This window comes from Vidua macroura, chromosome 26 (genome assembly GCF_024509145.1).
Source record: "Vidua macroura isolate BioBank_ID:100142 chromosome 26, ASM2450914v1, whole genome shotgun sequence".
NCBI classification, from domain to species: Eukaryota; Metazoa; Chordata; class Aves; order Passeriformes; family Viduidae; genus Vidua; species Vidua macroura.
The window spans coordinates 3,668,061-3,930,111 of NC_071596.1; the positions used below are offsets into that span (position 1 = coordinate 3,668,061).

The window sequence follows — 262,051 nt, forward strand, 5'->3', positions numbered from 1 at the left end:
AGTGAGGTCCTGGCTGGACCCTGGGCTCTGACTGCGGGATGCTGAGCCGGGTTCTGCAGGGAGGAGAGGGCAGATGGAGCCCGGGGGAGGAGGACGAGGCTCACGGAAGGGGAAGCTGGTGAACAAAAGGCCGATGTTTGCTTTTCCTCCACCCTGCGAAACTGCGGGTAAACAAGGTGCAGAAATGGTTGAGTTCCCTTGAGATAACAAAGAGCGCTGGGGCCGGGCCAGCTCTGCCCGCGCGGCTCGGGGCCGGTGCCTGCAGAGCACGGAGGGGAGCAGGGTGCTGGGAGCTGCCTGGCTGCGCTCCGGCAGGGCTGGGGACGCTGGCAGGGGCTGGCAGAGCTGGGGACATAGGTGGTGGAGCCGGCAGTGTGCTACCACCTGCTGGAAGCTGGGAAGGAGGGAAGCCTGCTGTGGGAACGGGTTTGTGCAAGGACGCCCTGAAAAACCGAACTGGGCGTGTCTGTTGCCCGCACATTTGAGACAGGTGCAGGGGATGGGTTGGTCAGCGAGATCTCCAAGGCCCTGGGAGAGCAAGGAGGCCACGTTCTCTGCAGCTGCTCTTCTGTGGCTTCCTAACCTTCCCCAAACACCTCAGCCTTCCTGTAACGTTGCAGCCTTCCCATCACAGGGGCTGAAGAAGCAGCAGCCCTTTAACCCAGGTCTGGGTTGAGGCACAGAGCCCCCTGCACCCATTGGCACCACACACTAGCCTCAACCAAAGTGGTTAAACCCCTGAAACATCCACCCCACCAGCCCTTCATCCCTTCAGGGCAGCATCCCCGGGGCTGCAGGGCGAGGCACCGCCAGCAGGTGAACCACACAGGCTCGGTTCTCCAGCAGTGAAATAAGAAAGTCGGGGCCCTCACTGCCTTTCCCTGCCTCTGTTGAGGGAACAGTGCAATTATCTTTGCAGACGCATCACTCCACGACAAAAAATAGCAGCTGAGATGGAAGCACCATGTCCCCGCGGAATCAGCTATCAATGGAAAATTACGCATTCATTACTGGGCTTTATTTAGGGGATTATTTTATTCATTGGCTCAGCTGGCACTGGCCAGCCTGGACGCCTTGTCTGGCAGTGGCCATCCCCAGCGAGGGGCTGGGGGTGCTGGGGTGACCCTGCTCCCCGAGGTGGGTGCTGGCAGCAGCACTGGGCATGCAGAGCAGAGCCAGAACAGGCCACCAGCGGCCAGGGCTGGTGCTGGACCCCCCAAGTGGCTGTAACACAGGAGCCACAGCCAGGCCCACCCACAGCTCTGGCTCTGCTGGCTGCCACATTCACAGTGGGTCACAGCTTGGCTTGTGCCACTCAGAGCCACCCCAGGAGGCCCAGGGGTGGGTGGCCATGTGCTGCTCCAGGTGGAGGCAGGAGGGGAGCTGACAGGGCAGGGAGCTGCCAGGTGTGAGGAGGAGAGGGCGTGCAGGGCCAGCCCTGGGTGCCAAAGGCCACTCTGAAGCCAGGGGGACACCGGTGATCCATGGGGGACAGGGTGACCCAGAGGGGCAGAGATAAGTGTGACTGGACAGGATGGGTTGGCCAAGGTTAGACCAGGCAGGAACTGGTGGTGATGGAGACCTGTCCCAGCAGCATGCCCAGGGGTGGCATGAACCACCTGTGTTCCTTGCTCATTTCCAGGTTTAATTAGAAATGTATTTCAAACCACAAACCTGTGCCCAGCACCAGACACAGGGCAGGTAAAGGGGGCTGTGTGTGCCACAAAAACCTGCCAAAGCCCCGAGCTGGCCAGGGGGCCCCCACAGGCCATGGGACACCTCATGAGGCAGTGCCAGCAGCTCAGCCCTGCCCTGCACCTTCCCACAGTAGCTCCATCCTGGCCCTGGCCTGGGGAAGGCTGCAGGGGCTTGGGGCCACATGGAGCATCATGTGGCAGCCACTCCTGGGGAAAATCCAGCTGAAAAGGGATGTCCCCAACAGGAACATCCAACAGCACCAGCGTCCAAGAGATGGTCGTGCCTGGCCCCACGGGCAGAGCCAAGCCAGGGGCTACAGCAACATCCACCAGCCCCCATTCCAGTGCTGGGGCAAGCGGGGGCAGCCCTGCCTGAGACAGCTTCAGGCTCCATCCCTCCTGCTGAGGCCACTGAGCAGTTCCCACCCCAAGAGCGTTTCACCTGTGAGTGTGGAATTAAACGTCTTTGTGTCCAGCTGGGCAGGGTGCCCCATGCAGATGATGGAGGTAGGCAGCAGCCAGGGAGGGCCTGCAGAGCCAGGGATCACACAGCCTTGCTGAGGAGGAAAGTGGGGAGCCTGACCCTGCACTCCAGGCACAACTGGAGAAGGGGAGCACAAAGGGACCCCGGTTTTACCCTAGGGTGAGTCCAGAGCCAGGGGAGCAGGTCGGGGACTCACGTACCCCCTTGGCATCACTGCTTCCTCTGTACAACCTGGCGGAGGTGCAGCTCGCTCTCTGCGGCCACGATGGGCTGCTCGTTCTGCCGGTGGTGGCTGATGAGGTGGCTGATGCTCTCAAACAGCACGTCCTTGGTCCTCACCTGGGGCCGGGGCACAGTGGTCCTCAACTCAGGAGAGTTGCCTCTCATACAGCATCCAGTTGCAACACCCTGTGCCCGCCCACACCTGCATCCCCCATCACCCACCCCACACCCTGCCCCTACCCTGGTCCCAATCGCCCACCCTGTGCCCTGCCCTCACCCCCGTGCCCTGCCCTCACCACTCCCTCGGGATCCACCAGCAGCAGGTGCTTGGGCTGCCCGCTGTGCATGCCGGTCAGCACGTACTGCCCCGGGTTGGTGAGGCTGTCCCGCACCAGGAAGTCCCCGTCCATCTGCAGGAGCCTCTCAGCATCCCGCCGGCTCATCCTGCCGTGGTACCAGGGCTCCCGCCGCAGCTGCTCCTCCGTGGGGGCGATTGGGGCCTTCCTCGTGGGGGGGCTCGGCCACTGGTCCTCAATGGGGGGACTGGTGGCACCCCCTGCAATGCACTCGTGGAGCTTCAGGGCATCCTCGAATGGCCCTGTGGGATGCAGGGGTTGTGGGGTGTTACACCCAGGGCACCAGGCAGGGCTGGGCTGTGGTGTGGACAGACCCCAGCTCACGGCCCCCAGCGCACTGCTGTGGACTCGGCCAGTGCCAGCACCTCCGGGGCTGTGGCGGGTGACCCAGACAGCTGCTGGCACAGCTTGACCACTCCACAGCAGGTTCTGCACCATTTCCCCCGGGGCAGTGCCTTACTCATGTCAAATAGGTCCTTTTTGGGGCTCTCCTCTGCCGCTCCATGAGCCACCAGCTCCGGCTCCCAGGCGTCCAGGCTCTGCGTGTTCACGTACATGTGCTCCTCGTAGTCCCGTGGCCCCAGGGTGTGGCCGTCCGCCTGCAGGTACCCGTCGCAGGGCTGGCCTGCGAGGACGGCCATCACCGCTGGCCAGGACTGGGCAGCGTCACAAGGACCCCCCCAGCTCGTGGCTTCCCCCCACAGCAGTACCCACCCTGGCTCTCCAGGTCCCAGGGTGGCCCCAGCTGGCTGCTCGGGTCTCGCCTGGCTGCTAACCCGCCCTAGGAAAGGAGACAGTAAGAGCCTTGGCGGGGGCCCTGCCTGGACCCCCATAGCAAGGCCAGCAGCGGCTCTGAGGGGCTCACCTGGCTGGGGGGGACAGAGCTGGAGGGCTGAGTGCGGACGTGGCCCAGGGCTGTGCTGTGGCGGAGCCGGGAGTCAACCAGGCCCCCCAGGGGGGGCTCCTTCCCTGGGATGCTGTTGTAGTAGTCGTGCTCAGCCGCCTCCTCATCCTCCCCCCAGGCTGACTCCTCTGCAGCCAGCGCCCTGCAGCAGGGATGGGTGAGCTGGGGACACCCTGCCTGGCTCAGACCATCCCCACACCCTGCAGTGACAGGGGTTCCCAGAGCCACCCCCAGCCAGGGGACGTGCCCGGGACAGGGGTGCAGCAGGGCCCCCCACCCCCCTACCTCTCTGGGGGTACCACCACCTTGGGGGGGCTGTGCAGGTACTGCTTGAAGCGCAGCTCAAAGGCCTGTCCCACCGTGCTGATGACGCTCTGCGCCAGCCCCTCGCAGCACTCCAGGATGTGGCAGGCTGCGGACAGACAGACGGACGGTTTGAGTGTTTCCCCCACACTGCCATCGCTGCAGCAGGACCACCCTGAGCCACCCGCCGTGTTCTCCAGGAGGGATCTCCTCCTCCAGCCTCCACCCCCCAGTTCATCCCTCCTCCACAGAGCCCCCAGGCGTGGAGGCCGGTGTCACCTCTCTGGTTGATGGGGTCCTTGGCGACATAGGCGACATAGTCCGTGGTATCCTGCAGACAGAGCAGGAGATCAGCACTCGTGTCCTGCTACTCTGTGGGAGCAGGGCTGGAGGTGCCAGGGCGAGAGGACAGCTCGTCCCCAGTCCCACGTCCTGACCCAGGCCAGGCTGCCCTGTGCTCAGCTGGCAGTCCCTGTCCCCAGCACCCCGGGGTGTGCATGACTCACCATGTCCCCACCGGAGGCGAAGGAGATGGACTGCATGTGGTGGTTGGCGATGATCTGCATGGGGAACACGGCCCAGGGCGGCATTAGCAAAGGGGCCACTGGCTCACAGGCTGGCAGGCAGCAGGACTGTGTGCCCAGGAACACTCACCTGGCGCGTGGTGGGGATCATGAGGTTCAGCCCATCAACAGAGATGTTGACAGCGATGCTCATGCCAGCAAAGTGCAGGTTGCTCTTGCCCAGGATGGAGAACAGGGCTTTGTTGGGAGCCTGACAGGGGAGAGGATGGTGGGGGCAATGAAGACCACGAGGACCAGGCTTCCTTGGGTGAATGAGGAAGGGGGGGGAATGCCCCACAAGGCCCCAGGCCCACAAACTGGACAAGCACCCCTGGTGCCTTGTCCCACAGCCTTGGCTTGTCCCAGGGATGGACAAAGATGAGTGGAAACTCACCTTCTTCTTCCAGATGCCCTTCACACCTGGCACTGCCTCGTATAGTCTGTTGATGGCTTCCCTGCAATGGACAGACCCTGGCCTGCTCACTGCTCCAGACCCCCAGCCCTTCCCAGCTGCCTTCCCCCCCACATTGCTCTGTGGGGTCTGGTGGCACGAGCCCCCACAGCCCCAGGCACTGCAGCGCTGCCCCACGTCACGGCCCAGTACGTAATCCCAGCCGGGGCCACCTCCCTTCTCCTCTTTCCAGCCATTGATCTGCGGCAGTGCCCTTCGTCCGTGTCCCTGCGTGCAGGGTGGGTCCTGCAGGGCACGGCTCCCCCGGGCCCGTGCTCCCCTCCCTGCACAGGGCCCTGGGGAGGGGGAGCACCCAGGGCCACCGGGGGCTTGGGGTGGCACTGGGGTGCAGGAGAGTGGGACTGCAGGGCTGTACCTGGTGACCTGTGTCCGGGTGTTGAAGTCGAGGGACCTCATGGAGCGCAGCACCTCAATGCACCCCATGTACTGCGGGGGCAAAGCAGCACGGCAGGGCAGGCAACGGAGAGGAGAGGCCGGGTGTTAGGGACAAGAACCTTCCACACCAGCTCCAGGGATCACACAGCAGCTTTCACCCTCCACCCCAAAACACCCCAGCACACGCCCAGACCCCGTGCTAAGACCCCACAACCCCATCTGTGTGCTACAGCTTGTGATGCCTCGTAGGGGCTGGCAACGCTGGAGTCCCAAGGTGGGCTCCACGGCCCAGCAAGCCGCTGGCCTCTGGCCCCATCACGGATGTGATGTGCCGGGGGCGGCCGCCCCGGTCCAGCCGTGGCGGGGGGCTCGAGCGAGGGCTCTGCCCGCAGCCCTCGGGAGGAGCGGCCGGACCCACCGAGCCCCGCACACGCCTGGGGCCGGGGTCTCCGCGCCCTCCCGCGTCGCCAGGCTCCGGCGGGACTTACCCGGACAATGTAGGAGACGCCGGGCCCCAGCACCCGCTCGTCGGGGTGCAGCCAGCCCTGCGCCGGTTTGCGGATGAAGCTGCCCTTGCGGCTCCACTCGTCGCCGCCGGGCCGGGCCCCCGCCGGCGCTGCCGCCGCCCCCCGCGCCCGCCCCGCCGTCCCCCGCGCCCGCCCGCCGCCCGGCAGCGCGCAGGGCGCGGCGCAGAGCGGCTCGCAGGCGCCCAGGACGGCGGCCAGCCCCGAGGGGGACTCCGCCGCGGCGGGGGCGTCCCGGGCGGCGCCGGCGGGGCCGCGGCCGAGGAAGCCGCTGGAGCCGGGGAACTTCCACTGCGGCATCCGCGGCAGCAGCGCGCAGAAGGTGGTGCCGTGCTCGGGCTCCTCGCCCGCCGCGGGGCACGGCGCGGGGGCCGGCGACGGCATGGGGGCGGTCAGCGGCTCGTCGCGGAAGCGGTCATACTTGGGCTCCGGGAGCATGCCCGGGGCCGCGCTCCGCTCCGCTGCCGGCGCGCCGGCTCCCACCCCCCGCCCGCTCCCCCGGGGCCGCGCCGCGCTGATGTCATGGTGCGAGCGCTCCGCCGCCCGCCCGGCCCCGCATCCCCCGCCCCCGACCCCCCCTCCGCCCCGCCGGACCCGCGGCCGCCGGAGCATCCCCGTCCCGCCCAGCATCCCCGCCCACCCGAGCATCCCCGCGCACAACAGCATCCACCCCACGCCTGGGCTGCCCTCGCCAGCAGCGCTCGTGGGGCCGGAGCCACCCACGCTCTGCTCTCCGTGCTGCTCTAAACCCCCTGGCCATGGCCTGCGGCCGCGCCAAGGCCCGCGGGGCTGGCGCCGGCCCTGTGAGTTTCCAGCTTTGCCACAAGCCTTGGGAGCGAGGGGACGGGGGCGGCAGGCAGAGGAGGGTGACGGCCCCTCCCAGAGCCACGGGGCTGAGGCACAGGCTGTGACCCGCTCGCGTTTTGCGTTAGCTGGAGCGAAAGCGGCCAGCAGCCCCCGGCACTGCCCTCGCCCACAACAGGGACATTTTCTGCTCTTTCCACCTCTGCATTCCCGGGAAGCGCTGCAGAAGCCCAGGGCAGGCCGGGGAGGCGGGGGAGGGCTTGGCCAGGCTTCCATGCACAAGCGGGCTGCCCTACTTCTGTGCCTCGCAGCCCACTGGTCTCTTTCGCTCTGATTTCATCTGCCTCCAAAGCCAGATCTGACTCCCGCTTTGTTTATATCTGTCTGGAGGGCTCAGGCAGTAAAAAGCACAAACATTTTATTGGTTTTTTTTCTGCTTGTAACTGCAACGAGCAGGGGGGAAAAAAAATCCCACAAAAACCTTAAAGAGACTTTCTGACCTCAATCGAGCGATTCGCCCTTGCTCCGGCCCCGGGGCTGCGGCGTTTTTCGAGCGGGTCAGAGGACTCCAGGCTGGAGTGCTGCCCACAGCAGCTCTGCTGTGCTGGAGCCCCGGGGACCCTCACCTTTCCCCAGCCCTGCACCTCCTCCATCTCCAAAGGGATCTGGGGCTCCATCCCCACAGCATCACAGGCTCCTTTCAGCGCTTGTTTTCAGCTTCCCGAGGAGCTTCCTTGGGCCGCTCTTCGGTCCAACAGCCCCCCAGCCCTCGCGGCAACCGGCACAAACAACACCGGAGCCTCCCCGGGGGCCGGCCATGCCCTGGACGACACAGCCGCCTTTGTCTCTCCTCCTCACTGTCTCCTGCTCCCTGGCAGGTGATGGGGTGAGAGCCAGTAATTGCTCTAAGTGCGATCAATAAATCAAGGTAATAGAATTACATCTCTTGTTGCCATGTTGGGAAGCGCTTCCCTGCTCTCTGATCTCTCTCCTTGGTTTTGTTTTGAAGCCGCTGCAGAGCACTGGTATAAATCAGGCTTCTCCATGCTCTTATAAGCGGCTCCAGGAGGGTCCAAGGGGGGCTCAGGTCCCTGCCCAGCCCGGGGGAGCACGTTCCCGGGGGCTGGGGCTCAGCCGAGGGAGGGCACCGTGTCCCTGCGGAGGTTACGGGCGTTTTGCCCAACGGTGTGCACCGTGCAGAGCACGCCGGGGCCTGGGGACAGCACAGCCGGGCACGGTGCAGCAGCCCTGGGGAGAGGGAGCTGCTCTCCGCTCCCACGCAAGTCCCGGGAAATCGGGGGATTACTTTCATCTTTCAGGTGGAGTTACCTGAGCCGACTTTCCCTGGGGTTTAATCATTACTTAAAGGAAAACCTCCGCGGACAAAGGCTGGATCGCAGCCTCTGGCGCTCCGCGGGCGGGCAGGAGCCCTGACAGCCTCTCGCTGGCCCACGGCGAGACCCCTCCAGGCACCGCAGGTCGCCTCCCGTGTGTGGCCACCACGCGCTGCCCGGGGTGGAGCAGAGGGGCCCCGGCGAGCAGAAAACTTGTCTAAATGAGCTCAATTAATCTCCTCTGACCCCGCACCGAGGTAATCGGCACCGCGCGCTCTCCGGCCCGTGCAGCATTAATTAGGACGCGCCCCAAGCCCTGGCGGCACCGGGGATGGAGCTCCCCGCCCGCGGCACCGGGCTCGGGGGAAGGGATGGGATCGTCCTGGGGAGGCGCTCGGCTGTCACCACCCCGGGATGCCGGTGCTGAGGACAGAGACAGCAGCTCGGTACCGAGAGAGCCGCGACGGGGCAGACGCGGCCGTTCCCGAGCCGCCGGTGCCGCCAGCCCCGGGGCGGCCGCATGTCCTTGTTCAAGCCGCCTGCTCCAGCCGGGAGCGGTGCCCGTGACGGAGCGGCGGCCGCTCCAGAGGCGCCCCGGGGCCCCGGATCGCTGCCGGTGCCACCGCCGCTCTGTGACGTCACGGCCCCGCCCCAGCCAGCGAGAAATGCCCGCCCCCCGGCCCGCCCAGCCAATCACAGACCAGCGCGGCCGATGCGGAAGCGGCAGAGCAGCCAATGAGGCGCGAGGAGCGGCGCGCCGGAAGTGCCGGTTCCCGGTCCGGGGGCGGGGCCAGCGGGCGGGGCCGCCCCCTCCGCTCCCCACCCCCGCCCTCAGCGCCGGGCCCGGCGCTCCCCGCCCGGTGCCGGTCCGGGTCCGGTGCCGGGTCCGGGCCCGGGCTCGGCCTCGGCCTCTGCGCAGCGCGGCCCGGTCCGGTTCGGCCCGGCCCGCCACGGGGAGGATGGGGCAGCCGCGGCGGCCGGTGATCGGCAGCGGCCCGGCGGCGCCATGACCGGCGAGAAGAAGAAGAAGAAGCGGCTCAACCGCAGCGTCCTGCTGGCCAAGAAGATCGTGATCCGGGACGGGGCCGGCGTGAGCGCGGGGCCGGGGGCTGCCGGGGGCGGAGCGGCCGCGGGGGCATGGTGGGGACCGGCACGGACGGGAGCGCGGGCGGCGCCGCTGTCCGGTGCCAGGTGAGGGCTGTCCCCGGTGGGCCGCACTCCTCGAACCGCCCCTGTCGGCGCCGCTGCGGCAGCTGAGCCCCGGGACGCGCTGGAGCCGGCGGGTGCCGGAGCATCCCGTGGATGAGCGCTGCACCGCCGGCTCCGCGCCGCTTTCCCCGTGCCCCTCGTTCCTGGGCAGCAAAACCGCCGCGGGCCCGGGCAGGGAATGCCCCACCGGCCTCTGGGGTTGGATTTAAGCACCCTAGGCTGTCTGGAGAAAGAACGGTTCAGAACAGCATCTCCCGCTGCCTTCGCTCGTGTTCGGGACCCCGCTGAGCTGTGTGAGCTCTCTGAAAGGCACGACGAGGCTGCTGAAAGGTTTTTGACTTTGCTCTGTTTTGCAGCGACAGGGGATCGGGGAGCCCAGCGTGTACCACGCCGTGGTGGTGATTTTCCTGGAGTTCTTTGCCTGGGGGCTGCTGACCACGCCGATGCTGACGGTGAGTGTGTCTATGGGAGCTCTCCTGGGGCTCCTGAGGATTAAGGTCTTAGCACGACCTTTCCTTGGGGAACTGTGGAAAAGGAGTGTTTGGTTATGCAAAAAAACATTTAGACCTATTAGTCTGGTAATATAAAATGCAAATCAAACATACAGACAGCACAAAGGGACCCGCAGAGGAGTGATGTGGTGGCATAAAGTGAAACCAGAGGGGGTTCAGGTGATGGGAGAGGCTCTCTGAGCATGCTGGAGTGATTTATAGACCTGGAAAGTGTTAAAGGCAGTGGTTTCCCATACTGGAAAGGGCAGGCAGAGCTCTTCACATGGAAGCATTGTTGGCAGGATATTTCCCCTTTTCCCTGGACTGTGCCCTTCCAGTCCTCTGGCTGGCAGATGCTCACAGAAATTTTGCAGAAGTTGCTAGCTCTGACTTTTTCATTTAGTTGTGGTTTGTCTTCCCTCCAGGTCTTACACCAGACTTTCCCTCAGCACACATTCCTGATGAATGGTCTGATTCATGGAGTCAAGGTAAGGAATATTCCTTCCAGGATTTCCTTTAAATCTGCCATGGGTGCAAGAAGGACAAGCCATTATTGTCTTTATGATTTGCTGGTGTCAGCCAATATTTGGCCACTCTGAGGGGGCTCTGGCAAACCTGCAAAAGGAAGGGCACAGACTGGGACAGCTGATTTTACTGAGCAGGAGTGACAACGTGCTGCTTGTCAACGTGGGGCTGGAGTTACAGCAGCTGTGTGGTTCAGCTGGAAATAATCTCATCAGCATGAGAGCAGCCCTGTGCCCATCCTCTGGAGCATAACAGAATGACAAATCAGTGACATCTAAACTTATTAGTGATAGAAGCTGAAACCAAGTGGCCTCAGTGACCTCCAGGCAGGAGGTGGGACTGGGGAGCTTCTTGCACTAGACCAGCATTTCCTGAGCAGAATTGCAGCAACAGTTGTGAACAGGCAATAGTCCTGTGTTCTGACTGGGGAATTAGGCAACACAGGCAGCTCTTGGCTGTCTCTGGCAAGAGGATCTTGGAAAACAGCCCCAGCACTGAAAGGCTCTGCCCTGCCTGCCTCGGGCTTGGGAGACATGGGAAAGCCTTGAATAATTTTATTTGTGCTTAATGGCCCTGGCTTCTTATTGTGTCTGTCCTGTCTCCACCTACAAGAGAAAGCTTTTCCCTGGAGCTGTGCCAGCAGCTCTCCAGGTCCTGGCAGGGCTGCCTGGGTGCCCACAGCAGAGCTCTGCAGGGAGCAGGAGTGCTCAGTGGGGCCTTGCTGGTCGAGGATTTGTTTTTCCCTCCCTAAAACGATGTGGGGAGTTTAATAAACTGCTCTGTTGTAACAGCATTGCTGCTTGTAGCAATCAGGAATGGATTGTCTCCTCCTGATGTTGTTGAAAGCTCTCACTGAGGGGTTTCTCTGTCCTCTGGTCTGTCTGTCCATCCCAGGGTCTGCTGTCTTTCCTAAGTGCCCCGCTGATTGGTGCTCTCTCTGATGTCTGGGGCAGGAAATCCTTCCTCCTTCTCACCGTCTTCTTCACGTGTGCACCAATTCCTCTGATGAAGATCAGCCCGTGGTGAGTTCACCCTCAGTAGAGCCCCAGGGTTCTGAGGAGGGGCAGCAGCAAGAGGCTGAAGGAGGAGGGTTTGCAGGTGCTCCTTTCAGGATGAGATGGAAGAGTCTCATCCATCTCAAGAATGGACAAGGATGCTCAGCCTAGAGACTGACTTGTCTGGTTCAGCTGGGAATAAAGGGCTGGTCTGTCCTCTGTGCTTGTTCCCCAGCTCAGTGCATTATTTCTATTAGGGAAAATAAGTGATGAAACTTCAGGAGTCTCCAGGCCAGGACTCCATCTTCTTGTTCTGGTGCACTGGAACAGGATGGACTGGAGGGAAAACAAGGGAGAGTCTCTGCTTCAGCAGCTGTGGACCGTGGTGTGGTTGCTGTCTAACTGTGCCTTGGGCTCTTGCAGGTGGTACTTTGCTGTCATCTCCATGTCTGGAGTGTTTGCTGTCACCTTTTCTGTGATTTTTGCCTATGTTGCTGATATCACACAGGAGCATGAGCGCAGCACGGCGTACGGCCTGGTAAGGAGCTGAGTCACTGGCCTGGCTCTTGAAAGAAATATCTGGGGCTTTGCAGGTAGGAGAGATATAAAATTAGGGTGGGAGATTTATTGACTGATCATACAGTCTCCCTGTCCTTCTGTTTGGGATTTAGCTCTGAGGGGGAGGCTGATCTCTGCCCACCCTGAGTGCTGGCTGTGTTGTATAAACCAGCCTGGCCCTTCCCTTTTCCACGCCAGGGAAGAGCAGCCTGTGATGCTTGGTGTGGTCCTGCCCTTCCTGTAGCTTTACTGACAGAACCATAGAGGAATTGCTAGGACAGCTTTGATTCCCCTTTGCTAGAACTCAGCCCAGGTGCACCAAGAGAATCCCTGAGAATTCTTAGTTACCTCTCCATCAAAGATGCCAGGAGTTCCCCTGGGTCACAGGGGAGGAGGAAATGGGCTCTAGGAAGAAGAGGCTGTAGGGATGTTTTGTGCTTCCAGGTGTCAGCCACGTTTGCTGCCAGTCTGGTCACCAGCCCGGCCATCGGCGCGTACCTTTCCCAAGCCTACGGTGACACCTTGGTGGTTGTGCTGGCTTCAGGGGTTGCTTTGCTGGATATTGGCTTCATCCTGCTGGCTGTGCCCGAGTCACTGCCTGAAGAGATGCGCCCAGTCTCCTGGGGAGCCCCAATCTCCTGGGAACAAGCTGACCCATTTGCTGTGAGTGAGCCTGCTGCTGTGTGGCAAATGGATTTGTCAAAAATTTGTAGAAAATTTGTAGAAAATCCAACACTGCTGTTTTCCTGTGTGCTGGTAATGCTTAATGTTTGCTTTAGTCCTGCTGACTTTTAAGGCGTTAAGCCCTTGGTTTGGCTGTTTTTGTACCTGGAGATTTTTCAGTGATACAAAGTCAAATTTTAAAACATTTTTCCTCATTCCCTGCAGTCCTTGAGGAAGGTGGGTCAGGACTCCACAGTGCTGCTCATCTGCATCACCGTCTTTCTCTCCTACCTTCCCGAGGCTGGCCAGTATTCCAGCTTCTTCCTGTACCTACGACAGGTGAGTCTCTGTCAAAGCTCTGGGAGCAGGAAATCCTGCCCTATGAATCCAATCAGAGTTGTGTCACCTGTCCCAAGGTGGCTTTTCTTGGCCAGTACATCAGTAAAGCTGAAATTGTAAGAAACAGTGATTTGCTCCAGCTGACTGCTCTAGGCATTGCCAGGGGCAAGGCCTGGCTTGGCTCCTTGCTGGTGTCTGCCTGGCCATCCTGGCTGTGCCACCTTCAGGCACTGCAAGGGGAGCTCAGTGATTTAAAACCGTTTCTTCAGCCAGAGGAAAATCTTCTGTTTGATTCCTGTGGCAGCCCAGAGGCAGTGGCTGTTAATGTGCAGGTCCCTGAGAAGCAAGTTCAGTAAACATGAGTGATATTGATGGAGGGGCTCTTGTCACCTGGTACAAATCTGCCTGAAAAGTCCCTCTTTGATGTTTTCACAGGTCATTGGTTTTTCCTCAGAGACTGTAGCAGCCTTTATCGGTGTAGTTGGAATTCTCTCTATACTGGCTCAGGTGAGAAGCAATTTCTGTGTTGGCTTGAGCAGTCTGCTGTAACAATGTCCAAAATTTCTGATTTTGGGGCTGCTGAGTTGTCAGAACTCCTGTGGCCACACAGACTTTTAAAACAGAGAAGATCTTAAATTGGGAGGGACCCATAAGGATCATCAGAGTCCTTCAGCTTCCTGTCCTCTTGTCTCCTGCTGTTGCCCTTTTCTTTGCCTCTGCCTTGAAAACACCTGTTTTTCTTTCCAGACAGTCGTGTTGGGAATTCTCATGCGCTCCATAGGAAATAAAAACACCATCCTCCTGGGACTAGGCTTCCAGATCCTGCAGCTTGCCTGGTATGGCTTTGGATCACAGCCTTGGTGAGGGTTTGCCCACATTTCTGTCCCTCTGTGGCTGCTCCCACCCTGCAGCACAGGGTGAGGGCACAGGGCTGTTCCTCACAGCTGCCTCCTTCCTCCCCAGGATGATGTGGGCAGCAGGAGCTGTGGCTGCCATGTCCAGCATCACCTTCCCAGCCATCAGTGCCATGGTGTCGAGGAGCACGGACCCTGACCAGCAGGGTGAGAGCTTGGGGACCCATCTGCTGGGGGGGTTCATCCCTGCAGGTGCTGAGCTGGCACAAGGCCATGGTGGTGGAGGGGTGGGCAGGAACATCTGTGCCAGCTGTGGAGTGTCACAGCACTCACAGCAGTATTGACACTCTTATCTTTGCCCACGGCTGGTGCTTTGCTGGGGAACTCCCAAGTCATGCAAGTGGGTGTTTGGTGTTGTCCCTCTGAGGCAGAGGAGGCTGCTGCATTTTGCCTGCCTCACTGTACATCTCCGAGTCCTCAATTAAATTCTAGTTAATTAGAAATTGTTGCTTGATGTGCCCATGCTTATTTCAGTCTGCAAACAGCAAGCCCAGCAATTACTGATTTTTCTAGAACCTGGCACTGAGTGAAGCTGCTCATCTGCAAACCCCTCCCCCTGCACATCAGCCCAGATCCAAGTGCTTGATCCTGTCTCTAAATATCTCTAAATATGTATCCTCAAATAAAACAAGTTTCTTTGGAAAGCTGGAGGCATTTCCCCCCTTCTTCCCTCTGTCTCCAGGTGTGGTGCAGGGGATGATCACTGGAATTCGGGGTCTGTGTAATGGCCTGGGGCCAGCACTCTATGGTTTTGTCTTCTATCTCTTCCACGTGGAGTTGAACGAAATGGCTGAGGTGGAAACTTTGGGCAAGGCCTCCAAACCCAACATGGCCAACCCAACAGATGAGGTACCTACTCAGCTTCTCACTCAGTTTGCTGGGCTGTGTTTGCCCTTATGCTTCAATCATTCCTCTCTCTCTCTCTGTCTCTCAGAGCAGCATCATCCCTGGGCCACCCTTCCTGTTCGGGGCGTGCTCCGTGCTGCTGTCGCTGCTGGTGGCCCTGTTCATTCCGGAACACAACCTGGCACTGAGGTCAGGCAGCCACAAGAAGCACAGTACAGGGGCCCAGGCCCACCCCCACAGCCCACCAGCTGGGGGGTCAGATGGCAAGGAGCCCCTGCTGGAGGACAGCAGCGTGTGAGGTGGGACAGGGGACCTGCCTTGGGGCTCGACTCCACACCAAGGACGGACTCAGCAGGAGTTTGGGGAGGGGGAGAGAGGGATCCAAGGTAACAGACTGTGCCACTCACAGCTACTGAGGAGGGATGAGGTTTCCCTTCGAGCCAAATACACCCAGCTGGTGCAAAAATGGAATTGTATCACCTGGTGCTGGTGGAAAGGGGAGATACGGAACTGCTCCACTGGAGGGATAGTTCTGGAAAGCAAACCTGCCCTTGTACGTGACCCCGCTGTGCCCTGCCAAACCCTCTGCTCGCTGCTGGAGATGGAGCCAGCGTGGGCTGTGGTTGGTGGGAGCTCCCTGAGCTGCCCCTGGAATCAAATATGGCATTTGCTCCACGCCCCATCCCTGACAGAGCTGTTCCTGCTGCTGGCCCCTGGCACCCCTGCACGCTCTGGTGACACGCTGAGGGGACGGGGTGTGTGTGAAGCACAGGGAGTGGAGCTCTGAGCTTCCTCTCTGCTGGAGGGCCCCATTCTGCCCCAAGTGAAACTTAGACCAAAAAAATATAAATCTACTGACTTAATGTTCTGATGAAGAGGATAAAAATGAAGAAGTTGCAGCTGACACAAGGGAGAATGGGCAGGTGTGAGAAGGGCAACTGCATGAATTACAAACACTTGGATGGCCACAACAGCTGTGGTTCTGTTTGATTTTCTTGTCACTCTGAGGTGGCATTTGCCTGTTGCCTCCACGGGCAGTAGGTAGAAGAATGTTTTTCAGAAATCTTTTCCTGGAGCTGTGAGGGTTGTTTAGGAGATACAATTCTCTGGCAGGTTGGAGAAACAACTTGGCTGTGCTGAGCACTTTGGAGATGTGTGGTTTCTTGGGAGAAGGGTCAGAGAAATGACTGTTTACCTTGAGCATTGTACAAAACAAGCTGGTTTACCCCTGGGCTCCTGCCATCTGGTGCTAAATCCAAAGAGTGTCCAGAGCTGGTTTGTTCTCAACCCAATAGATCCTGATGGGGAAGGTTGTGTTGATTTGGAGTTAGGGGTTTGGATTCCATGTGGCATTTCTGAGCCTGCTGTGGAGGCTTTTGTTTATGGAACAGTGGAACTGCAGCCTCTGCTGCAGGCTCAGCTGTGCTCAGAAAGAGCAGGAGGTGCTTGGAGCGTTGTGAAAGGAGCTGAGGCAAACAGGGAATGTGTGGTTGTTTATAGAAATGTGGCAGAGGGCAGGAAACAATTGTTCCTATTTGAGTAAATAAGAAGTGGTGGCATTGAGTAGTTCTGGGAAGTAAGGACCAAACCAAGGACACTTCAGGAATCCTTTGTTAAAGGAATTGAGGGTGCAGCAGCCAAACCAGTCTTGCCTTGGCTGTTCTCTGGCTGGGATCCCCTCTCTGTGGGTTTGGGGAAGGTTACCCAGGGGAGAGCAGCCAAAAGGGAGGCTGTGCTGACCCTTTACATCATGGATCTTTGTAGACACACAGCAGCAACTGCAAATGCCATTTGGTTGTCAGAGGTGGGTATTTAAGTGAAAAGAGTTGACTGTTTTGCATTGATCTGGCCTGGTGGCAGCTCCTGTGCTCAGAACTAGGAGCAGCTGGGACACAGAGGGATGCTGAGATGGGACTGGCTGCAGGTCTGGGGAGCAGAGCCAGCAGAAACTTCCTTGACCTGCCGTGACTCCATTTTTCCCAAGCTCCTCGTGGTGACACTCCCAATTCCCAAACATTAGTGGGATGGTCAGTACTGTGTGTGCATGGCAAGCTTTTATCCTGAAGGAAATCCTGTCACTTGCACTTCCAGGCAGCAGTTCCCCCACCTCTGTTCATCACAAAAATGCCTTTTTTTAGACGGGACTTTCCCCGAGTCCTGGCAGTCTGTTGATTTACGTGGGTTAAAGTGAGCTGAAGTAGGTTTTTCCCTCACACACAGATGAAGTAAAACACGGAATCGTTACCTCGGAGCTTCACGGGTACAATATAGCGACACGTTACAAAAAGACAGGCATAGTTTATATGATATAAAGTATATAGAGATATATTTTTAAAAGTCCTCTCCCTTATTGCATAGTTTATTGAAACCAATGTGTTTCTGGTCCCGTTCCCTCTCACCACTGCTGCTGCCTGTGTCCTCTCAGCCTCTCCTTCCCCTCGGACCCCAGAACTGTCCAGAATCTTCCCTCCCAGGTCATGATGTGACCCCTGAGCTTCTGGTGATGCTGACTTGTGCATCGTGGGAGTGTTTTGGTCCCTTTGTCAGCCCCCAAACTTGGGGCTAGGTGCTGCCAGCAGGTGACTGCCAGGTCAGGGGCTGTGGCCTGGTTGGTGACCTGCTGTGCTGTCACCGGTGATGGCACTGGGCACCAGTGGGGTTCCAGCACTGGGCAGCTGGGGTGGGGATATGGCAGCGGGGGGATGGAGGGGGGTACAGCACCAGGCAGCAGCAGGACCTCTACAGGTGCCATTACCAACAGAAAGGTGGCTTGTGCTGGTGTGCAGACCTGGCAGCAGGGCCTCTCTGAGGTGCAGGGAGCAAGCAGGGATCCCTTCCCACCCTCTTGGGGCTCCTCTCACCTGGTTTGGTGGGGCCTTGGCCCGGTGCCTCCCCTTCCCTCGGCGCAGGGCTGTGACCCCTGCACTGCTCTGCCGTGATGTGACAGAGCAGGAGCTGGGCCAGGTGGTGCTGGAGCTGAAGTTACCAGAGCCAAATGAAGAACAGCTTGTTCTGAAGGGCCGGTGCTTCCGCAGCGTCCCACGTGGAGGCTGGAAGGGCTGTGTGGAGCATTCAGCTAGTTTTGCCAATTCTTGTTACTTTATATGAAAACGCAACTTTTTAAACAGGAGTCTTTTCTTAAAATCTGCTTGATCTGCTGTGCAGTGCCTGAGCCTGGCTGTTTAACATTGGGATTCCCAGGATTTGTCTGCAGGGACCTAAAGCCTGGGATGGTAACAGCAATGCCCAAACACAAGGCAAAAATCATCTCAATTGCCTGTCAGCAGTCCTGGCGGGTCAAGTGAGTTTCAACTGATCTTGTCGCATTAAAAACCTGAGTTACACCATTGCTTTCTCTTCTGCCATTAATTTTGCAAAGTAGTAACTTTTTACTTCCCTGTTTTTATTCTTCTTCTGCACTCCAAAGGCTGTTGACAGCTGTGGTATCTTTAAAGCGTGGGCACTTGGCCCCACCTCTGCTCTCTCACAGTTCACCATCAGGTGCGTTTGTGTCTCTTTTTTAAGCTAATGATAAAATGTATTTATTTCAGTTCAGGTTGTGTTTGGAACTGGCTAATCTCTCCCTCTGATGGATTATTTATTAAACTGCTGCTTTCCTGTTGTGTCAAAGGTCTCTGTCCTTATTCCTCTCCATCACCAGTGATACCAGGCAACTTCTGCCCAGAATTTAAATTCCCCTTGAGAATTATGTGAAGATGTGAGATAGGTTTGGGAGAGCTGGGTCGGGGCTGCCAGTCTCTGCACCAGCCCAGGATGGGAAGCAGATCCCTGGCTCCTGCCTGCCCCACTGGAGCCTCCTCCTGGACTGGTTTTTAGTAGCCCCGACTCTATTGTCTTAATTTTTCAGCCAGGCCTAATTTAGATCTTATCTGACTCATTTAAACACTCTTTGTGGTGGCTGAGGATGGTCGTAAGTGACTAATATAATCCCAAAAAATATAAACACATCAAAGCCAGCTCTGGGATGGAAACTGGTGCTTGATGGATGGTATCCTGGAAGCATGGGCTGTTACACAGCCTGTTTCTTCTGTATGTATTTCCTCTAGACTGGAGCTAGCTTTTGTTTTATTGTTTCCATCTTTAATTGAGAGAAAACCTGCAACTTGTCTCACATGACCTCGCTGGAGAACAAAGGGCAGGTGTTGCAGTGCAGGATGTTGTTGACCACCCTTTCCCCTGGTGTGGTGGCTCCTGGGGCAGTGGCAAAGCCTTGTCCCTTCTGGTGACAGCCTGGGGCCAGACCCCAACCTGAGGGGCTCCGGGGGTATCCTGTGCTGGAGCCAGCACTCGTCCCTTGGTGCTTTGTGTCTCCACACTGAACTGTTTTGTTTCCTGAGCAACATCTCTGGACAAAGTATTGCCCGGCACAAATCCCCGCGCCTGCCCTGCGGGAGGAAGCACAATCGCCTTCCAGGAAAGGTGTTCAGGCCCCTGAGTCTGGAAAACCAGCATTCCCTTCGTTCCTTCAAAGGCTTCCTGTGGGCTGGAAAACACTCCTGGTGCGTGAGCTTGCTCCTTCTGCCCTGTGCACGCAACCTGGTGATGTCCCCGTGCTGTGCCCGGGGCAGTGGGAGCTCCTGTGCTCCTCTGGGCTGGGGGGAGGTCTGAATCCAGGGAGGAGAGGGCCCAAGCAGGTGATGGAACAGGGGTTGTGGTGGGTCCACTACTAGGGTGAGCCAGAGCTGCCCTAGGGGCTCTGCCACATCACTCTGAGCTGGGCCAAGTCCCCTGACCTGCCCCTGGCTCTGTGGCTGAGCTGTTGGATCAGGAGCATTATCAGGTTTCCATGACTCCAATTTCCTCTGGTGGCTAGGGCAGCTCTGAGCACTCCAAGCCCCAAAACAAAGTACAGCACAAGGTGTGGGGCTTTCTGGTAACTGCTAATGTCAGGTCCAGGAAGGTCTGGAGAAGCTTCTTTTTAAGATGAGGTGGTTCTATAAATGCTCAGCTCTCATTCAGACACTGATTCAGGGGTTTTCTCATCGCACCGGTGCCGCAATCAGGGTTGTGGGAGAGGCAAGTGAAACCTGGCACCACGTGTGTGTCCTCAAGGTTCCCAGACACATTTCTGGGAAGAGCCTGGCAGTGTGGGAGCAGCCCTGGACATGGCTTGTTCCAGGGTTGGACAGGGGGGCTCTGATGGCTGCTGGAAAACCCGGGAAGTGGCTCTGTTAACACAGGATGGAAGGAACAAAAACCCCAGCATCATTAATCACCTGTTTCGGCTGAGTGTGCACATTTGGTGGGAAGTGTTTACAGAGCACTTTCCTTGCTCAGAGGCCTCCTGCACCCTCAAGAGAATTAGTGGCATGACCTTCTAAAAGGATGCGTGGCACGCCCAGTGCACGAGTTGCCTCTCAGAACAGTTTCCAGATGGGAAATGTCCAGGTCCTGTGATGACACTGGGTGCAGACATGGGCACGTTCCTCCCTCAGCCCTTTGGGACCTTCCCCAGCCTTGGCTGCAGCCTGGCAGGGTGGGATGGGGCAGAACAGGACTCATCCCTCCACGGGGAGCTGGGCGGGAACGAGGGAGCGATGCCAGACCCAGCGTGGGCCCAGGACAGATCCTGAGGGCCTTGAGGTTGGATAATGCAGGGTGTTCAACACCTTCTCTGTGGTGACACTTTCTCCATCTGTACCACAAGACCAACCCTCACAGGAACACCTGATTCCATCCCTGAAAACACCCTGTTTGAGGAATAAAAAGGAATAATCAGCTCACCGAGAGGGCTGACCACGGGTCCTGGCTCTGCTTTTGGGGCAGGGGCTGACAGGGCCCTTTCCACAGCTGTGTGTCCCCAGCAGCTGTTGGGGTCATGGAAAGGCTGGTTTGCCAGGGCCTCCGGGGGAGTGATGTAGCCTGCAGAAAACAGGGATAGAGCTGGATCTGAGCCACGTCCTGCGGTGCAGGTGTCTGTGCAGGGCTCCCTGGTGGGGTGATGGGGACCCTTGCAGCCACACGGGGACCCTTCAGGACAGGGATTTTCCCGGGTTTGGGGGGGCTGCCGTCTTGGCCGTCGGCTGGGTGTTGTGCAAGAGCCAAACTTGGAAGAAAATCATAAACCTCCCTCTGGAAATACCCCTTGGGCGGGAAGTTGTGGAGGTCCTGGGGCCGGTGCTCATGGGGGCGGTTCCTACAGGGCTTAAGAACGGCTGAGGTTGGAGCCGGCGGCCAGAAGGAGACAGCCCCGGCCAGCGGCACCCGCTCCCTGGAAAGGGGGAAGGAAGAAAAGAAGGGAAAAGCAGCCCTGCCGCTGCCCTGTGGGGGATGGAGCCGGCTCCTGTCCTTCTCCTCCTCGGCTCGCTGTGGGGCTGCAGCGGTGAGTGCCACGGGGCCAAGAGCCACCCTAATCCCGCAATCCCCCACTGTGCTGCTGCTCTCCTTGCTTCGCCCTACGGCCCCAGGACCTCGCTGTCACTGAGCCGGGACAGCCACCCTGTCCCCGCGTCGCTGCCGTCCCGGCGCTCGGAGCTGCGGGGTGCTGGTGACTGTCCCCTCCCCTGACCCTGCACTTTCCTCCTGCCCAGGTCGCCCCGCTGACAGGCTGGTGGTGACACCGCAGGAGCCCGTGGTGCCGTTTGGGGGCTCGACGGAGCTGAACTGCTCCTTGGCCTGCGCAGGGGGCAAGGTGGAGTGGAGCGGGCTGGACACCGCCCTGGGGACCATCTCCTCCTTCTCCACCCACAGCATCCTGCACATCAGGCACGCCAACGTGGCCACGGAGGGCACGAAGATCTGCCAGGGCAACTGCCACGGGCAGCACTACCAGACAACCGTCACGCTGAAGGTCTACGGTAAGCGCTCCCCAGCTGTCACTCACTGCCTCCCAGCACAGCCCTGGATCCCCAAGGCAGCCCCTTTCCTCCTGAGCTATGCTGTGCTGCCAAAAATCACCCTTGACTCCTTTCCAGCCCTCCCAGACACGCTGAGGCTGGAGGCAGCTCCCCACATCCTGCGCCCAGGACACCCCGCCAACCTGACCTGCTCGGCCATGCACCTGTATCCTCCCACCGGGCTGGCCCTCACCTGGTACCGGGGGCACCAGGTGGTGCAGAACCCAAACGTTGACTGCGAGGAAGAGGCTGAGGAGGAGCTGTATAATATCGTTTCCACCCTGTCGGTGACAGGGACAGAGGTGGCAGAAGGGGTGGAGTTCAGGTGCGAGGTGACGCTGCAGGTCGGGCAGGAGACCTTCACCCGGGTGGCATCTCTGGTGGCAAGTGCTGAGGGTGAGTGGCAAGAGGGGCTGGGACCCCAAACCCGCATGTAGCCCATCCGCTGGAGCCAACCCCCACTGCCCCATGCTCCTCGGAACAGCTCTGCCAAGCAGCAGCAGCCCCCACTTCTGCACCACTCCTGAATCTGCCATCCCCATCCCTGCCTGGCAGTGCCCCTTTGCTCCTGCTCGCTGTGCCCAGGGGCTGGAGGAGGTTTGGGCTGCAGCGAGGTCACCTGTGACCAAGGCCTCCGTGTGTTTGCAGCTGTGATGGAGCAGCCAGCAGCTGTGGTCACCTCCACGGAGAGCCCCAGCACAGCCAGGCCCGTGGCCACCACAGCTCTCCCTCCAGGGCCCGGTGTCCCTACAGGCGATCCCACCACAGCACGGGAGCCCAGCGCTGGCACCGCTCTGGTTGCTGTCACCAAGCCCCCCTCCACGGAGCCCTCTGTGCCCCAGGACCTCACGGCAGGCAGCCCCATGGCACGTGTGGCCACCAGCACCATCCCTGGCTCTGGCACGGCGGCGACAGGGCCATCTGTGGGGACAGTGCCCTCCTGCAGCCTGCAGATCTGGTCGCTGCCTCCCACCGGCACGCGGGGCAGGGCCCTGCGCATCGAGTGCCACGCTCGGTGCACCGGGAACGCCACGGTGGGCTGGCTCCGCACCCCCGCAGCCCTCTGGCAGTACCGGGAGGAGTCTGCGGGCAGCAGCTCCGCGCTGCGGCTGGAGCACGCCCAGCCCTGCCACCAGGGCCGCTACCAGTGCGTCCTGCTCGGCCACCGCGCCCAGATGGTCAGCCTGGAGGTGATGGTGGTGGACGGTGAGTGGGGGTGATCTGCGGACCCCTGCCCTGCTCTGCGTCGCTTGGGTGGGGCTGCAGCCCCCCCGTGTTGGTGCTGGGGGGATGCCATGGTTTAGTTGAGGTGTTGGGGGCACGGGTTGGACTCGATGATCTTGTAGCTCTCTTCCAACCTGGTGATTCTGTGAATTCTGTGCTTCGCTCACCCCTCAGCATTTCCTGCCCGGGCTGCAGTAACAGCTCCGTGTGTTTGCAGATTCCTTCAGCTCGAGCCCTGCCATTGCTGTGGGGACAGCGGGATCGCTCCTGGGGCTCATCGTGACCGCTGCCGTGTCCCGACGTCTGTGGAAACGATTCAGATCTCGGTAGCAGCTGTCCTAGGAGTGGGAGCAGCCGGCTGACGGCCCCGGCCCTCCAGCCGTGTCCCTGCTGTCCCCCTGGCTGGCGCTGGCCTCGCCCGGGCCCTGGCCAGCAAGAAGGAGCAGGAGGGGGAGCAGCTGGAGGCAGAGCCTGGAAGGGCAATGAGCAGAGGCGACGCAGGGACGAGGCCAGGGACGCGTCCGGGACTGGACCCCCGCGGGCTGGCACCGAACACTGGGCTGGGTCCGGTGCTTGGGCACCAGCGGACGGGCGGGAGCACGGCGGCCGCGTGTCTGTCACAACAGAAGCCCCGGGGGGAGCGCGGGCTCGGCGGGCGGCTGGCACCGGTGCTCCAATAAAGAGCTGTTTCCGTTCGAGCCCTGAGCAAGTGTCCTTTGGGCCTGGACGGCCCCGGTCCCGCGGCCCCTCAGCGGCCCCGGGACACCGGCGGCGTCCGCGGCGCCCGCCCGGTTGCCAAGGGCGGGGCACCTGCCCGCAGTAGACATGGCGGCCGCGGCGCCAGCCACGTTGATAACGCAGCTCCTTTGCCCACACTCAAGATGGCGTCCGCGGCCTCGCCCAATGGCGGCGTTCTCGCGCCGCCTTCCAGCCCACCGATTGGCTGCCAGCGTGCAAGATGGCGGCAGAAAAACTTCCGGCCCGGGCGGAAGTGCGGTCCAAGATGGCGGCGTACGAGAAGCGGCGAGCGGCCGCCGCCCCGGTGCCGGCGGGGGGCAGCGGGCTGCCGGAGCCGGGGCGGGCAGCGCCGGGGGGCGGCGGGCTGGCGGAGGGCAGCGCGGCGGAGTTCCTGCTGCGAGCCGGCGTCACGGCCATGGTGCGGGAGGCGCTGCTCAAGGTGCTGGAGGCGCGGCCCGCCGAGCCCGTGTCCTTCCTGGCCGAGTACTTCGAGCGGCTGGTGCTGGCGGAGGCGGCGGCGGAGCCCCCGGGGCCGCCGCAGCGCCTGGCCCGGGCGCTGTGGTACGTGTGCCTGGCTCATCACTCGCACAGGTGCGGCGAGCGGCGGCGGCGGGGGGCGGCGGGGACGGGGGGCGAGGCCGCCTCTCTGTGTCTGTGCCCTGTCGCGACAGGACGGCCTTCGACAGCAACGCCGGCGCGGCCTACGAGGTGCTGGGGTGCGGCGGGCGGCGGCGGGCGGCGGGCGTGGACGGGCGGCTCTACAGCGAGCTGCTGCGGCGCATCTGCCAGCGCGGGGCGGCCCCGGCCGAGGCGGCGGCCGAGCTGCTGCGCCGCGTCCGCTGCCGCGACCACGAGGCCGTCCCGTTCGACGTGTTCCGCTACGGCGTCCTCACCTGCTGCGTGCTGCTGGAGTTCGCGGCCAAGGCCGACGCGCTGTTCGCCGTGCTGGGCGCCGGGGACTCGGCGGACAGCCGGCTGTGCCAGGCGGTGCTGCGGGCGCTGGAGGACGCGCTGGGCGCCGGGCACGGCTCGCGGCCCGCCCGCTACCTGGAGGCCGGCTCCCGGCTGGGCCCCGACAGGCTGGCGCTGGCCATGGACCAGGCGCTGCAGGAGAGGAAGCTGGGCTCCTCCATGAGCAGGGAGGAGTTCCTGAGAAAAGCCACAGCGCTGTTCATAGCCAAGGTGAAGCCCGTGGAGTGATGGCGGGTGGGAGCAGCGCTGGCTGCGGCCGCTGCCGGCCCCGCGGGGCCCCCTCGGAGCTGGACGGTGAGCACGGGGCGCTGGCTGGAGAGCCCTGGCGTGCCCAACAAGAGATTCCCGGTTTCCACGCTGCCTGCCCTGCTCTGATGGTGCCCAGCAGCTCCGTGTCCCTGCGTGGCTCCTCTGGCCCTTTCAGGGGTTGTCCAGGACTGACGTGGAGGCTGTGACCCGCAGAGCTGCTTTGGGCAGTGAAATGACCCAGAAGGAACAAAGTGTGGGGCTGGGCTGTGGCTGCACAGGGGCAGCTGGGGAGGGATAAGGTGGTTTGGGATGTGGAGTGCAGGCTCTGGATGAGACACATCCCCTTCCCCTGGGACCAGCTGCGTGTCGGGCCGGGGGTTATTTATTTAAACTTGTCTGATCATTATTTATACTGTTCAATTCCTGGTTTGCTGTAAGACATTAAAGCTTTTTTATTATTTTCTTAGTGGCCAGTTTCTTACCTCCTGGCAGCATGAAGTGCCAGAATGAGCTGCACAAGTGCCCAGATCCCTGAGGCACGCTCCGTGCCCAGGGGGTTGGTGTTGGCAGCAGGTGCAGGACTGTGGAAGAGCCGGTGGGAGGATCCCCGCGGGCTCGGGATGTTGTGTTGGGCGGATGTTCTGCTCCCTGCGGGCAGGACGCGGTGCTGGTCTGGGTGAGGCTGCGGGTGGCGGCTCCTGACGCAGGCACAGCTGACGGGATGTGACACAAAGGGAGGTGCGAGCCGGGGATGCCGGAGGCGCCGTTCGTTCGGCTGACAACTCCGGTTCCAGGTGCTGCCCTGGCAGCGCTGTGAATTGTCGCGCAGCTGTGGCACCCGCAGGCTGACCGGGGCCGGGATTCTGCGTGCCGGGGAGCCCCGGGGCGCTCTCCGATCGCTGGATCCGCTCGGTGGGCCGGTGCGACCGGGAGCGCCGGGGGCACCGGCGGAGCCGCCCGCCCGTCACCTGCCCCGCCCCGCGCTCCGATTGGTCAGCGACGCCCGTGGGGGCGGTGCCCGGGTAGCCACGCCCCTCACGGGACTACAGCCCCCGCCGTGCCCCGCGTGGCCCCGGTCCCGCCGCCCCCCCGCGCCCCGGAGCGGCCGCTGCGCCCCCCGAAGCCCCGGTAGGCCGGCATGGCGCGGCCCCCCGTGCCCAGCTCGCAGAAGGCGCTGCTGCTGGAGCTGAAGGGACTGCAGGAGGAGCCCGTGGAGGGGTTCCGGGTCGGGCTGGTGGACGAAGGGGACCTGTACACCTGGGACGTGGCCATCTTCGGCCCCCCGGACACCCACTACGAGGGCGGGTACTTCAAGGTGAGCGGCGGGGAGGGCTCGGGGTGTGGGGGGAGATGGGGCTGGGGGGGGGGAGGGCGAAGGCAGAGCAGGCGGTGTCGGGGGATGTGTTTTGGGAAGGAGTTTCGGAATGGGGGAGACCCTGTGATGGGGGCTGTGGGTGAGGGGGGGTGTCCCGGGTGGGTGTGGGGGTCGTGACAGAGCTGCTCCCGGGCTTGGGGGCGAGTTGAGGGTCAGGGAGAGCTGCGTACACTTGGAGGTCCCTGGTGCTTCGCAGTGGTGCGCCGGTGGCTGCTGCCAAACTCCCGGGGGTCCCCTTCGTTGTGAGGAGCATTCCCCGCTTGGGGGGCGCCTCAACCACCCCCCTGCCCCCCCGATCTGAGGGTGCAGGACAGTGGGCTCCAGGTCGCTGAGGTTCCCTCTCCCGGAGAGGATCCGAGGCATTGCTACCAGACCGAAGGGAAGAGACAGAAGTCCCCCGAGTGAAGGCAGAGACAGCCCAGGGTGGGAGCAGGGAGTGGGTGTCGTGGCTTGGTTTGGGGTTTGAGGTGAAAGAAGGTGTTTGGCGGCCTAGCTGCACAGTCCCCCCTCGGCAGGATGTGTGTGCGCTCTTCCCAGGTGTTGTGCAACTTGGGGTAGCTGTTTTCTTCCTCTTTCTCATCCTCCCTGCTCCACTGAGTGTTTTCATCCTGTTGCTCTCAGGGTGGGGATGCACAGGGTGAGTCACCCAGGGTTAGCTGTGTTTGTTTTCCCGGGCTGGCAAAGCTGATGCTTCAGAGCCAGGTTTCATCTCTTCTCTGAAGTGGAGGGTTTTTTTCCCCATAGCATTTTGGCATGAGACCCTCTGAACTCTCACCCTTTCAGCCACTCGTGTTCCTATTGTGTGCTCGAGAGATTCCAAACTGGGCACTGAGGGTGCTGGTGAGACTGTGCATAAGAGGAGAGCAAGGGGCCGAGTCCTCTCCAGCCTGTGGGGACACCAACCTGTTTGTACACTGCAGGGTGGGGTTGTTGCTGTCCAAGCCCCCTTTGGCATCGCTTTGCCTTGGCTGGTTTTGTTCTGATCCCCTGTGACACAACAAAGGGGATTATTCTGCGATGTTCAGCTGTTTGGCCAGAGCCCAGCACGGGGCTGAGTGTCACTGCCCTGCACTCCACACACACAACACGGCCCCCACTGCATTTTCCCTCTTCCCACCCCCTGTCCTGTGCCACGGATCCAGTGTCTGGATTTTCTTCTGCGTGATCTGGGGGAGCAAGAAGCATTCAGGAGTTGTCGTGTTGAGTCTTGATCTGGAAGTTTGCTCCCAGGGCCTGGAAACAGCTGAAAGCTGAATCAGTCCCTGGGAGGTTGTGCAGCCACACAGGGAGAAGCTGCCCCCATCCTCTTGGATTCCTGGTGCTGGTGGGTTGGAGCAGTCCTCTGAGGACTGTGGGATGTTGCTGTAGGTCCCTGTGCCCCCTCAGGCTTCACTCAGAGATGGTCAGGGAACCCCTCTTTGCCCAATCTCAGCCCTGTGGGTTTGGCAGCCGTGGGAGGAGCCGGTGGTGGCTGAGTGTCCCTGCTGGAGCCCTGGGCTGCAGCCTGAGCTTCATGTGATTTTATTTTTAGCCCCCAAGCTGTGCGCTGCGGCCAGTTTGGACTGGGTCTCTTCTCAGCAGTGACAGGCTATTTTTAGATTTGGTGTGTTCATCAGAGCACCAAACACCTGATGCTTCCTTCCTGTGAGCTCTGAAGGGTAAACAGCCTTTCCTCCAGTGGCACAGCCACGGTCTGTCCCCGACAGCAGCTCTGGGGGTGACCCAGACTCTGCCTGGCTCCGTGTGCTGCTGTGGGGCTTGTGCTGGGTGCTAACACCACGAGCTCCTGCTGGTTCCTCTGCATTGGAGAGCACCAGTGGGCCCTGCTGGATAGGGGGGTATGGGCAGGATGGGGGGCAAGGAGCTGCTGTGGGTCACAGCCCCTTTGCTCACCCCGCTCTGGGTGGTGAGAGGGTGCCCCTGGGGCTGGTGTCCATCCTGCCCCCGGGGCCAATGCCCTGCCCACAGAGCCGGCTGGTGCAGAGGCTCTGTCCTCCCAGCAGGTGCCCAGCTGGGCTTGGCAGAGTTTCCTTTTTCCCAGAGCTGTCAGAAGCTCTGTGGTTTCCATCCCTTCCTTCTCACAAGCTGGTGTTCACATCTCCTTATTGTTCCCCTACAGGCTCGTCTCCGCTTTCCCATCGACTACCCCTACTCTCCTCCTGCCTTCAGGTTCCTAACCAAAATGTGGCACCCCAATATCTACGAGGTAGGTTCCCTGGGACAGCGAGGAGGCTCTTGGACAGTCAGTGGACACGTGTGCCTCTGTTGTGATGGCACTGGATGCAAATGCCAGCCTTTGGCACTGGACACTCAGTGCCTTTGGCGATGAGTGCCTGGCACAGGGAATGCCACTAATGAGCTCACGACGGCCCTTTGCTGTCCCAGCGCAGGTTCCAGGTCAGCCAGGCTTTGCAGGCCTGATGGCTCCCACGCTTGGGGACACTGTGCCTATGCCAAGAGTGGCTGCAGGGCAAGCGACGTGCCTGGGCCTGGGGCCCACGCCAGGGGGATTGGGGGATTGGGCAGCCTGACCTGTACAGTGCTGGCAGTCATGGGGTGCTTGTCCGCTTTTGTGTCCCTCCTATGGGACTGAGGGGACAGCTTGGGTCACCTCACCTGGCTTCAGCCAAAGGGAAGAGCGAGGGGATCCTGGGGCAGCAGCTCCTGAGGATCCTATTTCTCTTGTGCTTTCAGACAGGTGATGTCTGCATCTCCATCCTGCACCCGCCCGTGGATGACCCGCAGAGCGGGGAGCTGCCGTCGGAGCGCTGGAACCCCACCCAGAACGTGCGGTGAGGGCTGGGGGGGACTGTGGGCAGGCTCATCCAAGGGCAGGGGTGGGAATGTGGGAGGATGGGGACAGCCTCCTGCTCCCAAAGCCTGCAGGAGGTGCCAGGGGGCTGGTGAAGGCTCTCAGGCTGTTGGGTTGGCTGAAGAACAGCCAGAGCTTATGTGTGGATGAGTGTAAGCCCAGCAGCCCGTGTGCTGCTGTCCCCTGCCCGGCCTGCTCCCCTTTGCTGGGACCTCTCTTGCTGTGGACAGCACAAGGCTTTCCCACGGACAGAGCGGGGCTGCTGCCACTGCTGGGGTGCTGCTGACCTGTCTCAGCTCTGAGCTGCTCATGTTTCTCCACGCCAGAACCATTCTGCTGAGTGTGATCTCACTGCTGAATGAGCCCAACACGTTTTCCCCAGCCAACGTGGACGCCTCCGTGATGTACCGCAAGTGGAAGGAGAGCAAAGGGAAGGACCGGGAGTACACAGACATCATCAGGTGCGTGCTGAGCCTGGGCCTGGCAGCACTGGCTCTGCTGGGATCCTGTGGGACACGGGCTCTGGAGGGCTGTGCTGCAGGGCTCTGTTCTCAAGCCCCACTTCTCGCCCTCCAGGAAGCAAGTGCTGGGCACCAAGGTGGATGCTGAGCGGGACGGAGTGAAGGTCCCCACCACGCTGGCTGAGTACTGTGTGAAGACCAAGACTCCAGCCCCAGATGAGGGCTCAGACCTCTTTTATGATGACTATTATGAGGATGATGAGATGGAGGAGGAAGCAGAGAGCTGTTACGGTGATGAGGATGACTCCGGCAATGAGGAATCTTGATGGCCCTCTGGCATTGCAAAACTTCCTATAAACTACTGAATTTTACCTCAACTAGAACAAACTGGTTTGAATTTAGGATCTATCAGCCCTGAAATTAACTCTCTACCTCGCAGGGAGACTGTTCTGCGATTGCAAAGGAAATCCCATCGCTGTCTTTGTAGGAAAAGATAAACCCCCTAATTTATAAACTTCCTGGGGGGCAGGTGGAGAGGGGGTGTTCACAAAGCCACAAAAACTGAGGTGCTGGTGGCTCTGCCTGGCTGAGGAGTGACAACCAGGCCTGGTGTTGGCTGCCCCTCATTTGGGTATGTTCAGCTTCTCTTCAGCCTCACAGGGTAGGAGCAATTTGGGGCACTTGTGGGGGTAGTGAGTGGTTGCTTTGGTGGTGGGGGCAGCATGTGAGTGCTGTCTTGGCTTTTAAGACCTTTTAGGGTTCACCCTGCAGTCATCTGGGTTGTCCCCACAGGACCCTTTTGCCTTCCCCACCCGTGATGCTGGAGCTGTGTTCACAGGGAGAGGGGCACCAGGGAGGACTGGCCCAGCAGCCACCAGCACTGGGCACTTGGGGATGGTTTGTTTGTGGTTTTTATCTAGCTGGGAGGGTTGGGCTCATGCTGAGTATTTCTGCTTCTGTTTTTTTTTTTTTTTTTTTTTTGGACACTATTTAATAAAGTTCTTCCAGGGAAGGATTGTGATGCACGAGTGAGGTTCTGCCCGGTCTGTGCCCAGGCTACAAGGGATTTGTGTCAGACCTGGACTGGCATGGAGCAGTGGGTGGATGGGCTGGCCGCTCTCCTGGGGCTGCAGAGCAGCTTTGGTCTCACAGTAACCCTCTTTCCACCTTGCAGAGTGGGCAGGAAGGTCTGGGCAGGGTTGCCTCTGGTCTGGAGAGCATCTCTGCCCTTCCCAGGCAACATTCAGTGCCTCTGCCCTGGAGCTGAGGCCAACACTCAGTCTCTGCCTGGGCCAAACCCTCCAGTGCTGCACGGGGAAGGTGTTTGCCTTCTCCGTCCTCTGCAGGCAGCAGACCTGCCTGGGCAGTGCCTGGCTGTGCTCCGTGGTAGCTGATGGGTGCCCAGGGCCCTTGCAGCTGCTCTGATCCCAGTTGGGTGTGCCCTGAGCCCACAGACTGGAGCTGGCTGGGACATGCGAGCTCAGGAGGCTGCAGGGAGCTCCCCAGACTGTGGTGAGCTCCCAGCCCGGGGCGCTGCCGGCGCCTCGCCCGGCTGGGATGGGGTGAGCAGCCTCGGAGCCAGGGCAGGGACGAGGCCCTGGCAAAGCGCCTGCCTGGGGCTCCTGCTCCTGCTGCACAAAGCTCCTCAGAGGGGTAATGAGCAAAACTTCCCTCGGCTGGAGTCCTGCAAATGGGATCAGGGCTTGAGTGACACCTGGGACTGCACGCGGCGAGGGCATGTGCTTTATTGCCTTAGGAAATGAGGCTAAAAGGTGAATAGGATTATTGTCGCTTTATTCAGGCCTGGCAAATGGCTTCCAAGGTCACCCGGCCCGGCCGGCACGGAGCAGCAGCCCCGGCTGCTTGTTCACAGCCGGCCTCTCCTTCCTTTCCTGGGGGGCTGCTCTGTGCACCCCAAATCTGCATGGCCGTGCCCGTGTGCCCTCTGCCTTTGCTGGCTCTTTGTGGCCAGTTCCCTCCCCAGTGCTGGATGCTGGAGGCCACCCAGATCAAGACCAGCTCCTCAGCCTGCGGGTGCCATGGGCACCATACTCCGCCGAATTTCTGCACCGAAGGAGCCGTATTTGCAAATCCCCCCAGAGCAGGGGGAGCCCGGCCAGTGGATGAGGGTGGGCGGGACATGGGGAAGAAATGTCCTGGGAGGAGCTGGCAGAGCCCCGCGGAGAGCGTGGTGGGGACTGGCGCCCATGGCCCCATTGTTTTGGCTGTTCCTGCCCCCCTGCCCGGTACCCCCGGCTGCTCCACGGCTGACTCAGTCAGGAGTTCACTGCTGGGATGGAGAAGAGCTGGAGACAAAGCTGCTGTCCCGCAGACGCCTCTTAGCCCCAGCTGCCTTGCGGGTCATTGCCTGCCCAGCCCCGCGGGGGTTACCAGGCAGCTCCAGCTGGCCCCACGGACTGCAGCGTCCGGCTGAGAGCCCGGGGCAGCCCTGAGCACGGGCAGCGGCGCCGTGCCGAGGGCCGGAGGGGGCTGTGCAGCTCGGCCGCTGTGCCCTGGCAGCGGCCCCGCGGTGTCCGTAGGAGCCATTGTCTGCGCCGGACTCCCCGCGCTGCGGAAGCGCTGCCCGGTTCCCTTCCCGCACATCCCGCTGTGCGGGGGACCCGCGGGCGGCCCAGCCTCACCCCGTGCGGCCCCGGGAACCTCCGCGTGCCTCCGTGCCCCGGCTGCCGGCCCTGCCCGGGGACCCGCCTGCCCGAGCACCCGCTGGCTCCCCCCGTGACTCTGCCCGCGGTGCGCCCCGAGCAGCCACATGGCCGGCGGGGCGTGTGCGTCCCGGTGCTCCGCCCGGTGCGTGCGTGCCCCGGCTCGGCAGGGACGGACACGTGCAGAGCTGCTCGCCTCCCCCCATCCCTCCGCGGTCTCGGACCCGCCCGGGGCAGCGGCGGCAACCGGGGCCACCCCCGGGACCCTCAGCCCCGCCCCCAGCGCGCCTTCCCATTGGCTGCCCCGGCCGGTGGGCGTGGCCGGGCGGGACCGGCCCGAACCGGCTCTGCCCGCGGGGCCGGGAGAGAGGAGAAGGCGCTCGGCGCGATCTTCTTCTCTGATTGGCCGCGCCGGGCCGAATGGGCGGGGTCTGAGGGGCGCAGCGCCGTGCGATTGGCTGACCGGAGGGGCGAGGGGGCGGTGCCCGACCCGGCCCCGCCCCTCCCCGGTGCCCCCGGTCGCGGTTATAGCGCGCGCGCGGCGCGGCGGGGGCGCGTGCGGAGATGGCGGCGGGCGCGGCGGGAACGCGCGCGGTCCTGGCGCTGCTCGTCTTGTGCTCGATGGCCGCCGGCGCCGCGGGGACAAGTACGGACCGGGCCGGGGTGGCTCCGGGCTGGGGGGCTCCATTCGGGCGGCCCGGGGTGGCGGGAGGTTGGCGGGGGCCCATTGGGGGGCTCCGGGGGGGCGGGGGGGTTGGACGGAGGGGTGTCCTGCGGGGGCTCCGAGGGGCTTTGGCGGGATCCCCGCCCCGCGGGTGGGCTCCGGGCCGGGTCCGGGAGCGGCAGGCGTGGGGGGAGGAGCGGCGGCGCGGGCGCCTGCGGCGGGGCACGTCCGCGGCGGGCGGGGCCGGGGGAACGGAGGCGCCCTGGGGTTATCGGGGAATAGCCGGGCCGGGCTGCGCTCGGCACAGCCGTCGGGCAGTCCCGGAGCTCGGGCGGAGGATGCCCCGGCGCACCGCGTGCCCGCTGATCTCTTTAACCGGGGGGGGGGGGCGACGGGCTCCGCCGGTGCTTTCAGCCGCGCTGGGTCGTTTTCTCCTTAGGAAAACCGAGGAGTTTAATCCCCGCAGCCGCTTCTCCGGTTTCCGCGGCTGAGGAGCAGCAACGGGTCCCCGGGCTTTAAACCCTAAAGATGTTCGGGATAATCCCCGGGGCGGAGCGGGTCCGGTGCGGGGCGGCGGCTCCGCAGCCCCCGGTGGGCACGGAAAGCTCTTCCCGCAGGGCTGAGCGGGCTCTGCCCTGTGCTGGGGCTCCACCTTTCACCTTCGCAGGTTTGGGAGGAAGGAGCTCGCGGCAAACCCGGCCGCGTTCTCCCCGCAGCCTCCGGACCAGCCCTCGCACACGAGGTGCGAATGGTTTGGTCGCCAGCGGCAAGCAGCCGGTCCGGGCTGCTCGGCGTTTTGAATACTTAAACAATTTGTAGCCTATTTGCTACAAATCCAGCCTATTTGCACTTAATTCAGCATAGCACAAGCGAACCCTAAGAGTGGGAGGCTCCTGGCAAACAGAAGTGTGTGCTCCGATAGTTTCTTTCCACAGAACTGCATTTCAATTCTGCAGGGCAGAGCCGCCTTCTAAACCCCACCCTTATCACCTGGAGCTGCCCAGGTTGGCCACATCCCGCTCCCCCCGTGGCCCTGAGGGTTTCCTGCCGGCACCCTCGTGCCTGGGGGCTGGCACCGGTGGGATGTGGGAAAGGCAGTTCCTGTCCTGGGTTTGAAAAGCCCTGGAAGGGAGAGCTGGCCCAGCAGTTGTGTAATGCCCACGTCCTGCCTGGCCATGCCTGGGCTTGGTGTGGAGCCGTGCTGGTGCCTCGAGGGAGCACAGTGGGGGCTGGAAAGTGGGGTTTGGCCTCTCAGCAGTGTTTAGGTTTGGCTTTATGGGGCAGACTGGGTAGCAGCTCACCCCACGGAGCATGGGTCAATGTGTGCCTGGACTCTGCGCCCTCGGGGGGAGGGATCCTGACTTTGACCTGGCTGTGCAAAGCTTAAGGGCAGATTTTATAGCTATTTTAAATGGTAAAAAGTGTTAGATCCTCAATTATCCTCTTCCCAAACCGAGAAACAAAGGTCAGGCCAGGCAGGAACATGGACCCAGTGGGGCTCTGGCCGGGCTCAGCCACCCCGAGCACGTCCCACTGCTGTTGACACCCCGAGGACTCCTCCCTCTGCGGGGGGAGAGGTTGTTTTTAGTTTGAAGGTGACTCTGGAGAATGTTATCTGGTCTCTCTGCCTTCCCTGCTGTCCCGCTGGCTCGGATACCACGCTGTGCCCGGGGAGGCATCCGGGCTCAGCTCTGTGAGGAGCGCCTGGGCTTTGGGAGCTGAGCTCCTCCTGCAGCCTGTCACCCTCTGGAAAATGTGCATGACCCACCCCAGTGGGTTGGTGCTGGCCATGCTCCCATGCCTTGGGCTGGACAGAGCCCAGAGAGCCCACGGCTGGGATTTCCTGCTCTCAGCTTTCTGGTGGGGACAGGGAGGGCATTAATCCCGTGGGAGTGCAAGTGGTACTCGCTGCTGCTGCTTGCTGGAGCCTTTTAACCTGTTTGAACTGCACGAGGTACCCTCTAACTCGGAGCAAATAACCTTGCACAGCTTATTTTGTCAGCGCACGGTAATCACCTTGTAGCTGTAAAACCCTTGATCTTTACCAGCTCCCGCTTTAATTCGGGCTGCACTTGGAGCAGACGGGCTCCTACAAGTGCTGTGGGCAGTTCCAGGGCTTGGCAGGGTTGGGAGTGTTTGATCACGGGCCTGTGGTGTGGGAAAAAACCCTTCTGGCATGCAGGTCAGTGGTTCTGGGAGTGGAACCCAGCTGGTAGCCCCATCCCATAATATCTCTGGGTACCCCTGAACCTCCTGCTCGGTTAAAATTAGTGTCTGCTTTCTCCTAAGAGTGCTTTGTCACCCCCCCATGGGGGGTCCTTTCTCCTTTCAGCCATGCTTATTGTTCAAGACTTCCAAAGGAGTCTTTAGTAGGAAAAGCTAGTTTTTCCTTTGAAAAATGTGGAATTAATTTCTTCAGGAGTCAAGCTTAGCTTACAGACTAACTTGTGTCTTTCTTGAGTTTTGAGCAAGCTTGGGTTTGTGACACTGATTTGTTCCTACTCTAACAAAAAGCAGCCTTGGGATTTTTCATTAAAACATCTTCAGGCTTTCAAAACCCCCCAAAAACTTCTCCTAAGCCCACTTCCTCTGTGCCTGTACATCATGGTGCATCCATGGAAGGTTGTTTATAATCACAAAGTGCTTTCAACTGAGCAAATTAATTCCTGGAAGGTTCTTGGGGTGCGAGCTGCCTGTTAGTACAGGAAGGATGTGTCTCAAGCTCAGCTCCTTCTGCAATCTGGCTGGGGGTGAGTCACGTAGTGACCTCGACTTGTGCCTGATGGTTTTTCCCGAAGTGGAGCTGCTGAGCCTCCCTTCCTGCCTGCCCTGGGAAGGGCTCCTGGGGCTGTGGCCACTGCTCTGTGCCTGCCCTGGAGCCCGAGGGCGTTTGGCAGCTCCACTGCAGGGACCGACCTTTGGACTGGCTGATTCCAGCACTGAGCCCTCCGGCCTCTGGCTGCAAGGGCAGAGTGAAAAATACCCAAATTCCAGCCTGCAGCTGCTGCCTGTGCCTCTGGTGTGTTGGTTACCAGTTCAGCTCCGCAGGCTGGTCTTGCCTGAGATGAAAACTCAGATTTCACTGTTTGTATGACAACAAATGTACAAGTTTCCTCAGCCGGCTCGTGACATCTTGCGGTCTGTGAGACTTTCCTCCTCCCCCAAAAAAGTTCTTCCCTTGGGGTTGTGCTCAGGGGTTCCTGCTGGGCACCTTGGGGGGCTCAGGGATGGAACAAGGGTGTGGGCAGGCCAGGGGCTGGTACGTGTGGCTGTGCCATGGCACAGCGAGGGGGGGCCCTGGGCCCCAGCCAGCTCCGAATTACGGTCAGGCAGCCCGGGGCTGTGCAGTGAGGGGGAACAAACACGTTCCTTCTGGGGCCACAGGGGCTCAGTGAAGCCCTTTTCCCCTTGCAGTTGTCTTAAATCAAACTGGCTGTGAGGGGGCTCGGTCAGGGTCCCGCTGCCTCGCTGTCCCCGGCCTTCCACGGTGATGTGACCTGTGCAGCCCCTTGCCAGAGCACAGGCTGGAGAATGTGGAGGCTGCAGAAGCCCTTGAAACACAAATGTAGTGTTATCATCGTGCCTGGGGACCTTGGGCTGTCCCTCGGAGCAGGTGGGCGATGCCAGGGGCGTCCAGTTTGGATAGTGGCACACACAGAGTGCTGGTTTTGCAGCGGAGCCACAGGAGATGCAAAATGCAAGCGAGCAGCCCTGTCTGAGGCAGGCAGAGTTCAGAGTGTGGAGGGGAGGGAGGGAAGAGCGCGCTGATGTGGAGACAGCCTGCAGCCTCTTCTCAGTCACCGAGGGTTATTTTTGCTCGTGGAAGGTGAATTCTTGCTTTGCACTAACACTTTGCACTAATACCTCTTCAACTCATAGCTGGCTTTATAAAGTCACCGCTGTCTCAAAAGAGACTGACTCAGGACAGCGTGGAGTTGTACTGCGAGGCGATTGGCAATCCCATCCCTGAGATCCAGTGGTGGTTTGAGGGCAACGACCCCAATGAGACCTATGCTCAGCTCTGGGATGGCGCACGGCAGGACCGTGTCAAAATCAACGCCACCTACAACCTGCACTCTACCAGCACCATCTCCATCGCCAACCTCACGGGCGACGACTCGGGCATGTATGAGTGCCGGGCTAGCAACGACCCCGACCGCAACCACTTGTCGAAGAGCCCCAAAGTCAAGTGGATCCGTTCCCAGGCGAACGTTTTTGTCATCGAACGTGAGTGGCCGCACCGAGGCCTTGGCACTTGCTCGGACACTGGTGTCTTGAGTCTCCTGCCATGCTCACCCCTGCACCTGTGTCCTGTGGCTCCCGAAAGCTCCCCCCACCCTCCCACCCCGGCTGTAGAACTGAGAGACTCCCACCCTCTGTCGATCTCCCCACCACCTGTGACTTGACCCCGGAATGGCCCTGCTCAAAAAGGGTTGTGGCTTCCCAATCAATTCGCCCTCCGGCAATCCCGCGCCTTTTCCGGAGCCAAAGAACCTGGAACCTGCCGCTTATTCCCGAGCGCCTCCGAGCCCTGGTGCTGGCTGCAGAATTGAGCCTTGATTCTGTGGTCGACTCTGCCCTAACCACCACTGACCAGCAGCCCTTCCCTGCGGCTCGTACAGCTCCCGCTCCTTCCAGCAGCCCCGCTTTGAGCTCGCTTCCGTGCTGGTGAAGCCAGACTGTTGGGAAAACAAATCTTGCTTTGAGGTCTGAGGTGCAACCATTTTTGAAACGGCCGTGTCTGTGTGACACTTGAGTGTTGGTGTTGTTGCTTGTCCTGTGGACGTGGCCGGGGTTCCCTCTCGCAGAGCGGGCGGAGCGCCCAGGCTGCTGCCAGAGATAGAAACCTGGGAGGGGGATTAAAGTCCTGCTGAGGTCTCCCCACGAATGCTGGAGTTAGGAGAGCAGAAATGTGCTATGGAGTACAGAACTCCAGCAGAACCCTTCTTCCAGTGGAATTTGGATAGGAGGAAATGCAAAATGCCTGTCGGTCCTGGCAAGAACTGGGATGGAGATGGGGTGGGAGGGTAGGGACCGTAGTGGCACTGGGGCTGTGCAGTGGTGCTGCGGACAGCCTCCTACAAGTAGAAATGCCTGAGTCATCTTAGGTTGCATAATTTACTGCTGCCTGGCACATGGAGGCCCAGGACCTCGCGGAGTCATGGCTCTGTGTTCTCCCTGGAGTTGTTTTAACTAAACCCACGTGATCGTGTCTGCTGCCCCCCACCACAGAGGGTCCTGGCCGCCCTCTGTGCTACCTGGAGGCGTGTGAAGCTGCTCAGGTGCTGGGAGGTGTTGACACACGAGCCCTGTGGCGGCTCACAGCAGCGCAGAGCCGTGCTCTGCCCTTCAGAGTGACCTTTTCCATTGCTTATTGAGCACTGGGGCTGCTGCACCCGTGCTAGGGACAGCGGAGATTCGAGCGATGCAGGGCACGGCAGCGGATCCTGCTCGTGGGGGGAGCAGCTGCAGGGCCAGCGTGGCCGTCCCAGGTCCACTCAGGCCTGGTCACCTGGCGTTGGGGACTCTGGTGCTGGCCAGGTCTGGTAGGGAGCTGTGTGAAGGTAAGTGGAAGCTGGGAATAGAGACAAGGAGCTGTGGGGTTTGCGTTGCAGGTTCTTGGGCACCACGTCAGCTCTGCCGTACCCTGGGTTAACTTAAATCCAATTCTCCATGAATGCAGGTCCAGAAATTGCAACTGGTCTCGCTGAGGCTTCTGGCAAGCTGACCCTGAGCTGTAACATATCTGGACCACACCCCACCGTCACGGGCCACAAGTGGATTCACAAAGAGAAGGTCCTGCAGGAGGACAGCAGCCCGGCTGCTTTTACCAGCTACACGTGAGTGTCAGGGCAAGGTCAGAACCTGAGCACGGGCAGGTTTTCTTCCCAAAAAGCAGCTGGTGTTTGCTGTCAGCTGGAACCAGGGCTGAGGTCTTGCAGTTCTGCTGGTGGGGTGGGGCTTTGGCACTGTGGAGTTTAACAGAGTTTTGGTAAGGCCCAACACTCTCCTTTATGGGGAGGAAGGCAGCGAAAAAGGAGGAGAAAGGGGCAGTTTTGTGCCACAAATATCCTCTTAGAGAGAGATTTCCTGGTTTTAAGCAGGTGTTCAGCTGGACTCTGGTTATTCAGTGTCCCAGAGCTTTGAAGGAGCCCTGCTCTGGGCAGGCCACCAGCTGTGTGTGGAGCAAGAGGCTCCAGTGCATGTTGTCTCTCCTTGGGGCTTTGTGTCCCTTCCCAGAGTCCCAGAAGGAGCTGGAGAGCTGTGGTCCGTGCCGGCTGCGGGAATACCGGCCTTATTGTGGCAGTGCAGTGAGCTTTCCTTTCTGATTACGGTCAGGCCTGGCTGGCAGTGACCCAGCAGCTGTGGAGGCATCATGTCCCTTTGTATGGCAGTGCCGACGTGCCTGTCTCCCCATAGCAACAGGGAGCTGAACAAGGATTAAAGTATTTATAACCCAGCCTCCCTCGCGTGACCTCAATTCCTCAGCTGAGTGGTTTTTGGAAGTGGGAAGCGCCGTGCAGGGCAGGACTAACAAACAGCCCCTTGTCCCAGTGCAGCCATGGGACCAACTGTGGGCCCCTTCCCTCGAGTGGGTATTACTGAGCAGCAGAATGGGATGTTTGTTGCAGGGCTGCATAATCCACTAAATCTCGTTGCAGCAGCTTTACAGGAAGGAGAATTGTGAGAGTTTTTCTCTATGAGGGGGATCAATCCAGAGCAGCCCAGCCTGGGTGATCTTTGCCACTGCCTTGCCCTGTGATTCACTGAGCTGGAACAGCGATCACTGATTTGACAGAGCACCTGTCTGCTCACAGATGTGGTGCACGTGAAACCCTCTTCTGCCACCCTCAGTGTGTGAGGAGAGAGTGGAGGCTCTTGGGTTGCTGTAGGTACAAAGTGCAGCATAAATATTCTGCTGGAATGGGGGAAATTTGCTATGGAGGAGGCTGCTGATGCTTGTGGGTGTGTGATTCCCTGAGTCTGGAGGTCGGAATCTCTGGATAAGTTGTGCTGGATGCTTAACCTGAATCCTGTTTTTGGTAGAATCGAGGGGAAGATGGAGGAGCACTCCGGCGTCTACGAGTGCGTCTTCGAAGCAAACCCACAGATAAAAGGACAAGTGAATATTTCTGGTAATTTCATCTCTTTGCTCCTGGGGTCTGAGGAGGGGCATGGGGAAGCTGTGACCTCCTGAACACTTTGCTGGGGTGTCTTTTCAGCTGGTTGAAAAGCTGCTCCCAGCCTTCATCTGGCTGCTCTGTGAGAGGCAGCGCCGTTATCAGGCCATTGCAGTGTCTGCAGGGTCAGCCCTGAGATCTGGCATTAAACCAGCCTTCTGTGGGCATGTTCCCACAGGAATAATGGATAGAGGGATAATACCTGCTGGAGAAATCTGCTTGAGCCTTTCCTGAAGCAGCTTGATGCACTTCTCTCACTAGCTTGGCATTTTTAAAGAGAGGAACAACCCGACTGAGGTTTTGGGGTAGCTGATTCTGGTGAGGTGGGCTGCAGGAAGCACAAATCTGTGTGATTTCTATAGTGAGATGTCCAAATTTTTTTTTTTTTTTCCTCTTGCCTAGTTCCCCCCCAGGTGACAGCATACAAGAAGTCTGAGCATGGGAATGAGGGGGACACGGGTGTGCTGACCTGCAAGAATCCCTCTTTCCCTGCTGTCACCACTTGGTCCTGGCACAAAAGTGGTCAGGGGGTAAGTGCTGTGGTTTGCTCCTTCTCCACTCCTGCCCAGTCCTTGTGCCAGCAGAATTGTTCCAAAGCTCAGTGCTCCCCTGCAGGGGGGTTTCTGTGGTGGTCAGTCAGCACTGCCCTGATGTAGGAATGTGCCCTCTGTTGACAGAGTGACTAAATTATTCTTGGTCTGCTTAAAAAGGCAAAAAGCCCAGAAATTTCTCTCCCAATTTGGTACAAAGACACCTCATAGAACCTGTTGGACTTCACCTCAGACCTGGGGCTGTCCAGTTGGGCAGAGGCCAAGAGGTCCCACCTAGGTAATTCACTAGAAAAGGAAGAGAACAAAGGAAATAATTGCTTTTGAGGTGTGTTTTAGCAGGAGCAAGAACCTCTTGCCCCTAGCTCAGTTTTTCTCTGTAAGACCTTTGTTATTTTGCCTTTTATTAAACCTTTTCCTGTTTCCAACACTACCTCAAAATCCATCCTGCTAATTTTAAGCCACTCGGGGTAGCTAAGTGTGATAAATTCTCTATAAAAACCCATAAAACCTAGCTCAAAGAGAAAGCCACCACCCTGAGCTCCCTCTTCCTCCTCCTCCCTGCAGCGCCTGGACAACGCCTCTGGGCGATACATCATCAAATCCAGCGGCAACAAGACGGAGCTGCGCATCCTGAAGCTGGATATCGAGCAGGACACGGGTGACTATTTCTGCAACGGCACCAACTCCTTGGGCACCGGCGACGCCACGGTGAACCTGCGCGTCCGCAGCCGCCTGGCAGCGCTCTGGCCCTTCCTGGGCATCGTGGCAGAGGTCCTCGTTCTTGTCACCATCATCTTCATCTATGAGAAGAGGAGGAAGCCAGATGAAGTTCCTGACGGTAAGAGGCAGCCGGGTTTGGATCTGTGCAGGAAGATCAAGGGGTTTGCAGCTTGTAGGGGGTGCTGAGGTCCCTCTCTCAGAGGAGGGGGTGGTTTGAGGGTACTCGGGGCACTTGAGGGACCAGTCTGTACCATGCCACTTCAGCCATGAAGCTGCCTGTAATTGCACTGTTTATGGCAGTCCTGCAGTGAGATCTGGAGCAGGAGAGGATTCTGTGCAGGTCAGCCTGACCCTTTGTCTCACCAGTTCCTCTGCTTCCCTTGAGTGTTTGCGGGGCTGGATTTGCTTTGGCAGCTCCCACCCTGGACAAGGTGGTTTGTGAAGAAGTACTAGAGCTTTTGTGGTGCTGCAGAACTGGGAGGGACTGTGTCAGTGGCTCTGAAAGACCAGGCTTGTGTTCAGTTCAGGATGTTTTGGGTCATCAGATCCACACATCCTGGATCTCAAAGACCCGTACTATCTTTAATCTGTTCTGGAAGCACCAGCTCCTCCCTTTCCTTATCGGTGAGGATCTGCATTGTGTCAGCTCACAGCCTCCTTTATCTGATGCCGTTAACAATGCGTTAACAATGCTGTGTGAATGCTCTGTATCCTTCCTGCCCGGGATCCTGCAGCGCCCCTGGCCCCCTGCGAGGAGCAGGCTCTGGAGAGGTGCAGCAGAGGGGCTAAAGGTCAGATCCCTCCCCTGATTGCAGGGCTTGGAATTCCACTGGAGGCAGTTTTCACAAGCAGGTGTTTTGCCCTCTGACACCCCTGGCTGGAAGGCAAACACTGTCTTAAAGATGTTGTAGCTGCATCTCCCAGCAAAACCACTGTGTGATCTGGTTTGGTGGCATCAGTCCAGGTCTGTGGGGTGCTGACCTGTCAGAGCTGTAGCAGATGCTTTGATAGACAGGTGAATGTGCTGAAATGTCCTGATGCTCCTTGGCAAGAGCAGCTCAAGCTCCCAGGTGCTCATGGATGAGGATATACAGCATCACACCCCTTTGGTAAACACACATGGCTTTACACTTCCCTGGTGTAAAGTGGTTCTTTCTGCCCCAAAGTCTCTGTAGCATTGCCCCTCCTGAAGGGTGACAGTGAGGCCTGTCTGAACCAGTTCCCCCCAGTACTTTCTGTGAACTGGGCCCTCCTGTCACCTGGGGTGGGGTGGGGGCAGTCTGGCCTCTCTTTGGGGTGATATCCTTGCTGGTGTTACCTATCCACTCTTCCTTTCTCTGCTGCTGGGTGCCACCTCACGTGGTAAGTAGAAGGTAGTTCCAGCCGTGTGCCTGCCTCCTCTCACCAGCTGTGAGCAGATCCTGGTGCCCAGGGCAGCCCCAGAGCCCCGAGCAGGGGGCTCAAGGGGAGCCAGGGCTGGAGAGGAGGTGATGGGGAGCAAAGGACACAACTGGGAGCCTCCTGTTGGGAGGTGGCAGATCTCAGGGGGCTGGTGAAAGGCTGCAGGGCTTGGCACATGTTGGCAGAGGTGTTTCCTTAGCTGTGCTGCTCAGAACGTGGCGTGCAGTGTTTGTTTTGGTATCACAACGTGTGGGGAGGGAGAAGGGCTTCCTGCTGCTGCTGCTTAAAGCCTCATTCCTGAAACATCCTGTTTGGCTTCCCCTTTACCTGCTGTGAGTGTGCTGGGATCTGGGAGCCATCCCAAGTCCTGGTGCCGTGGGGGTGAGCACAGGGGATGGATCAGGGCAGCAGATCTCACCAGAGGAGCTCTACCCTCCCCAGTTTTAAGTGGTGGAGGAATGGCTGCCTGGAATGCAGTTTCCACTGCTTTAATGGGAGGCAGAGGTCACTTTGTGTGTCGTATTCCCTGACTATTTATATTTTGTTTTCTCTTTCTGTGCTGTCCTGAATGTGAAGATGATGATGGAGGCTCTGCACCGCTGTGAGTACCTTGCCTGTCCCTATTTAGCCAGATTTGTACTGGTAGATCTCATCCAGCCAGGAAATCTGTTCCAAAGATAAAAGCTGGCTGGTGTGGGATAATACACAGTGGGGGGAGATGTCCCCCCCACGGTTCATTTGATGTCCCCACGTGTAAACCACACATAGCTGAGGTGGCACTGGTGTCTGACCCTGCTCTGGGATCTGATTTGGACCTTACATTAATGGGTGAGGGGTGGTGGTGGGGGCACTTTCTGCTCTCCCTTTCCTCACGCCCCTTCTCCCTTCCCAGGAAGAGCAATGCCACAAACCACAAGGACAAGAACGTCCGCCAGAGAAACGCCAACTAAGAGCAGGGCCAGGTGAGTGCCTGGAGCAGGAGCTGCAGCATCTGAGCCTGCTGAGGAGGAGCCAGAGGCCCCTGTGGCCCAGCTCTACCTGCCCCTGCCAGCCCAGTGCAGCTGTACTGGTGCAGCAGTTTATCTAACTGGCTTTTCTTTCTCTCCTGCCAGGTGATGTGTAGATGAAGAACTCGTCTGGACAATTTTATTTTCTTTTAATTTTTTGGTAAAATAGCACCATGGAATACTCTAGTGCGTCCTTGCGATTCAGTTACTTCACTTTCTAAGGAAACTTAAGTTGTAGAATATAAAATACAGTTCTGTTTTTTTTTTTTTTTTTTTTTTTTTTTAAGAGTCGTGGGAGGGTTTTTTCTACCTGTAAATGTAAATCCTTTGTTCCTGGTAGTCTAGGTCTCTGACTGTCTCTGTCCTAGGTTATTTCATGTTGGTACAGAGTGGGGAGGGGGGGTGGGAATGCAGCTGTGTCCCACCTGCTTGTGGGGGTGAGGGAGGAGCTGCTTTGGTGGCTGTTGGGAGATGACCTGATCTGACCAGAGGGTTCAGGAAGGGGTTCTGTGTCTTCCCCAGTGCGTCACCAGGAGCAAGGCTGCACTTTTCCCTGGCCAGGGCTCGTTCCTGGCACGTCCCTGTTGGGCAGACTCCCAGTCAACTCCTGCCGAGCTGCTCTTGGTTACTCTGCAGCCAGGAGCTGGATGCTGGATAAATGATTGCTGTAACTTATTCCATGGGTTGTTCGTGTCTCTGCAGTGGGGAGGGGCAGGGTGAGCCGGGGCTGGGGGTGGTTTTAAGGTTTAACAGCTTTGTGCTTGTGCTTGAGCCATCGCAGTGTGTGTGTGTGTGACATGGGGGCCTGTGAGCAGACAGGTGCTCGGGGAGTCTTAACACCTTTTACTGCTGCTTAGCATTGAACTGTTCCATCTGTTAACACTTCACAAATAAAGATGATTCCTCTCTCTTTTTTCCACCTCTGGACTCTGGTCTCGTCCCTCTGGCTGCAGAACACAATGCTGTGTCTGGGTTTGGTGCCAGCTCTGGCTGCCCTCTAATTGCTGAGGAGATTCAGCTCGATGGGTGTAAAAGCCTTCATGGAGGGAGGGAGGGGTGTTCCCTGCTCTGCAGAGCCTGGAGGAGCCTGGGGCACACTTGCCTGTATGGGACAGTCTCCCCTTGCCCTGCTCCACAATTCCTCAGGGCTCGTGGCTGTGGGGCCAAGGATCAGCCCCAGCCTCGAGGAGCCCTCCCAGGCCCTGCTGTTTGTGTGTTTCACACTTCTGTAAGCAGATTTTCTAGATTTGTTTGGTTTTTTCCTGCCTTTTATGGTTGGTAAGAGCAAAGATATGAGACCTTTGTGCACAAAGCAGGGCCCTGGGGCCAGGAAAGGATCTGGTGGGGAGTCCCTTCTCTGCTGGCAGCTCCGAGCTCCGGGGGCTTCTGCCAGCATTCCTGCCCTGGAGTGAGGCAGCAGAGTCCATGGGCTGAAGAGAAGCTACCCTGTGCTCCCAGCTGGCCTAAGGTGCTTTGTTCTGGGCACGACTGAACCATGGCCTTGCTCTGTAGCCAGATGCTTGTCCCTGCCTGGGATGTGACAAAGGGAGAGCACAGCTGTGGTGGCCACCCTGTGCCCAGAGAGGTGGTGGCAGTGCTGGCAGCCTGGTGCTGTGGTGGCTGGCTCCCTCCTGCCAGTGCCTCTGCCTTGCTGTGCCATCGGAGCGAGGGCAGCGTGGCTCTGTGCCGTGTAAATGGGTTGTGCAAGGCTTTCACAGCCCCAGCCTTGCGCCATCCTGGTGAAAAATCAATGCATGGTTTAATTTCCTTTATGAGAATTTTGGGTCCTGTCTGAGCCCGCTCTCGGCCCCAGCACAAAGCACCACTTGTGCCTTTTGTTTGGCTGGGCAGGGACAGGGGGACAACAGCTCCAGGAGCTGGGCAGGGGATGGAGCTGGCACCGTGGCACCCTGGGCTGTGGTGCAGTTGTCCTGGGGAGCTGTGGCACAGCCCTGCCATGGCCCAGGGGCAGGGATGGCACAAACAGGCCCTGGTGTGGTGCCCCATTGTGTTCCAGAGCGAGAGCAGGTGCTCTGAGCTCCACAGTGACCCTGCTCAGCCCCTGCTTCCCGGTGCCTCGGGGTGAGCCCTGAGCTGCTGCCTCACTTCTTGTCTCCGGCATCTCCAGCCTCGCCTTCAGGTTAGGCTGAATCAGTGTCCCCATGGGCTGGGGGCAGCTGAGGGGTGGCAGTGCTCTGCCCCAGGAACGGTTTGGAGAAATGGGCTGCTCTTGGAGGCAGCCGTGCTGAACTCGGGGCGTGAAGCCGCAGAACGAGGCCGCTGTGGTCCGCAGCGCGACTTTTGGGGTGTCTCCTGCCCTGGGGCTCAGCGCAGGGCCCGCGGCTGTTGGTGCCCGCCCCGGGCACGGCGCTGGCTCCGCCGCGGCCGCGGGACGCACTCCGGCTGCGGTTCTGTCCCGCGGCACCAGGTGGTGCCACGGCCGCGCTGCCCACGCGGCTCCGGGACCCGACGGATCCCGCCCGGAGCCGCGGGCGCCGGCCCCGCGTCCGGCTGCTCGGGGGTGCTCGGGGCGCACCCGGGCTCCTCACCCCGGCCATCCCCGACACCCCGCAGCCCGCGGGAGCCGCAGCCGGACGAGCCCGTTCCCGCGGCAGAGGGCAGGAGGTGCCGGTCCCGATGTTCTTCCAGAGCATCAGCCCCGCCTTGGCGGGTGTCCGCTACCCAACTTCGGGTGCTGGCGCCGTCCTGGGGCCCCGGTCCGGGGTCTCCATCCCCGGGTACACCTCGAGGGATTCCTCCTGCCACCAGCTGTGTTCAGCGCTGCAGCGGTGGGTCCTTGGGGCGGTGGGGGGGCAGAGCTCCCGTACCTGGAGCGGCTTTGGGGTCCGTCCCTGGCCCATGGTAAGCAGTGCTCCCTCCGCGGCGGGGCGGATGGGCTGGCGGCAGCGGAGCCCCGCGGCGAGAGCGGCCGGCCCCGCACCGCACCACACCGAGGACTGCGCTGCCGGAGTCCAGGCCGTCGGGGCGGAAGGTGGATGGTCCGTAGCGGTGGCCGGTCCCGGTAGCCGGTCCCACCGGCGAGGGCTGTGCCGGCGGGGGGAGCTGCGGAGCCGCCCGGCCCCCAGCCCAGCCCCGCCGCCCGCCCCCGGCCCGCCCCGGCCCGCCCCCGCCGCGGCGGCGGGCGCCACTCGGCCGCCGGTGGCCTCGGCGGCGGCAGCGGCGGCAGGATGCGGGCGGGCCGCGGCGCGGCGGGCGGGGAGGCAGCGGCCGAGGAGGAGGCGGCCGATGGGGCCAAGCGCGGCGGGGCGGCGGCGACGGGGCGGGCGCGGGGCCGCGGCGGGAAGGGGTCCCCGAACGGCGAGTGCCGTCGCGGGGAACCGCCGCGCAGCCCCGGCCCGGAGCCGCCCCGAGAGCCCAAGGTCTCCTTCTCCTGCGGCGGCGGCGGCGCATCCCCCGGCGGGGCCAAGGCGGCCGAGGAGGGGGCGAGCGAGGATGCGGCCGAGGAGGTCCGCGGGAGCCAGGCCAGCTTCATGCAGCGGCAGTTCGGGGCGATGCTCCAGCCCGGCGTCAACAAGTTCTCGCTGCGGATGTTCGGCTCGCAGAAGGCGGTGGAGCGGGAGCAGGAGCGCGTCAAGTCGGCGGGGGCCTGGATCATCCACCCCTACAGCGACTTCAGGTGCGGGGGTACCCGCGGGGTTCGGCCGCATCCCGCATCCCGCGGGGCCGGGCCGGGGAGCGGGGCTGCCGGTGCGGCCGGGCCGAGGGCACCTTGAGCCGCCGCCGGGCGCGGGAGGGGACGAGCCGGGCATCCCCCTCCCCAGCGCAGCAGGCGCCGCTGCTCCGGGGATGCCGGAAGCCCTCGCGGTGCCTGAGCAAGGGCATCCCCTCGTCCCCTTGTCCTTCCCGGGGCCTCGGCAGGTTCGGCCCGGCTCGACCCTCCGGAGCCCCACCGGGCCTTGGCTCTGTCCCCGGAGCTCCCTGGGGTTCGGTGCCCCCCTCCCTGGGCAGGGCTGGGGCTGGGCAGGGGGACGTGCTTTGCCGCTGCCTGGCAGAGCGTTGTGAAGGCTCCCCCCTCCCCCAAGGAGGCCTGATTCTGTCCCTGGGGTTCAGCCGGTTTGAGGGGGATTCTTCTGGCTCCTGAGAGGGCTCGAGTCCCCAAGATCCAGCCTGTGTGTCTGCCAGGCAAGCAATGACAAACCCCGGAGGAGAAAGGCTCTGCAGCTCCATCTCCTTCCCATCCCTGAGCCCTGGCGAGCTCCAGAGTGGCAAATGCTTCCTTCCCGAGTCGTGTGAAAGCTACCGGGAGGGATGGCTGCGCTGTCTGGGCAGGCAGCATGGCATCCTGCAGGGATGGGGAGGCTGAGACCCTGCTGGCATTGCTGCTGAGCCAGCACTGGGAGGACCCTGGTCCAGAGACCTCAAAGGGGCTGGAGGAGCCTTTGACCAGGGGCTGGGGGGGCTGGGAGGCTCAGCCCCAAGTCGTTGTGCTGGTGTGCTGGTGAGAGGTTTGGGGTGGCTCGAGGGAGGGTTTGCTGGGTGCCTGAGTGGGGGATCCCCCCCCCGAGGCAGATCTCAGGTTCTGTTCACTGCTGACACTGTTGGGGCCCTGTGGGCTGGGGTTCCTTGAGGCAGGTGGAGCTGGCCATGGGCTCAGGGCAAGGACAGCACCTTCACCTCCTGCTTTCACCCTCGTGTGCTGCTCCTGGGCTGCTCTGGCATCCTCCAGAGGAGCAGCTGGAGGCCTGTGGCCACCCCTCAGGCCCAACTTCCTGCACAGGGGTTTGAGCCCTTCCACCCTGGGAACCTGCCATGGGAACCCAGTGGAGCACCCTCCTCGTCTCCCTGGCTGGGCACTGGGTTCTGCTGCAGATTTAGGGTGAGAAGGGGTCACACTGCCAGGCCACTGCCAGTCCCCTGGCAGAGGGACCTCCACTCTCCCTGCCGTGACAGAGCAGAGGTGGCAGTGCCAGGTGGATCCTGGGGGCTGCTGAACGGGAGGACTTTGCCCTTCCTCACTCCCTGTGCTCCTCCTCACCCTCGGGAGCTGTGGGATGTTGGGGAGGCTGGGAGTGAGGTGACCCCCAGAACCTGCCCTGCCTCCAGAGCCTGCCCTGCTTCTCTGAGCTGGCAGAGCCGTGGCACTGGTGGCAGAGCCCACAGTGCTGCCAAGAGCAGGGATCTCCCTCCAGTGAGCCTGCAGTGGGCTTGAGGCCTCAGAGGATTCCCCAGAGTGCAGCAGCATCACTCCCTGGACTGGTGCTTGCAGCAGGCAGGTGGGTGCTGGAGTGACCTTGGGGAGTCACCCTGGCTGTCCTGCCCTGCACGGGCTTCATCCTCCTGGAACTGCTACTGAGACTTGAAACCCATTGGGGCAGAGTGGCTGCCTGTGTTTTGATGCTGGAAGTGGCGTAGGAGAGTTCCCTGCCCAGCGGGGAGGAGCTGCAGGCAGAGCCATGGCATCCTCCAGCTCCACAACCGTGCACAGGAACAGGATCAGCCCACGCCAGGCTGGGCTGAGGAACCCGCTCTGCCTGTGCCCCTTGGGGACATGAGTGCATCCCTCCCGTGCTGTCCTGCCTTAAAGTAATCAAAAAATTTATCCAGTAATGATAATGGAGCATGACCTGGTCGTGTTTGCCCTGCAAAACCCATTTCCCATTTTAAGAGAAAATCATTCCCCATCTGCATCTGTGAATCATTTCATAATCGGTGTCATTTAGCAATCCTGGCTCCTCATGGCCATGGTGCTGCCATCGTTCACACATAATTCAGGGCAGATTTGCTCCAGGAACCAAAGTTGCTATTTACATAAATATTGAATGATGAGGAAGCAATCAGGGCGGCTGGTAAGATTCTGAGCTACAAATCTGATCAAAGAGACCTTGTAAGTGTGTGCTGGAGCAGGGCCACCTCCTTTTGGGTGCTGGGCAATGATTGTCACCGACTTTGCCACTTCTGGTCTCTGGAGGAACAGCCAAGCCAGCGCCAACTCCTTCATTGATTCTTTTGGGGTTTCTGCACCAGCCCTGGGGCTTTGGGAGCTGCAGGAGCTGCAGCTGGTGGTCTGGAGGTGGTGGCAGTTCCCATCACCCTGTGACCACCAAGGGGCTGCTTAGGGGTTACTCCAGCTTTCCACAAGGCTGGGCTGGGACTGGGGTTGGAGCTGAGCAGGAGGTTCTCACTGATGATGATTTTCTGTTGCAAGAGCTGTTCCTGTGTGTGAATCAGGGGCAAAGATGCATCCAGAGGACATATCCTGGTGTTGCTTGGCTGGAGCCTTCTTCACCCAGGTTTAAATGCTTCCAGGGGCTTTCCCTCTGCCTGGATGGTGCCACCACAGGGGCTCCTGAGCACAGGGATGAGGCTCACCAGCTGCTCTTGCTGGCGGTGTGTGTGACAGCTCTGGTGCTGGTGTTCCCATTCCCTGTGGTGAGGGTTTTGGGAGCTGGGCCCCTCCCTCTGCAGCGTCAGCTGCTGAAAGCCACCTCAAGGGGAGGACAGGCTGTGACCGACTTGGGGGATGGTGAAGGTTTGGGTCCTTGAGCAGTTTGCAAAGCCTTTATACCCCTTCCCCCCAGGGTAAAAGGCTTTTCCAGGGGAGAGGGCACCAGTCATTCATCACAACTGGCTGTACTGGGATCTGTGCGTTGGCCACCACTGCTCATCAGCTCGGGCAAACTTGTGCCATTGGCTCCACAAGCCACTTCTCACAGCAATCTCTTTTTTAGAATATGAGTATTTAGTGCGAGTTTGCAAAGTGCCGATCCTGCCTCAGTCCTGCACCAATCCCACACAGATTGTTCGCTGATCCCGCGCTGCTCCTGCCCGCCAGGCAGCCTGGTTTGCATCAGAGCCAAAGGGCTCAGGCCTCAGGGGCTAAAGGAGCTCTGTCCAACCGGGCGTCTGTCCCACGGCATCAGCACAGACAGGGGAGGTTGGATCATCCCTGGCAATCCCTGGAGCTCTGAGTGCTGCCAATGGAGTTAAGCAGGGACCACCCTGGCATACATGCCCCCCTCTAGGGCTTGGACCCTACTCTCATCTTGCCCAGGCCCTCAGAGCAGCACCCCTGTGCCAGGCCTTGGGCGGGTGATGGAGCAGGAAGGTGGCAGCTGCCTCTCGCAGGGGCTTTGGGCATCTCCTCTCATCATCACTGTCGTACAATTGGGTCAGAAGCGAGGGAGGGGTGTCGAGGATCCTGATTAATTTGTTTTCAGATATTTTTAGTAGCCTGGATTGGATCTTTTTTCTATGCACATGAACCTTCCAAGGAAGAAAGCATTGGCATGGCACGCTGGTCCCCGGGGCGATCGCACAGGGTCGGTTGTGTGCAGTGGGGGATCAGGAGCAGTTTATCTCTGCAGGCCGAATTCTGCCCTGGCTCAGCCAGATTGCAGAGGGATTGGAGCCAGAGGGGAGTTTTGCCCAGCTGGCGTGGTTATTTAATCTTTGTTCTTCGCAGCTTTGCATGGCTAATGCCCCTGTGGGACCCACGCAGCACAGCAGGGTCAGTCTGAGCAGGAGCTGCCAGGGGGTTTAGGGGCAGATCCAGCCCCACAGCAGCTCTGCTGATTTCAGCATCCCTGGGAGGCCGTGCCGTGCGTGGGATCCCACGGGTCCAGCTGGGACTCTTTGGTGCCAGCAGCCAGAGCTCGGCGTAGGGGTGCAGGGGGGGGCACAGCTCCTCTGGCGAGGGTACCCTGGGGACCGCCCTGGTGTGAAGTCATCGTTTTGCAGCAGTGACATCACTCACGGTTGCCATGGCAATGTCTCACATGAGGAAGGTGTCATTGGAGAAAGGTCAGGAGCTGGGATGCTCAGCTCCTTCTGGTCCTGCGCTAGTCTGCGCAGTGGGGGGGGGTGGTGGGGGTGGGGACCTGGCCCATCGCCCCTTCCTGTGTGCGTGGGGGTCTCCTCCTCGTCCCCTCATCCCCTCATCCCCTCACCCCCCAGGGCACAGCGTGGCCGTGGCACCCCCCGCTCGTCATCCCGCAGCTCCCAGGCTGGGCTGAGCAGGATGCGTGGGCGAGGGTCCTGCGTGTCCGTGCACGTGGCACCGAGGAGGATCCCCCCTACTCCTGCCCCCCGGCCAGGCGAGGCAGGGCCGAGGTGGCCTCCGCATCATCCTTCCGTGACAGAGCTGCTGTGACCTTGCAGATGCTCAGAAAGGTCATCGGTGGCCCGGGAGAGGGGGACGAGGAGAAAGGGGAGAAGGATGGGGTGAGGCAGGAGGGGGCGGAGGAGCAGCGCAGCCCAGGCAGGGCCAGGGGCGGAGGCGGCCGCCCACCCCCCCCCAGCCCGCGCGTCTGGCCGGGGCTGCGGGCGCTGCCGCCGCCAGCTGCAGCCGTACGTGCTCCGCTGCACCGGAGCCGCGGCGGCTCCTTCCACCGCCCCCGCGCTGCGGGGCCCACGGGCAGACCCCACCCAGGCACCCCCCAAAACGCGACCCGGCCTGGCCCAGGGAGGCGCCGGGCTGAGGTGGCCCTGGCTGTCCCTGGGGACTGTCCCCTGTCCTTGGGTCCCTGTCTGGGAGTGCAGAAAGAGGGGGCTGCTCCCAGGGCTCTCAGATACCGACTGCACCCGCGACCTTGTTGTCTGGGGGTCCCCAGCCCACGGGATGCCCCCGGGCAGCTCAGCTGGAGGGTGTCCCCCTCTGGTGCTTGGTGCCATCATTCTCCCCTTCCCCAGGACCTGCTGCCACAGTCCAAATCACACCAGCAAAAGCCCTCAGTCCCATCCTCTGCCCCAGTCAGGGGCTCTTCTGGCTGCAAGATCACCCTGGGGGCAGTTTGGAGAGTGGGGAGCAGGATGTGGTTTCTGAGGAGAGGAGGGGATTCCTGTGGCTGAGGTGGCATTAGAGTGACAGTAGCCCAGTGGCACAGGTCCCTTAGGGCAGGGCATGGTGGATGGGTCCTCTTGGCATGGAGGGGACTCTGGGGCGCTGGTGACATCCTCCAACATCTTCTCGCTCCCCAGATTTTACTGGGACTTCACGATGCTGCTCTTCATGGTTGGCAACCTGATCATCATTCCCGTGGGCATCACCTTCTTCAAGGAGGAGACCACGGCCCCCTGGATCGTGTTCAATGTGGTCTCTGACACCTTCTTCCTGATGGACCTGGTGCTGAACTTCCGGACAGGGATTGTCATTGAGGACAACACAGAAATCATCCTGGACCCTGAGAAGATCAAGAAGAAGTACCTCAAGACCTGGTTTGTGGTGGACTTTGTCTCCTCCATCCCTGTGGACTACGTTTTCCTCATTGTGGAGAAGGGCATAGACTCGGAGGTCTATAAGACGGCCCGCGCCCTCCGCATCGTGCGATTCACCAAGATCCTCAGCCTGCTGCGGCTGCTCCGCCTCTCCCGGCTCATCCGCTACATCCACCAGTGGGAGGAGGTGAGGACCTGCTCTGGGAGCCTCTGGCAGCAGCTGGATGGCTGGAGAGAGTGGGAGCTGGAGTGGTTCCCTGACAAACTGGCAGGGTGCAGAGGACCTGTGGGGCTGTGACCCACCCTGGAGGGTTTGGGGCATCCCTGAGCTGTGATATAACACCCACCGTGGGTGCCAGCATGGCTGGCACACCACCCCCTGCTCTGCCAGCAGTAGGACCCTGTCCCCCTGCTCAACTCAGCTCCTCCTGCCTCTCTCCCCTCTGGCTCCCTACCCCACCAGGAGCTCGGGGAGCACTGGGGAGGACAGGGGGGCCCCCAGCCCTGTGGGGCCCCCAGGTTTGAGGGTCCACCCTGCTTTGAGGGGACATGCTTAGCTTTGCTGCGTGGCTCTGGCCCGTGCCCTGGGAGCTGCCCTGCTCCCTCCTCAGTGCCCAGAGTATTTGTGTCTCCCTGATCCTCGTCAAGGCTCGCTGCCATTAGTGCTTCCCGGGCGGCAGCGCGGCGGCACCCGCCGGCTATAAATAGGCAGGTGGAGCACAGCCACCTCGAGGCCGGAGCCAGGCCAGCCAAGGGAGCCTCTTCCAGCTGAGGCCATGCAGGTCGGTGCCCTGAGCAGGGCTGGGCAGTGGGGGACAGTCCCCACGCTCACCTCCTGCCATGCCACCCACCCACAGATCTTCCACATGACCTACGACCTGGCCAGTGCGGTGATGAGGATCATCAACCTCATCGGGATGATGCTGCTGCTCTGCCACTGGGATGGCTGCCTCCAGTTCCTGGTGCCCATGCTGCAGGATTTCCCCCAGAACTGCTGGGTCTCCATCAACGGGATGGTGGTGAGTTCCATCTGCCCCACATCGTGCTCCTGCCTGCTCCCCAGGGCTCCCACCCATCCCCATGTCATCCGTCCTCCATCCTCCAGCCCCAGGAGATGCCATCCCCTGTGGGCCAGGGCTGTGGTGCCCCATGGTGCACGGAGCAGCCAGCCCCGGTGTCGACCTGGTGAGGTCTCGCAGGACCTGGAGCAGAGGATTGATCAGGGTGGGAGGAATATGCTGACACGGAGCTCTTGGCCCCATCCCCTGCCGCCTTCTCCTGCTCATTAGCCACAAAGCTGCTATTAATAAATAATGGCTCCTGTTTCTAATTGCTCCCTCTCAGCCCTGCAGCCTCCTGCAAATGGTCCTTTCCCCCTGACTGTCTCATCCTGTTTCATCAAATTTCCATCTCTGCTCTGTTCTGCCTGGCTTCCTCCTCTTCCTCCCCTGCCTGTCGCAACCGTTTCCTTCCCTGCCTACTTCACCGGGGAAGTTTGGAAAGTTTGAAAAGTTTGCTTTTCAACAACTTCCTATTGCTGGGAGAGAACTGGGACTGTGGCCAGGCGTGAGCCAGGGCGCTGGGCCCTCGAGCAATGCTGTCACACACACACACGTGCATGGCTGAGCTGTTGTCCCTGTCACTGCAGAACGACTCCTGGAGTGAGCTGTACTCCTTCGCCCTCTTCAAGTCCATGAGCCACATGCTCTGCATCGGCTACGGGAAGCAGGCGCCCGAGAGCATGACGGACATCTGGCTGACCATGCTGAGCATGATCGTGGGGGCCACCTGCTACGCCATGTTCATCGGCCACGCCACCGCCCTCATCCAGTCGCTGGACTCCTCCCGGCGCCAGTACCAGGAGAAGGTAGGACTGCGCTGGATGGGTCCCACAGCTTTGTCCCCTCCTGGAGCTGCAGCCACGTGGGGTGAGGGTTCCCAGTCAGGAGCAGGAGCGGGGTGATGCAGTGGGATCAGCCCCATGGAGTGGGGATGTGGGTGGAGGGTCCCAGCTGACACCAGCTCTCCCCACAGTACAAGCAGGTGGAGCAGTACATGTCCTTCCACAAGCTGCCCGCTGACTTCCGCCAGAAGATCCACGACTACTACGAGCATCGCTACCAGGGCAAGATGTTTGATGAGGACAGCATCCTGGGGGAGCTCAACGAGCCCCTGCGTGAGGTGAGGGCTGGAGAGGTGGGAGGAGGATGGGGATCACCCCACCTTGCCAAGGGAAGGGATCCCCTCCTTCTTGCTGTGGGTCCCACCAGCTCCTGCCATGCGCATGCTTGGGGTCAAACACCTCTTGCTGCAGCTTTGCAGCTCTGCCTGGGAGTGTGTCCATGCACAATCTGCATGCCAGGGTGTCCGTGAGACTGTCTGGGGTGGGGAGCATGTCCCTGGGGGAGCATGTCCCTGCGGGAGCATGTCCCAGCTTCCTGGGCTCACCCACTTCCCCACAGGAAATTGTGAACTTCAACTGCCGCAAGCTGGTGGCCTCGATGCCGCTGTTTGCCAACGCCGACCCCAACTTCGTCACGGCCATGCTCACCAAGCTGAAGTTTGAGGTGTTCCAGCCGGGCGACTACATCATCCGAGAGGGCACCATCGGCAAGAAGATGTACTTCATCCAGCACGGGGTGGTCAGCATCCTCACCAAGGGCAACAAGGAGATGAAACTCTCCGACGGCTCCTACTTTGGGGGTGAGCACTGGCAGGACTGAGCCTGGGTCCCCTCGCGGGGTCTGTGAGAGTCACTGGGACACCTCTGCTGTCCCAGGGCACCCACTGCATGGTGGTTCTCACACCCTGCTCCTGGCCTGCCCTGTTTTGTCCTCGATGGCGGAGTTCTGACCTTGGCCCTGTCATTCTTCCCCCAGAGATCTGCTTGCTGACCCGCGGCCGGCGCACGGCCAGTGTCCGTGCAGATACCTACTGCCGCCTCTACTCACTCTCAGTGGACAACTTCAATGAGGTGCTGGAGGAGTACCCCATGATGAGACGGGCCTTTGAGACCGTGGCCATCGACCGTCTCGACCGCATCGGTAGGACACAGAGGGACCTGGGGGGGAGAGGGGCTGTCCTGGCAAAGGGGGCAGCTGTGGTTCCCCGTGGGAACCCAGCAAAGCACCAGTACAGGGTCTCACGGTGCTTCCTCTCCCGGCCTTCCCCCTGCAGGGAAGAAGAACTCGATCCTGCTCCACAAAGTGCAGCACGACCTCAACTCAGGTGTCTTCAACAACCAGGAGAACGAGATCATCCAGGAGATCGTCAAGTACGACCGGGAGATGGTGCAGCAGGCGGAGCTGCAGCAGCACACGGCCATGTACAGCCCCGTCCAGCCCCAGGTCACCTCTGCCATCGCCACCCTCCAGCAAGCCGTCGCCATGAGCTTCTGCCCGCAGATGGCCAGCCCGCTGGTGGGCTCCATGGCGCTGGGCTCGCCCCGCATGATGCGCCGCTTGCAGTACGCCCAGGCCGTGCCCAGCCCCTTCGCCGTGTCCCCCGTCCTGCTGCAGCAGAGCCCCCCGCCGCAGCCGCAGCCCCCCGTGCCCCACGCCAACCCCTCGCCCTCACAGGACCCGGCGCAGCCCACGGCCCTGCCCGCCTCCACCAGCGCCTTCGCCGCGGCCGCGGCCAGCCCGCCATCCCAAAGCCCGCTGGCCAGCCGGACGTTCGCCTACGGAGGCGCCCCCGGGCCGCTGGGCTCCCAGCTGTCCCTCAGCCAGCAGCCAGCGCCCGGCTCGCCCCAGCGCCTGGCCGCCCACAAGAGCACACAGGCGCTGCACACCAGCAGCCTCAGCCAGGATTCGCGGCCCCTCTCGGCCTCGCAGCCCTCGCTGCCCCACGGGCTGGCGGCCGGCAGCACCCAGAGCCCCCCGGCCTCCGCCCGCGAGTCCAGCACCTCCATCGGAGGGGGCCCGGCCGCCGCCTCGCCGGGCCCGGGCCCTCCGGCCGGGCTGCGGGCCCAGGCACCCTCGCGGGGGGCCCCGGCCCACCCGGTGCCCACGGGCTCGGGGCTGACACCGCCGCCCGCCCTGCCGCAGGACTCGGCGGCGGCCCGCAAGGATTCGGCGTCCAGCACGCCCGACACGGACCCGGCCAAGTCCAGGCTGTCTTCCAACTTGTGACCTCCGCGCCGGGCACGGGGACACGCGCGCCGGAGGGGCGGCGGCAGGGAGCCCCACGTCACCTCGTGACCACCCTGCGCCGCCGGGTGAGGGCCACGGCGCCAGCCCCGCTCCCCGGTCCCTCCTGCCACCCGCTGCAGAGCGGGGCAGCTGCCCGAGGGTGGGCCTGGGGCTGCTGTGCCCTCTCCCCACCACGGGGTCACTGGGCCGAGCCCCCGGGTGTGTCGTCTCCGACCAAAGTCTGACCCTGTCGCCCGCTCCCCATGGCGAAGCCCCGCTGCCCCCTGGCCTCCCCGGCTGCCCATAGAAGCCACAGCTGCATTCTCGCCATGACCAACTCTGTTTATGATATCTATGACCTGAACACATCCCTGTGTGTGACCCGCAGGACACCTCCCTGGGGCTGTCGGCGCAGCCCCGGCGCCGCGCGTGTCCCTGCGCCCCTCTCACAGACCCAAGGCGAGGGGTGATGGTCCAGAACTGGAGGTAAGTTGGGAAGGGTCTGAGGGATGGTCGCCCTGAGGCTTGTAAGCACCCACAAACACACTGTCCCCCACTCCGGGGCTGGGGGTGAGCACGGCCCCATGTCCCCGTAGGCAGCGCTAGGACGGAGGCAGGCGCTGGAGCCCGAGCCCTGGGGCTGGGGCAGGCACCTACCGAGCGTACCAGGTGCCTGTGCGTGTGTTGTGTGTGCGTGCGTGGGTGTGTGTGCAGGTGTGTGTGTGTGTGTGTGTGCGTGTGTGCACGTGTGCCTCGCTGCCTCGCACTCTGGAGCCTTCCACATTGAATGTACCGCGAGCGCGGGGCCCGTGCCAGCCCCGGCACCCTGCGGCCGAGCAGCCGGAGGGACAGGGCCCCACTCCAAGCGTCCACTTTCCCATCCAGCCCATCCTGTGCAATAAACGTCAGCAGCTGACAGAGCTACGCACGACTCCGGCTCTGCTTCTTCGCCACCGTCCCTCCCTGCCGCGCCTCGTGCCCGCCCCGGGAGCTGGAACACTGGGCACAGTCCCAGCTCAGGCTGTGGGATGCAGCTTTGTCCTTTGAAGAGCTGCATTCCTTGCCAGGAAAGCCACAAGGTGAAAAGCCTCTGCCAGCAGCTTTCCCCTCGCTCCAGCAGCAGCCAGGAAGAAGCTGGGTGCAGGCTGATTGTGAGCCTGTGGTTATAGGGCACAGCTGAGAACTGGGCCAAACACAGCTCCAGTTGCAAGGTGCCAACCATCTCCAACACCAGCCTGGTGGAGAGGAGGTGTGGGAAGCCACAGTTCAGTGAGAAGGGGAGGCTCCTGGCTGGAAAAGCTGCAGTTGGCCCCTGTGAGTCCAGTTCTCACTGTAGCTGCACTGGCACAATTCCATGTTTCTGCTACAAAAGCATTTTCAGAATGTGACACCCTGTGGCCAACCAGTCAGCAGAACAGGGCCAGACTGGGAGGCAGCAATCCCACCTCCCTGTGCCCCTGGCAAAGACAGGGGTCAGGCAAAGATTTCAGAGGATACAGGTCCCATCTTGTATTTCAAAAAACATTTTATTTACAATATTATACATGTTGACCCCCAAGTTAGTGGTTTTCCCTGCCTGAGCCCCTGTGAGCAGCAGCAAAACTCATCCCTGGAAAAGAGAGTGAAGAGCAGAGGCTGCACTATGGAAAGTGAGGACAGTGCCCAGAGCTGGAGCAGAGCACAGAGCAGCACCTGCCCTGTGGCCAAGAGCAGGGCTGGGGCTCCTGCTGTGGCCAGGTCAGTTGCCTGCCCCTCCAAGTGTGAGCCCTGCTGGTGGAGATGGAAAGAGGGGGACAGCACCTCAGGACAGGCAACAGCCAGGCAAAGGACAGTGCTCACAGCACTGGGGTGAGGGCTAAGGGCACCCACACTGCCACCCCTTTGACCCCAGCCCAGAGCTGCAGCCCTCAGCAGGGCTTGGTGCCCTCTCCCTGTGCTGGGACAGCAGTGACAGCAAACAGTGCAGAGCCCCTGTCCCCCACCAGCTGCTCCAGCAGTCAGTTTGCCCCAGCACCTCAGAGTGAGGCAGGGCTCTCGCTGGGCTGGAAGCTGCACCTTCTTCCCCGTGAGATGTGGGACAGAAGAGCATTGCAGGCCAGTGCCCACCATGGCTGGAGGTCCAGAGGTATCCTAGGGCCCTGTGGGCTGCCAGGCTCAGCTGAAGAAATATGTGGAATCCATCACTTGCTTCAGGTTGAATTCACCTGAGGGAGCAAAGGAGAGGTCAGAGGAGAGCAAGGTGGGGATGGACAGGGGAGAGGGAAGTGGCTTCAGGATCCCTGCCCCTGAACTGTGCTGCCCATGGAGCCACTCCACACAGAGGTCAGGCAGAGCCAGATGGCCTGGCAGACACAGGGCTGAGGGATTAGAAGGAGTTAAACTAATTGCCTTAATCCCATTGCATGTATATCATCTAGATCCTGGCAATTACCATGCCGAGTCCCTGCTCCCATCTCCGAGCAAATGCTCATGGTTGGAAACAGATGGGAGCAGAACAAGAGCAGGATGGGAAGAGCTGGGTCAGCCTGGGGGAAATCCCAGGGACTCAGTGAGGATGGCAGGGACAGGAATGCTACAAGGGAATGTGGACATGCTGGACTGCTCTGCCCCATGGCTCTGCAGTCCAGCATAGGAGAGGAAACCTGATCCAAGGAGACAGCTCTGGATTTTTGCCTTTTGGTGGTTTTGGGGGCCACTCCATCTCATTCCCCTTGTCTCCAAAATGCTCCTGAGCTCTGCACGTTCCTGTCCCATGCTCCTACCTGTCCTGGGGACATTCGACAGCTGCTCCATCAGTCTCTTCTGCCAATGGGCTATGGGCTCTGTGCTGGAGCTGGATGAACTAGAAGGAAGCAAATGAACACAGGTTATCTGGAACCAGGCACATCCTCCTCTGCTCCCTAGTGCAGCCCCTGACAACAGGATTCAGCTCTTCCAAAACAGACCATGCAGGAGAGTGAGAGCAGGAGCCCAGCCCCAGCACCCGAGGGCAGGCCCTAAGGCTGCCAAAACCTCCTCTGGTTCTGCAGCCAGAGGGTGCAGAGCCCTGGGTTTTTACACAGCTGTTGATGGTGATTTGGGTGTCAGGCAAGAAGGAAGGACAGCTTCCCCCCAGAGCAACCCCCAGGCAGGTGACACAACCTGTGAGCACCTGAACACGACCTCTGGGAAGTGGGGGGGAAAATCCAACAGGTCAGGAATACCTGCAATACTTCTCCAGCATGAACTCAGACAGATCCTGCAGAATCTTCTCGCTGTGCAGAGCCACAAACTGCTGCCGACAGACCTGACCCAGGGAGACAACTGTGAGGTGCAGCTTAGCAGGTGTTTTCCCTCCTTCCCCCAGTGACACGTCAGAGGTGAGGGGCAGGGAAAGCAGCAGGAGTGGGAAGGAGGGGCTGCCAGACAAGGGGAGATGTGAAGGGAATCAGCCCGGGGAGATGTGAAGCAGAGGTTGACCCTCATTAGCACAAAAGCCTTTGGGAAGGACCCAGGGCAGGGCAGGGGCACTGGCTGCCAGGGCTGTGTTTAGTGCCTGTTTCCACACTCTCCCCATGATCTCTCTGCAGAGTGGGAGGAGAAGGGGCACCAAGAAATCAGCTGTAACCGCCAGCAAACATCCCAGGTTCACCTCACCCGGGTGAATCAATCAGCCTATGGAGCAAAGCCCAGGGGAGGCGAGGCCTGGCACGGGCCCAGAGCACAGATCAGCAAGATCTTGCTCACAAGGGAGCCAGGAGGACACTTTTACCTGGTTCATGACATCCACGGTGAGCGCGTGAGTCCAGTAGCAATCGTGGACTGAGACGAAGGTCAGGCCCTTCCTGCGAGGAGGCAGAGGTGCCATGAAGCAGTGCTGAGACCCCTCTGTGTGATGGGCCCACCCCACACAGAACCTCTGGCTGGGACACGAGCAGGGACCACACAAGAGGGGGACTCCCTGCACATCAGCTTTTCAGAAGGAGGTGGCCAATCCCAGGATCTCCCTGTCCCTGTCCTGCTGCCTCCTTTCCTTCTCTGCCAGGAACCCCAAATGCCCACCCACCAGGGACTCCTCAGTCCCATGTGGTGCCTTGCCCCAGCAACGTTCTCCCAGGAGAGTCCTGAGCCACAGAAGAGCCAGGTGAGAGCCCAGTTGCCCACTCCCTACCTGAGGCAGTGCAGTGCTGTGAGCATCATGTGTGTGGAGTCCAGAGAGTGGATGAAGTTGGGGGGAAAGGCATTTTTCTGCTTCACAGTGTCAGGTTTCCTGCAGGACAAAGTGGAGCACAGAGGAGCTGGGGCATTTCAAGGCCAAAGATGACAGCACTGGCACAGAGACACCCTGGGGGTGAGGGGGCTGCCCTGAAGGGCCCCAAGGCCTTGCTGCTCTGTCCAGCTTTCTGCAGCTTAGGGGCAAATAACAGGAGCTCTGGCACTCCTTGACAGCTTCCCTGACAGGAAGGCTTTGTCCCCAGAGCACAGGCTGTGGCCAGCAGGGGTGCAGTGCAGGTTTTGTACTTACTGGCTGCTGTTGGAGGTTTTCACACTCAAGCGCTGCATGCCACAATTCAGCTGTGGGGAGAGGGGGTACCAGCTGTCACCCTGCACTGCCTGGCAGCACGGTGGGCTGGGCACTGCCCCACTCCTCTGGAGAGGGGCCTGTGCCTTTCCAGGCTGTCCCAGAACCATGGCAGCTGCCACTGCCCAGTGACACTTTGCCAAGCTCTCCTCCTGAGGCTGCTGGCAGGCATCTGAACCCCTTCACCCTCGCAGGGTGAATTGGCCCGAGAAGGGCTGCTGGAGCCGGGCTGGGGGCTGTGAGTCAGCACAGCAGCACGTGGGAGGTGACAGCAGCGAGACTGAGTCACACGAGCCCTGAGGAGGCTCTCAGAGCGGGGAACGGCCCGTGCCCCAGCTGCCTGAGTGGGATGGAGCCACAGAGCTTCCTCACCAGCTCACCCACACACTCCAGGCTCTGCAGGGAGCCATGAGGCTGGAGGATGTGCCTGCACTCAGGGATCCTACCTGCTCTGCAGGCTCACCCACCAGTGATGCCAACCTGCCAGGCCCTAGCCCGGCTGCCTTTTCCCTGCTCCCACCATAGCACAGGGAGGGTGGGCCATGAGAGCTGACACTGGACACTCACCACAGTGGATCTGGAGCGATAGTAGGGCTGCACGATGGGGAGCCCCAGCGGTGTGACCCACTCCACCGTCCGGCCCGACTGGGCGATGAGCTTGGCGCTCTCCGTCAGCCAGTTCTTCAGAGGAGGGGAGGAAGCAGCTGCAGTTAGTGTGGAGCTGGGAGACCCCATCCCCTCCCAGCACAGGCCAACCTCACTCCTGCCGCAGACTGTGACAGGCCAGTGCTTACTGGGGAGTTTGGTACAATCCCACACCTCTGGGCTGGGGCAGGAGGATCCTCTCTGGGCCAGCAGAACCATCTCTCCCCATGGAGCATCCCCTTGTCTATGTATGAATGGACCAGGGAAGAAGAAAAAGTGGAGGTAAAGGGCAACAGGCTCCTTACCTGGATATCTCGAGTTGCTGAGAACATCTCCTTGATGCTGTTGAACACCTGCTTCACCAGATAATGAGATGCTTCCCACAAGTACTCCTGGCACAGAGCAGAGGCAGAGCCACGGGTCATACAAAGGGACAGCCAAAGACACAGAGGAAAGTGACAGGATCCAGGGAGGGGGGACACACAGGAATGCTACCTCAGGGAACTCATCGATCTCCTTGAGGCGTTTCTCTATCTGCAGGCGGCCCCCGTAGCGAGTGACCCCGTACACCACCGTCATCACCGTCTGCTTCACCACCTTGCGGCTGATGAAGCCCTGCAGCACCTGGGCAACCTTCAACCCCCGCTCAGCATCCTTCTTCCGAAACTCCTCCACCTGAGGAGAGTGCCTCTGAGTCAGGGCTGGCATGAGCCACGCTGGCTCGAGCCCCCTCTGTGGCTGGTGGCCTGTGGGACCCTCGCAGCTGTGCACTGCCCGGCTCAAGCTCCCATCAGGATCCCTGCAGCCCATTTTCATCACCCTGGATGAGAGAAGGCGCCTGCTGAAGGGATCCAGCATGGATAACAGTGCCTGCAGAGCCTTCCCTGCTGCTTTGGCACTGCCCCTTTGGCTGTCCCTGGGTCGTGCCAGCTGGGACAAGGACACAGCTTGACTGTGGCTCAGAACCTGGGCTCTCCTGCCTCTGCCTCCCAGTGATAACTGAGCAAGCCCTGCACCTCCATGAACTCTTCCTGCTCTCTGCTGTGGTGCTGCCTTGAGAAAACCTGCTGACACCCAGATGGGAGATGCAGGGTCCAATGCCAGCTGAATGAGCCTCTCAGCACTCTCCCAGTGGCAAATTTCACATCACATCTTGACAAAGAAACCAAAGAATTTGTAACAGGACCAAGGCTGAATCTCTACCCACTCCCTCCAACTCAGCTCAAGGAAGAAAAAGCTCGTAACCCATGGGCCAGCCAGCTGTGACCAAGGGATGAGGAACAAACATACTGCTCACTTCCACCTCTCCAGCCTAGTTCTCCTAGGCTTCATTTAGGACAAGTGAGGACAGCAGAAATCCCAGGGGATTTCTCACAGCCACCTCCATGAGGATAGATTTCCAGTCACATCCCACTCGGGGACAGACAGTCCCTGTCTCTGCCCAGCTCATGCCTCCCCAGCCCTCTGCACACTCATCCCCACTCTTCTCCTTGGGAGTAGGAGTCACCCTGTGCACATCAAGAGGAGGAGGCAGGTCCAAAAGGACCCCGTGTGTCCCCACAGTGCCTCACCTGCTGGGCCACTGCACTGTAGACATCCTGAGGGAGCCCACAGGGCACCAGGTTGACGGAGGCAGCGCCGCTGAGATCCCGGCCAAGTGCTGCATAGTGCTGCAGCCCATTGCAGGAGCCATCCTGCAGGAAGAGCACGAGGGAAACAAGGAGTTAGTGTGTGGACAGAGCCCTGCTCATCTGGCCCCTCCCCATGCACAGGTACCCTGGGCTCAGGTGGTCATTATTTCCACCCCTTCTTCAGAGCAGTGACCATTTGCCTTCTGGCCAGGTTTCCTGCCTGGGTCCATCCCTAACTACTGTGACGTGTGAGGTTTAAAATCAGAAACCTCACATCACCACTTCTGCGGGCTTCCAAAGACATCAGAGCTCTGTGGAAACACTGAAAACCAGAAAATTGGGAAAACACCGAATACATCTGGGATGCTAAAAGCAGCCCCAAGAACCAGCAGTCAAAACAACCTCAGCAGTGGGATCAGAGGCAGGAAATGGCAGGCCAAGCCAGAGATCCCTCAGGAAGCCCCAGCTGGCTCTGCAACTCCAGACAGCTGCACTGCCAGCAGATGAAAACATCCCTCTGACAGAAACCAGCTCCCACCCAGATTTTCCAAAGCTGCATCAGAGGCACAGTGAGCGTCTGCCACAGCAGCTGCCCTTGCAGCCCTCCTGGAACCAAGAGCAGCTTGGGTGAGACAGACAGGACCTGAATGATGGTGCATGAAGATCTTGGTTCTCCCCACACCGCACTGGCAGTGATGTTTCTCACAGATGTGCTGCTGGTCCTGGCCCCCTGTGCTCAGGCTCTCCCTGGCCCCAGGGAGCCACAGCTACTCCAGGACTGACAGGCTCCTCAAGCAGGGCCCCCTTTCTCCTGCACTCTCTCCCCACTCGCTGCAGTGCAGAAAGGCAGCGCCAGGACCTGACGGCTCCGTTAATTGAGCACTGATGACTCAGGCTGAACAAGACTCTGGTACCCTCCAGAAGAAGTCCTTGCTGATATTTCATTAGCTGCGCCCTCCACACACCCCCAGCTGCTCTCTTGACCTTTTGCTGTCATCAAAATATCAGACCTGACTGCCTCATTCATATTCCAGGCTATCACTACTGGCAGAAAAACTGCTGCCCTCCCCACTCAGTCATGGCCACTTGATCTCCTCCTAAGAGAAAGGAGCAGCCACTCCTTACCAATGGCCACTATCAGCCTTGTCCCTGTGCAGGGAGGACAGGTACCTTCAGGGAGCTGAGCAGCACTTGAGCAGGGACAGGGCACATGGTGACAGGCCACTGAAGGTGGGGGACAACCTCCCCATGCCCTTCCTCAGAGATCCAGACCTGACATACTGGCTCTTGCAGAGCTGCTTGGCTTCAGCTTCAGAGCAGGAGTGGAGCAAAGGCCTCCAAAGCACTGCTCCGAGTACTCCAGCCAGCCAGGTGTTGCCCTGCTGGGCCGAATTCCAGTCCTGATCCTGTGGCTGCAGATGGTGACACTGGCCTGGCCCTCACCCTGCGGCAGCTGCCAGCGATCTCCCAGCTGGGCTCTGCTCAAGCCAAGGGAAGCGAGGCAGCCCTCGGTTGTACCAGCTCATGGATGGCTGCAGGCAGCAGCAAATCACCAGAGTTCCCATGCCAAAATGCCCAACACTGCATTTCCATTCCTAAGAAAACCCAGCCATGTGGAGCAGGGATTGCAGAGCTGGAAACCTGGATGTTCCTTTCCTGCCCTGCTGAGCCTCATATGGGCCGTGAGGACCTACCGGCCTCCTACCTGGTGAACTGGGAAGTGAGAGATGTAGGCTGCTGGATCTGGGGACCTTGAGGCTTTGGCGATTTCCATACAGCATGCCAAGGCTTGCCAGGGCTCATCAGTGTCCATCCACCACTTCCTGCCCTGGGAATGAGAAAGCCCAGGCTGGTTGGAGCAGGCAGTGCTCCTGTGCCCCTCAAATCACAGGTAGGAGCCCCTGAGCACCTGGGATACGCTGGGCACAGCACCTCCTCCCACCATGCCTCCACTTCCCTAGTTTTACATCATGTCTTCAAAGAGAAACAGGTTATTTAGGAATCTCTGCATTGCGTTCTCCCTTTTTACCTCTCAAAAGTCTACCTTTCAAAATGTTTTTGTTTCAAAATCGATTCTGATTTCCATTTTATTTCACTTCCCAGAAGCTCCCACATACCGTGAGCGGGTGGTCAGCCGAGTCCAGGATGTCCTCCATGATTTCATTGGCATACTCCAGCCGTTCCTGCAAGGCATTCTTCTTCTTCAGCCCTGTCAGGTTGATGAGGTGGATCTTCAGCCAGTCAAGTCCCCTGGGCCCCAGTGGCCTCCCCTCTGCAAAGAGCAGGATGGCCCGGGTGACATCATTCCCCAGGTGGTTGAAATAGGGCGGGCACGGGTAAGTCCTGCCACGGAAGTCCATGTTGTGAGGGAACCAGAACACCTTGTCCCTGACGTAGTTGGCGATGGAGAGCTTGTAGAGCGCGTCCATGCGCAGGCTGTGCATCTCTGCAGTCTTCTTCTTGCACAGGAACACCTCGTGCTTGAAGGACTTGCTCCAGGTGGAGGAATTGCTGGAAGGAGTGGGAGGCTTGGGAGCCTCAGAGAGGGGGGGTGGGATGTCCAGCTTCTCATCCCCTTTGTCATTGAAGATGGAGATGATGATATCCAGCACTGGCTGGTTGATCTTCCAGGCGCAGTTGCCCAGCTGGTTGAGGGCATCCAGCACGGGGTGGAGGTTCACGAGGGGAGACTGCTCCAGGAGCAGCTGGTGGTGGGTGGTCTCATCCATGAAACGCATCAGCTTGGTGTCGTTGAGGACAAAGGCACCGAAACTGGGGGAGGTCCAGGGCACCGGGGGGCACAGCATGGGCATGGCAGAGGAGTTGAAGGTCAGCGTGGTCTCTGCAGCGTTTGACACAAGCTGGGAGAAGATGGGATGGGGCCTTATCAGCCCGACCTGCAGAGGAGGATCAGCAGCAGAGGATTAGGGCTGGAGTGTGGAAGAGCCTGTGGTCAGTCAGCCATTCCACAAGGATTGTGCCAAGTAAGGAGAGCACCCACACAGAATCAAGGGCTCCTCAAAGCATCCCTGAGCAGGAATGGCAGCAAGGACAGAGAAGGGCCTTGCAAGGGTCTGAGGTTTTGAGGAAGGGGTATCCTGCACAGCCCTAGAGCCCCCAGGATGAGGCTCACCTGCCAGTTACTGTAGAAGGAGTAGACGTGGTAGAGGACAGGGATAGGCTTGGACTCCAGGCGATGATTGAGGATGTTCCTGGGCACCTTAACAGCCTTCACCAGGAGCTCCAGCATGTGCATGCCCAGGCGCATGAGGAGCACACATGGCCAGCTGCAGGTCTTCAAGTTCAGGGAAGGCCCAAAGCCTGCATCTGCCACCAGCTTCTCCCAGTATTCCCGTGGCATGTACTGTTTAGGCTGGGAGGTGGAAGGAGAAAATGGAGTCAGCTGGAGGGGCTTTGCTGGATGGGGTCAATCTATCTGAGGTGTGGCTCTGAGGATTCTCCTATCTTTGTGTCCCCAAAGGTCCTCCCTGACAGGGGTGTTTGGGGAAGGAGGGCTGAGGAGGCTGGGCTGAGCCCAACAGTGAGAACGGGAATGGTGGCACTGCAAAGTCCTTCCTCGTGCCACACCCCAGTGCTGACACCCTGTCCCCACAGCATCCTGCCCCTCCTGCCCAGACTGCAGACCTGCCTGCCTTTATGAGCACTCAGCTCTGAGAACAACCTGATCCCCTGGCCCTTGAGGTGCCCAGGGCAGTGGCCTTGGCCCCTTTCTCCCCTCTTGTCCTCTCCTGCGCTGCAAAGCTCAGAGATTTCCTGCATGGGACTCCTGGCTCCAAGGGATCCTTACCTGGCTGTCCTTTGCCAGCAGCTGGATGTAGTTCTCATAGATCTTCTGCACCTTCTCCAGCTGGCCGCTGCGCAGCTTCCTCTGGATGATGTACCTGTCGTAGACTTTGGAGCCCAGCTCCCTGGCCAGGACTGCCAGGGACTCACCTTGTGGAGACAGATCATTGAGGACCTGGGAAAGGGGAAGACAAAGAAGGTCTTAGGAATGAGGAACAGAGAGACACAGCAGAGAGACAGAGCAGGAGTTAAAGCTGCTGTGCAGGGAGCACAGAAAGATGCTGATTTCCATGATACTGAACAGATGGTGAGGAAGCAAAAACAACCAGGACAGAGCATGGATTTCTCTGGCTGCTCTGCAGAGGGAGCAGACAGCCTGCAGCTAATAACCTGGTAAACCTCTCAGGAAATTCCCATTTGGCTCAAGTGGGACATTAGTGCTCTGTGACAGCCCCATGGCTGATAGTCCTGCCCCACTCCTGGGAGGGTAGGGCAGGCTCCTACCTGCAGCATGATGTCCACATACGCCTCATCTGGCAGCAGACACAGGTAGGGGTAGAGGGCGCTGTACTTGGACAGCCTCTTGGGCCTGACCATGCTGCGCTTGGAATTCTGCAGGGCCTGGAGGATGGCGTCGTGCCACTGGGAGCGGAGGGTGCCCAGCAGCTCACGCTGCATGGAAAAGGAAGGAAGAGAGCTGGTCAGCATGGGCTGCCCCCTCTTTGGCTTGTGGACCCTCAGCTCTCACCCACAGGTCCTGAGGGCTGCCCCAGAGCCCTGAGTTTACCGCTTTGATAGCCTGTGGGGTCAGGGGCTTGGCTGCCTCCACTGACTCGATGGTTACGGTGTTCTTCAGCTCCATCTCCAGCTGCTGCTGGAAGCGCTCCTGCAACTCCTTCATGGAGAAATCCAGCTTGGGGTACGACGCCATTGTCTCCTGCAATGGGACAGAGGCAGTCAGTGCCAAAAGTGGGAGGAAGAGAAGCCATGCTCATTCTCCCAGCTTCCCTGCAAGAGGAACAATTGTGGTACAACTGTGGGCTAAAAGCACCTCGCTGGGACCTCTGGATCCAGAGGTCTTGGGCACACAAACCCCAGAGGCTGCTCTGCTCCTGTGTTATGGCCAAGCACCTCCCCAAGCACCCTCTGCCATGCATGGAGGCCATCTCCAGCCCCCTGCAAGCCCTCTGCTTTGCTGCTCCCCTGTAAGGCTGTTAGTAATGCCATACATTTGATGATTTGTGTGGGCTATTGGGCAGAGATCAGGTTAAAAGGTTTTTTCTTGCTAGCCCTCCCCTGGGCTGTACCTAAGAACACCTGTGGCCAGCTTCAACACCTCCCTGAGGGCTGTGGCTTACTCTGGAATAGAAGTCCTGGAGCAGAGAAGACTTGCAGATCTTGGGGCTGGGTGGAGGAGGCAGCTGGTAGTTGGGCTGGACAGTCCTGATGGCCCACAGCACCATCTCCTTCTCATCTTCCTCAAACAGGCACTTTTGGAAGAGCTCATCCACATGGAAGCCACTGCTGTTCAGCTTCTGCAGGTATCTGAGGAGGGGCAGACAGGACAGGCTCGATCTTCCCCAAGGGCCTGAGCACGTTGTACAGAAGCTGCCGGGGCAGGAGCTGCCTCAGCACAGCCCGTCCCACAAGGTCACCACCCGCCTCAGGTTACAGGATCGGGTGTCCATCCCTCAGCCTGCACCGCTGCAGAGCTTCCTGGGCAGGGAGGCCGAGCTCCGGCCACTGCGGGACCGAGCTGCCCACAGGCAGCCCCACGGCCTGTGCTGCACTGACACAGCTCCTCCCCATCCAGCAGTCACTGCCTGCCCCCTCAGAGACACTGACTGGAGACATTCCCTGAAGGCATCTAGAACGTGTCAGCAGCCAAAGGACAGAGAGATCAGTGATACATCCCAGAGGTTCAGCACTAGTGCATCATAAGCTTTCTGCATCCTCTGGAGAGGAGCTGGCTGTGCCTCCAGCCCCAGGCACTGCCCCTAGGCCCAGCCTGTGGGATCTTCCAGGGCTCTTTCAGCTGCTCACTTTAGCACTGGCACTTTCCTATCCTTTAGGCTCCATGAAATCTACCTGAATCTCCTGACCAAGCCCCTCTGGAGAGCCCTGCAGGAGCCAGCTATGTGACTGAGCCTACCAAAACAGGCAAACTCCACAGAAGTGCCATAAAACCAGAGGATCCAAGCCATTCTCACCAGGCAGCAATAGAGGGGCCAGAAGGAGCGAGATGCCTGGGACGGGTGTGGAACCAAGGAGTCCCTGACTGGAGAGGGCCTCTCCCAGCCCAGCTCTGGGGGGAAAGGTGCCTGTTCTAACCTTCCACATCTCCTCTCCCTGCACAACCTCAGACAAACTCCCCAGCAGCTCGGGTGGCAGAGAGGGTGCTCCACCCACACCGAAATCTGGCCATGAGAAGTGGCTCAGAGCATCCAGGTGGGCACGCAGAAGGGGCAGCTCTTCCTGACCCCAACCCGTTGCACCTCCCAGTTCTCCAAGCACAGCATGTGGAGCTGCTGCCCCTAAGGCTCAGCAGCACCTGAGGCAGGTGTTACCTCAAGATGGCTTTGGGAGGTGACTGGTTCCGGCCCATGCACTCCAGGGCCACCGCGTAGGAGTCCAGGTTGGGCCGGAGGCCGGCAGCCTCCAGGATGGAAAACAATCGGTCCAGGCGATTCAAGGAGCCCTGCAGGTGAGAAAGGAGGGAGGCTGTGTTCACTGAGAAGGGAAGGAGGCTGTGGACACTGAGAAGGGAAGGAGGCTGTGTTCACTGAGAAGGGAAGGAGGCTGTGTTCACTGAGAAGGGAAGGAGGCTGTGGACACTGAGGAAGGGAAGGAGGCTGTGTTCACTGAGAAGGGAAGGAGGCTGTGGACACTGAGGAAGGGAAGGAGGCTGTGTTCACTGAGAAGGGAAGGAGGCTGTGTTCACTGAGAAGGGAAGGAGGCTGTGTTCACTGAGAAGGGAAGGAGGCTGTGGACACTGAGGAAGGGAAGGAGGCTGTGTTCACTGAGAAGGGAAGGAGGCTGTGGACACTGACACCAGCAGCCCCTGAATCACAGCTCCACGCCCCTCTACTCCTGGTTCAGATTTAGTCACGTCTACCCTACCCTTTCCCCACTCCTTTCTTCCTCTCCAAGCCACCTCACGCGGATCTGTGGCCTCATGCCAGCTCAGTCCCCCTTGCCAGAAGCACTGCTTGAACACTTGCTGAAGTGACAAGCACGGGTAAAACCAGCTGGAGGCTACTCCTCATGAGCCAGCCCCTCTCCCACCCGGAGCACCCACAGCTCGGTACCTTCCTGGCCCAGATGCGCATCACGACGTTGAAGGCACCAGTGTCCAGCACCTTCCTCTTCGCCGGAGAGCTGTGGCACAGCAGGAGGTACCGCTCGGCCTCCTCCGCCTGCTGCAGGAACAGGAAGCACTCCAGGTTGGACTGGATGGTCTGCTGCAGCTGCTGTTGGTTACTCTTGTCCTTTGGCATCCTCTGAGGCCTCTTCAGCTCTGCAGCTTCTTTCAGTCCCACCACCCTGGGCTTGCTGTGAGGGCTGCCAGAGCTCTGGTTCCAGGCAGTGGCTGCTTTTGTCTTTGGGATCTTTGGGCTCTTCATGGTTTTTGCTGTGGGTCTGGTCTCTGCCTTGACCTCTACCTTGGCCTGGTCCTCCAGAGCCAGGGAGGCAGCACTGGGCAATTCCTGCTTCATCTTCAGCTGCTGGCTGTACATCTCCTTCTGTAACTTTTTGGCCCAGGTGTTGGACCGGGCCAGGCCATCACCCTGTGCCCTGGGAACAGGCTGCTTCTCCTTGGGGCCAGGGACCACAGCCTCCTGGTACTTGTCATTGTCCAGTGCAGCCAGTTCCACTTTGCTGACCGTCACCTCTGGGACGTTAGTGCCTTGGAGCTGCTTCGCTCGAGCTTTCAGCACTAGTGGGAAACAGAGAGGTGATGAGGCACAGCAAAAGGCTCTGTCCTGTCCTCACTCTGGAAGTACCAGGATCATGCTTAGAAAAAAGGGTTCACACAAGAACTTCATCCCTCCTTGGCCAGCCCCACTCCAAAACAGAGATACCAACCTCTGTCTCTCTGAGATCTACCTGCAAGCTGGAGCCCACCCCAGCATCCCAGGAACCCAGCAGTGTCACTGCCAGGGAAAAAGCAACAGCCCAGGCTGGTCTGACTGCTGTCTGCTCACTGCAGCTCTCCCAGCACTCACCTTCCAGCAGCTCTGTCCTCTCACAGGTGCCATTTCTGTTCGCCTTCTCCTTGGTGCTGGCAGAGGAGTAGCTCCTGAAGATTCTCCACGGAATCCCTGCCGAGGAAGAACACAAAGGTGTGGGGGTCAGAGGGAGTTCACACCCTCAAGCACTCCCTGTCGCCCACTCTGCCCCATGGCCCCAGCTGGACACAGCGTGGACACAATGAGCAAGGGATGTTTCTCAGCAGCAGCACAGGAGGGCAGGAGGGACAGGGACACCCCTCAGCCCCTGTAACCAGAGGCTCAGAAGGAACATGACCCCAGGGACACCACAAACCCCAGCGCTGTCAATGGGGTGGCAGCACCCCAAGGCCCCCAGAGCAGGCGGGCGCTATCCCACAGCTGGGACAGGACCCAGAGCCCCCGAATCAGTCCTTTGGAGAGCAACAACATCCCAGCACTTCCACAGACCCGACTCTACCCCCTGGGGTGCTCACGACGCAAAAAGACCCTTCCATCTTCCAGGCGTATCCCAGAGAACGCTCAGGACCGTGGGACGTCCCGGCCCAACTCCGTCCGCACACTCGGGCCGTGTCCCGGTCTCCTCGTGTCCCTGCCGGTCCCTCTATGCCCCCCGGTGCCTCCGTGTCCCCCCCGTGCCCGTTCGCGCTCACCGGGCCCCCTCAGCCCGCCCGGGCCCCTCAGCACCGCCCGCAGCCTCAGCAGCGACATCCCCGGGCCACGCGCGCCGCCGCGCATGCGCCATCCCGCCGCGCCAGCGCGGGGCGCGCCGGGAGCGCGAGTCCGGCCGCAACGGACTACAGCTCCCATGGGGCAGCGCGGCGGCGCCCCGCGCCCCCTGGCGGCCGTGGCGGCCCCGACGGGGTGGGTCGGGACGAGCGCGGAGCCCGGGACGCGGCGGAGCCCGGGGAACACGGTGGAGCCCGGCTGACCCGCGTCTCTGCGGCCCGAGCTCGGCGTGTCACAGACGGACACCACCGTCCCGAGGTCCTGGGCCACAGCAGCCCCGCGCCCTCCACCTCTCCCCACGCTCTGAGCCCGCGGCGCTCGTCTCTTGCCCGCCCACCGCAGCCGACGGCGGACACCGGAGTGCGCGGTCCCCAGCCGGGCGCCCCGCGGTCGTGGGCGAGTGACCGCGGCCGGTGACCGGGGACAGCCGTCGGGGCGCCGATTTATGAATGGGAGGCACCGCCCCAGCCCCCGCCCCGCCCATTCGCCGCCGCCGCCCCGCCCCGGGCCGCCCATCCCTGGCCGCTCGCGCCGTCGGGGCCGGTCGCCGGTCGCCGCCGTGGCCATGGCCCATCGCCTGTTGCCCGCCTGTCGCCCGCCGCCCGCCGCCATGAGGCGCGGGGGCCCCGCCGCCATCGCCGCCTGTCTCGCCGGGGCACTCGCCGTGCTGGCGGGGCCGGGGCCGGGGCCGGGCAGTGCCACCGGGACCGGCCGGCGGCCCCCCCGCAGCTACGGGCATCTGGAGGGCGACGTGCGCTGGCGGCGGCTCTTCTCCGCCACCCGCTTCTTCCTGCGCATCGACGGCAGCGGCGGCGTGGAGGGGACGCGCTGGAGGGAGCGGCCGGGCAGTGAGTGGGGACGGGACCGGGACCGGGACCGGGACCGGGACGGGAGAGAGCCGGGATCTGGGGCCGCTCCCCGCCCACGACGGGCGAGAGCGCGATCCCGCCGGCTGCCGGGGCGGCGGCGGCGGCGGGCGCTGCTGGGGCTGGACCGGGGCGGAGGCTGGACGGAGGCGCCTCGGGTCGGCGACGGGAGCCCTCCATGCCCGGCCCGGAGAGAGCCCGCAGCTCTTCCCTCCGGGCAAATCTCAGCCGAAGCGCCCAGTCCTCCGGGGGCGCGAGAGCGGCGGGTCCCCGCTGTCCCCCGGCGCTCCGGGAGCGCAACCGGCGCCGGCTGCCCTCACCCCCGTCACTGCCCTGTGGGAGCCATGAGAGGGGCCTGGACACCGGCGAGCACTGCTCGGGGACCCGACGTTGCTTTCCCAGCGGCTGGGGTGTCCTAGGGGGTCTCTCGGGGGTCCTTTGTCCCATCTTGTCCTGCCAGATCACGATGCCCCCCCTGCCTTGCCTTCCCCGTGGACTGGAGGATCCGATCGTTCCCCCACTAACACACTGTGGGTGAAAAAGGCTGAGGAGGGGGGGATGTAGGAAGTTTTGCGGTGATGCTGGTCCCAGAATGGGACATCTGTCCGATGTGGGACAGCAGAACATCCCCGTCGGAGGGGACCTGCAGAGCAGGCTGGGACTCAAGACAGCTGGGTGGGCAGAGGGACAATATCCCCAAGGAGGTGGCAGTCACTGTAGGACTTCAGCAAGAGTCAGGGCTGCAAGTGCCCAGGTATCAGCCACCCATCGGGGTGCAGGGATGGGGGCACCAGGCTGGCAGGACAGTAGCTGGACGAGGAGGGGGATCTTGGGGGCCTTGGAAAAGGGGATGCCTGAGCATCCCGCAGGTGCCCTGGCAGGGTGTTGGGGTTTGGGGTAGGAGGGCTGCAGCCCCCCCAGCCCATGTCCTGGTCCAGCAGGGGCTGCCCTATCTCCCAGCAGCCACAGGACATGGGAGCCAAGCCCAGTCCAGGGAACCCTCCTGTGGTGTCAGAGGCTGTTGGGAGTCCCGACCAGGCACGCTGCCAGCACAAAGCACCCCAACACGTTCCCTCGATGGTGTGGCCATGGGACCTGGCAGGCAGAGCAGCTCCGGGCTGTACATGAGGCTCACTCTGCTTATCTGTGTGCGCCTGGGCTGGGCGCGGGCTCTGCTCCACAGCCCTCGCAGAAGCTGCCGGACCAGCCCCACTGGCAGCTCTAGGGTGGCAGGGGATCTTCCAGGGACTCCCCCACCTCAAGCCCTGCATCTGCCCCAGCCTCCTCGAGACCCCTCTGGGGCTGAGTGTGAGACTGGGAGCACTGGGAGCTGGCTCTGACCAGGTACTGGCCAGGCACCTGCAAACAAAGGGCGGCAGAGCCGGCCCGAGCGCCGGGAACAGAAGGAGGTTATTTTTAGAAAAGCGCAAGTCCTTATAAATAGCAGCAGCTTCAGACGGTGATCAAGTGGGACGGATTCATAAGCATTCGCTCAGCCCTTCCCCTCCGCAGCCCTCGTCAGTGGCTTCCCGTGGCAGCACCGAAGCAGCTGGGCTGAAAATCCCGGGGGAGCCGAACGCTCGGGAGCCCTCACACTGCCCCAGTGCTGTATCCACCCTGTCCGCCCCCAGCCTCCCGCAGGCAGGTGATGCCCGGGGATTGCCAGCAACGCCGGGACACTGATGAAAGCCCTTGCCCAGGGGCTGCAGCCCCCATGCTGTCTGTGTGTCCTCCCACGCTGTCCAGCCGGGGCAGCCCCTGCAGTGGTGCCCAATGGCAGATCCTGCTGTGGCTCCAGCCCTTCCTGCTGCCCTGCCCACATTGCTCTCACTGGACATTCCTTCTCCCCTTCCCACTGTGCGGTGTGCCTGGCGGGCGGCAGGGCGGGCAGCGGCACTCCGGGCTGGCCGGCGTGAGGCAGTGCAGGAATCCAGAGGCCCCGATGATGCTCTGGGTGTTTCCCGTGCCAGAGCCGCTGGTCTGACCACATGCCTTTCCCATTAGCGGCCGAGCCGGAGCTCGGCGGTCGGGGCACACACACGCCAGCCCAGCTGTGGCTTCACAGCCTGGCTGCAGCCGCCCCCCCGGGCTCATCCTCATGTCCTGCAGTGCTCCTCCACCTGCCAGCCCACAGTGCTGGGCACGGGGCCGCTTGTCTCCTCGCTTGTGCCACCAGGAAATCGGGCATCCACGGACGGCACTGTCCTGGGCTATTCCTGCCCCTGCAGAGCTCTGCCTGCATGCCTTCATCCACCATAACACCATGTGTGCTGTCGCTGCCACCCCCATGCACACTTGGCCCTTTCAAGAGCCACGCCAGCCTCAGTGCCCTGCGTGTGCCAGGGCGGGCGCTGCGGGAGGCGGGTCAGGTCCCCGGGGCACTGCGGGCGCGCTGGGGATGGATGAACGAGCAGAGCTGCCAATGACGGGAGGACACACATGAGGTTGTGCTTGGCATCGCTCCCGCACAGCCCCGCTTCTGGGAAGTGGCTGGACCCTGGGGAGGAGAGGAGTAAAGATCAAACCTTCCTTGGATCAGAGGTTTCCCCTCCCACTGCCAGCTTGGGCTGCAGCCCTTGTTCCTCTGCCTGCTCTGGCTCTGGATGAGGATCAGCAACTCCCTCCCTCTGGAGGGACACTGTGGCCCCCACAGTGGCCACATTGGGGCAGGGCCCCTCAGGGAGGTTGCCCGTCCCTCCCTGGCTCATGCTGTGCTTCCCTGTCCCGCAGGCATCGTCGAGATCCGGTCGGTGCGAGTCGGCGTCGTGGCCATCCGGGCGGTGCACACGGGCTTCTACCTGGCCATGAACAAGCGGGGGAGGCTCTACGGGTCGGTAGGTCGGACGCTGCCTCCTGGGAGGGACTGCACCAGAGTCAGAGGCTCAGGGCAGAGTTGGAACAGGGTCCTGGTTTCCCGTGCCCTGACCTGCTCCCCAGCAGGGGACTGCACCCGCCAAGCCCCTCTGCCCCCTGGGGACCGGAGGGGAGCCAGGGTCCTGCCCTGCCCCACTCTTGGGGTCCGAGGGGCTCCAGCTGAGCATAGCCACCCCTCACTCCCTTCCCTCTCCTGCCAGAAGGAGTTCAGCCCCAACTGCAAGTTCACGGAGCGCATCGAAGAGAACGGCTACAACACCTACGCGTCGCTGCACTGGCGGCACCGCGGCCGCCCCATGTTCCTCTCGCTCAATAGCAAGGGCAGGCCACAGCGAGGGGGCAAGACACGCCGGCAGCACCTCTCCACACACTTCCTCCCCATGCTCATCAGCTGAACACCGTGGGCAGCTCCAGACGGTCCTGTAGGAAAAAAAAACCAAACAAAAAAATGTTATTTTATTTATGTACATATCTATTTTTTGCTATTTATTGCTTTATTTTTAATGCACGGCAGAGGAGGGATATGGAAGGCAGATGCTCCAGACTCAGCCGTGCGGGGCTGTGGCTCTCCCACTGTTCCCAAATTTGCCCTAAACCAGGACACCCCGGCACAAAGCCAGTGTGGTGGAGCCAGGGAGCGTGACTGGAGCAGGGGCCAGGATCTGCTAATGGCATCTCTGCAGGGCTGGGATGTACCAGCAGGTTGTCTGTGTCTGAGCTTCCGTGGCAATTAAAGCTGTGTTCATGGTATGGAACAGGAGCAGGTCTTGGAGCTTTGATGGTGAACTTGGCTTGGGATGGGAGGGATTGGCTCCCGTGTGGTTGTGGCTGCAGCCACCAGTGTCATCTCTGCTGCCACTGGCAGGGAGCCCAGCTGGTCCTTTGCCCCATCCAGGTTTTCATTGACCCCCACCCACCCTGCAGGAAAACAGCACAGTAGTTCAGTGGCACAAAGCAGGGAGCAGGAGGAGCTGGAGCCAGCCCAGATTCTCAGGCAGACACAGCTCCGGGGCTGCCCCTGGCCACAGCCAGTGTCAGTCAGTCCTGCAGCCCAGCGCCGCATCCTCATCCCCAACAAAAACACAGCTGGGACAGTGGTGAGGACCAGCCCCTCACCTGGAGGGCAGCATGGCCAGGAATAGCACCTGCACCTCAGCATCCTGGCCAGGGTACATCCCTGCACCACCTCACGCCTGCTGTGGCCAGGCCCAGCATCCCGGTCACTGTCACGTCAGACAGAGCAATGGCCCCAGCAAAAACCACCAAACTCGTTCCATTTCTGACCCAACCAGCTCCAAATGAGTCTGAGAGGGAACAGCCACTGTATTAACCATGTGGTGACTGTGGTGAGCCCCTGCCAGGTGGGCAGCAGCTGCCATGCGCCCACCCGGGACTTTGCTCGGCCCACTTGAAACCCATCTGAGCACTGCTCACACATGAGAAATCATTCCCAAGCGCCTGGGGGAGTCAGGAACCCAATCACTGCTGAAATAGTGGGAGAGGGAAGGTCTTCCCAGGTCTCTTGTTTTGGTGACTAAACAGCAAAGCCTCTCCTCGGTGTCGGGTCAGCCCATGGACACGTGCAGGTTCAGCCAGGACCTTCTTGCTGCCACCCACCTCACCAGCCCAGGCTTCTGGCTCAACCCCTGGCAGAGGATGAGCCATTAACCCCGACACACCAGTCCCGAGATAAACCCTCCTGTGAGATGAAAGGCGCCGCCACACTGCCCAGCCAAGCCGAGGAAGAAAAACAGTCCGGGCAAGTCGCTCCCTGCCAGCCCCCAGCCCTGGCACAGCTGGTGACACTTCCTCCAACAAACCAACTTTGTGGGTTCTAAAATGGCCCAAGAAAGACCAAAGCATCCTTCCCCCTCCTAAAGGAGGTTCATATCTTCTCAGGAAGCTCATGGAAGAGCCAGCTCCTGGGGTGATGCTGCTTTAGAAAAGACACCCAAGCTCTGCTGGAGCCAGCACCTTCCCCAGCAGCCCCAGCCCACTCCCAGGGCCCCAAAAGCCGAGGGAGAGGCAGGGAACCCCCCAAACTGCCAAACCCTCCACCCGCTTCCCTGGCAGCTCCCATGGGGGCAGGTTCTCCCTTGTCTGCTCTGGCCTCTACCACAGAGCAGTCCCAACATGCGGTACCATCACGGACCCCCAGCCCTCTAGGAAACCTCCTGACCACCTCAAGTCCCTATGAGGGGAAGGGGCTCCCAGTGATGGATGGTGAGAGCTTCTCCTCTCGTGCCTCAGGGCCCAGGAAGCAGGGACATGGCAAGGAGTCCCTGCCCGCTCTGGTGACATTCTTGTCATTCTCTGAGCTCCAGCTCTGTCACAGAAACTGAGTCACAAACATACCTGGATATTTTTCTCTCTCTCCTTGTTTTAATCAGCTCTATTTTAAGTAGCTTTGCAATACATTTTTTCTCCAAAATGTTGTTTTCCTGGTAATTACTCGGTCACAATGAGATTTGCTGGTCCTCATTCTGCTGCACACCCAGTCCTGTGTCGGCCCAGCAGAACAGCCTGCCCTGGCTGCGAGGGGGGCAGGACTGTAGGGGGAAGAAGGTGTAAAAAATAGAAAACACCAGGCGAGGATGCTTCCAGCTGCGATCCTTGGCTACCTGTGCAGTGATCCACAGGCTGGCAGTGGCTCCCACCGGAACTCCCAGCACGCAGGAGGGCTCAGAGAGGCCCAGCCTGTCCGAGGAAGGCAGGACAGCTTGGTGGTCTCAGAGCTTACCCTGTAGCTTTCCTCAAATCATACATGATTGCTCGCAGAGCTGAAATGTCCATTTATTGACAACAGTAATAATTTAAGATTATAAAAACCCCTTTCAGTGTTGAGTATCAGCGGGCGAGGTTATAAAGAGAAATAAAAGGGACTCGAGATGGGACAGGGAAGGATCCCGGGGTCTACTTGAGAGTTCCTGTTTCAGTGACAGCTATTGGTCCTCCCCAGATGGTGATCCTGGGGGGAGGCAGCATCCTTATACTTCCATTTTAGACGTCAATCTCCAAAGCAGAAAAGATAGTATCCAAGGGGAGGAGGAGCAAAAGAAATAAAAGAAAGGGATCTCAAATTCAAACCCATACAAACAACCTTTCCATTCGGGATTCAACCACTCGCTCAGCACCTCGGGGTTCTCAGCCGGGGAGCGCAGCAGCCTCGCACTGCAATGGGTAAAGTCCACGCAAAGAGGATGTTTTTATTGACAGACAGAGCTCTTTCCCCCCTTTTTCATCACAGAACTTGAGGCTTCTCATCTCTGAAGGACCCAGTGTCTCCGTGTCTTCAGAAATCAAAAGGAAATTCTGGGGGCACTGCTCCTGCCTCATCCCCTCCCCTCGCTCTGCTCTGGAAGCCCCTTTGGCTGCTCGCGGTGGCCAGGGAGGGAGGGGGAACAGTGGAAGGGCCCCAGGGACAGAGGGTACGTTAAGATTCATGAGTTGTTCGATGAGTTTTCATTACTTGGTGAGCTGGAGGAAGAGGAGGAGGAGGAGGATGACGAGAAGTTCATCCCTGTGAGTCCTGGGGGGTTTGTGGCAGTGTTTTGTCCACTTAAACTTTTCCGGCAGACGGGACACGTGTCATGCTTTGGGGAGCAGACAGAAAACAAAACAAGAAATACGGGAAACGGGATTAGAAACACAACAGGGGAGCAGCACTCGAGGAATGGGCTGGGATGACACTCCATCCTCTGACCACAGGCTGCTTGTGCTCAGGCCTCATCACAGAGGTAGGAAAATATTTACAGAGGGGAGCAGGACCAGACAAAGCCCCCGGTGCTGCACGCCCCAGGCAGTGCCCCGCACTCACCTGCTCCAGCCACGGGACGATGCAGCCATCATGGAACAGGTGATTGCACGGTAACTGCCGCACGTTCTCCCCGACTGTGTAGTCTTCCTTACACACAGGGCACTCCAACCCGGAATCTGCATGGCATAGGGAAAGCCAAGCCCAGCTGAGCAAAGGAGGAGAGAACGACATGCAAAGCCCCCGACTCAGGGCTCATCATCCCTCTCCCCTTCCCCACCACTGCTCCATCCCTGTCAGGAGGAAGGCTTGGTGCTCTGCAGTCCCCACACCATCACTCTACCTCCCCTACCCAGGGTATGTCTCATCCTTCCCTTCCCTTCTGCTTTTCCATCTCTGTCCACACTGAACTTCTCACAATCTCCCCAGGGCAAATCCGTCCAGCCTACACTGCTCTTTTTTTGTGTGAGTGCAACAGAGCCCCTTCAGCTCTCTGCCCACTTTGAAGTGTTTTATGCCTCAATGGTACAAACAGACAAAATTCAAGTCCCAAGACAACATTACAGAGAGTTCCAGTGAGCACCCTGTGCACAACTCCATGGAGCAGACACGTACCTACGTGCTCCTGTGTGATCTGTATGGTGGGGAGGGCCTGGATCTTCTCTTTGTCCGCTGGCGGCGGTCCAGTGTTTTCAAACTGATTCAGTAACTGGAAAAACAACCAGCCAGGCAGGCAGAAGAGAGGTGAGCTCAGCAGCACACAGAATCCACTCGTTTCCTGAGCCAGGGCACCTGGACCCCGCACTGTGGACCCCTTCCCATTTCAGTCCCCCAGCCCCTCATTCCATGCACCACCACAGGTGCTGCCCCTCCTGCAGCACTGCACAGGAGGATGGAGACTGTGGTGAATCCCAGTTTTACCTGTGTGATAATCGCATCCAGGCCGTTGGCACCCCAGGCATAGTCCATCGGATTTGAGTGCAGGACTCCCCTGAAGAGCAAGGACAGCAAGTGAGTTCATCCTGGAGCACCAACGAGACACTGTCAGAGAGAGCAGCACATCCTCCAACTCACCAAGGGCCCAGGCCTAGGTTTGGAATTGTGGTCGGTGCAATAATTCCATTGACCAGCTGCTGGATAATTCTGAAAGGCAAAAAAACCAGGATTGTGTAAGAATTAAAGTTTGCTGGCTCCCAGCCCGGCACCCCAGCGTGGAGGGAGAGACTGAGTAAGCTGAATACTACACATTGTTGGGGGCAATTAAAAATACTCTACAGCAATTGCAATGGCAGCTTAGGGAGTGATCAGCCACTGATAAAGTTTCAGTATTTGATTCATAAGGGGACAATTCCTGACATGATGGTGAATGGCTCCCAGGATGCACTTAAACACTGTCTGGTGTTCTCTTCTGTTTCCCCTCACAGCAAGTACAACATTTTTGCAACACCTGGCAATGACCAGGGAATATTTTCCCACTACAGAACAAACTTCCAAGCACAGTCCATGTCAACACTCAGCTAAACAACCCCAACAGACCCCAAGCAGGAGCTGCCAACAGGCTCACGTGGGACACAGATGGCACCCGTGGCAGTGCTGGAGAGCTTTGGGATGCCGCTCCCATAAGCCAGGAGAAAAGGTGAGAAACAAGAGGGTTCCCTGCTCAGGGGCCAGAGTGGTTCTCACCCTTCCAGCGTGGGGACGCCCTCGTGCCTGCCCGAGGCTCGGCGCGTGGCCAGGCGGGCGCGGGGCTGCCTGGCGCCGTAGCGGTGCCGGGACTGGTGCTCGCGCTCCCGCCGGTTCTCCGAGTCCCGGTTGTCTTCCGGCTGCACGTTGGACCCAAAGGGAAACTCAAAGCTGTCGTCAAAGAACCCGAAAGCAAACTGGCCATAGCCCGGGGGCAAGGTGAACAAGTGCTGATCCACGTTCTGGAGGGAGGGAGGGAATGCAGAGAACAGACTGTGACAAGAGGAGGAACGGCTCGCGGCTCCCACGGTGTCCCTGCAGCTGCCCACAGCCAACCCCAGGCCTGGGGTGACACTGGGACCAGCGCCCTCGGCAGCAGCTCAGTGAGGAACAGACACTGGAACTGCACACAAAGGCAGGAATAATCACAGTTCCCTGGTTTCTCTTTGGTGTGTCACTGCTGCTTCCGAGCTGAGGCTACTGCATAGCAACACACCCAAATCCTGCTCTCCAAATCCTGCTGAGCCCCCTCACGACGGGAATCAGCTGTGAGTGATGGTCCTATGTAACACACGCAGCAAAAATATGGTATGTGGAGATCTCAGGAGCAGCATGTGGAGGATATTAATTCCTCCTTTCCAAATTCTGTCATGATCTGGGAAAGGTTTAAACAATGCACTATTGGAAAAATACTCAATCCAACAGCAAAGCAGAAGGTCTTGGAAGAGAGAAAGGACTTGCTCACCTCAAAAGGATGCCTGCTCTGATCAGTGGCTGACGTAGAGGAGCTGGTCTCATTGTCAGCATTCCTATGGAGAATGAAGAGCACTGGTAATCTTCTCATAGCGGCTTCCAAGGCTTTTCTGCCCTCCTCCCATCCCAGGGCAGAGGCAGCTCAACAGAACCTGGTCCTCCCTCAGCTGCTGCTTTTCTGATTGCCCAGATCAATCTTCCCTCCCTGAACCTTTCATTTTCCCACATCCTCACCCATTTCTCCCTACCCTATTAGATCTCACAGGCTGCAGAGAAGTGCCTGAACCACGATGTCAAGCGAGGATTTTCCCCACAATCCATCTCAAACACACCAGCTAATCCTCCAGAGCACCAGGAAGACTTAAGGCACAAACACTGAACGCTGTGACCCCAAGACACGGAAGTCTAATCTTGAATCAAAGGAACTTCTCTACTGCAGAGGCACGTAACCCAACGGCTCAGGGTATTGGGAAAACTCTTAACTGTTGTCAGACTTCTGCTTTCAGAGCTGCAGGAACATTTCCTGCTCAGAACCAAGCTTTGCATTTATGGTACCGAAACCGCTGAGATTCAACAACTGTGTGACTCTCCCAAGGTCACAGGGAATCACCAAAACAGTCAGGATCAGCCAGGATGGATTTTCAGGTTCCAGGGTTGGTGGTCAAACCAAACATCACCTGCCTGGTGCAGAAGCCCCAGGCCATGCACCACAATCAGCAGGCAGCAACACCCATTGCCCTGGCCCTGCACTGCCCACAGCCTGTCCTGGAGCTGGTCACAGCTGGGGCCCCACAAACACGAGTGAAACATTTTAAGACGTTCCTGCTGCTTCTGCCACCAGTGACAGCAGAGCAGCACAGAAACACAGACCTCACTGCTCCAGGGCAGAGTCCAAAGTCTCAGCCACAACATTTTGCTGTTCATCCCCAACACAGTCACTACTTACACTGAGGTGTCCGTGTGCTCACCATTCCCAGATCCCTCTCTCTGGGGTTATCTCTGCCCTGATGACTCAGATCAGGTCAGAGCCACCACACAGCACAGGGAAAGCCTCCCTACCACTTCTTTATGTTTGTTTGAAATCAAACCATTCCTGCCCCGTCCCTCAGCTGAGACACTGGGCATTCAGCTTTGCCATGGCAGATTGGCCTGTGGATGCTAACTCTGCCAACAAAGCACTGTATTCCAAAAGTGAGGAAAGATGAGCTAAAGCTGGGGCAGAAGCAATAGAAACAGTGCATTTTATATCAAACATTGCCTTTGAACTAGGAAGAGAGCAAAGCAACCTGGGCTTACTGGAGCAGCAGCCCCTAGGGCAGCACATTACCTCGGCTCCTCAGGAAGCTCTTCAATAAAACCAGACTCACACCGTGGGCAGATGTAGTCCTGCAGGAGAAGACACACCGGGTGAGAGGAGGAGGTGGAACCTCAGAGCTGCAGGGCGTGACAGGGTGGGAGGTCCTGCAGTCTGCCATCCCCAGCACATGCCATGGTCCCAGAGCCAGAGCGACCCCAAACCCCAACATTTGCCTTCCTGAGCCACTGAGGCCAGAGCTCGGCCTGAGCCTGTGCGGGCTCAGCTTAAGAATGATGAGGGTGATGCTGATTAATTCCCAGTAGAGACACAGCATTAGGTACCAGCTGATGCAGTTCCAGTGAAGTGAAAGTGAAACCCCCAACGCTCCCTGTGCAGCAGCCCTCAAACTTTAGCCCAGCTGCGTGTTTGGGGAGCAGGAAACAACACGGGAATGGCAGCAGGGACTCGGCAAGGTCGTGGTGCTCAGGGAGGCTGAATGGTCCCTGTCACTCACACAGCCTGGGGTTCACAGCACACAGGGACACTCTGGGTTGTTGTGCAGCCAGGACCTCACACTCCCACACCCAGAGCTCACTACAGAGACCTGCCACCACCGCAGTCCCCTGGGCACTGCGCATGCCAGGACAGACAGGCTGAGTGTGCAGCCCCTGTGACAGCCACCTCCTCACGACTCCTGGGGTTAGTGAGGAATTTATCCTCTACAACCTGTCCTGGGCAGAGCAGCCCAGAACACTGGAGACCCTGAGGGAACTGTTTCACTTCCCAGTGCTCAAGAAGCAGCACTGAGCCAATCCCATCCCCTGCCCCAGGGCGGGCACACACCACCCCAAATCCCTGTGCTGGCAGAGCTGGGCTCAGCACAGAAGGCATTTAAGAGCTTCTAAAAATAATGCCACTTCCTTTTGCTGCTATGTTGGAGTTGGCACAGCCCTGAGCCAGACTGAGGGATTCCCCCAAGGAGCTGAGGCTGTTGATAAGGCCCTTGGGGTCACTCCTCTGGCCCCTACAGCTGGCCCAAATAAGGCCCCAGGGAAGGAGCACAGCTTGGAGCCCTTGCATGTGCCCCACCTGCCCAGGGAGATACGGGAGCTCTGAGCTCAGGAACAGACTGGGAGAGAGGTGGCTGCTCCCTCTCCCACACAGGACTCCCTGTCTGCTGCTGTGGAACAACCATCTCTGCACCACTGCCACCAGCTCAGGGTCTCCTGTGTGAGCACAGGGGACTGTAGCCCATGAAATCCCCTCTGCGTTGCTTCCCACCAGCACAAACTGGTGGGGACACACGTGGCATGAGGGTGAGTGACCTGAGCACCCTGCTCCAGGGAGCTGCTGTGTGTTTGTGTGTGTCTGTGAGCTCGCAGCCAGCTCCCAGCACAGGGATCAGCACATTCCTCTGCAGCTGGAACAGCACAAATGTCAAAGTTTGTTGTTTCTCGGGCTGTTTGAGCAGCGCTGGTTACTGCGCCTGCAGAGGGTGAGTGAAACCCGGGTGAAGCCTGAGGGAACCTGGATCCCCAAAAGAAGCTCAGGAACTCACAGACCTGAGTCCCCAAACACTGGACCTGCTCCCTGCCTGGTCCAGTCTGGCACAGCCAGGTGTGCCCAGCCAAGTGCACACAACCAGATGTGAGCACAGCCCAGCACGGGGTGTTTGAACAGAAATAAAGAACAGATTTTCTGGGTTGCCTCCTGCCCACAGCCCACGTGTGCTCAGCTCAATGAGTCTGCCCTCACTCTTACACACGAGCTGGGAGCCCCAGCATGGCTCACCCTGGCCCAAAGGAGAGGGCAAAAGGACAAATCACACGTCACAAACCAGCCACCCCCGGCGGGCACAGCTCTGCTTGTCCTCAGAGGCTTTTCAAGTTGAGTGCCACCAACCAGCAATGACTTTTGGGACAAGGTGCAGTGAAAAGTGTCAGGATAAAGAGACCAGCAGCACTCTCCAAATCACATTTAACATCTCAGGAAGCCAAGCAGGGGAACAACTGATCCACCAGATCCTCCCCAACAGCCCACGCTCCTTTTCCACCCACACCAGGACGAGCTCCACGCGCACCGGATTTTGGTGCGTGATTAAAGCACCTGCCCAGGTGCCTACACAGCACTTCTACCTACGTACTGCCGTGCACCTCCCTGCGCCCCAGCCGCCCCCACCGCGGGGCTTTTGCCGTGTTCATTAAAAGACGACCGAGAAGCCCCCGCCACCCCGCGCTGCTTCACCCGGCACCGGATGGATCAGGCTGCTCGGGCTGGGGGTGTCAGAGCCGGGCCCGGGGGTGTCAGAGCCGGCCCAGACCGCTCCCCGAGGGGCGGCCGGAGCGCTCGAAGCGCCGCGGGCCCCCCATCCAGGCGGAACGGGGCCGAGGGCCCCTCCCGCCGCGCCGCCCCCGCCGCGGCTCGCCCAGCTGCTGCCCCTCGGCCAGGCTGGCCCGTTCCCTCCGCAGACCCTCTCCCCTCGTCGCCGCGGCCCCGTTCCCTCGCTACGGACACCTCCCCCAGCCCCTCTCAACGCCCCCGAGCCCCGGTGCCACGGGCGGAGCCCCACAGGGCAGCCCCCGCCTCCCCGCCGCTCAGGCCCCCTGGGCCCCTCAGGCCTCGCCCCCACGTGCCCGCCCCCCTCGGGGCCCCCGCCCGGCCCTGCCCGCGCTTCCGGCCCTCGCCGGCGGCCCTCCCCGGTCCCCCGCTCACGGGCAGGCGCGGGGCGATCTCGGCCGAGCAGCAGTGGCAGAAGAACCGGCCCGGCTGCGGCGACGCCTCCGCCATCTTCCCTACCCGCCGGCCCCGCCCCCCGCACGCGCCGCGGCGCCGACGGCGGCCGAGGGGGGACAGGGGACAGCGCGTGGCGGAAACGCGGAGGGGGGGAAAGGACGGAGGGGGCGTGGCCCGTTCGGGGGCGGAGCATTTGCCATATAACACAGTGGGCGTGACTTGACCATATAAGGCAACGGGGCGTGGCCGGGGAGCGGCGGGACTGGATCCCCGATTCCGGGAACCCCCCCCATTCCGGGAACCCCCCCATTCCGGGAACCCCCCCAGTCCTTCCTTCACTCCCTCCTTCCTTCCTTCGCCCCCTCCGCCCCCGGGCTCCTGATCCCTCTCTCAGCCCCACCGGACCCCCGAGCCGTAAAACGTCAGCTCAAAAGCGGACTTACTTATTTAATTTTTAAAAGAAGAGGGAAAAAATGAGCTGGGGAGAGGTTGAGTCCCCCGAAAGGAGGAAAAATGGATATTCTCAGTGAAAATCCGGGGAGCTGCTTCAAGATGCAATAGCCCCAAAGGAACCGGAATGTTCCATTTTGGCAGAACACTCTCAGGCTGCGTGTTTCTCCCAGACCTTGCCCATTGGATGCTGAAGGGTGCTGGCGAGGTTTTTGGGGTTGAGAGGTGGAATCTCGATTTTTGGGACCTCAGAATCCCACCTGCAGCTCGGTTCAGGGCCAGCGTTTTGCCCAGGCTGCAGCTTTTGAGAGAGCAGAGGGTCTGCCTGGCCCTCCCTGGGGTCCCAAACCTCAGGGGCTGTTGTGTGGCACTGCCGAGCCAGGGTTTTGGGGTGGTGTAAGTGGGGAAATTTTGGGGTATCCACGCAGCGCGGTTTTGGGGGAGGGGGATGGTGAGGCTGCGGGGCGGGATCGGAGCGGCAGAACTGTGGGATTTTAAGAGTTCTGCAAGTGGAGCTGTTGGGTCTTGGGGTTCGAGCCGGCGACACCCGCCCCGCTCCCAGCAGGTGGCATCTTCATCCCAGGATTCGCTGCTCCAGCTTTGCCGGGTGATGGAGCCGGGGAGGGATTTGTGAAGCCGCTCAGGAGCCGTGGAAAGCTCCGGCAGAGTGGGGACAGGGACTGGACGCTGGTGGCACACGGCTCCTGAGGGCTGGGTCAGCGGTCAGCAGCTGCGAGGGCTCGGCTGGTGGGGGGATTGCAGCTGTGGGACAGATGGGCAGAGTTCAGTGGCTGACCGATGATCCCGGCCGCCGATAAGGCACGCTGGCATTTATTTACAGGTGATGAGGAAACTGCTGCTCCCGTAACCTTTATGTTCAGGAGGTGGGTCCAGACAGTGCGTCGTGGCCCAGCCGGGAGCCAGACAGAGCCCGGAGCCTCAGCGTGGAGCCCGCGGCTCCGGATGGGGCATTTCACACCCCAAGGGAAGCTCCTTCCCCGCGGTTCCCCAGAGCCCTGTTTCACCGTCGGAGGACAAGTTGCCACTTGATCAAATGGGTGCCGGGTGCCTGTGGGATGAGGGGGGGAAGGATCCGGCTCCACTGACTTTGTCCCTCTGGAATTCCCTGACGCAGGAGCTGTGGAAGCTGAACGTGGCAACACTCGTTGGGATGCAAATGGCAGCGGATGTGGATGCACATGGAGATAAGGGCAGCAGAGCGGCCCCAGCCCCGGTGCCGCGGGCACACAGCAGTGGGAAGGGTCCCCCAAAAGCCCCTCATTCATCTCTTGGGGTTTGCCTCCATGTCAGGACAGCAGACTCTGACTCAGGGGCCAGAGGCCCCTGCCCATCCCTCATTGCTGGTGCTGACTGTGGAGAGGGGATTGCCCTTCCCTGGGAGCTGAGGCTCCCAGACAGCCCCATGCCCTGACTTTGGCCCCAGCCGTGATTCCTCCCCACAAAGGGCACGAGAATCCCATGGAGACCCCGTCTCTGATGCTGCTCGGGCGCCCCAAGACTGGGGGTTCTGTGTTTGCCTGTCCCCCTTCCTTCTGCTGCCTCCGAGGAAGCTGTGTCTGGTCAGGAGCAAATTTGAGTCACCCAGGGAAGGATTTTCCCACGGTGCTGCAGAAAGGCAAACTGCACCCTCACCTGAGAGGGCTGACGAGGAGGTGACACCTCCCCAGGTAGGATCGAGTCATCGTTAGACAGAGCCCACTCCCAAATCAGCCACCCCGCTTGGGAAGGGCAGCGGAAAATCTCCCAGGGCTCCCATTGTCTGAGGGGATGGGAGAGGGTGGGAGGCCCCTCCGGCAGCTCAGAGACACCATCCCACCTGGGCTGAGCAGTGGAGGGGAGTCCTCCCTTCCTCTGGACCCTGTGTTCCTAAAGAAAGTGGTGACTGGAGCTGAAACCCCCACACTGCCCAGGTGTTGGAGGCACAGGGGCAGCTCCGGGCACGGGCTCATCCCAGGCTCTGCCTTGAGCCCTGGGAAGCACAAGCACCTCCTGCAGCCAGAGCAGCTCCCAGAGCAATTCCTGCCAAGTGAGAATAACTGGTGCAGCTGGTCTCCCTGCTCCCCTCCACCCCACATCATATATAATTGCCTATTTTAATTAATAAATTGGAGGCCACTCAAAGGAAAGCGGCGAGATTCCTTACAGACACTGCCGGGATTGTCTACCCGCCCCGAGCCAGTCGTGTCACGGCGCATTTGAATCGGTCTCCTTTGAATTTGCTCAGACAGATCGAGAGATTTACATCCCCCACCTCATCTCCTGGAGCCTCACACCTCCAGGCTGCGGGTCCGGATCCCATCTGGCAGTGATCCAGCAGCTCACGGTGACCCGGGAGCAGCGGCACAGGCTGAGCCCCGTCCTCAGCACCACCAGGCTGTGAGGGCTGGGGGACGCTGCTGGAGGGTGGTCCCCAGCCCTCCATGCTCTGATCCCTGGAGCAGAAGGGCTGGTGGCATCCTGGTGGTCCTTCCCTGGCCCAGCTGTGCTGTCCCAGTGGTTCACTTTCCCCTGGGAGCAGCCAGGGCAGAGGAGCTCAGGGGAAGTTCATGGTCCCAGGGGACTGCTTTTAGGCTCCACCAAAAATTTTCCTTTCTCTTTTTTTTTCTTTTTGGATTCTTTCCTTTTTTATGCTTGGTTTAAACCATTGTTCTTCAGGAGAAATTTTAATGTGAAAAACATGCTTTTCTAACAACTGCCAGCCTGGGCCAAGCAATGAGGCTCTTTGGCTGACAAGGGCTGTGTGGCAGATGTGAGCTCCGGGGAGGATGTGACCTGTGGTGGCTCTGCTCTTTAGAGGCCCATGGGATGGGGATCCACCAGGCTGGCAAGGCCGGGATGCTGGGATTGTAGTGCCAATAGGGTCCAGGTCCTCCCCGTGGCTGGTATGGGAGCAGGGCAGCCACCAGCCCGTCTGTCCCACCCCAATAACCAGCACCTTGCTCCGGGAGCGAAGATCAGCGGAGCAGCTGCTGCCCTTCCTGGTGCAGCTCTGCTTCCTCTGGCAGTGCCTCTCCCCAGCCTCACCAAGGAGCCAGGAGACTTTAATGACCAGGGAGGTTTTCCCCACTCCCAGCTCTGCTGGACCCAGTTCAGCCCCACACGGTTGCCCGACGTTCCACGGGCGCTGCCAGCTCTTCCCTCCAGGCTCGTGTTGCTCCTGCCCTTCGCCGTGGCGGAGGCAGCGCTCGCGCTGGGAGCCCGCACGGCCGCCGGCGCTGACTCACGGCTTGTTTACACTCACACACACACACACAAACACACACAAACACACACACACAGAGCCTGTCTCACCACCAGGCCAACCCCACCAGGCTCAGCCATGTGGGCAACGGGATCACCCCGTAAGGAGCTCGCTAAGGTGGCTGGAAATCGGCGTGCGTGGATAGGAGAGGTGGAACTGGAGCCACGAGACAGCTGCTCCTGGCTGAGAGGGACACGTGTTGTCACAGGTGGCTTCTGCAGGATGGGATGGGATGGGATGGGATGGGATGGGATGGGATGGGATGGGATGGGATGGGATGGGATGGGATGGGATGGGATGCGATGGGATGACCTGGCTCTGGTCACTGCTTTCCCCCATCCCAGCCTTCCCAGTCCCCGTTCCATGTTGCTTGCACCTCCTGGCTCCAAGCACTGGCATTTCCCCAGCATGGACAGAGCTCAGTGCATCTCCCATCAGTTCAGGGCAGAGCTGGCGGCACTGAGACCAAAGATTCAAAAAGAAGAGGTGTTGGGCGAGTGCAGCTCTTGCTGGGGGCACCCAAAGCACTGGGGAGGAGGAGGATATTTTTGAGAAGGAGAGAGGGAGTGAAGCCCCCCAGGGTGATGCTTCCTGTGGTGCTGGGGCCTGCGGGGTGCTGGGGATGCTGGTGCCAGCAGCAGGGATCAGGATTTGATCAGGAATCAAACAGAATGGCTGATCAGATTTGGAGGGGCAGGTCTTGGGAATGTATGTCAGCCTCCCAGCCCTCCCTGAACGCTGGCGCTCCCGCCCTGCCTGCCTTCATCCACAGAAGTGGAAGTGTCCCAGCAACATGAAACGATTACTTGGCGAGGAGAATCCAGCTCAGCACTTCTTGGCATTTGTTCATGGCTTTTCATCTTCAAAGCTCCTTGCAAACATTAGCAAACTAATCCCTGCAACCTTCCTGGGAGATAGTGCAGGATCAAGCAGAGGAGCATTATCTCGCCTCAGCAGATGGGGAAACTGAGGCACGGAGCGGTGACGCTGCCGCCCCGGGGCGTGGGGCGAAGCTCCGTGTCAGCGCTGGGGGTGGAGTGAGCCCATCAAGGTGCCGTCCTGACACTCTCTCCCCAAACAAGCACTGAGTCAATTCACTGGGCTGGAGCCGTGAGGATACAGGAGAAAATCCCGCCCCAGGGTCAGGGCTGCCGGCAGCAGCCGCGGGGCCGTGCCCTCGGCTCACACCTTGCTCTGGCCACTTGCCACGTGCTCCAAGGGATGGGACCGAGATTTGGTCCTGTCCCCCTTCGCTGGGTGCACACTGAGCTCTCGTGCTGGCCCTGCTGTGCTGAGCCTGTCCCCGAGGGTTCCCATGGGCTCATGGATAAACCTGAGCTGGGGCTGTGGAGCCCCCAGCAGCAGCCCCTCTCCCCACTGCGATGTTTGGCAGCATCTGTGCTTGCATGAGAGAAACTGGGGCATCCCACTGCGGTGAGGAGAGGAATGGGGCCAGGATCACCTCGCTCCGACAGGGAAACGGCAACATCCAGGGCCCTGGCCAACACCTGCCCACAGATCCACGCCGGCGGTATGAAACCTCTGCCCTGACCCTGGGCTCTTCTTCTCAATAGAACGTCTTGTTGCAAATTACAGCTCTAATTGGTTTAGCAGAGTTTAATTAGCCTGAACTGATGAGAGAGGCGAGATTCCCTCCTTAAAGGAGCCCAGCAGCAGCATGCAGCAGCTGGGGTTTGGTGGGAGAATGTTTGGGTCTGAACCTTGTCCTGAAATCCCGCTGCAGCCTTGACCCAGCGTGGCACCAGTGCCCAGAGGAAAGATCAGATGTGAAGCCACCATTCACTGTGCTCCAAAGGGCTCCTTTGTCCTTGCTCCAGCGCCTCTCGCCGCCCCCAGCCCTGGCCCAGGGGTTCCTCTCTCTCCCTTTGGGTGCTGCAGGGCTGCTTTCCTGCAGGTCCCAGGCCAGCTCCTCGCCCCACTCACTCCGTGGGTGCTGCTGGGGCTCAGTCACGCCCTGGGCTGTCCGTGGGGTTCAGGGAGACAGCATCACCCTGTGCGTGGGACTGGCCAGTGGAATTTTGCTGCCAGCTTTGCTTGAGAACCAGCATTGTGGTATCACCACGGGCAAGTTGCTTCAGCCACAGCCAGGACAGTGGCAAGCAGAGCCCCCAGCATGGTTTTCCTGGCAGCAGGGCAGCCTCATCAGGACTCTGAGCACCCTTTGGCTCAGGGACTCGCTTCCCTCCTGGCCACCAGACTCCTCCTGCCTTTATATCAGGAGCCTGGCTGCTCCCTTACAGATGCAGCAGCGCCTGCTGCTCCGAGCTAGGTCTGACCCCTTCCCTGCCAGAGACTGCAGTTGTGCAACCCCACTCGCAGCCAAGGAAAATCCCTTCCTGGCCTCTGCGAGCTCCTCTCGCATCCTGGAGCATGTGAGTGAGCGAGTGCATCACCACCCACTCGCTCACGGACATCCCGCTTGGAAGTTTGGCTCCCCAGCCCTCTGCCCTTACATGGGCAACCGCTCCGAGGCGGCCGAGCCAGCCTGGGTCACGCCAGCCAGGACAGGGCCAGGAGCAGCGCCAGGGCCAGCAGCACACTGGGAGCCTGGTGGCCAGGGGCTGCTGGCTCTGTCCTTCCCTCCAGGACCCTCCACTGTCGCAGGGTCAGTGCTCCTGTCCCCACCTCACACTCTCAGGAGGTGCCAGGTGCTGCAGGGCTCCTGTACCTGCGGATGGCATCAATGCCACCTGGGGTAAACCCAGCCCTCCCCATTCCTGACCCCTCCCTGGGGGTGCAAAGTGGAGAAGGAAAGGAAGATCTGCCTTGGTGAGAGCCCGCCTGCTGGCTGGAGGGATGGAGGGAGGGATGGAGATGTGGCAGTGCCCGTGACACTGCTCTCTGTCCGTGCTGGCACACGGCATTGCACCCGCTCCCCCTGTCATGGAACCCAGGCTGCTCCATGTCCCACTGGACCAAAGCTCTGTCCAGCCCCATCCCACGCCAAACCAAGCTGCTCGTGCTGTGCTGGCACCACTCGGAGCCAGGAGGCTGCTGCTGGGCCGGAGGGGTGGTGCAGGGTCCCGTGGGCCTTGCGGCCAGGGCCCCTCTCCGAAAGAGCCCGGCTCAGCCCTGCCGAAAACATGACCTCAGCTGGGGCCAGTGCACGGGGTGAAACGTTCCTCAGCTGCGTGGCCGGGAGCTGGACAAGGCCTGGGCTGTGGCAGAGAGCCCCGTGTCCCCAGTGCTCTGCCTCAGGAGCAGGGTGATGGTCCCTGGTGCCTCCTGACCCCCCTGCAGACATGTGGGTGATCTCTTTGTGGTGGCACCAAGCAAGGAGCAAGGGCAAACCTGCGCTGCCTTGCCCTGGGTTCTCTGCTGCCCTCCCCTGTCCTGCAGGAGCCCCACAAAGCCTGGGTGCCCCTGAAAGCCTGGCAGTGCTGGCCCAGCTGCAGTCCCCCAGCCCAGGGGAACTGTTCAGGAGCCAGATGAAGCAGTTCTCGTGGAGATGGAGACATCTGTGGATGACAGGGGCAGCACCTGCCACAGGGGTATGGCCCCACAATTCTTCTCCTTCCTCTCCTTGCCTGGCAAGGCTCAGGGTGGTGCCTCAGTTTCCCTCTGTGTGTTGGGAGTGATGTTGGGTACCAGCCGAGCTGTGGGAGTGTTTGGGGAGCAGAGATGAAAGGAGCCATAGATGAGACAGCCCACACCGTACCCCTGCAGCTGCCGGGGCTGCTCGGGGAGGAGGCAGGTTCGGGTTCATGCGAGGGTGGCTGGGGAAGGCACAGCCGTGCGGGCAGCACAGGGTCGGGCAGGGGAGCGCTTTGGGGTCCCCCACGCCTCGGGGCGTGTCCAGACACTGCTCTGCTCCGCTCCACCCCGATCACGGAGGGCACCCCCAAACCTCCCCCGACCCATCTCAGTGCCGGGGTGCCGGTCCCCGCGCTCTCCGGGGGACGCACGGACACAACCCCCCCCCGCCCACTCGGTGACGATCAGACCCTCATTGCCTCCCGCCGCCCCCCCCGCGCTCATCCCCCTCGCTGCCCCCCGACTCCACCGCTGCTGCCCCCGCCCCGGCCCCCCCGCGCCGCCCCGCCCGGTGATTCACGCCGCCCCGCCGCTTTATAGCTCCGTCGGCCTCGCCGCCGCCTCACAGCAACAGGTCACCGGAGCGCCCCGGCCCGTCCCGGCCCGTCCCGCCCGGCCCGGCCATGCCGCTGCGGCTGGCGCTCTGCCTGCTGGCGCTCTGCAGCCCCGCCGCCGCGCACGGTAAGAGCCACGGGGGTCCCGGTCCCGGCGGGGGTCCCGGCGCAGTCCGTCCGCCCGCTCCGCACCGGCCGCCGGTAACGCCGCTCCCGCCGGCAGGTGTTCGGGGCGGGGGCGGCCCGGCCCGGGGTCGCGGCGCCGTTATCGGGCGGCAGCCCCGGGCTCCGCTGTCCCGTCCCGCCGGGCGGATGCCGGGCTCTCGGCGGCGCAAACCCGCTTTACCGAGCGGAGCGGCGGCTGCCGGGTGCCCGGCGGTGTCGCTCGGGTGTCCCGGTCGCCGCCGCCCCTCTGTCGGGCGGGTCCCGTGGCTGCGCGGCGGGAGCGACCACCCGGGTCCCGCCCGGCTCCGCAGCCGCGTCCCGGATCGCGGCGATGCCGCTGCCCGGCTCCGGCATCCCGCACCCGGTGTGTCCCGGGGGATCCCTGCTCCCGGGCTGCGGGCGGCAGAGTCGGCTCGGGGCTGCGTGCCCCCGGTGGGACGGGCCGGGAGCGGGGCCGGTTCATCACCGGGGAGTGGAGTTCGGAGCTTGGACCCTCCCGGTTCCGCTGCCGGTGCTAGCGGCTTTCGCCGTGCCTGGGCGGCGTCGGGACAGTGGGAGAGGCCGTCCCGAGAGCCGGACGGGGGCTCTATCAGCCCTTCCCAGCGCCTCGGAGCCGTGCGGTGCCGCCGGTGTCGCCTTTCCCGCAGCGGCGCGGGAGTTTCCACCTTCCCCTCGCACGATGCTGAATGTTCCGTGGGGAGTGGGGGCCGCGCGGTGTTCTAACGGGAAATTGAGCTTGGAAGAGCAATTGGACAAATGCGTGGAGGATAAACCCGCGTGCTGGAGCGGCTGGTGCTGCCCGAGGTGTCCAGGCGCTGGTTCCCGCTCCATCCACGGCTGCCCCGCGATGCAGCCGGGCTGGGAGCCCCACGTACTTGTGACCGAACCAGAATCGTGTGCGTGGGGAAAGAGGGGGCACAGAGGGTCTAGGGCTGGGGCGGGCTCCGCTTTGGAGCCGGGTGAATCCTGCTTAGGAGGGGAGCGACTCCCGCCTGGCAGCGCAAGACCCGTCCCTGCCCCCATCCCTCCCTTCCATCTTTCGCCGTTTAGCAAACCTCAAGCACAGCTAATGAGAGCACGAACCCAAATAAGCGTCACAAGAGGCTGGTTTGCAGAGGCGGAAATTGCAAAGAAATCACTCACAAAAAAAAAAAAAAAAATCATCTAACTGATTCGCTGGTGGGTCACGGAACAAACAGGCTTTTGAGTCAGAGGGATCAGAGCTGCGGGTCTGGCCCAGACCCAAGGGCTGGGGCAAGTGCCCTGTGCTCCAGCCACTGGCTCAGATGCTCCTTGCAGAGGCCGTGGGTGTCAGGCTCCCGTGTCAGGGAACAGCTCCGTCCCTCCGTGGGGCCACTGGCACATGCCAGGAGATCCAGCCCTCACAACAGCCACCCACTGGCCCCACTCTGTCTGCTGCCCTGGGCTGGGACCCCCTCTCTGTGGGGCCACGCAGGAATTGAGCAGAGAGGCAAGCAGGCAAGGGAGAGGCAAGCTACAAGCCCAGATCCTGGCTGGCAAGCTGGGCATCTCCCAGAGCATCACGGGGAGAGCTGGAGTAACTGGTCCATCCCTGTGCTCCAAGTGCTGGATTTGGAGCCTGTTGGCAGGAGAGGGCTGGCAGCAGCATTGGGATGGCCATGGGGGCACTGAGTTGCCATGCCAGGGGCCCTTGAGGATGCCTGCTCTTGGACAGCTCTTGTGCCCCAGGAGCCAACACAGAGCATCTCTATGTTCCCCAACTTGTCTCAGGCACTGGAGTGATCCCTGTGCCTCTGCCCCAAGGTGGTCCAGCCACAGCCAGGACCTCGCTGCCCTTCACAGGGGACCTGGCACAGCAGGGATCCCTCACCCTCTGCCCTCTCCACAGGTGGAATCTGCTGGCTGCAACAGGGGAAGGAGGCCAAGTGCACCATGATCCTCAAGACTGGCGTGACGTGGGAGGAATGCTGTGCCAACGGCAACGTGGACGTGGCCTGGTCTAATTACACCTACCCAGGCAACAAGATCAGCCTGCTGGGCTTCCTGGGGCTGGTGACCTGCCACCCCTGCAAAGGTGAGGAGGTTGGGGAGTGAGGGGCTGCTGTGGGGTTGAGCTCTCCCCATGGGGAATGCGTGGAGCCCTGGGGGCAATACTCAGAGTCTGCAGCTGCGGGTGATGCAGCAGCACAGAGCTGGGCTGCCCCTCACCAGACAGGGCTCTCCTTGGTGGTCTGGGACAGCACAGGGACCCCAGGGACTGCTGACCCCATGCTCCTGCTGCTGCAGCTCCTGGATGGATGCTGCTGTGGATCAGGGCTGGCGGGACAGCCTGTGTCCCTCAGCTGCTCTCGTTTTGAGTGTATTTTAGTTGCTCTCCCAGTGGAGAGGGATGCATGACCCAGGTCTTGGTCGGGCAGCCAAGTGCAGGGAGAGGATCTGGAGCTGGCTGTTCCCAAGTTAACCCCTCTGCGCTGGGGCCTCCCTCCCCTGCCCTCACCACGGCTGCTCAGAAGGAAACTTCGTCAGGTTTTTCTAAGGAAAAAAGATCTATTTCTTCCCCTCCGCTGCCCCTCGCTCCTCCCAGCGCGTGTGTGAAATGGCTTTATGTAACGGGCAGTTCCAGAAGTGGAAACTCTCCAGCTGTGAGTTCCAGCCCCGCCAGATGTTTTGGCGTGTGCCGGAGCTGCGGCTCCTCCAGCACTTGCGTGGCTGTGTGAGAACACACTCAAGGACCTGCTGCCCGCAGGAGGCAGGAGCAGGGCTTTGGAAGGTCATGTTGTTATTTGCTTAAAGGGAAAAGGTTTTTAACAAAACCACTTCCCCCAGCGCCCTGCACCCCTCAGCACTGCTGCAATGGCAGCTCCTCAGGCCGGTCCTGCTGCAGCTTGGGGCTGCACACTGTGCCAGCCAAAAGCTGACTGACATCCTGGCCCCGGTCCCATCCCTGCTTGGAGGGAGCTGGGAGCACTGGGACCCTCTCCAGGGGCTCCCCTGTGCTGGAGGCAAAGTGCAGTGGGGACAGGCAGCCCTCAACCAGGAGTCTGCACTCACCTCTCTTATCTCTGCTAGGAATCTGGGGGACCCGGGGAGGGCTGCCAGTGGCCACAGACCATGGTGGGGGCTGTGGTTCCTGGGGTTTGTTGGCGTCTGGCAGCAGGATCTTTGAGGAAACCGCTGGAGAGCCTGGCCAGCACGTGCACCACAACCCCCCACCCTCAGCCAGCCCCTGCCTGTCCCATCCAGATGGAGCTGGTGCTGCTCCTCACCAGGCTCCAGAGGCCTTGGAAGAGGGCGGATAAGAGGAGCTGTGCTCCCACTCCCCGGGCTTGCGAGGCTGGGAGAGGTTACTCCAGGATAAAGTGGGCTGCAGCCGGGGCGGCCAGGGATGGTGCTGGCCTGACCCTGGGGGCTCTGCAAATGGGTCTCTGGGGGGAGGTGAAATTCCTGGCTCAGCTGCTGGGGACACGGTGTCCCCCCGAAGGACCCAGTGCAGGGGGAAGCCAGGCTGCAGGGCTGGGGTCACGGGCGGATTTTCCAACTGCTCCAACCATCCCTTGCTGGGATAGTCCAGATGATTGGATTCTGCACTGCTGCCAGCATCTCAGAGTGGAGGGTGATAGGGTCTTGTTTGCTCTGGCAGCCTTGGGACATGGAGCTGCCCTGCTCTGTCCTGGGGTCCCCCAGTCTCGGCCTTCTCTTCCCTGGGACAGGCCCCAGCTGTGGAAATCAGGGAGCAAAATAGGAAAGTGTTTCCCAGCAGGGAATTTCCCCCAGGGACAGCTGGGCCAAGCAGACAGGGAATTTCCCCTTCTTCCTTCTTCTTCTCTTCCTCCTCCTCTTTCTCTTTCTCCCCCTCCTCCTCCTCCTCCATGTCTTCTAAGGTGGCCCATCTCCCACAGGGAAATCCCCCTCTGTACCTCCCAGAGCTCCCAGCACGCACCCTGTCTGCGGGAATCCTTCCTGCTGGGGGTGAATCCCCATCTTGGGAAGCCTTTTGGTCCTGCCCCGTGTTCCTTTTGGTGGGTGCTGCTGGGTCCCAGCAGCGCCTGTGTCCTGGGAGCTATGGGGGCATTTTTGGGGTGAGGGATGTGTGTGCTTTAGGTGGCAAAGGGGAGTCCAAAGGAGAGTCCCTGCTGCTGACCCCTTTGCCTGTCCTTGCAGAGGCACCAGTGTCTGGGCCCCCGGACACCAGGATGGGCCCCTGCTTGGAGCTGGCGGCCCCACTCCATCCCCGCCGGCGTGGGCACGGTCCTGGGGCACTGGCAGAACCCCCTGAACCTGGCCCCCGCGCTGGCCGGGAGGTGACCTGGGGGGACAAAGCATCTGCCTGTCTGGGGAGCAGCACTGGCTGCTGCCTCCCGCTCTTGTGTTCCAGTCACGGAGCGAGACAGGGCCGGGCATTGTCTGCTGGGAGCGGCGTTCCCCATCGCCCGGACAACTCGCGAAGCCCGGCTCCTTCTGGAGGAACTGAGGCCTTGTAGAGATAGATTTTTCCATTGCACAAGAAAAAGAAATGTCTCCTTCCAAAGAATAAATAGATGGGAAGGAGTGAGCTGGTGCTGAGCGGAGCCGGGGCTCCGGCTGGGGCGAGCACTGGAGGATTGCGCGGAGCCACAGCCAACGACCTGCTCCTTGGTGGAGCTGAGCAGATCCAGATGCTGCTGGGACAGCTCGGCGTCAGCACGCCTGCCGTCACCCGGGGGGGCGTTTGGGACCACAAGGGGGACCCCCGGTCCCACTCGGTGTCACACTGTGGGGCTGGGCAGGACGGAGCCTTCCCTGCTGGGTGACAGCCCACTCATGCGCTGCTGCCCTCTGTCCGCAGAGAGCTGCGAGGGGGTGGTGTGCGGCCCCGACAAGGTCTGCAAGATGAAGCACGGCCGTCCCCAGTGTGCCTGTGCCCCCGACTGCTCCAGCCTGCCCCGCAAGCTGCAGGTCTGTGGCTCCGATGGCTACACCTACCGGGACGAGTGTGACCTGCTGACAGCCAAGTGCAGAGACCACCCCGACCTCGAAGTGATGTACCAGGGGAAATGCAAAAGTAGGTGCAGTTGTGCCCCTATCCCACTGCATCCCATCCCCGTCCTATCCCTGTCCTGCCCCTGTGGTACAAGGAGGGAAGGTCTGTCCTGCTATAGGGCCCTGCAGGACATGGGTCTCATTGTCCCTTGAGGGGGTATTGCAGCTTGTTGGTGCAGTGGGGTTCAGCCCTGGCGCAGGCTGAGCGGTAACGGTCCCTAAAATGTCATTTACAAACGTCAGGCCCCTTTTTTTCCTCTTTTGTAAAGAGTGCAGCAATCCATCCGGCCCTGCCAAGAGCTGTCAGAAGGATTATGGTTATTTTTCCAGCCCTCCTTTCTGGAAGGCTTTGCCTGTCAAGCTCTGGGCTGCGCAGGGAAACGTGGGGCAAGAAATGGGAGCTGGGAGCTGCAGATGCCAAATCTTCCAATCCATCAGGGAAAGAGAGGAGGGTGGAGGGACGATGGGGGTGCACGAGCCTCCACCCTCCCCAGCAGAGCCCTGTGCAGGGCCTGATCCTGCTGCTCAGGCTCCCTCCACCCCCGTGCGCCCTCGTTCCAGTGCTGGGTCTGGTCCAGGGTGACCCTGCCCTTCCCTCTCGCCGGGGCCAGCACGGCAGCTGCCAGCCTGGCCGCAGTGGCTGCTGCTTCCCTGCCAAGGCACCTGCGTGCGGCCGCTGGCCCAGCCAGGTCCCGCTGCGCCGAGCGGGCTCAGCCCCGCACTCCACTGCTGCAGCTGGGCCTCAGCTCCTCCCGCGTGGCAAAGCTCTGGCCAGGGCCGAGCCTGGGGACTCAAGGTCATGAGCTCCCTTGTGCTCAGGATGCCGGCCCCTGCCAGCCCCTGGCCTTGGGAGCAGCGCTGATGGGGAGATCAGCACCCTCCGGCCTCTGGCTCTGCTCTGTCCCCTGGCAGCGAAAGGAGGGAGGGGACCGGGTTTCCCTGGGATGATGCCCAAAGCCTGCCTGGGGTGAAGTAGCTGTGGGAAGGGCATGGCCGTCCCTGGGGTCACTCCAACCCTGTGCTTCCCTGCAGAGTCCTGCTCCAGCGTGGTGTGTCCTGGCACACACACCTGCGTGGTGGACCAGACAGGCAGTGCCCACTGTGTGATGTGCCGGACGGCCCCCTGCCCAGAGCCCACCAGCCTGGACCACGCCCTCTGCGGCAACAACAACGTCACCTACCCCTCGGCGTGCCACCTGCGGCGAGCCACCTGCCACCGCGGCCGCTCCATCGGCGTGCGCCACTACGGGAGCTGCTCAGGTGAGCAGGGCGGGGCAGGGGGCAGCGGGCATGGACCCCCAGCGCCTGCTCGCCCCTCACACCCCCCTCACCACTTCCCTCTGTTTCCAGCTGCGGCCAAATTCTCCGCGGAGACGGACAGCGTGGAGGAGAACTATGTGTGAATCGTCCCTCGGCCGAGCCGGAGCTGGGAGACAGGGGCATTATGTGTATATTGTACAAACCATATACCTGATATTTATTAAGATAAAAAGATCCTTATTTATCCCTGTGTATGTTTAGCAGTCGCAGGGGGCTCGATTCCCATCCTGCCAGCCAGGGGGCAGGGGAGGGGGCTCACGGCCAAGGAGCCAGGCTGAGATGCCCTGGGATGCTCTGGTGCCCGGCAGAGTGGCCGGTGCCCTCCCCTGCTGCTAGTGCAGTGTGGAGGGGTGTCCGTGGGCCCCCCCCCACGTGTCCTTGGCCGGCAGCCCTGGGCCTATTTATTTTTGGATTAATTCTCGGTACTCTGCTGACGTTTCTGGCCAGGACCTCGAGGTCTAGAGGGAATCTGCACTTTCGCCTTCCCTGAGGGGCTCGGCCCCAGCTGCCAGTCGCAGGAAAGGCAGTGCACGCTGCATCAGATTGGAGAGAGATAGATATATATTTTTATATATATATATATAAAAATACATGTATGTTATTGTCTCCTAAAGTTTTAGCATGTGTGTGTTGAAATGGATTTCAGTTTAGGTTTTCCTAGGCCCATTCAGACCAGGCTCGCACCATCTTTGGGGGTGACACCGGTGCCCGGAGGGCTGGTGCAGTGGCAGCCCTGGCTGGGGGGCACAACCATCCCCCTGCCTAAAGCCCATCGCCCGGGGCAGCTGCCCCCAGCCCCCCAATCCCTGCCTGCCAGAACAGCTTTGGGCACAGCCCGGGCTGCGGGGGGAGCTGGCCCTGTCCCCCCCCAGGACCCCTCAGCGCGGCTGCGTGGCCCCGCACCCCCTGCTCTGCCCACACCTGTATTTATTTTTACTCCTTCTCTCATTTCTTCCGTTGTCACCTGTGTAAATACCAGCTCAGCTCTGACACCAAAAAGCTCTTGACTTTATATAAATATCATATATATATATTATATATAAAAATACCTTATTTTCTATTTTTGTATGACTGGGTTCTGACCCCTGAGGTAGACGCTTTGGGAACATCCACATTCCCTATTCCATAATGTTGGGGCATTTTACGGCTGTGTTATGATTTGGATTACAATTAAAAGCCAGAATAAACAGCGGTGCGTGTCTGGTTTTGCTGGCGGGTTCTGGGGTCGCAGGAAACGTTATTCTCCTTGGGGCTGTGCATCCACACCAGGGTTTGGGGATGTGGGGAGCCCCCCGCAGCCATGAGAAGCTGCATCCCATCTGCTGCAGCTCCATGCTGGGGTTTTCCAGCCCAGCCGAGGCTGCTCCGTGCGGTGGGAGGGAAGGGGAGAGCGGGGAAGAGCAGCCCGCTCGGCAGATAAATCTGTTCCCAATCTCGGGCCGTGCCATGAGCGTTTGGTATTTCACAAAACAATTCCTGCCGGTAATTGGGTCCCGATGTGGGATGTTTCCCGGGCAGCAGCCTGCGGCTTGGCGTGCTGAGCTCCACAGGAACTGCTGCCGGATCCCCCTCGGCCGCATCCCCCGTGCCGGGGGCCGGCATGGCACCGCCCCTGACCCCTGGCCAATCCCCTCAGAGCCATCACCAGCCCAGGAGCGCATCACGGAGAATCGTGGAACCATTTAGGTCGGAAAAGACATCTCAGACAACCCAGGGTGGGCATGGAGGGTTCTGCTACAGCCCCTCTCTGCTTGCCCAGCTCAGCAGTGTCCCCCTGCTTTTGGGGGTGGGTGTCCAGGCGTTCTCAAAACACTGCCCACGCCTTTCTAGGTGCCACCACAGGCGGTGGTGTGTGGCCTGGGTTCCTCCACGGCCGCCCGCAGCGCTTCCTGCCCACGGCAGCTCCCGGTCCTGCCCGCCCCGCCGCAGGGCTTGGCCCCCGGAGCGGCTGGCGGGTGGCTCCGTGCCGAGCCCGCGGGCACGGGCTGCGGCGGCAACGGCAGCTCCTGTGATGAGCGGGAGATTTCAGCTTCCAAAACACGGCTGTGAGTCAGGCGCCGCCTTCCCACCGGTTTTTGGGTGGTCTGGGACAAGCCGGGACAGGCGCCGGCTCTCCAGGCTCCCTGCCAGCGCGGATGCCCTCGGGCTGGCAGTGCTGTCCCGGCATTCCAGGGGGTCTCTGCCCCACGCTGTCACTGCCACCACCCCACTGGGATTTGGGGCTTCTTTGGAGGCTGGCAGCCTGGCAGGGATCTGTCCTCTGCTGGATGTCCCCAAGGCCACCGATGCCCGCGGCTTGCATCTCCTGACCCCGTGCAAGGCCCTGCAGCAGCCACGGCAATTTGTGCCAGCAATTTGCAGATAAAACAAACAGCCAGAAGCAGGGAATGTCTGGCTCTGTCCCCGGAGACACCGGGCAGAGGCACACGTGTCTCAGCTGAGACCCAGCAGCGGCTCGCCGGCCACTGCGGGCACCCAGCTCCGGCGGGGCGAGCGCCCGGCGGTGCGCGGGGGAGGCGGGTGAGGCTCCCGACGGGATCCCTGTGGGCTCCGCCAGCCCAGCGCAGCTGGGAGCCCGCCTGCCCCGGGGGGGTGTCTGTGGTTCCCCTCTTTGGGGGGTCACGTCGCGCGGTGGGGAGGGTGCGGTGTGGGACGGGATGGAACAGGATGAGGCGGGATGGGATGAGACGGGCTGGGACGGGATGGGGAGCCACACCCCGGCGGGAAGGCAGCTGGGGATGCTTCTGGGGTGGCAGCAGCTGGATGCAGATCCTGGCTCCTCTGGGGCAGGGCCTGCACTCCCCTCCCTCCTGCATCCCCTGCTCCATCCACACATGCCCAGGACAAGTCAGGGGGACCAAAACACAGAGGGGGAGCAGTGGGATGGGGATTGAGGGTTTATTGAGGAAGGTAAATGTTGCCACTGCGAGAGGATGTGGGAGGGGCTTCTGGTGTAGCCTAGGGGGTACATAATGGGCAGAGAGGAGCTCCTGCCCTGACCTGGGTCAAGGAGCCCTGAGCATCAGCTCCCAGCCCCTCCAGAGCCAGAAGATGTGGAAGTTCTGGCCCTCTTCTCCCCTCCCAGGAGACATCTCAGCCCCTCTTCCCACAGCCCGCCTGCCCCCAGGACTCCCAGCCACCCTAGGGCTTCAACCACCCCTTCCCATGGTGGAACCCTCGCACAACGTGATGCACCCAGTCAATGTAGTTGGAGATCTTGGTGTAGATGTCAGGGAACCGGCGGTCCCCACATCTCTGCCCAGAGAAGGAGACAATGCCATGAACCTTGTCCTTGAAGACCAGGGGTCCCCCGGAGTCACCCTGCAAAATGAGGGGGTGGGAGGGAGATCTGAGGGTCTCCCAGAGGGGGACAGTGTGGGGCAGGGGGTCGGGGGCGCACTCACAGCACAGACTCCCTGCAGCGTGGTGTTGCGGCTGGCCCCGCACAGCATGTTGGCCGAGACCTTGCCCCTCCACAGTGTCCGGCAGAGGCTCCTCTTGATGATGGTGGTGTTGGTCTCCATCAGCTCGGTGGGCTGGTCTCCAAAGTTGGAGGTGTCCCCCCAGCCCATCACGGAGCAGACAGTGCCGGGCTTCAGGTCGATGTGCGGGGAGGGCAGGCGGATCCGCTTCACGTACTTGTTCAGCGTGGCCGACCCGTTCAGCTGGGTGGGCAGCGAGGGCGTGGGTGGCTTTGCTGATGGGGCAGAGCCCCCCAGCTGCTCCTGCCTGGTTCTCCCTCCCACCCCAGCTCACGGCTCCTGTCGACCCCCCCAGCCCTGCCCTTCCCTCTGCAGAGGCTGGGCCCCTCCCTGTCAGCCCCTCTGCACTGGTCCCAGTCTGCTGTAGAGACTGGCTGCCCGGGAGCCGCAGACCCGGCCAGGGTCGGTGTGTCCTCAGTGCCTCCATCACACCCCATGGCGCGGTCCTGCTTCTCCGGAGAAGCACTGACATCTAGTGTCGGCTCGGCCCCTCGTGGGGCACCCCACCTCCTCCCAGTGCCCCGGGGCCGTGGGGCACCCAACCTCCCTCCCGGTGCTCCATGGGGCACCCCACCTCCCTCTCGCACCCCAGGGCTGCAGGATAGCCCCCTGCCCGGCCGCTGGGTGCCCGGTGCAGGCTCACCCGGAGCAGGCGGATGTCGTTGTCCGTGGCGTGGGGGTTGTAGAGTGGGTGGGCGATGGACTCGGCCACGCTGAAGATCTGCTGGGACTCCTCGGGCTCCTGCAGCCGCTGGGCTCCCAGCACCACGCGCACCGAGGGGCTGCGCCTGTGGCCAAGGCGGGGCTAGGAGGGCGCTGCTGTGGCTGGTGGCCATCGGGGAGGGGGGGATGGCCAGGGGGACTCAAGGAGGGCACAGGTGGGGGGGGCAGCTTAACCCCTTGGGACGGGGTTATTGGTTAGAAGGGGCCACACCGTGTCCAGGGGGCACGTGTCCCACGTGGGGACAAGGCTCACCTGGGAATGAAGCAGTGGGCAGCTGTCATCACCCACTTGGGCCACACCAGGAAGCCCCCGCAGACGTGCTCCCCGTCCATCTGGATGGAGGCGATGAAGGGTCGGGAATGGGGTGCTGCTGCCTTTCCCCCGATGATCTGGCTCCCCTGGGTGCCTGGTGGGTGCAGGTGATCGTTGGAGTCCAGGGTTCCTGTCTCCCACCCTGGGGATCTGCCCTGGCAGCCCAGTTCTCTCATTACCTGCCGCGGCCAGAGCTGGGAGCAGGATGGAGCCTCCCAGGCTGAGGATGAAGAGCCCCGCTGTGACCATGGTGGCACAGAGTGGGCCACTGCCACCACCGCTGGGGCTGCTCGGGGTGGGGGTGCTTAAATCCCTCCAGGGGCTGAGCCTTGGCATGGGGGCGGGTATTTCCCTCCTGCTTCCTCTGCCGGGTGTTGCTGCTTTGTGCAATTCAAGGGTCGGGGAGCTCCGTGCAGCTTCCCCCGGAGTGGGAGATGAGGAGCAGAGCAGCTTCTCAGCCCTGACTCCTCTTGTGCTTTGAGCTAACTGGGATGAAACCCCTCTCGGCAGGGAGGTGGCAGCAGCGGGGCCCCAGGACATCTCTCAGACTCGACAGTGTCCCCGGGACTGCTGTGGGTGACACAGGGACTGTGCTGTGGTCCCATCCAACACCTCTTTCAGCCCCTCCAGAGCCCCGGTGGCTCTGGGATGATGCTGTGGGCAGAGGGACAGTTTCCTCCCCCTGTTCTGCATCAACCTGGAATGAAAAAAGGGGTGTAGGGGGTGGGGGGCATGGGAGTGGGGGGATATGTTGACCCTCACTGCAGAGCCCGGCTTGCTTTGGGGCCAAGCACAGAGTTCTTGCCCGGCAGCGGGCAGATTTCCCAACGGAGGGTGGCTTAGGGCTTCCTGCGGCAGTTTGCCCATTGTGGCCGTTGGGTTGGGAAATAGGGGAGTGGAAAGGGGGAGCAAAGAGTCGGTGGTTCCTGGAGTGGGGCAGGACGGAGTGGCTGCATTCACAGGAGGGAGTTACACACTGACAGGGGCTGTGTTCATGGAGGGGCTCTCAATGCAGCCCCTCCAACCCGCCCCGCACCGAGCACTGCACAGCCAGGAGCCGCTTCGGGACCCCCAGCAGCTGCCACAGCTCCGGGGGCCCCCGAGGCCGGGTGAGGGCCGGGACCCAGCTGGGACTCCCAGGAGCAGATGAAACCCCGGCGCGCCCCGAGGCCGGGTGATGGGCGGCGGCAGTGGCGGGGCGCGCCCGGCAGACGGAGCTGTGCGGGAGGGAGGCGGGAGCACCGGCGCGGTCCCGACATCCCTGCGCATCCCGCAGCCCCGCCGGGGATGCCGCCGCCCGCCGGGCCCTGAGCGCCGGGACGCCGGCGGCCGCCGGCCCCGCTCCGCCGCCCCCCGCCCCCGCTGGAGCCGCCGCCGGGACCATGGAGTGAGTACCGGAGCCGCGCCGGGACCCCGGCACCGGGCCGCGGCTCCCCCGGGCCCCGCCGGCTGAGACCGCAGTAGCGGGGAGGGGGGGAGCGGGGAGCGGGGGCCGGGGCTCGGGACCCCCGCGCCGGGGCTGCGGGAAGCTCGCTCCGCCGGCTCACGGAGGCTCGTACCGGGGGCTCGTACGCCCCCGAAGCCGGGGCTGGGGAGTCCGAACCTGGGGTCTCGTATCCCCCTGCTCCTGGGCACTCAGCACCCCAAAACCGGAGGCTCGCACCCCCCTGATTCTGGGGATGCAGGACTCCAGTACTAGAGGTTTGTACCCCCTATGCTGAGGCTTGGGACCCCAAAACCGGGGGTGGGGCTCGCATCCCCCTCCGTTCCTGTGCTTGTGACCCCAAAACTGGGGGCTCACATCCCGCCAGATACTGGAGCTCAGGACCCCAATACCGGCGGCTCCCACCCCCTCGGTTCTGGGGCTCGGGACCCCGATTCCGGGGCCTCCTTCCCCCCAGTGCCGCTCAGCAGGTGCGGCCCCTCCCCGGCCCCTGCCCCGCCGTGGGGTGCTGGAGGGCCGGCTCGGGGGGCAGCAGCAGAGACCCCGGTGTGGGTGCGGGGGTGCACAGGGTGCGAGGGGTGTCGGGGCTGGCAGCGGTGCAGGAAGCGGGGGGTGGGGAGGGCGTTTATTTTTGTGTTTTGAACCTGTTGTTGCTGCTGCGTGTGGTGGGGTGAGTGGGTGGAAAGAGCTGCGGACCCCTCCCTGCACTGCACCCCCAGCCCCTGCCCAGGGAACCCGGCTGTGGCCGGGTGATCCTCGTGAACCGGGTCCCAGCGGAGAAGTCTGGACAGACGGACGCTCTCGGACCCCGGCCTCATCCTTTGTGTGCTGCGGTGGGGCCCTGACCGGTCGCTGGGAGCTTGGAGCCGGGCGGGTGGGGGAAGGACGGAACAGGCAGAGGCCACTAGGGGCTTGTGGCCACGCACTGTCCTACCCGCGTGCTGGTTTTGCCCCTTTAGGGACATCAGCAGCTGCTGCCAGGAGGGTACAGGGCTGGGGGGCTGCTCGAGGTGCTGGAAGCCAGCGCTGGCCCTGTCTCACCCAGGCCTTTCCTTCCCTCCCGTGGCTCTGGTGCCCACCACGGTGAACCCCCCAGCAGCTGCCTGGGTTTGGCACTGGGTGTTCCTCCAGGCAGCTCGGGGTCAGCCACCACCTGCTCCTCGTGGGCACCTCACCTCGCAGCGATGCACTTGCCACCGGCTACTGAGACAACGGGTGCTCAACAGGTCCCTCCCAGCACTGCCTGTCTCCCACCTGGGAGCCCCAAGAGGCCATGGGGCACTGGCGAGGGGTGGGCTGGGGGTGTCCTGGGGTCAGGGTGGGCTCTGCCTGATTTGGGGCTGGAACTGAGCTGGGGGCACCAGTGGGGATGCAGGGATGTTTTGGAGATTGGGGTGCAGCAGCTGCAGGGCTGGGGAGGCAGAGTGGCTCCCCGTGCTGCTGGAGGGGCCAGAGGCAGGGCCAAGGCTTCGGGCAGCTCCACGGCGCCACTGTCCCTGCAGGAAAGAGCCTCTTTGGGGAGGAAAACGAGAGAGATTTGCCAAAAGGCAGCAGCGAGGGGAAGGGCAGAGCCCGAGGGGTGTGACGAGCCCTGGGGAAGGGGTGAGGAGCTGCCGGGCTGGACTCGGGCTCTCCTGGGGCTGAGGTGGGGGATGGTGCTGGACAGGCTGGTGGCTCCTGCCCCTGGGCTCCTCATTCACGCTGCCCTGGACCAGCCCTACCAGCAAGGGCTAAAAACCCCTGGAGGGGTGCAAAGGGTTTCCCCTGCCAGCTCCGTACACTGGACCTGCTCACGTCTCTTTCTTTTGACTGAAACTCCGTGAGTGACCCCGGGTGGGGGGCACAGCCACAAAGTAAAACAACAGGACCCCTCCAGCCTCACAGCTCCAGAGCCTGGCCGTGGGGCTGGAGGATTAGGAGGGCCCCAGGGCAGCTGGGGACATGGTGAGGTGATGCCCTGCTGTTGGCCTGGCTCTGTGGCAGCCAGCGGGTGTTGGGGCGGGCACTGCTGCCTTTGCCCTGGCTCCTGCTTTGCCTTGGCACGAGCAGTGGCTGGAGGAGGGTCCTGGCTGCCACAATCCACTGGTGCCCGCGGAGGTTTGGCAGAAACTTTCCAACTCTGGTAAAGGCTGTGCTGGTCCCACTGGAGCTGCTCTTGTGCCCTCTCCTCCTGCTGCTGTCAGTGCTTGTGAGCAGCTGGAGATCCTGCATCTCACATCTGGCTGCTCTGGTGGTTTGCCTCAGTTGCTGCTCTCCCCTTGGCTTTGAGGGTCTCCTTGGAGCGAGGGCTCTCCTGGTCCTGCCTTCCCTGATCCAAAGGCGACAGTTGCACCCAGGGGAAGGAGGGAGATTTCTGCCTGAGAAATAACCCATGAGTCCTTTGGGAAGGGACTCAAGCCCTTGCTCTCTGCTGGCACCCAGGGAGAAGTAAAACCCAGGCCAGACCCCGCTGCCTCCTGGCCAGCAAGGAACCAGAAGGAGTCAGCTCTGTCCTGTCCCTGTGTCCAGCTGGAGCAGCTCTCCCAGAAGAGGCCACAAAGCTCCACCACACATGACCCCACAACAGCACCCAGCCCTGCTTGGGGCTGGCAGATCATGGGGCTCAGAGCTCAGCTGCATGACGGGGCCTCTCGGTTGGACCTGCCTTGCTGGGAGGAACTGGGAGGAACTGGAGCAGGTTTCCTGGGAAGTTGCTGGTGTTGGTGTTCCTGCTTCCTGGCCAGAAACAGCCCCTTTCCCCAGGGGGTGGGGGTTCATGGGGCTGTAGCTGTGCTGGGAGCCGTGCTGGGAGCCGAGCCGGGCCTCCAGCAGTGGAGGTGCCCCAGGAAAGCTGAGGAGGTGCCGTGTCCTGGGACAGGGCTGAGTGGAGGCGCCAGGACTGGGGCTGGAGGCACAGCCCAGATTCCTGAGTCTCTTCACTGCATCCGGAGACAAGCAACCCCCAGGTCCCAGACAGGAGCCATTGTCAGGGGCAAGGATGAGCCTGGAGGAGGGAGAGGAGCCGGGTGGATCCTGGCCCAGACAGGTGTTTCCTGACATGGGTTGGGCCCAGCCCCTGGGCTTGGCGCCGAGGACTGAGCTCCCTGTGGGCTCTCAGGGCTCACAGGGGTGCCCGTGCCTGGATCCACGTTCCTGCTGGCTCCTTGGAACATCATGTGTGTCTGTGGCATCGCTGTGGGAAAGCCATGCCGGCACACAGGAACAGAAGCCCAGGTATGGCTGGTGACAGGAGACAGGTGCCACATCCTGGCCAGTGCCAGGACTGCCTGTCCTGGCCGGCCCGTGCTCCTGGGGGTGGGGAGTGGCCCCCTCCACTCTCATTCATGAATCGTGGGGGGAGTTTCCTGGTGGAGCCTTGCTCCTCTAACTGGAAGGGAGCTGAGAACCCAAGTGTTTGGAGGGCACTTGAACCATTGTTTGAAAGATCTGTAATTTTCCAATCAAACTCCCTCCCCAAGCCTCCGTTCATCAAATATTCATGGGATCCATTTTCTCCTGGCACTCCCAGCCCACGTCTCAGCCCGAAGAATCAATCAGGCAGCTCCGCTTGCTCTAATGCATCTGCGTTTTCGGGAGCCTGGGGCTGCCATCTCCTCCCCCCGCCTCCCCCTGTCCCTGTCCCCTCCCCGGGCAGCGGCGATGGCTGAGGCTGCGCAGGCAGTGGGGAAGGCAGCTGGAAGGAGTGGGATGGGCACTGGGGGGATGCAGCAGCAGCAAGAGGAGGCAGGGAGTGTGGGGCAGGGCAGGGCAGCCCCTCTCTTGCAGGACCTGAGCAGGGTCCCGACCCTGTGCTGGCCACGCGGCTCGTTGGCCGCGCACATTTCTGGCCATCCTTGCCCGAGCCGCTGCCGCTGATGCATTTGCCTTCATGGTCGATGCATGGCGGCCCCGGGGCAGCTGCAGCCCCCTCCCCTCAGCCTCCCCTCCCTTCCCTCCCGCGCCTGCCATCGGGGGCGTTCGATCCCGGCCCCGCTGTTAATGGCTTTGTGACAGAGCTTTGCAGCCTCCCCATGGCCGCGTCACACCGGGCCCGGCTCCTGGCACGGGAATGGAGCTGGAAATCAGTGCTGATCCCTCGACTGCTGCCTTCACCACACACCCTGGGCCTGTACGGGGTGGTGCCCGTGCAGGGCGCTCTCCTGCGCTCCCCCAGCTTGGAGCTGAGTGGGTGGGGAGGGAGGGGAGGTCAGGGGAGCAGAGGAGCAGCTTGAAACGGCTCTTCACACATTTGGATGAGCTAATGGGAAAAAACGGAGGAAGGCAAATAAACATTATTGTTTCATGTCAGGCGGGAGGAGACAAAAGGTCACGGGCTTCCCTTGTGATGGTGGGAAACGGCAGCATCAGCAGGGCTGGAAAGAGCTGGAGAGCCCAGGGAGAGCTCGGGCGCGTGCACGGGCGTGCGTGTGCTCACACGTGTGCGTGGGTCCGGCCTCGGGCCTGGGGACTGCTGCTGGGAGCTCCCAGGGCGTCATCCCCCATGTCCCTGCTCCCTCTCCCTGCTCCTTGTGGTTCCTGAGGAGCTCGGTGGCCCTGCGATCACCTTCCCACCCTTGCTGGCACCCAGGATGGATCAGGAGCACCAGAACCCCTTAGGAAGCCCCAGTGATGTCACGGGGTGCCAGGCCTGGGGAGGGCACCCCGGCCCTGGGGGGCCCTGTGGTCCCTCTGCCACCACGAGTATCCCCCCACATCCCCTTGAGTATCCCCCCACATCCCCTTGGCACTCGCCCGTTGCCATAGCGCCGTTGCCATGGCACCGTTGCCAGGGAACCATTGCCAGGGAACCGCCTTCGTTAGTCACAAGGGCCGGCGGCAGCGGGGCCCCATCGCACCGACCCCAGAGACAGGTCATGGCAGGCACGATGGGGTTTTGGGGAGCGTGGGACCCCCTGGCTCCACCTCAGCACCTGGTCCCAGCAGGCAGGGACTGGGGGTGCCGGGGTGCTCCCCGCTCAGCCCCCCTCGGTGGGTCAGAGCCCCCAGGGCAGGGTCTAAGCAGGCTGAGAGATTGCAGCGAGGGGCATCCAAGCCTGTTTTGCGTCTCTCCCCGGGCCAGGAAGATTCCTGGCGTCTGACCTGGGAATGTGGAGACTGTAGCAAATAATGGAAAATAAAGAGGATGGAGGAGGGAGGAAAAGCAGAACAGAATGTTTCAGGAATGCTGTAAAAGTTTGGATCCATGGAACAAGGCAAGATCCAGGAGAGAAACAGGGCCCAGTTCAACGCCCTGTGAGCGTGGGGTGCCAAGGGCTGGACTGAGGGGTCCTGTGGCCCCACACCAGGAGGGAGCCCGTGATGATGGGCAACCCTGGATGTGTGGGGCTGGTGAGGGACACACGGGACACAGGGGTGTGAGAGCAGTGCCGTGCGCCTGCGCCGGTGAAACAGTCACAGCGTCGCTGCAAACAGCACGAAAATAACCACCACAAAAGCGACACCTTCCCCGTTTGTTTTCCTGGCCTGGATTTTGCGCATCGCAGGGATCCCCAGGGTGTGGGGTGAGGGGAGGACGGTGGCTCTGAGCAGCTCCCGGTTAATTGCTGACTTCGAGGAGGGAGCAGGTGAAGGCAGGGGCTCCTCTCACCCTGCAGAGCCTGTTTGAGTCGTGGGAAGCCTGCGTGGAGCCCGTGTGAGGGCACGTACATGGTGGCACGTAAGGTCAGATTCCAGGGTGTCATGTGTGGGGCTCAGCACCCCGAGCCCATCCTCTGTGTAAATCACCTTCGGCAAACTCCCTCCCTGGGGGCACGGAGTCCACCTCTCTGTCCCTAGCAAGCAGAGATGATCCATCGCCTGACAATACCTCAGTGCCTCCCACCCTAATTACTGCCACAGCTCAGCACTTCGTTAGCACCGTCTGGCGAGCAGCCAGCGGCTCCTGTGGCCCAGCCGGCCCCACCAGCCAGCCCAGCGCCGCTGCGGCTCCCGGCACGGAACCTGCACCTGGTGCTCCGCGGCGTGGGGGCTCCTGCCGCGCCCCGGGGGCTGTGCTGCTGGCTGCACTGGCCGGGTCGCCACACCATGGGGACACAGGGAGGCGGGTACGTGGGCAGGTGGCTGCGGGGTTGGGGGATAAACCCCTCCTTGAAGCACTCCGGTGCACCTGGGAGAGCTGTGCCAGGCCAGAGGGGCGGCTGCCACCGGCAGCATCCTGGCAAGGCTGTGCTGCAGAGACAGGTGCTGGGCCCGGAACGCGGATGCCATGGGGAGCAGAGCCTGCTGTCGCGTGTGCCTGAGTGTGTCAGCGTGTCTGTGCACATGTGCGTGCGTGTGCCTGGAAAGGTCACACTCGGGGAAAGGTGTCAGCAGCCAAGAAACGGGCTTGGAATGGAAAGCGTGAGGCAGATTGGAACGCGGGGCGGCCAGAAGCGTCCTGCTCCAGCCCCTCGGTGCTCACGGTTTCCATCTGCGCCACGGCAGGAGCGGGTCTGCACGAGATGAGTGCTCCAGGGGCTGGGCAAGGCGCCTGGCCCGGGGGATTTGGGCAGGGCAGGGGCCAAGGGGTGCCTGGAGGAGCCGTGCAGGGAGGGGTGCTTGGCTCCAGGGTAGCGAGGAGGAAGCAGCTGGTAAAAGGGAAGGGCTCAGCCTTTGTCCGTGTACCACAGTGTCTGGTTTGCTGCTTGCACGGTGTCCCAGTGACCTGCCACTGGTGTCACTCCTCACAGCTGCTCTCTGCTCTCTGCAGGGTCGTGGAGGCCAGCACCCTTCAGCAGGAGAGGCTGCAGGCCATCGCGGTGAGTCCCTGCTCAGGCCAGAGTCCCCACGTCCCCAAGTCGTCACCTGCAGCACACGGGGCAGACACCAGCGGGGAGGAGGGTGCAGGTGCAGGAGAGCTGGGGCGGGTGCTCAGCCACAGACCAGGGAGTCTCCAGCAGCTGAACGAGGACTCAGAATGGCCCATGCCAGTGTGTCCCTGTGGGGGCTCCTCTTGGGGTGTCATGGCTTGGCTGCGGGGTTGAAACAGGGACAAAGCAAGCAACAGGGAGGTTTAATTAATGAAGCAGCACCTTGATGAGCCCCAAGTGAGGGAAATGAGTGATGATTCCCTCCCCCCGTTCCCCAGGAAGGGCTGAGAATGGTGCTCTCCAGCCATGCCCGGCATGGGCACTAGTAATTAAATTTATTAGGGAGCAGTTGGGGGCCCTGCTGAGCGACCCCTCCTAGCTCAGAGCAGGGCACGGGGCTGGTTGAACCCACGGCTGCCCCAGTGCAGCCCCACTGCCCAGCCCAGCCGGCAACCAGCCGATCTCTGCTGCACAAAGGGCAAATTGTTCTGGACCAGAGGAGAAAGCGCCGGGTGACGCGTCCGGGCTGGGTCTGACTCTGCTGAAATGACCTGGAGCAGCCCCAGGACGGGTGGCAGGGAGGGGGGGACGAGGTAGAGGCCGCGGGGGCTGTTTCCCCCGCGCTGGCAGCTCGCTCAGTGGGGCCGGCCGAGGGGAAGGTGACATTTTGAGATGGTGAACAGAGCCCAGGCTCTGCCCCAATCTCTCTACACCCTCAATGCCTCAGTTAGTCCCAGAGAGGGCAGGGACATGATACCAGGCTTGCTGCGGGGTGTTCCCGAGGCTGGTCCCGCAAACCCCCGTCCCTGGGGGCAGCCCCTTGGCCCCGCTCCCCCCTGCCCAGCCATGCCCGGCGCACGCCCCCTCCCCGCGCCGACCCCGGCTCCGCCGCTCCCGTCCCTCCAGGAGAAGCGGAAGCGTCAGACGGAGATCGAGAACAAAAGGCGGCAGCTCGAGGATGACAGGCGGCAGCTGCAGCATCTCAAGGTGAGGATCCCCCGGGAGCCCCAGGCTGCCTCCCCGGCTGGGAAGGGCAGGACCGTGACCCCCCTTCTGCTCCCCAGTCCAAGGCTCTGCGGGAGAGATGGCTCCTGGAGGGGGCCCCAGCTTCTGCCTCCGAGGAGGAAGAGGCCATGAAGAAACAGATGCAGGAGGATGAGGTGAAGACCAAGGAGCTGGAGGAAACCATCCAGAGGTAACAGAGCCAGTGTGGGGCGAGATGTTGGGGTGCGGTTAGATAGCACCCAAATCCCTCCAGAGACCCCTGGGCAGGTGGGTGCTGAGATTCAGGTGGATCCCATGTGCTGGGCACGAGGCAGGGCACACTGAGCTTGGAGCTGCTGGGAGAGGAGGTGCCCCCACGGTGCTGCGGGGGCTCACCCTGAACCCTGAACCCTGGCTGGGTTCTTGCCAGCTTTTGTCCAGAGCCTGCCCAGCCCTGTGGCCCCTCTGGGCACGGTCATCCCCAGCCGTGCTCAGCGTCTGCGTCGGGTATCAGTGGGAGCCACAGGGTGGGGAGCCTCGGATTGGGATGCCCGGGGGGCTGCTGGGTGCCCAGCACCCTCGATGGCACAGTGCTGGCTCCCACAGAAGGGGCGGGTGGGGGAGGTTGAGAAGGGAGATGGCTCAGCCCCTGCCCACCCCCCTTGTCCCCGGGCAGCCGCAGGCGGGGCCCCGAGCCCCGGCTCGGAGGTGTCCCGGCAGCGCAGCAGGAATGCAATCAGTCACGGCGGTGCCGCTAATTACCGAGCATCGGTGCAGAGAGGGGTCAGGCACGAAGGGGCCTTTGTGTCCGGCTAATGGCGCGGTGCATTCCTCGCCGGCGCCGTGTGAGGAGCCCGGGGGAGCTCTGCCGGGGGCAGCAGCCGCGGCGCCAATCCGTGGGGACTCCCCGGACCTCTGCTACATCCCAGTGCGGCTGTGCTGCCAGGCTGGTGGCCGAGAACAGGAGGTTGTCCTCGTGAAAGCTCAGCCAGGATTTGAGGGACACATGCAGGAGCAGAACGATGATGGAGCAGCCTCGCTCTGGCCACCAAGTGAGGGACCACCAGCGTGCAGGGGTCGGTCCCCCTGCCCAGTGCCCATGGTGGGGTTTCTGTCATCCACTTGGTGCTGAACCCACTGGCTTTTGCTCTGCAAAGAGACAGTGACAGCCATGCCAGAGTCTGTGTGTCCCTGCACCTTGTGAGCCCAGGGGACAATCTGTGTCTCCCCTCTGCCCTGCACTGCGTTGCTGGCCTGTGTTCACAGGTCTGCTGTGGCTGCCTGCACCACAGTTACCTGTCCCACACTCCCTCGGCCTCTCAGCCCTGACTCTCCCTGCAGGCTGGAGAAGGAGCTGGAGATGCTGGAGAACAGCAGCTCAGTGGCTTCGACCAAGGAGAACCTGGCAGAGGCAGCAGCCAAGGAGGAGAAGAAGGCTGAGGCTGTCCCCAACACGCAGAAGGTGGGCACGACTGCTGGACATGGGCAGGGCTGCCCGTAGTGGGGTCAGGGTCCCTGGCCCTGGTGGGGATGGGTGGGTGTGTGGGTGGTGGGTGTGCAGGCAGCGGGTCTGTGGCAGGTCCTGGAAGCTCCTATAACCTCTCCCTTCTGTTTTGCAGAGTCCCCTGGGCACAGTTAAGGGTAGGTGAATCCTGATCCCCCTCGGCCGTGTTTCAGCACCAACCATGCCCTCCTGCTGCCCTGAGGCCAGATGGGTGGGGAGAGCCAGACAAGAGCCCTGTCCCCATGTCCCCTCCCGGGCAGTGGTGTCCTGTGGCGGGGGAGCCCTCCCAGGTGCCAGCCACGGGGGGACACGCTGCCCTCCCTGTGACCCGTGGGCACACCAGGCGATCGTTTGGGCTCAGGTGCTCGTCTCTCCTCTCCATCTCCAGCCGACAAGAGGGTCTCCAGCAGCCCCATGAAGGCAGTGGAAGGCAGTGAAATGATGAAGGCGGGTAGGTGCCCGCTGCCCTGGGAGGAGCGCTCCTTCCAGGCTGCTTCCCCCTCCCCTCCGCACCGCCCTCAGCTCGCTGCCACCGCAGCCGCTCCCCGCCGTGCCGCTCGATGCCTTTCCAAGCCCAGGGCAGAGAACATCCCTCATTGCAATCACAGGGTTTGGTTTTGCTTTCACCCCACGGTTGGTTTGTGGCTCAGGGCCCTTCTGCCTCAGCCCTGTTCCATGTCTCTGCTCCAGTTTCATCCTTCCCGCTCCGTTTGCAGCTTCTCTGGGCAGGGGCGAGGCAGCAGAGTGCCAGGCACAGGGAGCTGTGGGGCACACGGGGCCAGGCTGCCTGAGCTGGGGGGGCTGCAGCCAGCTCTGCTGCTGGAGGGGTTTGCTCTGCTTTGGGGCAGTGGCTCAGACCAGACCATGGCACCAGCATGGGGCAGAGCCCACCTTGGGATCCTCGGAGCTGAGCACCATGCACAGGGCTGAGGGGACCCTGCTGCTGGCAGGGGCTGGCCAGGAGTGGAAGGAGAGATGCCAAGAATCACCCATCCCGAGGGGGCAGAGGGGTTGTCCCAGCACCAGCACCCTCAGTGGGGGTTGCACCTCCTTGAGCATGAACCTGGCTCCTGGCCCAGGCCCCACGGGCAGCACTGCTCCCTGCCTGGACAGATGGACACGGCCCAGCCCGAGAACCACAGCAGCCCTGGAGGTAAGGTGATGCCAGCAGCACCAGGATGGACACGGGTACCGAGAGGAGGGATGTGCCAGGGATGCCACACCTGCCTCTGCCATTCACCGCTCCTCGCTGCTGCCTTGCTAACACCGCTGAGCCCTGCTGAGCCCTGCTGGGCACCACTGAGCCCTGCTGAGCACCACTGAGCCCTGCTGGGCACCACTGAGCCCTGCTGAGCCCTGCTGGGCACCGCTGAGCCCTGCTGAGCACCACAGCGCTACCGCCACGTGCCGTCCTGCCGCCAGCCGCAGAGCAAGGGACGGGGAGGGCCAGGGCCACCGTAACACGCGCTGTCCTCTTTGTGTCCCAGCCATGTACTCGGTGGAGATCACAGTGGAGAAGGACAGAGTGACTGGGGAGACCAAGGTCCTGTCCAGCACCACCATGCTCCCCCAGAACCACTGTCTGCAGGGGGTCAAAGTGTACGAGGATGAGCTGAAAGGTACGGGCCAGCCCGCGCCGCTGGCCAGTGGCAGGGGCCGAGGGAGCGGCCACCCGGACACCCCAACAACACCCAGCAGGGTGAGGAAGTGTGGGGGCTGCTCCTGACAGCTTTGCCAGCTCTGTGAGGCCCATCCCTCACCAACACCAGTCCAGTGGATTGCAGGATCGTCGTGGCAGCATAGTGTGGATGGTTCAGCCCTGGTTTGCACATCGTGACCCTGCACTGCTGGAGAGCAGAGAAGAGGATCTGTGGTGTCCAAGACTCAGGACACCACCTCCCATGGGCAGGGAATGTGCACTAGCACCATGCTGGCCTGTCCCACAGGCTGGCAGCAGGGAGCGTGGCTGATGGGTATGGTAGAAGTGCAGCACCAGGGACTGGTCCCTGTCTGCAGCTCCTGCTTTTGGGAACATCTGGGAACCTGCTCCAGAGGGCCTCGTGAAACCCAAGGGACCATCGTGGTGGCAAGGACCAGCCATGGAAGTGGGGCATCCTGTGGTGGCTGAGTGGACCAACGCCCTCTTCAAGGAAAACACAGCGCTCCCATTCAACCCCCTCCGTGTGGCCATGGCCGTGCTGGCCCTGCCAGGCTGGTCACTGTCTCTCACTCGCTGGCTGCCCACTGAGGCAGCTGCACTGACCATCACGTCATGCCCCAGGTCAAGTGGAAAAGGCAACGAGCCCTTGGCCGCTCTGGCCATGACGCACATCTCTGCCTCCAGTGCCACGAGCAGCCGGCACAGCGCCGGGGTGGGAGAGCCCCATCTCCTCTGGGCACGGGGCCACCAGGTGCAATGGTCCTGCTGGATGTGGTGGGAACGCAGTGGGGCAGCGACTGCCGAGCATCACTGGGGTCTCAGAGGTGGCAGTGGTGACCTGCTGCAAAGTGTCACGCCAGCCCCGCCGAGCCGGCTGCCAGCAGACGCCGTCCCGCCATGGGCAGCTTGGCTGGCTCTCCGTGGCCTGGCAAACGGCCGTGGCTCCCGCAGGGCTCCCTGAGCCTGAGGCTCTGGGAACAGCTCCTTCCACTGGGCTTTTATTTTGGTCTCCCTGGCTGCTGCCAGGCAGGAGCCAGGTGATGAGATAGGATCTGGCAGCAGCTCCGCTGAGGGGAGGGTTGGGATGCTGTGGAGTACCAGCCTCAGTGGCAGGACCTTTGGAGAGGGGAAGGGGCTGCTCTGTGACCACACAGAAGCTGGGGCTGAGTGGATCATGCCAGCAGGAGCTTTGCCAGGTCATCTCGTGCCCCCATGCCGAGCCCCTCTCACCCTCCCTCCTCTTGTCCCCACAGTGGTGCATGCGGTGAGTGCCGAGGACGGGGCCCTGCAGAACGGGGCCCACCCCCTCAGCTCCTCCGAGGTTGACGAGCTCCTGCACAAGGCGGACGAGGCCACCCTGAGTGAAGCTGCCGGGCGCCAGACCCCAGCCAAGGCTGGCAAGGGGGGAAGCAGCGCCCCGGGCAGCCAGAAGCCGACGCCGCGGCGGGAGATCACGGGGCTGCAAGCGAAGGTGCCACCGGGCGAGGGGACAGAGCCCAGCCAGGAGCAACCCGTCACCATGATCTTCATGGGCTACCAGAACGTGGAGGATGAGAACGAGACCAAGAAGGTGCTGGGGCTGGAGGGCACCATCAAGGCAGAGCTGGTGGTGATCGAGGATGCCGAGAGCAAGCCGGAGCCGGCACACAAGGACCACACGCCGCCCAACGGCACCGCCCTGGAGCCGGCGGCCGCCCAGCCGCTGGGCGAGGAGGGTGCGGGCGGGCAGAAGCCGGGTGCCAACGCCACAGATGCCAAGGAGGCCGAGCAGGAGACAGACGTGAAGAAGCAGCGCTGCAAGTGCTGCACGGTGATGTGAGCCCCCGCCGAGCCCCCTCCGCCCCGGCCCCCGCTCGCCAGGCCCGGCACACCGGGCCTCCCCCCCACCGGACACAGACCCTCTTTCTGCAGAACCGGGGAGATCCAACGTGGTGCCAACGGGGCCGTGGCAACGCTCGCCCCATCTGCCCAATGCCAGCCCCGTGCCGCCCCCCACCAGCACTGCCTGTGGTATTTATTAGTGACCCCCCTCGCCCCACAGTGCGCCCACCCCACCACGGCCCGGCCTCATCCCCACCTGCCACCGGCACCGGGGCCTTTCCCTCTGTCACCGACGTTGTCCCACCCGTCGTCGGGGGATGGAGCCGCCGGGCAGGGGATCGGAGGACGACGCTGTGTCCGTAGATGACTCCCCGGGAGCCGCCAGCAGCGGGACCCACTCTTGGCCCAGCCCACGGTGGGCATCGGAGCCAGCCCTGTGCCAGCCCCTCCCTCTGTGCCTCCATCATCCCCTTCTCCAGTGGGGAAAGGCCTGGCTCTGTCGGCCGCTGGCTGCCCACGGACATCCCTGCTCCATCTCGTGTCCTCATCCCTGCGGTCCCGCGCTCCCCAAGCCCTCGGGGACAGAGCGTGTCCAGGCAAGGGAAGGGCATCGAGGGCAGCGTCCGTCCCCTCCCTGGTACTCGGCTGTGGTAATGGCCGGGGCCACGTGAGGCTCCTGCAGGGTCAACCCAGCCTGTCCCCAGGCCTGCTCTGCCCCTCCCGGGCTCAGCCCCACGTGTTGGAGCCCCTCACTCTGGTGCTGGCAGTGACAGCCACTCCTCTGTCTCGGCTGCCGGCCGGTGCCACTGGGCTCTGCCAGCTGAGGGGGCTGAACTGTGCTGTGGCCAGTGCCCGTGTCCTCCTGGGGCAATGACAGCGAGGGAAAGGCAACTTAGGGGGGCCCAGCCTTGTGGGCCAGGAATGGGGTGGGGGTCCTGTGTTTGCTCGTGGCAGCAGGAGCGTGGCCCAGCACCTTGTCCCCTTCCTGCCTCTGCCACTCAGCAGCAGCAGCTTTGCAGAGCCACGTGCTGGGGTCCTGGGCTGCAGCTTTGGGTCCCCCAGGGGAGTGGGGCAGCCCAGTTCACCCCAGTAGTGGCACTGGGAGCTGCCAGGTCTGGTGTCCCACAGAGGGCAGCCTCCCTGCTGCCCCACCCTGCACCCCAGCCCTTCAGTGGGGATTTCACCACCAGCACCAGCGTTTTCTCCCCACTGAGACCAGCTGGGGCAGGCGGGGGGGGGCCCAAGGTTTTTGCTCCCCAGTGCCCACATCAGCTGGCCCTGAGCTGCAGCAGCCACACTGGCAGTGCCCAGATACTTTGGGCAGGGTGCAGCCACTAGTGAGGGATCCTTGTTCAAATGTGAGAGGGTTCCTCCTGCTGTGAGGCTGGGCAAGTCCCCAGGGATCCCCCAAAACGTGTGTGGAGCAGCATCCAGGCTGCCCAGCCCACCAGGACACCGGTGGTCGAGCAGCCAGGGATGGGACTAAGCTCCCCCAAGGATGGGCCTTCCTTCCCCCACACTCCCCTTGTGTGAGCAGTGACACCCCCCTGTCCCCAGGACATCCCCGTTGTCCCCCAGTTCCCACCCAGGCTGCAGTTGTGCCCCCAGTAGAGTCATTGCAGGGCTGAGGGGGGGAGGGCTCATGGTGCCACCCCTGTCCTGAGCCCTGGCCAGGCACCCACAGCCCCTGGGAGAGGCAGGGCTGGGGAAGGGGGGCTTTGGGAGGGCACTGCCAGGGAAAGGGGGGCCTCTCCTGCCCCACCCACTGCTGGGCATCGCTGGAGCCCCATTGCTGCAGAGCAGGGCATGGGCTGGGTGCCACAGGGCATCTGCCCCCATAGTCCTGGGGGGAATGTCACCTCTTGCCACCCCACATCAGGGGCCAACACCACCCAGCCCATCCCACCCTGGGCCCTGCAATCCCCCCAGCCCCAAGCTGGGGCTCCCTCCCACCCTTGGCACCCCCTGCCCCTCGGTTGGCTTTGACCCCAGCCCAGTCTGGCCCCTGGGGCGGTGGGGAGCAGGCCCAGGCCCCCGGGCCGGGGCTGGGGTGTGAGAGGAGTGGGCGGTGGGCCTGGCATCGTCCCCACCCCACCCCACAGCCCCCTGTCCCCCACCCAGCTCTGCTGAAGTGCACTTCCCGTGCCCCTGAGCTTTTCACTTGTGCCGAAGCCGTTTGAATTCCTTTCCCTTTTCCCATCCCATCCCCCCCCCCGTTGTTTGTAAAACACCCAAACCGAGCAAATAAACTGTGTGAACAACCAGCCTGGAGCCACCGATGGTGGGAGGAGGCTGGGCTGGGGATCCTGGGAGGTTGGGGTGGAAGGTTTGGGATGGGTTCTGCTGTTCCCTCACTCTGTGGGCAGAGGATGTGGGGAGAGAGGGGTATGTGGCACCGGGATGCTGGGAGGAAAGGGATGAGGGGTGATGCTGCCCAGGTAAAGGGGACATGGTTTCCTGGATGCCCCCAGGTGCCATCACCACGTGGCCACCGGTCTCTGTCCATCCCCAGGCTGGTGCAGGTCCTGCTGCTGCTCAGGCCTGAGATTCCAGGGCTCTCTCCTGGGGCAGTGGGGCCTCAACCCTTGCTGGTGCCAGCCCGGGTGCCAGCACACACCCTGCGGCGGGCGTGGAGTGCTCCTGGCTCCTTGGCATCACCTGTGGACTTTGGCTCAGCCCCAGGGTAAAACAGGCTCTGCTCACCTGCCCGGAAACGCAGAACAGCCTGGCAGCCGCAGCCACCGGCGTCCCCAGGCCAGGCAGTGCCAGCCCCAGCGGGAACGGGGGCACCAAGGGGGTAAGTGGGACCCCCAGCACTCGCAGCTGGGGCGAGCCAGGGTCTGTCTGACACCAGTGCTGTGCTCGGGCAGCAGCGGGGCCGGGAGGGGCTTCCTGGCACGAGTGGGCTTCAGTGGGGGCAGAGAGGACGAGGACAGGGATGTCCCACAGCGCGGGGCTGAGTGCCCTGGCACGGCATTGCCCGCTTGGCTGCGACAGCCCGTGCCAGGAGGCAGGGCAGTTCTGGGCACTGGCGATGTCGCCCATTCCACTGGGATCCAGCCAGATCCAGGCACCAAGGGCACCAAGGACACTGTGCCACAGCCCTGCCTTTACCCCGGCAGGTGCCAGAGCTATCCAGAGCAGGTGGCATGTCCCCAGGGAAGGAGGGAGCTGTCCTGCTGCGAGAAGCTGGGCCTGGCAGTGCCAGGGCTGCTGTGGCAGCGAGGCCACCGGCCTGTGCAAGCACGGGGTTATCGGCTGGGAGGCCTCGTGGTGTGACAGGAGAGCCAGGGCTGCTCCCGGCCCAGGGCTCCTCTGCCACCCCCTCCTCTGCCATGTCCCTCCGTGGGGGGAGAACTGGACGTGCAGGTTCTGGCTGAGGCTTCAGGGCTCCTCTGTGCCGTTCATGGAGGGGCACAAAGCGCCTGGAGCAAGGTCTGTGGCTGCACGGCCACACCACCGTGCCGGTGGATTGAGGCACGTTGGTGCATTGGCACGTTGGTGCATCGGGGCAAGAGCGAGTCCCACGGGTCGGGGCCAAGGGCAGCCCCCCGGGCATGGGACCAGCTGCAGCAGGGTGACGGCAGCACAGGAATTTGGGGAGAGCACACTGAGCCCAACGTGGTTCTTGGAATTCCCCACAGCTCCCTGGTGTGGAGCTTATCAGGGCCTCGCAGCCACCCTCCTGCACCCCCCACACCCCACCGCTGCCACCTCGGGCACGCCCCGGCAGACACAGCTCAGCTGCGTGCCCCGTGTGGCCTCCCCGGAGCATGGGGACCCCTGCCCTGCCAGCTCCATGGACAGTAAGTGCAGCGTGGTCGGGGGCGAGGGCAGCACCAGGCACGGGGGGGACGCTGTGTCCCCCTGGCCTCGGAGGGAGGGGTGCCTGCGCAGGGATGGTGGCAGTGAGGGTGTGCAGTGAGGGCTGGCGCTGTCTGGGGTGGGCAGCTCAGGGACACTGGACACGTGCTGGGATGTTTTTGTGCATCAGCTGGTCTGGGGGCAGCCCATGGCTCAGGGTGGGCACAGGGCGGGGGCACTGCAGCTCTGTAGCCCTATGCAGACCCCCCAAGATGGGGGGACCCTGGAAGGCGCCCCAGATGTCTCCTTATGGTGGGGGTTCCAAGCCAGACTGGTGGCAATGTCATCTGCTCTGCCCAGCACCTCCCACGGTGTTTGGCTGGGCCGGGGGCAGCCCAGCATGGGGGAGGCAAGCCCAGGAGCCCTGAGCCCCTGCAGTCCCACAGCACCAGACGGAGCTGAGGGAGGTAGAATGTTTTGGGTGCAGCTCTGGGAGGGGCCGTTCCGCTTGCGTGGAGCCGGCAGGGAGCCCTGATAACAGCCCAGCTGGTTTCTGTGTCCCTGCTCCCCTCCTGTGCCGGCTGCCAGCGCTCCCCGGTGAGGGGGTCCCCTTCGAGCCGGGATTTCGTCCCCCCCCAAATATGGTAAGAGGCGTGGGCAGATGGTTTTCATTATCTTCGTCACTGGGGGCAATAAAAGAGCAAGAGTGAATCACAGCAGGGGAATTAAAAGGTAATTTCAGCTGGGCACAGCTTCAGGAAGAGAGGCTGAGCCACCAGGGCTGGGCACAGGGCTGGGCAGCAGTTCCAGCGGTGGGGCATCCCCTGGGACTGGCCAGGATGTCCCAGCTAATGAGAGCCACGTGCTCCTGCCCCAGGAAAGGTTTAAAAAGCTCCTGGTTGGGGCCCAGCCCTGCTTGCTTTGTGGGAGGATGGTGCATCCCGGGAGGGCTGGAGGTCACCAGAATCGCTGCAGGAAGGAGGCAGGCACAGAGTGCTCATGATCCCGGGGATGAGCCAGGATGCTCCGGATGCAGGGAACACCAACATCGGGCACCTGCCTCCACCTGGGCCAGCCTCATCCTGAGCTGTGCTTGCCAGGACCGTGGCCCCAGGCTCTGGGCTGCCCCTGCTGTCACCGTGGCCTTGCTCCAATTTTGCTGCATGCTCCCAGGAGGCCGTGAGTGCCTGGGAGCGGTGCCCAGCAGTGACACACCCTGACCTGCTAGGGCTCACAGGAGTGACAGGTGACGGAAAAGCCGTGGCTAAATCTTGGCAAATAGTGGCACAGGACGTGGTGCTGGCTCCGGGCACATCCAGCTTGTCTGCAGGTGACATGTGTGTCACCAGTTCTGGAGCCAGGGATGGCATCTGCGATGGGGTGGCAGCTGCTGTCTCATGGGGGACCCACCCGTGCTGCCCCTCCCTGTCTGGCATCCGCTGTTCCAGCCGGCTCTGGAGGATTGACCCCGAGGTTGGGGCTGTTCACTCCTGCCCTGTGTGCCAGGGGGGTTAAAGTCCCCTCGTTTTATGAGCCATGAAACTGTTTTTATGACCCCACTGTTTCTAGAGCAGGGCTATTTGGAGGCTCCTTTCTGTAAACGGCACAAGAAGATATTCCATGCAGGAGTGGCCCAGGCACTGGCACCGCCTCTCCTGCCGGTGCTGCCCGGGACTGGAGGTCCCTCCCTGCCCTGTGCACGTGGAGAGGCCCGAGGCTGTCCGTGCCCGGAGCGGTGCCCAGCTGGATGTGGTGTCACCAGGAGCTTGTGGCTGAGGTCTTGCTGCCTTTGGCGGTGCAGGCAGCACTGACTGCCTGGGCAGGTTTGGCTGTGCTCCCTCAGAACCCGGCCAGGCTGGGGGACAGAGGTGGGGTGGACTTCTGGGCTCTGTGGCAGTTCCTGTTGGGAATGGTGCTTTGTGCTCTGGCTGCTCCTGTCCCACATGGGGCAGGCTGGTGTGGCAGTTTCTGTCCCACGCTGAGGACAGTGGTAGCAGGCTGGGAGAGGGGCTGCATCTCAACCTCTGCTCCTTCTGCTGTTCTTAATGGCTGCTCTCCCTTCCTGCTTGCAGGGCCAGGCAGGTCAAGACCCTTGGCCTCTGCTGAACTGGGACTCTGAGGGTGACCTCAAAACTGAGCAGTGGCCCCTGTCTGGGACAAGGTTGGCACAGGAGTGACTCTTCCCAGGAGATGGACAGGGTCACCAGGCACCTTGTGTTCCAGCTCCCACAGGCCTCGCAGAGGCACGACTCGCTGGCAGATCTGAGGGCCAACAGCGATGATGATGTGTTTGGCTCCGCTCAGCACAGCACCCAGAGGGTGGAAAATGGCTACAGCTGGAAGAGGAGGTCCCAGTCACCCTCCTATTTCCTGGAGGGTGGAAGAGATGTCTGGACCCCGTCCCCGGACAGGGAGTCCAAGCTAGAGGTGGTGAGATCAGGAAGCCTGTACGACCTCCGGGCTTACAAGGGTGAGAGGAAACCCTCAAAACTCTATGATGATGAGGAGCAAGACCTGTACAGGGTCCCTCCACCCAACATCTCACCTGAGAAAGCCAGGGAGCTCGAAGATGAGAGGAAAGAGGTCATCCGGAGCCAGGTGATGAGGAAAAGCTCCACCATCGCGGAGAGGTGGAGCTCCATGGATGAGCTGGGCTCCATCAGCACGGGTGTGGGCAGCCAAGGTGAAGGCAGGCACACAGGCAGTGTCCCCACCAGCTTTGCCATCTGGTTTGACAAACCTTCCCCAGGCAGGGCTGCAACGCCTGTTGACCCTGAGAATATTGACACAGAGCAGATCAACTTCTCTGCGGCTCGGCAGCAGTTCCTGATGCTGGAGAAGACCAACCCGGGCTCATTTTTCAGCCCAGGACAGCAGGCCATGTCCCCAAGGCCTGAGTCAGTGACAAAAGTCTCCAGAGAAGAGTGGTACAGCCCTGATTTGGCCACAAAGGGTACAAGAGACTACGGCAGTGCCAGTGCATCAAGCCAGAGCAGGACAGACAAGAGCGTTTACCAGGTTGATGGTGTGTCCTCATACAAGACACCCGAGAGAGAGGAGGTTTATGCTCCCAGAAAAGCTCACACAGAAAGGTCATATCCCATTGGGAAGACATCCATCCTGACCAAAGCATGGTCCAGAGAAGACCTGGACTCTGGCTTGGGTGAGATGTATAATGAAGCCACTGCGGGCTACGCCAGCGATGGAAGCACCTCCAACGAGACCTTCAATGTGGATCTGAGGGCCAGCAGCAATGGGATGGGCAAGGAGACGAGGGTCGGCAACGAGACACCCATCGAGCGGGAGATCCGCATGGCGATGGAAAGGGAGGAGAACCTCTGGAAGGAAAGGGGGATCCAGCGGCTGACCTCCAGCAGCGAGCTGGTAGAGATCCAGACCAAGCCTGTCCTCAACATTCACATGTCTCCCGGCCCAGGCAGGAAAGGGAAGGACAGAGGCCGCGCTTCCCTTTACGTCCAGAGGGAAATTGAACAGGAAACAAAGCGTGAGGAAGATCTGAAGAGGCAGGGGAGGCTGCTGGGGACGTATGACAGGGGGACGCAGCAGGAGCTGGAGGAGCGCAGGAGGGTGTTCGAGCAGGAGGAAGCCCCCCCACAGAAGCCCCTGAAATGGGCAGAGGAGAGGAGGAGCTGGGTTAAAGAGTTTGTGGTGGAGCAGCCCTCGAGCCCCAGCCCCGCAGAAGACACCACGGCTGGGAGAAGCATTCCCAGCTACACAGCGAGCATCGCCCACTTCCAGCTGTCCCAGCCGCGCTTCGCCGCCAGCGAGAGGAGCCGGGAGCAGCCCTTGGTGTCCCAGCACGTTTCCGCCAGCGCCAGCAAATGGGGGAGCGAGGATTCCTGGGGAGGAAAGCTTCCCGGCTCCACCCCGAGCCCCGCCAGCACTGCTGTCCTGCCCAGAGAGTACTTGAGCCTCTCCTTCTGGAAGCCCAAGGTGTCCTTCGTGGAGGACATGGGGACACAGAGCCCGCTGCGGAGGGAGGACGGCCGGGAGGAGCAGTACCGGCTGCGGACATGGAAGCCGCAGACATCGGCGCTGATCGAGGAGGAGATCCGGAGTGACCTGCAGAGGGAAGAGGAGCTCCAGGAGCAGCGGCGGCGGCTGATGGACACCTACAGCAATGCTGTTCCCCAGGAGGGCTCTCGCTCTCGGCACAGCTCTGGTAAGGGAGCAGAGGGACAGAGAAATGATTTGGTGGCATTACAGGAAGCCTGTAAGGATTCCTGTGTGCTGGTAGCAAATTGTCCTGGGAGAACTTGATACCAGCACACTGGAGTCAGCAGAACTGCTGCTGAGGAGGAATAGGCTATGCAGAATTCCAGAGCTGCTCAGGTCTCAATGAGTTTGTGTCACATTACAGCAGCAAACAGGGCTGGAAGGGCCCAGCTAATGCATTTTACCCCTTGTTCCTGCAGTCCCTGGCTGGGCCCCAGGCATGGGGTCCCAGCTATGACCAAACCTGCTGGACCTGCTATGGAGGCAGGTTTGGGGCAGGGGCCTGACTCTCCTGTGGGTCTCCACCCCCTGGGAGTGGAACTGAGGTCACCCCCCCCCCACCCCAATGCTCTTTCTCTCAAAGCTGCTTCAGGTGCCAGTGGCAACTACTCAATGTCCGAGTCTCCTGCCTCCTCTCCTGCCTCACACCAGACGGGGATCCTGGGGCTGATCTCATCCTTCACCCCACTGAGAGTGACCAGTTCCTCCCAGGGCAGTGCAGAGACCCTCACCCCTGACTCGTCATGTTCCAGCCCCTTTGAGGAGCGGAGGAGGAGGGTGAAGGAGGATGGAAAGGTGAACATGCCCACCCTGCTTGTGCCAAGTGGTTGGGGGGCTTGAGCCTGGGGGAATACTGGTGGCTCTGGGGCTGGAGGTGGCTGTTCCTGACTCCCACCTGGAGCTGGAGATCCAGCTGCTCAGCTCGGTGGGAGATCCAGCAGTGGTAGCACCATCAAGGGACCATGTGAGCCCCCCAGGCAGTGCCTGCTGTTTAGAACTGCCAGCACTGGGTGGGACTGGAGAGGAGCAGCAGCTTCCTCCTGTGGGGGATCCTGGCCTGAGATGTTCCCCCAACCCCAGGGAGGGCTTGGCTGCATGTGCTGCCTTCCCTTGCTTCTCCTGTGCCCCTGTTGGGAGCCAGATCCAGCAGCCTCTGGATATTCCCCTGCCAGGCTGCCATTATCTAATCGTGTTTTCCTCTTTCCACAGTACGCAGGCATTGAACCCGTTGACAAGGTCAACACAGAGGTAAAGCCCTTCATGAACGCGGGGGCTGCCCTGACACCTCCCGCATTCCCCGGCTCCCCTCACTCCTGGAGGCTTGTGGGATGGACAGGGGTGGACAGGATGGTCCTGGCTCCCACGGGGCCATGGGGCCCACTTGGGTGGACACTGAGTCAGGCAAAACAGGCTGGGGAGCTGGCGGGAGGAGGGGGGGCAGCTCTGCAAACCAGATTGTTATGAAAGTTCTCTTCTTTATAAAGATCCTGCACGTTCTGGTCTCTGCAGGTGGTGGAAAGCACCCGAGTGTTTCGCCACAAGAGCATCATGGCCCAGCGCTGGGAGGCCGGGCAGTACGTCCGGGATGAGGACTGAGGGACCCCCGGCTTGGGGGCCGGCCCTGATCACAACCAGCTGATGCACGACCTAAATACTCAATCAGTTCCACCCTTGGCCATCGCAACAATCAGACATGTGAACCCTGCAAATCAATCTGGTTTACTGTTAAACTGATAATCCTCCCATGCAATAGATCAGCTTCTTCCTCCTCCTCCCTGTGGGGTGGAGGAACAATTTTTTTTCTTAAGAGGGAAAAAAATTGGATCAGTATCTTTTTAATCACTTCCGCCTGGAGCCAGCCAGGTGAAATCACCCGATAATTCACTTTGCCCCTTGAGAGCTGTGTCTCATCCTTATGAAAAAGCTGTTTTATTTCTCAGTGGTTTTAGGTTTTTAAGTACCACTAGGCTGAGCATTGCCTTGGGGGTACCTGAACTGAGGCCTCTGGATCAGTGTTGCGGTGGGACTTGGGAATCAACATTGGTTTAACTCCTGTGATCCATGGAGATGCAGCAATGGAATATAAATATATATATAAATGCTGTTTATTTTGCTAATTTATTAAAGAGTTGTTATACTCCCCCGGTCTTCCAGGCCTGTTCTGTCCACCTGCTCCACTGGTTTTGCTCCGGTGTTTCAGAGGAGCCCCCGTGGTTGGAATGCGGGGCTGGGGCTGGAGCCTTCCGGGGGCTGCGACTGGGGGAGCACCGGGGTCCCACCGGGTGGGCCTCGGAGCACCCGGGGCCGGTGTGGAGTCCCTGCGCGGGGCGGGGGATGGCACCGGGTGGGCTTCAAAGTCCCGTTCGACCCCAACCGCGCTGCGGTCCGTGCCCCTCCGCCCGCCCCCGCTAGGGGGCTCCCGGGCAGCGCCCGCGGGGTCCGGTACGGACCCGCCGGGACCCCGGTACCGGCCCCCTCCGCTAGCGCTGACCGGGGTCCGGTACGGACCCGCCGGGACCCCGGTACCGGCCCCCTCCGCTAGCGCTGACCGGGGTCCGGTACGGACCCGCCGGGACCCCGGTACCGGCCCCCTCCGCTAGCGCTGACCGGGGTCCGGTACGGACCCGCCGGGACCCCGGTACCGACCCCACTCTGCAAGCGCTAACGGGGGTCCCAGTACTGACCCCTCTGAGACCCGGACCCTGCTCCGCCAGCGCTGACGGGGGTCCCGGTGCGGACCCCGCCCCGCTCGGCGGGCGCTGCCCGGGGGTTTCCCCAGTGGAGCCCCATGGAAGTGCCCAGGTGCTGTAACGGGACAGAGCGGGCAGATGGTGCAACCTGCTCTTCCCGTCAGCAGCCGCTCGTTCCCGAGCCTTGGGCGTGGGCCGAACCGACCAGCAACGGGGAGGAAAGAGCCCGAGCCGGGGCGGTCTGGGAGCTGAGGGGAGCAGGGACCAGAGGTGTGACCGCGGCCGGGTCACCCGGGAGTGGCGGGACCCTCGGGACAGCTGCTCAGTCGTGGTGTCACGGTGATGCCACAGGAGCCGGCAGGCGCCCTCCAGCACCTGAGGAGTTTGTCTGGTTTTATGTCTCTTCAAACGCCCTTAAGTGACTTCCTGATGTTCAGTTGGTTGAATGAGACCAGCTGGGGCAAAGAGCTTGACCCCCAAGGCTTCCTTTGACACCATGGGAATGGCTCATAGGGCTTCAAAGGGCCCAAAGCTCTGTGCCACTGGGCTGGGAGCAGGGGAGACTGAGCACAACAGGGAACACACCAGTGTTCCAGGAAAGCATCACCTGCTGTTCAGACACAAACAGACAGGACTGAATGAAAGGTTCTTTTGTTTGGCTCTGCCAACAATGCAACCAAAAACCTGACCAAGCTGTAACAGGCTCTAAACAGTGCTGGGGCAGCTGAGCAGAGCTGAGGACACCTCCCAGTGCTTTTGTGGAGTTGTGTTTTGCACTCCAGGGAAACCACTTACCATAAAACCTTTCAACATTGTCTGTTGGTGTTACCAATATTGAGGACAGGACGTGCCTTGGCTTGTCTGGCCCTGCTGCTGAACCAAATAGTGGCCACTGTGGTGCTTCACCCCAGAGACATCTTTGGCTAGCTGGATGTTGCAGCTGGGCACGTGGAGACAAGTCCAGACATGCCAGAGCTGCAGTGGCAGCGGGATGGAGCTTCCTCTCCTAGAGGGTCTGCTCCCTCAGGATTCCCTCTGCCGGGGAAGCCTTTAAGGCTATGGTGAAGGAAAGGAGTAGGTTCCGATGGAGGGTTTTAATCCAGAGCTTTTATTCTGGCCTGCAGGCCTCTGAACTCCAACAGAACTCCCTGGACCCGCGTGGTTGTCCGTCCTTTTACCCAGGGGAGGGGAGGAGGGAAGGCATAGGGAGCCACCAACCAGGTTCGGGAGAGGAGGTCTCAAGGGACAAAGGACACCTGGATGGCCCAATGCCCCCCGGGGGCGGAGGGCATCTTTTGAATCTGCCCAATCACTCGACTCACTGCTGGAATGCCAGGAGTGACAGGCAGCGCTCAGCAGGGGTCAGGGTGGGGAAAGGAGGAGTGATTGACACACCTGGGATAAGCCCAAATACTTCCAAGGTAGCATCACACTGCAACAATTGTCAGACACTTTAAATAACTTCTTAAAACAGCCACAACTTCTTCAATCTACGAATCTTTCCCTAAGTGAAATGACCTGAACCTTGTCAGAAGTGTTCCTGTGAGGTTGGGATTAGCAGTGTCATCACTCTCCTCATGCTGCTCATCCTTCCCCGCAGGTCTGTGCCCCAGCCTGAGCTGTGTGGGGTGTCAGCCTCAAAATGTGGGTGCAGCTGATGCTCCTGGCCAGGCTCTGCCACCCCCAAGCCCTCTCTGTATCAGCAGTGGTGTTTTCTAACAGCATTGACCATGCGGTAGAACATTAACTTGTTTGGCAAATGTGAAACTGAAGACTCTCATTAACTCACTGAATTATCAATTCCAGTAACAGAAACAACAACAAAGCAACTTCCCTGAAAGTCAAGGCACTGCAGATCTGTAGGTACCTTCAGTGCCAAGGTGAAGTCCAGCAGAAGGATGTTTGCTCTCAACCTACACCAAATATTGCAGTAGGATTGTGTTTCAGAGCAGCCTTGGAGTGGTTGAAGGGGCAAAGCCGAAGGGACACCCCTATTTCTTGGTCTTCCTTATGTCTCCTCTGACTTCCTGGGTAATAACTTTCAAGATCTTATCAATGTTGGCTTTTGACAGTGCCTTCTTGCTGTACCACACTTTGTCCCAGACGGAGCACAGTGACCTGGGAGCCAGGTAAAGAGGGTGGTTGTCATCCAGCATGTCTGGTGGCCTCTTCCTGGCATACTCCTTGTAACTGGCGACCGGGCAGCTCTCTGGATCCTCAGGCTTGGCAAAGAGCTGTGGGCTTAGCTTCCCTTCGTTTCCCCTGGGACTCAGATCATCCTTCCACTCCAAGTACTCCACCTCTCCTTTGGTCTTCCCCAGCACCACCTGTCCCCAGTACAGCTGGTGGGCCTTGTGGTGGGTGTTTGCCCCAAACCCCCTAATGAGGTTGGTGAACATGAGATGCAGCAAGCCCTGAGGGTCTGTCTTGCTTAAAATTCCCTTCTCAAGAAGGTTTTCTATGTGTTCATCTGTCAGGTTCTCCACAACATTCCACCCTTCCTCCTTCTTTTGAAACAGGCACCAATGCTTTAATTTATAGGCTTCCTGAGAGGCCTTGAACTCTGGCCCTCTCAACATGTTGTACTGGTAATTGTGGGCCTGGAGGTACCGGTTGATGTTGCACCGGAACAAGCTTAAGGAATTGGCTGAAAAATCCACGCCATTCTGTTTCTTGGCAGAGATGAAGAACGAGACCAGGTAGTGGTCGAGGTCTGCAGGAGGCAGCGTGTGGATCTTGCGCGTCTCGGAGGGGTGGTGCAACTTCAGCCAGTCTTCAAACACTTTTATGTCTCCAGTGGTAGAGCTTTTCTTTTTCTGCTGCTTCTTCAGCATCTCTAAAAGACAAGACACAGCTTTGTGGACAGGAAGAATCACAAATATCAGTAAAACACAAGGAGATATAGAATAGTGTCTACCTGCCTTCTAGAAGCCATTCAGAGAAGACAGGACTCTCCCAAACCCCTTCCCCTAGAACTGTGGGTCATATTTGTGTTCTCCACAAGATAGCAGTGCCGGGATCTCCAGGGAAAGATGGGCTCCTTCATGTTCCCTCTCCCTTGGCAGCTGGCCCTGCTCACTGCCATACAGGGAAATTTCCCTTTCACTGTGAAATAACAGCATGAACCAAAGGTTGGGGTGGATAGTGAGGGAGAACAAACAGGTGAGTAAAAGTGTACTATGATTTTGTTTAAAGGATTGCCAGGATTCCAGTTGGGCTCTCTCTCAAGTTGCCATGGCAATACCACATCTACCTAGTTCGATGTAGCATGAGAAATTAATTCTTTGGATTGCTGGAAAGCTCCATCTGCTCGCCTGTGACTCGTCCAGGGCTGAGGATGGGATGATGGAAAAGGGCTCATGAGCCAACACCTAGAGATTCCCCTTTTTGCACCAGGTTATTTTTTACAGGCTTAGTTGTCATCCTGAAAGACTGATGGCTGTCCCACTGGTTTGGGGTTTTGGCCTGTTTTGTACTGACTGCTCCAGGTGCAGAGAGGAACAGCTCATCAATCAATAATGCTGAGGCCTCCTCTGAGCCATGAGCCAGTTACCTTGGCAGAAACAGCTACTACACACATTCCCAGAAGAATTCCCAGTCCCTTCACATGACACATGATGTCAGTTATGAAAATAGTAAAATACTGCTCCCAAACCCCAACTGTGGCAGTTTGTGTGGTTATGGCTCCACAAGGAACAACAACCCCTAAGCCTTTTCAGGACCAGCACTGGTGCTGCAAGGACATCCCAGGCAGACCCCAAATGCTGCCTCAGCAATCCCTGCCCTTTTAAAGGACATGCCCAGGCCCCTGTGCTGCAGGACAGCACATACAAAAACCTTCATTCTTGAGAGGACTAAAGCACTATGTGGAGTCCTGCATTTCCTACGCAGGACTGACACTCTGCTGCCACTGCCAAGGCTGGGAGGTTTTACCACTGGCCTTGGTGCAGCCAGAGCTTTGGCCACAATTTCTCTGCGTTACTTCCTCTTGTTTCTTTCTCTTGAGACCTGAGTTCCCTGCTCTAGCTCCAGTTTCTCACAGGGACTCTCTCAAATACAGCCAACATACTGTGTGTGGGTACTGGGTAAAATGGAAGACCAAAGTATTCAAACTGGGATGTTGGAGCTGGGGCACAGCCAAGAACACCTTTGGGTATCCCAGAGAAGGGCATTCCCTACAGAAGTACCAATTCCTTTAGGCAGGGAGCTTTGTAGTCCCCTCAAGCAGAAACAGGAGTGCCCCAAATCCAAGAGATTTACTTAGATGCTGCAGTACAGATCCTGGCAGTGATGTGAACTCACCCTCCTTGGATATTTTAGGAAAGTGATTAATGGAACACCCCCATACCCCTGAAGGCACAGAACTCCACGCTGTCTTACCTTGATTTGAGGCTGCAGGTGGATGGCTCTCTGGACTCCAGAAGGCTGAAGAACAAGGTGTCTGCCCGGATTCTGATGTCTCGCTGTCCTCATCCACATTGTCAGCACCGTTCTCACTGGAGCCCGTTCCCGGTGTGCCACTCGCTGGAGGACTCAGCTCGAGACGTTGCTGAACAGCAGCAGTGGCCTGGAGCTCAAAGAATATCACTGAGGGCTGTGATTCAAGCTGGGCCTTGGCTTCAGTGCTGGGGACAGGAAGGGGTTTGAAACATTCCTTTGGTGCTGCAGACCCCGGGAGGCTCTTTGCTCTGGAATTTTCAGCCGTGGGCCCTGCAGCAGTGGAAGGAGCCAGCCTCAGGATGTTCCTGCTCAGGTCCTCTGAGTTGCTGACAGGAGTCTGCAGAATGTAGGCACGGGCTAGGGGTGGCTTTGCTGTGGGGGCAAAGGCAGCTTTTTGGGAGGCTGTTGGCTGGTGCAATGCCATCTTCTGGGAGTGGTGCATCTGCAACTCCTCAGCAGACAGCTCTGACACATTATCTGGGCTGATTCTGTCTCCTTGGTTGTCTTTATCTGCCTCACACTGCTCTTCATCAGAGATGATAATCTGTATGTTGTTGTCACTTTTGAACTTCACATCCTGTTCCCCAGTCTGGACTCTACTACCAGACATTGAGAAGTGCTGCTCTGCTGCAGAGAATGATGTTTTGGTTTTCTTGCTATTTTGACTCCCCTTGGGCTCGTTATTCATTGTGTAGGCACTGTCAGCCTTCTGCTCAGTGACCCCTTGGGGTCTGCTACATGGCCCTGTGCTCCCAGAATCTCCTTGATCCATCTCAAAAGGTGATGGGGTCAGCTTGAGCCTCTTTTCCTCAAAGCTGGATTCTCTTGCCAAAGACTCAGAAGACAGGAGCCTCTTTCTCCTTCCTACAGCCTCAGTCACTTCTTCACCTCTGTTGTGTGACTTCCCACAGTGCCAGTGATAGGCATGTCCAGCTCTGCACATCCACAGCACAGCGTTGTCATTGCTCACGTGATCTGTGTTCTGCATAAATTCCAGGGCTGGGATCTGGTTGCATATGGTCCCATGAGTGTGTGCCCAGATCACAAGGTTGGAGAGATCTGCTTCAAGGGAACTGGTACCGCTGCCCCTTCTGTCACTGCCGCTCTCACTCTGTAAAGGTGTTGGAGAGAACGTGAGTGAGAGAGGATGTGCAGACAAGAGCAGTCCTGGGGCTGTTTCTGTCCCTCCCCAACAGTGCAATAATTGTAGACCAGCAATCTCATCTCAGGACTCCTTTTAAAAATCAATTTGTTCTTTCTTTCTTGTCTGTGCTATCATTTATGCCGTAACAGAACACTCACCATGCTGCTGCTTTTTGTCTCACTGAGCCTTCTCTCAGGTGGGGATCAGTAAGTGATGCTTTGAATGGCCTTTCTCTCTCAGAACCTGAAAGGATCATCACATGTGTGCGCTATATACATGGATAAGTGTAAAGTGTACATGTATATATATAAAACCCTGACCAGAAGATGCAACTGAATTTCTCCATGCTCAGCCCACTGCAGGTCTGTGCCCTCCCTGGGCTGAGCTCCTACTGCACTCCCAGGAGCTCTACACACAAAACCTGACTGGGGTAAATATTTGCAGGATCAGCCTCTGCAACACCAACGAAACGGAAACTGAATATAAACACTGAAAATAGAATTTTACAAACTGAACTCTGCAAGCCATTCCTTCAGCGCTCTGGGGTTGGCAAGCTCTGTGTCTCCAAGTGCTGAACTGCAGAGAGAGAACAAGGAATAGTGAGGCTGGTTCAGCCTGACATTCTTTGACTTTGTAAACAGTAACAAGAGGCAGTTTCCCAACTGAAGGACTTGCACATGCAACTCGTATTTATATTAAAGACTAAATCTAAAACTCTCCCATCTGTTTGGAAGGCTCCATGCAGCAGCCTGGAAGTCATCCCTGTTTCTGTGTCACAGGGAACACGTAGCATGCCCTCAGCACCACGGCAGCCCAGGAGCCATCACTGACACTGCACACTCGCATCTCAGTCCATGATTAATTAAAAGCTTTGCAATCAGTGATGGTTAAAGAGGCAAGGCTGAAAAAGCTGGACATGAGAACCTTGTCTAAAGTGATTCTTTGAGCAGTTCTTTTGAGCAGTTCTGGCCTACACAGAACACAGCTCTTGGGGAGAACAGGCCCTGGCTGGCAGTCTGTGAGCACACCTGAACACCCCTGAGCACACCTGAGCAGGCACAGGAGCTCCAGCCCTGAGGCTCCTGCTCTCCCAGAGAGCTGGGCAACACAGGAGAAGCCCATCCCAGCTGACAGCTGTAGGGCTGCTCTGCAATCCATGGACACGGTGCTTGTCCACAGGGATTTATCTGAGGATCTGGTAGTCAGAGGGTGAGGGTGAAGGCTGGCTGAGGTGCAAATTGAGGGTGCTGGCTGAGGGTGAAGCCAGCAGCACACGGGCAGGAATGGCTGTGAGTGTTGGCCCCGTGGCAGTGCTGTGCCCAGTGCCCTCAGTGCCCAATGCCCTGGGTGTCCAGTGCCTTTGGTGCCCATCCAGCACCAGCCCAACCCACTGGCTCTCCTGTCCAAAGAGAACAGGTCACACCTGTCGCAGGTGCCAGCTGATCAGGAGGCACAGGAACTGCTCCCTTTGGGGTGAGGCTGCAGCACAGCACAGCACACAGCTCCTTTCTGCACTTAGGTTCCATCAATCCATATGTTCCTTCCTAATGATAGCACAGATAATTTTAGCCCAAATGCTTGGCTGTTGCACGTGCCAGCACGTGGAATGTGCAAAGGCGGGATTTACTGAGAATTTTTTACTGAAATCTGCTGCTGCTGCTTTAACAAAAAAATCAGACAATAAAAGCCTTTTTGGAAGCAGCAAATGCAATCTGAGCTCCTGATGTTAATCAAGGCCTTGTATGGGATCTACTGTTCCTGTGAGCTCACTCCTGCTGAACCCCAGCAAACAGGGCAGGGAGTCATCTCCAATGGCCATTTCAGCTGCCCTGACCCCTCACAGGCTCTGCCCAAGCTTCTCCCCAGAGGTGTTTGACCTGTTCCCACCTCCCCAGGCCAGGGAGTTCACAGCCTGCTCCCACTGAGCCCCTACAAGCTGAACTTGGGGAAGAACCATTTTCCCCCCTGAAGTAAAAGAGAGTTTTATCTTCAAGTTCAGCCTGTGCAATTCCCCAAAAGACAGACTCAAAGGAACTTCCATGCCAACAATCTGGTGCCTTCAGTCAGTGTGGGAAAAGGTAACAGGAACGGAAGCTCCGCATGGTCATATGGCCACAAAATTACTGACTTGGCAGATGAACATCTTGATCCCTATCACAGGCCTCTGCAAATGGAATGCTTTTATCTTTCCTTATCTCCAGGCACATGTCTTCCTCTTCCTGATCTCTTTGAAAGAAAAGCCTTTTTTTTCTCTTGCTATTTAGTTCCCAGCACTGGCTCTGGTGCTCAGCTACAGACCCCTTAGGCTGCTGTGGCCCTCGGACTTCCAGCAGCTGAGATTCCCTCAAAGGAATGGCAAGTGGAATCAGTCTGGATTCACAGTCACAGCTGAGTGAGAAAAATGACCACTGTCTTTCCCCCAAAGGCTGAACTGGCATATGTGTCTTCCCTCTGAATAATAAAAATCCATCTTGATCATTGCCACAGTTTTTACCTGCTTTCAGCAACCCTGGGACCCCTGTGGGCTTAGAGTTTGGGGCTGAGGTTTCTTTTGGAGTCTTATGCCTGATTCAGTGTCTGTGTGGCTGGGAGTGATGTTATGGGTTAATCCTCTTTCCAGGAGAGGCTCCCATCTGATAATGGACACTGTGTACAGGACCCACACCTTTCTGCAGGAAAACAGGACATTCCAGAACTGTACAGTAAAGGATTTTAATTTTTTTTTAACTCATAGGGAATTCAGTCTACTGCTAAAACCTACAGTTAGGTGAATTCAGGCTCCCTCATGGGAAAAAAAAAAGTTGGGTTTTTTTGGTTGTGGTTTTTTTTTGTTTGTTTTTTGTTTGTTTGTTTTAGAGTCTCCAGCACTTCAGGGGAGACTGAACTTTGGGCTGACTGAAACACAGAAATGCTTTTTTCAGTTTTAAGACTTTATGTGTGTTCTTAGAGTCGTTGGTGGGGGGGAAAGCAAACTCAGCACTTTCTGAGATTTATCCTCCTGTAAGGTCTGTCAGACACAGAGTGACCTGAGAATGTCACCACTGGGATCTTCCTCTCTCTCCCTCCCAGGTGTGCTGAAGGCCTGAACCTGTGAAACAGACACAGCCTTGTGCAAACAGGAGCAGTACATAAAGACACTAATTTGGAGGCACTAAAAGCCCTTTGCCCCCTCTGTCCTTGCCCCATTGCCCTGTGACAGCCCTGGCTGGTGCCTCTCACGGGCTCCAACGCCTGTTTTGCAGATTAGAACCTGGGACACGCACAGAGCCAGAGAACTGGAGAGCACTGACTTCCCTGCTCCAGATAAGACAGTGCAGGAAACTGCAACAATCCTGGTAGGAAAACAACAGGATACAGAACAGCAGTGCTTAAACTTGACTCCTGCCCCCTTCCCCACTCCCTTGGGAAACCCTCCCTGGAGGTGAGGGGACCTGGGACAGCCCCCCAACAAACATGTGCGGCATTGCCAGAGCATGGAGGCACTGCTGGGGCTGTGTCAGGGAAGGAAGGGCTGAAGCTGCACTCAAACACATCTGGCTGCAGGACAGGAGCTGAGTGGAGCAGCTGCAGCTTATGGCTGCCAGAAATCATGGAGCATGTCCCACCCTCCTTAGCAAGAGCCCGGGGGATGGATCCATCATTTCCTAGCACATCAGTTTTCCTGTTCTCTGTGTTGTTTGTTTCCCTCCTCATCTGCCCTGTACAAGAATCTTCTGAGCACCTCTTCAGCTCTCTTCCTGCTTCCCCACATCCTTCCACCAGCCCCTCCTGCCCTGTTTGCAGAAATACAATTCCCAGGATACATCCTGTCCTTGCTACAGGGCACCATGCCTCCATTTTGAGAGATGCTCCCAGAAAATCCCACCCGGAGTGTCTGTGGGGGCAGGATCTGACTGCAGGCACCAAAGCTGGAGACAGACCCTGCTGGCAAACACTGGCCTCCAGCACCACATTCCTTAAACAAGACCTTTTTTGTTCAAAGACTCGGACACCACTTTTTCCCTGAGTTCTAATTATCTCTGCTCCTGAGGGGCTGCGTTCCGGAGCCACTGGCCTGGGATGCAAGTGTGAGCACTAAATCAAGGCCTCTGAAAAATGCTAATAAAAGCCACGGGCAGCTGGCACGACACTGCCTGGGCCACCAACAGGGATCAGCCACCAAACCAGCCTGAGTGAAGGAAAAAATTCATTGGAAACCACAAACTTCTATTAATAGGAGCTCATGTTGTATTTCCCAGGAGGAAGTTGGAAAGGTGCAATCAGCAATTGGCCAAATCTGTGACCTGGGCAGGAAATGCTGCAGTGTCAAGGTGGAGTCTGGGGGCACCTCACACCTGTGCCAGTGCCCTGGGGACAGCTGGCTGGACTGGCCCCACGATTCCATGTGCAAACTGTGGCAGATAAGCACCCTGACCTTACCAGCACAGCCCAGCCATGGGGATTGACATGTCCCCCACCGCTGCTCGTGTGACAGTGATCTGTCCCCTCACCCGGCCCACGAGCTGCTGGGGACCAGAAGGCTCGTGCAGGAGCATCGCTGCTTCACCCGCTGCTCTCGGGGTTTGTCGCCAAGCGCCGGGCACCGGGTGGCTCCGGTACCTCCCGCTGCACGAGCACCTTTGGTCCTCCCGGTTCTGCCGCGTTTGAGCGCGCCGGGCTCGCGAATCACCCGGGAACGACGTGGAACGGGAACCCTTTTGTTCCCGCTCCCCGCGGCCGGAGCCGCCCGGTACCGGCAGGGGGAGCTCGGCTCCGGTACCGGCGCTCGGCCCCGGTACCGGCAGGGGGCGCTCAGCCCCCGGTGCTCGCCCCGGCCCCGCCGGGAGCCGCCGCAGGCAGAGCCCGCACCGGTGCGGCAGGGCCGAGAGAAGCGAGTCCCCGGGCCGGGCTCGGTCGGTGCTGCTCCTCCGGTACCAAACAGCCAAAGCGAACAGCTGGGGCTGGCGAGGGGAGGGCGCAAACCCTGCTTCATCTAATTGTCAGGAAGTTTATTGTGTTTTTTTTACATTTCTGAGCAGCCTTTTAAAGTTTAACTAAAATCATTGTATGACACAAGGTGTTTCGTCAACTATCTGCTAAACTGAACCGAACCAATCCAACCCAATCCAAACCCACACACCACTGCTGGGAACAGGACACAGCACCCAGAGTTTTACCCCAGTTTTGGGGCCTGGCACCTGCCCCTCCCTGAGCTGAGCCAGACCCTCTCCCCTCCTGTCCCACCTGTGCACAGATCAGAGCTCACGTGTTCCCCCAGCACGCCCTGGCTGGAGTGTGGCAGCAATTTGTTATTAAATAAATTATTGTGACTTGTAATTAGATGTAATTGTTCACAATGGGACATGGTAACCTACTTCTTTTGCAATACAAACCATCTTTAGTGACTGACACCTCAGCTCCATCCTACCCCTGTCTAAAGCCTCTGAAATTGAGGTGACTCAGCCTGGGGTGCAGGACTCAGTGTCACCAGCACCAGGCAAATGCTCATGTTTGTTTCTGCACCCCAGGTGTTTACAGAGGTTTGCTGGGATGTGATGGGAAATGGCTCCTGGAGGCAGGAAAAAACACTGTTGGTAACAGTGTTGGTAACAAAGTACCTCGCAGGGAAGGGGAAGCTCCCTGGCGGTGGGATGGCTTGTTCCAGTCCCTGCTGGATCTCTGGCATGGGGAGCACAAAAGGAGCTCCAAGTTCAACATCCCCCTGATGATGGATTTTGGTCACAGGCAAATGCATTCGTTTATGATCCCTGGTGATGCCATCTGTGAGACTTAGAGGCTCCCACCTTTGGAGCCTTGGCTCCTGCTCAGTTTTCTACTCTGTCCTTGTTTTGATGTGGCCCTGTCTCCCTTACCTGCTCCAAGGTCAGGCAGGCAGCCTCCCACAGAGCACAGCACTGCCCAAGGACAGGATCCAGGGCACAGGGCAGCCTAGGAGAGAGGGGAGACAGGTGTTTGTTAGGAAAGGGAACTCAGAGCAACCTGCCAATCCCTGGGATGGGATTGAAGCCATGAGCAAAGCTCTCTGCCCTGAGAGCTGAGAGCCCTCAGCTTTGTTGGGCTCTGAGTGGCCACCTGGGGTAGCAGCCAGGACTGGCAGGATCTAAGAGTGGCTCCCCATTGCTGTCCCCCACTCCTTGAGAGCAGAGCTGAGCCTTAGGGATGAAAACCCCACAGCTGGATGATTCTTTGGACAAGAAACACACACTTGGCCTTGGATCCAGGAAAGCTGCAGCCCTAACACCCTGCCCAGCACATGAGGAGGAGCAAAGCAAGCAACTCCACTCATCAGATTCCAGAGAAACCAGAGCCAATGGGTGGTTTGGATCTGGAGTTCCCAGCTGAAATTGTTCCTGAGGGAAGGGTTCTGAGAACTGACTTCCACCTGCTGCAGAAGGAACTTGTCATCTTGCACTATGGAACAAAGTATTTTCTCAGTAAAGTATTATCATGAATTTTTGAGCCCTGACCTTCAAGTAAGAAAATGTAGCTGAACTGCCCCTCTGGAGGGAACTTGGCTCCACAGGGAGGGTGAGTGAGCTCATAGAAATGCTCCTCTGACTGAAGGTGCAGGCAGTACCTGCACAGGAGTGATATATCCCCAACTTCCAGACCTGCTGCCAGGCAGTGGGAGTCTCTCTTGGGCCATGGTGATGCTGGTTTTACCCAAAACCAGGAATTCAGTGCTGTGGTGCAGAGCAGGGAGCTGCACACAGAACTGATGGCTCTGCCCACAAGGAACCCCTGTGCCTGTGTTTTGGGGATACTGGGGTCCCATGAGACACCCCTTGCACGGGCCCCTGTCATTGCCTGCCACACTCACTGCCCTGGTATCAGAGAGCTCAACAATTAAATATTAAAACTTCTAAAGGATATTGAGTTTCTTTTGTTCCTTTAGCATCACCAGTGTTCTCAGTTCTCCCTGACTTCACAAGCTGCATGTTCCTGCCTTCATGTTCTTTTAATGCTTCATTTCATACTCCAGAGGGCTTCCTTCACCTCCTGTCTGTCACAGGGAGCATCTGCTGTACAATCCAGACCAGGAGACGGCTTTTAGGGAGCAGGTTGCTCACCCAGATCCCAGACTACAATCAAACCACCAATTTCATGGTTCTGCACATAAGCCAATGTGTCTTTATACACTTGCACCCAGTTTGATCCAGAGTGCTTTGGCTTTGAGTCTGGAATCAGAATGTGAGATTCCTGAACACTTTCACCATCTGAAGCATGAGCAAACCTTCACACCATGAAAGCAAAAGCCCCTTAGCCATAGAGCAAGGCTTCCCTGAGCTGTTCCCCTGCACAACATCCTTCAGGAACATATGGGCTGGCCACCACGAGATGCCCACAGCATAACTACAGCACTGACAAACCAATTGAGCCTCAGCAGCTGCCTCTGGGAAGGTTTCATTCATCCCCAGCACTGCCTTTTAAACTTAAGTGCCACTGGAACAAACACATCTTTGATCCAAGTAGGAAATAATTTGAAGCTTTGTGTTTAATAGAGCTGCAGCCCTGGGGAAATGATGTCGATCTTGGCTGGGATGACAATGGGGCTCACGGGCGGGCACAGAGCATGGCTGTCCCCATCCTCTCTGGACACAGAGCATGGCTGTCCCCATCCCCTCTGGACACAGAGCATGGCTGTCCCCATCCTCTCTGAGCTGGCTGTGTTTGGACATCTTTGTTCTTGACTCAGTGTGGAAACAAGCTGCACAGCTGAGGCTCCTGAGCTGTGGCACCAAAATACAGGATTTGTTTGGGGGCGGGGGGGAGCAGGATTTGGGCAATCCCTCCTGTCCTCTTGTTCCTTCTGCCTTTGGAGTCTCTCGTGTCCCCCTCAGCTCCAGGGGAACCACAGCACAGATTAGGGACTGCAGACACAAACATGAAGGGACACATGGGCAGTACTGGGCTGTACACACCTGTGTGATCCATGTGCCTGAGGTGGGGGCACACACACCTGTGTGATTTGTGTGCTCTGGGGACACACACACACCTCCCTTTATACTGTGGACACCTCTTCAAATGTTGCTGCAATTTCTACCTGTAAAATCCCGTGCTCAGAGCAGGGAGCAAGCAGCAGGCAGGCTCCACACCCGAGGGAGCATCCCTAGATGCTCTGCAGGTGCCTCTCTGTCAGGGCCCTTTTTCATTTAAATGACCTGTGCTCAGACTGTGGCATTCTCCTGTCTGGAATCATCTGGCATCTGTGCCATATCCATTTGAATGGCAGATGCAACAGGAGACACCTGTGGACAGAGGGGCAGAGCTAAGGTTTCAGGAACAATCACAGAGCCTGGCAGGTGAGCGATGGAGACGCTGCAGCAATAATGCATGAGCTGCACCTGCCTCCCCTGCGCCCTGCAGCACTGCTCGTCTGGGAGCTGCTGTTCCACTTCCCTGCTGGGAGAACCAGTACAGCACAGTGGCTCAGACTGGGAACACCAGGTTATAGTGTGTGCTGGGAGAGAAGCAGATCTGGGGGGCTGAGTACTCTCAAAAGTCCTGCAGAGCCCCCCAGGTTCCAGCTCTGGAAATTGTTGCTGAGCCAGTGAACCCCCTCGAGAGGCTGATCAGGAAACTGGCATGAGCCTTAAAATGGTCACAAAACCAAATCATTGTAAGGAAGGGAAGGAGCTTCTCAGGCCACTGCTGGGCACAGGGAAGCAACAGAATGGCACTCAGCTCTCCCTGCAAACAAACCCCTGACTAAAGCAAGAAGGAAATGCAGAGCTGGAGCTATGGACAAATGAGCAATGGCATTTACTTCCCTGCCCTGGGATAGCTGGAGATGTGCTTGGAAGAAGGGTTGTTTGTATAAATAAATGTTCATTCTTGGCAGTGGAATGCAAACTATGCTGAGGGGCTGGAACCAGGCACTCGGAAAAGCTGAGGCCAGAGCAAGGGAGAGACGGGAGTGAGGCTGCAGGGAGGAAATTCACATTCATTTTTAGCAACTTGGAGAGGCTCTCAAGCCTCTTTGACATTTTTAATTATGCTGATGCAGAGCCTATTTCAAGGACAAAAAAAGTCAGGATTCCAGGTTAAACAATTAGGAAATTTCACACCAGACAGTGAGGAGCAGTGCTGCCTGGGGGTCTGGAGACTCTCTGAAACACGGGATCATCTTTCAGCCTTTCTAGACAGACGGAATTTGAATGTCTTGCAGAATCCTCGCCCAGGTCAGGAACTCAGAGCATGGCCCTGTAAACCTCTCCTGATGGTATTTTCTGAGAGCACACAGGAGGCAGGAAAGATGAGTCTGTGCCACTGCTCTCTTCATCCAGGCTCTCCTGCAAGGTTTCTGGAAAGGCAGAAAAGCATCCTGCAATGTGGGCATCAACTGTGTCAGAATCTGTAACTTTACAGTGGAAAACACTGCAATTTCTGGTGGAGAGTGAGCTCAGCTCGATGGTGTCACATCACCAAGTCAGGGCCTGTCTGCTTTCCATGCTCAGAAAGTGACCTTTTGTCATGCAACCATCGTGACCTCAGGGTCTCACTTTCCTTGTGTATCCGTGGAAAAGAGCTTTACCTGCTTACTCACTCACTGTCCTTTCTGAAAAATGTGTAAGGAGGACCTGTCCCTACATTTCAGTTTGGGTGTCAGGGGCCACAGCTGTGGCACTGAAGGGCGGGAGTTGCCTGTTTGTGCTGAGCAGAGATGCCAGTCCCCGGCTCTGAGTCCAGCACAGGAGCTGGCACCGGGCTGGGGACAGTGGAATGGAATCGGAACCTGCCTTCTCTTTGAGATAATGGAAAGTCACGGAGAGGTATCCAGCTTTAGGCATGAATAAATCATTACAGGTATGAATTATTCAGGGCTCAGCCCTCCACATGTGCTCCATTCAGACTCCAGAGCAGCATCCCTACTGCATGGGGGGTTTCTTCCCCAACATTCCAGGTCTATGGCAGGCTGATGAGTCCAAGTTTTCCAATAAGATTAAAAGAATAATTGAAAATCCAGTAGTAAGAAGGTGCTGAAAGTGCTGTGACACCTCAGGCTGGCATTCCAATGGCCAGGCAATGTCTGAGCTCCAAGAGCTGTGCACAAGTTAGCCACAGCATGGGATGGGAATAAGAAGTGGTTCATGAAATTAGGAGCACAGGTTGGAGGGAAGATGGGCACAGAATCAATACAGGAACCAACCCAGCCTTCTGATAGCTTGTGTCTAACACAAACACAGGTTTTATCTGGATTTCTCAAATGACAATAAGCAACTTTGGTAGTACTTAGGGGATAAATCAAAATTCCTGACTTTGACCTGTGCTGTGAGATCAGTGGCTTTACCTTGTGATGCTTTTTTAAAATCTTGTTTATTATGAGCTGAAATGGGTTGAATGAAGAGAAAATCTGGTTTGCAGTAACTGAAAGGATGGCACTGTTAGAGCTGGTCAGAGTGATCACTGTTAGAGTGATGAATTTAATGTGAGAGTCCAAATCATGGACCCTGGGGCCCAGGAGAGCAGGGGCAGCCATGAGCCCCAGGTGCTGCCAGGTGACTTCTGGGGAAGAGCAGCAGCGCCAGGATGAGTTGCAGGGGGTATAATCAGGCCATAGATTAATCAAGAGATTCATCAAACCATAGCCTAATCTTCAGCACTCCAACCCCAACTAGGAGGGGAAAAAACTGCTGTGTTGAACAGCCAGGAAATGGCTGCTTCGTCCTGCACAGGAAATGAGTCACCCCAGAGCATCGGGAGGAGCCGTGGGGACAGGGAAGTGCTGAAATAACATGGAGAAATACAGAGAAGTCTCTTGTGTCGTGGATTAAAAAGAAGGAAAGATGTAAAATGTGAGCTCTTGTGATTCTGCTTCAAATTCGAAGTTCATGTAGGTGCTTGCAGCATGGAATACCCACAGCTGTAGAAGGGGGACTCAGGGTGTGCAATGGCAACACTAACAATGCCCAGGTGCAGTTCTCCTGCCTCGCAGAGCATTTCTCACCTGCTCAGCTCTGGCCCTGCACAGGAGGCCTCACGCTGCTGTGGTGGCAGAGCTGTCACAGACACCCTGCTCAGGGAGCCCATACACAGGTTAGGAATCATAGAATCACGGAGTCATTCCCCCTTGTCCAGGCCCTTGTAAAAAAATCAGTCTCCAAGAACACTTCTTTTTATTACTGACAGCACATTAAGCTCTCAATTCCAAACCCATTTATTTATCAGCTACCAGTCAGAACACTCTTTGATAGTACTCCACGCTGCCAAACTCTCGTGGATCAGTGGAAGAAACACTCCCCTCATTCATGCTGTGTCCTGCTCGGAAAGCCACGTGTGTGCAGGTATGAGCTGCACCTCTCCCAGATGCTGGAACTAACACAGCCAGCTCTCCCACCCCTCCTCCTCCAAGCACCCCAGCTGCAGAGGCACTTTGGGTCCCTCTCCTGGTCCCTTCTCTCAGGCACGAGGAGGGGAGGCCGTGGGTCAGAGCCAGACGTGTCTGCTGGACTGACAAACCCTGCAGGGATTGTGCTCCTGCTCCGCCCGCCCTGCACTAACCATTCCCAGAGCGGTGATGTGGCATCATGAACGATGCACTGAAGAATGTTCTGGCACCATGAGATGCTGCTGAAGCTGCCAATACACTTTGAAATAAAACCGCTGTGTTCGCTGAGAGGGGCTGAAAATAAATAAAAGCCACAGAGAGAAGCAGAAGGATTGGAGACACCCCCTGCTCCCTGGTTTCTTTGGAATTCAGTGGCAGCACAGTTATCTGTGAGACTTCCCTGGTTTAGGGTCTTGATGGGAATAATGAGGCAGGAGAGGAACTTCCAGGAAAACAACTCACTGGCAGCAGTATCCAGTGTGCCCCAGCGTTTGGGTTCATGAACTGGGCCCCTGTTTTTGGTTTTCAAACTGCTGGCAGAAACGTTGGGTGGAAGAAAAAGGAGAAGGAGAAGAGTTTTGCCAGTTTGTGAAGGACACAGTTGCAAAGAGAAGCGTCCATGACCCCACACGGGCTGGGGAGCTGTGTAACAATACAAAGGGAACAGGCAGGAAAGGGTCGGTTTTGTTTCAGAGTTTTTCCTCCCTGATGGAGAATTAAATGCCAAGAGATAACACATGCAGGAAGGGCTCAAAAATGGAATAAGCTGGGTGTGCCCCAGAGCCCTTCCCGGCCAGAGGAACCAGAGCCAGAACCAGGGTGGGACGTGGGACACTGCTGTAGGATCATACAAAAGAAGCTGATTCATTTTTTTCCCTTTGCCCTCCTATTTTTTTTTATATGGTCATTTTCATCTGGGTTTGTTTTTCAAAACAAACACAAGGACACCCAAGGGCTGGTCCTGCTCCCCGCTGTGTTTTCATATCAAGCTTAATTTTGTTCTTAAAAGCATTTTCCTCTTTGGCCCAGAGAAAACCACAACAGTGTCACTGGTCACTTGTAATCCCATAGTACCTGAGCAGATGCTGTCTAAAAAATTATCTCCCTATTGCAGGAAAATGGCTGATAAAATGTTGCTCAATCATCATTTCTGCAAGAACTGTGGAAAACCAGGGTGAGCTTGCACAAACCTTAAAGAGGCTTTCAAGTCAGACCAAACCTGCAGAGGAAAGGCCTTTGGAAATCAGGAATCCTGTGGTGGAATTTACCTGTTTACTCTGCCAAAGATACCTGAAAAGCACCTGGAATACCTGCACATGCCATAAACTCAGCAGCAAGTAGAAAATCAGACCCTGGCCTGGCCTGTGATCAGTGACGAGTGTTAATGAATGTTTTCAGTCTTTGTGGGGTGTTCAGGGTACTCTTCCTTAGGGTACAGAAATACCCCACATTGAAGAAAATAAAAAACCAAACCAACGGATTCTGTCTCCACAGCATCCTCTAACATCAAGGGATCCCTTACTTATGGAAGAAACACCTCCATGGGAAATACACCTTAAACCAGGCACAGTTCAAGGGAGCACAGGGAGCTTGTGTTGGCAGCTAAATTCCTGCTCTCTTTGATCACATCACTTTATCTCTCTGGCTCTCAGCTACAGTGGATCTATAATCTCATCATTTTCCCATTCTTCGCCTCATCGAAGTTGTAAATCTCTTATCTGAGGCAGCAGCTGAGCCTTTCATATGCAGGAGCCAGTGGTTTCAGATGGGTTTACTTGCCTTCAGCAATAGGTCACAACACATTTTTCCTCAGTTTTAAACTCCACATGGGCCAAACTGGAGGCCCAGTAACCCAAAGATTTGGGAATCAGAGTTCTCAGCTCCTGGAAAGATCCAAGGCCAAGGGAAGCTCCTGCATTTCACAGAGGGTGACAAGAGTGAGGTAGGCAGGCAATGTCTGATCCTGGCCACTGAAACCCCTGAGCACTGCCCCAGTGAGAAATGAGGGCTCTGGCCAGAGAACCTGGCACAGCAACACGTGTTTGGGAGAAAATAGACCACTTCACTTCTAAATTTCTCTCTTCTACTCACATGTCAAGTTTGCACTTGAGAGAGACACGAGAATGCAAAATGCATGTCTGTACCTGCCAGAGTTGCCTGACACAAAGCAGAAACACTGCCCAGGGATTTCACTTGCACTCTTATTTTTAAAATAATTTTCTGAGGCCTCACATACACAGCCATGTCATAGCCCAGGTGTTGGTGTTTTACAGGTTATCTCTGGCAGAGGTACTTTGGCAAAACTACCAAATATATTCACAGATAAACCCTGGGTGGAAAGGCTGGCAGGGCAGAGGAGCCTGGCTGAGGGCAGAACTAGAAATTAGCTAGAAACGGACCAATTAATCCCCGTGGGGTATGGCAAGTGAGGCTCAGAGAATGGGCAACTGCCACTGGAATTCCCACGGAGCCAATACTGCATTTAAAGAGAGTGTTTCATCCATGGAGCAGTGGTGGGGAGGCTCCAGCTGTGCCCGAGGCTCGGGCATGGGCACAGACCCGCACGCTTGCCCTGGTCACCCTGCGGGAGCCACAGAAGGGACTCACACAACGCCACCACAGTCGGTTGAAATTCACCAGAGGTGGCCCAGCACTTCCAAAGCCAATCTTCCAGAGGCTTGACAAGCCCCAAATCCCTAGAATATACACGAATCCCTGCACAAGTGGGGCCTACAGGCAATGACCGACATTAAGAGTGAGACAAGCCGATCTAATTCTGCACTGAAGTGCCCCTGACGGGCCGCAGAGCTGGGCAGCAAAACGCCACAACGGTACCTGAGTCCCGGCAGGTACGTTTAACGTCTTACCTCACGAGATCTCTCCCTCTCTCTCTCACTCTCTGGTAACCTTTATCCTTAAGACATTAACTGCGATCACACACACTCCTGCACTTTCAGCCCTGCGCGCCCCCCGAGGAGCACGGCGGGCGGACGCCCCTCACCCGGGATGGCGGCGGCGCGTGGCTTCCCTGCCCGCCCCCAACATGGCGGCGCGGCCGAGCCGCCCGCGCGGCCCCGGCCCGCGCAACGTGCGCGCGGGGGAGCCGCCTGCCCGTACCCAAGATGGCGCCCAACGCCGCGCCTCCGATGCCCTGCCCCCAATCAAGATGGCGGCTCTGGGCGTCATCCCGGCCTCCTTCCCGCTCTGAAGATGGCTCCTCCCCGCCGCCTCCCTCCGCCTACCGAATGGCGCCGCGCACCGGTCACTCGCCCCGCCCCTTGCCCCGCGGGCGGCCAATCGGCTTCGCGCGGGGAGCCAGGGCGCCAACACCGGGAGGCGGGCGGCCACGCCCCCCCATCAGGGTGACAGCTCCGCCGGCCAATGGAGCGCCGGCGCGGGCGAGGCGGGCCGGGCGGTGCCGCCATTTTGTGAGTCTATAACACGGAGCGGTCTCGCTCGTCCCGCTATTGCGGCGCCTCCACTCCGCTCCCGACGGGTCGTCTCCGTGTGCAATGGACGGGTGAGTCCCGCCCGGCGCCGCGCCGGGGCCGCGAGCGGCGCTGCAGGGCCCCTCCCGTGGTGGGGAGCGCCCGGGTCGAGTACCCGCGCCGGGGGCTGGGGCGATACCTGTGGGGGGCCCACGGGCGCGGCCAGGGCGGGCGGGCGGGGGGGGCTCGTGTGGGGGCCGCCCCCCCCCCCCCCTTGCCCGGACCCCTCCCCACGGGCGGCGGGGGAAGCGGGGGCGGGCCCGGTCCGCCGCCTCGTGCGAGCCGGCCCCGCGTGGCGCTCCCACCGCGCCGCGGGTCCCGGCCGGGGGAGAGCTCGGGGGTCCCGCCCGGAGGGGCTCTGGGGGTCCCGGCCGAGTGGAGCTCTGGGGCTGCCGGCCTGGGGGGCTCACGGGGACCCGTCGGGGCCAGTCCGGGGGCGGCGGTCCGGGAGCGCCGCGGGGGCGGGTGGGGGGCCCGGGCGCGGCCCCGCGGGGGTGGAGCGGGCGGGGCGGGCGCACCTGGCCGGGCGGCGGGCGGTGATTCACGGCCGCGCTCCCTCCCATTGTCTGGCGCTTCCGCGGGCGGGGGCGGGGGGGCTCTCGCTGGGTTCCTTTTGTGACCGGTTCTCGCTCGCCCAAGTTTCGCTGTGGGGGAGGAGGGCGGGCAGCGCTCCTTCGCCGCCTCACCTGACCGCCGCAGGTACAGCCGCGGGCCCGGCCCCGCTCCCGTTGTCCCGCGCAACTCCGGGAAAGAAAAACTTCCCTCCGCACGCTGGGACTCGGGGAGTTTCCAGAGCTCAACTTTTATCTTGGGCAGCGTCGATTCCTCTTTAACCACCGCCCGGCGGGGCCTCTCTGCGGCAGAGTTCGCTCTGAAGCGGCTGTTTTATCAGGGGATCTCTCTAGAAAACGAGCGCTCCGTGCTTCTTTTCTCCTGTCTGGCGTGGGGTTTTTTTTAGTGATGTGGTTTTTTGTTTCTTCTAGCGCGCAGTAGTTAAAATATTTCTAAAGGTCTCCGAGTAAGCAGTTTGTTTTCCCAGAGCCGTAAGTACGGGAAGCCCAAATTAGTGCTTTCTCGCTTTCTGCCTCAGAACACTGGTCTGGGCGTAGTCACATGTCTGGGCTTTTTTACACGCTGAAAAGGTGGCGTCTCAGTGTTGTTTTCATCTTAAAACCCATAAAAGTACTGTATCTTACAATTTTTGCAGTCCAGGATCCCTGTGCTGCTTTTAACCAGTTGCTCATTGTGTTGAATGATACTATTAAAAAAAAAAACAAAACCAACAAACCAACAAACTCAACAAATTCTCAGCACATGAGATCACACATTCTAGCGGCAAAAATCGGTTTGTTATCAGCTGTAGTTTCAGGGAAGGCGGATGTAGGATGTATTGGGCGTGTTAAAGTAGTTGCTATTTGAATGTCGAAGTTGTAGTGTAACACATGAGACTCGGTTGCCCCATATCTTTTGTCGATCCCGGTGCAGGATCGATTTGCCCCATAAAAGTGTCTCCTGCTGAAACTTCAAAAGCTGCCTCGGAAAATAGTTTTAGGTTCTTGCTGAGTTGGCAGCGAGTGGCCCCTGGCTCAAGGCTACTCCCATCTCCTTCTCCCAAAAATGATCCTGAGCTGCGCCCAAATGATCCCCTTTGAATAAGTTGCTTTGTTAAAACATGCGAGGAGTCCTTATGGGCAATCCTGCTTTGGAAAATGACCTGGAGGTTTTACTGGTGCTGCTTAATTTTTACACTTATTGCATAGGAATTATCCCATTTTTCCACGGGAAAAATAATTTTTATGCAGGGCTTTATTGCCTCTTCTTCTGGAACTCGGAAGAGTTTTAATCCTCTCCTGAAGGCTGATGTGCAGGACAGAAGGAAGTTTGGGATAATTTACTGAGGGGTGTGTGAACTGGAAAGACGTTGCACATTTCTTGAATAAAAATTCTGAAATACTGTTGAAGCTTGTTTCCTGTGAAATGTGTTATCAAGTGGGTTACAACAATATCCCAGGAATCGATAGTTCTTGGCAAATACAACGACTCTTCCTGTTGCATACTTCTAAATGCCATCCCCTGCTAAGGCACTTTATGTAAAACATTTCCTGTGTGAGAGGCCCACAGGAGGAACAGGAAGTGGGAGAAACTGCTCTGGGGTAAGTTTGGGAAATGTGGGGCATTCCCTGTTCTTACTGTGCTTTGTTGGCAGTAGTTTTTTTTAAGGTTCTGGAAATGCCTGGATTAGTGTTTGTGTGTTAGCTGTGGAATGTGCGCAGTGTTTAGGGATGCTGGTTCCTTGAAGTGCTCCATGCAGATGGGTTTCATTAGTTCATTAGAGCTGACCCTCGAGTGCAGCCAACCCATCTGCCCGGCGGGTCGGGCCCGTGCAGCGGTGTCAGACCCGGCCTTCTCCCAGGACTTGCCTGGAAAATACGGAACTATCGCGTGGCTTCCCGCAGCAGCCGTTGCACTGGGCTGTGGCTCCAGCTGCAGAGCTGGGTTATGATGACACGGCAGGTCGGGGGGAAGAGGAAGTGTGAGGAGCTGAGCTGGCTTGTGCTGGGCTGCTTTTCTGGGGACACTCGAGCGGCCTCATGAGATCGGACAGGACTTTGGTGCGAGTTATGAATTGCTGCAGGAGGGGAGGCAAGCAAGAACTAGTAAATGCAGGATTTCTCACATTAAATCACCACGTAGAGTTGTTCTTGAGTACTTCAGGTTTCTTATTGCTGGTTCAAGAAGGACTGCCCTACCTGCTGGGTGTTCCCCTGCTCTGTGGAGCTGCTGCAGGTCAGTTAGCTGGCCACTGCTGCATCCTGTGCTCTGGAATTACGTGCAGCTCTTTGAGAGGAGTTGAACCAGGCAGGGTTGTGTCCATGGCAGTCCAAAGGGTTCCTTTCTGCTCTACATTTTGCGTTGCTGCTTTACAGGGGGTTGGAATTTATTACCAAAAAATCCAATCACCAGTGCAAGGGTATAACTAAATTTTTAGGCTGCCTGGAGCACTCCCATGAAACAGTAACATGGAGATGCTCTGAGGCTCTGGAAGATCACCCTGGTCCAACATGCCAGGCTGCAGGCAAGTCATTCTGACTGCATTGGTGGACATTGCTGTAAGGAGGTTGTGGTATAGAGTGTTCAGTGCTAATGGGATGTGGTGTGGTGCTCTTTTTCATCTTAGTTAATCAGAAAGTCTTCATTTTAGGAGGCTTAAGTGTCTAAGGTAGAGTTTAATAACTGGTTTTTTTTGTAGAATTGATAGAGGAATCCGATGTAGGGCGTACCCCAGGCTGGGATTGCCTCGACCTCTCGGCACTCTTGGTCTGGCCCTGCTCTGGCAGTGCTGGCGTGGCATGAGGGCTGCTGTGAGCCCTGGCTCCTTCTCTGCTGGGACACAGTGGGCTCTGTCCCTGGGACCACCAGAGCTCTGGTGTTGGTCTCTTCAGCCGTGCTAGAGCCTGGCCAGGGCTCTGTGGGTGTCGGGGACAGGAACCTCAGAAGGGGATGTTGCTGACAGAGCTGCCTCGTGATGCTTTTCCTCTCGGTGTGGTCAGAGTTGAGGTCACGTTGCTGGGCTCAGGGGGGTTAACCCCCACCCCGTGCCCTTGCAGGAGGAGCAGGTGCTGCCGTAGGGAGTGGGAGAGCTGCAGTTTTCTGGCACTGCTGGGTCTTGGGTCTCCACCATCACCATCTAATAATTTTTCTTGTATGAACTGTCCTTGGCTCACCTGCAAAGACAACTGTGCACTTTGACTTGCTTTTTTCTTACTACTGTAAACTATGCTGGATTTTTGTGGCAAACCTATCTAACTTTTTTAATCCTTTTCTTTCTTTTTTCTACAGCATTGTCCAAGATATAACAGTTGGTACAAAGGTAGGCACTTCTCACTTTTTCTCTCTTTTTACACTGCTCAGCATCTGACCTGGTTTTAGCCTCATCAAATGTAGATCTTCAGCTGTAAAGGGTTATTTCTGGTACCACATAAATCGGTTTTAACCAGAAGGTAATTCAGTTTCATGTGCATTTAAAACTTACGATATGGCTCAGCATTTAGCTCTTGTCATTTAGGCATTGACGATCAACTTTATTGCACTTAGAAACAGCCCTTTCCCTTGCTAAAATGTCAAGCCATGCTTGTTACTTGTGTGCTAGACAATGCTTCTCCATGAAGAAACTGGTCCTTTTCCTTTGGAGAAATCCATTTCCTTTGTTTGTGTGCATTCCTGCTCGGTTATATGTCAAAAATCCTTCTGCCACAAAAGGGAGGGTTTAGCAGCTGATTTTTATCTCCTGTGGGTACAGTAAACATGACCTTTGCCCTTCTGGTCTCAGATTTGGAAAGGGCAGCCTTAGCCCTAAACTCAGAGTGCTGACAGGAGGCTCCTTATCGGCCGCGGGTGGCAACAGGCGTCACGTTCACGGGATCAGCACCGGTGCCGTGAAACGCCGAGCTGGAATGTGCAAGGCCAGAGTGGGCTGAGGGGTTAGGGTTTGATTTGGCCAATGTTGTAACTCTGGGGTCAGGACTGCAGTGAACTCAGCCCTGTGTGTGTGTTGGCTGAGTGGCACATGGGGAGGCCAAGAGCTGACCAAGAGCTGCCGGAGACCGAGAGCCACGAGTGGCCACTCGGAAGGGCCAGGGAAGTGATGCCGTGGGATGGGGCTGATGTGGAGCAGAGCTGGTGCACTGGGAGCACCAGCAGCCCTACAGAATGGGCTAAGAGCATCACACAGGAAGTGCTGCTGACCAGCAGAGCTTTGTGTTGGAAGTACTTCTAGAATGAGCTGTGTTAAGCACAGACAGCCTGGCAGTGCTTTGGGGGTCTGAAGGGGCTCTAACAGCTGTGGGGAAAATGTCGCTCCTACTTTTACTCCTGCAGGAATTTCAAATTTGAATTAATGATCGTGTCTGGTTTGAGTAAAAATGCTGACTGATGCAAGGAGCTCAGTTTGCCATCAGATGCGAGGAGGAGAGGCTTGAGCCTGGACAATAAGGTTGGTTAATAGTTCATAGTCATTATGAAAGGTGGACCAAGGCATCCCTAGAGCAGTTTGATAGAATGTCTGCTGGGAGACTGGTTAATGTCGGTTAAGGTCCCCTGGTTTTTAACAATGTGTAATTTGTAACTTTTAAAAGTGGTTTTACATAACTAAACCAGGAAGCTTCTGAAACTGTAGTTGTAGATCTCAGTGAAGCTTGGAATTTTGAGGTGTGGGATTGCCCGCCTCATTGTACCCCTGGTTGCAGTCAGATGAGGTCTGGGAGCAATCCCCTCCGAGTGCCTTCACCTCTGGCATGGGACAGCATTGTACCCATGGCTGTGCTGGCCAGACAGCAGGTAGGGAGGGGTGAGACTAAATTGTGCATGGAACATGAGGTTTCTTGTCAAGTCAGACAAGGCAGGTTTAAAGGAAGTTGAATCTAAATTTAAAGAGTGGCAGAAGCAAGGAGGAAAGCTGAATCGTCTTGGTAAAGGTAAGCTTTCAACTGATTTTTGCTGTAGCCACGTTATCTGATTGTGTTTAAGTCATTGAATATGCAGGTGTAGCTCTTGTAATAGGATTCCCTTCGTTAGTGCTTGGGTGTATTGTGTCCTGAGTTTCTGTAGGTAAATTGAAGTCTGTGCGCATCTGAGAGCAAAGTGAAGCTTCTCCTGTGCTCCCATCCTCTGCCTGGGTAAGCCATGTCAGACAGCTTCCCCTGCTCTGGGATCCAGCACAGACTCAGGTGTCCACTCTGTCACCTGTGCTCACGAGAGCTTCCTGGCTGAACTACCAAATCACACATGGAGATCGGAGCTGGAAAATGGTTTTTAATCTGAGGTGTAATTCCTGATGTGTATGTACACAGAAGGTAGGAATTTGTTTGGGTGTTGGAAGATGACAGTCCCCAAAATCTGTCAGCTCTTGCCATGCTCGGTGACATGCTCCTGAGCCCCCAGTAACCTTGTCCATGATCTGATACTGTGACTGGAATGTCCCAAAGCTGGCTCAGACAAGTAGGAAAAGTGCCTGTGACTCAAACCACTGCTGAGCAATGTGTCACAGCAAACTCCCAGTGGCTTCTTGGTGTCTTCTTGCTGTGAGTGCTGAGCTTAACTTGAAGACTTTATGAAAGTTTTTTCAGTTTGCTCAACATTATTGCTTTAAAAGGCAGACTGCTGGCTTTTAAAAAATTTTCTCACATCCTTAATTTACATATCAAGAGTATTTACACCCACTTATTAATTTTTCTGAGGTCTTAATTAAATTTAGTTTCTTTAACTTAAGAAGCCCCCAGGTGTTCCAAAGGCTTACTCTTCTGAGTACTGTACTGCCCAATGGTCTTGTTTTTAATCAGGTGTAATTGTAGTAGCTATTCCAGGCTCTTTAGTTTAAAGTATGTGAATTTGTTTAGGAAGCTCATTGCCATTCTGGTGTGGGGATTCCTGATGCACAGCCTTCTGGAATGTCCTGCAGATCAGAAACACATGATCTAAGACTTACTACTTCCCATAATTTCACTGCTGTCTGAAAGGGAAGAATGTATGGCCCTAAGATGGAGGCATGGTGTTTGACTTCTGAGGTGCTCTTTGACCCTGCAGTTGCCTCCTGCAAGTAGTCTGATCAAGGTCTCACTCTGTTGTGTCTCCTTGCCCTTTGTTTAATTTCCCTGCATATCACTGTTCCTTCACACTATGAGCAGGACTAGAGAGAGGATGAACTGTGACACGTCGCTGTTCTTTAAGTGAAATTGCATTTTGGTGATTGGAAAAGTCTCAGAATAGTTTAGATGCTGAATAATCCCCATACTTTCTTGGCTAAGTCCAACTCTGCTTGGAAGATTTCCCTTCCAGAAACCAAAAGTACAGTTGTGTGGTGTTTGAGAAGTTAATTTTAAAAACAGGCTTTGCTGGAGTGTGATACAGGCTGACTGCATAGAAGTGATTTGTGGTGAAGCCAGGATCTTTGCCATGGGAACAGTAATTATGGCTTCAGGCAGTGGGCCAAGAATGTTGTGAGGAAATTCCAGTCCCCTCCTATGGTTTTAGTTAGAGGCTGCAACAAGCTGGCTCTTGTGGCCTCCCCATCAGGCGTGAGCACACATGGAAACCACATGTCAGTGGCAGGGGACAGGGATGGCAGTGGCTGCTGGGTGGCATCAGGTCATTGGGTGTGCCAAAGAGCTCCATCTCACCTGAGAGTGCTGCATGCTGCTTTGTGCACCTGGGTCTTCAAGTCATACATCTGTTAATAAAATGGTTTTAGAAAATACTGGATTTAAACCTCAGGCCTGTTTTTACTTCAATCTGTGATGATTAAAAAAGAAAAAGAGGAGAATATTTAATACATGTGAACTCACTCAACTGCACATTTTTAAGTTGTAGGGGTGGACTCTGGTCTCTGACATCTGTTTCAGGTACTGTCAGACTGGAAGACATAGGTATGCTGGTGCTACATTTGTTGTCCTCTCACACCAGCAAGAAGAGGAAGTATTACTTATTTACACATTCCCCATGGCTCTGGTACAACTCTTTCAAGCTTCCTGTGAGAGCACATTGAATGCTGTGCCCAGCTGGGCCAGTGTTTGAGCCATCCCATTTGTGGTGCTGCCTCTGCACAGCCGCAGTTCAGGTGCAGTTGTGCTGCCTGGAGAGCTCCTGCTAAACCCCTGTGTTCCACTGGCCCCCTGACAGATGGGGCAGAAATATCCTTCCATGAGTTCTGTGTTCCTGGAGTGACTCATCCAGCACTATTTCTCCCTGATAGGATTTCTTTTGAGCTTTGCCAAGGCCTCTCTGCTCCGTGGCAATGACTTGAAAACTCAAGGTTGAGTAGTTAAATTTCAGCTTGGGAGCGGTGGATCATAAAGCCTGGGCGTGTGCTGCCCTACCGAGCCAGCATGACTGCATTGCTGCAGCACTTGGAGTTTAGGAATTTTGGGCTATTTAAACTGGCCACACCTTTTATTTGCTCAAAGGGCAGGTTTGTTTCGCAGGGTGTCTCCATAGTAGCAAAGACTGAGAAAGAAAGTTAGGAGGGGCTGACGGATGAGTGGGTTGAGGATCCGGCTTTGCTGTGAGGCTGCTGTGTGCTCGAGCTCTAGTAGAGCTCATTGCCAAAGCACACGGGGTGAGCAGGTGCAGCACTAGAGGGTCTGGTGGCTTTTAGGAACTCCAGGGCCTGTCTGCAGCCTCTAGAAACGGTGCTGGCACTTGCAGCAGAACTGTGTGAGGAAACTGCCATGCTCTGACTGTCTCACCCAGCTTCAAAGGGGCCCGGGAGCGTGTGTGTGCCATTGGGGATCCCAGTGGGGAGCTTGCCATTGTCTGCTTTGTAGGGATATCAGCCTCAGTCTTGTCCAGGCAAGAGGGAGGCTGTAACAGTTTTAAAAGCCTGAAGTGGCAGGTGACTGGTGTTGGCTGAGCAGAGCGTGGGTTGAAAATAAGTGTCCCCTGTGCCTGCCAGATAGGCTGATGCCTCTGCCACAGATCCACTGTCTATGGAATATGCTGACTGCTGGGTTGGACTTAATTTGATTAATGGTATATGTGTTCTTGTGTTTGAATTGGTACATCAGCCATGGACAATTTAGTGAACTAAAGTGATCCCAACTGCTTTGGTTCTGATCAAATGATAAATTGTGTGTCCAGTGTGTGACACCGAAGTGGGAGCAGCGTCACACTGTGGAATCTTGAAGCTGCTTTGTGTTGGCCTTAACCTCCCAGCTTCCTGGAGACTGTTGGGGATGCAGGTGTGTGTGTTCTTCAGAAGTGTTTCACAAAAAAAGGTGACTCATGGTTTGTTTGTGACCCAAATTGGAATGTTTTTCACACTAAGTGACTAAAGAGTGCTGGAGGCAGGAGAGGGGAATAGAGGGGAAACATAAGTGAGCTGTGCTGGACAGGAGTCTTTGGTGGAAGGCAAGGAAAACTGGCATCCTTCCTAGTAGTTTAAATTTAGTTCCATTCTTGAATCTTGAATCTCTCAGCAAAAAATGTTGGAATGTAACATGAGTGTGATGATGATGTCATCAGACTGGATTTCTCTTAATAGTTTCTTCACAGAGATTTGAGCTGTGAACTGAAGGATCAGAGCATTCCTGCGTCCCTCTGGGACTGACCTCGGACAGCCCCTGATGAGCCTCCTGCTCCTCCTGTGCTCAGAGGCATTTTCTTGCCTCTTTGATCAGAGGGTTTTTGTGAGCTCAGTGGTCTGACTCATTTTTTAAAAAATATTACAGTGGTCTTTTATTGGCTCTACAGTATTTTTCTAAATGTAGAGAAAGTACAACAATGCCCATGTGCTCTGGCTTCTTACAGGACAGATTTCTTTTGATTTCTTTTCAGAGGGGGTTTCCAGGTGCTGCTGTTTCCTGCTTTGCTTTCTGTAAGTGTCTGTTAGCTGATGGCCTGCTTGCCTCCAAAATCCACCTTTTCCCTCTCAAAGTACTGCTATCCCAAGTCTGTCAGAGCAGTGTAAGGTGCTCCACATCCAGAGACAGTCCTGCTCTTCTGTAGGGCTTCCTCGTTGAAGCATGGAGAGAAACAGCTTTTTGTAGATCTTGAGCTTGACCAGCCTGTGGCGTCTGGCCTTTTTGGTCATTGTCCCCTTCCTTCCCACGTGGTCTTTTTGCCTTTGCTTTAATTTTGCTTTCTGCCTGAAAGTTGATTAATGTCATGTGTTTGACTTGAAATTAATATTTTTATGGTGGTTTAATTTGTGTTTGTTGCTAGCCTTTTGCACAGGCAGGATGCAGTTGACTTACTGTAATCCATTTAAATAAGTGCTGGATCTTAAGTAGATGAAGGATTATATAGGGCAGCTGGGAATTTCTGTAGCACTTCTAGGTGTGCTGATAGAAGCTGAGACAATCTCTGGCTTCATTCCAAAGTATTGTAAGCCAGGTAAAATCCTACCAGCAGTGAGGCAGTATGTAGTGTATGTGAATGAGCTGTTGCTTTTTAAGTAAGAGCCTGGACAGACTAAAAATTCTTAGGCTTTACTTGTTAAAACTTTAAAGCAAGGCAAGGCTTAGAGTTTGGGGCGTGGTCAAAAATACAACTGTGGGAGATATGAAATGTTAAGCTGTACCTTGCAGCAGCCTGCCTCTCCCTGAGTCTGAAAAGAGAATGAGGGAATTGTTGGCAGCAGGGCTGCCTGGAGCACGGTGTGTGATTAAATTAGTGCAGCTTGGGCAAGGAGCCTTCTGTAGCCAGGAGCATCAGGCCAGAGGAGGCTGCTGGCATGGAAACCCCTCCCAGCAGGGTTTCCTTGGTGCCCCAGTGTGCTGCTGACTGGGGATTTGGGTGGTGGAAACAGCCCTACCCTGCTCTAGGTAGGATCTGGCTGTGTAACTCCAGAAGTGGTGGTTGTTTTCAGTCAACAGGAAGAGGAGATTTGCTCGTTCAAATGAGGAATTTGATGTGCTGCGAGTGCACTGTGGCTTGTGTTAATCTTGTCATAAAAATACCAGCTGTGAAAGAATGGCTGAGCAGAAATGTCAGTGTAATTAATGGCTATGTGAGCAGGGATGGGAGCTGGGGGTTGGAGAATTGTCTTGAAGTGCAGCTGGGCCTCCCCGAGCGACTCGGAGAGTGCAACTGGGAGAGAAGTGCTGTGAGTGGATAGAGGTGAGCACCAAGCACCCTCACAGCCCTTGGCTGGGTTTCTTCCATTTTAAACTTATATAAAACTTCAGAGTCATAAACTTCTCTCCTGTCTTTCCCAGTATAATTCAAAATACCCCCTGTGTGCATTGTTGGTGAGAAATCTTTTAAACCTGTTCAACCAACCAGGCTTGCTTTGGTTCCTCTGCCTCTACTGACTTGGGTACTTGGTATGAAACATTTGAATTTATACCATGGTTTTAAAGAAACTCTTTAGTGTATCTAACATGTACTGAAGGAAAAGACAGAAAAGAGTCTAGAAAGAGACTGGTGATCCCTGCAGTATAAGGGCAGAGAGCTGATGGAGGCTGTTGAGTGCTCATTACTGTGGGCATGGTCTTAGAGAACTGTGTTTCAGTTTGCCTCGAGTCTGGTAGTTTCAAAAAAGCAACTATTTCCTGTGGTTATCCGATATCAGCTCCAACAGGAACGGAGGAAGAGCACCCGCCGATGAGAAGTCATGGTTCGTGCAGCTTCCTTGTGCTGGGGAGGCATGGGCATGGCAGCACAGGGTGACCACTGAGGCTCCTTGGGGCTCTGAGTCTCTCCTCTCACACTTCAGCAGCCACTCCTGCACTGGGAGATGTGGGGAATAACTTCGGTGTGACTGCACAGTACTACATGTACCATCTTTAAATTTCTGTGTATAAAGACTTTGGAATAACTGCCTTTTTCCAACCATGGCAGTCTTCCCTCCTCGTTTGCATGTACTTCCAGCTGGGAAGCTTACAAATTGACTGCTGCTGCTTTTGATGTTGAACAATCATCCCCCCTCTGCCTCCCGGCTCTGTTCGCAGTGGGCAGCACAGGCTGTCTCCAAGATAAGAGGGGAGTGGATTGGAAATTGCTCTCCTTAAAGAGACATGGACATGTGGAGCCTGGCTGCAGTGACATCCTTGTCTGTGAGGAAGTTCTCAAATACACAAGAAAATGTGTATTTTAAACAAGCCATTAGGAAAGCTAAATTCTTTCCATAATGGTATAAATGCTTGCTTTTCCAGTTTATAGTTTCTTAGTGTTGCCTCCATGAGAGCCAAATATGTGGCTCATTCTCCCAGCGTTTCCGTGATGGATTGCAGGAGCTGCCCACTATGTTTGCACAGACACACCAATTTGTACTGGAAGAGTTCTGCACGTGCAGAATTTTACAAGTTAATATTTAAGATGTTTTAAAACATTCAAGTCCCGTTAAGTCCTGATGCAAAGGCCTTCATGAAGCCAGAAACACCTGATTATGTGGGTAGGGCTGTGCTTTGGTGAGCGGTTGTTGTCAGTAGCTGCCAGGTGTATCCCTGGCCATGGCACAGAAAGCCATACCTGGAGTGGCAGCAGCAGTGCAGGCACAAGAGTGTTCTAACAGCAAACCAGAGGATTTTTTCTAGGCTTTGAATTATGCCTTAATTTGAGTCATCAAAGGATGGGATCACAGTCTAATAGCCTCCCAACCCAGCTTGCCTCTTGCTGCACTCAGGAATCGAAATGCTAATTAGAACAGCTGTTAAAAGGCCCATTCCTAATGACTGTGCCATGTGAGGAGGAGGAGGCCCAGGCCAGAGCCTTGGTGGGAGCTGGTCAGTGCTTGCAGGTGACCAGCAGCAGCTCATGAACCGCGGTTTGGAGCCTGGCCTAATTCTCATCTTCGGGACATCAAAGTCCTTGAAGCCTCTTTGAAGAGCTGGCAGTGAGTAGTCAAACGAGAAATTCAAGATTTGAGGGGGAAAGAAAAAAACCTAAACCGTGTGTCTGTAGCTGGGTGTTCTGGGGCTCTCAGTGACCTACTTTCCCAGCCTGTCTGCTGGGGGAGTGCACAGAGCTTTTGTTGTTGCACAGCTCCTGTTTCTGCAGGTGCCACCAGATACAGGGCGTGTGGAAGATAAGGGTTTCTGGTGCCATGGTGTGGAGCAGGGTACGTTTCCATTGAGGTGGGTGGGAGCTGCCAAGGCAGGGATGAGTTCTGAGCTTTTTTCTGTGGATGAAAGCTTTTTGGTGTGGCGCCTCTGTGGAAGAGTAACGTATGATAAAGTGCTCTTGTGTGTTAGATCTATAGTATCGTGTTTGCTCCCAGTTTACAATGGAATTTGAAATCTTCCATGTAATTTACTTGAAATTAAGCCATGCTGATTGTAAGATGTGTATGCAAGTATAGATTGTCTACAAAGCCATTCATAGGCATGTTTGCTTTTGTCTTAGTAGAGGTTTTTTGTATCTAATACTTGGGTTGAACCAGTCCTGGTCAGTTGAAGTGGTTTAGGTGACTTTACAGGGAATGCTGTATCAGAAGATAGCTTCTACCAGGTCAGGGTGCTCCAAGCCCTGCCCAGCCTGGCTATGAACACTTCCAAGAATGGGGCACAAAATGCACAGCTTTGATTCATAACTGCCAAGTCATTCCCAAACAGTTTGGCAGCTTCAGAGTGAAAAATCTGTGGGATGGGAGTAGTCAGAAACCTGTTTTGCCACGTATGACAGGAGAAGGTGCCTGTTGGTGCACAGTGCTGTGTGTAGTGGCTTCACACAACTCAGCAACACTCCAGCCCTGAGATCCCTAATGCTGAGCTGAAAAGAGATACTGGATAGTGCTGCTCCATTACCAAACTGGATCTGACTGATATTTAATTCATGGAGGTGAGCTTTACTGCCCACTCAGTATGTTTTCACTTATACTTGTGTTCAACTTCTCTCCAGCTTTCTCAGTTGTTCTGCTTTAGGAGTGCCTGGATAGAATTGAGTAAAATGCTGTCCATTTATCTGTCATCTGTTCTCTTCCAGCGGGCAGCTGAGGAGCTTTTCTCTCCTTGTGTTACTACTAACGGACCCTTTATCATGAGCAGCAACTCTCCTTCTGCAGGTAATATTGCATGGAAACAAGCACAGCAATTTATAAGTACTGCAAGGAGGCCTGGATTTTCCTTCTTAGTCATAATTTTAAAATCTCTTTTAGTACTTACTAGGCCTTTTGTGGGACGGTACTGAATAATAATAATAATAGATGTCTGTCAACAGCACTAGGACAGGTGGAAAGGAATAAAGCACCAGTCTGGGGTTAGTGGCTCAGACTTGCACTAAAAATATGGCTGGGTAGGTGTGTGCTTTACACAAACTAGGAAATGGCCACTGGGGAATTGATTCCATTGTAGTGGCATTTGGCTGTGTCACTCCCATCGTGTAATTTGGGGGGAAAAAAGAGTAAAACTATGTATCTTCAGACTCAAGTTAACTTAGACTATGGAATTCCCCTGTAATAGTGCAGTAACTGGCTGGGGAGCAGAGCCTGTGGGTCAGCAGTGGGAGATGGATGCTTCTTTTTCCAGACCCTTCTCATCAGCAGTAATTCTTGCTTCTTACAGCTAATGGAAACGACAGCAAAAAGTTTAAAGGTGATAACAGAAGTGCCGGGATCCCATCCCGAGTAATCCACGTCCGCAAGCTCCCCAGTGACGTCACGGAGGCAGAGGTCATTTCTTTGGGCTTACCCTTTGGCAAGGTCACCAATCTTCTGATGTTGAAAGGAAAAAACCAGGTATTGTCTCCATAACTGGAAGCATGGATTGTGTCAAAGGCTTGATAAGTTTGTCATCAGGAAGCCAGCTCCAAGTTGTTTAAACAGCTGCCGTGTGTTACGAGTCAATAACTCCTGCATATTCCTATTTTACTTTTCTGTGATTATCCCATGAGCTGTAGAAAATACCACTTTCAGGCTGCAGAAGGAGCTCAGTCCATAATTACAGGTTGTCACTTATAATTAGCGTTATTCCTGGTTTGGAAATTGCAGGCCAGGGATTATTTGAACAGCAGTACCATGAGTTGGCCTTTTTCACTCAAGCTTGCTTGACAGCTGAGTTACCACTGTGTAACGTGGCATATTGAGGACACCTTTACAGATCTAGTAAATGAGCTGGGTACAGCTGAAATACTCTTGGGTAATGCAGGCGGTGTGCACTAATTTGGTAACTAAAATTGTCTTGCAAATTAAGGAGTAAAAAAGCAAGCCAACTTTAATAATTGCTTAAAATATTGTCTTTAATCTTAATTATGCAAAGGTGCCTCTGATATATTGCATGGTGTGATTATATGCAAGTCCTTACTGCAGTGACTTGCTACAATCCTTTACGTTTCTCTTCTGAAGGAGAGAAGCCTCTAAGGGTGTGGAGCAATGGGGGGGCTTCCTGCCCTCTAGAGAAGTGAAGAGGCTCGATTGTTGCTCTATTTTTATGTTCTTGCAGACACTTACATCTAAGTACACACAGCATGGAGATCTTAGGGTGAGACTGAAGCTTGGTATTAAATCAGTCTGGAGAGGGAAGATCCTGATTTGTTCTACTTATAGTTGGATTTTAACCAGTTCTGTGTGCAAAACCACATGTGTAAATGCAATTGTGAAAAATCAATCCCGTTACGGCTCTGCCGGAGGTTCGGGGTGACCTGGTGCTGTCCTGGTGTGACGTGTCTGTGTTGGGTTTCACTTCCCAGGCTTTCATAGAGATGAACACAGAGGAGACAGCCAACACCATGGTGAACTACTACACCACAGTCACTCCGGTGCTCCGGAGCCAGCCCATCTACATCCAGTTCTCCAACCACAAGGAGCTGAAGACAGACAACTCTCCAAACCAAGCAGTCAGTTTGTTCTCTGCATTGTCATCCCAGGGAGGGGGGACACACAGCCAGATCTCTGCTGCTGGCTTGATATCCATGGACTTGAGTAAAATCTGGTGCTTTAGGATGTTTGTTTCTAATGCTTAAAAGATTTTTATCAAGTGCAGCCATGATGGGGCAGAAGTCACCTGTGGTAGAGCACAGCCTGGTGCTGGTAGGTGCAGCTTTGAGGTGGCAGCACCTGAACCCAGCAGGTCTCAAGGATCTCTGCACCACATGCTCTGCAGAGGGGAAAAAGTTCCTAGTTTCAGCTCAGCCCCTTTTGGGACAGGAACACTGGAAAGAAGTTCAAGTGTTGTGGCTCTTTGTCAGGGGTGGCTGCCAGTACATCCCCTTTGTCTGCTGTCACTTTTTGAGCTGATTGCAGTCAGGATCAGAGCAGCCAGTGCTGTGCAGATGGAATGCTGCTGTTGGGTGCCTCTCACAGCTGGAGCATGAGAGTTCTGTATGTTAGGGGGCTCTGCAGAACCCCCAGGCACATCTCACTTCCGGATCCCTGTGGCAAATGTGCATCAATCTTTCAGTCTCGTCACCTTGTCTAGGATTCTGGAGATGGATTCAGAAAATCCCTGGTTTTCCCTTTTTCTAAAAAAATGGGATAATATTGCTGCATCAGTTTATGCAGAGCAAGGTTTTGCCGTAGCATAGGTACTGCATGGTTGATTTAGTTGGTATTTTTGCCTTGCCCTTACTGGTTGGGGTGGTCTTTATGGGCACTGTATCAAATGTGCCCCAGCCTTTGGAGCTGCATGTGGCTGTTCTGCTCACTGCTGAGTCCAGCAGGCTGTTTGCAGAGGGAGCTCAAGGAGAGCTGACTGTGTGGTTTTTGGAAGCAGAAGTGTGGGTCTAACAGCTTTTTTTGGTCCTGCAGCGTGCCCAAGCAGCTCTGCAAGCCGTGACCCAGGTGCAGGCTGGGGCTGTGGCGCTGGCCGCCACGGCTGCGGCCGTCGATGCAGGGATGGCGATGGCTGGCCAGAGCCCTGTCCTGAGGATCATTGTGGAGAATCTCTTCTACCCTGTCACTCTAGATGTTCTGCACCAGGTAAAACATGTCGCCACAACTGCTTGAAGATTGTCCTGGAGGAAGGGGCAGCAGCGAGTGGTGTGTTGGTGTAGTTGAAAAGTCTGTGGTTTGTGTTGGTACAATGCAAGTTCTGAACAGAGCTGTCAGACTTCTCTGGAGACCATACACCTGCAGGAGATGCTGCTAGTTTTAACCTCTTGCATTATTTTAATTCCCAGATATTTGAGTCCTGGTCCATTTTATTGGGTCAATTACGGTTCTTCAGGTTATCTTTAAGTTTTAGCAAAAGTAGCTGCTCCTCATCCCTCTGCTGGGGCTGGGGAAAATACATGTGTCCAGGAGCTATTTAGGCAGTGGCCATTTTGGAAAGTTGCCTCTGTCTGCTATGATTGCTTAATGTTATCTTCATGTTTAAACTGCAAGCTTGACTGCATTTAAGAATTCCTGAAATTCCTGGAAGAGGTTGAGTTCCTGAAGGTGTTTGTGAATATGCCTGTTTAATAACCCAGAATAAACAGCCTGTACTTAGGGAGCAGTTCAGCCACTCTGGTGTGTTCTAGGCTGATGCCATGATGCCAGTCAAGCAATGCCCACAGTGTGGTTTAAAACCTTCAGTGCTGTGGTTGAAAGCTGACAGGCTGAAAAGACTTTTGGTTTTGCTTGTAATAAGAGATCAATATGAAATTATCTTACTAGAAATGTGATAAGATACGCAAATATTATCTTGCAGATCTTTTCCAAATTTGGTACAGTGTTGAAAATCATCACATTCACGAAGAACCACCAGTTTCAGGCCCTGTTGCAATATGCTGACCCCATGAGTGCTCAGCATGCCAAACTGGTGAGTGCTGCATACCTGGATTACTCTCAGTTGGGTTTGCCTTGTTTAATCCAAGCTCAGGGTGGGCATCAGGGTGGGCTGACACCAGCATTACCCCAAGGACAGAGCATGAGTGGGAGGGAATTGCTCCCATATGTGACTTGGAGGCTGCTGGAGGGGCTGAATGAAGCAGAGCTGTCTCCACATGAGATACCTACTCTCAGGTGGAGCTGTGGGATGGCCTAACACCTCCTCTCTCCAGAGAGCAATTGCTGTGAGCTTGGTCTAAATGCATTTGGGTGAGGACTGGTTTTGTTTCCTCGCAGTCTCTGGATGGACAGAACATCTACAACGCCTGCTGCACGCTGCGCATCGATTTCTCCAAGCTCACAAGTCTCAATGTAAAGTACAATAACGACAAGAGCAGAGACTACACCCGCCCAGACCTGCCCTCTGGAGACAACCAGCCCACTCTGGACCAGACCATGGCAGCTGCTTTTGGTGAGTGTTCAGCAAGTGGGAACAGGACAAAGCCAGCTGATGGGTGTGTGTGTGTGTGTCATGGTGAACCCTCCCACCTGCATCCCCCCAGCTTCTTTTCATTCTCACTGTGCTCTGAGAAGTGCTTGTTAGGCCTGTCCTTGCAAACACCACCTGGGCTCAGCTCTTTCTGAGGGATATTTTTCCAAAAGTGTCTTATCTTGCACTGACTGTTTCTGTCTGCGTGCATACCCTTTGCATATTTACTATAGCAAATCTGAAAACTAGGTCAAGTTATAGTTATAATTTAGGCTAAATGCTGTTAAGTGTTATTTCTCTTACAGATTGTTACAGTTAAGCTCTAAATTTAGATATAAGTCAAGTTAAAGTACTGTTAAGTTGAAGTATTGTTGAGCAAGTAGAGTGAATCTTGCCAAGGAATTTTGCCAATTGTTGTGCTTTGTAGTTTAATATTAAATAGAACTTTTGCTTATAGCCCTGTTGGTGATTTTTTTGGGTAATCTCAAGCACAGTCGTTTGGGACTGCGTGTCAGGAGAAGGGGAGGGGATGTCATCCTGGTGTATTTGGTCAAAAACTTTGAATAGAGTGTAGCTGAGGCAGAACATTTGGGGATCATTGAGGAACAGATTAGTGCCAAATCCCGTGGTCGGTGCCTCTGGTGCCACCTGGTGTTTGCCCAAGAACCGTTTTGGTGATCTCTGGAAGTCCATTGTTATGTGAGAGGCATTTTTGAATTGCTGGTTGTGTTTTATGGTTTAGCTTTCAACTAAATGCTTCTGTTGAAGGACAGATCAAGACATTTTGGCTGAGTTTAGGGAGGTTTAGGTTACTATCACACTGTTCTGTGAAGTTTAGAGTTTTCCTACTCTTGGGCATCTTTTTATAATGTGTTTGTCTTTCCCAGGTGCCCCAGGAATAATCTCTCCTCCATATGCTGGAGCTGGCTTTCCTCCTACTTTTGCCATTCCTCAGGCTACAGGTACTGTATTTCATAAGTTGACATTTTATGTAGGTTTTTCTGTAGCTGAAGCATCTTCATGTTTTAAATCAAAGTAGTGATGGTTTTGTTTGGGTTAGCCATGTAAATTCTAAATACTGGCATTTAGACATGGAAGGGACTGGTGATCCAGTACATCACCTCAGCTAGGAATGCTGTGTGCAGCTGCAGCACCTTTGGGCAATGTCCTGGTGATGGGAAGAAAATGCATAAAGTTGGATGGGAGAAACAGTAAAGGCAAACTTTGAAATAATGTGGGGTAGTGGTGAGGAGATACAATTTCTCGAGCTTTGAATTTCCTCATGTCATTACAGAGATTGGGACCTCTATGTGACAGCTGTAAATGTGGTCAGAAGCAAGGAATCTGTCATTTTTTTTCCTAAATATTTTGAGAAAGTTGATATTTAAGGTGAACTTTGAAGTTCACAGCTCATGCTGTAGGTAACAGATCACTGCTGCTCCCAGAAGTAGCCGAGAGTCTGAAAACTGGAGGTGCTGAACATGCTTGCAGGAGTGCCAGCCTAAACAAGCCTTGCTGGGGTTTTCAGCATTCCAAGCCATGTTGGCTCTCTGGGAACATGATGGAATTTCCTTGCTTATGACAAACAAGCAGAGTGGGCTGTTGAGGCGTTGCTGTTTTGGTAACATCCAGCCCTGCTGAGGAAACAAGAAGGGCTGCTTTGGGAATTAATCCATGGAATTGACTACTAGCAGTTGTTTCTTGAGCTCTAAAGCTCTTGCCCTTGAAGAGCTGGTACAGGAGGTGCCAGCTGGTACTGGGAGCTGTCTAGGAATGCCTGTCAATCCAGCTGCAGTGGTTCCCACTCAGGAGAGCTTGGGTGATGGTGGCACAGGGTACCTGGTGGTTGCATGCGTGATGAGAGCACATTGTGCATGCCCTGGTTGGACAGACCCTCCCCATGCCTCGTGTGTGACACCTGCCCTGCACAGCAGAGCTGAGGCTTTGTGCTCATCCGCTGCTTGTGAAACACGCTCGAGAGTGCTGAGGCACCTGCTCAGCACCAGGCACTGCAAGAGCAAATCCTCTTAGAATCCAGAACATTTCCTGCAGCACCAGAAGCGGAGGCTCCTGTTGCCCTTAGGATTACATGGGCACTTTTGGGAATGATGCATGGTTCAGAGAGTGTGCTGTTCTCCCTTCTGGTGCAGCAAATACACTAGAGTACGTTCTGTTAATTCTTTACTGGTTAATATTCTTTAATTTCCAGGCCTGACAGTTCCAAGTGTTCCTGGAGCACTAGCTCCTTTGGCTATTCCAGCAGCAGCTGCGGCGGCTGCAGCAGGACGGATTGCCATTCCCGGCCTGTCTGGGACAGGGCACTCTGTGCTGCTGGTTAGCAATCTGATCCCAGAGGTTAGTGCAGTCCTGACTTTACTTTTTTTGTTCTCCTTCCTGTTATCTCTGCTTTCACTTTCTGAACACGGATTGGGCTGAAATTCATTGAAAGTGAAGTCCTGCTGTATCCAAAGGAAGCGGCGCCGCTAGAGCAGCCGCTGCCGTGCTCTGACAACCCCAGGTGCAGGGCAGAGCAGTACTCTAGTTGCTGAAGGGAAATGGGAAAGTCCATCTCAGATTGAAATTGCTCTTCCTTGGTTCAAAGCCAAGGTTGCTGCCTGCCTGCTCTTGTCCCCCAGAGACTACAATGCCTGTCCCTTCCTCCCTCTTCTGTGTGGAGTCTCCCCACCATTCCCATGGAATAGTGTCGTTTGGGTCACAGAATAGCCATGTCCATTCCTTTTCTTTGGCATGTTGTAGTTTTTAATACATTAATTCAGAACTACAGAGAGGCTTCATGCTGACCTTTGCTCTTTCTGTGTAGTGTCTGGATCCCTGCTAGCTTGACCTTGTACCTGTGCAGTATTTCCTCTGCCATGTGCTTGCACATTTCCCCCTTCCAGGATTCCTGGAAGTTTTTCCTTAGCTAAACCCCTTAACAGCTCACAGTTTACATTTTCAATTCTGCTTAACTGAGTGAGTTGAAATATTTGGATTTCTCTAAAAATAATGCAAGTAATATCTGAACAAAAACCTTGTTTAATGAAAGACAGCACCATAAGGGAATTGGATACGGGGGGCTTGAGTTTTCCTTCAGTCAGCCCCTGGATCTGGTTGGATTGAATGTGTAGAACCTCTGGTGTTCAGCAGAGTGATGAGGCTCTGCTGAGGAGCTGTAACTGGTGGGACTGTGCACACATTTTAATAGCACTTTGCGAAGCTGTAAAACTTACCAGTGATGGCAGAGTCACCACAAAACCTCTTTGGATCAAAGGGGAAGCCTGGATGTGATGAATGATCAAAATGTTTTTAACTCTTAATGAGATGAACCAATTGGATCATGTTTCAGACTGCTCTTACCTGTCATTGCTGTTCTCTCCAGGGCATGAAATAACAGCAGGGGCTGTGGAACAGTTTTGGGATTTGCTGCTTGTGCTGCCTGGAAACTGCTCTGCCATTCCAGGGACTCTCATCTCTGGTTTGTTCTACCCTGATAATTGCAGGCATCATTATACCTGACCAGTGTGATGCTTCCAAGTGTGTTTCCAGGAAGCTGTTGGGTGCCTGGATGGTAGTGGCAGGACAAGGGCCTGTGCTGCACCTCTCAGATTTCTCACAGCTCTGTTCAGGCAGGAGCAAGCAGTTACTTCATGCCCTGTGGTTTTTTTTGAGGAGCTCTTCACTCTCCATCCAGCTTGTCTTTGGGCTAGAGAGACTTTGGGACTTGGACTGAAGCTGTGAACTAACAGACATGAAACTTTTTCCACTGCCTGTATAATCAGTGTTGTAGAAACTTACCTGTGCCACAACCAGTTAGTAAAGAGACAGTATTGCCTGGAGTGACTGCTCTGCCATGGGGTTTTCCTGAGTGGGAATCATGGGAGCTGAAATGGCTCCATTTTTTCTTCCACAAGAGTGGGAGCAGTCCCCACACATTTCAGCTCATGGTGACCCTGCACTTTGGGTTTCTGCACGGTGAGGTCAGGCCACAGAGCAGGAAGGGAACAGTCCTCTACAAACAAGGTACCAGCTCCTTATCTGAGTGTTTCCAGCAGACCTTGGAGTGGGATTTGTGGCAGTACAGCTGCTCATCCACGTGATCTGTTTGTTTAAAGCAGTGGTTGATATCCAAGGTGGACGTTCCTTGTTTCTTTCCAGCCAAGTATTACGGCACGGATTGCTTCCTGCAGTTCCTGACCCCAAAGCAGCAAATGAAGCTGTTTGTGACTTGGTCCATGAAGTCAATAATTGTAAACAGAGAAAATAATTTAGTCGAAGTTTAGGGAATGCCATTGCAATTGAATTGGTTATTGCAGCCTGTTGCAGTCACTCTGGGGGGATACTGTCTCTTACTCCTTTGTATATCTGAAGTAAAAATGCCTTTTCTTTATCATTGTGTTCCACTAGGTAAAACCTATTAACTGTTTCTGTAAGCAAGTTATTGTATGTAGAATTCTATAAATCTGACTGATGGAACACTACATATTCCTTATGTATTTACTGACCTGTGTTTTTTGCTACTTTTTTCTTTTCTCCCCATCCCTGAATTTTTTTTCTTCCCCCGATCCGGAATTTCTTTGCCAACTGACTGCACGGTACTTCTGCTTCCTGTTGTTGCTTGAAACAAAAAAATAAAAACATTCCCCTTCCAAAAAAAAAAAAAAAAATAAAATAAAACAAACCCTGCTCTTCGGAAACCAACCTGCCCTTCAATATTAACCATCTTGAAAACTTCATCATCCATCAACCAATTTCGCCATTTCCTGCGGGGACTCTGCCCTTCCTCGTTGTGGACGATTTGTGCAACCTCGCTCTCCCCTTCGATTCCTTACCTCTTCCCTGTCCCTCCGCTGCCTTGCTCTGCTGTTCTCTAAAGAGAGTTACACCCCAATGCCTCTTTATTCTTTTCGGTATGTTATTATTCACACTTTTTATTACCTTGTTTTTCATTTATTTGAGATTACTTTTTGATACTTCAGAAATGTACAGTTTGCAGTTTGCTTTTTTTTTTTTTTTTTTGTTTTGAATGCATAATTTTGGTTTTACATTGTTTACTTAGTTTGCTGTTTAATTTAGTTTGCTTTTGGTTTTGGTTCGGTTCTGCATGGGTTATTGCTTTGCATGTCTTTGATAAGAGTTTTAAATTGTGAGAGCATGCAAAATTGTCCAGTCTCCTGGCAGTAAGATTTTGGCTTTTTGCTGAAACCCAATGTCTTTTCTTTAATGTATTGTTCCATTATTATTCTGCTATATAAGAATTCCCTTAATTAGAGCAGAATATTGTAGCCATGGTTGGAATGAGATCAGTTCTGGTTGGGAATGGATGTTTTTGCTGTTGGATTGATTAGCTGATGTTAAGTTGAATTAGACTTTTTGTTTCCCTGCCTAAGATTGTTCTTGTTTCCTCCCTCTTTGAAGGAGTCTATGGTGATGTGCAGAGGGTGAAGATTTTATTTAATAAGAAAGATAATGCCCTGGTTCAGATGGCTGATGGGAATCAGGCCCAGCTTGGTAAGCTTGGCAGGGTCAGACTCTGGGCAGTTAGGCACAAAATGGGTAGTTAAAACTTTATTTTTGGCACTTTCTTCTCTTCCAACGGAAGACCCAAATGTATCCAGGCCTTGTGGGGTGTGACTGTGGGGCAGCTCTAGGGCTGGGGTGGCTCGTGGGTGCGAGAGGGAAGTTGGCAAAGAACACAGTGAAGCAGAGGGACCCTGCAGGGTGTGGTGTCTGCAGTGAATTCATGTCTGGACAAAGCTGAAGTACCCTGCAGTCAGGTCTGTCCTCCCCTTGCAGCCATGAGCCACTTGAATGGGCAGAAGCTCCACGGGAAGCCGATTCGTATCACGCTGTCCAAGCACCAGACAGTGCAGCTGCCCCGTGAGAACCAGGAGGACCACGGCCTGACCAAGGACTTTGGGACTTCTCCTCTACATCGTTTCAAGAAGCCAGGCTCCAAAAATTTCCAAAACATCTTTCCCCCTTCTGCCACTCTTCATCTGTCCAATATTCCGTAAGTATCTGCAGGGAGAGTTCCTGTGTGGCTGAGTATTGAAGTGTTTGCAGCCTCGGTGTGAGGGCAGCTCTGTGTTGCTGTCAGGAGAGCTCACCCAGCTCCCTGTTCCATTGTCTTGCCATGCCAAGAGGCTGCTGGTAGGGAATTTAGAAAACTCTCATGAAAATTAGTTTTTCGAAATTACCTTGGTCTGTCAACGTCTGTTTGACTGGGAAATTTTTTTATTTCAGACCTTCAGTAACTGAAGAAGACCTTAAGTTGTTATTTTCAAGCAATGGTGGGATGGTCAAAGGATTCAAATTCTTCCAGTAAGTGTTCTGTATTATGTCCTCTCCTTCCTCTGGGCTTTTCATATGGGAAGGGTGGAAGTACTTGGTTCCAGTCAAAAGGCTCAAAGGTGAGCAGAATCCTTACTAACAGTGTTTGACTGTGGAATGATGAATTCCTGAGTAACCTTGGGTTGAGCACTGAATGAGCAGTAGGGCTACATGTGCTTGCCACAGAGATACTCCTCTAAAGAGTGTGCTGCAGGTACCTGGGGGGTTCATTCTTTGCTAGGTGGGAGAACTTGGATCAAGTTGGGGAAGCTCCTGCAATGGAATTAAACATGCCTGAAACTTGTGTCTTGTCAGGAAGGACCGTAAAATGGCTCTGATCCAGATGGGTTCTGTGGAAGAAGCCATTCAGTCTCTCATTGACCTCCACAATCATGACCTGGGGGAGAACCATCACCTGCGTGTGTCCTTCTCCAAGTCCACCATTTAGAGCTTGGGAAGGCCTGAGTAAAAATGGACTTGACTTAAAACCTCTGGGGTTCAGCCTTGACCTTAAAGGGCTGGACACCAGGGTTTCAACTTCCATCATTCCAGAAAAAAAAAAAAAGCCACTTTAAAATGCAGCTGAAGTGACCTTAAAAGACCAGAGATTTTATTTTTTTAAAGAGAAATCAGTTTACCGGTTTTTAAAAAAAAAAAAGAAAATTAATTCCTCTTGCTAACCTTGCGGTGATGGGTAACAATCTTGACTGTTCCAATAAAAATCACAAGTTCAAGTTTACACAATGGAACCTGCTCTGGGAAATTCCCCTCCCATCCTGCTCCTCCTCCCCCAAAAAGCAGATCCCAACAAGTTTTATCAGGTTTCACATTGATGCCTTTTTTAATTTCCTTACCCATCCATGCCTTGAAAGACCTAAAACCACTGTGTGAATTCACTGTAGCGCCTTGGAGTCAGGATTGTGGTGACCAGGAGCTCCCAACCTGCCCAGCACAACACTCGGTTGCGTTGATCCCACCTTACCTGTGCACCTGCTGTCCTGTGCCTTAAACTTTCAACTTCTTTGGGGAAAACATCCGAGCTGCAGGGAGGGGATGGGCAGAGCTGAGGGGGGGAGTGGCTCTGGCTGACGATCAGCCGGGGGAGCTGGCAAAGTGAGTAAAGGAAATTTTGGGCTGTGACTCAGGGCAGTTGTTCTCCGCTGCCCCGTGTGTGTCTCGATCTCCACGTGTGCCCTGTGCCACTTCCCAGTCTGCTCGTGGGTCATTGCCACCTGCAAGCTCAGGTGGGAGTTACCTGAGAGCCTTTGTGGCTGAGCTAAGGTCTGGGTGGGGGAGCATTCCCAAGGCCAAATCACATTCCAGTGTCAGGAGCGAGCCCGCGGGCTCTGCCCTCACAGAGCATTGGCGAGGGACAAAAGAGCTGCTGTGGGACACTTGTGAAGATGAATCAGAGTTTGTCAAAATTGTGTGTGTATATACCTAAATGCTTGGCTAGGATTTGGAGAATCCTTGGATACCCCACAATTAGAAAGGTGCCTGCAAGAGGTACCTTTGTGCCCCTAATTGGAGATTAACGAGGCTGCTGTAGCTCCGCCGTCGTTCTTAGAGCATGTCTTCAGCATTTGAGCTTTTGTTTGAATCCTTGTATTATACTTTGATGCCGTTGCTGTCCTCTGTGCCTAGCAATATTTCCAGTTGACCAAATATTCTAATCTCTTTATATGCAAAAGAAATAGTTTTAAGTACCTTTTATAGAATGATAAGATGGTATAAACGTAATCTAAATTTACTCCTTTGTGGTATTACCCGTGTATACTGTACTTTATTTTCTTTGTTTTGTAATTGAAGCTGTAGGGCAGGAGTAGTTTCCAGGCTGAGGTCGTGGCTGAGGATGAGCAGAGCCGAGGGTGTGAGAGAATGAGCACAAAACAGCTCAGAAATAGAAGGAAAAGGACCCAGGCTAAAGATTTTTTTTACCTTTTGAACCTATAAGCCCAGGTGTTGTTCTAGGAAGGGAATTTATTAAAAGTAGAATGCAGCAGATCAGTTTTTCCCAATGATACAACAATTTTTATTTTTTTTTCTGGCTTACAACTCTTTCCCGGGCCATTCTGCCTTCTATTCCGTGTGATCCGATGTTGCCTTACATTTCCCTCTAACCTGCAACCTGTTCGGATGCAAAATAACAAGAATCTTGTACTTTTTTTCAGGGTTTTTCTGCAAATTGTGGACCAAAGTTTGTTTTTTAATTGTCTTAGTGTTGCAAGTTCTGATTTCCTTGCTTGGTGTGGGAGCTCTTGACTTGCCTAGCACTGAGTGTTTGGAAAAGTCTTAACTTTCTGTAGTTCCTCCCTGGACTCTCAAGGATATGAATTATGCTGGAGAAGCATGTGAGGTCCGAGTGAGGGTCTGGCTGGTGCTGTGGTGTGCTGGGTACCCCTCAGGAGGGCAAGACCCCCGCTGACAGCATCACCCCAGCTGCTCTTGGGTACCTCTAAATCTCAGTGAGCTGTGCTGGAGCCAGGGATCTGCCCCTGCAAAGCTCCCCAAGGCCCTGCCAGCATCCTGCAGGAGGGCACAGCCAGGGGTCTCTGTGGCTGTTGGCTCGTCCCCTCCCTAGTGAAACACCTCCCACAGGGGACCCAGCCCAGCAGCACTGGGGTGACTGGTCAGTGCCCCCCATCACCCTCCCCAGCGCTGGGGAGGCTCCCGGGGCCGGGCCCCGGCCGGGACACTCTGGGTGTCCCATGGAAATCACAGATGGATTTGGGGTAACCAGGCCCCCAGCACGGCGGGTGCTCCCTTCGGATCCTGTCTTTGCATGTAAAGAATGTGAGTAACTAAGGGTGTACATATTTATAATTTTTTTATACCTGTTGTAAGACATGAGGGGCAGCAAAACCCAGTTTTTTATGGTGACCAGATGTATTGTATATTTTGATAACAGCAATTCCAGGTTCAGTATTGTGGAAGGTGGGTGGGGAGGGGAAGTGTACACACCATCAGAATTCCATTGCCTCTTTCAAAGAATGTTTGTAATGCAAAATGAAATGAAATTAAAACTATTTTATAACAACCTTTGTACCTTTCTGTAGCTCCATTATTTCCTGTTGAGATTGTAGAAGCAGTTGGTGCCCAGTCTGTACTTGTGCTTTCAATAAATTCTTCTGTATCCTTCACTCCTGATCTTCCTCCTCTTTATTGTGCCTGTTTTGCTTCTGATTTTTCCTTCTCATGTAATTCCAGCTGCCTCATTTTATTTAACTTTGACTTTTCACACACTCTGGGCTGGCAGTGCGTGTCCCTGTCTCCGTGGAGCCATGGGATGGGGTCTGGCCCTCCGGCCCCTCGGTGCCAGGCTGGAGCCCAAGGCCTGAGGCTGCCGGGCCCTCACTGATGCCCTGCCTGTGTCACACTCCAGCACTTTGTTACTTCATGTTCCTAAACTTTCCATATGTTCTGGCTAATATCCATGAAAAATAACCCACTTTGAGTCAAACCCTCCTCTCTGTAGTCCTGTGCTGTAGCTGTGGGGCTGGATGTGGCATTCTCCATCCTGTGGGATGAGGTGCAATTCCCGTCTCTCCATGACCTCCCTCAGGAGCATGGTGCTTCCTTAGGGATCTGGTTCTGTACGCTCAGCTCTGCTCAAACTCCTGTCCAAAAGTCACCGAGTCCTGGGGGGAGACAATCCCCACCTGGAGCTGCCGTTGTGGCTCTGCTGAGCTGAGCTGGCATTAGGCTCCAGCGTATTCCACAGGCGTTTGCACGGCCCGCTGGCTCCAGGGTTACCGAGGGGCTCCTGCTGGAGCCGGGGGCTGCTGAAAGGGACCACTGTTGTTCCTTGAAAGGCTAATGGGATTTGTAACAGCTGCCTCTGTGCCTGTGAAAGCCGGGCCGAGGGCGACGCGTTGCTGCCCCTCAAGAGTGAGCAGGGTCACCACTCTGGGGTTGCTTCCCTGAGTTGTCTGGGGCCCAGCCCAGGCTTTGCAACCATCGCGGGCATCCCTGTGCCCTTCCCTGGCCCCTCGGACGCTGATCGGCTGCTGGCGCGGGTGAAAGATCCGACCGGGGTGGCGGCGATGGATGGGGTCCCCATGGGAACAGCGGGGGCTTGGCGGGGGTCGCGTCCTGCCCCTGCTCTGCTCTTCCATCCCACTCCCAAGCCCCAGCCCGGCCCCGGGACGGGCCGTGCCCCAGAAACAGCAGAGCCCGTGCCGGGGGCTGCCTCTGCGTCCCGCACCCCGGGCCGGCTCTGACAAAACTGCCCGACAGTGGAACGGGAAAACGCGGAGGAGGTGGGAGCTGCTGCAGCCGCGGGCTGCGCACCAAAGGGCTCTTCCAGCCCCTGCCCGGAGCCGGGGGAAGGTGCTGCCTGCGGGGTGAGCACCCTAAAGCCCGGCCTTCTGCACGCCCTGAGTACCAGGGGTGCGGAAAGGGAATTAGCTGCCAGCCGGAACCCCAAAGCAGGAACCCCAAATCGTAAATTGAGCCCCGGGGCGGGGCCGGGAGTGGGGCTGAACCCTTTGTGTGGTGTCACAAAGGCGGGCCCTGCCCCTGGGGCTCACCCCGGGCACACGCGGACGTGCCGGGGACTCCTGGCAGAGGGTGTCCCCAGCAGGAAAGGCCGGGACACCGGACACGTGTGGTGCCGAGGCAGAGTCCAGGCTGGAGCTGATGAGGTGGGGGCTGACAGCCCCTCCTGCTGCAACCTGAGGGGGAGGTGGGGGGAGGATGAGGATGAGGATGAGGATGAGGATGAGGATGAGGATGGTCCCGCTCCCTCCCGACCCCGCGGGTCCCCAGGCGATGCAGCAGCCGCTGCTGGGGGGCTGCCCGAGGCCGGTCGGGGCTGCGAGAGCGGGTGCGGGGCTGGGGGGTTGCCCGAGACTGCGAGAGCGATGCGGGGCTGTCAGTTGCCATGGAAACCGCTGGGTCAGAGGCGGCGGGAAGCGGCGTGTGACGCCATCGGCACCGCAATGAGCCGTGAGCGCGGGGGCGACGTGGGGCTGCTGGGCTGGGAGCCCCCGCATCGCCCCGACCCCCACCAAGGACCGCCGGAGCGTGGCGTCAATCCCGGTGACCTTGGCCAGCGGCTCCGGGTCACCTCTCTGGGTCACCCGCACCACGGCTGGATGGAGCGGCCCCAGGGCTCTCGAGCTGGTTGGAGTTGGACCCCCTCGTCTCCCACCCCCCAGGGCCCCCCACAACCCCGCACACCACAATCCTCCTGCTAATCCCGGGTGGCTTTTCCAGCCCCGAGTCAGGGTTATGTGGATAATCCATATGTTTGCAAGGCAAAGGCTTTGGGATATCCACTGTTAATCCAATTGGCAGTGGCAGTTTGGTGCTATCGGCACAGTATCCTGGGGGGGGGGGGGGGGGGGGGGGACGCCCCTGCCACTGCTCCCCGGGGCTGGGAACTCCCACGGAGCCCTGGTCCTGCCCCTCCCAGCTGTGGGATTCAGCTGCCCCCACCTGCCAGAATAACCCAGCCAGGGAACATCCACGTGTTTATTTGCTTTTCAAACCACAGTAGCTCCAGCTGTTGCCCGACATTCGCAGCCTGGACATCCCCTCCCTGCTCCCCCCACCCCAAACCTCGGCTGCAGCCCAGGGCTGCTCCTCCAGGGGCAGAGCTCAGCCCCCACTGCACCCCCGCCCCAATACCCCCCTCTCCTCCAGTCCCTGCAGTATTTACAGCCTCTCACGCCCAGAGCCACAGCGCAGGGCAGACCCCCCCCAGTCTGTCCACCCTCAGGCTCCCTCACACAACCCAGGGGTGCTGGATGGGGGGGGGTGTCACAGGACCCCCAGCACCCACAAACCCCCCCATGAGCTATGGCCTGCTGCCCCACAGCAGCCTCTTCCCCCTGTTAAACCCTTTAATCTAGTCCCCCCCAAAGCCCTTCAGCACCATTTGTCCCTCCCCGCCCTCCTACAGACATCCACTTCCAGAGCCAGAATAAAATAACCCCTCGGAAATGTCAGCACCAGTGTTAGAGAGAAAAAGAAAGTCAAAAGTGCTTGGAGCTGCCCAGCCCCACAGCCTGTGGGGGGGCAGAGCCCCACCAGCTGCCCGAGCAGGAGCAGGGTCCCATGCCAGGGGTCCCAGAGATGTCTCAGCTGGCTCAGGACCAGCGTGGCCGTGCTGCTCAAGAGCAAAGCCAGCCCCATCCTGCCATCCCCCGCAGAGGGTCCCCGGCATCACGGAGCCCCCCCCAGATCAGGGCAGGGGCGTGGGGCCCCGGCAAGGCACCGGGGCTCAGTCCTTAAACCTGCGGCCTGCCTGCATCTTCTTGTAGTACAGGTCCACCTCGCTGTCCGCCGCCCCGTCCCGCTCGGCCGGCTTCCTCCGCAGCGTGGAGTCGCGGCTGGCTGTGGCCAGCAGCCCCTCGGGGGGGGCCTCCACCCGCTCCCCACCACCCCCTGCTGCCCCCGGGATGGCGGCCAGGCTGCCGTAGCGTGGCTCGTCCTGCTCCATGTCGCTGACAGAGGAGCCAGGGGAGACACCGGCGCTCTTGGCTGGGCGGAAGCCGTGGAAATCCTTCCCCACCTCACCCAGCTCGTAGGTATCTGGCCCCTCTGGCCCCTTCGGCCCCGACTTCCACTCCCAGGGCCCATTGCCAGCAGAGAGGTGGACAACAGGGTGGTGAGGGGCGTGGGCGTCGATGGTGATGATGCTGGAGCTGTCCCGCTCGGAGGGCGAGCGGTACTGCGAGGAGTCAGAGCTGGTGGAGGACGAGGACGTCTCCGAGTGCTTGGGGGTGACAGAGACAAGGCTCTGCTGCTTGGACATGGCGATGACCTGCATCAGGCGCGGGGGGTTGGCCACCCTCTGCGCTCCCCCCTTCTCTGCCACCATCACCCACTTGGCCCGCACGGCCGCCCCGCTGCCGGCCGCGGCCCCGGCGCCTGCCTGGCTCTCCTCGGGGATGTGCACCAGCTGCGAGGCGCCCGGCCGGGGCTGGATGAGCACGCGGGGCCCCATGGCCGCCCGCTCGGCCGAGCGCGCCTGCACCGTGGGGTACAGGGAGGGGGGCACCTCCTCGCCGGGCTCCCCCACAGCCCGGCCCTGCGCCGCCTCCTCCGCCAGCGTCATGCTCCGGCCCTCCAGCGACTTCTGCTTCCACTCCGTGATGAGCTGCTTAGAGCGGGAGGCGTCCACGGGGACGTGGATGGTCATGTGGCGCCGCGCGGGGTCATCCATGGAGGGGGTGTTGACGCGGGGCAGGGTGTTGCTGAAGGTCACCATGTTCTCCTTGCCCATGGGGCTGCGGGGGGCCAGCAGGTCCACGTCCACACTGGCCCGCTTCAGGCTGCCCAGCGAGTTCTTCTCGCGCGGCACCGGCCGTGCCGCCTCCTCCAGCCGCGCCTGCGGGTTCAGCTCGTCGGTGCTCACCGACTTGTTCTGGTGGTAGACAGAGTCGTGGCCCCGCTGTGTCAGTGCCCGCAGCGCGTCCTTGGCCGGTGCCTGTGTCGGGACCCGCTCCGTTGGGGCACGGAAGTTGCCAACAGCATGGAAAGCCTGCGGGAAGGGGAACCACAGAATCCTAGAATGGTTTGTGTTGGAAAGGACTTTTAAAGGTCATCTAGTCCAGTGTCCCTGCCACAGGCAGGGACAGCTTCCACTAGACCAGGTTGCTCCAAGCCCTGTCCAGCCTGGCCTTGAACACTTCCAAGGATAGGGTAGCCACAGCTGCTCTGGAGAGTGTGGAGTCAAATGGCCCCAGCAGGATCCCCCAGCCCCCTCCCCGGGCCAAGGGCAGGACCAGCACCCACCAGGTACGCGGCAATGCCAGAGCCGATCAGGAAGCCCACGTAGACGTCGGCGGGGTGGCTGCGGTACTGGGTGATCTGGGTCAGGCCACAGATGCCGGCGGCGATGGCGAAGGCGAAGACCAGGATGGGCTTGAGGAGCTTGGTGCTGTCTGAGATGATGGAGTTGAAATACATCTGGGGCAGGAACAGGCTGTTAGTCACGGCCCTGGCCATGCACAGAGCTCTTGGGTGTATGTGGGACTGCAGGTGCCTGCGCACACACCCAGCACGGGCACAGGAATATTGGGCAGAGCTTGTCTGTGCCAACAGGAGAGGGACACAGCTGCCCATGGCATGGGACTTGTGCCAAGCCAGCATGTGCCAGGCAGTGTTGGGAACTCACCGACACATAGACGGCAGCGAAAGCCGAGAGTGTGGCGTGCTGGGATGGGAAGGTCTTCCTGCAGGGAGAAGGGACGTGGTTGGGACAGGGCAGGAGGGCTGGCAGCGTGGCACAGGGCTCCCCTGGCACATACCTGGCAGAGAGAATGGCGTGCTTGTCGGTGCCTGAGCAGATGTCCTGGGTGATGTAGGGGTTGGCGTCGCAGGGGGTGCCCAGCAGTGTGTAGTTGGGCTTGCAGACGGTCAGGAAGAAGGGAGCGTGGTAGCCTGTGGCCAGCTGGATGACGTCTGTCACCAGGGCTGTGGCACAGAGCCCGAACACGTGGACACCTGGGGATGGCAGGAATGGGACAGTGGGTCACCCGTGTGGGGCAACCAGGACTTACCCAGCCCTGGAGCACCCATTGGGATGGGTCCAGTGCAGTGTCCAGGGTCTGGGTGGGGCTGTGCTCCTGTTATCACAGCCAGGGTGGCCCCACGTCCCCTCCAGCCCTCAGGTTCTGTCCAGGCTGTGGCACAACGTACCCACAAACCTGACGGTGCGGCGCAGGAAGGAGTTGAAGTTGCAGCCACCAGCGTTGATGCTGCCCTCGGCACCGGCGCGGCCCTTCAGCCGGGACTGCAGGCAGTACACCATGCCCTCCCCGACCATGATCTGGGAAGGAACCGCTGGCTCAGGTGGGACTGGGGGGGGCAGAGCCACCCGATGGATGCTGGACACCGCCAGGCACCAGGACCCCAATCCCCAGCTCCGTTCCGACCCCCGAGCCCGGACACACCGAGGCGGCGGGCGCGGCGAAGGCCAGGCTGAGCAGCATCAGCAGAGGGATGAGCTCCTCGTTGGTCTCCACGTAGGGCATGGAGAGCGCCCGGTCATGGCACTGGAAGCCCACCTTGGCCGGCTTGAAGAGATCCGTCAGCTCCAGGAAATAGAGTGTCACAACGGAGGAGGCCACGATGGGCAGCTGTGGGGGAGAGAGTGGGGAACAACGACCCCCGGAGCGATGGCACGGCACAGCCCCACCAGAATGGGGCACAGAACCCGACCAGCCGTGCCAGGGCCCGGGACAGAGCCCCCTGCACAGCCCCCACGCTGTGCCCACCCACCCCACACCCACCTCCACGAAGTAGAAGCAGGGCAGGAGTGTCATGCTGTCCTTGGGGGCACGGGACTTCTCCTTGGGGGGGATCATGGTCCTGGGCAGGTGCAGGGGTCCCACCGGGCTGTGCCTCCACCCTGTGGGGGCACGAGTGTCACCTCATGGCAGGGGCATGGGCAACCACGGTCACCCCTGGTCACCCCTCCAAGTCCCTGACCCTGCAGGGGTAGGGGCACCCCCGAGCCACCACCCTGCCCTGCAGGGGTACGGGCACCCCATGTCACTCCCGGTCACCCCCAGGTCACAGCACTGCCCCCGCTCACCAGAGAGACACAGCTGGAACTGGGGGTGCCAGCGCCCCGGAGGGGTGGCCCCCAGCTCCCCGGGGGGTGCCCAGCCGAGCCAGGGGCTGTGACAACAGGTGGGGCGGAGGCTCGTCTGTCGCGACAGGCGGTCACTACCGCGACAGGCGGCGAGGCTGCTGCGGAGGGCGTGCAGAGGGGGTGTGCCGCCCGCAGAGCCGGGCCGGGGATGGGGTTCCCCGAACCCTCCCGGCCCAGCCCCACGAGATTGCACCGAGCCCGGGCTGCGAAATGAGGGGGGGAGGATAACGGGGATGGAGCGACGAGGGGCAGTGCAGGGGGGGAAATAACGGGGGATTAACCGGGGGTATAACCGGGAGGGCGGGGGCGCAGCGGGGAACCTCCCCTTCGCAGGGACCGTGCCGCAGCCGCGGGCGGGGGTCGGGGCCGAGGGATGGGAGGGGGTGTCGGGGGAGGAGGAGCGGCCCTTTGTGCCGGTCCGTGCGCCCCACTCACCTCAGCGGCGGCCCCGGGGCGCAGCGGGGCGGGGGGCGGCGGTAGCGGCGGCGAGGGGGGGATGTCCCCGGGATCCGGGATGCTCCTGCCTCGGCGGAGCGCGGGGAGCGGCGGCTTCCTCCGCCCCCGCCGCCTCCTCCTCCTCCTTCTCCTCCTCCCTCGCCCGCCGCCCCCCGCTCCGCCCCGCCGCCCCCGGCCCCTCCCGGGGCGCCGAGCCCCCGCCGAGCCCCCTTCGAGCCCCCGTCGGTCCAGGGATGGGGGTCTGGAGGGTTCGGGAGAGCGTCGGAAGGTCGGGGGCGGGGGGGGGGAACGAGGCGAGACAAAGGGCCGGGCGGGGCCGAGGACAGCCGTGGGACCGACCTCTCTCCGCACCGCTCCGCACCCCGGACCATGCCCGGGCACCGAGGAGCCCGGGGGGTCCCGGGGCCGCCCCCAGCCCGGGCTGCCTCCACCGCCGGCGCCCCGATCAACCCTTGTTCCCCGGTGCTGCGGGAGAGGGGGTGCCCCCTGCCCCTCCTGCCCGGCAGAGCTCCCTCCCCTGCCTTGGCTTGTGGGGTGGCCAAGCAATGGCCACAGGGGTGCGTGACCCCCAAACTCAGTGCCCCAGAGCTCTGCCAGCCCCCACCTGGGCTCTGTCGGCCGGCGAGAGCCTGCTCTGCCCGTGGCACCCGAGGGCTTCGGGGGGTGGCTCAGGGCACTCCAAACTCACGAGTAGCCCCGGGGACAGTGCCGGGGGCCACCCTCAGCAGGAGCCTTGTGCCAGAGACTCCTCAAGCAGGAGCCCTTGTGTCTCCCAAATTTGGGCCTGGGGAGGTGGGTGCAGCTCCCTTTGCTTTCTGGAGGCTCCCAGCACCTCCTGACAGAGGCAGCAGCACCCCGGGCCCCACTTGCCCCTGCCCTCGCTCTGCAGAGGATCCCGGCTGTGCCCTACCCCATATCCCACCCCGTACCCCATTCCCTGCACCCCACACTCACTTGTTCCCCAAAACCACCCTCTCACGGTCCTGTGCGGGGTCTGAGCAGCCCGGGCTCCACATGGTGCCCTTGTTCCATTTTTGGCCCTAAGTGGGCAGAAATCTCCCGGCGTATTTAACAACGAAATCCCGAATCCCTGAAAGCTGCGATTAAGCTGCTCTCCCTGCGGAAAATCCCTGCTTTGAGCCGGGCTCAGCCCCCTCCCACAACGCCACCACACTGCGTGCTCCCACCGCTGCCCAGCGTGTGCCACCAGCACGTGGGGACAGCGGGGAGGCGAAGCCACCGCTGCAGAGGGGCACCTGAGCCTCCGGGGACCCCCAGCGCCCGGCCCCCTCCTCGCCGATGTGTCCGGCCACCCGCTGACCACGGGTCCATTGGCCTGGGGGCTCGGAGGGTCAGAGGTCGGGGCGATGGAGCGCCTGTGCAGCCGGACAAAGGGACTGCGGCAGCCCGGAGCTGTAAAAGCTCGTGGAGCAGGAAAACAAGGAGAGGGCGGGCTCCAGCCCCTCGCGGGGTGTCCCCTGGAACCCTGCACTGTCGGGAGCGCGGCCGGACCCAGCTGCGGGTAGCCACGGTGGCCGGTGGCCATCCCGGCAAGGGGCGAGGGCAGCGAGATGTCGAGGCGCGGCGAGAGGCTCCGGGGACGAGCCCGGGAGGGGGCTCCGGGCGGCTCCGAGCTCGGGGACGCGCCGGGACCGGGCGGGAGCCGAGGCGGTGGCTCCGCTTAGTGGCACCGGGGAGAAAGGCAGAGGGGACCGGGGCTGCCACCGCCACCGGCGTCCCGGACACCGCCCCTGTCGCTGCCATCGCCCCTGCCATCACCGCCGCCCCCAGCCCTGCAGGAGCCCCCTCGGGGCAGGGGTGAGGGGACGGGTTTGTATCCCCGGGCACCCACCGAGCTGGCACCCAGAACCCACCAGGGACTGGCCCCCCAGGCCGGGCGGGGGCCCCTGCTCCTGGGAGGGCGGGGATAGAATTTGCCGGAGCCTTCTTTTGCCAAAAGCCTGAACTTCTTCGGCATTTTAAACCCTGGCGCAGAAATCCCCGGCGGCGGGTGCCAGGGCCGGCAGCTGGGCCGGGCTGTTTCCTCCTCCCGCGCTGTTTGTGCCGGGAACCCTTGACCCCTTTTATAAGCTGAATATTTCAAAACATTCAGCCCACGCTGCGGAAACCCCCCCCCGCTCCCTCCGCTCCCCCCTTTCCTGCCCCCCCCGCCGCCCCAAACTGGACATAAAAGCGAGTCCCAGCCCCAGCCCCGGCTGAGCAGCGCCCGCCCCGCAGACCCCGCGGCCCCCGCGCACCCCAAAACCCCGCACAGCCCCCAGCCGGGCAGAGGCATCGCCGGGCTCTGCAGCCATGGGGCCAAGCCCTGCTCCCGTGCTTGTCCTCGCTCTGCTGCTGCTCCTCTGCGCCCCAGTGGATGGTGAGTGCACCCCCCGCACCCCAGGGCACTGACAGGGCACGGGGGTGCCTGCCCAGCTCCCCAGTTCCTGCCTCCACCTGCAGCCAGGTGCTGGTGCAGCGCACAAGGAGGGGTCCAGGGATCCCGGGAAGGGACCACGGGAGTGACAATTTTCTGTGCCCCTCAGCTGAGCCAGCCTCTCTCCTGCAGGGCAGCCCCGGGGACGGATCCTGAGGGGCTCCGAAGCCCGGCCCCACCTGAAGCCATACATGGCCTCGCTGCAGCTGGACGGGCAGCACGTCTGTGGGGGCTTCCTCATCGCCCAGCAGTGGGTGCTGAGCGCTGCCCACTGCATCGAGGAGACGTGAGTGGGGCTGGGGGTCAGTGCACGGCTGGGGCGGCTGCTGGACTAAGGCCAAATCCCACTCTGGAGCCTCGACCCCCATTCAGGGCGTGGGACTCAGCTCCCACCTGCAGAGAGGACTGGGCAGCGGCTGTAGGACCTCCCTGAGCTCCCTGCTGGGCTCTCCAACCCCCCACAGCACCCCATTTCCATGGCTGGGTGCAGTGACACCCCTCTGCTCTTTGTCCCACACTCTGACTCTCTTCCAGGGATGGCAAACTCTTCCAAGTGCTGCTGGGTGCCCACTCGCTGACGGAACCGGAGCCCCACAAACGCCTGTACCAAGTGCGCGCCCAGTTCCCCCACCCTGGCAGCAACATCCACAACAACAAGGACGACCTTCTCCTCCTCCAGGTGGGCTGGTGGCTGATGGGACCCTCCTCCCCACCAGGCACAGCCCCGTTCCTGCAAATCCCACTGTCCCTTGGGACCCTGCAGGGTCACTGACTGGCTGGAGGAAGTCCTCACGGTCGGGCTGGGCCTGGTTCCCCTGTCCATCCCTCCCTGTGCCACGGGACCATCCCTGCTTCCCCCACCAAAGACCTTTGTCCAAATGCCTCCATCTTCCTCATAGCTCCAGCTCTGCTCTCTGGCTGTATCCTGGGGCTCCAATCAGGAGGCGAAGCCCTGAGCATGACTGAGCAGGGTGGTCTCAGTGTCAGGGCTGGGCTCACTGTGCCCTGCTGGGTCCTGGGCAGAGCTGTCCCTGTGACCTGGGTCCCCTGTGGCTTTGTGGCAGCTGGAGGAGAAAGCGGAGCTGAACGCGGACGTGCGGGTGCTGCCCTTCCAGCGGGAGGACAGGGATGTGGCGGCCGACACGGTGTGCGAGGTGGCGGGGTGGGGCACCACGGACCACAGCGGCACCCGGCCGGACAAGCTGCACCAGGTGGAGCGGCCGGTGATCAGCCGCGACGTCTGCAACCACCGCACGCGCCACGACGGCACCATCACCCAGAACATGATGTGCACCGACTCCCGCAGGAAGGACACCTGCAAGGTACCACACGCCCACCTCGGATCCACGGCTGGGAGGGAACAACAGGGCACAATGCCCAGAGCCTGGGAGAGGGGCTGCGGAGCAGGAGGGGACAGCGTCCCCAGGGTGGGTGCCCCCTGTGCCGGGGTGTCCTAGCAAAGCCTTGGCCATACTGATGAGGTCTGGTCCTGCAGGGAGACTCCGGTGGACCCCTGGTCTGTGGCGGGGTGGCCGAGGGGGTGGTCACGGCCGGCTCCCGCGTCTGTGGCAACTACAAGAAACCGGCCATCTACACCCGCATCGCCCCCTACGCAGCCTGGATCGACGGGGTCATGGCCTCCGCCGCTGGGGAGGGGGACACTCGCTGAGGGCACCCCAGGGACCTGCTCCATGCCACGGCTTGCTGCTGCCAGCACGGCCGGAGCACGCACAGTGCTGCCCCACTGCATGCCATGGGTTCCCACTGCTGCTCACCCTGCTGCCAGGGCGTCCCCACAAGCCAAGAGGAGGGCTGGGCCAGGGGACTGGTGAGGAACCAAGGAAGGGGGTCCCTGGCCCCCCACTCACAAAATCCAGGGCCCACGTGGGGGAGAATTGGGGGTCACAGCCCTCAAGAGGCTTTGCTGAAGGTGCCCAGAATGCTGCCTGCGACCGCTGCAATAAAGTGATGATGATTCCTGCAGAGCTGCTGGGCTGGAGGAGTGGGGTGAAGGTGGGAGCTGGGGGGGGTCTGCGCAGGAGCCCCTGCCCAGGGGGGAGCTGGACATGGGGTGGGACATGCTGAGGTTGTGCCGTTGGGGACGGTGTGGCCTTGGCTGGGAGCAGGGGACACATCCTGCAGTGTGGCCACAATATGATTGAGATCTGGGACCTCCCGCAGGGTCATTGTGTGAATATTTGGGAAAGCAGGATCTGCCTGTTGCTGATACGGCAGTGGCAGCTCTGGCTCCCACGGTGGGATCCGTGCTGGAACCCAGCACGATGCTCACTGGGACCCTCTTGAGGGGCAGGGCAGGGCAGAGCCATTTTCCCACCACAATCCAGAGCCCTGCTCTCCCACTGCCCTGTCTTTGGAGGGAGCAGGGCCGAGGCACAAGAGCTGGGAGCAGGGCAGCAGCAGAGCCCAGGGCACTGCCAGACCCTTCCAGTCCCATCCCAGGAGCTCCATGGTCAGCAGGGGCCTGAGGGGGACACAAATGTGTCTCCATCCCCCTGCTGTGCTGCTTTTCCTGTTCCCAAACATTAAATAACCCCAAACCTGTTCTATGAGGAGCTCACAGAGGGCCTGGTTTGAGTTTTACTTACAGGAGAAAAGAGCCTTAATAAGGTGCAGTTTCCTAATTAGCCATTTGATTGTCCCTAATTACCAGCAGAGCAGAGAGGGGGAGAGGTCTGCACAGCTCTCACAGCTCTGAGCAGCGAAACATTCGCTAGAGTCGAGGGATGAACTGTCACCAGCTCCAGTTCTCAATAATAATGAAATCATGGTTCCAGAGGGAAAGGAAAGGAATGTACTAAGCCTGGCTCACTCCCCCCTCTTAAACGGTCTGTGGGGACCTGGAATTGCTGGCTGGGATGCAGCAGCAGAAGGCTCCAGGCTTATCCCCCTAAGAGCTGAAGGACCCGTGGGAGAGGAGCGGGCCCAGATCACCCCCAGGGCTGGGGCTCCCCAGGCACAGCCACGCTGGCTCCAGGAGGTTGTGATTTCCTGCCCAGGGCAGCAGCAGCTGAGGGCAAGGAAGGCCAAAAGTCTGAAAGGATTTTTGGCTGCACCAGGAACGCTCCTCCTCTGGCACGCTCAAGTGTCCAGCCTTGCTGAAGCTGGAGGCTTGCACAACCCCAGGGATCTGATGTTTTTTCCTCGAGTGTCCATAAGGCGAACCTTGAAAGTGTCCATTTCCCCTTCCCCTTGTTCCAACGATGGTGGTTCCTTTCCTGACAGATGCCCTGGCCCCACACTGGGCAGCCACGTCACACCACAGAAACAAACCACTTGGTTCTGTACAAAATCAGGAGAATTTTTATGTACAACAGCAAGAGGCAAAGGCAGGGATCACTCCAGGCAGCAGCACTCATATTCCTGCTCCCATCCAACACCGATGGGCACACAGGAGCGAACTCCTGTCTCAGGGACAAGTTTGCTGAGGGATCAGGAGTGCCCAGCCCATGTGGCACTTCCCAAGCAGCCGGAGGCACAGGATGGATGTGAGGATGGATGTGAGGTACCAGCTGTGCTCCTCTCAGCTGGGACTTTGTTCCTCTCCAGCTGCCCCATCACCACTCTCTGCCCAGGCCAGGGCAGCTGCCAGGACGTCGCTGCTCTGCTGGCACAGACACAAAACACAGCCAGGCTCTCCCCTCCCGGGCCCCAAATGATGGGGAAACCTCTGGCATTCCTTTCCAGCTCTACCCTGGTAAAAGCAGAGCTCCCTCAGCTCTGTTTTCCAGCACAGCTCAACCAAGGACGAGCAGCAGTAACTCTTCCAACATGAGGAAGAGGAGCTGCCATTCCCTTGTCCCAAAGCCTCCATGAAGGGAGCCCTGTGCAGCTCTTGGCCCCCACTGCACCCCGGGAAGGGCTCAGGAGTAGCTGAGGGGCATCTTCCTCCACAGTCCCCCACACAGGCAGTTCTTGATCCAGCGCTGCTCCCACTGCTTCACTGCTGTCACCTTGTTGGGCGACTTCAGCATGGTGACACAGCCACACCTGGGGGGACACAGAGGGTGCAGCCAGCACTGCTGGGGAGCTGCATGGATCACACAGGGATCTGGGTATCCATGGGGAAAACCAGCTCCTGTCATCTGCAGATGACACTTGTGAGCACCAAAACCAGCTGAAACCAGCAAGCAACAATCCCGCTGAGGGCTCTGCTGGAGCTGGAGCCTGGCAAGGAAGAGCCCCAGCTGCTGTTTATACATGAAACAACTGACAGTCATCTCAGAAAAATGATCTGCTACAGAGGCTTTCTATTAAAATCAGTAATTAAAGCTAATTCAATCACATGACTTAGATGGATGTTTGTTCCCTGAGCCATTATCCTGAAATCCAGGCTCTCCCATGAGGGTGGATGAGTAGGGCAGCATGAAATGCAAGCCTGGTGGAAAGATGACCCCAAAATGGGAGCAGGGGCAGCGGGGTGATTCCTCCTCCAGCCCTGCCATGACCACACAGGTGCTTTAATGACCAGACCCACAGAACTGGGCATCACATAAAGGAGTTGCTGTAGGCTCTCCTCCAGGCCAGATTACTTTAAGAGCTTTATCTGATTTGATTTTTAACCCAAGGGCCAGGATGCAACAGTGCCACTCTCTGACAATGACATGGGCAGCCCACATTGGGGACACCTTAACCACAGCCCCAACCAGTCTCAGAGAGCTCCTGAAGGACACAGGACAGACCAAGTCCTGCCCAAGCTCCACTGCAAGTGTCACTTACCTGGTACAGGACTTGCATTCCTCTGTTGGGTACGCGCCCAGGTGCAGCCGCCTCAGGTGGTCAATTTTGGGCTGTCCAGGGGCCCTGGGGAGGGAGAACAGGACTTTCCTAGAGTGTCACTTTCCATGAGCTGCCTCCAGGACAGGGAGCTGTATCTCACTGGCCAACACGGCAGAAGTTCTGCCCACCTACCCACCCAGTGCCACGAGATTCGTTGTCACAATGACACAATTAATCACATTAATTAATGGGGCTTTTCCCTCCATTTGCCATCACTCTTCAGTACTTAAAATTCCCAGCCCATCAGAAGCTGAGAAAAGGATTTGAGCAGAGAGGACAAACTGCTCTTGGGTCACAGCAGCAAGGAGACCAGCCAAAACGAAGAGCTGCCAAGACTCCTCCTCACCAGGGCACCAACTCTTTCCAGGGGTTTGTACCTGACAAAGGCATCGAACTGGGAAGAGACAGTGTGTCCAACGAGCCCGGGAGCCTTCCCAAACTGCAGCCGGACCAGCTGCTTGTTCTGCAGCTTGCTGATGATGCCATCGTTGATGGGCAGCCAGTCAATGTTGGGAATGAGCAGCTGGCTGGGCAGGAGGCAGCACTCATCGATCAGGGCATCATCAGGCTCTGTGATGTGATTTTCCTCACGACCTGCGTGGGAAATGAAGGAAAAAAACCCTGTGACCTTTACATTTCTCTCTCAGACCTCCAGGGAGCTGCGTGCAGCCGCCTCCTCCACTGCCAACTCAGCCTGGGAAACAATAACCTTGGCAGCAGCACTTGCCCTTTCTCAACGTGCCAGACCCCCTCGGAGTCACGTCCCACCCCACTGCTGCAGGAATTACTGTTCAGGGAACCGGCCACACTCACAGCACAGCCAGAGCTTGGTCAGGAGCCGGAAGAGCAGGGACATGCTGTCCTGGGTGTCCGAGGTTGCCGTGTACACGGGGAGGCAGCTGGGCTTCAGCAGCCCCCAGATGCGGATGACCACCATCAGCTCCCGGAACATGCCGAGGGACGCGCCGTCGCGCAGGAAGCTGTGGCCAGGGCGCACCGGGGAGCCCTGCGGGGGGACAGCGGCGTGGGTGGGGGTGACACCAGCCTGGGTGGGGGTGACACCAGCCCCAGCCACCACACTGCATCCAGACAGCTCCTGCTTCCAGCAGCACACAGCCTGTGGAACCCGCTGCTGGGGATGGTGGAGGGTCACCTGATGGTGACACCTCTGCAGAGCTGCAAGAGGAGTGTTCCCAAATCCCTCAGGTACCGTGCTGGTCACCAGACCCAGATGGGCGTGGGAAGGGCCATTCTCTAATTCTGCTGCTCCTTACTCCTCCCCAGTGCCTGTGCTGACCGGGACATGCGGCCCTGTGTGCCCTGGCAAAGCTCCCCAGCACTGCCCATGGGTGTTTGTGTTCTCTCGGTGTGTTCCCAGCACTCCAGGTCTCACCTGGTTGGGAAGGCTGGCCAGCAGGTAGAGCACAAAATCCCCCACCCACTGGATGAGCTGCTGCAGGGACTGCAACGTCGTCATCTCCAGGACAAACTCTTCCGTCTTCAGGTTAATCATCACCTTGTCAATGTCTGGAAGAGAACCAAGACATTGCCTGGCTCAGGAAGATGGATCCAAACTTCACACCCTCCCTGTGGAGGTCACCCTTGTCCTCCTCCTCAAACCCAGGAGCTACTATGAGACTGTGACACCACAGGGAACAGTCCAACCCCAGCTCTGGGAACGCAGTGCGGGATGCTGTGAGCAGTCAGTACCTACATCCGTGATCTTGGAGCAGATCTCGGTGAGCCGGTCCCCGGGGCTCTTGTCAGGGGTGTTGAGGAAGTGTGGGCGCAGCAGCGACTTCAGGGTGCAGCTGATGGCAATGAGGAAGAGCTTGGCGTGGTAGTCGCACACACGGGCGATGGTGCTGGAGGAGAGCTTGCACAGCGACGCCTTCATGACAACGATGCGTGTGGAGAGCACCTGAGCCACAGGGAAATGCAGCAAAAGGCACAAGAAAAGGCAGGAATTAGCATAAGCTCATTAGAGCTGCTGCTGCTGCTTTATTCTCTGCTCTCCCTTTCTGCTGCAGGAGTGACAGAAGCAGTGACTGCCACGCACGTGAGCGCTGTGCTGGGCACGTGCTGCTGTTCCCAGAATCTGCCAAAAATAGATTTCACCATCTCACCCCAAATTTCCAACAGCTAAGACCCCGCTGATATCAGTGAAAGTGAATGCTGCTGACATGGAAGCTCTTCCCAGCTCCATCCCTGCCCGAGCAGGGCGCTCAGAGAGCACAGCCAGGCAGAGCCACCGATGTCCTGAGGACTGGCACTGGCTGTCCCCACTCCAAGTCCCTGAGCCCCCCCCATGCCCACCCTGGGAGTGAGCCCAGAGCTCCCACCCACCCACCTGCTGCAGGGCCGCGTTCTGACGCATGTACTCCTCGTGCAGCTTCTCCACCAGGTTCTGCACCATGCTGGGCTGGACGTGGAGCAGGATGTCCCACCAGTCGTAGCCAGTCACCATGCAGTACTCCAACAGGAACAGCAAGTGCCGCAGGGACATGTTCATGTCCAGCACGTGGCCCATGGAGGGGGAGATGCGGAGCATGCTCAGCTAGAAGGGAGGAACCAAAGGGAAACTGGCTTCAGGAGCGGTATTAAAATTGTCCCACAAAGCTACAACACAATTTGGGGCCCAATGAAGCTCAATCCTGACCTAGTGACAGTTTCTGACACCGATGGGATACATCCCTTTCCAATACAGATCTCACAGCTGGAATTCCCAGTGTTTCCTGAGCAACCCATCACCCCTCAGAGAGCTTGGGTGAGAAATAACCCCACCATGAGAGAGCACCAACCTTCCCATGACTGTCCACACCAGCCAGGGCCAGTGACGTCCAGGAGAGCTGCATGGCCTTGAAGTGCACCAGGGGCCCTGTGGTGCGCGGGCGCTTGAGGGCCGGCTCGTCCACGGGGCGCTGCGAGGAGGAGCTGTAGAACACGGCCATCATCTGCAGGGACAGCCGGTGCACGATGTGGACACTGCCATCATGGAAAGCCAAGGCCAGGCCTGGGGACAGGAGACAAGAGAGGCTGAGCAAGCAGCTCCTCCCAGCGTGGCAGAGCCTTCAGCCAAAGCAGTGGCCACCACTGAAGCCTATGGAGATGCCAAAGGGCTGGGGGCTCACAGCATTGCACAGCCTCTTCCCACAGCGGGATGGCTGGGAACACATCCTGTTTGAAAGTCTTCCCTCAGCATTCCACGTGCTTTACTTCAGCTACAGCTCAGGTGGTGCCATTTCAAGCAAAACGTGTTTAGGACGAAGACAACAGGAACTCCTTACCCAGTCCAGGGAAGAACTTGGTGTCGTTTGCCACCTTCAGGTCGGTGTTGGTCAGGGAGATTGGCAGCTTTGGCAGCGCCACGGCCGACACCCGGTCCAGGTCGTTGGTGGCAGACAGGATCCGCCACTTCAGGATCATGGGCTGCTTGTCTCCCACTGGGGAAAATAAGCAAATGAGTGAGGGTTTTGTCCCAGAGAGATCAGAAAATCTGCCCCCATTTCTGCCCAGGCTCCCCCAAGCAGGATCACAGATCAGGCACTGGTCTATTTCCCATATATTTCCGGTAAGTTTCCCTCATAGTTCCCTATTTTTTTCCTGAATTATACAAACAACATGTTTTGCTAAATCTCTCTTGATGGGAAGCTCTGCTGAGGGTGACTAAGATCCTTAAATACAATAATCCTTTGTATTGCACCAAACAAACTGCCCTGATTAATTCTGTTCTATCTGAGATCAGGTGGAGCCCAGGCAGCCGGGGCAGGGGATTAGTCCAGCTCTGCTGCTCAGTCCTGGTCCTTTGGGAGCCTTTGCTCCACTGGTGGCAGGAAGGGCGGCTGTGCAGCAAAACACAAAAAATTACTTTTATGAAGCGAAAGCAACAACCAAACCCCTTCCTGGAAACTGCAAGTTGCTGCCTATGCAGCAAACAGACAGAATGGACTGAGAACACCTGAAAATAAACATCAGATTCTGAGTAAACTCATATATGGGATAATGGATGTGAGAAACTGTGCTGCTTTTTCCCTCAGACCAAGCTCCTGTTCTTGAGAGTCCCCAGAACAGACACTTACCCACAGGAGAGATTTGCTGGAAGATGTTGTTGACAGGCAGGCCCTCCTTCCTAAGGGACCAGCACTCCACGATGCTGTTGTTTTGGTTGGAGGCACAAAGCAGCACCTGTGGAACAGAGCCCCCCCACCACAAGCTTCACAACAGGGAGGACACTGCCCTGGTCATTCCCACTCTCCATTTCCAGGGTCCTGCTCCCACTCAGGTCATGATCCACCAGCAAAAAGCAGAGGATCAAACCAGAGGGAGGCCAGGTCCCTAATTCCAGCTGCACCAGAAGGGCAACTAGGAATGCCAAGGGTATTGCAGGACATGCTGGCCACCTCCAGCCCCTGTGAGAAGGCCAGGCGGAGCAGAGAGCAGCTGCCCACCTGCTCTGACATGTCCCGAGCCAGGAATTTCAGGTGGGTGATGGCCGGGTACTTGTCCTTGCGCGCGGGGTCGGTGGTGCAGCGCATGAAGAGGGACGGCAGGATCTCGGTGTCGATCTTGCACTTCTCGTTCACCACGCTGACACACACCTTGTAGAACTGCACGGGGGACGTGCTGCTGCCATCAGACGTGGCCACCACGATGTTGCCCCCGCCCGTGAAGGCGACGTCGGCCAAGGCCACGCGGCAGCGGAGGCGGCACAGGCTCTCGGTGGCCGTCAGCACCTGCCCGTTGGGCTTGAGGAGGGACACGGTGACCAGCCCGCTGATGGTCACAGCAATCCAGCCCTCCATGGGCTTCCCGCCAAACAGCGTCAGCGACGGAGAGAACTTCACCCGGGAAAACTTCTCGCCGAAGTTCGAGGCTCCAGACTGTAACAAAGGTCAACAAAACCTAAGTGTTTGCAGCCAAAATTTGTGCCCGCGGAGCTCTTCTGGTGGGAGAGGGGCAGGAGTTTTGTGGGACATCCCAGGAGTTAAGAAAACACAAGCAGGGAACTTGTGCTTGGCAGCTTTGGGCTTTCAGAGTCTGCAGGATCACACACGAGGAGCTCACGTTTGTGCCCAAATGCCCAGATAAACCTCAGCACCCCGAATGCATTTCCTCTGAACCACCACGGGCAAGGAAAGAACTGCTCTATCTCCCTGCTCCTGCCTAGAACTGGGGCACCAGACTAGGGGAGACACATCTGAAACACCAAAAGAAACAAGGCTCCAACCCCCCTCAGAACTCGGCAGGAACCAGGAATCTGACTTCTCTTTGACTGGAAAAACTCCCCAAGGCCACAGGAGAGCCCAGAGCACAGATCACAGGCAGGATCCTGAGTTCTTTGCCAAGACCTGAGCCAGAGCTCCAGCCCAGATCCCTCAGGGAGCTGAGACAAACCTTCTCCACGTGCAGAGCCAGCTTGACGCCGTTGTGCAGCCAGGACAGGGCCACCACCGGGTCCCCCTCCACCACGCTGCCCACCGTGTTCTCCCAGCTGTTGGCCAGGTGATCTGTCATGGCCCAGCACTTGATGTGGCCATCAGCATCTGCCGAGAGCAGCCTGGAGCCTGTGACAATGACACTGCATGACAACACGGGAGGGGGGACAGCCAAAACCCCACAAGGAATCACTTCGGGACGTGCAGAGCAGGGGTGGGACACGGTGACAGCGAGGAGGGAGCCCAGCCCACCTGACTGATCCCACTCCAGGCACGTGATGACTTCAGTGTGGCCCGAGTTCACAGAGTAGACGTCCCAGGGGTGCTCGGTGTCGATGATATGGACCATGTGGGTGAGATCTGTGTGAACAGAGAAGTGACTCCCTGTCCCTTGTCACTGCTGCTCAACTGAGCCTCAGCTGACGCAGGGAAAACAGACAATGTTTTATAGAAATGATTTGGGGTAGAATAGCAACTGTGCTGGGAACTCAGCGAGGGGCCAGACACCAACGTGGTGTGATTTAGGGATGTCGGTCCTGGTTCTGGGGAAACAAACGCGTGTGAGACGCTGCCAGAGGCTGAGGGATGGAAGGAAAAGGAGGAGCAGCAGCCGGGAGCTGCCAGGGGCAGGGCAGAGCTCCGGCCCAGCGGATCCTGGCCCTTCCCGGGAGCACCGGGAGCACCGGGAGGGATTTCCCGAGGGGCTCGCGGTACCTTTCTCCTCCTCATTGCGGAGGTCCGTGGTGAAGGCGATGAGGTTGCGGCAGGACCAGGCGCACACCAGCGGGATGGAGGGGCAGTGGTTGCTCTTGGGCTTCTTCTCCCACTCGCACACGTAGGCCAGGTCCATCCCGGCGGCCCGGCCGGGACACGGGACACGGGACACGGGACACGGGATACGGGACACGGAACACGGGATACCGGACACGGGACACGGGACAGCCCCCGTCCTGCCTGGGGACGACACAAAGCCAGTCACACCAGGAACCCCAGCCTCAGGGGCCACGGCGGGGGGGCACAGCCCTCGGGACACGGGTGGGGACTGCCCCGCACCGGGAGAAACCCCGGCGGTCCCGGGGGGGAAGCGGAGGGAGCGGCCCGCGGGTACCGACCCGACGGCGGGCGGGAGACTCGTCCCCCCTCCCCGGGGACGGACACGGGGAGGTGGCGGAGGTTCCCGGGGCTCGCGGGGAGGTCGCAGGAGGGGCCCGGGGCTGCCTCAGGAGCGGCCCGGGGTCCCGGCCCGGCCCGGCCGCACTCACCGCCTCCCGCCGCTCCCCAGGACCCCGGCCCTCCGCCGGCTGCCCGTCCCGCGCCTGCGCCGCGCGCTCAGGCACTGCCGCGGACACCCCCACAGAGCCATGCAGCAGCGTCTAATTAGCATAACAAACTACCCAGAACCCACCGGGCAGCGATAGCAAACATAACCGGCAGATTTCGGATATTTTTGAGAAAATCCGGGGAAAATAAGCCAGAAAAAGACTGAGAAACACTTGGGAAGCTCATCCTACGTTCCGCATCGAGCCACACCTCAGTCACCCTATCTGAAATATAATAACTTTCCAAGGCTTTAAATAGCACTGAGGGCACAGTGCAGTTCGTGCTCGCTTCGGCAGCACATATACTAAAATTGGAACGATACAGAGAAGATTAGCATGGCCCCTGCGCAAGGATGACACGCAAATTCGTGAAGCGTTCCATATTTTTTGCACCTCCCCGCAACCCACATTTTCCACCCCGTGCCCAACCGGGTGCCCCGCGACCCCCCCCTCAAAGCCTCCTCCTCCCCGTCCCCACGGAGAGACAGAGCCGGAGTAGGGGAGCACCGTTTTTATTGTTTCTGAAGGCGCCCGTAGCCGAGCCGCACCAGCGAAGGAGGCGCGAGGGGCTCCCCTGGCCCTGGGGGTGCCCACAGGGGTTAATGGCAGTCGGTGTCATGGTGGGACAGAGCAACCGGCAAAGATCCCCGGGGCACGCCCTGCCAGCAACCCTTGGCACATGCCAGGGAGGCGGGGGCACACTGAGGGACCCCCCCAAAATGCCACATCTGCCCCCATGGCAGCTGTGGAAAAGCAGAGAGAGCCCCGAAAGGGACTGCACCCCTCCAGCACGCACACACACACACACACACACACGTAAATATACACACACGTGATAAAAAACCACAAGCTATATTACACTTAAAAACAGCCCCGTCGTGCGGGCAGGGCACAGGGGCGTGCGGTAAAAGCACCGGAGCTCCCCACACCCCGCCCCAGCCGAGGGGGCCGAGCCCCCCTGGACACCCGGTGGGCACGGGGCTGCGGGAACGCGGCAGCCCCCAGGCTCTTCCGCCGGCTCAGCGATTGCTCAGCAGCCGCCAGGAGCTGTTTCACCGCAGAAAAATCTGGACCGAAATCACCCCACGAGCGTCAGCGCCACAGGGAGGCTGGCCCCGCCTGATTATTTTTAAAAAACACCTGCGTTATAAATAGACACACCAACAGTTCCAGGAGGGCTGCGGGACGGGCGAGAGGCACCTGCCCCACACCCGGGGCCGCGCTGCCCGCCCCGGTCCCGGCACACCCAAGGGCACGGCCACAAACCCCCGGCTCTGCCCCGCCGGGCAGCGGCTGCTGGAGCAGGGGAAGGAAGGGCCGAGGGTCCGGGAGAGGCTGCAGCGGACACAGGAGGGGCAGGGCAGCTGTCGGGGGGCATCAGCTCATCTGCCCCAGGTAGTCTGAGAGCAGCAGCTCCGGCGGCAGGAACACGCGGTGTTTGTTGCTCACTTTCATCTGGCGTTTGCCTTCGATGTCCGAGCCTGCGGGTGGGACGGAGCGGTCAGCACAACCCCTGCTCCCCCCCTCGGGGGTCTCCAACAGGCGCTCCCAGCCCAGCCACCGCCCTCCCCTCCTCCCTGGGGCTGTTTTCTGTCCCCTCCGTCCCCAGCCGAGTCCCCGCCGGCCCCACGGGCTCGCTCCCCATCATTAGCGCTCAGGCTGATTGCCACAAGCCGCTCCTAATGAACGCCCGGCAGCGGAGCCTCCTCCGGAGGGATGGAGCCTGATGCCTTCTCTGCCTTGGCAACAAAACCTTTGGGGACGCCCAGGGCAGTACGAGAGCACGGCTGCTCCTCGGGAGGAGGAAGCAGCTGCAGGAGAGGGAACCCCGCGAGCAGATTCTTGCTTTGGACCACCCGAATTTCCTGTCAGAGCTGGGTCCCGCCGACCCCCGGGTGTGAGGCTGCAGCCAGCGCTGGTGAGCACGGCCGGGGCTGCCCGGGGAGCTCCAAGCAGGCAGGGCTGGGACCGCGGGGTTATCTGTGAGCCCCAGGGCGAGGTGGGGCCGGCAGGAGGAAGGGAGGAAAAGGCTGAGCTGGAGAGGAGAGATAGTGACGGAGGGAAGGGGAAAAACAAAAACAAAATCACAATCAAAACTAAAACCAAGCGGACACGCGGCTCTTACTGGCAGAGACGAGATCCATGTACTGGCAGAGCGCGTGGAGCAGGAGCCGCTCAAAGCTGGGGGACAGGGGACAGGGTTAGAGCCTGACCAGCGTGTCCCACGGGCTGCCCTGCCCTCCATCCTCCCAGGGACCCACAGAGCGGATGGGGAGCACAAAGTGCCACAGGGCCCTGCACAGGGATCCCCGGGTGCCTCCCTCCCCCAGGGGCTCCACGGGGACCAGGTGGGCGTCCCCAGGTGGAGACCAGGCCCGGCTGAGGGGAGGCCAAGGGGTGTCCTGTGCTCCTAAAGCCCCTCTGCAGCCTGGGGTGGCCCTGGGGCACAGGGAACCCCAGAGGCCAGGACCCTGAGATGGGGAAATACCTGTTATCCATCAGTGCTGTGTAGACAGAGTGGGGGGTGACAGAGAAGAAGGCCAGCAGCTCCTCCTCCAGCCCCTCCAGCGTCCCCTGTGAGGAGAGGCAGGGGCTCAGCGAGGAAGGGGCAGTGGTGGGCACAGCCCTGGCACAACTCACTCCCCAGGACTTACTGCCAGCAGCTCCCGGGCAAGTTATTTGGACAGGAGACAGCAGGGAGAGGAGACATCTCCCATCTCCAGCCCCTGAGGCAGGGAAGGATCCAGCTCCTGCCAACTCCACACTGTGTGTGCCAAGGGCTGGCACCATCCCTCGTGTTCACAGCAGCCAGGGGAGCCTCGTGCCTCCCCACAGTCAAAGCTCAGTGCTCTGCTGGTCTGCAGAGCTCTGTGACCCCAGAGACGAGCAGCACACGTGTCTCATTTGAAGACAAACAAGCCAGTGGGCAGGAGGAGCCCAGGCTGCATTTAGAGGCTCTAATTAGCACCAGGAAAACAAACAGAGCCCCACAGAGCAGAGGGAGCAGGCAGCCAGCACCCCCAGGGCTGGTAGAGCAAGTGTCTGGGCAGGCAGTGCAGGGCTGCACTCAGCTCTCTCCTTCCTGCTCAGCAGTTGGTGCACTTTTACCCCCTTTCAAAATACACTGGAGTTTCCCCAAATAGCCTTGTGTGGGCCACTGTGAAGACCCCAAAGGCTCCACTGCTGTCCCCATGCACAAACACGCCTGGTTTCACCTGTCACCTGCTGTCATTGCACAGAGACTGGGCAACTACCACTAAAAAAAAGCCCTGCAACTGCCAGAAAAATCTGAACTGAGCCAGGAAACCCCATCTGCCGGGAGCTGAATGTCTGCCCGCAAGCACTGCGGGGTCACACGAGCACCGGAGCGCGTTCCCAGGAGCTCCTCTGAAATTTGGCCCTGCCCTGCACAGGGTCAGGGCACAGCTCTGGGGACACGGCTCTGGAGGGACCCCTGCCAGCCCCAGCCCTGCTGTCCCAGGCCCCCCAGCTCACCATGGGGATCCGGCCCCGCTTCAGGGTGGCGCGCAGGCGGCGGCTGATGCGCTGGAAGCACTCCTGGGGTGTGTAGGCAGGCAGCTCTGGAGAAGGGAGAAGGGATTTGGACACAGCTCACAGCTCCAGAGCCCGCAGTGTCACCTTTTGGGAGGTCCCAGTGTCCCCCCCCAGCTGCCAAGCAGGGCTCCCTTCACAGTCACCCCTAAAACTGCAATGCCCTCCCCAGCACAGGGAGGTTCGGGGGTGCAGAGATTTGGGGCTGTGACATTAGGGGATGGCTGCTGTGCCATCATCCCAGCCACTCCTGGCTCCCACAAACCCTCCCTGGTCCACGGTGGGGGTCTGCAGGCATAAACCCCCCCTGCCACACCCAGGAGGTGGGCTCAGGCCTCCCCTGGCCCCACCATTAACAGGGAGTGGGTGCAGCCCTCCCAGAATGTACACAAGGAAGGAAAGGGAGAGGCTGTCCCCACCCTGCGTCCCCTCCCAGCACCTTTCCACTTCTCTTCGTTCTTGACAGGCAGCTTCCTCCTGTGCTTCTTCCTGGCCTCCTCCTCCAGGTAGAGCAGGACCCGCTCCTGCTCTTCTCCCGACCGGTTCATGAAGTCGTTCCAGATCTGACAGCAGAAGCCACCAAGCCCCACTACAGAGGTCTGTGGGGAGCACTTGGCAGTGCAGGGGGCCCCCTCCCCACACCCCCTCCTCACCCCCTTGTCCCCAGGGATGGCCCTGAGTGCCACACCAGGGAGAGGTCACGTTTCCAAACACCCAGTTACAGGGCCAGCGTGAGGCAACGGGGGTTTGGCAAGGGGCTTGTGCCAGAGGAAGTGCTGCAGCTCGCCAGGCACCCGCTGCTCTGCAGCCACAACTCTCCGTGAGAGGATCTGCCTGGAGATTCCCCCACCCCATGGGCCCCAGGACCCCATCACCCCCTGGCACACACGGCAGCAGATCCCACAGATCCCAGCCTGACACCAGACCAGAAGCTGGGGTGCAGCTGCTCAGGCCAGGGAGGCAGAGGGATGGAGGAGTGAGGTACAAGCATGACGTGCCATGCCAGTGTCCCCAAGCCAGTGGGTGGCTGTACCCACCTCCACATAGGTCTCATTGTTACAGGCCTCGGTGAAGATGCTGGGGGTGGCCGAGTGGGTGAGCTCTCCCTCGTCGCTCCCGCAGTCATCCTGCTCCAGCAGTGTCATCAGGTAGCGAGCTGGGGCGAAGAGCAAAGCCCTGAGAGGGGAGGAAGCACCTCCAGAGAGGCCCCTTGCCTGCAGTACATCCCTGCTTGCCACACACTTCAGGGGGAGGCTGCCCTGGGGAAGAGACCCTGCCCTGGTCCTTACTGTTCTCCAGCCTCTGGAGGCTCTTGCGGCCCTTGGCCCTCGGGATGAGGTCGGAGTTGCGGATGGCTTTGTTGATGTAATACTGCTTCCTCTTGGAGGGCGAGAACCGCTTGGACGGGGAGTCCTCCAGCAGGGGCAGGCAGTCCTCGATCCTCCTGGGGGACACAGCGGGAGGGATGAGCCCACCTGAGGGGCCTGGGGCAGCCACAGCAGCGGGAGGATGGGGGGAGATGGGGCAGCAGAGCATCAGCCCCGCTGTTACTGCAACCGGCATCGCTTACTCCCACGGGGCCTGTCCCCCTCGGGTCACCGTCACCTCCAAGGACTGGCTCTGCTCAAAGCTGTGTGACAGCACTGGAAGGGCCAGGTAATTAACCTGGGTAATTAACCCGGGCAATTAACCGTGCCACACAGGAAGCAAAACGATGGATCCATTCCTGCTGGGCCCCTGCTGCACCTCACGCTCACCATCGTGCCGAGTGGCACTGACCCTGCCACTCCTTGTTGAGGGCAGCAGGAACACCACCCCAGCCTGGCACTGCCAGCTCCTGGGGGCACCCAGAGCTGCTCACATGTTCACAACATGGTCAGGGCGTTGATTAGTCACAGGCACAGCTTAGCAATGACCAAAACAACTGAGGCATTTTATGGGAAAATGAAGCCACACCACGAGCGAGAAGCGTGCTGAACGCAACTGCTTGGGTTTCAAAGTTTACTAAACACCAAAGACAGGAAGTTTCACTGCCTTCACTTGCGAAGAAGCTTCCCCTCAGGGTTGTGTGGGTTTCCTTTAGCGCAGCAGAAGGTGGGGGAGAAAATCAACACCCCTGAATGAACGCACAGGACTGTCCATCCAGGACGAGGAGCTGCAGCACGGCTGCCCAGAGTGACCACTGTGACCACTGCCACGGCAGCACCACGGCCTTGCTGCATCCACGGGGCCATGTCCCCACCGTGTCCCCTCCTTTCCAGCATTCTGGGCCTCATGGGAGCCCCAGTGCTGCAATCAGGTGCCGACAGAGCTGATCTGGGCACAGGGCAGAGCAGGTTGTGCTGTCCGATTGCAGCCCGGGCCAACAGCCAGCTGCTCGCCCTCGCCAAAACCTTGATTTTTTTTTCCCCCCTTGGGGGAGTGATAGAGTCTTGGCTGCTGGTGGGGGGTAAAAAAACAACCATCCCTTCCAAGCTGGAGAAAACCGTGGCAAAGGTGGGCTTGGAAAGAATAAAAGAGACTCAGGTATCAAGGCAATGCCCAGAGGACGGGTGGGGAGCAGTAACCCAACCTGCCACAGCGAGCAACCAGGGCTGGTGGATCAAGTTGTGATACAAAGACGGTTACAAAAACCTGAATAAACAGAGGGAGTCACCTTAGCTCGGGGGTTTGAGTACACAGCTGCGAGCCCGGCACTCCCTGGAGCCGGCACGGCCCCAGAGAGAGATGTCACAAACCACTGTCAGCAGGGTGGGAGCACCCCCGGGACCCCCCGAGCCCCGTGGGAGGGGAACAGGCTGAGCCACACTCGACTCTCTTCCTGAAGGCTGCTCCTGGCTGCCCTGGCACCCGGCACTGCCACGTCTGCCCTGGCACTGCCACCTCCGCCCAGTGCCAACCTGGAGGTTCAGAGGGCACAGTGGCCTCGGGCCAGTGCCCCCAGAGCGAGTGACCGGTGTTGGACAAGCATCGGTACCCTCGGAGCCAGGGTCCCGTGCCAGGCTGAGATGGGACCCCGGGAGAGGTCATTCCTGGGGGACCAGAGCAAACCGTAACCGTGGGGCAATGGGCCCGGCAGCTGCGGGGACACCGGAGCACAGATTCCTGCCTTCTCCTCCTCCACGTCCCATTCCCAGGCAGGGAACGCGCCTGGAAGAGGAACCTGTTCTCTGCCGGGGGATTTCGGAGCTATTCCTGTCATTTACCCTTTGGCAGCAGAACGCGGCAGGGACCTGCAGAGCCAAGTCGCCGCGGGACGGCCGGGGCTGTCAGGGACAGCTCCGTCCCGGGCTCCGGTACCCCCGTGCAGGAGCGGGGGGCTCCAGCCCACCCCCGGCACCACGAGGGACCGGGCGGCCAGCCCCGGTGACCGGGAGCACCGTGACCTCGAGGGATAAACACTAATGCTAAGGCTCATTATGCCGGTCCCGGGCTCCGCTCTGACACCGCCCCCGGGGCCGGGGAGCTGGGGACGGGCTGTCCCGGGAGGCGCCGCCGCCGCTCCCCGCCCGCACCGACAACCCCGGGGGGCTCCTGCCCGGCCCGACCGCCCCACGGCCCGCCCGGCCCCGGGCCCGCACTCACGGGAACGGCTCCTCGGGGCCCGCGCCGCCCCGCAGCACCACCATGGCGCGCTGGGACTGGGATCGGAACCGGGACGGTGACCAGAACCGGGACCGGGACCGAGACCTCCCTCCGCCGCCTCCACCCCCGGCCCGCACCGGCGGCACCGGGCCCGGCACCGCCCGCTGGAAGTGACGTCACGGGGGCGGGGACACGGGAATCCCGCCCCGGGCGTCGCGGGAGGTGGGGCACCGGGGGTGCTTCGGGGAGCCCCGGGAACCGGGGCGCGACGGCTGCCGGACCCCATTAACCCCGCGTGAATCCCTGTTGTCCACCGATAGCTCCTCCGTTAATCCCCGCGAAACTCCAGTTAACCACCGTAAAAGCCCCGCTGACCTCCGTTAACCCCCGTTAAACCCCCCCCGTTTACCCCCGTTAACCGCCCCCCCCCCCGCGGCTCTACCGGGGCCCGCGCCCTGCACGGCGCCGTTCCCCCGCCCGTCCGCGAGGCGGCGCTGCGGCCGCGCCCCGGCCGCGCGCAAGATTTGCATGCCGACCAATGGCGGCGGGGGGCGGGGCGCTACGGGAGCCACGGGCCAATGACGGCGCGGGGCGGGGAGGGGCGGGGCGCTCCGGGCGCGGCGGGCCAATGGCGGCGCGGGGCGGGGCGGCGCGGGGCGGGGCCGGGTCCCGCCGCCCGCCCGCGGGGAGAGCAGCGCCGCGGGCCCCGCGCGCACCGGCCCCGCCGAGCCCGACCCCGGGCGGCCGCGGCTGCTATGCGGCTTCGCGGCGCACGGCCTGTACCGGGTAAGGGGGACGCGCCGCCGCACCGGTCCCGCGGACGGGATCGGCACCGGGAACGGGCACCCACGCTGCGGACGTAGCCGGGACCGGGAGTCGGGGGTTGGGCGGGAGCGGGGACCGGAGCCCAGGACCGGCCGCCTCTCCGAGGTGGGCTGGGCCCTCCGCTGCCGGGGCCGGGCGGGAGCGTGGCGCCCCCTCCCCTCGCGGCCGGTTACCGGGCGCCTCCCCCACGCGGGGCTGGGGTTCCTCCCCCGCGGCCGTTCCCGGCCTTGACTCTCCGTTCTCCCCGGGCGCTGCTCTCCGGGCCGGGCAGAGCCCCGTGGTCCCGCCCTATGCCCCCGCCAGGCCCGCGGTCTCCCGGGGTCCGGACGGCGGAGGGGCCAGGCCGGGCCGACCCGGGCTCGCCTCTCCGTGTCGGGGGCCGCCGTTTCCTCCCGTTCGCGGGACCAGGGCCCATTTGGGCCCCGCCGCCTCCGTGCCCGGTCCTTCTGAGGGCCGCCGGTGCCACGTGCCGCCGGGAGCGGGGCTGGGCTCAGTTTTGGGGATGGGACTCCTGTTCGCCTCGGGTCCCCAGCCCCGTCCGTCCGCGGGGACGGCACCCACCGGGCATGGCCTCCCTGTCCTTCTCCTCCTCTTCCTCACTCAGCCTCCACGGCAGCCCCGGAGCCCTTCCCGGCAATGCCGGGAGCCCGCCTGGGGGTGTCCGGCCGCGGCCAGCCCAGCCCCGGTGTCGGTGGCACAAAGGGCCTTCCGTCACACCCCCGCTGCCTATTTTTAGCCGCTGTCGCTCCCCAGCACCTGCCCCGGGGACGCGGGTGACGCCGCCTCGAATCCCTCGCGGGACCCCCGCCACCGCCCCGCGGCGGGGACGCACCGGGCCCCGTGGCCCCGAGCGGCCGGAGGGACAAAGGGGCACGGCTCAAGGTCACCGTGGCCGCCGGGCCGGGGTGCCACGGGGCCCTGGCTGTGGCCTCGCCGCTCCGGCTTCCCCGTGGAGAAGCGGCAGCGTGGCTCCGGCGCGGCCACGGCCCGCGGTGCTGGAGGAGGCAGCTCCGCACCTGGTGCTGGCACCGTGTCACCCGGGGAGTCGTGGCCCGGCAGAGCCACAGCGGCGGCGAGGAGCACGTGCCCGGGTCGGTCTCGCTCCGGTTCGCTCGGGGCTGGCGCAGGGGACGGGGTTCAGGTGCGGGGCAGGGCAGGAGCGCGGCCGCGGCCGGCGAGCGGCTGCTCCGGGGCGGGGAGTGTCCCTGCCGCGACCTCTCCTCCGCGGGGGCCAGACGGCGCTGATCGGGGCAGAGGAGAGGAAACTGAGGCACGGGCACTGCTGGCCCACTTGTGCCGCGCCTCTGCTGGCTCCCGGTGGAGGCGGTGGCTGCTGAGGTTGCCGTGACGGTGCCGACGTGTCCGTCCGTAGCGTGAGCCGAGCCCGGCCGGGCCGGGAGCGGATGCAGCCGCTGCCGCGGCGAGGCGTGGGGGAAGCGGCTCCCGCCCGCCCGATCGTCCGCGGCCCCGGCCCACACTGGCAGCAGGTTCCTCTTTCCAGAATGCGCGGGATCGTGGCGTAGCTGCCGGCCCCGGCGCGCTGCCGGCTGCCCTGGCCCCGCAGCCCCCGGGTCCGGCCCCACGGTCAGTGCCCGTGAGGGTCGTGCCGTGTGTGCCGCCGGGCAGCTGAAGTGGGGTTTGCGCGAACGCGGCACGACCGCGGTGCTGCGGTGAGCTCCTTCAGTGCAGGCGAGGTCACAGCTGGGAACTGGCCGGCCACACCGGGGCTGCTGGCCACACCGGGGCTGCTGGCCACACCGGGGCTTGGGAGCTCAGTGCTAGAAGAGGTCCAGACCGGGGTGTGGGGGTTCCACAAGGCCCAACTGTTATGTGCTGATCCCCTCGGTGTTTTCCAGTGGGGCAAAGCAGAGGTGAGCCGGTGGCAGCCTCACGTTGCCTTGGAAGGCTCCCAGCCCCCAGGGAAGGGGAGCAAGGGGGCTCTGGGGGCGCTTGGCTGAGCCTGTTTGCCAGGGTTTCTGCCTGTCCATCCCCTGGGATCTGCCCCGGGTGCTTTGGGGCCCCTCCAAAGCACAGACCCCAGTGCTGCCCATGCCCCAGTGCCATCACCATGAGCCCAGTGCTCCCCATGCCGTATGTCCCTGCCGGGGATGTGCTTTGTCCCCTGTGGGGGACCTGGTGGACGTCTCTCCCCAGGGCCTGTTATCTGCGGGCGTGGGTCCACCGGTATCCGCTGCCTGCAGGGCCGGGCAGGGCTATGGGCAGGGCTATCGGGTCCGGCAGGCCCCTTCCCCCTCCAGCAGCAGGCCCAGCCGCCCTATCTCATTAGCTCGAGATTAATGAGGCTCCTGCGCTGTCTTTAACTCCTTCCTGCTCACCGGCTCCTGCCCACAGCTCCACTGACCCTCTGCTCTACTTCTCCCACAGGTTTGCGCCGACGCCTGCCGGACACTGACCCAGCTGAGGATTAGGGACACCGACTGTGACAGGGGACCCTGAGGCTGCCAGCCCCAGAAAGTGCCAGGTCTGCAAGGGAAAGGGTGATGAGCCGTGCTCCAGCTGCTGCCTGCTGAGCCTGAGGAGGAGTTTTGGAGACTACCTGGGACACTCCCCCCAACAACAGCAGCACCCCAATCCCAACGGGCAGCACTGAGCCTGCGACACACCGTAGCCCTTAAGCCAAGGAGACATCGGACCAAGCCTGAGAGGGGTCAAGGGGCACATCCTTCTTTCCTAAGCCGGTGTCAATTCCTGCCCTGACACCCCGACGGCACTGCCCTCACCCCCCGGCAGCCCCCTCCAGGGCTGCCTCCCCCCGGCGCTGCCCAGCTTTGGCCCCCAGCCCCGCTGGAGCGCGGCAGCCTGCCGGGCGCTGCCCCCCGGGCACTGCCCCCTGGGTGCATCGCCCCCCGCCCCCCCGGGGACCCCCCGCCTGCCGGCAGAGCCATGAAGCTGCAGGCGGTGATGGAGAACCTGCAGCGGCAGCAGCGCGCGCGGCTGCAGCAGGCGCTGGAAGCGCGGCAGCAGGAGCAGCAGCAGCAGCAGCAGCCTCCCCGCTGCACGTCCCCCCCGGCGCAGCCCTCGCAGCCCCCTGCCAGCACCCGGGGCCGTGGGCAGGATCCAGCCCCGGCGCCCTCGGAGGAGGGAGCGGAGCCTGAGAGCGCGCACATCCAGCGGGCACAGATGGCCGCCCTGGCTGCCATGCGGGCGGCCGCCGCCGGCCTCAGCCACTCGCCCAGCCCGGGGCTGTCGGATGAGAGCCAGGGCTCCGAGGAGGAGGAAGAGGAGGAGCGCGGCGAGGAGGAGGAAGATGGCGGCGGGTACCAGCAGGAGATGGGCTCTGAGGAGGAGGAGGACCTGTGAGTGTACTCGGGCAGCTCTCACGGGTTTGGGGAAGGGGCAGGGAAGTGGCACAACATCGGTGGGTTTGGGCACAGCGTGCTGGGGAGGCTGTGGGGATCCTGTGGCTTGGGGCAGGTTGTGGATTAGAGCTATTGGGATATTTCAGAGCAGGAGGTGCTGAGAGCAGCAGCTCGGCTCTGTGGCTCCTCATGCTGGGTTTGGCACGACATCCCATCTCTGCCCAGAAGCCAGGGGCTGGGACAGAGGACCCCAGGCTAGTGTTAAATTATGCAGGACCCTCGGCTGCCTCCAGCGTGCATCCTCTCAGGGCAGGGCCAGGCCAGGAGCCATCTGGCAGAAGTCCATGACAGAGCTGCTCCTGGGATACTGGGGGCTGGCCATGCCCCGCAGAGCTGCCCCCACCAATGGGCTGTACCCGGGCTCCACTGTGTGCTGGGTGGGTGGTCCCAGCCCCGCAGCTGGGGCGGGCAGGAGAGAGGGTTGGGCCTTGGGAACCAGCGTGGGACCAAACCTCTCCTTTCCTCCTGGCTCCAGGAAGGGCAAATGGGATGAAGATGACTTTGAAGAGGACCTGGGTGAGGAGGAAGAGGAGGAAGAGGAGGAGGAGGAAGAGGAAGACTATGAGGAAGAAGAAGACATGGGAGAGGAAGGGCTCAGCTCAGCAGAGGCGGTGCGGGCGGGTGCGGGATCCCTGCTGCTCCGCAAGCCCCCGGCACCCCAGCACTACCGGGGGGAGCCACCACGGCTGCCAGGGGGACAGGAGCGGCTGCCCCCCGGCCTGGGCCACGCTCAGCCCCCACCACCAGCACCTGACCACGGCGACTGGACCTACGAGGAGCAGTTCAAGCAGGTATGTGCCCACCGAGACATGCGTGTCCCTGCCCTGCCATCCCTCTCCTGCTCCTGCGCAGCCGTGTGTCCTCGCGAGCGTGGGGAGGTGCCTCTGGCAGTGCCGCCTCCGGCAGTGTTCTCCTCGCATCCAGCTGCTGTTGTCATTAGGAATGCGTGGGATTTCTCCGGGGTTTTAGTGCTGGGCTCAGTCTCGCCCCTTCCCTGGTTGGGTGACTCCGAGTGGATCCTGTGTCCGGGTTGTTCTGCCACAGGCATGCAGTGTGGTTGGGTTTGCTGCAGGGATCTGGGAGGATTCCTGCTGAAAATTATGAAAAAATCACCCCAAACTTGCAAATCTGATGGATCTTACGGTTTTCCTCTTCTCAACTCTCCCCAAGCCATTTTCCATGGGGACCTGTCTGTCTCCCATCACCATCACTACAGAGCTGATGCCTGGCAGGACAACTCTGGCCCCATAGATGCTTGGTGGGGGGCAGAGCTGCACCCCTGCTGCTGCCAAAATGCCGTGAAAGAGTGAAACCAGGGAGAAAGCACCTGACTGCCCCCTTCATTGCCTTCCCCAGGCAACAAGGCCAGCACATTCCCACTCTGCTGGTGCCAGAGCTGGCTGCAGTCTGCTCTTGCTGATAGAAGAAAACGTGCTGCAGCCAGGGCTCCCCGGGGGCTGCCCGGCACCTTTGATGTGTGTTTAAATGCATCGGAGTTTGGGGCTGGGGGAAGGGGCAGGACCAGCAGCAGCAGATGGGACCCAGATGGAGCGGCCAGGGCATGGTGGCCTTTCAGGAGGGATGCGACCACCTCTGCCCCTTCACTTTCAGGAGGCTGTCACATCCCTTCCGAAATGGAGGAAGGAGCTGCTGGGATCTGCTGGCACATGTGGATGTGGGCAGGCTCAGAAAAGGGCTGGCAGAGGGAGCACCAGCAAGCACCAGGAGCATGTGGCCATCCTCCTGGTGCTGCCTGGCTGTGGGGATGGAGGGATGCTCCTGTCCATTTTGGGGATGGAGGGATGCTCCTGTCCACTGTAGAAATGGAGGGATGCTCCTGTCCATTTTGCTCCTGTCCATTTTGGGGATGGAGGGATGCTCCTCTCCAGCTGTAGGGATGGAGGGATGTTCCTGCCCTGCGCATCCCTCATTTTAATGCTGGGCTCAGTCTCGCCCCTTCCCTAGTTGGGTGACTCCGAGTGCATCATCCCTCCGAGTGGTGACATCCCTTGCTGCACCCAGGCTGCCTGCTCTTCTTGTGGTTTCTCTCTCTTGTGCTTCCTGCCGCCGGGGAGCGAGGGGCCGGGGCCGTGAACTCGTAGCTGTGAAAAGGCTTTTCAATACCGCAGCTCTGATCTTCCTGTTCGTCAGCGTGTCAGTGCTGTGGCCCAGGTCCCCTATCACAGCCACGGCACTTGGGAACGCCAGCGCCGTTCCCAGCGCTTCCCCTGCCCCCCAAGCTGTGCCCTCTCTCCCTGAGCACTCCCTCTCCCTCCATGTCACTTCTGGGGTCCCTGGGAAGCGCCCGGCTCGGTGGTGAATCGTGGAAGCAGCCAGAGGGGGTTGGAGAGCCTGCGTGGGCGGAGGAGCGGAGGCGACGCCGGGCCCGGAGAGGCTTTCCCCGGCACGTCAGCCCGTGCGACCGCGCTTGGATCGCGGCCCCTGGACCGGGGCCAGGGGGTTGCTGGCGCAGCCGGTGCTGGCCGGGAGCTCCTCCTGGCCGGCCTCCAGCGCGTGCCGCCGGGCTCCATCCCAGCCCAGCTGGCGCGGCCTGGGAAGGAGCAGCAGGAATGTAAACAGCGAGGGCAGCACGGGGCAGGGGATGCCGTACCCCATCCCCGCCCCTCGCTGGGGTGGAGGCGCCTTAGGGGGAGCCCCGGCAGCTCCGGGATGCTGGAGCACAGCAGGGTCCCTGTGTGGGTGAGCCAGCAGGGACGTGGTGCTGTGCGTGGCTGTGCCAATGTTCTGCCTGCCTGCTCTGTGAGGGATGGGTTCTTTTGGGGTTGCTTTTTATTTTTTTGCCAAGGAGCTTCTCAGCACCGGCAGCACCCCTGCTCTCCCATCAACCTTTTAACTTCGCTGGCTGTCCAGCTCTCTCTGCTGGGAGTTCAGATCCAGTTTGGATTCTGGTTGTGCTGGTGCCACCAGCATCCTTGGCCTGTGGGTCTCTGTGCTTGAGAACACTGTTCTCACCAGGCAGTGCCCCCATCCAAGCCCCTGTGCCTGTCTCTACACCCAAACCCTGGCAGCCCCCATCCTCCACTGCCAGGTTTTATTGACCCATCTGGGACAGATTCCTGTGAACTGGTGCTCGGCTGAGCCGTGGGGGGCCGGAGGCAGGAGGATGGGGCCCAGTTCAAGGGAGGAGGAAGGGGAGGGCGTGAGGAAGAGTTATGGAGGTGAGGGAGGTTAGGGAGCCGGCGCGTGGCACCTCCCCGTCCCTGGGGACGGCTACTGCACAGGCAGAGGTCAGCTCAGCCTGACCCGGGCGCTGCCGGCGCGGGCAGCAGAACAAAGGAGCCCCCAGCGCAACCGGGAACTCGGGGGCAGCAGTTGCCGAGGGCACCGTGGCTCCTCGGGATGAGGGGGGGAAAGGGAGCATTTTCTGGGTGGTAAATGGCTAAAAATCCAGCAAGCTCCTGCCAGCAAAGGGCTGCTTGGGGTAAAACTGCTCGGAGTTGTGTACCCCAGCACTGTGGGGGCTCTGTTGCTGCTGCCCCCCAAGATCCCTGCTCTGATCTTTTTGTTTCATTATTGCTATTACTGCTCCCCGCTAATACCAGGAGTGAGAGGAGTGGGAGCCCCTGGTGGAGTGGCAGCCCCTGGAGCTGGAGTTTCCAGCCTCTACCTCTTCTGGACTTTCCTGTGCTGCTGGTGCTCCCTCAGGCACGGCACCCTGCATGCCAGTACCCTGTCCTGCATCGCAGGAGCTTGAGGAATCCATCTCCCTGTGTTCATCTGGCTGCAGCAGCCACCACTCTCCCTCTGGGGTTCTCCATTTTGGGTGCTCCCTTTTGGGGTGTCCTGCAGTGGCTGCCTCAGGCTGATGTTTAACACCCCATTTCTGCTTCAGGAAGGATTTAAGAAGTCACCACAGTGCCAGCGGGAGGCTGTGCCAGCCGGGGGGGTTTTGAGGGGTGCTGGTGCTTTAGTGGGGCAAGAGGTTTCTTGTGTTGGGGACATCTGAGCCGTGCCGGTGGCACACGGGCGTGAAAACCTCAGCTCTTATCTCGCGTGGTGCAGCGCAGCCCGAGATACGGCGTTTCAAAGTGCAGTGGTGGGGGAAAAATAAACCGAAAGCAACTCAGCGACCTCGGCAGGGCTGCGGGGGTGGGTGAAACCGGACCCCCCTCTGCCCGGACCAGCCCTGCGCACATGGCTGGTGGAGCTGGGATTTTCCAGGAGGGTCTGCAGGAGCACAGAGCCCATACCTCCTCTGAATCCCCAGGAGCTGGTTAGGGCATGGGGGATCCCCTCTGAACCCCTTTCTCCCGTGGATTATACTCCTTTTCAAAGCCTAAAGCCAGCTGGGGGCGTGGGGCCTGAGCAGGGGCCCCGTGGCCTCTTAACGAGGGCGGGAGGGTCCATTTACTTTCTTTAAAATATTGATTAGAGCTTTATTGCATTAGCCAGCCGAGCGGATGAGCCGCCCCCAGGGAGGGCGAGGGGGCCCCGGCGCAGGGAAGGGGGACCCGAGTGTCATCACACAGCCGGGGGCCACTGCCCCCCACCCAAAGGCAGTTTGGCTCCCAGATAAGGGGGAGTGCCCTGGGGCCCCAGGTTGGGCGCTGCTGTGCCTGGGAGGTGATTGCGGTGCCTGGCCGGGCCAGCAGCAGATAACGCAGGCAAGAGGGGATCTGAGCAGGACAGGACTTTGGGGGCATGGGGGAGTCACCAGCGGACCCCTCCCCAGAAAAGGGCTGCGTCCTCCCCGCTCAGCCCACACTCAGCCGTCGCCCCTCTCGCCCTGCACCGCTGCCCGGCGTGCCGAGGGGTGCTCCCAGCCGGGGATCCGGCGCAGTAATTGGCTCATAGAGCTCAGGGAGCATTCCCGGGGCTGTAATCCCACCAGATCCCTGGCCAGAGGTCAGGGACTTCTCGGCGAGAGCGGCTTAGCCGCCGAGTGCCTCCCCCAGCCAGACGCCTGGGTGCTCACAGGTGCTGGTCCCGGCATCTGAGCACTCATGAAGCCATCTCTCCAAACAAGACCCTGGATGATTGATGAGGTCGAGGGACAGGGGACACGTCCTTTCTGCTCGAGGTGCCCAGCCAATGCCTTCACCCAGCTGGACCATGCCCTCGACACCCCTTGTCTGGGGAGCTGGGCTGGCTCCCCACAGCGGGGGCATCACCTGCTTGTGTCCCCCCATGCCTGGACCCCCCCAGAGCCTCATTTCCCCCCACCCCTGGCCCTCTCAGAGCCCTGTTCCCTCCACTCCCCAGCCCCCCGGGCTGACTCAAGGGCTGCGGAGGTGGCGGCCGCCTCCCCTCTCGGCACAGCTGAACTAACAGGGTTTATTTAAAAGGAAAAAAAAAAAAAAAGAAAAGAGCAGTGCAGGGAGCGGGGCCTTTGTCAGCAGAGCCCCCCGCCCCCACTGCAGCATTGGGCAAGGGCAGCATTGCTCCATCACCCTATTTCTGGCCCAAACCGCAGGAGAAATGGCAGCTGGTCCCAGGGCCCAGCCGGACGTGCTGCAATCAGGGGCCAGGGCGGGGATGTTTGGGGCTGGGGGCCCCCTGGTCTGAGCCCCTGGGGCAGCCAGACTGGGGGCTCAGGGTGCAGCTCCTGACCCTCTCCCTGACCCTTAATCTGCCTGTGCCTGGGTTCCCGCTCTGGCTGGGGCTCAGGATAATCCCCCCTGCGCTGGGGCTGCTGCAGGCCGGGGCTCACCCCTGAGGAGGGTCCCCTGCTCCCCGTGTGTCCCACGGGGAGGGTGTGGCTGAGTCACTTCTGTGGCAGCAGTCCTTTGGGAAAGGGCTTCCCTGTCCTCCCACAGCAGCTGGCTCGGGGTCTCACCCTGCTACAGGTGGCAGTGGGAGCACCCAGGCAGGTACCAGCCCTAAACCTCTTCAGCAAAGGGCTTCGAGCCTCCAACTTGGGCAGCAGTGCCTGATTTTGGAGATTGCAGCACCTGGGACACGCTGTCCCACGCTGCCACCTGCACGGGTGCCACAGTGGGATGAGGTCTGTCACTGTGGTGCCATCACAGTGCCCACCACCACCCCCCCTCCTCTCAGTGCGAGGAAACCGTGAGGTTTCCGCAGTGCTAGAGCAGCTCAGCGGTGATGGTTCCCGGGGCTGACAGCCCACAGCTGCCTCCTGTCAACCCCATCTGTGGCTGCTGGACCCCTTCCAGCTCCTCCAGCGGCTCTGCGGCGGGGTTCCCAGGCGTTCCGTGCACCCTGGCCCTGCCCACGGGACCCCAGGGACCCCCACCGTGGTGCTGACGGAGGGCAGAGGTGCAGGACCTCGCATTTCAGGAACAGATTTGCAATTAGCCAAATCCCAGCGGGCGGTGGAAGCCCCGGTGACTCATCTGCCGGGGCTTACCGCGATCCCCTTCTAAGACGATCATTTACATATGGTGGAATTTAAACCCCTGTCTTGGCTTCCAGGCCTCGCTGCTGCCGCTGCTGCCACCTCACGCGGGTCAGGTCCTGAATGAGGGTCTTGGCTCTCCAGCCCGCAGGGGCTTCACCCTGCGAGGCCTGGGAGTCACACAGGAGGGACAGCCCAAGCTGGGGGGGCTCACCGGGTGCCCCGAGAGTTTGAGTTGGCTGCCCTGGCCACATTTCCCCAGCTCAGCACTCCATAGCTCATTCTCAGCTGCCCTCCCTGGCTCTGCCTGGTGGCTGGAGCTAGCCTGGTGTCCTTCCTCGGACAAGCTTTCTCAACAGCGCCTGACTCCACTGGATTAATATTTGTACAAGGTCCGGTGTGATAGCAAGCATGTGTCAAGGGCATGCACCAGCACGCACACAGCAAGGGCCGGGAGAGCTGCCGGGCTGGCTCCCATCCAGCCAGCGGCTTGGCCCGCCGAGGGAACAGCCCCAGCACCCCAGTGCTCCGTGACCCCTCACCAGCCCGTGCCACATGTCTGCATTCACACACGGAACCAGTTTTGATTCCATCCAGAGCCTGGCTCGCTGCCGCCCAGCAGCAAACTGCCATTGGGAATGCCACGGCAAGCAGGAATCGCTTCCTCCTCTGCGGGAAGGGAGCAAACGGCAGCGGCACAGCCATCCCGGGAGCCGGTGTCAGCCCGGTGTCAGCCCGGTGTCAGCCCGGCCCGCGGCAGGGACACGGATCCTGGGAGCCGGCGGCTGGCTGGGCACGGCCGTGGTGGGGAGGGCGGCCGACAGCGCACGGACAATGTGGGGGTCAGCGAGGTTAAACGGTGACTAATTCGCCCATTCAGCGTCCCCTCCGCCGCTCGGGGACACCCGCCGTGCCGTGACACCCGCCGTGCTGTGACACCGCCCGCGTACCCCCAGGGTCACCCACATGACTCCTTCCCCCAGCCTGTGTGGGGAGGAGGTGGGCACGGGGGGCTCGGGTGGTCTCGGGGACCCCCAGACTCCCGTGCCGATGGCGGGGGATCGGGACTGGGTTTGTCACCGACGGATCCTGCGCCCACCGGGTCCCCCCGGCCCGAGGAGGAGGCGCTGGTGCAATGAGGCACCTGCGGTGTCCCCCGCGGAGGGGACAATGCTGGGAACTGGTGTGAACAATGGTGCCGACGGGAAGCTCCCGGGCCCCCTCCCCAGCTGCCCCCGCGGAAGCGGCCCCCCAGCCCGGCCATGCTCCGGCGGCAGGAATCCCGCCGGGCCGGTCAGTGGAGTCACCGCCGGGCCTGGCCATGTGGGCGAGGCTCCAGCCAGCACATCCCCCCACGAGCAAAGTGTTGGGAGATTTTGGGGAGGGGGCACGCACCTCCCTGCCCCCAGCAGCCCCTTCCCACGGGGGGTTGTGGCCTGGGGGGCTCGCAGGGGATTAGGGATGGGGACAGCCAGGGGTGACCTGTACCTAAGCCGAGCGCTTTATCTGCGTAGGAATCTGCTCCGGGGCTGGACGCTCCCTTTGCCCTTCACCGGGAGGGATTGGCCCCAGCAAACCCTGCACCCCACGCCGGGGGGGCTGTGCCTGGAGAGGGGCTGCTGCCTCGGGCACCCCCAGCCCTGAGTCAGCCACCGCCTTACTGGAAATCACATCCCCAGCGCCTGAAATGCCGCGGCCCGGGGCCCTCAGTCAATCCTTGGCTCTGGTTTTTACAAATGACTTTCTTATTCTGAATAAGTGCCCTCTCCGACCTCACTGCGGGTCCCGGCGTGCCAGAGGCCGGGGGCTGTGTATGGGCTGGGAGTGGGACGGGAAACGCGCCATAAATGTGTTTATTCTTCGTTAAAGAACTCGTTAGTGTGCGCGGGCTCTTCCCCAGCCCAGCGTGGCCCCTCGGCTGTCCGCGGGACAAAGGGATGCATCCCCGGGGGCTGCCAGAGGAAGGAAGGAAAGAAAAGGAGAGAAGTAGCCCCTCAGCCTGTCACCGCTGGTCCTGCTACCTGCCGAGACAGGGTGGGCTCTCCCCGCCGCTGCCTGCGTTGTGTTTTTTCCTTAAATACAGGAATTCAGGGGAGTTTAGCCCCTGGAAGGTGGAGGCTGCCACCAGCCCCCATCCCTGCTGCAGTGGCCCTTGGGTCTTGTCCCCAGTCCCGGCTCACGTCACGGTGTGCACGTCCCAAACCGGTTTTGGAGAGAAGGAGGAAAACCGAGAGTGTTGCCACTTCCTGGCAATGGAAGAGAAACTTGAAAATTAATTCCCAAAGCCTGAAAACCCGGAACCAAGCCGGGGGAAAGGGGAGGTGTTTTTCACTCGGACGCGGGATGCAGGGACACGAACTCCTCCTCCATGACGCCTCACGGGGCAGACAAGGGGCTCCTGCCGAAAGGGGGATTTGCCTGGCACCAGCATGACCCCCGGCATTCCCGGAGCTTTGTGAAATGGCACTTCCCCTCCTGCTTGTAATTGTCCCCCTTGCCCCAGCTCGGGGGGGTCGGGGGGGTTCGGACCCCCGGCACGAACCGAGCCCGTGCCGAGGGCTCTCCCGCATTCCTGGCATTGCCAAGGGGCCGCCTCCCGCCTGCCCTTTGAAAGCCAGCGGGTTGGGATTTTCCTGTAATCTGGTTTGAAACATTAATCCGGTCATCCACACCAAACGCCGGGCCGGCATCCTGCCGGGGCGCTGGGCCGGGGTCAGGGCCACCCGCCCACCGCCTGCCTAATTCCTCCTCCACTTAATTATAGATCTGCTGGCAACGGCCATCTGGCTCCGTGTCCTCAGCCGGCCGGGGGCCGAGGGGGCTGCACTGCGGCCAGGTGGGCTGGACGCTGTGGCCAGAGCCAGCCGTGCCGCTGGCATCAAGCGCTCACTCTGGGGTGGGTCAGCACTGGGGGCACTGGGTGCGTGGAGTCACATCCCCCTGCCCAGGGGTCTCTCAGGGAGGTGGGGGGCATCTCCTGCTCCCCCCAGCCAGGCTGGGGTGGCTGTGCTGCAGCGTCCCTGGCACCGCACCCTGCCGTGGGGACCCCACGGTAAGAGGATATTCCTGGGGCAGCTGCGTTATGGATTAAGTCGTTTCCACCTCCCTAATTATGAAACATAAATGTATTGACTCAGCGGCACAGGGCGGCCTTGCCTGCGGCTCCTGCACGCCGGTACCTTTGCACCGAGCACCGAGACGCTGCGTGTCCCTGCGAGGAGCTGGCCTTGAGCTGAGCAGAAACCAGGGCTGAGAGCAGGAAGCAGGGCACAGGCACGGGGCATGGATCAGCACCAAGCAGGCACAAGACTCAGCACCTGCTGATTTCGGTGCAGCAGTGCCAGCAGCAGCCGCCAGCCTGTGCCAAGCTCAGCTGCGCTTTGGGTTTCGCACGCTGCCAAAACCAGAACGTTTCTGTTCCTCAATTTGCATTTTGAGCCCCGCTGTCCCAGCTGTCCTGCGCTGCCGTTGGGGCTCTCGGGGCGCCGGCTGCTTTGCCGTTGGCTGCGGATGGCGTCAGTGCAAGGAAATCCTGCGAGGGGCAGCTGGGAGTCACTCATCTCTGTCCCCTTCCGTGTCCTGCCCGTGCTCGAGGGGGAATAGGGGTGGTAAGGGAGGACAGGGGCAGCTTGGCAAATGCACTCTGTCACACACCACAGTGCACACCGGGCACGTCCCGGCCGTGGCTGGGCACGTCCTCGCCCCACAGTGCTGCCGGATGAGCACCTTGGGCAGGTGCCCATCACTGGCAGTTGGTTCTACTGGCAGTGGCTGAGCTAAACCAGGGTTTGGGGGGTCCCAAGGGGAGCCTGTTTCTCTGCTTGGCCCTGCAGTGGTCAGTGAGCAGCTGCCAAGTGCAGCGAAGCTGTCGAAGTCTCGCCGGTAACCGTCAGCAGCAGACATCCTTTGCCCGGCAGCCGTGGCGGGCGTGCTGGCAGGGCTGTGAGGGCCCCAAAACAGGGATCCCTCTGCTCACCATCCCTGGGATCCCCCATGGCTTCATTGCACTTGGGCAGGGGTGAGAGTGGCTGCAGACAGCTGAGCTTGGCATGGGACCACCGGGGCTGGTGGGGCAGCCGCCCGCCACGGCCACTAATCCCCCTGTCCTGGCCGGCCACGCTCTCCTCAGCTGACAGTTAATTTTCTTTCATCCTCTTAAACGCGTCCATTCCCCTCGGGACTGAGTCCGCGGGGCAGGGGGGGGTGGATCATGACCCCGAGGGTCTTGGCAGTGGATGAACCAGCGTGTTCAGCACTCCCCAGGATGGCTCCGCACCCCGCAGGATCGGGCGCAGGGGAAGCCCTTTCTCTGTGCGTGGCTTTTGGAGCTGCTCAAGGAAACGGGGGAGGCTGGATTGGCACCAGTCCAGCATCCTTCAGCTGGCACAAGTAGCCCGGTGCAGCTCAGCCCCAAAAATCACAGGGCTGCTGCTGTGCCATGGCTTGCTCCCCCCACAGCACTCCCACACCAGACCCCTAGCTGGGGCGCTGGGGTGGCAGAGGGGCTTTGAGGGTCTCTGCCGGTGGTGCTGGTGGCTCCTGCCCTTGCCCTGGGGGTGTGCAAGGGGCTGGTCGAGCCTGCCAAGTTTCCCAGGGGAACTGGGGGGGGGTTTATGGCCCCGCTTATCATGCGGCCCCATTGATCCCTTTGATCGGCGCCGGCGGGCGAGTCAGGCCCTGCGGGATCCGGATCCTCCCTGCAGGGCTGCAGGAGGAGGGGGCTCAAGCCAGGACGATGCCCACCCGTCCACCTGCCCACGGTCCTGGTTGCCACAGGGCATAGCCGTGGAGGGAGTGGGCACATGGGTGACCCAGTGACCGGCAGCGGTGGCCCCGCAGTGCGTGCCTGGCGTGTTATGGGGGGGTATTTATAGACCCCTCCCGGCCCCACTGGCAGTTGTTCAGAGTTGTCATTGAGGAAAGCGGACCTGTGGCCTCCACCCCGACAACGCCTGCCCCCACAGCCCCTGCTCCAACACCCTTCCCGGGATGGGGTGGGGGGATTATCCACCCGCCTCCAGGCAGAAACAGTGCTGGGCTTGGGGAGAGGCCGCGTGGCGTGGCGTGGTGTGTGCCTCCGGCGTGCCGGGCGCTCCAACCGGCCGATCCTGCGCCATAAATCAGGCAGGAATGTGCCGGGCTGGCGGGGTGGGGGGTCCCGGCTGAAGATGCCCCAAGCAGAGCTGGTGATTGAGGTGCAGCGTGTCAGAGCCTGGCCCAGCTCTGCCTTCCCCAGTGCAGGACGTGTCCCTCCCTGCAGGGCGATGGCACACAGGCTCACGTCAAGGCACATGAGGCACTGGCTCCTGGCCACGGCTCTCTGTGGCACCCCAAGCGTGGAGGGACCACGCTGTGCTGAGCAGGCAGTGGATGCTAAAAATAACCGGGATCAGCGTTCCCGGGAGGAGCCGGGGCCAAGCACGGTGTTGGCAGCCTGGGAGCCACTCCAGCCATGATCCCAGCACCGGCATCCCGGAGCTGAGCTCCGAGCAGGGCGGGCAGGGAATGGCACAGTGGGGCAGCCCAAGCTGCAGGAACCCCCTGGACCTCTGCAGGGACCCCCAAGCCATTTGGTGTCCTTCCAGGGCTGCTGCAGTGGAAGCCAGGGGTCTCAGGTGGGGGGACACATGGGTTAAGGGGGTTTCTGAGCATCTCTCTCTTCTTATGCAGCTGTACGAGCTGGATGGTGACCCCAGGAGGAAGGAGTTCCTGGATGACCTCTTCAGCTTCATGCAGAAGCGAGGTGAGTACCCAGTTGTGCACCCACTCTGTGCCCCCATGCCCACTCTGTGCCCACCGTGCTCCACCACACCCACCTTGCACCCCCCACATCCCCCCCTCCAAGGCCAGGAGCTCATTTCCTTGCCCCTCATTAGTGCCCTGAGGTCACGGCTCCGGCTGAGCTGCTGGTTAATCTTTAACCCCTCAGCACAGCGGGGTCAAACCTGCCGGGCCGGATCCAGAGCCTGCAGCCCCCTCCCTTCACCCATGGCACCCAGACCTGCAGCCCCTCCCCACACAACACCCCTGGCTGTGTGCCCCCTCTGCCCATTCCCTGGGTTATTGCAGGGGGCAAAGCCCCTCGCTGTCCCCTCTCTCTGCCCGGGGAGAGGCCACGGTTGGGGGGGCAGGGGGTGGGAAGGGCTAAAGCCAAGCGTGCTGCTCGAGGGTCTGGTTCCTGCGTGGAAAACAGCTCTGGAAGTGCTGACACAGGGCTGGCTCCGGCCCTTTGTCAGACAGCACTGGGAAGGCACGTGTGCTTGCACAGGGGGGCTGGGGCTGCTGGCTGGGTCCCCCAGGGTTCCCCTGCCTCTGTCCTGTCCCCTGGCTGTGTCCCCTGCGGTCCCCCCACCACCATGGCCCACCTGCATCCATTGAGGTCCCCCAGAGCCCCCTCACCGCAGGGCTGGGAGGGTGGGGACCCCGATGAGGGAGCAGGTGCTGCCAGCCCCCTCCTCGAGCTGGAGGGACGAGCCCCCCGGCTCATAGGGGACCCTCACAGCCGGATTGTGCCGCCCCCGTTATAAATAACTCGCGTTGCCGGGTGCCGGCTCAGCCCGAGGAACCGGCTCAGCCACGACGGGGCTGTGGCTGGAAACTGCGAGTTTCTGTTTCCTTTGTTCGGGGCTGATCGCAGCGGGAGGGCCCGGGGGGGGGGAAGAAGGGGACAGTGGAAGGGGAGGGAGGAGCATGAGCCCCCCGGCCCCTCCACTGCCCCGCAGGGGTCTCAGCAGCTGCGCCCCCACTTTTGGGTAAGACAGCAGCACCCCAGAGCCGCTCTCTCCTCCCGCCGCTCCCCAGGGACCCCCGTGAACCGGATCCCCATCATGGCCAAGCAGGTGCTGGACCTGTACATGCTGTACACGCTGGTGACCGAGAAGGGGGGTCTGGTGGAGGTCATCAACAAGAAGCTGTGGCGGGAGATCACCAAGGGGCTGAGCCTGCCCACCTCCATCACCAGCGCGGCCTTCACCCTGCGCACCCAGTGAGCGGGGGCTCGGAGGGGAGGGGAGAGGGGCGAGTCCTCGGGGGTCCCTCTGCCCTGTGCTGGGGATGGAGGCTCAGCACAGCCCTGTGTGGGAGCAGTGGGGAGGGAGCAGCGGGGTGGCACACGGGAAGGGGTGCCCAGCCACCGCGCCACCCTCACCATCCCCGCCCGTGTCCCGTCTGGCCGCAGGTACATGAAGTACCTGTACCCCTACGAGTGTGAGAAGCGCGGGCTGAGCAACCCCAACGAGCTGCAGGCGGCCATCGACAGCAACCGGCGGGAGGGCCGGCGGCAGGGCTTCGGCGGCTCCCTCTTCGCCTACTCGCCCGGCGGCACCCACGGCCTCCTCTCCTCGCCCAAGCTGCCAGTGCCAGCGCTGGGGCTGGCGTCTGCCACCAACGGCGGGGCCATCACGCCGGGCCAGAAGATCAAGAAAGGTAATGATTGTTGTGGGGTCTGCCTGCTCCAGGGGTCCCGTTGCAAGCTGAGCCCCCTCCTAACCCCTGGAGATACAATAATAACGGGGAGAGCTGGGGGAAGCGGGCAGGGGAGCGATGCTTCTCTCCCCTCCTTGGGCTCCAGGGACCCTGATTCCAATCACCCATCTCTGACCTTTGGAGGGACAGCAGGGCACCAAACTGTTGTGCCAGGGCCGGGGACACCCTGGGGTGGTGGCACCCACCTACCCCTGTGCCCCCATCCCTGACACCCGCTCCCCCGGCAGAGGAGGACTCTCCCATCCCCATCTCCATGCCCAGCCGGCTCCCGGTCTCGCTGGCCGGACACCCCGTGGTGGCGGCGCAGGCGGCCGCGGTGCAGGTGGCGGCGGCCGCCCAGGCCGCGGCGCTGGAGCAGCTGCGGGAGAAGCTGGAGTCGGGGGAGCCCCCGGAGAAGAAGCTGGCGCTGGTGACGGACGAGCAGCAGCGGCTGATGCAGCGGGCGCTGCAGCAGAACCTCCTGGCCATGACGGCCCAGCTGCCCATGAGCATCCGCATCAACAGCCAGGGCACGCGCTCGCCAGGTCAGTGCCGGCCCCGGCCTCCCGCCCCGGCCGAGCCCCCGGCCCCGGCGGGCTCCGTAACGCGGCTCTCCCCGGCAGAGAACCGCCCGGACGCCGCTGCCGCCAGCAGCAACGGCACCAACAGCATCAGCATGTCCGTGGAGATCAACGGCATCGTCTACGCAGGTGAGGGGCTCCCCCGGGCACCGCTGCCGTGGGTGGGGGCTGCCCTGGGCCACGCTCCCGCCGCCCTCCACCCCGTCTCACAGCACAGCTTTGCTCTCTCTCTCTCTCCGCCCAGGTGTGCTGTTCGCCCAGACGCCCGGCCCTTCCTCCTCCTCTTCCTCCTCCTCCTCCTCTGCCTACAGCAAAGGCAACGGTGGCAGCAGCCGGAGCAGCGGCGGCAGCGGGGTGGGGAGCGGCGGTGGGAACGCGCCCCCCGCCCCGGCCGGCCTGGCCGTGCCCCCCAGCTCTACCTCCAACAGCGCTTCGCCTTAACGGCCCCGAGCCTCGGGCCCCTCGCGGCGCCGGCGGCCGCGGGGGGACGGGGTCGCACCGGGGCTCGCCGGGGTCTTCTGCGGTCTCGCCGGGGTCTCGCCCGAGGTCTTGCCAGGGTCTCTCTGGGGTCTCAACAGGATTTCACCGGGATCTCACCAGGGTTTTCATTGAGATCTCGCCTGGGTCTCACCAAGGGTCTCGCCCGAGGTCTTGCCAGGGTTTCTCCGGGGTCTTATCAGGCTCTCGATGGGCTCTGCCCTTGTTCTCGTGTTGTTGGATTTTCCTTTTCCAGGCAGAAAAGCTTTAGCCCGGGGGGTTTTGCCGGAGCCGCCGGCTGTCCGGCTGCGCCGCTCCGGGACCGTTTACCTCACTCACATCACACTTTGCACTGTACATTTATTATTATTATTATTATAATTATTGTTATTTTTTAACTCGTGTTACCTCCAGACAGACGCACGGACGCCTGCCGACGCGAGCTCTAGCGAAACCCCCCGGAATTCTAAAGGAAAAAAAAAAAAAAAAACCACAAAAATCCTAAAAAAAAAACTTTTGGAAATAGGGAGATATTTTATTCATTTCCATCCTTTTCCCTCCTTTGTTTTGGGAACTCCACTCTCTGCAGGATTTTAAGAGGTTGTTTTTGATTGTTTTGTTGTAAATAGCTTCTATTTTATTCTCTTTAAAAAAAAAAAAAAAAGAATCAATCTTTTAACATGCAAATGATATATATTAGTCTTCATCAGGGAAAATGGGAGCTTGGAAAAAAGTTGGAATCTCCTTTCTCCTCTCCTTATCGGTGGTTGGGTCCAGCTCTGCTCCTTCCCCCACCGGCAAATCCTAATTTTTATTCCTCCCCCTGCATAAAACTACTGTTGAAAGCCAGTTTGGGCTTAATTCCTCCAAAACCAAGCAGGATCCAGAGGGATGGGGATGCTCGGAGCTGCAGGACGCTCCGGAGCTCACGGACAACCTGAAGGACCTGAGGATTTATTTTAAGCCTCACAATCTCAGGTGTTTTTTTTTTTTGTTTGTTTGTTTTGGGTTTTTTTTTAATATTTTCCCCCTCCCCCCTCCCCCCCCCAAAAAAAAAAAAAAAAAAAAAAAAAAAAAAAAGAGAAATATTCACCCACATCTGCGTGAGACACAATCCAAGCCGATACCGAAACCCCCTCGCCCCCCTCGGTATCTCCGTTCTCAGGTTCCCACCTGGAGCACAGGGTTTTTCCCCCTTCCCCAGGTGCCCCTGGAGGGGGGGGGTCCAGGCAGGTGGGACCTCCCACCCCCCCCCCCAACCTTTATTTTTAATTTCACTCGGGGAAGTGGTGATCTCAGGGGATTTGGGGATTTTTTTTTTTTTCCAGCTTTTTGTTGTTTTCAGCAGTTTTTTTTTGGTTTTGTTTTCAGTGCTGGAATCCCCTTGGTGGCTCCGTGGAGGGGGGGGGGGTCTTGGTGGCTCCATGGACCCTTTTTTGGGGGGGTCTGGGAGGGTCTGTCCAGCTGCTGCTGCTGCAGCCCAGCTCCCCATAAGGAGAAATTCCAAGGGGGAATTTTCATGCCCAGGGCAGGCTTAGATTTTCTTAGTGATTTTTTTTTTTTTTTTGCATTGTACAGTCACTATTTTGGGTTGTTTTGGGTTTTTTTTTTTATTTTTTATTATTTTCCCTCCCCTCCTTTCCCTGTCCCTCCCTTTGTTTTTGTTTTTGAGAGCGGGTGACTTTCCACTTTATTTTTCTTTTTTTGCATATCGATTTAAAAATAATAAAAAAGAGCCTAAATCAGTTTTTTTGGGGGGGTTTGGAAAGAAAATTAAACTAAAAGAGCGGCCCCAGCTGCAGCCGCCCCCGTCCCCCCCAGCGTTGCATATCTTAACTCAGGTAAAAAAGGAAAATGAGAAAAGAAAAAAAACCACAAAAGACAAAAAAAAAGAAAAAAAAGGAATAAAAAAATAAACCACATTCTACCTCTGAGCGCGGCGGCCTTGGGCGCACCCGGGGCCCCGGTGAAAGATTTCAGTTTTGCAAAACATTCAGGTATTGAGACTTTTTGATTATTATTAAAAAAAAAAAAATTAAAAAAATTAAAAAAAAAAAGAGAAAATAAAAAACACTGAAAGTTTACATTTTATAATAACATTATTATACAGATTGTATTTAAACGCCAGAATATTTAAGACAATTGTAACCCTGTAAAGTGAAGAAATATTAAAAAAAAAAAAAAAAAAAAAAGTTGTGTTGTTCGGGGTTTCTTGCCCCTGGGGGGGGGGCCCAGGGGTGCTCACGTTTCCATAGGATTCCCATATGGATTTGGGGTATCCCTGTGGGACTATGGGGTATGAATGGATTTGTGGGGTGATGAGAGGATTATGAGATGTGCATGGGGTCCCCATAGGGCTGTGGGGTGTCCAGAGGCACCCTCCTAGCTGTGGGGTGCTCATGGGGTTCCCCCATAGCTGTGGGGTGCCTGTAGGATTGTGGGGTGTCCATAGGATTGGGAGGTACCCAGAACACCCTTAGTTTTGTGGGGCGCTCATGGGGTTCTCACAAAGCTCTGGGGTGCCTGTAGGATTGTGGGGTGTCCATGCGGTCCCTGGGGGGGGTCTGTAGGGTTAAGGGGTATCCACAGGGTGCCCACAAGGCTGTGGGGTGTCCATAGGACTGGGAGGTACCAGGGGCACCCTTAGTTTTGTGGGGCGCTCATGGGGTTCTCATGAAGCTCTGGGGTGTCTGTAGGATTGTGGGGTGTCCATAGGATTGGGAGGTACCCGGAACACCCTTAGTTTTGTGAGCCACTCATGGGGTTCCCCCATAGCTGTGGGGTGCCTGTAGGATTGTGGGGTGTCCATAGGATTGGGAGGTACCCGGAACACCCTTAGTTTTGTGAGCCACTCATGGGGTTCCCCCATAGCTGTGGGGTGCCTGTAGGATTGTGGGGTGTCCATAGGACTGGGAGGTACCCGGAGCACCCTTAGTTTTGTGGGGCGCTCATGGGGTTCTCACGAAGCTATGGGGTGCCTGTAGGATTGTGGGGTGTCCATAGGATTGGGAGGTACCCGGAGCACCCTTAGTTCTGTGGGGCGCTCATGAGGGGTCCCCACAAAGTTCTGGGGTGTCCAGAGGGTGCCCCCAGGGCTGCGGGGGGTCCGCAGGGTTTGTGGGGTATCCACAGGGCGCCCATAAACCTGTGGGGTGTCCCCGTGGCACACGCGGCGTCCCGGGTCACCCATCCAGCCCCGACCGGGGCTGGCCCTGCTGAGCTTCCTGCCGCGTGCGCAGCTCCCGCCCCGCGCGGCCGCGGCGGCGCCGCTGCTGATTGGTCGGCGCCGGGCGGGGGAGGCGGCGCTCTGGGCCGCGGCCGCGCTCTCTGTGGCCCTGGCGGACCGCGAAGATGGCGGCGCCCATGGAGGTGGCGCTGGTGTCGGACGCGGCGGGGCCGCTGTGCAACTGCTCGGTCTGGGAGCTGCACTCGGGCTCGGCCCTGCCCGGGTACCGCGGCGGCAACAGCGGCCCACGCGGGCTGGCGCTGCTGGGCGGCGAGCACCTGCTGGGGGCCCAGCTCGGCAAGAGCTACATCAACGTCTGGGAGCTCCAGAGGAAGGTACCGGCGCGGCGGGCGGGCCCGGGCGGCCTCGGCTCGGGGGACGCCCCTGGCCTCACGGGGGGACTCCGGGCCCCGTGGGGGATGTGACGGGACCCCCCTCCCCGCGGACCCCCCGGCCCTGTGATGAGGAGCCCCTCCGTCCGCAGAGCCCCCCCAAATCCATGGTCAGACCCCGCCAGGGCCCCTCTCTCCACAAAGACCCCCCATGGCCCCTCTTTTCCTGGGGACTCCCCTCTGTGCTCAGACACCCCTTCACGGCCCAGTTCTCTGCAGAGGCTCCCGTGGCCTCTCTCTCCACAGAGACCCCCCCTGCTCCCGGCGGGACCCTCAGGCCTCCCCTCCCTCCATTCCGACCCCCATCACCGCGGGCAGGTGCCCCCCATCCCTCTCTTCGCAGAGACCCCCACAGTGACCCCATGTCGGGGGGCTCTGCTCTCAGCCCCTTCCCCTGCGTGAGCCCTCGCTGTGCTCTGTGTGTCCCAGGACCAGCTGCAGCAGAAGATCATCTGTCCCGGGCCTGTGACCTGCCTGACGGCCTCTCCCAACGGGCTCTACATCCTGGCGGGCGTCGCCGAGAGCATCTACCTGTGGGAGGTACGGCGGTGCTGGGGCACTCGGGGCCACGCAGGCTCACCCCCTGCACCGTCAGGGAGCGTCCCCACCCCTCACATGTCTGTAAATGCTGATCCTGGGGTGCCAGGGCGGGCAAAGGCCGTGCTGCCCGCAGCCCGGGGGGCAGCTCATTGAAGTAGGAGTGGGAGGAATTCAGGGAGAGGCTTCACTCTGCCTCTCTGAGCATCTCTGGTGCCTCAGGGGTCGGGCATTGCTCCTACAAGGCAGCAGCACAGGACCTGGTTTTCTGTCAGCACTTCTCCCACATTTCAGCTGCGTATTTGTGTGTGCCCAGGGTGCCAGCAGCCCCTGCTGTGCATTGTCCTGCTGGTTAATTACTGCTGGATTAATTTGGGATTACGCTGTGTTCCCAGCACACTGCTGAGCAAATAAGAGCAGTATCTTGTCCTGAGCCTGGGATTAAACCCCAGGATGCCTCACCTGGAGAGCTCCCTGCGCCAGGGGAGGCTTGAGCCTCATGGTGTGAGTGGCTCTACCTGAACCCATCAGGGTTTGTTTGTACCAATGTGCTTGTAGCTAGAAAAAAATCCCTGAGGCCGAGCTTGCAGTGGGAGCTGCTGCCTGTGATGCTCCAAGCTGGGCCCTGCTCCAGCTCCTGTCACCCACAGATGTGTTCCAGAGTATGGCACTGTCCCTCTGGCACGTTGGAGAGGCTCCATGGAAACCATCACGGAGCTGGAACCAGCCCCTAGAGCTGGGTTTTGTGCTGTCTGTGAAACCCCTTGAACTGAGGTTTGGCTTGATTTTTTTGGTATAATTCAGACAATGGGAAGAAGCAGACTCTTATTTTATTTGAGGCTTTTTCTCTTCTTGGTTCCCTCCCCATCTGCAGTGTTGCCTTTTAATAAGAAATGCTCCAGGCTTGGGGAATTCCTTGTCCACCCTAAAGCCTCTGCTGGCCCAGGACCACGAGCCACCCCTGGGGTGTCCTGCAGCTCTCATAACCCCACTGCCACCTCCTGAGGACCTGTGGGAGGAGGGAAGAAGCCACCAAAGTAATATGAACATTAAGAGTGAACAAGAAATCTTTACTGCACGCTTGTGACTTGACCAGAGGAGCAGCTCTGGCATCACTGGGTTCCAGAGTTAATGTGCCAGGACCTCCTCCACTGCCTGCATTTCCCTGTGGTCCTGAGTGCAGGCTGTTGTTCCAGCTGTACCTCAGTGGTGTCAGTCACTGTCCTGAGGTGCCAACAGGCTCACGTGGGCAGCAGAACCCACCCTTCTCACTGCACCCAGGGTGCATTATCCCAAGACATCCTTGACGCCCTCCTGCCCTTCCCCTCACTCCAGGTGTCCAACGGGAACCTCCTCGCCATCCTGAACCGACACTACCAGGACCTCACGTGCCTCTGCTTCACCGACGACAGCAGCCACTTCCTCTCAGGGGCCAAGGACTGCCTGGCCCTGGTGTGGAACCTCTACAAGTAAGGGGGGCTGGGGGGCACAGGGATTTTGGAGCAGGAGATCCCTCTAAGCCTGCAGCTGTGTCTGTGCCCTCCTTGCGGGCAGGGAGCCTTTCCTTGGGGTCTCACCTGGGCTTCTTGGGAACAGGCAAATGGTTCTGACTTCTTTCCTTGGGTGACACAGAGGGAATTGTGCCCTTTACCCGGGGTCTTTGTCCCTTTGGGATAGGGATCTCAGCCTCCAGCAGCCAGATGCCAGCAGCTCCTGTGTCCCACTTGGTCCCTGCAGCCTGGAGAGGCATTCCCAGTGAGATCAGAGCCTGGCCCTGCTCCCCAAGGGGCTCTGTCCTGCCTGACCTGCCTGTCTCTGCTCTCCCCACAGCGTGTTGCAGGCAGAGCCCTCCCAGATCCCTGACCCCCGGCACGTCTGGTCCCGGCACAGCCTCCCCATCACCGACCTGTGCTGCGGCTTCGGAGGGCCCCTGGCACGGGCTGCCACCGCCTCCCTCGACCAGACAGCCAAGGTGAGGCTCATTTCGGAGGTGCCAGACCCTGTGGGGTCACAACCAGGCTCCTGCCAGGTAGCAGGAAGCTGTCCCTGTCCCCACGCTGTCGCGAAGCTTTGCCGGGTTGCAGTGGCTTCATTTCTTGGCTGTCTCTGCAATGACTCAGAGCTGCCAGACCTGGGCTCTGCCTCTCCAACAACAGCAGTTTCTCTGCACCTGCCCCCAGGCTGGACTGCTGCAGTCCCTGTTGTCCTGGGAATGTCGGGGTCAGCTCCTCCATTTTCCATTGCTGATGTCCACAGGGAGTAGAGCAGGCTGGAGCCTGTGGGACAGGCGATGCCCTGGGGGCAGGATGGCCTCAGAGAGGGTTCAAAGCTGTTTTGAAGCTGCCTGGGAAACTTCTCTCCTGCTCAAAGAGACTGATCCTGGATTCTGCCTTGGTTCTGCCTTGGACTCAGTTTCCCAGCCACAGGCAGGAGGGGATGGTGGTGTGGAATGCCAGTGTGGGATTCCAGGGTGTCAGTGTTCCTCCAGTCCTGCCATTAACATTCTCACCCCGATTCTCCTGTCCCCTCTCACTCCAGCTCTGGGAAATCTCATCTGGGGAGCTCCTGCTTTCCGTGCTCTTCGACGTGGGGATCATGGCTGTGACTCTGGACCTCTCTGAGTACCACATGTTCTGTGGGGGCATGGACGGGTCCATCTTCCAGGTCGACCTCTGCGCCTGGGTGAGTGTGTGGGGTGCAGGTGTGCCCTGTCACCCTGAGCCACTGTCACCTCCCTGCTGGGACTGGTGTGACCTGCCAGGGCACGGGAGGGCCTGGTTCCCCTGTGTCTCCTCTGCCCCCTCTAGACATGGTGATGAACCTGCTGGATTCAGCCTTCCTGAATTTTAACCCCTTTCCCTTCCTTCCTTCATTTCTGCAGCCGGTTCAGAGAGACCGGACCTTCCAGACAGAGCGGGAGAACGGGAAGGTCTTTAAAGGGCACAGGTGAGGAACCAGACATACCTGCCAGCCACCATCTGCCCACCTCACCAGCTTCTGGCACTCCTGGGGTCATCCTGAGTTTAAACATCCTCTTCCCCATTCCAGGAACCAGGTGACGTGTCTGTCAGTCTCCACAGATGGCAGCCTCCTGCTCTCGGGCTCTCATGATGAAACTGTCCGGCTGTGGGACATCCAGAGCAAGCAGTGCCTGAAGACGATGAATCACAAAGGTAGGAATGTCCTTATCTCCAGGATCCTCACTGCCAGAGGCCCAGTGTCTCACCTGTACTGCCCTGGGCACTCCAGGTGTGTTTCTGTCCCTTGCTTCACGCCCTGGGAAGGGCAGAGGCGTTGGAGGGAGCCTCAGCTGTCTGGAGTGGTGCCTGACCTTGCCCCATGTGTTAACAACCCCCTGTGCACTGTCAGGAGTGAGTCATGGATTTCACCCTGTCGCTGAGGCCACAAGGGATCCTCCTCCTTGTTTTCCCAAGGGAGCAGTCACCCCACATACACCCCAGCTGTGTCTGGAGGGGAGGCAGCTCTGTGACCCCGGCAGTGAGTGCCCGTGAGCTCATGGGGCCTGAAGTGAATCCCGTATGAGCAGCTGTCTGGGATTTCAGCCTGATGGCTCCAGTAAATTGCAGGAGCAGCAGTTGGGTGCCTCAGCTACCTCAGAGCAGTGGGGGATTTACCCCTCCTGTTGTTAACTCTGTTCCTCCCCCAGCTGTGGTGGTTTCTGGCCCCTGGTGCCTCATTGACCAGTGGGGCTGCCTTGGGCATGGCCCAAACCCCTCCTAAAGGTGATGCTGGGGACAGCCAGTCCCTGTTCCTCTGTGGTGCTTGAGCTGCTGCCTCAGGGCAGTCTCTGGAAGCCAGGCTGCCTGCAGACCCTTCTCCTCCTCCCTTTGGCTGCCAAGCACCATCCCTAATTGGGACCCACTGCAGCGCCCATCCAGCCTGGCGCCGCTGGCACTAGAGGGTGAAAACAGACCAAATGGAGCTGTGAGTCATCCGAGGAGGGGGGGCCAGGCTTTGGCTGTGAGCCGGGCATTGGAGTCCTGAGGCTGCAGGGAGGAATGGACAGACCAGGCTCTTCCCAGGAGGAGCAGGACCAGGCTGACCCCAAGCTGTGGGTGCTCTGCAGTCTCTGCTGGCTCTCTGCTGCCTGTGGGCAAGGATTTGGTTTCCCTGGTAGCTTGGCACTGGCATGACTGTGTGTTCTCAGGAATAGGCTGAGAGTCCAGCACCCTTGAGCTGTGCCATGGGGCCCTGCAGCCTCCCAGTGTGGGAGAATCTGCTGCCCCAACCCAGCCCCCTCTCTGTGGATCCCTGTCCCCCCTTGGCCTCTCTGAGCAGAGGCGTGAGCCCCCCAGCAAGGTCTGTCCCTGCTGCCCCTCCAGTGTGTCCTGCTCCCTCCACAAGGCAGAGGTGACAGGGCTCTGACGTGGTGATGTGACAGCAGCCTCTGGCCCAGAGTCCTCAGGTCCCTCCACTTGCCGGGCATGGGGGTGGCTGGGGGCACACAGGAACCCCCTGCCCTCCCCTCAGCACTGCTGCAAATAAATCCAAGGAGCTGGAGTGTGGCTCAGGGCCAGGCAAGCAGGCCGGCTGTGGGGGCTGTGTCACCAAGGGTGGCTTGTCCTTGGCAGGGGCAGAGCGAGTGGACTTTGAGAAGTCAGGCTGCTGCTCCTGGGTAATGAGCTGTGGCAGTGCTGGCGAGGCAGGGCTGCTCCTGGTCACTCTTCATGGCTGCCACCACTCCAGAGGGAAGCAGGAGACCCGTGGGATGAGGCTGGGAGCCAGTGCTGCCCCCAGATCCCTCCAGGCCTCAATTCCCATCCTGTCACACGAGCTCCATCCTTGTCTCTGCAAACACAGCGTGGCACAGACTATCCCCAAGGGCTCCCCTTGCAAGGCCATCCCAGGATGCTCTGGCTGACGTGTGCTGCTGGCAGCTCTCTCTTGGAAGCTGGGTTATTTGTTTCCCCACAGCTAAGCCTGGTCTCCATGCCCAGGCTGGCCCAGGGTCACCCACTGTCTGCTGCCCCAGGCCTTGGGGCAAGGTGATCTGGTACAGGACCTGCATCTGCACTGGGGCCCCAGAGTGGCTCTGGGGGCTATGTCCAGGTGGTGACCAGGGTTTGGGGAACTCTGGGTTCACTCCTGCGATTTTCTCCTCTCCACCTTTCCTCTCAAGCTGCTCCATGAGCTGCCAGTGCAGTGGGAGTCTCACTGATGGGCACTTCCTTCAGGAGCACAATCATCTGGTCTTTAAGGAGGGAGTGAAGCCATCAGAGCTGGCCAGGAACAGCTCTGGGGCCAGGCACTCAGCAGAGCTGCTGCTCTGCTGGTGGGACCCAGCCTTGACTCTTAGGAGGATCAGATTTAGGAGCAGCATTTGGAGGGGTAGATGGTGATGACAGAGCCCTCGTTCATGTCAGAGCTGCTTGTGTCTGTCTGCTCTGCAGAGACCAAAATCCTGCAGCAGCTCTGAGCCTCCCTAGGCCCCACCGTGTCCCCTCGCTCACCCTGCACCCTTCTCATGGCACTGGCAGCCCCTCTCAGGTGCATGTGGACCATCTTCACTTTGCCTTTGGCCAGGGGAAATGGATGGTCGGGCTGTGGTAGTGGTGGCCGAGCTGCTCTGCCTGCTAGAGGGGGGCTGCTGTGCCTGACAGGGCGTGGGGGACAGCGGTGGGAGCTCACAGCGAGCAGGAGCTGGGAGGGGGCGGCAGCAGCCGTGGGTAAGTGCAGTAATTAACGCAATGCAGTAATTAACGCGCTCATCAGCTCAGCCGTGGATCGTGGCAGCACGGAGCTGCTGATGGATGGCAGCTCAGGGTAGGGGGAGGCCGGGCTCTGCTCCCCTGGGGGACACAACCAGCCTGGAGAGCTGCAGCCCCGGGCAGGGAGAGCTGCTGGAGGGTGGAGAATCCTGGCCACTGCCTGTGCCAGGTCATACTCGCTGTTCTCGGGGCTGCCTGAAGCCCCTGCCTCTCAAACCCACCAGGGTCCAGCCTGACCTGCCCCCTCTGTCCCCACACAGGTCCAGTGACAAACGCCTTCATCGTGCTGGCCCCTGCCAACATGTTCAACCCCGATGGGAAGCCCAGCGTGCCCCTGCCCAAGTTCAGCAGACACCTGCACGGCACCGAGAGCAGCGACGAGCCGGGCGCTGAGGGGGTGACGCTGCGCCTGGGGCTGCACCAGCAGGTACTGGGGGGAGTGGGCAGCTGGGGAGGGGGGACAGACACCTGGGAGGGGTTGTGCTGGAGCAAAGCTTCTCCTCCAGCTGGTGAAACCCGTTCCTGCTCCTGCTTCCTCCCCATCCTGGCTGCTGCAGTCATTTGTCCTCCCAGCCCCGTGCTGCAGCATGACGGGCTGGCTCTGCTGTCCCACCATTTCCTTGGTCCCGGCATGGCTGTCCCCGGGCAGAGAGGGTCACACACCATCAGTGTCCTGCTCATCCCAGCCTCTCTGCCAGTGGTCCCAGAGCTGCTCCCCTCTGCCGGCGTCTGCCTCTGGGCGAGTGACAGTGACAGTCCTGCCAGAGCTGATGGATAAGCTCCCTCTTGGCTTGGTGGCAGCAGGCCAAGGGGCTGTTTGCTGACAGAAGGGACAGCAGGATGGACCACCCAGCCCAGGGGCATGGGGAGAGGGTCTGTGTCTGCTCTACCAACGCCTCCATTCTGGTCCCTGCAGGAGCCTGGGCAGAGCTACCTGGAGAAGGCAGAGAGGATGTACTCGCAGATGTACTCGACGAGGGAAAAGGTGAGAGCTGCTCCCAGGCTGGGAATTGGGTACTGACCCCTTGAGGGGGATCCTTGTCAGCTGATCTGACTCATGAGGCCCCGAGCAAGTTGGGACACTGGAACAGGGGAAAAGAGCTCTGAAATCTGCTGGTGACATGGTCAGGAGGAGCTGCACTTTGAGGAGAAGGAGGAGGGAGGGGACCAAAGGGTTTGGTGTTTACTGCTAGGGAAGGAGCAGCAGCCTGTGCCTGTCAGTGCTGAGGCCCTGACACTTGTCTGTTGTGTTTTCGTGTCACAGAACCTGGTGGGAGACCAGGAACACCTGACGATCCAGGTGAGCGAGCTGGAGGAGGAGGTGAGCAACCTCCGGAAAATCAACAAGGACCTCTTTGACTTCTCCACTCGCATCATCACCAAACCAGCCAAGTGAAGAGGCTCCCCCCGCCCTCGCACCCCTCCGCCTCTCCCTGCCCGGCTCCTGGGGAAGAACCGCCCGCCCTCGGGCACCGCCCAGCCGGCTGCGAGCACCGGCTCACCTTCCCCCGACCCGCCGCCTTCGCCTGCTCCGTGACACGGGACTGAGACCGGCGCGGGGAGCGCGAGGGGACAGCACAGGGACAGCACAGGGACAGCACAGGGACAGCACACTCCGATTCGGGGCCGGGGGGCACTCGGGCGGCCGCTGCAGGAGGAGCGTCGCCGGCTCCTGGGAGGGCTCAGGATGCAGCTCCTGCTCATTCCCCGTTTCTTCCCCTGCCCCTTTTTTGTTTCTTTTCGTTACTTGACCCTGCAGTGCAGACAGAAAAGTGTTTTTTCTCTCAATACTGGTTTGAGATTGGATTTTGGAGACCCCCCTTCTGCCCACTCTGTCCTGGGGATTGCTGCTCAGTGCCACCAGACCCCACGCTCTGCACAGCAGGGGCTGAGTGGCTCCTGCTCCAGGGGTGCAGTGGGGGGCTGCTGGGACACGTTGGGGGGTCCCTGGCTACCAGGGCTGAGGATGGGGCTCCTGCTCTGTCTGGCAGGCTTGGAGTCCCTGGACTTGGAGCACAGGTGGTGGTTTTGGGGCGCAGGGTCACTCTTGGGAGGGGCGGGGGGACCAGCAAGGTGCTATTTCCAATCTCGTCAGTCAACAATTTATATATATTTGGATCCAACGACTCTGTTTTCACGGTGTTTGGGGACTCGGCCTTTTGTATTGTCACAGCATGGCAGCGGGGGTTGTGGGTTTTGTTTAGGTTTATTTTTTACATAAAAGATTTGGTTTTTATAGTGAAAGGTGCCCGCGTTGGTTTCTTTAACAACCCTTGCATGGCCACAGACCTCGACTACCCATCACTGCATCCCTGGGCTGTGGGATTTCCCACTGGGAGTGGGAAAGTGCTTCCTAATCCCCAAACTGCCCAGTTGCCTTTGCCCCGAGGGTCCTTCCCTGTCCCTGCAGGGTGTTGAGGTGTCCCCTGGCCATCCCTCTCTGTCGTCCCCCCTCCCTGTTCAATACACCAAGTGCAGATGATTTAAAGTGCATTTTAAAACCTGGACATCCCCAGCTCCCGCCAGTTCCCGAGAAGATGCTTTTAGCTTAATCACTGGAGCTGTTCCTTTCCCTTCCTCTCCTGCTCCTCCTCTTCCTCCCAAGGTTTTGGATCAACATTCATCAGCTGCAGCAGGGACTGTCACCCAGAGCCAGGGACTGAAGTGGGGGCACATCCCTGCTGCAGGGAGCCCTCTGAGACCCCCCCAGGGATGCAGACCCCAGCCCTCCCTCCCAGTCATCCCACACGTCCCCAGTCCCCCCAGGGGGGTTCCTGTTGGGGTGCTGCACTTAGAGCAGAAGGGAGGATGGGGCCTCCCAGAGAGCCCCCCCTGTGCTGTGCCTGGTGTTTGAGAGGGCTTTTTCATCCCAAGACCCTGCTGCCCCTCCTGTGTGGACAGTGGGGACGGTGCAGTGTTTATCCCTGTGAGGAGGAGCTGCCAGGGGCCCCGTGGTCAGGGGGAGTCCAGCCCCCCATGACCCGCCGTGCTCTGGCAGGATTTGAGCTGCCCTGCCTGCAGGTCCGGCTCCACAGGAGAATTCATTAGCTGTGACTCATTACATTTATCGATATTACATGAATCTATACTTTTTTTGCCAGACAGATTTTGGCTCCTTCCTTCATTTTTCCTTATTAATTTAGCGTGGCTCCGGCCCCGGTTGCTGCTGTTTGTGTGCTGGTGGCGCCTTGGGCTGGGTTGAGCCTCAGTTTCCCTGCTGAGGATGAGGAGGGTGACCCTGCATCCCCTCCCTCAGCAGAGGAAGGCTGCGCCGCTGCTGCCCTCTCCCCTTCCCCATGCAGCAGAAGGAATCGCTCAGCCCTGGAGCCGCTCGGCCTCTGGACCCCCGATATTGAAGCTGAGCCTCAGATGGAGGAGGGATAGAGGGCTCGGGGTGGGGGCTTTACCGGGATGGAGGCGGCAGCTCACGGCTCGGGACCGACCTCTTTTCCTCGGGGGCCGGAGGAGGCAGATGAGGAGGCGAAGAGGAGGAACATCCCAGTGATCCAGAGGTAGCCGGGACCACCCTGGGATCGGCGGGCATTTCTGTGCCAGCGGACCCCACGGCGGCAGCCCTGGACGGCAGCACCGCGCGGGTGGGGGCCCCGTTTGCTGCGGGGTGCAGGGAGGGGGGGACCCGCGCTCCGCGTGGGCGTGGACGGGGCGGCTGCGGGCGGGTCCGGCGCTGCGTGGGCCGGGTCCGGCGTGACCCACCGCGCACCGGGGGCTGCGGGGCCTCGGCGCTACCCGGGGAGGGGTGGCCCCGGCGGGACCCGGCCGGAGGTCCCTGCCCGTAGCCGGAGCCGTCCCCGGCGGAGCGCAGAGCGGCGGGGCCGGTGCGGGGCCGGTACGGGGTGCATGGCGGGGCTGCGGGCGCTCTGGCTGCTGGCGGCGGCTCTGGGGGCGGCGGGGGGACACCCGCATCCCTGCCGCGTCGCGGCCCCCACCGGCCCCGGCCTCAGCCCCAGCCCCGGACCCACCGTGCGCCTCGGAGCGCTGCTGCCGCCCGCGCCCGCCCGCGCCCGGCTCCGCGCCGCGCTGGCCCGAGCCGCCGGTACCCGTACCGGCCCCGGGGGGAGCCCCGGGGAGGTGACGCTGCCCCACAACCTCAGCCTGGAGGTGGTGGGGGGCGGCCCGGCGGCGCGGGACCCCGGCTCGCTGGCGCGGTGGCTGTGCGGGGCGCTGGCGGGGCGCGGCGTGGCTGCCGTCCTGGCGCTGCCCCGCTCCCGCCGGGAGCTGCTCCAGCTCGACTTCCTCGCCGCCGCCCTCCAGGTCCCCTTCGTCAGCATCCTGGACACCCGCTGGCCGCTGCCTTTCCGAGCGCAGGTGAGACCCGCAGCGCCGGCGCTGCACGCAGCTCCCGTCCCCGCTCCCGTCCCTGCTCGCCGGCTCCGTCCTTGCTCCCGTCCCGGCTCCGTCCGTGCTCCTGTCCTGATCCCCGTCCCGGATCCACACCAGTTCTATCTCGATCCCCCTCTCGACTCCAGACCGGTTCTGTTCCGCGGGTCCTCCTCCCGGATCGGACCTGCCTCCAATCCCGAACCCAATCCCGTCTCCGATTCCAGCTCCAATTCAGAATCCCAACCACTCATCCTTGCTGCATCCCAACTACCACCGGGCTCCATCCCGACTTTGTTCTCCCTCTATCTTCTCTCCCACCCCGGCCCATCCCATCCTCATTCCCACCTCCATCCTGCCTCTACCCCAGCCTCATCCTGTGCCCCATCCTGGCTCTCTGTCTCCCATCTCAGCTCTATTCCAGCCCCTTCTTGGCCCTCATTCCAGCCCTATCCTGGCTCTATCCCAGCTCCCATCTCTGCTCTCTCCTGGCCTCTTGCCCAGCTCTATCCTAGACCCAATTCCAGCTTCCACTCCAAGGTAAGTTCCCTGGCTCCTCTGGAAGCTCTGCAGCCCTCAGCCCCAGTCCCCACTCCATTCTGTCTCTGAAGGGCTCTGGGATGTGTCCTGGCAGTGGATCCCAGACAGGGACTGGGCAGGGGATGGGCAGGGAGTGTGGGATGACCTCAGGGCAGGTGGGTCCATGTCTGGCCGCTGCCTCTGGGCTCTTCCCGTGGGTGGAGGCACAGCCACGACCTTTGTGTGTTGGCAGAGCCCCTTCCACTTCCACATGGACCGGCAGAGCTCCCCAGAGACGCTGGTGGATGTGCTGGTGAGCGTCCTGCAGGCCAGCGACTGGCAGGAGACCAGCCTGGTGCTCTGCCACCCCTGGGACATCGACGGCTTCCTCGACCTCTGGGCCCAGCGTTCCCAGCTCTTCCTCCGCACTGTCCTGGACCTGAGCTACCTGGATGAGCCCAGGGCCACCCGCTACCTGCGGCAGCACGGGGACCGTGTCAGGACCCTCTCCAGCCCAGTGCTGATGCTGGGCTGTGACCTGCACCGTGCTCGACTCGTCTTCCAGGCGGCCGAGGAACTGGGGCTGCCGCCGCAGGAATTCCACTGGATGCTGGGCTTCCCGCTCAGCACCAGCGAGCTGCAGACCGAGGGCCTGCCCCCAGGGCTGCTGGCCTTTGGGGAGGTGAGCCGGCCACCGCTGGAGCTCTTTGTGCAGGACATGGTGGGACTGGTGTCCCAGGCCATTGCCCACGCTGCCCGCGGCCTCCCTGACCCCACACAGCTGCAGACCACTGGCAACTGCAACGAGAGGCACCGGGCAGGCGGCGAGCCCCCGGGGCTCTTCCTTGCTCGGTAAGGGGGTGCTGGGGGCTCCTCTTTTCCCCCATCCTGGCTCTGTGGTACTGGGGTGCATGGGAGGGTCCTGCCCCAGACCCGGGATGGGGTAAGGGACAAGCAGGGGACCCCTGGGCTCAGTGCAGTGCTGTCCCCAGCGTGTGCAGCCACCACCATGGGGCTCAGATCCTGAGGACACGGCTAGCGCTGCACAGGGGGGACGTGTCACTTCAGATCTCCTTAACACTGCCCGAGCACGGTCACTCTATAAATATTAATAACACTTGGCCCTGGCAGCACAGTGAGCTGCGGGGCAGCGCAGCGGAGCCGGATCCTGCTGCTGCTCCTTGCCCTTGTCCCTGCCCGGGTCGGGCACATCTCACTCCCAGCTCCCAGCCTCATGCCTTGGTCCCAGCTGACCCCGAACACTGGAGCAGTGAAACCCTTTCCTTGGCAGGTTCCTGGCCAACACGTCCTTCCACGGCCAGACGGGGCTGGTGCGCGTGGAGAACACAGCATTGGTGAGGCCAGAGCAGCAGTTCCGCATCTGGAGCCTGCGTAGGGACTCGCAGGGGGTCCCCACCTGGATGACAGTGGGCACCTGGAGCCACGGCAAGCTGGAGCTGGAGGAGGTCGTGTGGCAGAGCCAGCGGCAGCACAGGAGTCACGGCGAGGCGGCCGAGGGGGCCCGCACACGGCTGCGGGTGGTGACATTGGTGGAGCACCCCTTCGTCTTCACCAGGGAGGTGGATGAGGAAGGGAACTGCCCGGCCGGGCAGCTCTGCCTGGACCCCGGCACAAACGACTCGGCCGTGCTGGACGCCCTCTTTGAGAAGATTGGCAGTGGCAACGGATCAGTGCCACAGGAGTACAAGAAATGCTGCTATGGGTACTGCATCGACCTGCTGGAGAAGCTGGCCGAGGACATGGCCTTTGATTTCGAGCTCTACATCGTGGGCGATGGGAAATACGGGGCCTGGAAGAACGGGCGCTGGACGGGGCTGGTGGGGGACCTGCTCAGTGGCACGGCCCACATGGCCGTCACCTCCTTCAGCATCAACTCGGCACGGAGCAAAGTCATCGACTTCACCAGCCCCTTCTTCTCCACCAGCCTGGGCATCCTGGTGAGGACCAAGGACACGGCGTCGCCCATCGGGGCCTTCATGTGGCCCCTGCACTGGACCATGTGGGTGGGCATCTTCGTGGCGCTGCACATGACCGCACTCTTCCTCACCCTCTACGAGTGGAAGAGCCCCTATGGAATGACCCCCCACGGGCGCAACCGCATGAAGATCTTCTCCTACTCCTCAGCCCTCAACCTCTGCTACGCCATCCTCTTTGGGCGCACTGTCTCCAGCAAGACGCCCAAGTGCTGCACCGGCCGCTTCCTCATGAACCTCTGGGCCATCTTCTGCCTCCTGGTGCTCTCCAGCTACACGGCCAACCTGGCAGCTGTCATGGTGGGGGACAAGACCTTCGAGGAGCTCTCGGGCATCCACGACCCAAAGGTGGGCGAGTGTCCTGCTGCTTCAGATGGGCTGGGAGAGGGCTGAAGGCCAGGGAAGGGGCTGAGGGGGGTCCTGTCGTTTCTTTTGCACCTTCCTTCTTCTCTCCAGCCCCAGTCCTGCATCTTGGCCCCTCCTAAGAGTGGAGGGGTCTTTGAGACCTTCAGAAAGCTTTGTGTGTGTATCCCACTGGTGTTAAATCCCAGCTTCAGCTCCAGGGCAGGGGGAAGTGGGCTGAGTTTGGGCTGAGGCTGCTCTTGGGAAAGCTCTTTCCCAGACACCCCCAAGAGCTGCTGCACCTCTGGGGCTGCCCAGACACCCTGCCTGGGACACAGGGCAGGGGACACATCCCCAGGGAGTGGGGACACGTTCTTAGGGCCAGGGGTGCTGATGCTCTGGTGCCTCCTTCCAGCTCCATCACCCCTCACAGGGCTTCCGCTTCGGCACAGTGTGGGAGAGCAGTGCTGAGGAGTACATCAAGAAGAGCTTCCCCGAGATGCACGAGTACATGCGGCGCTACAACGTCCCCACCACCCCTGACGGCGTCACCATGCTCAAGTGAGGGGCAGGGAGAGCATGAGGGGTTCCCCCCACCTTTTATCCCTCCCAGGCCATTTTTGCTCCAGCCCTGGAGCCTGTGCACGAGCCCCCCACCTCTGGGAGGGGTGTCAGGCTGGGGGGACGCTGGGCAAGGGGGGAGCAGCCCCTCCCTGAGCATCCCCCCATGCTGGTACAGGACAGAGCCTGCCAAGCTCAACGCCTTCATCATGGACAAGTCACTGCTGGATTATGAGGTCTCCATCGACTCCGACTGCAAACTGCTCACTGTGGGCAAACCCTTCGCCATCGAAGGTTTGGGGGGGCTGTGCTGGGAAGGGGGTTCCACTATGTGTGTGTGACTGGGCTGGGGTCGTGCCCCCTCCATGGTGGGCACTGGGGGCTGCATCCCCCGTCCCAGCACTGCCCCTCTCTCCCCCCATCACCGGGGCCAGGCTACGGCATCGGCCTCCCCCAGAACTCGCCGCTGACCTCCAACGTGTCCGAGTTCATCAGCCGCTACAAGTCCTCGGGGTTCATCGACCTCCTGCACGACAAGTGGTACAAGATGGTGCCCTGCGGCAAACGCGTCTTCGCCGTCACTGAGGTGCGGCGGCGCCTCGGCCGGGGGGGGCTCTGGGGTCTGACACCCCCCGCAGCCCAGCCCACACCCCCTGCCGCCCGCAGACCCTGCAGATGGGCATCTACCACTTCTCGGGGCTGTTCGTGCTGCTGTGCATCGGGCTGAGCGGCTCCCTCCTCACCTCGCTGGGCGAGCACGTCTTCTACCGCCTCGTCCTGCCCCGCATCCGGCGCAAGAAGAAATTCAACTACTGGCTGCACACGAGCCAGGTGGGGCCAGGGGAAGGGGCTCACACAGCACCCCAAAGACCCCTAACCCCATGTCGCTGCTCCCTCTTAAATTGCACCACCTCTGCCCTTCTCCAACCCCCGTTTAAGCCCTGAACCATCACCTCTAGATCATCACCCTCCAATTAATCCCTGGCCTGTTAACCTCCAGACCACCCCCCTCCAACTCACTCTTGCCATGCTCTCCACAGAAAATCCACCGGGCTCTGAATATGGGCACGGAGGAGCGGAAGAGCCAGCAGCTGAAGTTGGAGCAGAGGTACAGCTGGGACTGGGAGCCTGCCCCCTCTCCTCCTCCTCCTCCTCCCTGTGGACAGCCAGAGCTCTGTGGGGCTGCAGAGGGACCCCACAGCAGCCAGATCCCAATTCAGCCCTCCCCACGCAGGTGCGAGCCCCAGCCGAGGTCGGCACCGGCGGCAGCGCAGCCCTGGAGCGCCCTGCGGAAGGAGGCACGGCGGGTGCGCTTCCAGCTGGACAAAGCCCCCCCCGAGGCCGAGGGGTCCCCTCCGTGGCACCCCGGGAACGGGCGGCCGCCGCAGCCCCTGGACAGAGCGGCCGGTGAGAACGAGCTCCGGGAGCTGGAGGAGAAGATCCAGGAGATGCGGGACCAGCTGCGGGCGGCGCTGCTGAGGAAGAGCGAGCTGGTGTCCGTGCTGGGCACCACCAAGGGCGGCCGGCCACTGCCCGCCCCGCTGGCCACCGAGGAAGGCCGGGAGGAGAGGTGAGGTGAGGGGCAGGGACCCCGCAAAACATCCCAGGACAGGCTGCTCTGCCGGGCAGGGCAGGGAACCCTCCGGCTCAGAGGGGGAGTGGAAGGAAAAAAAGGGAGGGGGGATGTCCTGGGGCTGCCCCAGCTCTAAGGCCTTTGTCTCTTCCCCCCCGTCCCTTCTGCTGGCAGTGGGGGTTTGAAGGGCCGGGAGGCTCTGGGGGGTTGAGTTGGGGTGAGAGGTCCCTGCAGTGCCTGAACAAAGCTCAGCCCCGCGCCCCTGCTCTGTTTTTACACCACGTAAATAAAGATGATGAAGGAAGACGAAGTCTGCTTTTCCTCTTCCCCAAATGCAGCCAGGGCTGGCTGAGAGCAACCCTTCCCCTTCCCCTCCTTCCTCCGCAGGCCCAGCTCAGCCCCGCCGCAGGACGGCCGTGATTAGGAGGAGGAGGCAGAGGAAGCTCCCACATGGATGGGGCAGGACCAGAACGTCCCTCTGGAGAGGCAGCTCCAGCTCCAAAACCGGGCTGATCCCAGAGCCACTGCAAAGCAGAACCGGAGCCTTCCTCGGGCGGAGGGTGAGGGATGGAAACGCTGCACAGGGAGTGGGACAGGCTGCGGCTCAGGGCTCTGCCCCCAAGGATAAGGAACAGCTCCCCATGCCACTACAGGCGGCTGTGGAGGAGCCGGAGCCCTGCAGCCCCTCCCTGGCACGGAGGCTGCCCAGCACCACCGAGCATGGCCGGGACAGGGCTGGTGCTCGGCCCTGTGCCCTGCCACCGCCCCTGCACACTGCGAGGGGACAGATGGTGACACCCCAGGACGGCAGGAGGCACCCCCAGGACTGAGCATTCACCTCGCTGCACCCCCCTGCCCCCAGGACTCCCACACATCAGCCCAGCACAGCCGGGGGCAGGACATGGGGCAGCGCTGCAGGAGCTGTTAAGAGATAATATTTATTATTATATACAAACACATTTTGTACATTAATTAAATAGAATGAACTCTACTCTTCATTCAACAAATCATTTGGTTTGGCGTCCCCCCCTTCCCCTCCCACCCACTCCTCTGAAAAGCCTAGGGTCATTCCTGGCACTCCAGAGGCTGGGAGCCAGTTGGCCACGAGGTCCCTTCTCAGGAGTGCTGGCAGCAGCAAGATTTGACCTGCTGGTCACAGCAGAGTCCCCCCTGCCCTGGAGCAGCACCACGGCTGCTCCAGGTAAAAAGGAAAAAAATAAAAGAGGGCACCCAGGTGGGAAAGGCAGAGGGGTGAGGAGGGGGCTCTGAGCCTCCCCCATGTTGATAAGGTAACACTGAAACGCACGGAGCCCTCCGGTGGGGATGGACTCCAGACACTGCTCAGCCATAGGGGAAAACACTGAACTCAGGACATCTGTGCAGGGACCCAGCTGTCCCCAAGAGCTAAGTGCCCACGTGTCACCTCCCGTCCCTGCCCTGTCCCACCATGGTTCTCCCAGAGCTTCATCCTGCCTCACTCTGCTCCACCTCCCTGTACAAACCCTCCTTCCAGCACATCCTGGCACAGATCTGGCCCCTCTGCAGGGGTCCACAGGCAGCCCCCCCAGCACAGCCTCTTGGCAGAGGTCAGGTTCTGCCAGCCTCTCCTCCACTGCCAGGGAAATGTGGGAAAACCAGCTGAAATGTCTTGGCTTTAGTGTTTTGGTTCTTTGCTAAACCAGCTCATGCAACAATCCAGGCACGAGGAGCCACTCTCTCCTCTGGGATGGGGCAGATCCTAAACACAGACGTGTCCCCCAGGAGGGACAAGGCACTGGAAAGCAGCTGCCTCACCCCGAGCAGAGCTGTGCAGGACAGAGCTGCTGCCCTCGCCCCACGCCTCTCCAGACACCCACTGCACACAGCTCCCTCCAAGCATCACTCATGGCTCCTGGGATGGCAGCTCCCACCTGGACACAGCACCTTCCACCTCCCAACCCAACCATCAAGGGAAGTTTAAGGACAGAAAAAAGGGGCTGAATTGCAGCTTTTCTGCTTTGGTTGTGCCCTAGCCTGGGCAGACTTTGTGCCTGGGGAAGGTAAAAGCTCCTCCTCCCCTCAGGAGCAGGAAAGGTGACCAGGAATCGCCTCTGCGGCTCTCCCGGAGGGGCTGGACACTCTGCCTGTTCTATCCACTCCTACTCTAACCACAAAGCTGCCACGCCTGTGGCCTGTCCCAGGTCAACTCCCACCTGGGATCAGCACCTGGACTGCAAACACAGCTGCAGGGGCAAAGCCAGGGACTGGGGGACAAGGAAAAGCCAGGGCACAAGCAGGGCAGGGTAGGAACAGGTAGCTGGCTCACCTGTGGCCTCAGAGGAGCCCTGGAGCCATGTGGGCCAGGGGACCAAAACCCCCCATCCTTCCCACAGCCCCCCAGTGCCTCTCCTAGGGGAGGGAGGTCACAGCAGCCCTGCTCTGTCCCAGCTGCTCCAGCTCTGCTCAGAGGGATCCATGGGTTAAGGATGATGGTGAAGTGAGAAATAGTAACAAACAAAATCCAAATGCCTTCCTGGCAGTCCAGAGTGACAGCAACAAGGGCTCAGGACAGGTTCCTGGAGCTTGGCTCTGAGCTGGGCGTTCTCTCTGCTGGTGCTGGGCAGGAGCTGCTCTCCCCCCGGTCCTCCAGACCTCTGTCCTGGTCACTGTCCCCCCCCAAGGCTGGCAGGGGCTCTGCCACACTGCTGCTGCCCGTGCAGTTTTTGCCACTGGGTTTCGCTCGGCTGTTTGAGCCCTCGAGAGCCTCAGTCTGCTTGGGAAGGGAGGGGCTGGGGACCACCCCCTCCTGCAGCGGGGCAAGGGGGGCAGCCCCAGCAGCGGGGGAAGCATCTGCTGCAGCCACCACGGACGTCGAGGTGACCTCGATGGTGATGGAGCCCATGGCCGTCTCCGGGTGCTCGCTGCTGACCCTGATGCGGGCGACCAACCCTGAGGCCGTGGCCGCCTCCTGAGGGGTCCCGTTGGCCATGGCTTCGTGCACCACGGCGGGCTCCAGGAGGGTGGTGCTCAGGTCAGACAGAAACGAGGCCTCTGTCACGATGGCGGCCGTCTCGGCCACCCAGTTCAGGTCACTGCCCACGGAGGCGGCGGCGGCGATGACGCTGGAGGCCTCGCCGGGGGTCAGGGCGGCCGGACCGCTGCCCTCCCCGAGGGGCCCGGCGGCCAGCGGGGCTCGGCGGCCCCCGGCCTCGACTGGGGCAGCCGTGGTGTTGTTGTTGAGGTTGTCCTGCAGCGTGGTCTGGGTGCCCTGCCCGACCTGCTGGTTCTGCAGCAGCATCTCCTGGATCCGGATCTGCTGCAGGATGGCTGGCAGCTCGTAGTGGTGGAAGAAGTAAATCATCGAGTGCTGGTGGAGGAAAGGGAAAGGTGTCACCCTGGGCCTGGGTCACAGGTCACAATATCCCAAGAAAACCAAGCTTCTCCTGAAGAATCCTGCTGCTATGACACCCAGAAGGTCAGCAGCAAGTTTGGAAAGATTTATCCCTTCCACTATGACTACTGCAAGCTGCTTTATAGTTTCTCTCTGAAGACAGGCAACAGAGTACAACCCCTCTTCCCTTTCAAAGGCTGGGAAAAGAAGGATGACAGCATTCCTCTGGCCCATCCTCTATTCTCTGTCCCCACCCTGCAGCAGGTCAACAACCAAAGACACCCAACAGGTATGCCTGACCCAGGATATCAGACATAAGCTTGGAGCTGGTCTTGCCAGTATCCTCACTGCACAGACCTGAACAGCTCCTCTGCAAGACAGACCCTCCCCAGGATTTATTCCAGAAGGACAGGACAGCAATCCTTGCCAACACCCATGTGGCATCAGGTCATTGTCAGTCCCATGGCTGGACTGGAGGCAGCAATCCAAAACCTCCCCTCTTCCACAGCCTCATTCTGCTGCTCCATTTCCAAACCAGGCTTAATTCAATCTCTTACTGAAATAAGGATCCCTCCCTCCAACCCAGCTTGAGAAGAAGTTTGACAAAGCACCCCAAGGTGCAGCACCCCTGCAGGGACTCACCTGGATGAAGAGCCAGGAGGTGACAAGTGCCAGGCTGCTGTACTGCCCGTTGAAGCGGTAGTGGTAGGCGTAGAAGGCAAAGTGGTACAAGTAGAAGAATCTGGACAAGAAGGCAAGAAAAATCAGAAAAAAGATGAGCTCCCTTCTCCTCCCAACACCAGCCTGAGCTGGGGCACTTCACAGGAGGTGACACAGACTCATCAACAGATAATGAGAGTTGCCTGTCTATGAACAGGATGAAATAAGAGGCTGGGGAAAATCAAGGTGATTCCAAGATCCAGGCCCAAACCCAAATGGTAAGAATTGCACTTTGGACCCTGTGATGTGTGGGGCAGCCCCCAAGCAGCCACACAAATAATACCCTTAGGAGTGGAGGCTGTTGTGCCTGGGGTGCTGGGAAGGACTCAGAGCAGCTGGGGAGGAGAGGCAGAGGGAATGTGGCCACAGCCAGCCCTTACCTGAGCCAGTGCCTCTTGCTGGTGTTGGTGTGGCAGCAGATCGCGTCGTACTGGTCCGCCAGCCACACGATGAGGATGATGTAGAAAGCAGTTGTGGTGTCATTGAAGAACTCAGACATTATGGCCTCCATACCTGGGGACAGAGGGGACATCAGCACGTGGCAGGGCATGGGAAGGGGTCCTCTGTCACCTCAGAGCAGGCCTGTGACTGCACTTGCCCAGGGCAGGTAACTGGGCTCTGCTTATGGTAGCAGCTACAGCCAAGAATGCTCTGTCTGTCCCATGAATCAGCTGCATCCCGCAGCACAGATTTTGAGAGATTTTGTTGCTTTTTAAATTGAAATTGTACAAATGCAATGTGGCCACACAGTGCAAGTCTGCAACGAGCTCCAGGGACAGACAAAGCTTTGGATTCTGGGATTTCCCAACAAACTGCTGCTTTTCCAGGGGACCCAGAAGGACAATGGAGCTCACTGTGCCATCAAATTCCAGAGCCTTCTGCCTTGTGATGAGCAGCCACAGTAACCACCTGCTGCGGCCAGCTTGGAACAGGGAATGAGACTTCCCACAGATCCCAGAGGGACGTGCTGCAGAGACAAGCAGTGAAGCAAGTCCTTACCGACCAGAGCCAGGATGACAGTGAGGAGTGGAGCAGCAGGGAACGCAATGGTCATGTTCATCTCCAGCATCTGCAACAGGTCAACTGCAAGAGGAAAAACACCCTGAGGCACGGAGAGGATGGAGGGCCACAGAACCCTCCACCCCACAGCACTGTCTGCTCAGTGCAGCCACATCCTCTGTCCCCAGCCAATACTTCTCAGGACAAGAGAATAAGCTCTGGCAGGTGCAGTGACTGGGAGCAGAAGGATGTACTCCCCGTGCAGCTACAGGTAGGACTCTTCTAAACTGGAACTAATGATCCTCAAGGTCCTTCCAACCCGAACCTGCTGTGACTCTACAACACCCTGTGCTGGAGCAGGCACAGTGCCCAGCACAACCCAAACCCCTCAGCCAGTCCTTACCAATGAAGACAAAGATCTGATGGTGTGAGTAGCGCAGCAGCATCGAGACGGAGAGAGTCTGGAACAGGAGAGAGAAGGGGAGGCAGATTAGAGCCCCACGGGTGCAGGGAGTCGCTTGGAATCGCAGTGCGGCAGACCCAGGCGAGCCTGGGCTTGCACATCCCACATTCATTAGCTGGAGCTGTGCAGAGCCATTTCCCAAAGAGTAATTAGAGCTTCACAAACAGCAATTAATCTCTGTGCTGCTGCAGGGGAACAGACAGTAAGGGATTTGTTTGTAAAGGGACCAACCCTGAATGTTTGCGCTGGGGCCACACCAACCCACAGAGCTGGGAGCAGGGATTTTCCTGTGCTCCATCCCGCTCCTCCCTGCACTCGGTTCCTCCTCGGTGCCCACACTGTGATTGTGCACAGACCTGCCCCATGGGTGGGACAGGCACACACAAAGTGACAGTCACCCACAGCCACCCAAGACAACAAGCATGGAGTAGTTATGGCTTGGGATCTTGTCTGATGTCTATCTGAAAACGCCTTGTCTCACACATCATCACTTGGTTTTATCTTGATCACTCCTGGCAAATCAGTCTGGGCTGTTCTTGAAAGTCTCAGAAGACAAATGTCTGCACCCTGTACTGACAGCTGGAGTGTTTTAAGGACACTTAGAAATTAACAGCAGCTCCCTTTTGACAACAAAAACAACACTGCATTTTAAGTCAGCTCTATTGTTCATTTCACTGGTGGATTTCAGGAACTTTAAAAAACAAACCAAACAAAATCATGCCCCAGAGTAGGGCCTCATCCTCCAGCAACTACACTTTAAAAGCAGATGAGAGCTCTGCTGTAACACCAACCACTCACTGCCCAGCACCAGGCTGAGGCCAGGCACTGCCCAGCTCACAGTGACTTACGAAGATGACCATGATGACAAAGGCTGCCAGGTAGGATGTCCTGGCCATCCACATGCTGACAAAGCGATAATGCTCCCCAGACACCACGTTGCGAAGGAAACCTGGAGAAAAAGCACAAACACAAGCTCAGTGTGATTAAGCCACAGACTAAGAACCAAGCTCCAGTGCCTGCTAAAGAAACAGGATTTGGAGCAAATCCTCAGGGCAGCTCTCATTGTCATGCAGGGCGGTGAGGTGGGAGGAAATCACGTTTCCAGACATCTCTCCCCTCCTGCCTCTCTCATTTTGTCCTTGACAATAACACAGGGAGCTGCTCCCTGCATTACAGATTAATCAATAGTCAGAAGATGATAGTCAGGCATCCAGAGAACAAACACCCACTGCTCCAAGCAGCCGCTGCTGAGACTCCTCCAGGCCTTACCTTTGTTTTCCTCGTTTTCAGCTAAAGCTTTGACACTCGACATCAGGATATCATCGTAGCCCAGGAACTCGTCCAGCAGCAGGCGGCTGAACCTGTCCCCAAAGCATTGATCCCTCGTAGGATCTAGAGAGAACACAAAAAACCTTTCACACTGTTCACACCTGGAGCCACAAAGGCACAAGGTGAGGGATACTTGTGTCACCAGAGCTGCATCTGCATGTGGACCTGGGGCAGTAAAACCAAACTTGAGAGGACTGGGAGGGAAAATCTCACCCCCTGACAGATCCAGCCACACTAAAGTGCAAATGGCAGACGGGCCTTAAGGATTGTCAGGGATGTCACACTCTGTGCTGGCACAGACACAAAGGGAATTTGCCCTCTAGGCTTGGCCTATCTCTGGGGCTCACCCTGACTGCTCATTACTGCACAGGAAAGCTGCTTAACCCCCATCCAGCTCTGCTTCAGCTTGAGTGGGAGGAAGTGATGAGCTCCTCTCTGATTGCTGCACTAACAGATACAGAGGCTCACAGGCATGAGAAGGTCTGAGGTTGTGTTCCTGACTTGGACAGGTTTTAACAGAGCCAATGCCAGGAGAAGAGAATGCTGTTTGGGGAGATGACCTGCTGGTGCTCACAAGGGCACAGCAGTGCACACACAGTGTGACAGATCTGTGAGCACTGTCCCCAGCTCCTGCACAGCTGCTCTGACCACCAGGCTCTAACTCTGCTGCTCAGAGCTTCAGTGCCTTCTGCCAGGGAGAGAGCTCTTCCCTGCTCCACGTGGGAAAACTGTGCTGGGCATGACATCAGGGCTCACTGAACCAGGCTCCACCATTTCAGAAAGCTCCTCCTGAAAAGCTGTGACCTACTAAAGGCAGACAGGCTGCACAATGCAGCTCTCCTGCGTGGGAAGTGAGCACCATCAGCTTCAGGAAGAGTTCCCAGAGATGGTGTGGAGGTCTCTGCACTGCAGGTACCCACCCCTGAGCCCCTGCCCTGCTTGGGCTGCCTCCCACTCACCCAGGGTCACCACCATGACGGGGATGCTGAGGCGCTGCCGTGTGCTCTGGGACAGGCGCAGGAAGCCGTATTCCAGAGAATATTCCACAATGTACTCCTCCTGTGGCCACACTGGGAGAGAGACACAGGGAGACAGGGAGGCTCAACACCCACATCTGCAAACAGCCAGCACAAAGAAACAGCCCCTCTGGGTTCCCTCCCTCCCTCCCATCATGTTCTTGAAAAGGGAACTGGTTGCAAATGTGGGCTCTAGGCTTCCCTCAACCAATTAAACATAAATCAATACAAACTCTTTGGAATTACAGCCCTTGACATTAGTTTTTAATGTGGGACTTCTGGGAAAGCTTCAGGGCAGCAGTTCCAGAATCTGCCCACATCTTTGCCTGGCAAGCCCAGAGCCAATTGTTCTTGCTTTGCTCAATATCTGCTTCCCATGTTGTTTGGGAACCAGCAGGAAAATCCACCTTACACCTGCTGAACACCAAGTAAACGCTCCAGAGGCAAGAGCCCTGCACTTCCCAGGGGACTGAGGTCACTGCTGCAATTACATGTCAGAATTGAAGGCAGCAGCAATTACAGCTTTCCCAAAAACTGGTGGTGCCTGAAGTTTCCCTGTTCTGGTTTTTGTTTTTTTCCAAGGAAGGTTCCAAAGAGATGCTTTTTTTGCTACATCATCTCTGAAAGGACAAAACCTCCTGCTAAGCCAGAGCCAAGCAATTTAATCCCTGCTCTTTCAGACTGCCAGGGTGTATCTCCAGGAGGGGGGAGGCAGCTGTCAGGCAGCTCCCAGCACCACAGCGACAGTTAAAGGGACACAAGAACTGAACAGACACACCCCTGACCCAGCACTGACAGAGATCTCCTGATCCCCTTATTGGGCAGCAAACACAAGCTGGGCTGTTTGGTTTGTCTTTTGTTTCCATCATAAACAGTTTTAAGCTCAAAAGGAAATCAAGGGTTTAAATATCAACAAACAATTACTTCCTTTGTATAATAAAATATTTTTTCATGATAAAATATTCTGACTAAAAATAAAATTTGGCACAGTGAGAAGACAGAAAACCTGAAAAAAATAATAAGATCAGGTATTTGGGACTGAATTAAAGATGTGAATTTTGTAACTAATCTGGGAAACAGCCTGTTCTCTTCCTCTCCTTTTCTGGATCATTTCCAACCAGGCATTCAGCAAAACAAGGGACTTCTCACCAGTGCCCCAGCCCAGCACAACGTGACTCTTCTCAGAACCCGGGCACCAGCAATAAAGGTCCTGCACCAAAAACATTTACTGCTCTCTGGTCTTAATGACCTTTAATTCAGGACTAATGAGCTCTGGATGAGCATCAAGCAAATCCACGGCAATACCAAGAAACAAGACAGTGTCCAGTCTCATCCTCCTCCACAGCCACAACCCCAGTGTGTCTGTAGAGCAAAGAATTCCAGCCTTCACAGGGACAACAATGTGGTGAAAGAGGCCAACTTCTAGCAAATTTTGTGGAAAAAAACAAAGAATCTAAGTCCACATCTCTATTTTAAGATAAATATTCCTTAGTAGATTTCCTACCTTAACTGCTAGAAACAGAAGTTTTTCCACGCTGGAATTCCATTTTAAATAATACAAAGCTACTAAATCTCCCTCTGGAGTTTACAAGTCCTGAGCAGCTTAGGTCAGGCAGGAAAAGGGTGGGATAAGGCCAGGGAACATCCAAGTGGAACAGCAGTGCAGTATTGCAATCCACCAAAACCCGCTGGGTGGCTTTTGGGATTAATTAATTGTAGCAAATTGGCTGCTCCAAGTGCTGGTGTTGGCTCAGCACCCAGAACACAGCCCAAACCCTGCTCATGCTAGAAGGAATGCCACTGTCAGGAGATCCCTGTGGATTGCAAAGGACAGTGAATGGATCAGAACAGGGGGTTCAGGCTCATCTGAGATACCTGACACCAATCACCACAGGAACCTGCCAGGCCAAGAGCCTTCATTCACCTGTGGTTGATATGAAGCCTCTTGCCCTGGCAAATTGTCTAATCCAGCCACCCCCCACCCTCAGGGCAGAGCTTGCTGTGGGTCTGCTGTTAGTACTGACAGGATTATCCCCAGGTAAACACATTGGGAAGACATTTAAGGTCACTGTGCAGGTGCCCCAAGGAGCCAGGACGGGACGTGTGGGGAGGATGATGATGGGAGGAAGGAGGAGCACAGGTAGCAGTGAAGGTGTGATTACCTGCTCGGGCTAGCATCTCAAACTCGGACACAGTCTCCCGCAGAGGCTGCATACCTTTAGTGGCTGCGTCACTAAACGAGAACTCCTGGCTGTCGTTGTGGGGCAGCTCAGTGCTGCTCACCCGGGATGGCTTGAGGAACACCTTGGGCTCGATATCCAGCTCAAACTGTTGGAAAACCAGAGGAGGGAAAGCCACATCAGCAGCCTCTTCACTTCTCACCTGCCGTGCTCTCTCTCTATCCACACAAAGGCCTACCCCGCCTCCAAAAGGACATTTGCTCTGGCTTTCCTTTCTGTGTTAAACCATCAGAGGACAATGTGGGGACTCAGGAGCAGCCAAGGAACAGGCTTTGTTTCCAGGAGACCAAGGGATCACACACGGACTTCCCTTCCAACCAAGACTTCTCCCCAGCCCATCACCCAGGCTCCTCTCTCCAGCATACACAGAGAGCGTGTCCTTACCTTGATGGAGCTGTTTTCAAACATATCCACAGTCATTTCTTCCTCCTCCTCCTCCTCTTCCTCAGTCGTGGACTCAACCACCATTCCTGGGAACTTCTCGACCCCGCAGAACTGCAGGAAGATGGGGGCCCGGCTGGAGTTGCGCTGGATTTCCACCCGCAAGATGCCATCGCGGGGCCACTTATCCCGCACGTGCTCCAGGCAGTTGATGGGAGAGCGGGAGAAGGCGATGTGGATGTAGGCCAGGATGAAGAGCACAAAGAGAGCCTAAAGGGCAGGAGACAAGGCAGACACTGTCAGGACCCCTAGTTATCACCAACTGTTCTCTGCCTGCGAAACACCAGAATAATTTGGGTGAGTGGACTGGCAAGTGGACAAGAGTTTTGATGCTTCCCTGCATCAACAAGGCAGCAGCCAGACCTTGGCAGTTCCAGCAGGGAATGCACCAAAGGCACCAAACTGCTCCTGCTCGTGAGAGCTGACAGTGACAGCCTTCTGAAAGCACAGGTCCTGCATCCAACAGCGTCCCCAAAACCCACCACACACAGCACCAGTGTGGGACGAGGCCGTGAGGCACACTGAAGGAAATGGAAACACGTCTGTGCCTTCCAACCCTTCCCTCCTCAGCACAAAGAGCTTCCTGCTGAAACCTAGAGAAGCCTGCCTAGATTTGAAAAGAGAAAACTCTAAGCAAAGCCAACCCACTCCTGGGCAGGATGACCCAAACTCACGTCAGATCCCTTGTCCCAAAGAACAGGTCCTGTTCTTTGGCCTCAGGAAGGTTGAGCTAGCCCCCAAGGCCATGCACAGAGCACCACAGCTCCCTGTCCTGCCTCCATCCCAGGAACAGCCATGAACCACAGCAAAGCAGGGTGGACTAAAAAAACACTTGTTCCCTGGAGTGAACAGAGACATCCAAAGTTCAGAGCTCCGAGCACAGCTGGCACAGTGAGCAGCACTGCTGAGCTCAGACCACCCTTCCAGCCACCCTGCGCTGCTCTGTCCTCATCAGCCCCGCCGTCCTGACCTATTTGTGATGAGCAAACAGCCTGGTAAACATCACTCTGCAGAGGAGCTGCACAGGGACACGTGAGGGAAGGTAAAGCAGAGCCACCTCACGGGTTGCAGGAGCCACAGAAGAGCCAGGGGTAATTCCAGGGCTTGGGATGGGAATGTGGGCTCCCACTTCCCTCCTGCCAGCAGCTGGAGGAGAGCTGGGAGCAGGCTGCTGACCCCTGACCCTGCAGGCTGCTCTCCACAGAGCCCTGAGGAAGCTTTTCCTTCTCTGGGAGGAGCTGGGATCAGAGGCAGAAGCAAAACAAACTGCTCCCAGCCACTCTGCCTGACCACTGCACCGTTAGCACGATCCCTGTCCCAGCTGGTTTGCCAGGATGCAGATGCACAACTGGGAGAGGGAACGGGGATGTGAAAAACCCAAATGTCTTCTGAAAGGGTAGAAAACCTATCTGTGCAGCATGAGACAAGCCGTGCTGAATGTTCTCTTGCTGAAACCTAGAGGAGTGTGCTGCTGTTGCCTGGCAAGCCGCTCTGCCCTTCTCCTTTCTCTGCTCTCCCACCCTGGAAGCCGTGGAGCAGGGTTTGACCTAAGGGCAGTCACCCCTGGACGCTGACAGGTCCCCACCACCCAGCAGGCAGGTGGGGCCACCCCAGGGCACAGTGACACATCCCTGGCACTGCTGAAAGAAACGGGGCTGTGCCTGAACTGCTTCCAGAGAAGACAAGACTCCAGCAAAACTCCAGCAATCCTGCAGGTCACGTGGGAAATGTATCCAAAAAGTGCCATTGCTAGGAAACAGAAAATGAAACCTCTCCTGCCTCCTGCCAGCCTGGCTGCCCAGCAAGCTGGCTCAGCAATTTCTTTTTGATTTACAGATCTGGAAGAGCTCCAGAGTGCAGGGAACACCGGCACCACCACGGAGACTGATGTCTCCCTCACAGGAGGGGCCCACGGGAGCGCCGGGGACAGCTCGGTGTGCGTGGTCCAAACACAGCCTGCTACCTCCGGCGGAGGCACGACTTTTGTGTTCCTAATGAAGCTCCTGCCCTCAGCCTGGCCGCGGGCTGGCAGAAGGAGCTGCCCCTCACCTTGAGAAGAACGAAGAACTCGAAGACGCGGCGGAAGGAGGGAGGGAAGAGGCGCGCGTAGGTCACTGCCATCTTGAAGAACAGCGCGTGGAAGAGGCGGTCCCGCACATTGATCAGGGGGTTTTGGTTGAGGTTGGGGTTGCGGACGCCCCGGTTGTTGCCGCCGGCGGCCCCGGCGTTGTTGGCCGGGTGGTGGTTGTTGGCGTTCGGCTGGTTCTCGGACATCCTGGCGGCGGGGCCGGTGAGGGCTGGGCCCGAAAAGGCTGCTGCTCCTCCGCGGGCCGGGCTGGGGCTGGGGCCGGGCGGGCGCTGCGGAGGGGCCCTCCGTCCTCCTCCCCGGCCCCTGCCCGGCGCAGACGCCTCGGCGCGGCGGCGGCTCAGGCCCGACGGGTCAGGCCTGGGCGTTCAGCGGGGCCCGGCAGTTGCGCGGCCGGAGCAGACGCATCAGGGACGTGGCTGCCGGGATGTCCCCGCGGCCATGGGCGTCCCTCGGCGGGGCGGGGAGGCGCGGCGCGGCCCGGGCGCGGCGAGCGGCTCAGCTGTCCCGGCGCGGTCCCGTCCCGTCCCTCAGCGCTCCGCCGCCATTTTCCTCCGCCGGCCACGGCGGCTGACGCGCGTGCGCGCGCACGCGCGCCCCGGGCACGACGGGACGGTGGAGGACACGCTCCGGCCCGGCCCCGCCTCCATGCAAATGAGGAGATTTCCCACCGTGCGCCGCGCGCGCGCGGCACCTCCGGGCGGCCGTTCGGCCTCGAAAAGGCAAAAATTTCAAAAAAAAGCGGAAGATTTAGAAAGAAAAATCAGCACGCGTCGCCTGGGGGAGTGATCTTATGGAGAAAGACGCAGGGGCCCGAAAAGAAAGAACTCGTCCTAAGGTAAGAGTTGTCAATTATAGAAGGTTTAAATAGCGCTGCGGGTGCAGTGAGATTCGTGCTCGCTTCGGCAGCACATATACTAAAATTGGAACGATACAGAGAAGATTAGCATGGCCCCTGCGCAAGGATGACACGCAAATTCGTGAAGCGTTCCATATTTTTTTCCGGGCACGATCTCAAACCCCTCCCCGGGAGGACTCTTTTGTCCCCCCGGGACGCGGCACGGGGCGTTCCAGCCCCCCGCGAGGTCCGGGGAGCCCCCCCAGGCGCGGCCCTGACACATCAACCCACAGGTTTCCAGGCAGCAACTGGCAGAACGAGACGACCTGGCCTTCAGCTGCGCCAAGGGAAATTTAGGTTGGATATTAGGGAAAGTTTTTTTTGTGGACGCGGTGCTGCCCGTGTCCCGCTGTGCCCCCGCCCTGTCCCGCACCGCGGTCGCGTTGTGGTGAGGGCAATGGAGCCTGCCGGCAGTACCGCGGGTTTTTATTGAATTGCTCTGTTACAGCAAGCTCGGCTCCGGTGGGCAGCAGCAGGGTCCCGAGGCCAGCCCCAGACCCCCCATCCAGCTCAGCCCCCCGCAGGGATCCGCGGCCAGCTCTGTCCTGGCACTCTGACCCCTCCCCAGCACCCGCTGTCCCGTGGGATGGTGACACCGTGCCAGCGGGCAGGATGTGCCCAGGCCTCCTCTGTGCAGCTCTGGGGCGCTGCAGTACCCCAAAGCCCTGTGACCCAGGCTGCGGTGACAACCAGGGAGGCGGCTCTGGGGGTCCATGGGACACCACGGCCCACTCAGACAGCGCTCTCCTGGTAGCTGTCGTCCTCCAGGAACCTGCTCAGCCTCCTCCCGGGGCTGGGGGCAGCATCCTGCCCCGGGGCTGTGACCTCCTCGGCGTCACCATCGCCCTGCTCCTGGGCAAAGTGCATGAAGACCTGCAGGAAGGGCAGGATGAGAGACAGCACCGTGGGGCAGGGCCAGCACGCCCTCACACTGCCTCCCCTGTCACCTGGTCCAGCGTGGTCTGGGACACGGAGTAGTCCTCTATGTGGCAGGGGCCACGGTGGGCGGCCAGAAGGCTGAAGACGGTGGCCAGGGAGGTGACACGGGCAGGCAGGTGGTACTGCAGCAGCCCCCCGTGCTGCTCCCGCAGCACGATGCCGGGGAAGTGCTGCTGCAGCAGGGTCTGCACCGCCGCTGGGCCAGGGCCCCCCGCCCGCACCACCACCGTGTACCCATCCCCAAACCTGCAGGGACAGGGGACACTGCTGTGAGGACTGGCCGTGGCCACCACCCTCAGGAGACCCCCTCAGCCCCCCGAGCCTGTACCTGTTCTTGAGGTGCTGGACGCTGCCCAGGCAGCGGAAGCGGCCGTTGACCATGATGGCCATCCTGGTGCAGAGCGCCTCACACTCCTCCATGCTGGGGGGACTCATGTGAAACCCCCCCAGGGCAGAGGGACACTCCCCTCCAGGGGGTTCCCACAGGAATAGGGGGGGCTATGGGGTGCTCCCCTTTGGGTGGGGACTCACCTGTGGGACGTGAGCACCACGGACCGGCCGTCCCGGATAACGCCAAGGATGCGCTCCCACAGGAACCTCCGCGCTTGTGGGTCCATTCCCGTTGTGGGCTCATCCTGCAACGGTCCCGGCCCAGGGTCAGCCTGGGCAGGACCCTGGTGCTGCCGTGGGGCCTCCCAATGCCCCCCTCACCAGGAAAACCACAGGGGGACAGCCGAGGAGGGCGATGGCCGTGGAGAGCTTGCGTTTGTTGCCGCCGCTGTACTTGCCCGCCGGCCGGTCCGCGTGCGGGCCCAGCCCCAGAGCAGCGATGCCCCACTGAGCCGCCTGCGAGAGACAGAGGGGGTGAGGGTGGGGGCTCCCCCTGGGCTGGGGAGGACAGGGTCCAGGCCCTACCCTGGGGGTCTCCTCCTCCGGGATCCCACGCAGGCGGCTGTAGAACTCCAGGTGCTCCCGCCCTGTCAGCAGGTCCGTGATGGCGTCAAACTGGGGACAGTAACCCATGTGCTGGTGGACAGACTGGAGGTCGGTGAGCACACTGTGGGATGGGACAGGTGAGCACAGGATGGGGACAGGTGAGCATGGGACAGGGAGAGGTGAGCACGCTGCGGGATGGGGACATGTGCCAGGGATACTGTGGGAATAGGGACGAGCAGCTGCAGGGATGAGGATGAGGATGAAACAGGCTGCAGGGCAAAGGGCCAGGAAGAGCACAGGGTGGGGTCAGAGATGATGGCATAGGTGCTGTGGGGACATGGAGAGGGATCCAAGCTGTGGAGTCCCTGCATTCACCCACCTGTGCCCCTTCAACCAGGCCTCCCCCAGCGTCACCTCTGTGTCCCCTGTCAGCATCTTGAAGGTGGACGTTTTCCCGGCCCCATTCACCCCCAGGAGGCCAAAGCACTGTGGGGGCAGAGCAGGGTCACTGGCAGCCCTGGCCCTGCCCACAGAGCTGTCTGTCTGTCCATCTGTCCCTCACCTCTCCGGGGGGGATGGCCACGCAGAGCCGGTCCACGGCCGGAGCCTTCCTGCGCCGGTACACCTGCGTGGAGGAGAGGTGGCCCTGGGTGCTCCCTCCTGTCACTGCCAGGGGTTCTGGGTGGGCTGGAGCTCACAGCAGGGTCCAGCCCCACACACCCACCTTGGTCAGGTCCTTCAGAAGCAGGAGGTGGCCGTGTGGGGGGATGCTGCCCACCCTCGCCCGCTCCCTGGCCACGTCCCTGTCCTCATCTCCCAGCGAGGGCAGCTCCAGAGCCCGTGGGCTGTGGAAACAGTGGCAAGGGCACATCCAGGGCTGTCCATGCCCTTGAGCACCCTCGGGGTACTGTGTCCAGTTCTGTACCCAGTTTAGGAAGGACATTGATACGCTTGAACACATCCAAAGGAAGGCAACGAGGCTGGTGAGGGGCTTGGAACACAAGCCCTATAAGAAATGACTGGAGGAGCTGGGGGTGTTTAGCCTGGAGAAAATGAGACTCAGGGGTGACCTTATCACTCTCTACAACTCCCTGAAAGGTGGCTGTGCTCAGCTGGGGTTGGGCTCTTTCTCCAGGCAGCACTGACAGAATCAGAGGACACAGTCTCAAGCTGCGCCAAGGGAAATTTAGGTTTCATATTAGGAAAAAGTTTTTAATGGAAAGAATGATGAAGTAGAGAATCATCTGCCTGGGGAGGTAGTGGAGTCACCATCCCTGGATGTGTTTAAAAAAAACCTGGATGTGGCACTCAGTGCCATGGTCTAGTTGAGGTGGTGTTAGGACATGGGATGGACTCTATGATCTTAAAGGTCTCTTCCAACCTGGTGATTCTGGGATTCTGATTCTCAGTGATTCTGGGATTCTGATTCTCAGTGATTCTGGGATTCTGTGATTCTGGGATTTTGTGACTCTGATTCTCAGTGATTCTGAGATTCTGATTCTCAGGGACTCTGGGATTCTGGGATTCTGATTCTCAGTGATTCTGTGATTTTGTGACTCTGATTCTCAGTGGTTCTGGGATTCTGGGATTCTGATTCTCAGTGATTCTGGGATTCTGGGATTCTGATTCTCAGGGACTCTGGGATTCTGGGATTTTGTGATTCTGATTCTCAGGGATTCTGGGATTCTGGGATTCTGATTCTCAGGGATTCTGGGATTCTGTACCCCCCAGCCAGTGCTCACCCCAGGCGCAGGAAGAAGCGGTGGTACTGCAGCAGGAGGGTGAAGAGGAAGAAGACGATGCCCTCGATGGCCATGGCAAACATGTTCTTCCCTGCCAGGTCCCAGGACAGGGGGGACACGAAGCGCTTGTCCCCTGCAAGCAGCCAGAGGGGCTGTAGGAATAGGGGACCCCTGTGCTGGGCTTTGGGGAGGGCGAGCAGCCCTGACACCCCCAGACTCACCAAACCTCTCAAAGGCATCAGCCATTGCCTGGTTCTTCACCATGTCAATGAGGCCTCGGCCCAAGCAGAAGTGGGGGAAGATGAGGAAAACCTTCTTCAGGACACGGTTGATGTCATTGAGGTTCTGATGGGGCAGCAAGGAGAGGGGTGGGGGAGCTGGCACTGGCACTGCAGGGAAGGGATGGGGGGTGCAGGGCGTCCCAAGGCTCACCTGGTCCACGAAGAGCTCCAGCACAAAGGTGGCCACGCTGCCGTTGATGCCGATGAAGAGGTTGATGCAGGTCAGGGCCACGTAGGCGGTGCTGGGGATGCTGAAGAGGAAGGAGGCTGGATACATCAGGGGGGTGATGGACCATCTGCAGGGGGGAGAGCAGGGGCTGGCCAAGGTGCACCTCCCAACCTGGAGGGCTTGAGATCGCACCCACCCTCCCAAGCACCACAACCCCTCACCCTGGCTGCCCCCAGCCCCACAACCCCCTCGCCCCTGCTGGGCTCTGCTGCCCCATCACCCGTAGAGCAGCAGCAGCAGCACCAGGGAGGGCAGGTTGGCCGAGGACACGTAGGATTCCTGCTGGAAGCAGAGGAAGATGAGGATGACCAGCAGTGCTGGGACCAGGTAGTTGCACTGTGGGGATGGAAAAGCAAGGAAAGGGGTCAGGGGTGGCACCAGACCCCTTGGAACTGGTCCCTGTCCCCATCCCCATCCCCACCATGTCCCAGGCGAAGTTGCCCAGCCAGTAGGTGATGGGCTTCATCCCGCTGACAAACTGAAGGTGCTTGGCCTTGCTGACCCGCTCCTCAATGAGGAAGACGACGAAGCTGGCCGGGACGAAGGACATGGCGAAGATCACGCAGATGGAGACCAGCACGTCCACAGAGGTGGCCATCCTGCCGAGGGAGGGGAGAGCTCAGCGGGGGCCAGAGGGGGCTGCGGGACCCCCATCCCCACACTCACA

The 262,051-nt window shown here is 59.4% G+C and overlaps 25 protein-coding genes and 2 non-coding genes across 43 annotated transcripts in view; 17 read left to right on the forward strand and 10 right to left on the reverse strand.

Moving 5' to 3' along the window:
* Positions 1-996: 996 nt before the first annotated feature.
* SHC2 (SHC adaptor protein 2) lies at positions 997-6,366 on the reverse strand. 2 transcript variants are annotated; one of them, XM_053999748.1, is made up of 13 exons: positions 5,865-6,366; positions 5,357-5,427; positions 4,924-4,984; positions 4,621-4,740; positions 4,473-4,526; positions 4,246-4,297; positions 3,949-4,075; positions 3,625-3,805; positions 3,474-3,540; positions 3,220-3,384; positions 2,700-3,001; positions 2,382-2,520; positions 997-2,254 (listed from the first exon to the last, which is right to left on the reverse strand). In XM_053999748.1, exons 1-12 carry the CDS (start codon positions 6,336-6,338, stop codon positions 2,392-2,394), a joined length of 1,803 nt encoding a protein of 600 aa, XP_053855723.1. In that variant the 5' UTR covers positions 6,339-6,366; the 3' UTR covers positions 997-2,254; positions 2,382-2,391. The 2 variants fall into 2 exon arrangements, with proteins under 2 accessions (XP_053855723.1, XP_053855724.1); XM_053999749.1 differs by lacking the exon at positions 997-2,254 and having other exon boundaries at positions 2,435-2,520; positions 2,767-3,001.
* Positions 6,367-8,870: 2,504 nt separating this feature from the next.
* On the forward strand, positions 8,871-18,208 carry LOC128819514 (hippocampus abundant transcript 1 protein-like). Of its 2 annotated transcripts, none has more exons than XM_053999750.1 (12): positions 8,871-9,128; positions 9,604-9,699; positions 10,164-10,226; positions 11,158-11,285; positions 11,682-11,796; positions 12,261-12,479; positions 12,705-12,818; positions 13,254-13,325; positions 13,566-13,678; positions 13,782-13,879; positions 14,415-14,581; positions 14,667-18,208. In XM_053999750.1, exons 1-12 carry the CDS (start codon positions 9,045-9,047, stop codon positions 14,874-14,876), a joined length of 1,479 nt encoding a protein of 492 aa, XP_053855725.1. In that variant the 5' UTR covers positions 8,871-9,044; the 3' UTR covers positions 14,877-18,208. The 2 variants fall into 2 exon arrangements, with proteins under 2 accessions (XP_053855725.1, XP_053855726.1); XM_053999751.1 differs by lacking the exon at positions 8,871-9,128 and adding an exon at positions 9,139-9,229.
* A 2,250-nt stretch (positions 18,209-20,458) lies between these two features.
* On the forward strand, positions 20,459-23,357 carry MADCAM1 (mucosal vascular addressin cell adhesion molecule 1). 2 transcript variants are annotated; one of them, XM_053999754.1, is made up of 5 exons: positions 20,459-20,921; positions 21,130-21,396; positions 21,514-21,831; positions 22,084-22,641; positions 22,877-23,357. In XM_053999754.1, the coding sequence occupies exons 1-5, from the start codon at positions 20,870-20,872 to the stop codon at positions 22,987-22,989; spliced, it is 1,308 nt and encodes a 435-aa protein (XP_053855729.1). In that variant the 5' UTR covers positions 20,459-20,869; the 3' UTR covers positions 22,990-23,357. The 2 variants fall into 2 exon arrangements, with proteins under 2 accessions (XP_053855729.1, XP_053855728.1); XM_053999753.1 differs by having other exon boundaries at positions 21,130-21,831.
* A 216-nt stretch (positions 23,358-23,573) lies between these two features.
* Positions 23,574-25,080, forward strand: TPGS1 (tubulin polyglutamylase complex subunit 1). Its single transcript, XM_053999755.1, has 2 exons — positions 23,574-23,988; positions 24,069-25,080. Exons 1-2 carry the CDS (start codon positions 23,618-23,620, stop codon positions 24,595-24,597), a joined length of 900 nt encoding a protein of 299 aa, XP_053855730.1. The 5' UTR covers positions 23,574-23,617; the 3' UTR covers positions 24,598-25,080.
* A 78-nt stretch (positions 25,081-25,158) lies between these two features.
* On the forward strand, positions 25,159-30,281 carry CDC34 (cell division cycle 34, ubiqiutin conjugating enzyme). Its single transcript, XM_053999760.1, has 5 exons — positions 25,159-25,933; positions 28,113-28,199; positions 28,688-28,785; positions 29,132-29,266; positions 29,382-30,281. Exons 1-5 carry the CDS (start codon positions 25,757-25,759, stop codon positions 29,590-29,592), a joined length of 708 nt encoding a protein of 235 aa, XP_053855735.1. The 5' UTR covers positions 25,159-25,756; the 3' UTR covers positions 29,593-30,281.
* Positions 30,282-32,478: 2,197 nt separating this feature from the next.
* Positions 32,479-44,372, forward strand: BSG (basigin (Ok blood group)). The gene is made up of 9 exons (XM_053999764.1): positions 32,479-32,575; positions 36,473-36,820; positions 38,277-38,433; positions 39,641-39,729; positions 40,177-40,304; positions 40,890-41,163; positions 43,023-43,047; positions 43,339-43,408; positions 43,559-44,372. Exons 1-8 carry the CDS (start codon positions 32,494-32,496, stop codon positions 43,394-43,396), a joined length of 1,161 nt encoding a protein of 386 aa, XP_053855739.1. The 5' UTR covers positions 32,479-32,493; the 3' UTR covers positions 43,397-43,408; positions 43,559-44,372.
* A 2,254-nt stretch (positions 44,373-46,626) lies between these two features.
* Positions 46,627-56,852, forward strand: HCN2 (hyperpolarization activated cyclic nucleotide gated potassium and sodium channel 2). The gene is made up of 8 exons (XM_053999698.1): positions 46,627-47,090; positions 52,391-52,814; positions 53,485-53,646; positions 54,276-54,494; positions 54,662-54,808; positions 55,090-55,330; positions 55,507-55,671; positions 55,805-56,852. Exons 1-8 carry the CDS (start codon positions 46,642-46,644, stop codon positions 56,755-56,757), a joined length of 2,760 nt encoding a protein of 919 aa, XP_053855673.1. The 5' UTR covers positions 46,627-46,641; the 3' UTR covers positions 56,758-56,852.
* Positions 56,853-58,264: 1,412 nt separating this feature from the next.
* Positions 58,265-72,346, reverse strand: POLRMT (RNA polymerase mitochondrial). Its single transcript, XM_053999353.1, has 21 exons — positions 72,281-72,346; positions 71,625-71,720; positions 70,707-71,335; positions 69,966-70,096; positions 68,757-68,943; positions 68,186-68,335; positions 67,903-68,070; positions 67,403-67,573; positions 66,728-66,967; positions 65,712-66,491; positions 65,300-65,422; positions 63,535-63,657; positions 62,459-62,638; positions 62,269-62,355; positions 61,886-61,999; positions 61,262-61,311; positions 60,908-61,006; positions 60,509-60,581; positions 59,961-60,043; positions 59,520-59,599; positions 58,265-58,961 (listed from the first exon to the last, which is right to left on the reverse strand). Exons 1-21 carry the CDS (start codon positions 72,336-72,338, stop codon positions 58,912-58,914), a joined length of 3,672 nt encoding a protein of 1,223 aa, XP_053855328.1. The 5' UTR covers positions 72,339-72,346; the 3' UTR covers positions 58,265-58,911.
* A 606-nt stretch (positions 72,347-72,952) lies between these two features.
* FGF22 (fibroblast growth factor 22) lies at positions 72,953-78,518 on the forward strand. Of its 5 annotated transcripts, none has more exons than XM_053999338.1 (3): positions 72,953-73,204; positions 75,953-76,056; positions 76,297-78,518. In XM_053999338.1, exons 1-3 carry the CDS (start codon positions 72,967-72,969, stop codon positions 76,489-76,491), a joined length of 537 nt encoding a protein of 178 aa, XP_053855313.1. In that variant the 5' UTR covers positions 72,953-72,966; the 3' UTR covers positions 76,492-78,518. The 5 variants fall into 5 exon arrangements, with proteins under 5 accessions (XP_053855313.1, XP_053855314.1, XP_053855311.1 ...); XM_053999339.1 differs by having other exon boundaries at positions 76,300-78,518; XM_053999336.1 differs by having other exon boundaries at positions 75,953-76,052.
* Positions 76,435-86,430, reverse strand: RNF126 (ring finger protein 126). 2 transcript variants are annotated; one of them, XM_053999334.1, is made up of 9 exons: positions 86,296-86,430; positions 83,614-83,672; positions 82,279-82,342; positions 81,534-81,775; positions 80,925-80,993; positions 80,772-80,841; positions 80,466-80,559; positions 79,914-80,029; positions 76,435-76,516 (listed from the first exon to the last, which is right to left on the reverse strand). In XM_053999334.1, exons 1-9 carry the CDS (start codon positions 86,368-86,370, stop codon positions 76,484-76,486), a joined length of 822 nt encoding a protein of 273 aa, XP_053855309.1. In that variant the 5' UTR covers positions 86,371-86,430; the 3' UTR covers positions 76,435-76,483. The 2 variants fall into 2 exon arrangements, with proteins under 2 accessions (XP_053855309.1, XP_053855308.1); XM_053999333.1 differs by lacking the exon at positions 76,435-76,516 and adding an exon at positions 78,869-79,689 and having other exon boundaries at positions 86,296-86,427.
* Positions 86,431-94,191: 7,761 nt separating this feature from the next.
* FSTL3 (follistatin like 3) lies at positions 94,192-101,812 on the forward strand. Its single transcript, XM_053999325.1, has 5 exons — positions 94,192-94,264; positions 96,173-96,358; positions 99,110-99,325; positions 100,336-100,563; positions 100,654-101,812. Exons 1-5 carry the CDS (start codon positions 94,207-94,209, stop codon positions 100,704-100,706), a joined length of 741 nt encoding a protein of 246 aa, XP_053855300.1. The 5' UTR covers positions 94,192-94,206; the 3' UTR covers positions 100,707-101,812.
* A 1,784-nt stretch (positions 101,813-103,596) lies between these two features.
* PRSS57 (serine protease 57) lies at positions 103,597-105,477 on the reverse strand. Its single transcript, XM_053999224.1, has 5 exons — positions 105,321-105,477; positions 105,082-105,235; positions 104,749-104,893; positions 104,028-104,288; positions 103,597-103,944 (listed from the first exon to the last, which is right to left on the reverse strand). The coding sequence occupies exons 1-5, from the start codon at positions 105,475-105,477 to the stop codon at positions 103,765-103,767; spliced, it is 897 nt and encodes a 298-aa protein (XP_053855199.1). The 3' UTR covers positions 103,597-103,764.
* Positions 105,478-106,437: 960 nt separating this feature from the next.
* On the forward strand, positions 106,438-120,654 carry PALM (paralemmin). 3 transcript variants are annotated; one of them, XM_053999221.1, is made up of 9 exons: positions 106,438-106,528; positions 113,274-113,322; positions 114,280-114,360; positions 114,438-114,568; positions 115,699-115,819; positions 115,977-115,998; positions 116,250-116,312; positions 117,349-117,480; positions 118,775-120,654. In XM_053999221.1, the coding sequence occupies exons 1-9, from the start codon at positions 106,524-106,526 to the stop codon at positions 119,338-119,340; spliced, it is 1,170 nt and encodes a 389-aa protein (XP_053855196.1). In that variant the 5' UTR covers positions 106,438-106,523; the 3' UTR covers positions 119,341-120,654. The 3 variants fall into 3 exon arrangements, with proteins under 3 accessions (XP_053855196.1, XP_053855197.1, XP_053855198.1); XM_053999222.1 differs by lacking the exon at positions 117,349-117,480; XM_053999223.1 differs by lacking the exons at positions 116,250-116,312; positions 117,349-117,480.
* Positions 120,655-123,126: 2,472 nt separating this feature from the next.
* MISP (mitotic spindle positioning) lies at positions 123,127-129,304 on the forward strand. Its single transcript, XM_053999219.1, is given in 6 exon segments — positions 123,127-123,148; positions 125,219-125,262; positions 125,265-127,329; positions 127,747-127,958; positions 128,373-128,411; positions 128,673-129,304. Coding segments are annotated over 6 exon segments (2,454 nt in total). The 5' UTR covers positions 123,127-123,141; the 3' UTR covers positions 128,760-129,304.
* A 2,311-nt stretch (positions 129,305-131,615) lies between these two features.
* On the reverse strand, positions 131,616-149,817 carry LOC128819218 (uncharacterized protein KIAA1958-like). The gene is made up of 4 exons (XM_053999220.1): positions 149,768-149,817; positions 141,290-141,365; positions 134,234-135,404; positions 131,616-132,689 (listed from the first exon to the last, which is right to left on the reverse strand). Exons 1-4 carry the CDS (start codon positions 149,809-149,811, stop codon positions 131,845-131,847), a joined length of 2,136 nt encoding a protein of 711 aa, XP_053855195.1. The 5' UTR covers positions 149,812-149,817; the 3' UTR covers positions 131,616-131,844.
* A 359-nt stretch (positions 149,818-150,176) lies between these two features.
* Positions 150,177-177,390, forward strand: PTBP1 (polypyrimidine tract binding protein 1). 2 transcript variants are annotated; one of them, XM_053999285.1, is made up of 15 exons: positions 150,208-150,286; positions 154,095-154,125; positions 163,671-163,749; positions 164,249-164,421; positions 165,372-165,518; positions 166,429-166,599; positions 167,312-167,422; positions 167,728-167,902; positions 168,808-168,882; positions 170,130-170,275; positions 172,794-172,827; positions 173,336-173,428; positions 173,714-173,930; positions 174,164-174,241; positions 174,566-177,390. In XM_053999285.1, the coding sequence occupies exons 1-15, from the start codon at positions 150,279-150,281 to the stop codon at positions 174,696-174,698; spliced, it is 1,671 nt and encodes a 556-aa protein (XP_053855260.1). In that variant the 5' UTR covers positions 150,208-150,278; the 3' UTR covers positions 174,699-177,390. The 2 variants fall into 2 exon arrangements, with proteins under 2 accessions (XP_053855261.1, XP_053855260.1); XM_053999286.1 differs by lacking the exon at positions 154,095-154,125 and having other exon boundaries at positions 150,177-150,286.
* Positions 177,391-180,192: 2,802 nt separating this feature from the next.
* PLPPR3 (phospholipid phosphatase related 3) lies at positions 180,193-184,401 on the reverse strand. 2 transcript variants are annotated; one of them, XM_053999288.1, is made up of 8 exons: positions 184,293-184,401; positions 183,493-183,611; positions 183,154-183,339; positions 182,900-183,029; positions 182,509-182,704; positions 182,376-182,433; positions 181,994-182,167; positions 180,193-181,739 (listed from the first exon to the last, which is right to left on the reverse strand). In XM_053999288.1, exons 2-8 carry the CDS (start codon positions 183,565-183,567, stop codon positions 180,477-180,479), a joined length of 2,082 nt encoding a protein of 693 aa, XP_053855263.1. In that variant the 5' UTR covers positions 183,568-183,611; positions 184,293-184,401; the 3' UTR covers positions 180,193-180,476. The 2 variants fall into 2 exon arrangements, with proteins under 2 accessions (XP_053855263.1, XP_053855264.1); XM_053999289.1 differs by lacking the exon at positions 183,493-183,611.
* A 2,116-nt stretch (positions 184,402-186,517) lies between these two features.
* On the forward strand, positions 186,518-188,735 carry CFD (complement factor D). Its single transcript, XM_053999290.1, has 5 exons — positions 186,518-186,693; positions 186,883-187,036; positions 187,285-187,429; positions 187,815-188,072; positions 188,246-188,735. The coding sequence occupies exons 1-5, from the start codon at positions 186,627-186,629 to the stop codon at positions 188,417-188,419; spliced, it is 798 nt and encodes a 265-aa protein (XP_053855265.1). The 5' UTR covers positions 186,518-186,626; the 3' UTR covers positions 188,420-188,735.
* A 1,313-nt stretch (positions 188,736-190,048) lies between these two features.
* Positions 190,049-198,183, reverse strand: MED16 (mediator complex subunit 16). The gene is made up of 14 exons (XM_053999287.1): positions 197,697-198,183; positions 197,235-197,342; positions 196,942-197,111; positions 195,996-196,427; positions 195,627-195,732; positions 194,835-194,990; positions 194,349-194,560; positions 193,898-194,104; positions 193,258-193,468; positions 192,941-193,074; positions 192,361-192,553; positions 191,925-192,141; positions 191,488-191,571; positions 190,049-190,758 (listed from the first exon to the last, which is right to left on the reverse strand). The coding sequence occupies exons 1-14, from the start codon at positions 197,830-197,832 to the stop codon at positions 190,632-190,634; spliced, it is 2,493 nt and encodes an 830-aa protein (XP_053855262.1). The 5' UTR covers positions 197,833-198,183; the 3' UTR covers positions 190,049-190,631.
* A 399-nt stretch (positions 198,184-198,582) lies between these two features.
* LOC128819535 (U6 spliceosomal RNA) lies at positions 198,583-198,689 on the forward strand. The gene has a single exon (XR_008440721.1). It is a non-coding gene; the product is annotated as a U6 spliceosomal RNA (small nuclear RNA).
* A 108-nt stretch (positions 198,690-198,797) lies between these two features.
* R3HDM4 (R3H domain containing 4) lies at positions 198,798-205,749 on the reverse strand. Its single transcript, XM_053999595.1, has 8 exons — positions 205,439-205,749; positions 203,143-203,297; positions 202,891-203,009; positions 202,293-202,416; positions 201,797-201,882; positions 200,790-200,875; positions 200,427-200,482; positions 198,798-199,782 (listed from the first exon to the last, which is right to left on the reverse strand). Exons 1-8 carry the CDS (start codon positions 205,480-205,482, stop codon positions 199,679-199,681), a joined length of 774 nt encoding a protein of 257 aa, XP_053855570.1. The 5' UTR covers positions 205,483-205,749; the 3' UTR covers positions 198,798-199,678.
* Positions 205,750-206,138: 389 nt separating this feature from the next.
* Positions 206,139-225,516, forward strand: ARID3A (AT-rich interaction domain 3A). Of its 2 annotated transcripts, XM_053999632.1 has the most exons (9): positions 206,139-206,224; positions 208,649-209,580; positions 210,119-210,434; positions 221,633-221,705; positions 222,764-222,947; positions 223,140-223,387; positions 223,675-223,971; positions 224,050-224,136; positions 224,252-225,516. In XM_053999632.1, exons 2-9 carry the CDS (start codon positions 209,168-209,170, stop codon positions 224,446-224,448), a joined length of 1,815 nt encoding a protein of 604 aa, XP_053855607.1. In that variant the 5' UTR covers positions 206,139-206,224; positions 208,649-209,167; the 3' UTR covers positions 224,449-225,516. The 2 variants fall into 2 exon arrangements, with proteins under 2 accessions (XP_053855607.1, XP_053855606.1); XM_053999631.1 differs by having other exon boundaries at positions 223,675-224,136.
* A 2,274-nt stretch (positions 225,517-227,790) lies between these two features.
* On the forward strand, positions 227,791-236,156 carry WDR18 (WD repeat domain 18). 3 transcript variants are annotated; one of them, XM_053999694.1, is made up of 10 exons: positions 227,791-228,045; positions 228,532-228,642; positions 229,975-230,108; positions 230,470-230,611; positions 231,178-231,321; positions 231,521-231,585; positions 231,688-231,812; positions 234,629-234,795; positions 235,285-235,353; positions 235,633-236,156. In XM_053999694.1, exons 1-10 carry the CDS (start codon positions 227,836-227,838, stop codon positions 235,762-235,764), a joined length of 1,299 nt encoding a protein of 432 aa, XP_053855669.1. In that variant the 5' UTR covers positions 227,791-227,835; the 3' UTR covers positions 235,765-236,156. The 3 variants fall into 3 exon arrangements, with proteins under 3 accessions (XP_053855669.1, XP_053855671.1, XP_053855670.1); XM_053999695.1 differs by lacking the exon at positions 227,791-228,045 and adding an exon at positions 228,166-228,212; XM_053999696.1 differs by lacking the exon at positions 235,633-236,156 and having other exon boundaries at positions 234,629-234,796; positions 235,269-235,357.
* Positions 236,157-238,226: 2,070 nt separating this feature from the next.
* GRIN3B (glutamate ionotropic receptor NMDA type subunit 3B) lies at positions 238,227-244,483 on the forward strand. The gene is made up of 10 exons (XM_053999356.1): positions 238,227-238,694; positions 239,479-240,077; positions 240,517-241,567; positions 241,977-242,122; positions 242,301-242,416; positions 242,557-242,708; positions 242,789-242,953; positions 243,163-243,230; positions 243,357-243,692; positions 244,083-244,483. The coding sequence occupies exons 1-10, from the start codon at positions 238,227-238,229 to the stop codon at positions 244,117-244,119; spliced, it is 3,138 nt and encodes a 1,045-aa protein (XP_053855331.1). The 3' UTR covers positions 244,120-244,483.
* A 131-nt stretch (positions 244,484-244,614) lies between these two features.
* On the reverse strand, positions 244,615-256,926 carry TMEM259 (transmembrane protein 259). Of its 2 annotated transcripts, none has more exons than XM_053999572.1 (11): positions 256,323-256,926; positions 254,217-254,483; positions 253,809-253,920; positions 251,536-251,646; positions 250,517-250,639; positions 250,096-250,196; positions 249,188-249,245; positions 248,785-248,868; positions 248,166-248,298; positions 247,708-247,807; positions 244,615-247,041 (listed from the first exon to the last, which is right to left on the reverse strand). In XM_053999572.1, the coding sequence occupies exons 1-11, from the start codon at positions 256,545-256,547 to the stop codon at positions 246,238-246,240; spliced, it is 2,118 nt and encodes a 705-aa protein (XP_053855547.1). In that variant the 5' UTR covers positions 256,548-256,926; the 3' UTR covers positions 244,615-246,237. The 2 variants fall into 2 exon arrangements, with proteins under 2 accessions (XP_053855547.1, XP_053855546.1); XM_053999571.1 differs by having other exon boundaries at positions 253,755-253,920.
* Positions 256,927-257,252: 326 nt separating this feature from the next.
* Positions 257,253-257,359, forward strand: LOC128819536 (U6 spliceosomal RNA). Its single transcript, XR_008440722.1, has one exon. It is a non-coding gene; the product is annotated as a U6 spliceosomal RNA (small nuclear RNA).
* Positions 257,360-257,681: 322 nt separating this feature from the next.
* The window catches only part of ABCA7 (ATP binding cassette subfamily A member 7), a 15,691-nt gene continuing 11,321 nt past the window's right edge, over positions 257,682-262,051 (reverse strand). The window contains exons 36-50 of the mRNA XM_053999575.1: position 262,051; positions 261,806-261,983; positions 261,605-261,720; positions 261,307-261,451; positions 261,096-261,219; positions 260,875-261,007; positions 259,857-259,977; positions 259,695-259,757; positions 259,512-259,618; positions 259,112-259,253; positions 258,908-259,042; positions 258,728-258,831; positions 258,525-258,617; positions 258,205-258,442; positions 257,682-258,130 (exon numbers count right to left, since the gene is read on the reverse strand). The exon at position 262,051 is cut by the window's right edge and continues 169 nt beyond it. Of these exons, the coding sequence (XP_053855550.1) occupies positions 257,990-258,130; positions 258,205-258,442; positions 258,525-258,617; positions 258,728-258,831; positions 258,908-259,042; positions 259,112-259,253; positions 259,512-259,618; positions 259,695-259,757; positions 259,857-259,977; positions 260,875-261,007; positions 261,096-261,219; positions 261,307-261,451; positions 261,605-261,720; positions 261,806-261,983; position 262,051 (1,841 nt within the window). The 3' untranslated portion in view covers positions 257,682-257,989. The remainder of the gene's footprint in view (positions 258,131-258,204; positions 258,443-258,524; positions 258,618-258,727; positions 258,832-258,907; positions 259,043-259,111; positions 259,254-259,511; positions 259,619-259,694; positions 259,758-259,856; positions 259,978-260,874; positions 261,008-261,095; positions 261,220-261,306; positions 261,452-261,604; positions 261,721-261,805; positions 261,984-262,050) is intronic.

Excerpts from the sequence above, each read along its gene's own strand:
- TMEM259 (XM_053999571.1), bottom strand. The coding sequence starts at position 256,547 with ATGTCCGAGAACCAGCCGAACGCCAACAACCACCACCCGGCCAACAAC. Across the intron at positions 253,921-254,216 it reads TTGAAAACAGCTCCATCAAG|TTTGAGCTGGATATCGAGCC; the intron begins GTAAGGACACGC and ends GTTTTCCAACAG. Across the intron at positions 248,299-248,784 it reads TGTCATCCTGGCTCTGGTCG|GTATGGAGGCCATAATGTCT; the intron begins GTAAGGACTTGC and ends CTCTGTCCCCAG.
- MADCAM1 (XM_053999753.1), top strand. The coding sequence starts at position 20,870 with ATGGAGCCGGCTCCTGTCCTTCTCCTCCTCGGCTCGCTGTGGGGCTGC. Across the intron at positions 21,832-22,083 it reads TCTGGTGGCAAGTGCTGAGG|CTGTGATGGAGCAGCCAGCA; the intron begins GTGAGTGGCAAG and ends GTGTGTTTGCAG. Across the intron at positions 22,642-22,876 it reads GGAGGTGATGGTGGTGGACG|ATTCCTTCAGCTCGAGCCCT; the intron begins GTGAGTGGGGGT and ends GTGTGTTTGCAG.
- WDR18 (XM_053999694.1), top strand. The coding sequence starts at position 227,836 with ATGGCGGCGCCCATGGAGGTGGCGCTGGTGTCGGACGCGGCGGGGCCG. Across the intron at positions 231,586-231,687 it reads AAGGTCTTTAAAGGGCACAG|GAACCAGGTGACGTGTCTGT; the intron begins GTGAGGAACCAG and ends TCCCCATTCCAG. Across the intron at positions 234,796-235,284 it reads GCCTGGGGCTGCACCAGCAG|GAGCCTGGGCAGAGCTACCT; the intron begins GTACTGGGGGGA and ends TGGTCCCTGCAG.
- ARID3A (XM_053999631.1), top strand. The coding sequence starts at position 209,168 with ATGAAGCTGCAGGCGGTGATGGAGAACCTGCAGCGGCAGCAGCGCGCG. Across the intron at positions 210,435-221,632 it reads ACGAGGAGCAGTTCAAGCAG|CTGTACGAGCTGGATGGTGA; the intron begins GTATGTGCCCAC and ends CTTCTTATGCAG. Across the intron at positions 222,948-223,139 it reads GCCTTCACCCTGCGCACCCA|GTACATGAAGTACCTGTACC; the intron begins GTGAGCGGGGGC and ends GTCTGGCCGCAG.
- SHC2 (XM_053999748.1), bottom strand. The coding sequence starts at position 6,338 with ATGCTCCCGGAGCCCAAGTATGACCGCTTCCGCGACGAGCCGCTGACC. Across the intron at positions 3,806-3,948 it reads GTGGTGGTACCCCCAGAGAG|GGCGCTGGCTGCAGAGGAGT; the intron begins GTAGGGGGGTGG and ends TCCCTGCTGCAG. Across the intron at positions 3,541-3,624 it reads GCTCTGTCCCCCCCAGCCAG|GGCGGGTTAGCAGCCAGGCG; the intron begins GTGAGCCCCTCA and ends CTCCTTTCCTAG.
- TPGS1 (XM_053999755.1), top strand. The coding sequence starts at position 23,618 with ATGGCGGCAGAAAAACTTCCGGCCCGGGCGGAAGTGCGGTCCAAGATG. Across the intron at positions 23,989-24,068 it reads CTGGCTCATCACTCGCACAG|GACGGCCTTCGACAGCAACG; the intron begins GTGCGGCGAGCG and ends CTGTCGCGACAG.
- LOC128819514 (XM_053999750.1), top strand. The coding sequence starts at position 9,045 with ATGACCGGCGAGAAGAAGAAGAAGAAGCGGCTCAACCGCAGCGTCCTG. Across the intron at positions 11,286-11,681 it reads CTGATGAAGATCAGCCCGTG|GTGGTACTTTGCTGTCATCT; the intron begins GTGAGTTCACCC and ends GGGCTCTTGCAG. Across the intron at positions 11,797-12,260 it reads GCAGCACGGCGTACGGCCTG|GTGTCAGCCACGTTTGCTGC; the intron begins GTAAGGAGCTGA and ends TTGTGCTTCCAG.
- HCN2 (XM_053999698.1), top strand. The coding sequence starts at position 46,642 with ATGCGGGCGGGCCGCGGCGCGGCGGGCGGGGAGGCAGCGGCCGAGGAG. Across the intron at positions 47,091-52,390 it reads CACCCCTACAGCGACTTCAG|ATTTTACTGGGACTTCACGA; the intron begins GTGCGGGGGTAC and ends CTCGCTCCCCAG. Across the intron at positions 52,815-53,484 it reads ACATCCACCAGTGGGAGGAG|ATCTTCCACATGACCTACGA; the intron begins GTGAGGACCTGC and ends ACCCACCCACAG.
- POLRMT (XM_053999353.1), bottom strand. The coding sequence starts at position 72,338 with ATGTCGCTGCTGAGGCTGCGGGCGGTGCTGAGGGGCCCGGGCGGGCTG. Across the intron at positions 66,492-66,727 it reads CCTTCTACAGTAACTGGCAG|GTCGGGCTGATAAGGCCCCA; the intron begins GTGAGCCTCATC and ends CCTCCTCTGCAG. Across the intron at positions 63,658-65,299 it reads CTCACTTCCCAGTTCACCAG|GATGGCTCCTGCAATGGGCT; the intron begins GTAGGAGGCCGG and ends CTCTTCCTGCAG.
- LOC128819218 (XM_053999220.1), bottom strand. The coding sequence starts at position 149,811 with ATGTTGGGGGCGGGCAGGGAAGCCACGCGCCGCCGCCATCCCGG. Across the intron at positions 141,366-149,767 it reads ACGCGCCGCCGCCATCCCGG|GCTGCCCTGTGCCCTGGATC; the intron begins GTGAGGGGCGTC and ends CCTCTCTCCTAG. Across the intron at positions 135,405-141,289 it reads CCTGCCTGACCTTGGAGCAG|AGTGAGAGCGGCAGTGACAG; the intron begins GTAAGGGAGACA and ends ACACCTTTACAG.
- PRSS57 (XM_053999224.1), bottom strand. The coding sequence starts at position 105,477 with ATGCCAAGGCTCAGCCCCTGGAGGGATTTAAGCACCCCCACCCCGAGC. Across the intron at positions 104,894-105,081 it reads GCCCACTGCTTCATTCCCAG|GCGCAGCCCCTCGGTGCGCG; the intron begins GTGAGCCTTGTC and ends CCTTGGCCACAG. Across the intron at positions 104,289-104,748 it reads ACGACATCCGCCTGCTCCGG|CTGAACGGGTCGGCCACGCT; the intron begins GTGAGCCTGCAC and ends CTGCCCACCCAG.
- PLPPR3 (XM_053999288.1), bottom strand. The coding sequence starts at position 183,567 with ATGATCCCCCCCAAGGAGAAGTCCCGTGCCCCCAAGGACAGCATGACA. Across the intron at positions 183,340-183,492 it reads CCTGCTTCTACTTCGTGGAG|CTGCCCATCGTGGCCTCCTC; the intron begins GTGGGTGTGGGG and ends TCTCCCCCACAG. Across the intron at positions 182,434-182,508 it reads CACGCCATTCTCTCTGCCAG|GAAGACCTTCCCATCCCAGC; the intron begins GTATGTGCCAGG and ends TTCTCCCTGCAG.
- RNF126 (XM_053999333.1), bottom strand. The coding sequence starts at position 86,370 with ATGGCGGAGGCGTCGCCGCAGCCGGGCCGGTTCTTCTGCCACTGCTGC. Across the intron at positions 80,842-80,924 it reads AACCTAGGCCTGGGCCCTTG|GGGAGTCCTGCACTCAAATC; the intron begins GTGAGTTGGAGG and ends CTTGCTCTTCAG. Across the intron at positions 80,030-80,465 it reads GATCACACAGGAGCACGTAG|ATTCCGGGTTGGAGTGCCCT; the intron begins GTACGTGTCTGC and ends TATGCCATGCAG.
- PALM (XM_053999221.1), top strand. Across the intron at positions 113,323-114,279 it reads AGAGGCTGCAGGCCATCGCG|GAGAAGCGGAAGCGTCAGAC; the intron begins GTGAGTCCCTGC and ends CCGTCCCTCCAG. Across the intron at positions 115,820-115,976 it reads CTGTCCCCAACACGCAGAAG|AGTCCCCTGGGCACAGTTAA; the intron begins GTGGGCACGACT and ends TCTGTTTTGCAG.
- CFD (XM_053999290.1), top strand. The coding sequence starts at position 186,627 with ATGGGGCCAAGCCCTGCTCCCGTGCTTGTCCTCGCTCTGCTGCTGCTC. Across the intron at positions 186,694-186,882 it reads CCTCTGCGCCCCAGTGGATG|GGCAGCCCCGGGGACGGATC; the intron begins GTGAGTGCACCC and ends TCTCTCCTGCAG. Across the intron at positions 187,430-187,814 it reads ACGACCTTCTCCTCCTCCAG|CTGGAGGAGAAAGCGGAGCT; the intron begins GTGGGCTGGTGG and ends GCTTTGTGGCAG.
- GRIN3B (XM_053999356.1), top strand. The coding sequence starts at position 238,227 with ATGGCGGGGCTGCGGGCGCTCTGGCTGCTGGCGGCGGCTCTGGGGGCG. Across the intron at positions 241,568-241,976 it reads CGGGCATCCACGACCCAAAG|CTCCATCACCCCTCACAGGG; the intron begins GTGGGCGAGTGT and ends GCCTCCTTCCAG. Across the intron at positions 242,954-243,162 it reads ACTGGCTGCACACGAGCCAG|AAAATCCACCGGGCTCTGAA; the intron begins GTGGGGCCAGGG and ends TGCTCTCCACAG.
- FGF22 (XM_053999335.1), top strand. The coding sequence starts at position 72,967 with ATGAGGCGCGGGGGCCCCGCCGCCATCGCCGCCTGTCTCGCCGGGGCA. Across the intron at positions 73,205-75,952 it reads CTGGAGGGAGCGGCCGGGCA|GCATCGTCGAGATCCGGTCG; the intron begins GTGAGTGGGGAC and ends CCTGTCCCGCAG.
- MED16 (XM_053999287.1), bottom strand. The coding sequence starts at position 197,832 with ATGGACCTGGCCTACGTGTGCGAGTGGGAGAAGAAGCCCAAGAGCAAC. Across the intron at positions 195,733-195,995 it reads CTCGGGACATGTCAGAGCAG|GTGCTGCTTTGTGCCTCCAA; the intron begins GTGGGCAGCTGC and ends TCTGTTCCACAG. Across the intron at positions 191,572-191,924 it reads CAGTTCGATGCCTTTGTCAG|GGCCCCTGGACAGCCCAAAA; the intron begins GTACAAACCCCT and ends CTCCCTCCCCAG.
- FSTL3 (XM_053999325.1), top strand. The coding sequence starts at position 94,207 with ATGCCGCTGCGGCTGGCGCTCTGCCTGCTGGCGCTCTGCAGCCCCGCC. Across the intron at positions 99,326-100,335 it reads GTACCAGGGGAAATGCAAAA|AGTCCTGCTCCAGCGTGGTG; the intron begins GTAGGTGCAGTT and ends GCTTCCCTGCAG. Across the intron at positions 100,564-100,653 it reads CCACTACGGGAGCTGCTCAG|CTGCGGCCAAATTCTCCGCG; the intron begins GTGAGCAGGGCG and ends CTCTGTTTCCAG.
- PTBP1 (XM_053999285.1), top strand. Across the intron at positions 154,126-163,670 it reads ATATAACAGTTGGTACAAAG|CGGGCAGCTGAGGAGCTTTT; the intron begins GTAGGCACTTCT and ends GTTCTCTTCCAG. Across the intron at positions 173,429-173,713 it reads TGGGAATCAGGCCCAGCTTG|CCATGAGCCACTTGAATGGG; the intron begins GTAAGCTTGGCA and ends CTCCCCTTGCAG.
- CDC34 (XM_053999760.1), top strand. The coding sequence starts at position 25,757 with ATGGCGCGGCCCCCCGTGCCCAGCTCGCAGAAGGCGCTGCTGCTGGAG. Across the intron at positions 25,934-28,112 it reads ACGAGGGCGGGTACTTCAAG|GCTCGTCTCCGCTTTCCCAT; the intron begins GTGAGCGGCGGG and ends GTTCCCCTACAG. Across the intron at positions 28,200-28,687 it reads GGCACCCCAATATCTACGAG|ACAGGTGATGTCTGCATCTC; the intron begins GTAGGTTCCCTG and ends TTGTGCTTTCAG.
- BSG (XM_053999764.1), top strand. The coding sequence starts at position 32,494 with ATGGCGGCGGGCGCGGCGGGAACGCGCGCGGTCCTGGCGCTGCTCGTC. Across the intron at positions 36,821-38,276 it reads GAACGTTTTTGTCATCGAAC|GTCCAGAAATTGCAACTGGT; the intron begins GTGAGTGGCCGC and ends CCATGAATGCAG. Across the intron at positions 41,164-43,022 it reads GCCAGATGAAGTTCCTGACG|ATGATGATGGAGGCTCTGCA; the intron begins GTAAGAGGCAGC and ends CTGAATGTGAAG.
- R3HDM4 (XM_053999595.1), bottom strand. The coding sequence starts at position 205,482 with ATGGTGGTGCTGCGGGGCGGCGCGGGCCCCGAGGAGCCGTTCCC. Across the intron at positions 201,883-202,292 it reads GAACGAAGAGAAGTGGAAAG|AGCTGCCTGCCTACACACCC; the intron begins GTGCTGGGAGGG and ends TCCCTTCTCCAG. Across the intron at positions 199,783-200,426 it reads CATGGATCTCGTCTCTGCCA|GCTCGGACATCGAAGGCAAA; the intron begins GTAAGAGCCGCG and ends TCCCACCCGCAG.